General features: G+C 40.1%; 2 protein-coding genes across 2 annotated transcripts; one reads left to right on the plus strand and one right to left on the minus strand.

The window, feature by feature from the left end:
* Positions 1 to 54,015: 54,015 nt before the first annotated feature.
* On the plus strand, positions 54,016 to 198,298 carry TLK1 (tousled like kinase 1; the record flags this gene model as incomplete). The annotated part of the gene is made up of 21 exons (XM_080689060.1): positions 54,016 to 54,154; positions 88,120 to 88,238; positions 107,371 to 107,442; positions 128,914 to 128,989; positions 134,142 to 134,188; positions 142,923 to 143,018; positions 147,732 to 147,821; positions 149,989 to 150,081; positions 155,914 to 156,024; positions 156,137 to 156,273; positions 157,609 to 157,797; positions 165,798 to 165,864; positions 180,869 to 180,966; positions 184,073 to 184,154; positions 186,261 to 186,352; positions 186,434 to 186,523; positions 186,675 to 186,844; positions 187,227 to 187,362; positions 191,636 to 191,747; positions 193,676 to 193,783; positions 198,122 to 198,298. 21 exons carry the CDS (start codon positions 54,016 to 54,018, stop codon positions 198,296 to 198,298), a joined length of 2,301 nt encoding a protein of 766 aa, XP_080545186.1.
* A 22,670-nt stretch (positions 198,299 to 220,968) lies between these two features.
* Positions 220,969 to 246,936, minus strand: GORASP2 (golgi reassembly stacking protein 2; the record flags this gene model as incomplete). The annotated part of the gene is made up of 10 exons (XM_080689533.1): positions 220,969 to 221,312; positions 222,838 to 222,948; positions 224,340 to 224,426; positions 227,959 to 228,082; positions 229,550 to 229,682; positions 232,927 to 233,057; positions 233,837 to 233,923; positions 235,635 to 235,838; positions 237,183 to 237,263; positions 246,874 to 246,936. 10 exons carry the CDS (start codon positions 246,934 to 246,936, stop codon positions 220,969 to 220,971), a joined length of 1,365 nt encoding a protein of 454 aa, XP_080545659.1.
* Positions 246,937 to 288,358: the final 41,422 nt, after the last annotated feature.

Below are 288,358 nucleotides of genomic sequence, written 5' to 3' on the forward strand. Positions count from 1 at the left end.
CACCACAATTGGGTGGTCTGTGGTGATCCTGGAGATCCTACTAGTTGGATCTAGTGTTAAGCATAGGTCTCGCCCTACACTCTCTACTGATGCAGGAACCTGAGTCTGTTTGAGCCTCTGTTCTGTTCAAAAGCAGACTCCATCCCCACCTTCACTGGGTTGAACCACAAAGTCTCAGACCCAGGGAGTTTATCGTGGCTGCATGAGTCCCTGGGGGCATCACGTCATGCAGTTTCCCTCAGGGATGGCAGCTTCACTTATGGTGTTGAGCAACGCTCTGGATCTCTGGAGGGTGTGATGAGTTCTGCCATCACTGCTGCAAGTTGTAGCTGGGGTTTGCACAGGAGGAACTGATGACTTACAATTCCAGTGATCTGCAGCTGCTTACTACAAATTCTTGATTGTTTTTCTGTTTGTCTCTGGAGTCGGGTTCAGTGAAGCAAGATGGTGCTTCTGCAGCACCCACCGCTGCGAGGTGTGCAGGTTTCTTTTCTGCTTCCTGATTACTTTTCTAGCCTTTTTTTTCCCTGTCACCTTTGTTGTTTTTAAAGTTGTGATGTTTTCTGGCTTTTATAAGAACGCTGTTTTTAAGACAATGGAGATAGAGTATCAGCAGGTCTGGTATGTGCTGTTTCCCTCGGTTGCCATCTTCCCAGAAGGACCTTTTTTCTTTTGTTTTATTTTGTTTTGTTTGGATATTGGGAATCATACCCAGGACCTCACACACATTAGGCACAAAATCTACCACTGAAGTATATCTCCAGTTGCTTGCTTTTAAATAAGAAATCTCTTATTCAGAGTTTTCTAGTTAAGTATATAAAATATAAAGCGCTTTACTAGGAACCTGGAAATTTATTATACATTTTCCTTATTTTTTCACTACTATCAAGCCATAAAATAAAACACTTTATAACACTCTAACAACAATGCTATCACTCTATAAAAGTTGGGATTTCAACATTTACTACTCTGAGTTTATTTATTTTTTCACACTTTTCGAGTACTTCAGGTCTCTTTCCTCCAAGAGGAAAAAAATATTTAGTTGTTCTAGTCTAACTAAAGGCCCAAATCATTGTTTTCTTGAGATGCAGCTTCCAGCAATGCCCCCACTACTTTGAAAGAGACTATGTAAATAAGGTGTTTTTTATTTGATTTTTGGTTTCTGGGACTAGGGATTGGTTCCAGGCAGAATCTACCTCCAAGCTATATCTCCAGCCCTTTTTATTTTTTATTTTGAAACAAGTTCTTGCTAAGTTGCTGAGAGTCTTATTAAGTTGCTGAGGCTGGCTTCAAACCTGTGATCCTCCTGTCTGAGCCTCTTAATTATTGGAACTACAGGCATGTGTCACAGCATACAGTTTAAAATAAGTTTTATTGAAGCAAAACATAAAATAACCTCAGCAAGTTAACTTTTAGAGTCAAATTCATTCCAGTGTAATTTGGGCCTTTTTAAATTTTGTTTTGTTTATAGATGGGGTCTCACTATGTTGCCCAGGCTAGTGCTGAACTCCTGGGCTCACACTCCTGCCCCAGACTCCCAGATACCTGGGACTACATGTGCCCAGGTGAATTGGGTGCTTTTCTAGTTAGTGGTTAAGTCTGAAAAGACAGCGACCCCCCCAGCCCTAATCCCCTCACCACCTTAGTACTGGGGATTCAACCCAGGGGCATTCTACTTCTGAGCTACACACCCAGCTTTTTTTTCTTATTTTTTAAATTTTGAAATAGGATTTCACTAAGTTGATAAGGTTCTTGCTAAATTGCTAAGGCTGGCCTCAAATCTGCAATCTTCCTGTCTTGGTCTCCCAAGTACTGAGACTACAGCTGTGTACCGCATGCCTGCCTAGTTTTGTTTGTCTTGCTAGGTTGCTGGGATGGTCTCGAAGCTGTGATCCTGCCTCAGCCACTCCTAAATTATTTTATAACTTCTCATGAAGTGTCATATACAATGGCTTTCAGATTGCTACCTTCCAGGCACCAGACTTTTTTTTTCCAACTGCAAGCAACTAGAGGAATGCCCTAGTTCTCCCTGCAGAAAGAAACTCCATTCTCCTGCTTTGACTTCTCTACAAACCTCTATGACCTCTGTCCACAAAGCTGGGTGGGAGTAGAAGAAAAAACAGAGAAGGGGAGCTGTAGTTACTTGTTAGCCATGTAAATTTTTTTAAGGGAATTTTTTTAAATCCCTGTAGGTTTCATGTTTTCATAAAGACAATAATCTACATTACACCTAAATAAAATAGGATAGTCTCACTCTGAGTCTCTTAAGGCAGCTGTGATGCCTCTTAGCTTATTGGGATCTCAACAGAAAGTCTTACAACAATACTCATTTTTAGGTATTTATCCATATGCTCAGCCAAGAAGACCTAAGGAGACAATATCTTACAGAATGAACAGTGTTGGTTATTTAACAACAATATGCATAATTCCAGGAACAAAAGACAAGGATCCTTTTTGTTATTACCCAGTGGGAAATGAACACTTTTAAAATATAGATCTTGCCGGGCGTGGTGGTGCACGCTTGTAATCCCCGCGCTTGGGAGGCGGAGACAGGAGGATCGCACGGGTTCGAAGCCAGCCTCAGCTACTTAGTGAGGCTCTCAGCAACTTAGTGAGACCCTGTTTCCAAATAAAATATAAAATAGGTCTGGGAGTATAGCCCGGAGGTAGAAAGCCTCTGGGTTCCACCCCCAGTACCGCCAAAAATAAAAAATAAAATAAAAATAAAATATAGACCTTACTCATGGCGTGTTATGTATTATACTGGAACCATGTTCTTCTCAGAGACTGACTTTACCTTGTTGGGGAAGGGTGTGTTCGGTTGTGAGGAGTATTTCATGTCTTTAATGTATGGGACAGAAGAATCTCACTAATTCCATCTGTAGTGTCTGCAGATAGATGAAAAGGCACCTCAGGGACATTTTGCTACTGACTCCCACATGTCAGCCATGGACACTCGGCCTTCGGAGCTGACTGAGGAAAGGGCTGTGCTAGAAAGGGAGCAGGCAAATGATTCACAGGGTGGCTACCGTGGACTTTGTGCTTCAGTCCTTCTTTTTTTCTGATATAGCAACATAGATCTCTCTCTCTCTCTCTCTCTCTCTCTCTCTCTCTCTCTCTCCTCTCTCTCTCTCTCTCTCTCTCTCTCTCTCTCTCTCTCTCTCCTTTCATTGGGCTTTAACCCAGGAGTATTCTGTCTTCAAGTCACACCCCCAACCCTGTTTATTATTCTTAATTTTGAAACAGGGTCTAGCCAAGTTGCTAAGGGTCTCACCGAGTTACTGAGGCTGGCCTTGACCCCGTGATCCTCCTGTCTCAGCCTCCCAAGTACTGGGATTTTAGGTATGCACCATCACACCTGGCACAATTGCACTATTAAAGCAATAAATAAATAATAAAACAAAATGCCCAAAATTGAAAGTCACTATGAAGATGTATTTTGTGTGGCTTAAGAGACAAGGTTTTGAGGTTTATAAAGACCTAGTGGGAGTATTCTCACTCCTCCTAAAATAGGCCTTCCACTCTCTCTAATACTGGTATTTCCAAGCCTGGCTGCTGTCCTCATGTATTTGATTGATGTCAGCATATGGTTGAGCTCACAGATTGCTTTTTTTTTTTAGCCAAATGTGTGATTACCAATACTATACAAGTTTATACCTGAGCAGAAGGGCTTTAAGAGCTAATTTAAACAAGATTTCTTATAGCAATTTAAAGGGCTTATTATTTATTAACTAAGTAAAATTATCAGGCTTTATATATCTTTTTTATTTAATATATTCTGTAACTGAAAACTAAAAAAAGAAGTATATATGTTAACTATTATTGATCTCAGCTGGCCATGGTGGCAAATGCCTGTAATCCCAGTACTTGGGGGGCTGAGACAGGAGGTTTGCAGTTTTGAGACCAGCCTGAGAAATTTAGTGAGACCCTGTATCAAAACTAAAAAACAAAAAGTGGTTGAGGGTCCCTGGGTTCAATCCCCAGTATCCCCTCTACACACATACATACATTATCGATCCATTAGGCCACTAATTTTAAATCCAAGAATAATAGCATGGAAACATGATCAAGTACATATAACATCTTTCAGTATAATCCTGTTTCATGCGGTGGGGAGTGGTAACACACACCTGTAATCCCAGTACTTGGGAGGCAGAGACAGGAGGATCACAGGTGCATGGGCAGTCTCAGCAAGTAGTGAAACTCTCACTAACCTAGGCTGACCCTTTTCAAAATAAAAATATAAAATAGACCTAGGGATGTAGTTTAGAGGTACAATGACCCTAGGATCAATCCCCAGTTCCACACAAACACACAAAAATTAATCCTATCTTGAACAGGTTCGAGATCTGTCTTGTGAAGAACTAGAATAACAGTGATGGAGGTGTCACCATTTAAAGTGTGCATGCTGGCCTACGTCTTAAACTGTCTCCAACCTTTTGGTCATGACACCTTAAAAAGTATAGTGTTATAGATTACAGATTGGCTTCTTTCATTACCAAAAACTCTTTTTTCTTTTTTCTTTTCTTCTTTTCTTTCTTTTCTTTTTTTTCTCAGTACTTGGGATTGAACCTAGGGACATTCTACCTCCAAGCTATACCTCCAGATCTATTTTTTATTCTTTATTTTGAAACATAGTCTTTCTAAGTTGTAGAGGGCCTCACAAGTTGCTGAGGCTGGCCATGAACCTGCGGTCTTCCTGTCTCAGCCTCCCAAGTACTGGAATTACAGTGTGGACCACCACATCTGACTCCAAGAACTCTAAATTCCAAATACACAGCTGGGCATGGTGGCACATGCTTGTAATCCCAGCATTTGGGAGGCTGAGACAGGAGGCTTGAGGTTAATGGACAGCCTCAGCTACGTAGTGAGGCCCTTTGCAACTCAGTGAGACCCTGTTTCAAAATAAAGAATAAAAAATAGGGCTGGGGGTGTAGCTCGGAGGTAGAATGCCCCTGGGTTCCATCCCTGGTACTGAAAAGAAAAAATCCAAATACCTTTTGAAAGCTTGACACATATGAAATAATAAAGAATCTTTGTTCCATCTATTTGGAGCAAAAATTCTCACAATATACTCCAAGAGAAAAAGGATCCTGTGGTCAAATTAAGATTGTGAAATACTGAATCAAAGTTAATCTGCTTCTGAACTTCTTAAGCCTTAAAGATGCTAGTATACGTTGAGAATCTTCAGGGAAGACTCAAGTATACAGCATTTCTCCAATATATGGTATTGAAGGATTATACATTCATGATACTGATGTTTCACAAGACACCTAAAGAGAAGTATGTTGGCCTTGCTGGGTAGACTCCTTTTTATGTCTGGGCAAAATAACTGTTGATATGGGTCCATGAAAAATGGAGTTCTTGAAGAGGCAGTGAAGCCAAAGGATTTAGTTTTCAGTGGTAGTGGTAGGAGTCATCAGGTATTTATTTATTTATTTGCAAGTCTGAGGATGGAACCCATGGGCATTCGACCTCCGAGCTACACCCCCTACCTTATTTTTTATTTTGAAGCAGGGTCTCGCTGAGTTGCAGAGGGCCTCACTAAGTAGCTGAAGCTGTCTCAGCCTCCCGAATGCTGGGATTACAAGCGTGCACCACCACGCCCAGCTGGAGTCATCAGGTTTAAAACTCAGCCTGCTTTCCTTCTTCGAGGTCCTCTCCTGGCTAGGGTGAGCTGACCAACGTTGCTCTTCCCTTAGGAACGTGAGATGGATTCCGGTGTAGCTCAGGAGAGAGGCTGCTTCCCATTGGCAGCCAGCTTTGGTTCTGACTCTGACATACGTGCGGCGTGCAGGGGAATGGCGCGGCCTCGCTTTCTTCCCCAGCAGTGAGGAAGCGAGCCGGGAAGAGCTCACTGCTTCTTGCTAGTAACTCTCTGGGTTTATGAGGGACAAAGGCAAATCGTGGCTTAAGGGGCTTGAGAGTTACCCAGTTGAGAGGCAAAGAGAATGTGTGAGGGAAAGAAGGCAACACTGGGAAAAACGATGGCTAACATTAGGAGAAAAACCACAACAAGCTAGACTGTATTTACTTACTTATTTCTCTTTTGTGGTACTGGGATCCCAGAGGCTTTCTGTCTACCTCTGAACTACTTCCCCAGACCTATTTTATTGTTTGCTTTGAAACAAGGTCTCCCTAAATTGCTGAAAATCTTGCTAAATTGCTGAGGCTGGCCTTGAACTTGTGATCCTCCTCTCTCAGGTGTGGGCTGCTGCGCCTGGCAACAAGCAAGATTTTAAAGCAAGTAGTAGCCGGGCGTGGTGGCGCACACTGGTAATCCCAGCATTCGGGAGGCTGAGACCTGAGGATCGTGGTTTGCGGACAGCCTCAGCTACTTAGTGAGGCCCTCCGCAACTTAGTGAGACCCTGTTTCAAAATAAAGAATAAAAAATAGGGCACGGGGTGTTGCTTGGAGGTCGAATGGCCCTGGGTTCCACCTCCAGACCCTCAAAATAATAAATAAATAAATAAATAAATAAATAAATAAATAAATAAATAAATAAATAAGTAAATAAAGCAAATAGTGAGACTCTCACCAACCTAGAGAGACCTTATTTCAAAATAAAATTAAAATTGAGCTGGAGGAGTTGCTTGGAGGTAGAATACCCTGGGCTAAATCCCCAGTACCAAAAATAAATAAATAAATACCACAATTCCATCCTCAAATCCCCCCAAGCAGCATAAATTTTATTAACTACTTGATTACCTACATATTTTTTAAATTTTTGGCTTTATGCTTGTTGCTTGCCTCTTCACATGAATTTACATTTTGAAAGATCATTTTACATAGAATAGAAAGATAATCCAGATCTCTTTTTCTGATATTGGGGATTGACCCAGGGGCATTCTGCCTCAAAGCTATACCCCTAGCCCTTTTTATTCTTGAAACAGTTTCTTTCTAAATTGCTGAGGCTGACCTTGAACCTGTAATCCTCTTGTCTTAGCCTCCCAAGTAGTAGGATTATAGGGATGTGTCACACTTTTCTCTAGTGAGTTTGTTTAGAGATTTGTTTTTATAATTGATAATTTAGGGCTGAGGATGTAATTCAGTTGTACAGTACTTGTCTAACATGTGTGAGGTGCTGGATTTGATCCCCAGAACAAAAATGAAAGAAAGACAGAATGAAAGAAAGGAAGGAAGGAAGGAAGGAAGAGATAAAAGAAGGAAAGAGGGAAGGAAGAAGGAAGGAAGAAGGAAAGTTTTGGTACCCATATTTATTTTAGCATATTTTGTGTTGCTATAACAAAACACCTGAGGCTAGGTGATTTGTAAAGAAAAGAGATTTGTTTAGCTCACAGTTCTGGAAGCTGAGGAGCATGGCATGGCATGTGCTTGATTTCCAATGAGATGAGAGATGGCATCACATGTCAGGAGTATGAGCAATTTAGGATCTGCAGGTGCAGAAGAGGCAGAACACCAGAGTATACTTACTTTATAATAACCAGTCTCAAGAGACCCAGCTCACTCCCAAGAGACCTAATCTAGTCCTATGAGACCTAATCTAGTCTCTTGAAAAAGCCATTAATCTATTCATGAGGGTGGGTCTCCTATGATCTACTTATCTCTTAACACTGTTATAACAACACTGTTATATTACTCTCTTAACAGTATTATGAAGCCATGTGGGGTGGTGCACGTTTGTAATCCCAGTACTTGGAAGGCTGAGATGGGAGGATCACAGGTTCGTGGCCAGCCTCAACTACTTAGTGAGGACCTCTGCAACTTAGTGAGACCCTGTTTCAAAATAAACAATAAAAAAGCAGAGTATGGTGGCTCACACTTGTAATCCCAGTACTTGGGAGGCTGAGACAGGAGGATCGCACCAGTTCGAAGCCAGCCTTAGCTACTTAGTGAGGCTCTCAGCAACTTAGTGAGACCCTGTTTCCAAATAAAATATAAAATGGATCTGGGAGTGTAGCCCAGAGGTAGAAGGTCCCTGGGTTCCATCCCTAGTACCACAAAAAATAGAAAGAAAGAAAGAGGGGGGGAGGGAGGGAGGGAGAGAGAAAGAAAAAAAGAAAGAAAGAAAGAAAGAAAGAAAGAAAGAAAGAAAGAAAGAAAGAAAGAAAGCAAGCAGGCAGGCTGGGGGTGTAGCTCAGAGGTAGAATGCCCTTGGGTTCCATCCCTGGTACACACACACACACACACACACACACACACACACACACACACACACAGTAATGTTGGGAATCAAATTTCAATGTGAGTTTTAGTGGGGACAAACCATAATGTGCCAGTATTGGGAATGGCCTAGGAAGATTTGAGAAAGCTCTGATTATTAATGTATTTAAAAAATAATTGTGTCAAGATGGGGGCAGACCTGCAGAGAGAAAGACTTGGCTTTGGTCAGGAATCAAACAGCTTTTGAAACTTAGATTGACTTAGCTACATGTAATTAGCAAGTCAATAGGAGAGGAGAACTAGGCCTTTCTCTATCTAAAGACAGATCTACATGATAATCCAGCTAAGATGGTAGGAGGGGTCGACCTTCATGAAAGTAGACACCTCCCCACACCTGATTGGGGGAGGTACCTTACAGGGTTAAGGGAGGTACCTTACAGGGACGTTCACTACTGTCACAATTACATAAACAAGGTGGAGGTCATGGGTATAAAAGGCCGAGTCCACGTGTAAGCCCTTTGGTGTATTCATTTCGAGTCACCCCTCCATGCCATTCTGGTATGGAGCTGTATTTCTATTTTCTGTATTTCTATCTTTCTAATAAACTTCTTTAAACCTTCACCAACTGTCCAAGCTATGCATATTTATTCTTAGCTTAGGACAAGAACCCGTGGTAATTTTCTGTTTTGGGCTTTTGTTATGGGTTGGGGGAAAGTGTCCAGGACCCTAGCAGGGGTCCCTGGGAACAGTTTCACCACAACCATACTCTCCCAATCCGTAACACATAAACCACATACAAATCATAGTAGCACCATAAGTTATTCGAAATGTCATGTAATTACTTCAGAGTGTCAAATTTGGGGAAACGTTTACCTAGTTTATTTCGTTCCTCAGATTTCAGAGCATTTCAGTGTTCTTGATGCAACTCTCTTTGAAGACACTCATTGAGCAGTTTTGTTGTAGCGTATTTGGGCGAGAATAACTGTCCATAACCAATTATTAGTCCGTCAAGCCACACTTTATTACAGGTTCAAACCTGGACCCAAGCGCATGTGTCTCCACATAAGCAGCAAGGGCCAAGATCGCCCTTTGGCAAATGACATTTTGCAAGTCTTTCTGTTACATCATGGATGATGTTTTTTGAATTTACAGCTTCCATCCAGTAAAGTAACTTGTACAGATGGTTTTTAATATAATAGAGTAGGGTTAGGGGGTATCTTATCTACTATTTTTTGCAAAGTCATTCTTATTCCATCAGCCTTGACTTTTAACATTTACCACTCTATACCTTAAAGCAGTTACACAAAGCACACAGATGTTTCCAAAGATAACAGGGTCAAAGGAGAGGTCACTTGAGAGGGTCTCTTATCTAAAGTATGCGACCTTGGGTTGGGCTGATTCTCTTAGGTAGGGCAGATGCCCTTAGCTTTTCCAGGTGTTAAGTTGGGTCCTGCACTCATGTGACTTTGTGTCACATGACCTCTGCAGGGCAAGGGAGGGGCTGAAACCCCCGCGAGAATTGGGCATTCCCGCGAGTAAACCCCCATCTCGCGAGATGCATACCTTGAAAAGGAGAGCCCGCGTCCTCAAGCTTCGGACAGGCGCGCGGGCCCCACGGTGCCTTGCCCTGATCCCCGGGAGAGCCGTGCCATTAAAACTTTACATGCCACGTGTACCGGACCTCTCTCGTGTTTTTCACACTCCGCCGTATGCACATTATTTTTATTTTACTCGCATTTAATTTTTTATTTTACTTATCATTTGGTGCCGAACCGGGAGAACTCTTGGGTCCCTCCCCATTTTTTTCCTTTTTTTTTTCTGTTTTCTCTTTTTATTTTTACTCTCTTTTTGAGCCCCGGACTCTCCGACCCGCCAGCAGCTCGACTGTGAGGTCCCACACCAGCGCTCCGCTTGCAGGCGTTGCTCCCGCCACTGCCGCCACTGCTGCCCCGTGCCTGCCCGGACCGTAAGCCTTCTTCCCCAGCCCCGCGCTCTCCGGGAGAGCCGGCGGCCTTCTTCCCGCCCCGGGCTCTGCTGAGAGTCCGCGGCCATCTTTCCAGCCCCGAGTTCTGCTGAGAGCTCGCGGCCATCTTTTCGGCCCCGCGCTCTGCTGAGAGCCGGCGGCCTTCTTCCCACCCCAGGCTCTGCTGAGAGTCCGCAGCCATCTTTCTGACCCCGCACTCTGCTGAGAGTCTGCGGCCATCATTCCAGCCCTGCGCTCTGCTGAGAGCCAGTGGCCATCTTTTCCTGCCCACGTGCTCTCTTCTGGAGTGCCGAGGGCAATCTTCCACTGCCACTGCGGCCGCAGCCACCACTGCCAGGGCGTGCAGGCTCCGCCGGCCGCCAGGCTGCCAGTTCCACCCGCCCGGAGCCAGGCTCCTTGGGTGATGCTGGCACCTGCTCTGCTCCTGCCTGCCGCTTGGACCTCCTAAAACCGCCGTTCCCGCCTGCCCACGCTGCCCGCCGCTGGAATGGGACTGCGCCGCCCGCGGACTGCGCCACACCGCGCGCCTATGTCTTCTCTGCGCCTGGCGTTGCTTAGACCCGCCTGCCGGGGCCGCCTGCCTCCTCCATCTAAGTGGCCGCCACTCTGCTAAACAGCCCCCAGCACGCCAAGTCCAGCCCGCGCTCCAGCTGGTTCCTCCACTCGGACTCGCGCCCTGGCGCCCTTCACCCTGTGCCTGCCCACCCCTGCTGCCTGGGCCTGGCCATTCCGGTAAGCAGCCACATGGAATTACTGGGGGGGGGGGGTCGCCAGCTTTGGCCTGCCATCTTGGACACGTGGAATCACTGGGGGGCCACCATCTTGGCCCCACCATCTTTAACCCCTCCCACCTCATGGCCTCACTGGAGGCCTCGCCATCCTTAACCCCTCCCACCTCATGGCCTCACTGGAGGCCTCGCCATCCTTAACCCCTCCCACCTCATGGCCTCACTGGAGGCCTCGCCATCCTTAACCCCTCCCACCTCATGGCCTCACTGGAGGCCTTGCCATCCTTAACCCCTCCCACCTCATGGCCTCACTGGAGGCCTCGCCATCTTTAACCCCTCCCACCTCATGGCCTCACTGGAGGCCTCACAATCTTTAATCCCTCCCACTTTCCACTCCTAACCAATCCTAGGAGTCGGCGGCCATCTTTCCGGCCCGAGCCAGGCAGCTTGGCACTTGCTCTGCCTGCCAACCGCCTGCGCGGGCCAGGACCTCTGCCTGCCGCTTGTACCTCCTAAAGCACCATTCCAGCTTGGTTCTCCGGTCACCGCCGGGACCTCTGGCCGGTTTGCCCCACCCGCCCCGAGCCAGGCTCACTGGCGGTGCTCCTCGGGGCCCAGCCTCAGCATCTGGCGTGTGCCTGGAAGCCATTTTGTCTCCACGCCGCGGGCCCGGCAAGCCATGCCGCCTGCGCACCCCCACTGATCCCACCTGCGCCAGCCGCCAGTGCCGTCCACACCAGCCACCGGCATCCACGCGCCCTGGCTCCACCGCGCCCCCAGCAGCTTCTCAGCGCTTCTGTCACAGCCAGCGCTGGCCGACATCACTATACTCCGGTAAACTGCCTCCTTCCCTTGGTTAGCGGGTTCCGGACTTGGGTCTTCCGGTCCACTGGGACCTTAAAATCCAAGCGCTTGGTGACCCATTGTCCCATGGTCCACTGGGACCACCCTGCGGATGACCAGGTCATCCTCCAGTTTTGAGAAGGAATGAAGACGTTCTTCCCTATCTCTTAACCTCCGTTTCCGAACGATTGAGCAGGGAAATCGGGGACGCCCATTTCCTGTTCTTCGTTTCCGCCCGCAAACCAATTATGGGGAGTCGAACCTTTATACTAGCAGATGCCCACATCTCCATGCTCCACCTGTCTGCCTTGATACGAGTTGGGAAATGGGTTGCAGTGGCCCAGGAATAGTTAGGAACTTTTATAAGCGGTCTGGTATCCCTCCAAATGCTCTCCCCTATCAGCTGCCATTTATTTTCCCGCCAGCTGCCATTTTGTGATGGCGCGTAGTCGCTGCCTGGTGATGTCACAGTCGCCATCTTGGCCCACGCCAGACTGCAATTTTGCTGGGCGGCCCACTCGGGCGCGCCCTAGGTGCTGCGGGAAATGACAGGCCGGGGCTGGGGCGACACTCTCTGTCTGCCCATGCGGAGTCCGCGTTGCCATTCTTGCTGGACACCCGTCTCAGGACGTGCTCTTTGTGAGTATAGGTCCGTCGCAGCTGACAGAACCTTAACATGGCATCTAAGTTTTAATTCCAGAGAGAAACAGGCGGAGATGGAGCGTACACTCTTGACTTTGCCAAAAAGCAGATCCCTGGTAGCTGCCCTTTGGCTGGCGGTGGCGGCTCAGCCCTCTGGAGCGCCACCTAGGTGTGGAGGACTACAATGACGACTACCTCCAGGAGCCTGCCTGAAGTGGGGCGAAGCCACGCCCACCAATCAGACTGTGCCCGGCGTGCGGCCAGGAGGGCCACTGGAACAGTGCCCTTAAAAAAGGATGAGCCGCAGCCCTTGCCTGTTCAAGCCTCCTCAAGCGCACATCACTAAGCTGTCCAGGATAACCTCCAATTCGCACTGCAGCTATGCACCCACCTGCACCCCCTTCTGGGGGACTGAACTCCCGACTCCTCCCGGCCTGGGGCCCCTGACGACGCCCCTTGACAGCAGGAAGAAGCTAGAGGGTCCAATCGTCATCCATTATCCCTACCATCAAAAGGCCGGAATGTTAAGTTGGGTCCTGCACTCATGTGACTTTGTGTCACATGACCTCTGCAGGGCAAGGGAGGGGCTGAAACCCCTGCGAGAATTGGGCGTTCCCGCGAGTAAACCCCCATCTCGCGAGATGCATACCTTGAAAAGGAGAGCCCGCGTCCTCAAGCTTCGGACAGGCGCGCGGGCCCCACGGTGCCTTGCCCTGATCCCCGGGAGAGCCGTGCCATTAAAACTTTACATGCCACGTGTACCGGACCTCTCTCGTGTTTTTCACACTCCGCCGTATGCACATTATTTTTATTTTACTCGCATTTAATTTTTTATTTTACTTATCACCAGGAATACTCCTATAAGCCTTTTCCCACTTAGATGCCTGGGCCTGCGACTTATAATTATTACACACAATATTATTGATCAACATTATTAGTTTAAGCAATTTCTTAGCAACTACACCGCACTGCACTCTCATAGCACACTTTGTTATAAAACTTTAACCTAATTTTTTTTGTGTGTGTGGTACTTGGGGTGGAACCCAGAGGCACCTCCGGGCTATACTCCCACACCTTTTGTATATTTTATTTGGAAACAGGGTCTCACTAAGTTGCCGAAAGCCTCACTAAGTAGCTGAGACTGGCTTCGATCCCGTGTGATCCTCCTGTCCATGCGCCACCATGCCCGGCTGTTTAACCTAAAATTTTAAGCACAACAGTTTGTCATCAACTTGCCCTGGCAGCAGCTTGATGATGAGCTTTATGTTGACCCCCAGGCCAGCACACCATGGCTCCAGGTGAGTTAGCGCAGCAGGCAGCAGGTTTCCTGACCATGATTCCTAGGCTTCTGTGCCTGAACTTTACAGAGACTCAACTTTACAGAGGTGACTGTGAACCTCCCAAATCTATCCCACTGAATTCAAACTTGAATCTATTTTCCATTTAACTTCCATTAGCCTGAAATAGCTCTGCCACTCCAAAACATTCACCCAGCATTGTGAGGGTGCAAAGTCAGTGTGGAAAAGAACAGTGGTGTGAATCAATTACAGTTACCAGCAAGTGTTTTTCTTTTTTTTCTTTTTTCTTTTTGGTGCTGGAGATCAAACCTGTTTCGGTTGAAATGGGTTTGGTGTGTGAGGGGAGAAGTAATTCCCCCACCACAACCACACAAACAGGAAAACAGAGAAAAACTGTGGATTCTTGTTCTGAGCTAAGTATAAATACACATTAGCCCGAACTCTTGCTGAAGATTTAAAGAAGTTTATTAAAAGATGGAAATACAGAAAATAGAAATATAGCCCCATGCCAAGATGGCATGAGGGGATGACTCAAATGAATAACCAAAGGGATTACACATGGACTTGGCCTTTTATACCCATGACCTCCATCTTGTTTGCGTGACTCTAACGTAGTGAACGTCCCTGTAAGGTACCTCCCCTTAACCCTGTAAGGTACCTCCCCCAACCAGGTGTGGCAAGGTGGCACCTTTCTGAAGGGCAAGGTCAAACCCTGCCCTATCCTCCCTAGATCATCAAGTAGATCTCTTTAGAAAGCAGAAGTCCTAGCTCTCCTCTATTGACTTGGTAATTATTTTGAGCTAGGTTAATTTACATTGGAATAACTGCCTGTCTTAGGCAGAGATCAAGTCCTTGCACAGATCTGCCCCTCACCCATGTCTGCCGCCATTTTGATACAACTATTTTTGAAATATCAATCATCTTCTTTTGAAATATATTAATAATCAGAGCTTTCCCAAATCTTCCTAGGCCGTTCCCAATACTGGTACAAAACCCAGGACCTTATGCATGCTCGGTAAGTGCTCTACCACTATGCCACAAATCCAGCCCTAATTGCAGTTAAAATATCTTATTTATAACAATTTGACAGAAACATATGGCCTTGTAAACTTATTGTCAAGATGTTTTCCTCACTGAATGGGGATTTTGATAAATCTCTTTTTAAGTTTCAGCTACCACAAGCCTTTTGTCCTTTGTCAGTTTTTTTCTTTTGGGAAGTTCTGTGCAATGTTAACAGTAGGGCAGCCATCTTGTGGCCACAGAGGCAGACAACATAAGGGCAAAATCCATATCCTAAGATGGAGGCAAAGAAAGACAGAAAGCACCAGCCACTATGTCTGCTGATCGTCAGACTTCTTGGTACATTAAAAAGTTTGTCCTGTTTACTGATGTGTGTGTGTGTGTGTGTGTGTGTGTGTGTGTGTGTGACTGCGGATTGAATCCAGAGGCATTCTACCTCTGAGCCACACACCCAGCCCTATTTAAATAATAATAATAATAATAAGGTTTCACTAAGTTGTGGAGGGTCTCACTAAGTTACGGAGACTGTCCTTGAACCTGCAATCCTCCCATTTTAGCCTCTCTAGTACTGGGATTATAAATATAGGCCAACACACCGCTGCTCCTGTTATTTGTTAATGAATGTAATCATGAATTGAAACACTTTTCATATTAGTGACTTTGAATTAAGGAGCTGGAAACAGAATTTCTTTTGCTTCCCACTCTGGGACTCTCAGTATTTTAAAGATTACTTGGTCTATGCAATTAATAATGCACATTGTTTTCACAAATCTTCCTCATACTTCCCACTGACATTTTAAAATTACAAAATATTTAAAGTCTTAAAATTATGCTACCAATGTTTGAATTAATTTTTCCATCTAATTTAAATTTTATCACAATAATCTGGTTGTGTGAGGCTGAAGTGTAGCTTTGGGTAGAGCACTTGGGTTCAATCCCCAGTACTCCCCACCCCCCAAAAAAATTCTGGTTGCTTGGAAATTTCATTCAGGGTGTACTATTTATTTAAGATAATTTTCATAATAGGTTTTTTTTTTCAGATATCTTTATTTTGTCCTTATGCAAAATAGAAGTGTTGATTTCTCCTTGTACCAGTATTGGGAATGGCCTAGGAAGATTTGAGAAAGCTATGATTATTAATATATTTCAAAAATTGGGTGAAGGGCAAATCTGTGCAAGGACTTGGTTTCTGCCTAAAAGCAGGCAACTATTCCAATGTAAATTAACATAGTTAAAAGTAATTAACAAGTCAATAGGAGAGGAGAACTAGGCCTTTCTCTATCTAAAGACAGATCTACATGATTAGATAAGCTAGCTAAGATGGTAGGAGGGGTCGACCTACATGAAAGGAGACACCTTGCCACACCTTGTTGGGGGAGGTACCTTACTGGGTAAGGGGAGGTACCTTACAGAGTGAACGTCAGAATTATGCAAACAAGATGGAGGTCATGGATCCCTTTGGTGTATTCATTCGAGTCACCCCTCCATGCCACTCTGGTATGGGGCTGCATTTCTATTTTCTGTATTTCTATCTTTCTAATAAACTTCTTTAAGTCTTCAGCAACTGTCCAAGCTATGCATATTTATTCTTAGCTTAGGACAAGAACCCGCGGTAATTTTCTGTTTTGGGTCATTTTGGGTTTTGTTGTGGTTTGAGGGAAATTGTGTCCGGGACCCTAATAGAGGTCCCTGGGAACAGTTTCCCCACAACCACATTCTCTCAATCCGTAACATCCTATTAAACGCAGATGATGTAATTGTCTTTGTTGTAATTTCTTTGTATGTCATAGCTAAGGCATCAAGTATCACTTCCATCAAGTATTTTGCTTGTGCCTTAATGTGCATATTACAATCCTATGAAACAAGATTTTAAGTGTGTTTAAGATCATTTTTAAGTTAATGGACTTTGGACTTTTCTCAGCGTAATGCTTTAGAATCGATCATATTTTTTTCTGAGAGGCTTCCAGACATTCTTCACAGACATAAGGGATGAGTGAACTTCACCTGACTTTGTACCACACTTAAGTGATCCTTACAGTTTAATTATACCTGGTTTTTTTTTTGGGGGGAGACTTTGTGTGGGGGGGAGGTTTGTCTTTTTATCAGTGTACAGGTGCTGGGAAGCAGGCTGGAAGAAGCACTTTCCCCCACCCCAGCATGAGAAGTTAACTAGAGAAGTCTTCTTTCATATTAGGATTAGAAATAAGATATTAGAATATAGAGTAAGGTAGGATTAGAAACAGAATGAAGATCCGTAAGCCCAGCTGCCCAGGTTGCAGGATTCAAGGATGAGGGCAGGGGACCCACAAGGTCAAAGCCTCTAATCTCCAGCTTGCCGGCCAAGGTCTTTGTAAATGGGACCCCATCCCCATATCTCTGAGCTAGATCAGCAAACAAGGCCAGGCTAATCTGCTCTCCAGGCAGATTCTTCAGTGCAGAGATAAGCCTGGCCCAGCCAAGGTGGGTGGGAAAGGCAGAGCAGGCTCTGACGTGTGTGGATGCATGTTTTAAAATTAAACATGCAAGGTTGGCGGGCTCGAACTTTTGGCGGGCTCTGACGTGTGTAACCACTCCCTTGTGTGTAACCACTCCCTCCTAGGGTTATAAAATTCAGAGCGTGAGCCGGGCGTGGTGGCGCACGCTTGTAATCCCCGCGCTTGGGAGGCGGAGACAGGAGGATCGCGCAGGTTCGAAGCCAGCCGTGCTGGCGTAAGAGACCCTGTTTCAAAAATATAAAATAGGTCTGGGAGCGTAGCCCGGAGGTAGAAGGGCTTCCAGGAACCCCAGTACCACCAAAAAAAAAAAAAATAAAAAATAAATAAAATAAAATAAAATTCAGAGCGTGGAGTGGGGAGGGGTCGAACCTTGACCATAGTGTCTTGGTCTCAACCCCTGGCTAGCCGGGACAGAGCTGCAGCACAATAAACCTCGCTTGCATTTTACATCTCTTGTGAGTCCTTCGATATTTGGGTTGGTGGGCAATTCTTGGACCTGTCAATCAGGGGGTGTGTATTTGTGTGTGTGGTACTGGGGACTGAAGTTAGGGTTCTACCTCCAAGCTACCCCCAGCCCTTTCATTTTTTATTTTGAAACAGGGTCTGTCTAGGGTGCTGAGAGTATTACTACATTGCTGAGGCTGTGCTTGAACCTGCAATCCTCCTGTCTCATCCTCCCAAGTACTAGGATTACACGTGTGAGCCACCACGCCTGAGTCAATGATTTCTATTTTTATATATCGCCTTATTCATCTGGGTCCCTTCTCTTCACCCCTCCCATGACTTTGCAATTCATTCTAGAGTTCACAGAACATCATATAATTTCCCTTCCCTCAACATGCAGTTTCCTTTGGTTTTAGAATATACCAGTCTTTTCCTATTGGCAAAAAAATTAAATTTATAGAAAGTTGCTCATTCATGATTTCAAGAAATATTTAGTAAGTGCCTCTGATAGATATGGTTCAGGGCACTAGAGATGTAGTTCAAATAAGGTGACAGGTGCTTGCTCTCATGAAGCCATCATTGTAGGAGAAGGAACAGTCAATAAATAATATTGTTTTAACACTAGAAATGGCTCTGGGAATGATTTCCTAGTAATCATATTTGGTGAAACTCAAAGGCCAGCAGCTCAAAAAGTATCTCCCACTGGGCATGATAGCAGACACCTGTAATCTCAGTACTTGGGAGGCTAAGACAGGAGGATCACAGGTTCAAGATCAGCCTCAGCCACCTAGTAAGACCAGTTTAAAACAAAAAATAGAATAGGCTGGGAATGTAGTTCGGAGGTAAAATGCCCCTGGGTTCAATCCCCAGTAACACACACACACACACACACACACACACACACACACACACACATCTCTCATTTTGACTGAAAGGGTCTTATGCCCACTACTACTAAAATTCTCTCTTGTACTTCAGCTCACACTATTGATACCATTCAAGAGTTGATAAGTTTAGAAAGGATTTGTGACAATATTGTAGACTTTTTTTTTTTTTTTGGTGGTACTAGGGATGGAACCCAGGGGCCTCCTACTTCTGGGCTATACTCCCAGACCTAATACATACATACATACATACATACATACATACACACACACACACACACACATATACATATATATATATATATATATATATATATATATATATATATATATATATAATTTTTTAACGGATTTGTGTATGGAACCCAGGGGCATTTGACCTCTGAGCTACACCCCCTGCCCTATTTTTTATTCTTTATTTTGAAACCGTGTCTCACTGAGTTGCAAATGGCCTCCTCACTAAGTAGCTGAGGCTGTCCGCGAACCGTGATCGTCCAATCTCAGCCTCCCAAATGCTGGGGTTACAAGCATGTACCACCACGCCCGGCGACCTATTTTATATTTTATTTGGAAGCAGGGTTTCTTAAGCCAGCTGCGACCTATTTTATATTTCATTTGGAAACAGGGTCTCTTAAGCCAGCTAAGGCTGGCTTCGAACCTGCATGATCCTCCTGCCTCAGCCTCCCAAGTGCAGGGATTACAAGCGCGCCACCACGCCTGGCTGGACTTTTTTTTTTTTTTTAATGCAGTACTGGGGATGGAACCCAGGGGCATTCTACCTCTGAGCTACATCCCCAGCCCTATTTTTTATTCTTTATTTTGAAACAGGGTCTCACTGAGTTGCAAAGGGCCTCACTAAGTAGTTGAGGCTGTCCGTGAATGGCGATCCTCTAGTCTCAGCCTCTTAAATTTTGGGGTGACAAGTGTGAGCCACTACACCTGGCAGACTTTTAATGGTTTTGATTTTTGTTTGTTTATGTTGTGGTACTGGGAACTAAACACAGAGACATCCTATCTCTGAGCTACACACCCAGCCCAGCCCTATTTTATTTTGAAACAAGATCTTGCTAGGTTGATGAGAGTCTTACTATTTGCTGAGGTTTTCCTTGAATCTACAATCCTGTCTCAGCCTCCTAAGTACTGAGATCACAGACATGCATCACCATGCACCAGCTCTTTTTTTTTTTTTTTGGTATTGGGGATGGAACCCAGGAGCATTCTACTTCCAAGTTGTACCCTCATCCCTTTTTTTTTATTCTCTTTATTTTGAAATAGGGTCTCACTGAGTTACAGAGGGCCTCACTAAGTAATAGCTGATGCTGGCCACAAACTGTAATCCTCCTGTCTCAGCCTCCCGAATGCTGGGCTTACAAGCGTATGCCACCATGCCCGACTCCCAGCTCTCTTAATGGTATTGAATCATAGAATGTTAAATCTAGAAAGGAGAAAGTATAGAAATGCTATCTAAGAGCTACCTGGATTATCTGATAAAACAATTAAGACTTTGGATGCTGAAGGAATGGCACATCGGATGTCCATATGCCCAAACTTGATGTCTGTTTCCTAGGATGATACCAAACCAAAGAGGTTACTGAGAGTGGATGCCAAAATGCAAAGGAGACTCCCAGAGATGGGTGGACCAATGGGAAAAAAGTACTGAAGATGAACTTTGCTATTTGTATTAGAATTAACCTTGCCTGAACCATCCTAAAAAAGAAAAGGAAATATTTGGATATAATGACTTCATTCTTTTATCACACCAATTGTATAAGAAACTAATATGGACCTTACTACAAAAGGCGATTACCAAGTAATTGATTAATTAAGCCCACATAACTTACAAACTATGATGATGTCTTGCTTTGCATTTTCAGCTCAGAGTGACTTTTAGTGCTGGGCTTCTCCTAGCCAATGGAAAATAAAAAATAAATAAAGTCAGATTTTCAGTGAGATGTGGTAGTGCATGCCAGTAATCCTAGTACTTGTGAGGCTGATACAGGAAGACCAAAGGTTCAAAGCCAGCCTTGGCAACTTAGGCCCTCTGCAACTTAGGGAGACCTGTTTCAAAATAAAAAATAAAATAGGGCTGTAGGTGTAGCTCAAGAGGTAGAATGTCCCTGAGTTCAGTCTCCAGTACCACAATAAAATAAAATAAATAAAAAGTCAGATTCCCAATGGGGTCACTTGGCATTTGAATTATTCTTTGTTGTACAGGTCTGTCCTGAATACAAGGCACCTTCCTCTCATCATTATAATAATCAGAAATTTCTCCAAACATCCCTATGAAGAGAGTGGATTGTATTTTCTCCCTGAGGAGACCTACTGGCAATGGAATACATCACTCCCAAGTGACATGGTAGGTGCTAGTTGTGATGTCTGTGTTCAGTGCTATGGGAGCACAGAGTGAGAAGTACATCACTAAAGCTGGGCATGGTAGCACACACCTGCAATCCCAAGAAGCTGAGAGAGGAAGATCACAGGTTCAAGGCCAGCCTAAGGAATTTAGCAAGACCCTTTTTCCAAACAAAAAATAAATAAATAAAAAGGACCAAAGTTTAGCTCAGAGGTACAATCTCTAGTACAGAGAGAGTGAGAGAGAGAGACAGAGACAGAGACAGAGACAGACAGAGAGACAGAGAGCTGGCTCTCACAGGCAACTGAATAAGGATTATTCCTGTTGAAATAATCCAGCAATGCATTTCTACTCAAACATTTGATAACTTCTCTTCTGGGTTTACTTTTAGAGCATGAGTCATGTTCCTTAGAATTTGTTCAACGAAAGAAACTTTCTTCCTTGGAAAGATCCCAAAGTCACTTGTAGCCAAGCCTTGTGAATAAGATCCGTGAACAAGCTGGACAATATTATTTTTAGTTAAACAGTTTCACAGAACATGAAATTATGAGCTGACACTCAACGGTTATTGAATTATGAAAAGCATTTATTCCAGGTTTTAATAAAAGGTATCACCTAGTTCTGTATTTTTCATATTACTATCGCAGGCTGTTAACTATTCTGTTAGGTGGTGTGCGTACAGAAATAAAAAGCAATTGCTGCCTTTAAGGAATCTATTATCTACTGGGGAGATAAACAAGGAAACCAATGTTGCGACAGAATCATGTAAGTGTCTGCTAGAAGAGGTGTATGTGTGCTGCATGGGCACACCAAGTAAGGGCACTCGCTCACTCTAACAGGGGGACTGTGGAAAGTTTGCCGAGGGAAGTTGATGCTTTATCTGAGCTTTGAATGTACAGTTGTAGTTGGCTTGGGGGAGGAATAGAAGGCAGTCTAAGCAGAAGCAGCAACACATCTAAAGATACAAAGGATTGAAAGTGTGGTTGCACTCTGAGCTTCAAGTTACTTGGTGTCTGGAGCAGACAGTATCTGTTAGGGAGGAGCAGGAAATGACACTGGTAAGGAGGCTTTTATGTTCCATGCCACGGAATTTAGACTCTGTATTATTGAAGATGACGCATGGCCCTGAGAGTTAAGGGTAGAAATCTGATGACACCTACGTATTAAATAATTCCAGAAACAGTGGAAATGAACCAGTGGAAGAGACAGCAGTTAAGACGCTAGGAAATGTGGGAGAAATGGTGAGGTGCTAAATAAAGAGATAGGAATGGAAATTAAGTGAAGGGGAAGATTCAAGACATTAAACTAAATTATATTTGGGCACAGCGGCACATGCCTGTAATCCTAGTATTTGGGAGGCTGAGAAAGGAGAATCACAGGTTCATGGCCAGCTGCAGGTACTTAGTGAGGCCCTCTGCAACTAAATGAGACCCTGTTTCAAAATATAGAATAAAAAAATTGGGATGGGGGTGTAGCTCGGAGGTCGAATGCCCCTGGGTTATATCCCCAGTACCGTGAAATAAAATAAAATAAAGTTGCAGTAGTGATATCGCTCAGAGGTTAGAGTACCTGTGGGCTCAGTCCTCTGTGATCCAATCAATCAATCAATCAATCAGTAAAGTAACAGTAATTAAAGCATGGTCATAGCCAGGAAAAGAGATTCATTCCAATGAATGAATCAGGATAGAAAGTTTAGAAACCAATCAATCAGGGCCGGGTGTGGTGGCACACGCTTGTAATCCCCGCGTTTGGGAGGCAGAGACAGGAGGATCCCGCAGGTCCGAAGCCAGCGCGTGCTGGCTTAGGAGACCCTGTTTCCAAATAAAAATGTAAAAATAGGTCTGGGAGTGTGGCCCGGAGGTAGAAGGGCTTCCAGGAACCCCAGTACCACCAAAAATAAATAAATAAATAAATAAATAAATAAATAAATAAATAAATAAATAAATAAAACCAATCAGGTATGGAGGTGTACACCTGTAATCCCGGTACTTGGGAAGCTGAAATGGGAGGATCATGGGTTCGCAGCCAGCCTCAGCAACCTAGTGAGGCCCTCTGAAACTTAGTGAAACCCTGTTTCAATATAAAAAAATAAATAGGATAGCCAGGGCGTGGTGGCACACACTTGTAATCTCCGCGCTTGGGAGGCTAAGACAGGAGGATTGCACAGGTTTGAAGCCAGCCTCAGCTACTGAGTGAGGCTCTCAAGAAAATTAGTGAGACCCTGTTTCCAAATAAAATATAAAATAGGTCTGGGAGTATAGCCCGGAGGTAGAAAGCCTCTTGGTTCTACCCCCAGTACCACCAAAAATAAATAAATAAATAAATAAATAAATAAATAGGACTGGGGATATAGGGATATAGTTCAGAGGTTGAATGCATCTGGGTTCTGCGAACTACAAAACCCCAGGACTACAAAAAAAAAAAAAAAAAAAAAAAAAAAAAAGCTTAGAAACCAGCACGTGTATGGATTTTTTGGGAGGGTGATACTGGGGTTCCTGGAAGCCCTTCTACCTCTGGGATAGACTCCCAGACCTATTTTATACTTTTTTATTTTTTGGAGGCACAATGCCCCTGGGTTCCATCCCAAGTACCGCAAAAGGGAAGGAAGGAAGGAAAAAATGCTCCTAGGTTCAATCCTCAGTACTGCAAAAATAAATACATAAATATATAAATAAATGCCAGTACAATGATGGGGATACAGAAACAAAAACCATAAAAATTACAGTTAACAGACAAGTATCAGACTAGGGAGAAATTATTTATAGTATATGGCAAAAATAATATCCATAGCTTATAAAGTATCCATTGTATATAGAGAGCAACTACAAATCACTAAGAAAAAAGCCAGCTAGATAGGAAAATGGACAGAAGGTGAAATGGATGATGTAAAGAAGAAATAAAAGTAACCAATAAATATATAGAAGGGAAAAAACTAAACCTTAGTTTCAGAGAATATTATTTAAGAATTTCTACAGATGTGGTAAGTCTTTAAATAAAAACTAAGGAATGATAAAATACATTTTTTGTGTGTGGTACTGGGGGTAGAACCCAGAGGCTTTCTACTTCCAGGTTATACTCCCAGACCCATTTTATATTTTATTTGGAAACAGGGTCTCACTAAGTAGCCGAGGCTGGCCTTGAACCTGCGCCATCCTCCTGTCTCAGCCTCCCAGGTACTGGGATTATAAATGTGCGCCACCACACCCGGCTGACCTTGATATTTTTTTAAATTACAGGCCAATAATTTTGTAGAATGTCTCCCAATATGAAGTTTCAAAACAGTAGAACATAGGGATTGGGGAGGCTGAGATAAGAGGATCACAGGTTTGCAGCCAGTGTAGTAACTTAGTGGGACCCTCTGCAACTTAGGCCCTGTTTCAAAATAAAAGAATAAAATCAAGCTTGAGGTATAGCTCAGAGGTAGAATAGTGCTGGTTTCCATCCCAGTGCCACAGAATAAATTAACACACACACACACACACACACACACACACACACACACACACATATAGTTTCGTTTGTGTGTGTGTGTGTGTGTGATACTAGAGATTGAACCCAGGAGTATTTTACCTCTGAGCTACACTCCCAGCCGTATTTTTTATTTTGAAACAGGATCACTAAGTTGCAGAGGGCCTCGCTAATTTGCTGAGGCTGGCTGCGAGCCTCCGAGCCTTCTGTCTCAGCCTCAGCCTTCCAAGTATGGGGATGACGGGCAGGCATCACCACACCCTGCTTAGTCTCCTGATGAGACTCAGGTCATGCCAGAACCGCATGTAAGTGGAACTGAGTGCTTACTGTATCCCAGTGAAGAACCAATGATGTCAACCTGTCCCATTTTTGGTGGTATTAATTTGATCAGTTGATTAAGATGGTATGTGCTCTGCTTTTTTTTTAAGTGGAGATTCAAACCAGGGCCACTCTACCCCTATACCCAGTTCTTTTTAGTTCTTATTTTTATTTATTATTATTATTATTTATTATTATTATTATTATTGCAGGTCTGGGGATGGAATCCAGGCATTTGATCTCTGAGCTACACCCACTGCCCTATTTTTCATTTTTTATTTTGAAACCGGGTATCACTGAGTTGCAGAGGGCCTCACTAAGTAGTAGCTGAGGCTGTCCGCAAATCGCGATCCTCCGGTCTCAGCCTCCTGAATGCTGGGATTACAAGCATGCGCCACCACGCTCAGCTATTTATTATATATATATATATATATATATATATATATATATATATATATATATATATATTTTTTTTTTTTTTTTTGGTGGTATTGGGGGTGGAACCCAGGGGCTTTTCTACCTCTGGGCTATACTCCTGGACCTATTTTATACTTGATTTGGAAACAGGGTCTCACTAAATTGCTGAGAGCCTCACTAAGTAGCTGAGGTTGGCTTCAAACCTGTGCAATCCTCCTGTCTCAGACTCCCAAGCGCTGGGATTACAAGCGTGCACCACCACAGCCGATTAGTTCTTATTTTTAAACAGAGGTTTCATGAGGTTGCTGAGGTGCTCACTAAATTTCTGATTCTGTCTTGAAATCTGCTATCCTCCTGTTTCAGCCTCCCAATTACTGGGATTACAGACATGTGCCAGCATGCCCAGCTTTTACCAGGCTTCTTGACTGAAAATTACTCCTCCACCCCTTTGTAATTAAGTATTTGGGGAGAAATACTTTGAGACTATAAAATTATGTCCTCCATTTCACTTTCACCCAGTAGTATTAATATGCATTGATTCATCTGTTGAAATTTTACTATGTAGGTTGCCAAAAAGTAATTTTCTAATCTCATCTTTCCTTTTACGTCGATTAGCACAGAAAGCATGATATTCCTATATTCCTCTTCCCAGAGATACATATCACTGGCATTAACTTTTGTTAGGCTCATGTGGAGTTTTCTCTAGACACTTAAGTAAAAAAAGAAGCCAGTTGTTGGATTGGTGCAAAGTGGGTTCAGGGAATGATGTTTCAAGGATGGAAATAGCTGGGCACTGTGGTGCAGGCCAGCACTTGGGAAGCCCAGACAGGAAGATCCCAGATTTGAGGCCAGTATAGGATAATATTTCAAAATAAAAAAGGGCTTAGAGTGCCGGGCGTGGTGGCACACGCTTGTAATCCCCGGGTTTGGGAGGCGGAGACAGGAGGATCGCGCTGGTTCAAAGTTAGCCTCGCTGGCTTAAGAGACCCTGTTTCCAAATAAAATATAAAATAGGTCTGGGAGTATAGCCTGGAGGTAGAAGGGTTTCCAGGAATACCACCAAAAAAAAAGGGGGGGGGGCTGGGAGTGTACCTTACTAGTAGAACACCACTGGGTTTCATTCCCCAGTACCACTTACACAAAGGAGGTGAGGAAGTCCACTGGTTTGACAAGAGTGAGATGGAATGCATGGATCATGGAGTCTCGCTGGCTTAGGAAGGAAATAAAGCCAAAGACCACTGACAAATTAGGAGGAGTTGGAGAGAGGAGAGAACCTAGATCTCTAACAATGCTGCCAGGGTAGAGGCACAGCTCCAGAGCAGTGCAAGCACATTAGAGAACTTGGATTCAAATGTTGGCTCAGTTGTGTGTGTGTGTGTGTGTGTGTGTGTGTGTGTGTGTGTGTGTGTTACTAGGGATTAAACCAAGGGTCATTTTACTTCTGAGCTACACCCCCAGCCCTTTTTATTTATTCATTTATTTGGTTTGGAAATAAAATCTTGCTACGTTGCTGAGAGCCTCATTAAGATACTGAAGCTGGCCTCGAACCTGCATTCCTCCTGTCTCAGGCTCCGAAGTACTGGGATTGTAGGCCTGAGCCATCCTGCCTGGCTAGGGATTTTACTTTGGATTTCTCAAATGATTACAAATGCTTCGGGGCCTTTGTATTTACACCTCATTGTCTAAATCCAGGAGGCAACTCAGTGTAAGTCAAGAAACAACTTCTTACGGCCTTCACTTGTGAGTCTGACATATTTTGGATTCTTGAGAATTTTACACCAGCAAGGTTTTGTTTCAAGAGCATAAAAGCCATACCCCATTTTGTTCTAGGTGCCATTTCCCTTGGTGAGACATTAACTCTCCCAGTTACTGCTGAAAAGGCAGGGCACATAACAATCTTTGTTCTTTTCATTCAAGTCCTCAGAGGAACTTGATAGGCTCAAGGTTTCTTACAGATTGCATTTGTTTTAAACTCAACTCTCTAACCACCAACATCAGAGCTAATCGGATTTGAAAGTCCCAAATCTCTGAACTTTTTAACATTTTCATGAGGCCTAATTTTTATTTCTTGTGAATGTCGTCTTCTCCCGCCTTGAACTTCATGTGAAAACCAAACATACTTCCTCTTGCCTTTGATTTTTGCCCACACACTCCTTCTAACGTGTCAAGTGACTCGTGTGCAGAATTTACCTGCCCAAAATTATAATCTCCAATCTTTGTCTAAGTAACAACCACTTATCTTTCAAGCCAGGGCAGAAAAACCTCCCATCCTCCTAGAGCTGCGAGTTCATACTATTGTAATCTCCTCTTCAGACGTTCCTCCCATTTCCAGGAATCACAGGAGAAAACAATTGATCTCTTTAGTTTGCATTACCCCCCTGTTGCTGACTTTTGGTTTCAATTACCCGTACTCAAGGAGAAAGCTATCAGTACAGATAAAACACTGGCAACATGCTAAGACTTCTCATCAGCTCAGCATCAGATTTTCTATGACAAACATCCTCTCCTGGGACCTAGAAGACAAATGTGTTCTCCTGCTCCTTAGTGGCTCCTTTAAGTACCCCTTAGTTATGAATAATGAAATTGATACACAGAGTAAATACTGCAGGCTTGTCAAGTCAAAAGCTACTTCCTCTTCCTGTTTTTCTCTTCCGCCTTTTTTTTCCTGAGGGGAATGGAAAGAGATAGCTGCTCACACGTCAGAATCACTGCAATGAAGAGCCTGTCCATGTTTCAGAGCCTCTGAAAGATGTCTGGAGGACGAATAAGGGGCACGGGGAGAATCCACACCTTCCCGATCCTTTTTTGCCTCTTAATCAAGATTCCAACTCATGTCGGTCTGATTCTCTTAACCGCTAGATTATGAAAAATTAGGTCTTTGAAATGAAAATGAGAAGGAAAAAAAGAGTAATCGTGTATATTCATTTGGTTTGGGAATAAAAGGGTGTCCTGTAATTTAGAATAAGAGACAGCGATGACTCATTACAACTATGAAGGTTATTAAGGAAATTAATAAATCGGTCACCCCGCTCTAAATGTGCTTGTCATCACAGCACCATTGCCAGTTTTTCTATATAATTGGTAATTGCTAAACCATACTTTCTTATATGGAATATAAGACCCTTTCTGGTGTAACAATAAATATTAGAATAGTCTTCAAATCTATCATTAGATGGGGCTATAAAAAGCTGTAACTGGAGCAGGTGTAAGCTACCTCCAAACCCTAAGGAGTCATTCAAAATTACACCATTGAAAATACATTGAATTAGCCAATGCAATAAAAAATATATATAAAATTCAATAATCATCAGAATAAAAGGCTTTTAATACTTGCAAATTAAGTCTGTTTTGATAATGTTAAGTTAAATTAATATCCCAAACCAGGAAAGTGGCACAAAGCTTAAACTCACACTTATGTGTCTTCAGTTTAATAAGTCTGTAAATGTTTAATGAAAGAATAAAAGCAAGCCGGGTGTGGTGGCGCACGCTTGTAATCCCAGCATTTGGGAGGCTGAGACTGGAGGATCGTGGTTCGCGGACAGCCTCAGCTACTTAGTGAGGCCCTCCGTAACTTAGTGAGACCCCGTTTCCAAATAAAATATAAAATAGGTCTGGGAGTATAGCCCGGAGGTAGAAAACCCCTAGGTTCCACCCCCAGTACCACAAAAAGAGAAAAGAACAAAAGCAATATACATGACAGCAGCTTTGTTGGACTCTTTTTAGACAAGAAAGATCTTAACCTTTTCTGTAGTGTTCCTTAGAAAGCTGAAGGGGTTGAGAACCCATGTCAGCCAGTGTTTGGCTTGATACGTCTTGGTGACTTGGTCATCAGGCTTTGGGTCATCATTTCACTTTATTTTCACCTGTTCTCCAGCCCAGGTTACTACTGTTGTCACCCAAGCCTAGTCGTTTCTGAAACCCATGGATTTCTCAGGTATAGTAATGCCCAGAAGTCAAGAAGCCTGTCTATGGAACTTGAAGTAAATAAGGCATATGCAGAGCAGCTGAGAGCATGGGCTGTGGCAGATATCGGTTGCAATTCTGGCTTCTTCCGTTAATACTGGTGTGAACCTTGAACAAGCTCTCTAATCCCTCTCTGCCTCAATTCTCTTCCTTGTGTAAGAGGATATCAACAGCACCTAGCTCCTAGAGCTCATTGTTAAGATCACATTAGATCATGTAGGTAAGTGCTCTACACGTGGAAAGCATTAAAATGCTAGCCAATAAAACATAGATGGCAGCCGGACATGGGGGCATACACATGTAATCCCAACACTTGAGAGGCTGAGACAAGAGAATCACAGGTTCAAGGCCAAACTCAGCAACTTAGTGAGGCCCTCCACGACCTAGTGAGACCTTGTTTCAAAATTAAAAAAAAATAATAATAAGGCTGAGGGTGTAGCGCAGAGGGTGAATGCCCCTGAGTTCAATCTCCAGTACCACAATAAGTAAAAAATAAACAAACAAACATAGCGGCTATTGATACAAATAAAAGATTTTTGTTTTTAAAAATGCACTATAACTTTGGTTGGGGATGTTTCTGCATCCTTTTGGGGGCCTTATTCAGTAATGACCTTGAACTAAAAATACTATAGTTGCATTAGTTTGTTAGTTGAGAAGAGGCAGCTTCTGGACAAAAATGGTAAATAAAGTCTGTCTTTAATGACCAGTTATGTTTTAAATTTGATTTTATTGATCTAAAATACAATGACTATAACATGTGCCTTTATTTTATGTAATACAAAGAAAGGGGGAAACCTGTCTATTTGACTACACCATGCTATTAACTGCAAGATCCTGACTTGAGATATGTTAATCGGTAAAAACAGGTATTTCTTTAGGCACCGGGAAACCAGATGTGAACAAATATAAGCCTGCCTTCATGGAGCTTGCATTCTAGTATGAAAAAAATAAAGAAATTCAAAAAAGAAAGAATTCACAAACATAATATAATTTCAGGTGGTGATGACGAGTAAGAAAAATAAAGTTAGGTAGAAGGGGAAGTGTACGTACAATAGAGTAGCTAAAAGAGGCTTCTCCGAGGAGGGGACATTTGTGTACAAACCTGAATGAAATGAGAACACGGACCATGTGAAGTCCTGAGGGAAGAGCTTTCCAGGCAGAGAGATGAGTGAGTGCCCAGGCCAAGGTGCAAGTGTGCTTGCTCTGTCTGAGGAATAGCTCTAAGGAGGCTACTTGTTGAAGCAGAATAAGCAAGGGGAGAGAGGTTGGGGACGCTGAAGATGTAGACAGGGCCCACGTGTTTGTGGACCCTAAGTTGGGATTTTCTTTTGAGTGTGAAGAAAGCTACTGAAGGATTTTAAACAACGGAATGATGGCTTGTGTGGGAATTGGAGGGCAGGAATGCAGGAGTGGAAGCAGGGAGACCAATCACAAGATTATTGCTTTAGCTCAGTAAGAGGTAATGGTGGCCTAGACTAGGGTGGTAGCCATGAAGAAGGAGAGGAGAAAGGGTGTGTGTGTGTGTGTGTGTGTGTGTGTGTGTGTGTGTGTATGATGCTGGGGAACCAAGCCAAGTCCCTGAGCATGCCAGGCAAGCTCTCCACTATTGAGCAACACCCCCAAAAGATCTTCTCTTCCTCCTCCTCCTGCTCCTTCTTCTTCCACACAATCTTCTATGTTGCCCAGGCTGGTCTTGAACTGGTGGGTTCAAGAGATCCTCCTGCCTCCTCCTCTCAAGTATCTGCGATTACAGGTCTGTGTGGCTCAGGACTATACTTTTAATATACGCATATCTGGTCTTAATTAAATGGATATGGGAAGTGAGGAAAAGTGTGGAATCAATGATGATTCCTGGGTTTGGGTATGAGCAACTACTAAATCGTGTAGTCAGATATAGAGGTGAGAAGGCTAGGGGAAAATCAGGTTTGGGAACAAAAATCAAGAGTTCAGTTTGAGATATGCTAGTTGCTAGGGGGACCATGAGAAGCAGGTATACATCTGAGGTTAGAGTTCAGAGAGAGGTCAGGGCTGGAGATATATATTTTGGACTTATATATACAAAGATGTATTCAAAACCATCCAGTGCCATAGTCAACACAGGGTCCACATAAGAATCACCTGGTTAGTTTAAAAGCTATGAGAAGCCGGGAGTGGTGGCGCACACTTGTAATCCCTGCGCTTGGGAGCCTGAGACAGGAGGATCGCATAGGTTCGAAGCCAACCTCAGCTACTTAGTGAGGCTCTCAGGAACTTAGTGAGACCCCGTTTTCAAATAAAATATAAAATAGGGCTGGGAGTATATCCCGGAGGTAGAAAGCCTCTGGGTTCCACCCCCAGTACCACCACAAAATAAAAAAAATAATAATAAAAAAAATAAAAATAAATAATAGCTATAAGAAGCCGGGCGTGGTGACACACGCTTGTAATCCACGCGCTTGGGAGGTGGAGAAAGGAAGATCGCACTGGTTCGAAGCCAGCCGTGCTGGCTTAATAGACCCTGTTTCCAAAAAAAATAAAAATTAAAAATTAAAAAAAAAATAAAATAGGTCTGGGAGTGTAGCCCGGAGGTAGAAGGGCTTCCAGGAACCCCAGTACTACCAAAAATAAAAATAAAAAAATAAAAAAAAGCTATGAGAATGCTGGGCATGATGGCACACACTTGTAATCCCAGTACTTGGGAGGCTGAGACAGGAGGATCACACAGATTCGAAGCCAGCCTCAGCTACTTAGTGAGGCTCTCAGCACCTTAGTGAGAACCTTTTTCCAAATAAAATATAAAATAGGTCTGGGAGTGTAGCCTGGAGGTAGAAGGCCCCTGGGTTTTATTTTAATTTTACACCTATTTTACAACAAAACAACAACAACAACAAACTTATGAGATCCTGAAATTCTGATAGAAAAGGGACCTGAATATTGTAGATTATGTGGTACTGGGGATTGAACCCTGGGGCATTCTACTTCCGAGCCACACCTCCAGCCCTTTTTAGTTTTGTTTTGAGACAGGGTCTCACTAGGTTGCTGAGAGTCCTGCTCGGTTGCTGAGGCTGGTCTCAAACCTGCAATCCTTCTGTCTCAGCCTCCCAAGTTCTGGGATTGCAGGTGCATGCCACCCAGCTCAGCCATCATACTTCTTTTTAAAAATTTCTCAGATGATTCTAATGTGCAGCCAAGATTGAGAATCAAAGCCTGAGGGATGAGGTAGCTGATTGTAGGGAGAGAAGGGAAGGGAATCAAGGACACATCCTTGGCAGGTTTTAATATTTGGTGACTCAGAAGAAGAGGAGGCGGGTCCAGCAACAGGATCGAACAAACTGCAGCCATCAAGGTAGGAGGAAGACAGAATAGTGTCTCAGAGGTCAAATAAAGACAGAAGTTTAATGAGGAGGAAGTAATCACTGGAACCAAATACTGCTAGGAGGACTAGTCAGACAAGGACCGAGAGTTAACTGTTAATTAGGCATGGTGGACTGTGTTACAAAAGAATGGGAGATAAATGCTCCTATCATCTTTCTGCGTTATGTATCTATTCATTAAGCAAAATCAGGATTCATAAGACATCTTATAATTCAATAATCTAAAATAGTAAAGACAATATAATATTACTCCAAAACATATCTTACAACCCCTCTTTTATTTAAATGAAGGTGATCTTATATTTATTTATTTATTCATTTTTTGGTGGTACTGGGGTTCCTGGAAGCCCTTTTACCTCTGGGCTACACTTCCAGACCTAGTTTATATTTTTATTTGGAAACAGGGTCTCCTAAGCCAGCGTGCGGCTGGCTTCGAACCTGCGTGATCCTCCTGTCTCCGCCTCCCAAGCGCGGGGATTACAAGCGTGCGCCACCACGCCCGGCCTTAAATGAAGGTGATTTTATAGAACAAGCCACAACTGGATGCATTGGTGCACACATCCCAATACTCAAGAGGCTGAAACAGGAGGATTGTAGGTTCAAGGCCTGCCTCAGCAAACTAGTGAGACCCTGATTCATAATAAAAATAAATAAATAAAAAGGACTGGGGATGTAGCTCAGAGATAGAATGACCCTGGGTTCAATCTCCAGTTCCAACAAACAAACAAACATGCCGCAGAAAAATAGTTATCTATAATTCTGTTGCCTAATGCCCCGCCCCTACCCTTGTTTAGTCATTCATTCACTTTCATTGAGTGAATTTCTACTCTGCAGCAGGCTCTGTAATGGGAAAAGAGAAATGAATTCAGCAAAAGTCTCTGCCCTCAAGGAACTTGGCCAAGTGGGAGAGTGGACATGTTAAAAAAAAAAAAAAAAAAAAAAAAATATATATATATATATATATATATATATAAAATGAAGTGGAAAGTAATGCAATCAAGGTTAAATGCAGCACATTGTGGGAGCAGAGAAGATGGGGAGCTCAGTATTGCGTGCTAAATGGCCATGATGGAGAGCTACTTGACAAACTGGAACACTGCTCATTGTCATATTAGTGATAAGAACAAGGTGGAAAATTGGTGTATTCCCTGATTATAACCAGGTAAAAATTTGATCTCTAAGGATTTCTCATCAAGAAAGGCATGAGCTAAGTCTTGGATGACAGGCCAGGAAAGTTAGGGAATTCCAAGCTGAAAGAGGGCAAGAGGAGTGAAAGAGTGTATGTCCTGCTTGGCCACTCTGATCAGTTTGGTGTGGCTGGAGTGTGGGATTCCTGCGAGGGAGTAACCAGAGGCAAAACTGGAAAGACGGGAAAGTGGTAACAAAGATAAAGAGATAAAAATCAAGAGCTAGAAAGTTTAAATGTTAGCTAGTCACTTGTGAGTAGCCATGGAAGAATTGTAAAGTAAAAAGGCATGCTCTGATTTGGCATTACAAATATAACCATCAAAGATGAACTCAAAAGGGGCTGAAGGTGAGAAGATGAGTTAGAAATCTTTTGCAATAATCTAGCAGGGTAATAAGAAAAGCTTGAATTGAAGCAATGGCACAAGTGTTGATGGATGGGGGCAGGGTGGTAGAGTGCTTATCTAGCATGTACAAGGCTCTGGGTAAAATTCCCAGCACTGCAAAATGAATGAATTATTGAAATTATTGATGATGGATGAAAGGAGGGCTTTTTTTGTAGACTGTGGAACTTGACAGTGGTATCAAAGTATGGGAAATGGGGAGTAGAAGAAACAGCGATGACTCCCAGACCTCTGGTTTTTTGATCACTAGGTCTTTATTATAAGATTTTATTTCTTCTCAGAAGTCTTCCTCCTATTGCTCCAAAAGTAACTTCTGTCCTAATTTTTAACACTACAGAAAACACTATAGAAATGTTTTAGCTGGGTGTGGTGGCACGTGCTCATAATCCTAGTACTTGGGAGGCTGATAGAGGAGGATCACAGGTTTGCTGCCAGGCTCAGCTACTTAGTGAGGCCCTTGCAACTTAGTGAGACCTATTTCAAAATAAAAAGTAATAAAAGACTGTAGCTCAGAGGTAGAATGCACCCGAGTTTAGTCCCCAGTGACAGTCAGCCAGGCAGACAGAACACACACACACACACACACACACACACACACACACACACACTGCTACTTATGAACATTCTTGTACCTGTCCTTTGCTAATGATATGTGTTTCTGTTGGTTATATGCCTAGGAATAGACTTTCTGGATCACAGATATATTCAGCTTTGGTGGTTACTGCCACCCACTTTCCAAGGATACCAGCCTCCACTCCCACTAGACTGTGAGAGTCCCAGTGTTCCACATGCTTACACCATAGCATCTTTTTTTATTTTAGCCTTTCTGGTGAGTTGTATCTCACTTGGTTTTAATTCATAATTTTCTGTTAACTTAAAGATATTTAGCATTTTTACATGTTTTAGCATTTTTTACATGTTTTCTGTGTGTGTGTGTGTGTGTGTGTGTGTGAGTGTGTGTGTGGTTTGAGGATTGAACCCAGGGGCATTCTACCTCTGAGCTATACCCCCAGACCTTTTTATTTTTTATTTCTGTTTTGAAATACGTTCTCACTAAGTTGCAGAGGGCCTTGCTTTATGTTTCTGAGGCTGGCCTTAAACATGTGATTCTTCTGTCTCAGCCTCCCAAGTACTGGGATTATAGGTGTGCCTCACCACATCTGTCTTAAAGTTCAGTCTTTTGATGATAAGTTCCTTTATCTTAACATAGTTCAACCTATCAGATTTGTCCTTTTTGGTTAGCATATTTGATGTCCTGTTTAAGAAACTTTTGCCTAACCCAAAGTCATGAAAATATTTTCCTATGTTTCTTTTAAGACCTTATTTTTAATTTTCACGTAGAGATACAATCCATCTGGAATATATTTTTGTGTTTAGTGTGAGGTAGGGATCAAAGTGCATATTTTTCCATGTGGCTATCCTTTTGACCCTGCCTCATCTATGGTCCTAGATATCAATATTAAAATTTTTTCTGTTTAACAAATGGAAAGTCATAGCTCACTGTTTAATTTGAATCTCTTGATTACTTTGGCAGTATTAATCAAGGCAGAGTAGGCTATGCTACAACAGCAAATACAGTAACAAATTTCAGAGGCTTAAAACAGCATGGGCTATTTCCCTTTTTGCAGAGTCAGTGTCAGCAGGCTGACTTACAGGACAGCTGCTCTTCCTGCAATGACTGGGAGATCCAGGTCATTTCCATTTTGTGACTATATCAGTGTGTGGTCCCTCCTGCTAAAGGAGAAGACCATGGTGGTGGTGTGCTGATCTTTGGCCTGCAAGGCTCTGGCACATTCCACTCCTGTACTTAGTAGCAGGCCCTGGAAGTCTAGTTTTCCTATGTGCCCAGGAGAGAAGAACACAACTAGATCACTTTCATATTAACTATTTGTTCTGTTGTGTGTGTGTGTGTGTGTGTGTGTGTGAATTGTGTCTACTGCTAATTATCTTTTTTGTATGCATCTAATGTTTACATTAAATCAAAATAGACTTTAAGTTTTTTTTTTTACCTTTAAGGTTTCTCACTTTGAGTAGTATATTAGGAATCCTATCTTTAATTCATTGCAAGCTTGCTTACTACATTTTAACCTATTCTTTTCTTTGTAGTCTTTTTGCATTATTTTATTTAGATGCACTTATATAAGCAGCAAAGTATTGGATGTAATTTTTAACAAGCTGAGAGGCTTTTTCTAATAATAGGGGATCTATCCGCAATGGATGAACGCTGCACTCCGCTGGCCTAGTCTCACGCCACCCGCCGCACCCTCCTGCTTCTGGTTTTCCCATGTGCCTGCCGGCTGCTTTTTCATTTCTGTCATTTACTCTGCAGACTTGGTTTTATTTGCTCTCATCTTCGACTGTGATCTTTGTAGGTGGACTTTCCTTTGATTCTGCTAGTTGGTTCCTGAGTGCTCTCCACAAGAAATTTTTTAAAAAATCTATCTTTGTTTAACTGTCCCAATAAAAAGCCAAACAACTTCAACTCTGTGTGGAAGAGGAGACACTATTTTCTTCCTTATACTCCTGTTAATCCTTCTTTTTGTTGGTCTTTCTGTCATATGAGAAAAAAATGGTTTATTCTCCATAAAATAATTGCTATTTTGATAAAGCATTTGGAAAATATTGAAAAGTACAAAGATCAGAAACAAAAACCTGCCATCATTTTACCACACCAAGATAATTACTTTCTTATTTTTGGTATATTTCCTCCCTCTATCTTCCTCCCTCTCTCCCTACGTTCTTCCCTCCTTCTCTCTTTTCTTTTAGTGGTACTGGGGATTAAACCAGGGAATTTTACCTCTGAGATATAACTCCAGCCCTATTTATTATTATTATTATTATTATTATTATTATTATTATTATTAGTGGTACTGGGGTTCCTGGAAGCCTTTCTACCTCCGGGCTACACTCCCAGACCTATTTTATATTTTTATTTGGAAACAGGGTCTCTTAAGCCAGCGAGGCTGGCTCTGAACCAGCGCCATCCTCCTGTCTCCACCTCCCAAGCGCGGGGGATTACAAGCGTGCACCATCACGCCCGGCCAACCCTATTTATTTTTATATGTAGTTACTATTTTTTTTAATTTTTTATTTGCAGTAATGGGAATAGAACCCAGGGGCATTCTACCTGAGTTACACCCACAGCCCCATTTTTTATTCTTTTATTTGGAACAATGTCTCACTGAGTTGCAGAGGGCCTCAAAATTAGCTGAGGCTGGCCATGAACCTGTGATCCTCCTGTCTCAGCCTACCAAGTAACAGGATTACAAATGTGCGCCACCACGCCGGGTTTTATTAATTATTCTGAAACAGGAGCTTACCACCCTGAACGCGCCCGATCTCGTCTGAAACAGGAGCTTATTAAATTGTGGAGATCCTCACTAAGTTGCTGAGGTTGGCTGTGAACTTATGATCCTCCTGTCTCAGGCTCCCAGATACTGGGATTACATGCTTGCATCACCATGCCTGGCTTTGGTTTATTTTCTTTCAATCTTTTTATTATGCACATTTTATATGGTTAAGATTATTTTATTTACGTGTGTGTGTGTGTGTGTGTGTGTGTGAGAGAGAGAGAGAGAGAGAGAGAGAGAGAGAGAGAGAGAGAGAGAGAGAGAGACACACTGGCGATTGAACTCAGGGGGTTCTACCTCTGAGCTATACCCCTAGCCAGAGTCTTGTTAGTTGCTCAGGCTGCCTTAAACTTGCCATCCTCCTGTCTAAACCATTTAAGTACTAGGATTACAGGCATGTGCCATTATCCCTGATTAGCATATATATATATATATATATATTTTTTTTTTTTTGGGTGGGGGTGGTGGTAGTACTGGGGATGTAACCCAGAGGCTTTCTACCTCCGGGCTATATTCCCAGACCTATTTTATACTTTATTTGGAAACAGGGTCTCATTAAGTTGCTGAGAGCCTCACTAAGTAGCTGAGGCTGGCTTCGAACCTGTGCGATCCTCCTGTCTCAGCCTCCCAAGTGTGGGGATTACAGGCGTGTGCCACCACGCCCGGCTTTACATATATTTTTTAACATGGTGTCTTAGCCAGGCATGGTGGCGCATGCTTGTTATCCTATTACTTGGGAGACTAAGACAGGAAGATGGCACGTTCGTGGCCTCAGCTTCTTAGTGAGACCCTCCACAACTTAGCGAGACCCTATTTCAAAAGAAAGAATAAAAAGTAAGGCTGAGGTTTAGCTCAGCAGTATAATGCCCCTGGGTTCAATCTCCAATACTGCCAATCAAACAACAACAACAACAAAAATGGGGTCTTGCCCATGTTGGTCTTGAATTCATAGACTCAAGTGATCCTTTTCAGCCTCCCAAGTGCTAGGACACAGGCATGGGTCACCATACCTGGTTCCTTATATATAATTTCTATGCTTATTTTTCACTAAAAATGTTTTTTATAAGCTAATCAGTTGCTTTTGGTTACTTTAAAATTTTCACCAAATACTCAATAGCCTTATTTTATTTATTTATTTTATTTATTTTAATTTTTTTTTTTGAGGTACTGGGGATGGAACCCAAGGGCATTCTACCTCTGAGCTATATCCCCTGCCCTATTTTTTATTTTTTATTTTGAAACAGGGTCTCACTAAGTTGCAAAGGGCCTCACTAAGTAGCTGAGGTTGTCTGTGAACCTGGATCCTCCTGTCTCAGCCTCCCAAATGCTGGAATTACAAGCGTGTGCCACCACGCCTGACTTAAACTTACTCTTTTTTTTTTTTTTTTTTTTAGGTACTGGGGATGGAACCCAGGGGCTTTTCTACCTCTGGGCCATACTCCCAGACCTATATTATATTTTATTTGGAAACAGGGTCTCACTAAGAAGTTGCTGAGAGCCTCACTAAGTAGCTGAGGCTGGCTTCGAATCTGTGCGATCCTCCTGTCTCAGCCTCCCAAGTACTGGGATTTACAAGCACGTGCCACCATGCCCGGCTCAACCTTATCCTTTATAAGGTAGATGAGCCATTATTTATTGCTGTCTCCTGTTATTGTACATTTAAATTATTTTCAAATTTTCGTTATCATAAGTAATGTTGAATGAAATTATTTTTGTGTAAAAAGAGAAAAGGCACATTTTTTTTCTAATTAAGATTGTTTACTTCAGAGTGAAAGTAGTGGGTCAAAAGGAATAACGATCTTAAATAACTCTTGCTAAATTGCTTCGAAGAGAAATCCCATCATAAGTACAATCTCAGTGTAACTATATTTACTATATTATATGCTACATGAATACTATATTCTGCTACTGTATTATAACTACATTTCTACAGCTCTATTAGCAATTTAGACTTAGCATCAATTGATCTGCCATTATTAACCTTAACTTAATCTACAGCAAACCTGTATTTTAGACATCTCCACCAACTCTTTCCAACTTCACTCTTCCAGATCATGAGTTCTTTTTATGATTCATTGAGTGATGATTTTATGATTCATCAAATTATGTCAAATCCATGAGAGAACGTTTCTGATATACTTTTTTGATAGCCTATAAAATTAATGTTTTATTTCACCCAATTAGAAGGTTTCTTTTCTGTACTTTGAGTAGTTTATGGAGTTAGTTTGACTGAGGAAAATTACATTTTGTTACTAGTGTTCCTTCCCTCTCTCAATCCATCCTATTCTTGGTATACAGACCAGGGAGAAGCCTATGACAGATTTGAGAGATCTGAAAGTATCTTAGGCCTCTACACAAGACAAAAAGAGCAAAATCAAACCAGGAGCTCAATACTACATGAAACCGAAGACATGTTATATAGTATGTATTTAATATATATATTTATATATTATATATGATATATATTATGTACAATTTTTGTGTGTGGTACTGGGATTGAACACAGGAGCATTCTAACTCTGAGCTACACCTCACCCCTATTTAATTTTTTATTTTTGAAACAGGTTCACGCTAAATTACAGAGGGCCTCACCAAGTATCTGAGGCTGGCCATGAACCTATGCTCCTCTTGCTGTCTTAGCCTTCCAAGTACTGGGATTACAGTCATGCGCCACCATGCCCAGCTTTAAAAAATATATATATAGTCTTAAGATGTTGTATGGGGTGCCAAGCATGGTGGCGCACACCTGTAATCCCAGCATTTGGGAGGCTGAGACAGGAGGATCATGGTTTGCAAACAGCCTCAACTACTTAGTGGGGCCCTTTACAACCCAGTGAGACCCTGTTTCAAAATAAAGAATAAAAAATGGGGCTGGGGGTGTAACTTGGAGGAAAATTGCTCTTGGGTTCCAGCCCCAGTACAGAAAAAAAAAAAAAAGAAGAAGAAGGAAGAGGAGGAGGAGGAGGAGGAGGAGGAGGAGGAGGAGGAGGAGGAGGAGAAGGAGGAGGAGGAGGAGGAGGAGGAGAAGAAGAAGAAGAAGAAGAAGAAGAAGAAGAAGAAGAAGAAGAAGAAGAAGAAGAAGAAGAAGAAGGAGAAGGAGAAGAAGAAGAAGAAGAAGAAGAAGAAGAAGAAGAAGAAGAAGAAGAAGAAGAAGAAGAAGAAGAAGAAGAAGAAGAAGAAGGTGGTAAATGAGATGGCTCCAGAGTCTGATGGGTAAGTGGAGAAGTGTTGGATCTTAAAAAGGAAATCATCCAGATCACTATGATACACTTCAAGGCCCAGCTGGAATTGCTCCTCATTAGAGGCTTCAAATGTGAGCCTCTGGATTCTTTCACCCATTTAGCCACACTTCGCGTCTGGCATGGATGGCTTTCTTCTACTTTGGATGGCTGTCATTTGTCTGACTGGTTTTTCCTCCACATCTGTAAGTGCCATAGGTGACTCACCCCTGCACTCCCATGGCACCAGGCAAACTATTTACCCCACACAGGTGCTAAACAAGGATTTCCTGAAATGAATGCCTGTCAGTTCAATACTGTCTTAAAACCCGATGGGTATACAGGTTATAAACCATTTCCAAACAACTCTTCACTAAATGCCCAAAGTGAACACATCTTAGTAGATAAATATTTATTTGTGAACTTTCTCATAGTGGCAGTTTTAGTAATTTCATTGTGTGTGTGTGTGTGTGTGTGTGTGTGTGTGTGTGTGTGTGTGTGTGTTTTGGTGGTGGTACTGGGGGTGGAACCCAGAGGCTTTCTACCTCCTGGCTATACTCCCAGACCTATTTTATATTTATTTGGAAACAGGGTCTCACTAAGTTGCTGAGAGCCTCACTAAGTAGCTGAGATTGGCTTTGAACCTGTGCAATTCTCCTATCTCGGCCTCCCAAGCACTGGGATTAAAAGTGTGCACCACCATGCCTGGCTTTATTCTTTATTTTGAAACAGGGTCTCACTGAGTTGCAAAGGGCCTCACTAAGTAGCTGAGGCTGGCCGTGAACCTATGATCCTCCTGTCTCAGCGGTACTGGTATTACAGCCCACCACACCGGGCTAAAGTCAGGGGCATCCTACATCTGAGCTTTACCCCAAGCCCTTTTATTATTATTATTATTATTATTATTATTATTATTATTGTTATTTATTTTTATTTATTTTTTATTTTGGGGGGTCTGGAGATGGAACCCAGGGGTATTCAACCTCTGAGCTATACCCCCTGCCCTATTTTTTATTCTTTATCTTGAAATAGGGTCTCACTAAGTAGCTAAGGCTGTCTGGGAACTGTGATCCTAGGCTCTCAGTCTCCTGAATGCTGGGATTACAAGCGTGCGCCACCATGCCGTTTTTTTTTTTTTTTTTTTTTTTTTTTTTTTTTTTTTTGTGGTACTGGGGTTCCTGGAAGCCCTTCAACCTCCGGGCTAAATTCCCAGACCCATTTTATATTTTTTTATTTGGAAACAGGGTCTCCTAAGCCAGCGCGCATGGCTGGCTTCGAACCTGCGCGATCTTCCTGTCTCTGCCTCCCAAGCGTGGGGATTACAAGCGCGCGCCACCACGCCTGGCTATTTTTTATTTTTAAATAGGGTCTCAATAAGTTATGAAGGGCCTCACTATAAATTGCTGAGGCTGAGCTGGACGTGGTGGCGCACACTTGTAATCCCTGAATACACACTTATTTATTTATTGTGAACCCAGGGACGTTTTACCACTGAGCTACACCTTAGCCCTATTTCACTTTTTATCTTTGAAACAGGGTCTCACTAGACGGGCGTGGTGGCGCACGCTTGTAATCCCCGCGCTTGGGAGGCAGAGACAGGAGGATCGCGTAGGTTCGAAGCCAGCCATGTGCGCTGGTTTAGGAGACCCTGTTTCCAAATAAAAATGTAAAAATGAGTCTGGGAGTGTAGCCCAAAGGTAGAAGGGCTTCCAGGAACCCCAGTACCACACACACACACACACACACACACACACACACACACACACACACACAAAGAAAGAAAAAGGAAAAGAAAAGAAAAAAGAAACAGGGTCTCACTAAGTTGCTGAGAGCCTCACTAAGTAGCTGAGGCTGGCTTCAAACCTGTACGATTCTCCTGTCTCAGCCTCCGAAGTGCGGGGATTAGAAGCATGCGCCACCATACCCAGCTTACTTTTTATCTTTGAAACAAGGTCTCACTAAGTTGTGGAGAGCCTCACTAAATTGCTGAGCCTGGCTGCGAACATGATCATTCTGTTTTAGCCTCTCAAGTACTGGGATTATAGGCATGTGCCACCATGCCCTGTTGAACACACACTTTAATTAGCACCTGGATCAAGGAATGAAATGTTACTTGCTGCTCAGACCCCTCTTCCTTACATCATGGAAATTTTTCCTGTTCTTTTGAGAGGAAGAGGAGAAAAATTCCTTATCAATATTTGACAGTCCCTCATTGTTTTAGAGTTTCTAAGTATTATGAGGTTATACAAGTCTCTCATTTTGGGGAGGGAGGGAGTGGTTTCTGGTGATTGAACCCAGGGGAATTCTACTTCCTAGCTACCCCCCAGCCCAATTATTTATTTATTTATTTATTTATTCAGAAGTGGAGATTGAACCCAGGGAAATTCTAACTCTGATCTGTACCCCCAGCCCTATTTTTTATTCTTTTTTTTTTCAAAGATTAATCTTTAGCCAGATGTGGTGGTGCACGCTTGTAATCCCCGCGCTTGGGAAACAGAGACAGGAGGATCCAGCAGGTTGGAAGCCAGCCACTCTGGCTTAAGAGACCCTGTTTCAAAAAAAAAAAAAAAGTATAAAAATAGGTCTGGGAGTGTAACCCGGAGGTAGAAGGGTTTTCAGGAACCCCAGTACCACCAAAAATAATAATAATAATAATAATAATAATAATAATAATAATAATATTTATTTATTTATTTTTGTGGTACTGGGGGTGGAACCCAGGGGCTTTTCTACCTCCAGGCTATACTCCCAGCCCTATTTAATATTTTATTTGGAAACAAGGTCTCACTAAGTTGCTGAGAGCCTCACTAAGTTGCTGAGAGCCTCACTAAGTAGCTGAGGCTGGCTTTGAACCTGCGCAATCCTCCTGTCTCAGCCTCCCAAGCATGGGAATTACAAGCGTGCGCCACCACCACGCTCGGCTCTATTTTTTATTCTTTATTTTGAGACCAGAACTCACTAAATTGCAGAGGGCCTCACTAAGTAGCTGAGGCTGGTTTCAAAACTGAGATCCTCTTGTCTCAGTCTCGTATTGGGATTACAAGTGTAAGCCACCACGCATTTCACTAAGTTGCTGAGGGCCTTACTATGTTGCTGAGGCTGGCCACAAACCTGCAATCCTCTTGTCTAAGCCTCTCAAATACTGGGATTACAGGTACATGCCATGGCAGAGAATTATTTGAGCAGGGTGCTGTGGTGCCTAGCTGCAGTCCCAGATGAGGAGTAAAACAGAAGGAGCTCTTGGGTGCAAGTTTTTTTTGTTTTGTTTTGTTTTGTGTTTTTTTTTGTGTGTGTGTGGTACTGGGGGTGGACCCCAGAGGCTTTCTACCTCTGGGCTATACTCCCACACCTATTTTCTAATTTATTTTGAAACAGGGTGTCACTGAGTTGCAAAGGGCCTCATTAAGTAGCTGAGGCTGCCTGCAAACCTGGATCCTCTTGTCTCAGCCTCCCAAGCGCTGGGTTTACAAGCGTGCCGGCTTGGGTGTAAGACTTTAAGATCAGCCTCCGCAACACAGTGAGATTCCATGTCACACAAAATATGTTTATTTTGGCTCTCTCCCTCTCTCTCTCTTTCTTTTTGTGATGGGGATTGAACTCAAGGCTGTGTACATGCTAAATTTGCCACAGAGTGACATTCCTAGCCCCCCAAATCCATCCTTCCTTCCTCCCTCCCTCCCTCCCTCCCTCCCTCCCTCCCTCCCTCCTTTCTTCCCTCCCTCCCTCCCTCCTTCTTTCTTCTTTCTTTCTTTCTTTCTTTCTTTCTTTCTTTCTTTCTTTCTTTCTTTCTTTCTTTCCTTTCTTTCTTCCTTTCTTCCTTTCTTCCTTTTTGCGGTACTGGGGATGGAACCCAGGGGCATTCGACCTCCCAGCTACACCCCCAGCCCTATTTTTTATTTTGAAGCAGGGTCTCACTGAGTTGCAAAGGGCCTCACTAAGCAGCTGAGGCTGTCTGCGAACCTGGATCCTCCTGTCTCAGCCTCCCGAATGCTGGGATTACGAGCTTCCGCCACCACACCCGCCTCTACAACATTTGTTTTTTATTTGCTGAGGAAGCATTAATTTTGAAAGTCTTTAAATTATGGAGTTGAAAAGATAAAATATTTTCAAAATAAACAATGCTTGACGTTATTTTTATGAAATTATACATCAGGTTTTTTGCCTACAAAAAATATATATTCTTGCTGAAGAAAAGTCCAGAGTAAGATTTTGGAAATTTTTATTTGTCCCTCTAATTTGATGAATTTATATTTTGGTTTAATCAGTAAAAATTAGAATAAGTGAAGTATAACCCTTGATTGCAATTGGTTTTATAGTTTTCTCAGTTACTTTTGAATGTAGACTAGCTGGCAAAGTGACACATGGCTGCTTTAAAGCCTGCTATATGAGTACCCTTTGCTTGCTGTACTTTGCTTTTGTAAACATTTCATAATACTCATGTCCTTGGAGGATAGATTCTGGTGCACTTTGGGGGAGGGAATATTATTGTCCAAAAGTTGGTTATGATTTTTTTAAACCACAGGGGAAATTAATCAATTTTGAGAATCTTGTAAATCCAACATTTGTTTTATACAAACCAAGGCTGTTCCTTCCTCTCTCTGTCCCCGAATGAATTGACAAACCTGAGGAGATTCATTTCTATTGTAGAGAGATCAGAGAAAGTGTAGCCTACCCTGTTATGCACAAACCCTGGAACTATCTTTACAGGGATTTGGAAACCGGAATCATCAAGTAGTGGCTTTGTGAGTAGTAGAATGCATGTAGAACTAAGCCACTCAAACTCTGAACTGAACGAGGCATGATGGCACACACCTGTAATCCTGGTACTTGAGAGGCTAAGACAGCAGGATCACAGGTTCGAGGATAGCCTCAGCAAGTAGTGAGACTCTCAGGAACCTGGTGTTTTTGTTTCAAAACAAAACAAAACAAAAAATATAAGAAGGGCTAGTAATGAAGCTCAGAGATAAAATGCCCCTGGGTTCAATCCCCAGCAGCACACAGACACACACACACACACACACACACACACACACACACACTCACACACACACACACACACACACTTGAAAGTTCTTTATAATCCAGAGAAATAGAGTTATTAGCCTAAGGACCTAATCAAAAAGATGAGTGAGGTGGTGTGTTGAGATGGGAGGGCAGCTACCTCAAAGGCTATGATCTGTGTGCATTTGAACAAAGAAAGAGATAAAAATGTGGGGTGAGTGTGGGTGGAGAGGCTGTGTTAGCAACTCGTTTCCCTGTGATAAGGAGAAAGGCCCAGCGCTTTGCATTGCTTTAACGTTTGTTATGTAATGTTTTATGCATGTAAGAGTAGATCTAATACGTGCATGTATTTGAAGAAAGGGAGAAGTAGACCTTCATATTCCTGCCCAATTTAATAGTGGTGCTTTTAGCAAGACTTTGGAGATTCTTGTAGATCCCCATGATCTACAAGATCATGTTACGCTTTTCCCTGACAGTGCTAACTACTCTTATTTTGGCTTCTCATTCCCATTTCTTTTCCTTAACCACATATATTTCCTTTAAATAGTATATTACTTAGTTCTTAATGTTTTGAATATTTTATAAATATAATTAAACTAACCTTCCTTCCCCTTCGTTCGTTCCTTCCTTCTTTCCTTCTTTTCTGCGGGGGTCTCACTATCATGCTTACACTGGCCCAAAGCCCTGAGGCTCAAGATCCTTTTGCCCCAGCCTGCAAGTAGCTGGGACTATAGGCACATGTTACCATGCCCATCTTAGTTATTTTTTTCTTAATCAGCATTATGTTTGTAGACATTTTGATTGTTGTATAATATTCCATTGTATGAATATACTTATTCATTCTCTTGTCAAAAAAATTTGAGTAGTTTCCCCGTTTTTTTTTTTTTTTTTTTTGGTGGTACTAGGGGTGGAACCCAGGGGCTTTCTACCTCCGGGCTATACTCCCAGACCTATTTTTTTTTAATATTTTATTTGGAAACATTCTTAATCAGCATTATGTTTGTAGACATTTTGATTGTTGTATAATATTCCATTGTATGAATATACTTATTCATTCTCTTGTCAAAAAAATTTGAGTAGTTTCCCCATTTTTTTTTTTTTTTTTTTTTTTTTGGTGGTACTAGGGGTGGAACCCAGGGGCTTTCTACCTCCGGGCTATACTCCCAGACCTATTTTTTTTTAATATTTTATTTGGAAACAGGGTCTCACTATTTGCTGAAAGCCTCACTAAATAGCTGAGGCTGGCTTTGAACCTGTGCGATCCTCCTGTCTCTGCCTCCTAAGCGCGGGGATTACAAGCGTGCGCCACCACGCCCGGCTCTAGTCTCCCATTTTTTGCTTACTGCAAACAGCAGTGCTGTGAACATTCTTGTTCTTATCTCCCAGGACACATGAGCAAGAATTCCTCCAGGATCTATTCTTTGGAATGGAACTGCCAAGTCATAGTGTTTTCAGCTTTATGTGTCACATTTTTTTTCTTAGTTCAAAAGGACTAGGATTGCCAGATTTAGCAAATTAAAATATACAGGATACTCAGTTAAATTTGAATTTCAAATAAACAATATGTAACTTTTTAGCCTAAGTATGGCTCGTGCAAAGTTTATCTTCTATCTGGCAACCCTCACAAAGTCAGTGAACTTTATCAAACCACAAACACAGGCCAGGAAACGTTAAGTGTGAGGGGGTGGGAGAACCCTTGGCCCTGTCCTCCTCTGCTGCACGGCCAGCTCAGATGTGTCTGGGCAGGTCAGTGCAGGGGGCTCAAGTACTGGCTACCCAGCTGTGCGGGCAGCTGGTTGGCTCAGCAAATATGTATCCTAACTCTTAAGCCAGGCAGGTGGTAGATGTTGGGAATACAGCTGTGAGCAGGACAGACAAGGGGACTTGACCTCCTAAGGTTTGTAACTAAGGCAGGGAAATGGGAGACAGTGGTGCTAAGTGCACTATGAGAGCAGGGACATGAGGTGAAGGGTTAATAACAGGCTCGCATGGGGAGAAGAAGTCCTGGCTTGTAGCTTTTCCTCACTCGGCAGGTGTAAACGCTCCACCTTGGCTGATTTCAAGCTGCAGTTATGACATCATGAATACTGCTTTGGGAAACAGTTCACACACACATGCTCAGGGTAGTGTAAACTGGCTCCAGCACCCACTATATGCGATCGCTGACAAAGGATACCTGATCCAGTCTTTGGGTTCATTTCTTGTTGGTTTGGGGAAATGGACCCAAGTGGCTTAGCATTGATTTTTTTTCTTTTGGATTTAGAAGGAATTAAATGTTAAGAGGTATGAAATATATATTTATTATATATATAATATTGAGGGTTTTGTAAATATTTTTACTATGTTATATAAATAAAAAAGAGTCTAACGAATGTAGTTGTATATTATGATCACACTGTAGATCAGAGCTCAGCTCTCCTTTTATTTTTTTTTTTTTCTGTTTTGAAACCGTCTTGCTAGGTTGCTGAGGCTGGTCTCCAGCCTGTGATCTGCCTGTCTCAGCCTCCCAAGTACTGGGATTACAGGTGTGCACCACCACACCCGGCAGATCTCCTCCTCTGGCATATGACTTTCCATCTGGAGACTTTCCCGCACTGCTTCCTCAACCCTTCATTGATTCTCATCACTGATTCACTCTACAGACATTGGCAGAACCCTTGGGGTGTGCCAAGGCCCGCACTTCTAGCCTGAGTGCCGGTCCTGATAAAGCACTCCATCCATAGGAGATTCTCCCAGTCCCTCCCAGGGGCCTCAGAGGAGGCTTACTGCCATCTCCTCTCACCTGCTGGGCCCTCACCTGTGTCCTCAAGCTGGCTTTCTTTTCGGGAATATTCCCTGGGAAAATTGCCCAAAGGATCTTTCCTGTAATCTTCACCAGAGTGGCAGCTCCTATGCCTTTCTGTCCAAACTGGGACTCTTGACTTTTTTCTTTTCTTTTCTTTTCTTTTCTTTTCTTTTCTTTTCTTTTCTTTTCTTTCTTTCTCTTTCTTTCTTTCTTTCTTTCTGTCTTTTTTCTTCTTTCTTTCTTTCTTGTTTTTTTTGTTTTGTTTTGAGGTACTGGGGATGGACCCAGGGGCATTCTACCTTCAAGCTACACTCCCAGCCTTATTTTTTATTTTTTATTCTTTTTTTTTTTTTTTTTTTTTTTTTTTTTTTTTTTTGCGGGTCTGGGGATGGAACCCAGGGGCACTCGACCTCCGAGCTACACCTCCTGCCCTATTTTTTATTCTTTATTTTGAACCCGGGTCTCACTGAGGTGCAAAGAGCCTCACTAAGTAGCTGAGGCTGTCCGCAAACCGCGATCCTCCGGTCTCAGCCTCTCAAATGCTGGGATTACAAGCGTGCGCCACCACGGCTTTATTCTTTATTTTGAAACCGGGTCTCACTGAGCTGCAAAGGGCCTCACTAAGTAGCTGAGGCATGTGAACCATGATCCTCCTGTCTCAGCCTCCCAAATGCAATCTATCCTCCTCGCCATCCCATCTTTTTCATCTTTTTTTCCATCAGACATTTTTTTTTTTAATGCCTATGTGCTAGCAAATATGCAAGGTTTAGGAACAACTTTTTTTTTTTTTTTTTGGTGGTACTTGGGATGGAACCCAGGGGCCTTCCACTCTCAGACCTATTTTATATTTTATTTGGAAACAGGGTCTCTTAAGCCAGCAGAAGCTGGCTTCGAACCTGCACGATCCTCCTGTCTCAGCCTCCTACGTGCAGGAATTACAAGCGTTCACCACCACTAGAGACAACTTAACATACTTTGTAGACATTTCATTATTATTATTATTATTATTATTATTATTTTGTGTGTGTGGTTCTGGGGACTGAACCCAGGGGCATTCTACTTCCAAGCTACACCCCTAGTCCTATTTTATTCTTTATTTTGAAACAGAGTGTCCCAAAGTTTCAGAGGGCCTCACTAAGTAGCTGAGGCTGGCCACAAACCTGTGATCCTCCTGTCTCAGCCTCTCAAGTACTGAGATTATAAACATGCACCGCCACACCTGGCTAGACGTTTTTATTAATTTAATATAATCTTTTTTCCCCCCAGAACTAGGGATTGGACCCAGGGGCATTCTATCTCCAGGGTATTTCCCAACCCCATTTTTTATTCTTTAGTTTGAAACAGGGTGTCATTAAGTTGTGGAGGGCCTCACTAAGTAGCTAAGGCTGGCCTCAAACCTACAATCCTCCTGTCTCAGCCTTCCATGTATTGGGATTACAAGCGTGTGCCACCATGTATGGCTGACATAATAATTTTCATGAAATGATATACTGAGTTTTTGTCCAGAGGCCTGATTCATGCTTAAATTTCTTACAAAGTATCTATTGAACTTTTTCTAAATATAGAAATAAATATATGATTTACTGTACAAAATTTAGAAAAGCATAAAAGGAACAAATATTGCCAGGTATGGTGGCACATGCTTATAACCCCAGCATTTGGAAGGCTGAGACTGGAGGATCACGGTTTGAGGACAGCCCCAGCTACTTAGTGAGGCACTTCACAACGCAGTGAGAATAAAATAAAATAAAAAATAAAAAATAAAAAAAATGGGGTGGGTTGTAGCTCGGAGGTAGAATGTCCCTGGGTTCCATCTCCAATACCACTACCACCACCACCACAACAAAAAAGGAACAAATATTAACTGTGTAATGTCATAGTCTAATGCTAATCACTATTAACTTTTTTGGGTGCATCATTCCAGTCATTAATTTTTTGGTACTGGAGATTGAATCCAGGGGCATTCTGCTCCTGAGTTACACTCCCAGCTCTTTTTATTTTTTATTTTGAAGGAGGATCTCATTAAGTTGCTGCGGGTCTCACTTAGTTACCAAGGCTTTGAAATTGCAATCCTCCTCTTTCATCCTTGCAAGTACTGGAATTACAGGTGTTCATGGCAGTCACTTTTTATATTATATTTACAAATTGGTATCATATCCACTTTTGCTTCCGATATTGTAGTGTGAAAGTGATATCAGTATTTTTGAGGACATGGTTTTATTTATTCTATTTATTTTTATTTTTTGGTGGTACTGGGGTTCCTGGAAACCCTTCTACCTCCGGGCTACATTCCCAGATCCATTTTATATTTTTAAATTGGAAACAGGGTCTCTTAGGCCAGCGCGGCTGGCTTCGAACCTGCGCGATCCTCCTGTCTCCACCTCCCAAGCGCGGGGATTACAAGCGCGCGCCACCAGAATTTAAATGATGGCGCATGACATTCCATGTTCAAGCCATGCCATAGTTTGATTAGTTTCTTTTTGTCTTTTCCTTTCTTTCTTTTTTCTTTTCTGGGGGTGGGGGGTTCTGAGTATGGAACCCAGGGACATTCTATCTCCAAACTACACCCTGTGCCCTATTTTTTATTCTTTATTTTGAAACAGAGCCTCACGAGGTAGCTGACGCTGTCTGTGAACCACGATCCTCCGGTCTCAGCCTCCCAAATGCTGGGATTCTAAGCGTAGGCCACCAGGCCTGGCGTGATTAGTTCCTTATTACTGCTGGTCACAGTCTTTTTCTTTCTTTCTTTCTTTCTTTCTTTCTTTCTTTCTTTCTTTCTTTTTTTTTTTGTGGTGGTACTGGGGTTCCTGGAAGCCCTTCTACCTCCGGGCTACACTCCCAGACCTATTTTTACATTTTTATTTGGAAACAGGGTCTCCTAAGCCAGCGCGCGCGGCTGGCTTAGAACCTGCGCGATCCTCCTATCTCTGCCTCCCAAGCGCGGGGATTACAAGCGTGCGCCACCACGCCCGGCTGGTAACAGTCTTTTTCTAAGTGAGTGCTGTCTTTATCATAAGCTACAGGAAGGCAAGAATTGAACACTTAATTGTCCTTAGGCAGAACTCACAATCAAAATATATCTAAAGTAATCTGATTATAAATGTATGCTGTGTGCCTTTAATTACCATGTAAAATAAAAGGGGGCTAGTTTACATAAAATATAACTCAGTTGGTATAAAGGTAACTGGAAGCTCTGGAAAATATTGGAAGATAACCTAAGGTCATCAAACCTCAGGCTGGCCTTTGTGTACTATTGTGGACAGAATTGAGCTCTGTGTAAAGTCTTGGAATTGGTAGGAGATATCCCGTGACTCAAATTTCTTTTTCATAGATGAGGAAATGTAAACAGGAATTTTAGCTTCTGAGCCTAATACCTATGTCTCTTTCTTTCTGTTCTATGCTCTTTTAACTAATCTACAGACTAAGCCTACTCATGAAAATACAGAAAGAGGATACATTTATTCTATATGTTGTTATGGGAACACCATTTCCCCCTTACAGTACATGTACTTTGGTATAATCTAACGGTAGGCTGAGATAGGAGGATCATAGGTGTGAGGCCAGCCTCAGCAACTTAGCAAGACCTTGTTTCAAGAATAAAAAAGACTAAAAACTAGGGCTGGGAGTGTAACTCAGAGGTAGAATGTCCCTGGGTTCCATCCCCAGTACTGAAAATAAAAGAGAAAAAGAAAGAAAGAAGGAAAGAAAGAAAGAAAGAAAGAAAGAGCAAATGCTGGGGGGTACAGTTCAGAGTTGGAACGCTCCTGGATTCAATTCCCAGAATAAATCATCATCATCATCATCATCATCATCATCATCATCATCATCATCATCTAAGACAATGGAAGCTTGTTTACAGGACTTGTACATGAATGTTCATAGTAGCAATATTCCTAATAGCCCCAAAGTGGAAACAATGGAATACTACTCAGCAATAAACAGAAACAAACTAATGATAAATGCAACAATGTTAGATGAACCTCAAAATAATTATGTTGCATGAAAAATGCCTGAGGAGAGTGCAACTGTATGCTTCTATTTATCTACAATTCTAGAAAATGCCAAGTACTCTTCAGAGACTGAAAACAGATCTGTGGTTACCTGGGGAGGGGAGTGAGGAAGAACCACAAAAGGGGTAGAAGAAATAAGAGGACAATAAATATATTTACCACTTTGATTGCAGAAGTGGTTCCACATCAAACTTACAGGACACTTTAAATGCATGCAGTTTACTGTATGTCAATTATAACTTAATGGAGCTTCACTTGCGAGATCTCTCGTTTTTACTTGCAAAGGCAGAATGTGAATAGAGACTCACTAAAGAATCTAAAGCAACAGAAAACTAAAATGACTTCTGGAGATAACTGACAACCAAGGTTCTATTCTAGTATGATAGTTTATCTGAAGAGAACATTACTGTGAGAAATGCAAAGTCATAAAAATAAAAAATAGAAACGACATTTTTGTCCCCTGGTAATCATACCATTTCCTCATGTCTATACAGTTGCTCTATGTCAGAATCTTTTTTGTGTTCTGCTCAATTTGTTTTTTTTTTAAAGAGAGCAATAACCATGCTGTATTTTTCCTGAACTTAGGCTGTTGTTTTATATACAAGATGGCCAATCACCGGGGTGTGTACAAGTGGGTGGTATGGAGAAAGCTACGCTGTATCCATAAATTTTAGCAAATGCTATAATTTGTTTTGGGATTTTGTAGTCCGGACTCAACAGCAACACCGGAAATATATTGATCATTTCTAGAAACCGCCACAAAAAGAACACTGTAGAGTTTTTCTAAATATGACTTCAGTAATTCAAAAATTTCCATTCCGATTTTCCATGTACGGTTTTAAAACAAAGAACGGCTTTACCACACATATACTCTACAACACCGATAGCATTTTTTCAATTCTTTTATTAAAGATTCCATTTCCTAAAAAAAAAAAAAGAGAAAGTTTTATTTTCCATCCCCTCCCCAATTTTCTTGGCTCTCGTTTAATTCGGTAATCACTCTCATTCTGCAGACCGGGAGGCGCATACAGGTTTTTTTTTTTTTCTTTTTCTTTTTCTGCACCGTGCGGAGGGGCAAAGAAAGAGCGACTCTCAACTTTTCAGCTCCATTTTCGAGAAGGACCCGGGCGCGCGCGGGCGGGAGGGCGGGCGCCCCGCGAGGGCAGCGGCAGCCTCCGGGGCGGGCGGGCGTGCGCGCCCCCGCGGGGCCCCGCGTCAGGTGGCGGCGGCGCGGGAGCCCGAGCGCCGGGCGCGCCCCCTCCGGCCGCCGCGCGCCCCCGCCCGCCCGCGCGCGCCCGCGCCCTCCGCGCCCCCGCGCGCCCCGTCCCTCCCCCTGCGCTCCCGCGGCCGCCGCCGCTACCGGAGGCGCAGGAGCCTCGCGATAGTGTTTGCACAGGCGGCGCGTGACGCTGCCGCCGCCTGTAACTGATGCAGAGGTTACCCCGCCGCCTCAGCCGCCACCCAGCGCCCGCCGCCGCCGCCGCCCGGGCCCCGCCGCGGCCGCCGCACTGCAGAGGTGCCGGCGGGTCCCGCCCGCGGAAGTGCCCCCGGCCCGCGCCCGCCGCGCCGCGCCCCCGGCCCGCGCCCCGCCGCCGGCCTCCGCCCCGGGCCCTGCCGCCGCCCGCCCGCCCGCTCGCCCTCCGCGCGGCCCCCGCCATGACGGAGGCGGGTGCCGGGGCCGCCGCCGCCGCCGCAGGGGGGGAGTCGGCTTCCCAGAAAGTAGCTTGATGAGTGTCCAAAGTAGCAGTGGAAGTTTGGAGGGGCCGCCATCTTGGTCCCAGCTCTCCACGTCTCCAACCCCGGGCGCGGCGGCGGCGGCCAGGTCCCTGCTGAATCACACGCCGCCCTCCGGGAGGCCCCGGGAAGGTAAGCGCCGCCCGCGCCCCGCCGCCCCGCGACCCCGGCCGGGCGCGGGCGAGGCGCGGGGTCCGGGGACGGGGCGGGGGCGCGCGGCCGGGGGCGGGAGCCGGCCGCTCGGTGTGCCAGTGCACCGGCCGCCCCGCCTCGGCCGCCGCCGCCCTCCGCGCCCCGCGGCCTCCCCCGAGCCCGCGCCCGGCCGGGGACCCGGGGCGCCCTCCGAGAGGCGCCCCGACCACCTCGGCCGACTGGGATCCCCGCGCGGCCCCCAGAGCGGGTCCAGCCACAGGCCGGCTCGGGCGGCGTGTGCGCCGGCCCTCCAGATGGCTGCAACTTTCTCCCCCTCGCCATCGCCCCCTGCGCGTCCGCGGTGTCTCCTCGCGTGCCAGCGGGCTCCCGCGCTGCCCCGACAGGGTTGTGGGGTCTGTGGGAAGGATCGGCGTAAAGGTTACCGCAAACACGCACCCGATCGGTTACAATTGTTTTCCAAGTTTTCTGGCTTCTTGCATGCCAGGGTGCTGCCGCCAGATGTAGCAGTTACACAGCGAGCAAGGCGCGGGAGTGCTTTTTGACTGAAATTTCAACTTGCTGTATTTAACTTGAAGTATACGACGTAAAATGGAATTGGGGAGAGCACGCATTTATGGGGGGGGAGAAGTGTGCATTGGATTTCTTTTTACGCTCTTTTGTCTGGAAAAAGCGTAGCGGTATTCATCAGCAATGGGTAAAAGGGTTGTGCACTCCCAGTAGTCTCACACTAGGAGATTATAGACGTTAAAAAAAAAAAAAAAACAACAAAAAACGTTTGGAAGTCTAACAGCGTAGCGGATCTTTAAAATGATGCAGGAGCTTCGACTTAGGTAGGAATCGGTGGGGTTAGTTTATTTTTAAAATATCTCTCGATATTGACTATCAAGATCCTTGACAATTGTTAAGTGTTTTGTGCTCCGGATCCAGTGGTTCAGGCACTGCATTCTTTGTCATTTTGTTCCTGTGAGCATGTGTGAAAGTGACAATAGGCTCAAAGATTGGCATGAATATGTTCTAGAAAATTCATGGAAAGGTTTGATTTATGGCATTCATTAAACATGCCGACTGCATTGACAGGCATTTCCCCCTTTCACCTCTCTCCCAATCCTGATTTTTTTTTATTGTTAGAAGATAAAAGCTTATTTATTGAATAACTCAAATTTGATACATTTGATTTTTTACACTTGAAAATAATGTAAATGACTATTTTGAAATGTATTTTGTAAATAGAGCAGTTGGTGCTTTTAGCATATTTTTACTTATGTCTGTAGTTTCATTAAGGTGCTTAATGATAGTGTCGTGAGTTGAGAAAGACCATTTTATTTTTAAAAGGCTAAATCTTGTCATTCACCTCATTCCTTTCTCAAGTACTTAAGCCACTGTGATGAATCAGGACCTGCAGTAGATACTGAGGACACAGTATTGAATTGTTGACATCTGTTATTAGTATTGGGAATTTCAGAGTCACAAAATCTAGATGGTGAGTTTCTGAGGTCATTTCAGCTCTAAACTTCTCATCTCTTATACATTCTCCTGCACTTTTCCTGATTGATGCTTGAACACTTTGAGAGTTTGGAATAATTTACTTTGAACTTCCAGATAACTAGAATTCCCCCAGCATAGTAGGTTTTTTTGGTAACTTATAGTAGTAAGCCTGTTAATTCATGAAATAATAGGATGTGCTTTTGTGAAAGTTATACTTCACAACAAATACTTGGTTTTCTTTGGTGCTGGGGATCAAACCCAGGTTCTGGAGTATGGTAGGCAAGTGCTCTACCACTGAGCTGTACCCCCAGCCTGCACATTAAGTACTTGGCCACAGTGAGATATTTTCTTTTTTACTAACCAGTATGTAAAGTAAAATTATGTTAATTCTCTAGGGTTATATATTCATTTTTAGATTTGGAACTTTTCTCAGATTTCACTAATGGTAACAGGAATTATACATACGAAAGATGTAAAGATGGAGATGCTTTATGTTGAGTGGAATTCCATTGTGTGTGTGTATGTATGTATGTATGTATGTATGTATGTATGTATGTCTGTGTTACTAGGGATGGAACCCAGGGGCATTCTACCTCCAAGCTACACCTCCAGCTCTATTTTTTATTTTTTATTTTGAAACAGGGTCTCAGTGAGTTGCAAAGGGCCTCACTAAGCAGTAACTGAGGCTGTCTGCCAACTGGGATCCTCCTGTCTCAGCCTCCCAAATGTTGGGATTACAAGCATATGCCACCAGGCCTGGCCCATTTTTTTTTTTTTTAAACAAGTATTTTGAAACAGAGTCTCAATGAGTTGCAAAGGGCCTCACTGAATAGTAGCTGAGGCTGTCAGCAAACTGGGATCCTCCTGTCTCAGCCTCCCAAATGCTGGGATTATAAACATGTGCCACCAGGCCTGGCCCATTTTTTATTTTAACAAGAGTTTAGCTCCTTTTGCAGTTGTATTCATTAATATGTTGCATAAATGAATTTTGAGAGAACTTTTGACTTCAAGTGACTCAACTCATAAGAATTGTTCATATTAATGGGATTTGAAAGTATTAAATGTATGTATCAAGAAGAAAACAAACTTAAGCCAGGTGCAGTGGCGCACGCTTGTAACCCCAGTACTTTGGAGGCCGAGACAGGAGGATCGCAGGTTCATGGCCAGCCTCAGCTACACAGTGAGGCCCTCTGCAACTTAGTGACACCCTGTTTCAAAATAAAAAATAGGGCTGTGGGTGTAGCTCAGAGGTAGAAGCTATCTTTTCAGCAACTATATAGTTCTATATATATATGCCCTGGGCTTTATCCCCAGTACCACACACCCACAAAAAGTGCCATTAAGTACCTGTGAGCTTTACTTATTTTGAAGTTTTGACATATTTGAAATGAGAAACATCAAATATAATGTAATTCTTTTTTTTTCTTCTTCCCAGTACTGGGAATGGGACCAAAGGGCATTCTATCTCTGAGCTACACCCTGAGCCCTATTTTTCTCCTCCTCCTCCTCCTCCTCCTCCTCCTCCTCCTCCTCCTCCTCCTCCTCCTCCTCCGTGTGTGGTACTGGGGGTGGAACCCAGGGGCTTTTCTACCTCCAGGCTGTACTCCCAGACTTATTTTATACTTTATTTGGAAACAGGGTCTCACTAAGTTGTTGAGAGCCTCAGTCAGTAGCTGAGGCTGGCTTCAAACCTGTGCATTCCTGCCTCAGCCTCCAAGTGCTGGGATTACAAGTGTGCGCCACCATGCCTGGCCTTATTCTTTATTTTTGAAACAGGGTCTCACTGAGTTGCAAAGGGCCTCACTAAATAGCTGAGACTTTGCTAGAACTGCTATCCTCCTGTCTCAGCCTCCTAAATGCTGGGATTACAAGTGTGCGCCACCATGCCCAGCTAATGTGATTCCTTTTAACGCTCTATATTTTGCCTTTTTCCTCTTTTTGTTACAATATTCCCAATGCCATAGGTTTTTATTTGGAGGGGATTCTCAGAGGCATTCTACCTCTAACCTGTATCCTTAGCCCTATTTTATTTTCAAACAGGGTCTCCCTACTTTGTTGAGGGCCTTGCTAAATTGCTGTGACTGGTTGCAAACCTCTGATCCTCGAGTCTTAGCCTCCAAGTACTGGAATTACAGGTGTGCATCACCATACCCAGCTTCATATAATTTTATGTGATTTAGAAATAAGTTATAGCTTTAAACAAAATATTTAGGAGCCAGATGTGGTGGTGTACACTTGTAATCCCAGTGCTTAGGAGTCTGAGACAGGAGGATTGCACAGGTTTGAAGCCAGCCTTAGCTACTTAGTGAGGCTCTCAGCAACTTAGTGAGACCCTGTTTCAAAATAAAATATAAAATAGGTTGGGGGTGTAGCCTGGAGGTAGAGGCCCCTGGGTTCCAACCCTAGGACTACACATATACAAAAAAAACTAAACTAAAATATTTAGGAATGTAAGTGGGCATGGTGGCCCACACTTGCAATCTCAGAATTTGGGAGACTGAGATGAGGATTACAGGTTTGTGGTCAGTTTCAGCAACTTAGTGAGGCCATTTGCAATTTAGTGAGACCCTGTTTCAAAATAATGGATAAGAACCGAGCATGGTGGCACACTTTTTTTTTTTTTTTTTTTTTTTTGGTGGTACTGGGGTTCCTGGAAGCCCTTCTACCTCCGGGCTATACTCCCAGACCTATTTTTTATTTGGAAACAGGGTCTCTTAAGCCAGCACGGCTGGCTCTGAACCAGCGTGATCCTCCTGTCTCCGCCTCCCAAGTGTGGGGATTACAAGCGTGCACACACTTTTAATCTCAGCATTTGGGAGGCTGAGACAGGGAGAATCCGGGTTCCAGGACAGTCCCAACTATTTAGTGAGGCCCTTTGCAACTCAGTGAGACCCTGTTTCAAACTAAAGAACCAGTGGGGCATGGTGGCGCAAGCTTGTAATCCCCGCGCTTGGGAGGTGGAGACAGGAGGATTGCACAGGTTTGAAGCCAGCCTTGCTGGCTTAAGAGACCCTGTTTAAAAAAAAAAAAAAAAAAAAAAGGTCTGGGAGTGTAGCCCGGAGGTAGAAGGGTTCCATCCCCAGTACCACCACCAAAAAAAAAAAAAAAAAAAAAGAATAAATAAGTAGAGTTGGGGGTATAGCTCAGAGGTAGAATGCCCCTGGGTTCCATCCCCAGTACCACACACACACACACAAAAGATAAAATAGAACTGGGATGTAGCTTAGAGGTAGAATGCCCATGGGTTTATTCCTCAGTAAAACACATGCATATATCCACACAACAATCTAGTAGAATTTCGAAATTTATATGATTAAGATAGCGTAGAATGTTTTCTTTTGTTTGGGTTTTGAAGCTTTTTTTTTTTTTTAATCAGTCTATATTTTCTTAGAGATGCTCAGCAGTGTAACTCCAGATTTTCTGTTGGATCTTTTGAATTTATAATCTCCATCCCATTTTGTCTTCTATAATCTTCTGATTAAGGGGGTGGGGAGTTAAAAAATTAAGTTTTCAAATAAAGGTCAGCTTTACTATTTCTGAAGTCCAGGAACCTCATCATATTGGTTATATAAGCAGATGGATTTTGGGTTTCTTTTCTTTCTTTTTGCATGTCAGTTCATGAGTATTTTTGAATTGGTTATTGCTAAGAATAAAATTATTGATTATACCCAATACTTGTATTTTCTTTCCTGTTCCATTTTGCCAGGTGAATAATTTTACTCTTTGTGTGAATAATGGAAGTAGTTTGGTCCAAAAGACTGCATCACAGTGCAGTCAAACTGTTACTCTTTCCATATTTGAAGGCTGCATTCCTTAGATAAAAGAATTAACTATTTGAGTTCACATTATTGGCTACCTGTAGAGAGATGTTAAGAATAAAAGTGTACCACAGAGCTCTGCAGGCCTTTAATTTCTTGAAATCACTACCTAGAGGAGGCCATGGTTATATGTTTGATTCCAGCTCATGAAGAGATATGTGGTAGGCACATTCTTTATGGAGGCACATTTATATAATTAGGAGAGAGAGAAGAGAGACACCAAGATAGAGGTCTGGAAGTCTGCTTATGAGAAATAGGCTATGCTTTAACCTTTTTTTTTTTTTTTTTTTTTTTTGGTCTCAAGACTCCCTTATTCTCTTAAAAATTATTAAAAGTCTGTAGTTTTTGTAAACCCAGAATTTGGGAGGCTGAGACAGGAAGATCACTTATTTGAGACTAGCTTCAGCAACTTAGACACTCAGCAATCTAGAGAGACCCTATTTGAAAACAAAAAATAAATATGTCTGGGAGGTGTAGTTTGAAGAGAGACTGCCCCTGGATTCAATCCCAGGATGTCTCTCCCTCATTCTAAATGTAGTTAAACTATACTTGAGTTTCCATTGACCTTTTTGAGTATTATCTCAATTCGGTAGAATGAAACTATTGTTGGCTTTATTATTATTTTGCATTTTTATTGTGCTTTTCCTCTGAAGATTTTCCTGCCTATTTTGTAGTCAGTGAGATCAGTCTTCCTAGCTGGGCATGGTGGCGCAGGCTTGTAATTCCAGTTCTTGGGAGGCTGAGACAAGAAGATCACAGGTTTGTGACCAGCCTCTCAGCTACTTAGGCCTTTCACAACCTCTACACACACACAATAAAAAGATCAGTCTTCCTGAAATATTGCTAAATTCCCTCTGAAATATAATAGTTTTGGAGACATGTTAGGGAACCAAATACTTTTTTTTTTTTTTTTGGTACTGGGTATTGATCCCAGGGGCATTCTACTTCCAAGCTACACCATAGCTCGATTTTTTTATCTTATTTGGAAACAGGGTCTCAGTAGGTTGCTGAAAGCCTTGTTTCATTACCAAGGCCGACTATCCTGCCATCCTCTTGTCTCAGCCTCCTGAGTACTGGGATTATGAGTGTGGCTAGAATTTTAAATTTTTTATTCATTAAATTATACTCAATATTTATCATTGCCCCTTTTTTTGTGGTACTGGGGATTGAACCCATGGGCATTTTACCTCTGATCATACCCCCAGCCCTATTTTTTATTCTTTATTTTTTGAAACAGAGTCTTAGTTGTGGAGCCTCACTAAGTTCCTGAGGCTGGCCATGAACCTGCTATCCTCCTATCTTAGCCTCCCAAGTACTGGGGTTACAAGTATGCACTACCATGCTGTTTTGCTATCTTATATTTTAGTTTTATATGGATTATATTCTCTTCTGTGTGTTAGATTTTTGGTGGTGGGAAGTTAGGCATAAATTCTCATAACTTACTTAAGGCCAATTAATTAATTAAATTTTGCAGCGTTAGGGATTGAACCCAGAGGTATTCTTCCTCTGAGTTCTATTTCTTATTATTTTGAAACAGGTCTCACTAAATTGCAGAGGGCCTCACTAAGTAGCTGAGGGATGCCTTAAACCTGCCATCCTTCTGTCTCAGCCTTCCAAGCACTGAGGCCAATATAATAACTAGTAAGTGGCACCTCAGCTTGGGACTTCATGTACTTGTTGCATCTGGGCTTAAAGCTCATTTTCTATAGACAAACCATAGAAATAAGTTATTTGGTTTCATTAATCTTGTGTGTGTTTTTTTTTTTCCAGGTCTGGGGAACCCAGGGGCATTCAACCTCCAAGCTACACCTGCCCTATTTTTTATTCTTTAAGACAGGGTCTCACTAAGTTGTGGAGGGTCTCACTAAGTAGCTGAGGCTGTCTGCAAACTGCAATCCTCCTGTCTCAGCCTCCCCAATGCTGGGATTACAAATTTGTGCCACCACGCCTGGCTTGTTCATAATTTCTAAGGATCTTAACGATAATTTAGAGGAATAGTATTATCAAGTGGGAGAAAAAAGTATGGTATAGATGAGAAAGTGATTGTGGTCCAAGTGTAGAACTACTTTGCCAATAATTAGCTACATCACCTTGGGCAAGTTGCTTATCTCTCTTATCAGTTTCATAAAATAAGGATTACAGAGCTGAAGGGTACCATCGAGACAATATAGAATAAACCTCTTATTTTACAGATGAAGAAACTTAGATATACCCAGGCTTTCACTGTTAGAGTTGGGACCAAAATTCAGTTTTTTGACTCTCAGATGGTTTTACCAATATACTTTATAGTTTTTTATCTATAAAATTAGGGGGTGGGATTAAAAGTATTCAAATGTTTTTTCAAGCTCAAAAATTCTTGTTATATTAGAGTAAGTTTGTAGCTTTTATTTACTGGTGAAAGAAATGCTTCTTAAAGAAACAGTATCGCCTTTTCAAGATTGTTTTTGGCCTGGTTCATTTGGGAGGCATAATCGCTTGTGCAGAGAAGGCTGAGGCAGGAGGATCACTTGAACTGAATTTGAGACCATTGTAGATAACATATCAAGAACCCATATCAAAAAACAAAAATAAAAGTTACATTTTGGTTTGTTAAGAATATTTAAGTTTATGAGTATGGAAAGGAAGATGCTAGGTGGGCTTGTTTTTTGAAAATTATATACATTGTAAAACACTTGCTAATCTGTTAAAAAAAATTATGTAGTTTACACAGATAACAATGTGATGCCCTAAAGTGAAATAAGTGGGTGATTGTTCCTCAGAATATAGGTCGGGAGTAGTTTTCAGCCTGGCACCGTATGTTTGCCTATTGTCAGGTGCGTGTATTCTTTGACATCCCATGGGATTTTCTTATTTCCGTAGCACCTCTGTCTTTCTACATTTTATTATATTTTTATTTGTATTACCTACTAGACAGAAAAGTCTTGGATTCAGAAATGTGTTTTGTTCATTTCCATATTTTCAGAGTATAATAAGATATCCTCTACAGAGTTGGCACCCAACTAGAAGTTTTGTTGAAGGAGTATTATATATATCATAGACACATTTCAACGTAGGAAAATGCTTATTTTAGTAATTCTTACATAAGTTATATTTTACAGGGTGATATAGCTAATAGTTTTAAATCATTTAATCTCATAACCCTGTGAGATATCTTCAGTTACTATTCTGTTTTACAGATGGGAAGCTAAAGCCCAGAGAAGTAAAGAAACTTGCCTGCTGTGACCCAGAGTAGTAGATGGCAGGGCTGGGATTTGAAACAAGGCTGTGTATTTTAATCACTAGGGGATATTGCCTAAGATGTAAAAGTTTGGTTCTTAGCTGTTTTTTTCTCTGACCAGTCTTTTAGGCTCATTCAGTTTACTTCTAAAAATTTTTTTTTTGCCTGCATTTTATACATGTGTGAAGATAAGATTAAAGCAAACAAATGAACAAAAAACCTCAGACAACCCAATTTCAAAACCTGTATGTATCAGCTATGCAAAACCTACATTTTTTTTTTTTTTTTTTTTTTTTTTTTTTGTGGTACTGGGGGTGGAACCCTGGGGAATTCTACCTCTGAGCTATAGCCCCAGCCCTATTTTTTATTGTTTTGAAACAGGGTTTCACTGAGTTGCAAAAGGTCTCACTAAGTAGCTGAGGCTGGCCACAAACTGGGATCTTCCTGTCTCAGCCTCCCAAATGCTGGGATTACAAACGTGCACCAAGCCTGGCAGAATTTATGTTTCTTAAAAGATAAGTTTAGTTCCTTTGTGGAAAGTGTTAGAATTGCATTAATGAAAAATCTTATTTTCATGTAAGGTAATCTAATTTGGAGTTCTTTGTATTGTAATGTTTTGGCCTCATAAGCCCATAACATATAAACAATAGAATTTGAACAAAGAATGTTACATTATCCATATAGGAGCAGTCCCCTTGTTTCAGAGTCTTTGAACCTGATGGATAAAGCTCTGTATAGAATTGTGATGCTTTATATCAGACCTTTGGCCTTCATTACTATTCAATACGAGATGGGGAAAGAAACTTGAGGCGCATTCTGGCTCAAGTATAAAAGTATTTAAAGTTGAGTGCAGTGGCACATACTTGCAATCTCGATACATGGGAGGCTGAGACTAGAGGATTGCAGTACCAGCCTTAGTAATTTAGCAAGTTTTCAGTGTCAACCATAGTCACTTAGCAAGGCTCTCTGCCATTTAGTGATACTCTTATTTCATTTTTAAATTTTTTTTGGTACTGGGGATGGAACCCAGGGGCTTTCTACCTCTGGGCTCTACTCCTATACTTATTTTATATTTTATTTGGAACTAGGGTCTCACTAAGTTGCTGAGAGCCTCACTAAATAGCTGAGGCTGGCTTCGAACCTGTGTGATCCTCCTGTCTCAGCCTCCCAAGTGCTAGGATTACTAGCATGCACCACCATGCCCAGCCTAGTGCCTAGTGATACTCTATTAAAAAAAAAAAAAAAAAAAAGGACTGGAGGTGATGGTCAGAAACAGAATGCCCCTGAGTTCAATCCCAAGTATCCCCACCCACAAATAAAAATAAGGATTATGTTTAGCTCACACACCAGCAATGCATGAGATGGGCATGATGTATGAGGCAGGTAGTATTCAATCTGTCTTAGAAATACTGGTTTTAGCAAGCCAGGCGTGGTGGTGCCCACTTGTAATCCCAGTACTTGGGAGGCTGAAACAGGAGGATCCCTTAGATTTGAAGTGAGCCTCAGTCACTTAGTGAGGCTCTCAGCAACTTAGTGAGAGACCCTGTTTTAAAATAAACTATAAAGCCGGGCATGGTGGTGCACGCTTGTAATCCCCACGCTTGGGAGGCAGAGACAGGAGGATTGCGCAGGTTCGAAGCCAGCCGCGCGCGCTGGCTTAGGAGACCCTGTTTCCAAATAAAAATGTAAAAATAGGTCTGGGAGTGTAGCCCGGAGGTAGAAGGGCTTCCAGGAACCCCAGTACCACACACACACACACACAAATAATAAAATAAAATAAAATAAACTATAAAATAGGTCTGAGAGTATACCTCAGAGGTAGAAAGCCCCTGGGTGTGCGCGCGCGCGCGCGCGCGCGCACACACACACACACACACACACACATACAATCCATTGTTATGTTTTCTTAGTAGTTCTTATTCTATTACTTAAAATTTTATAAACAACAAGCCAGGTATGGTGGTGCACGCTTGTAATCCTAGTACTTGGGAGTCTGAGACAGGAGGATCATGCAGGTTTGAAGCCAGCCTCAGCTACTTAGTGAGGCTCTTGGCAACTTAGTGAGACTCTGTTTCCAAATAAAATATAAAATAGGTTTGGTAGTATAGTGCAGAGGTAGGAGGCCCCTGGGTTCCATCCCCAGTACCACACACAAAAAATTTTAAAAACAACAAAACAATAAGGTGAATAATACCTGCAAGTTCTCAGCCCCCCCTCCCTTCCTCATGTTTCCTACCTTTCTGATCTGGCTGATATCATTCTACAGTCCTGCACCACATGACATGTTTTCAGTACAGGCTAAATATATTCACCATAAGATTATGTTGCTGTAACTTGCTTAGTTTGTGAATTCATACCCTGATGTTTGCATAGGGCCTAAGGGGGCAGTTGTTTCCTCTTCTTCCTTTGTCTCTTTTTTCCTTCTCCTCCTCCCCCCCCCCCCCCCATGGAACCCAGAGGCATTCTACCTCCAAGTTATATCCCCAACCTGGTTTTATTTCTTTTTCTTTTCTTTTCTTTTCTTATTCTTTTTTTTTTTTTTTTTTTTTTTTTGTGGTACTGGGGATGGATCCCTTCTCTGGGATATACTCCCATACCTATTTTATATTTTTATTTGGAGACAGGGTCTCTTAAACCAGGGAGGCTGGCTTCGAACCTGTGCGATCCTGTCTTTGCCTCCCAAGTGCAGGGATTACAAGTGTGCGCCACCACGCCCGGCGCTATTTTATATTTTGAAATAGGGTCTCAATAAGTTGTAGATGGCCTTTCCAAGTTGCTAGCCAAATTGCGGAGGCTGGCTCTGATATGATCCCTCCCTGTCTCAGCTTCCTAAGTACTGGGATTAAAAGCATGCACCACCATGTCCTGCTTTAAGGGTGCATTTCTTAGGGCATTCCCTGATTTAAGTGGTACGTGGCTGTACTTAGGTTTTGGTATTGATTAAAATGCATTATTACATAGTATAAAATATACTGGTAAAAATGCATTATTACATAGAAAGTGAATATAAATTAGGATGGTTATGTTTGACCTGGACTTCACTTTGGGTTTTGGTACTTACTCTAGTTAACTGAACCTCTGATACAGGTTTTCTTGTTTGTAGGTTATACAATATTAACAATAGGAATTACCTTACAAGTTGTGAGAATTAGATGGAAAATGCATGTTATATTAACAACTGTAAATGTATTTCAACTATTACTGTTATGTGTGGATATAATGATTCTTTAGAATGTAAATGTTTTCATCTCTTTTTTTTATGATGGAGAATAAGGAACAAGTACCATCTGGTTAAATGTTCTTATGGTCAGAGACACTTGACTTACATTGCCTCTCTGTCTGGTTGAAGAATTCTAGCTAAGTTTTTGTCTGACAGAGGCAGATTTCAGACAGTGTTGTAAATTACTGCTTTCATTTTAATTTCTTTGGCTTGAGAACTGGTCACATTTATGAGACATAGTTATACATTTAAGCATCAAACACTAGATTTGGAAAAGCAATATTTATATCTTGTCTTTGACATGTAGTAATACACTTCAGAACCTGTGTTGTGCTTTTTGTGTTCGTATTTGTAACAAGGAGAGTGGTTCATGTGCACTACATGCTTTTGTTTTACTAGTGATTGTGTGGACAGGATGTCATGGGGATTAGGAGCGTGGATCTGGGCTTTATCTTTTATCCATCACTTATGATCTCTGTGATCTTGGGGATGTTATTTACTATTGTAACTGTTGTTGATGGTGTGTGTATTGGTGAACATTTTTCTTTTGAGAAGGAAGGGACAGAAAAAATGAGTCAAGGGTGTATTCATTTTGAGTCACTCCTCCATGCCAGTCTGGTATGGAGCTGTATTTCTATTTTCTGTATTTCTATCTTTCTAATAAACTTCTTTAAATCTTAAAAAAAAAAGAAAAGAAAAAAAATGAGTCAGTATTGAGGAGTTATTGAAAAGTAACTTAAAGGCTACATTCCCTCATTTTTACATGTTTCCAAAAATTTTTTTTTTCCAGCAGGGTACTGGGGATAGAACCCAGGGGTATTCTACCTCAGAGCTACACCCCAATCCTATTTTTTATTCTTTATTTTGAAACTCACTAAATTGCAAAGGCCATCATTGATATCTTGGAAGCTGTGGTCCTCCTGTCTCAGCTTCCCAAGTACCGGGGTTACAAACATAAGCATGGGCCACCAGCCCAGCTGATACTGCCCTCCCCCCCCCCATACTGGATGGAACCCAGGGACATTCTACCTCCAAGCTATACCCACAGCCCTATTTTTTATTCTTTATTTTATGAAACAGCATCTCACTAAGTTGTGGGGGGAGCTCACTAAGTAGCTGAGGCTGGTTGCAAATTTGGATGCTCCTGTCTCAGCCACCCATGTAATGGGATTACAAGTATGTGCCACCACACCTGGCTGATAATTGATATTTATTTATTTATTTTTGAGGTACTGGGGATGGAACCCAGGGGCATCCTACCTTTGAGCTATAACCCCAGCCCTATTTTTTAATTATTTATTTTGAAACAGGGTCTCACTGAGTTGCAAAGAGCCTTACTAAGTAGCTGAGGCTGTCCATGAACTGTGATCCTCCTGTTTTAGTCTCTCAAATGCTGGGATTACAAGGGTGCGACACCATGCCTTACATGAGTGTATATAATTCATTTAGTTAATAGACACACCAAAACTTAATCACAGTTTTCAGTCTTATTTTTTTGCACTCTAAACTTTCATGAATATAATAATTTTTTCTTCCTTTTAACTACTTCTTTAGTATGCATTTTAAGGATTTGTTTTACTGGTTAAAAGGGGTAAATTTTTTGAAAAAATTTTTTTTTGCAGTACTGAGGCTGGAACCCAGGGGCATTTTACCTCCGAGCTATATCCCCAGCCCTATTTTTTTTTTATTATTATTCTTTAATAATAACAGGGTCTCACTAAGTAGCTGAGGCTATCCACAAATCACGATCCACCTGTCTCAGCTTCCCAAATGCTGGGATTACAAGTGTGTGCCACCACACCCGGCTTTGAGGTTCTTTTTTTTTTTTTAACTTAATATGTATTTTTTCACTTACTTTATAATGGGGTAACTAGGATTTTAAAGTCTATTCTTTCTATCAAGGATGAATCAATTGTCAGAATATTAGAGCTTATATAGAAATCTTACTGGCATACTTAATTTTATTTATTCAGCAAGTATTTTTGGACCTGGAGCTTAGTACTGAGAAAACAAAAGTACATAATAGCCCCTGTGAGGCAGTCTAGTGAGGAAGTCTAACTTATTAACATGTAATTCATACTTTTGGACTAGTTACTGGGGATTGAACCAAGGAGCATTCTATCTCTGAGCTACACTCTCAGCTCTTTTTATTTTGAAGCAGGACCTTGAAAAGTTGCTGAGGCTGACTTTGAAACTGTGTCCCTCCTGTCTCAGCCTCCAAGTACTGGGATTACAAGCCTGCATCACCATGTCTGGCTTTAATTCTGTTCTTTCTTGTTCTGAGGTTGAGATCTCAGCCTAAAGTTGAATTTCATTTTTGTCTGACTAGTGCAGTGAGGCTGTCATGTGTTTTGCTTTTTTTTTTTTTTTTTTTTTTTTTTTTTTTGCGGTACTGGGGATGGAACCCAGGGACATTTTACCTTTAAGCTACACTCCCAGCCTTATTTTTTTATTCTTTATTTTGAAACAGGGTCTCACTTAGTTGCAAAGAGCCTCACTAAGTAGCTGAGGGTGTCTGCAAACCTGAATCCTCTCTCAGCCTACCAAATGCTGGGATTACACGCATGTGCCACCACGCCTGGCTAATCATTCGTTCTTGAATAAGAACACATCTCCGGGAGAGGAGAAAACTCATATAACCAGATTCACCTTTCTGGGAGTTTGTTTTTTTCTCAGTTTTGATCTCATGATTCTTTACTACCTGGTATCTAGGAGCAGACTTTTTAACCTAGTTCAACTTTTTGAACTTGGCCAGGAGATTGTTTGATTTACCTCAATCACTAGAAGTTATTGTTTGCATCTATCTATCTATTTATTTTTGTGGTACTGGGGATTGAACCCAGCCAGGGGCATTCTATCTCCGAGCTACACCCCCAGCCCTATTTTTTATTATTTTGAAACAGGATCTACTAAGTTGCAAAAAGCCTCATTAAGTATCTGAGGTCAACTCCAACCTGTGATTCTCCTGTTTCAGCCTCCCAAGTACTGGGATTGCAGGTGTGTACCACCATACCTGGCTTTATGGAAAATTTTATGCATTTCTGTACAAATAAAATCGTAGAGCATAGTGATCTCACTGAGTTGCAAAGAGCCTCACTAAATATCTGAGGCTGTCCACAAACCGTGATCCTCCTGTCTTGGCTTCCCAAATGTTGGGATAATAAGTGTGCGCCATCATGCCTGACATGCAGTATATATATTTTTAAATAGCTCTTTTCCTTTGTGAAATGGTTATAGTGAAGCTGATCACAGTGTGATGCTGCAGAAATATAACCGATCATGATGCTTAAGATTGTCACAAGAATTTGTAAGTTCATATTCATATATGTTTGGCTAGGATAATAAATGTATATCACTGCTTTAGTTACAGAAAGAGTCTTACAGCATTTTGGGTTTTGGGGGAAATTTTTATACATTGTAGTTATTGGTTAGTTCTCCCCCACCCCTCTTCAGTACTAGGGGTGTCGACCTATGACCTTAGTTTCCCAGGGCTTCATGTGTGAGAGGCAAGTACTTTATTACTGAGATACACTCCTAGCCCCAAGTTAAATTTATTTATTGGCCATCATCTTTGTTTCCAAGATGCTCTTCTGATCTGCTCTAGTCCAAGCCACTATTTTATCTAGAACATGGTATGACTGCCTAGCAGGTGTCCCTATAGCCTCTTTGTAAATAGTAGATAGTAATACAGAACTAATACCCAACTAACAGTATTTAATTTTCTAAGATAGCTCAGCTTATATTTTTTCTTTCATTATTACCTGGTTTTATGTATTTACATAGGGTTATAAGAAATTCTATTTTGTTGGTATTTGTGTTACCTATTATTTAGGAGGAATTTGTTCATACATATTGTTGCATTAACCTTCATGACAGTGAGCTAGACATTTGTACTTTCTTTTAGGAATAAGGAGACTGAGACTGACAGTTACTAAGTGGTAGAGTTGAGATTCCGATTTAGTTTTGTTTTCCAGATTATATTTCTTCAGTTTAAGAATGCCTGAGAACATGTGCTTATTCATTAAAGAAAGAAATGTTTATTACTAGTTTACTATGTCCTGGGCACTTTTTTAGGCACTTTGCTATTTCAGTGAACAACTAAGACCAAAAATATTGTTTTGGAGCTTATCATATTCTGTGAGGAAATATACTGGCTTGCAGGTACAACCTTAAAAAAAAAAACAAGCTTCAGATAAAAATTAAACTTGTATATTTATATAAGCTCATTGCATGTTGGCCTACTCTACTAATATAAGGCAGTATAGTTATGCTTTTAATGAAACTTATTTTAAAATTTGGTACTAGGGATTGAACCCAGGAGCATTTTACCTTTGAGCTACACCCCCAATCTTATTTCTAATTTTTATTTTGAAAAAGGGTTTCACTAAGTTGTGGAGTGCCTTCCTTAAGTAGCTGAGACTGGCCGTGAATCTGCAATCCTCCTGTCTCAGCCTTCCAAACTTGGGGTTACAAGTATGTGCCACTGTGCCTGGCTTTAATGAAGTTTAAAAAAATTTTTTTTAACATATACCTGTTTCCCAAGATAATTAAAACCCTAAAAGATACACAAGCTTTTGTGTTAAAACTGATGATTGTCAAAGCTGTGTGATAGGTACATTGCCACATTCATCCTACTTCTTTATAATAAACTTTTGAAAGTTTTCATAATTATAACCAATAACTTTCAGCTGGATGTGGTGATGCATAGTTGTAATCCCAGTACTTGGGAGGCTGAGAAAGGAGGATTGCAGGTTTGCAGCCACTTAGGCCCTCTGCAACTTAGGCCCACTTAGGCCCACTCAGCTACTTAGGCCCTCTGCAACTTAGTGAGACCCTGTTTCAAAATAAAGAATAACAAAATAGGGTTGGGAGTGTAGCTCAAAGTTAGAATGCCACTGTATTCCATCTCTACTGCTGCAAATAAATAAATAAATAAATAACTTTCTGTATTTCCGACATTTTTTGTGAGGAAATTTGTGTTTTAAAGACATTCACAAATTTTAGAACTAGGAAAGATGTCTGGCAGTCATCATTACTTTCAAGATTCTGCACTAATTACTATTCTGTATCTTACATTTCCCCAATAATACAAAAGCAGTTTTCCAGCTTATGACATGTTTTCTTGAAGATTATTTTCATGGGTACCTAGCATTTCAATAAGTGGATATACAGTAATATATTTCATTATTCCATTACCACTGGTGACTCAGAAGTTTCTAGTTTCTTGCTGTTAAAAACAGTACTGCAACAAACATATTTGTACCTAAAATGTGTTATTTAAATTTAGGATTGTTTCATTAAAACAATGACTCTCAAAGCATAGTAGGAAAGATGATATATAAATATTAGTGCTATTTATCTTTTCCTACTCACCTCACAATCTCCATTCAGAATATAAGAATTAACAGTAGGCCAGAGACTGTTGTTTTTTTATTTTTTATTTTTTTTTTGGTGGTACTGGGGTTCCTGGAAACCCTTCTACCTCCGGGCTACACTCCCAGACCTATTTTTACATTTTTATTTGGAAACAGGGTCTCTTAAGCCAGCAAGGCTGGCTTCAAATTTGTGCAATCCTCCTGTCTCCACCTCCCAAGCGCGGGGATTACAAGCATGTGCCACCACTCCGGGCTGGCTGAGACTGTTATCTTTTGAAAGGCTTGTTTGCAAAGACTTTCCACCCTTTCCTAAGTAAGAATGCTGAATACCTGCATCCTCCTGGGACTGTTGATACAGTATAGGAAGATGTACTCCCTAAAAAACTTCAGATGCAGTTTTTAATGGGCTTTCCCGAGCAGGCACATCACATGTATGTTGCTACATTTTCATTGATGAGGGAAAAGCAAGCTCTGTATGACCTCTCTAGTGAAGGAGAAAATATAAGGAGGCCAGCATATGGCTTACACTAGACTCCACCTATCCCCCTTTCCTTTATGATCACCCTTATGATCGGGCTGAGATTCCTTACCATGTCACTGTAATGTATCTCAGTCATCAGTACACTATATACTAAGTTCCTTGAGTCCATCTAGCAAATATCCGAACATGGGGATGACTGTGGGAACACTTGACAAAGTATCTAAAGCACATTCTGCCGAAAACCATACCAAAACAGATTGATATTTAATATTCAAACACTAGTAAGAGAGCTGAATGTGGTGGCCCATGCTTGTAATCCCAGCAGCATTTGGGAGGCTGAGACAAGAGGATTGCAGTTCTCTGACAGCCTCAGCTACTTAGTGAGGCACATTGCAACTCAGTGAGATCCTTTTTCAAAATAAAGAATAAAAAATAGGGTTGGAGGTGTAGCTTGGAGGTAGAATGCCCCTGGGTCCCAACCCTAGTACGGGGTTGAGGGGGCCAAAACAAAACACTAGTAAGGTACCAAGTACACAGCCCTAGGCAAGACCTAGTGATTGCCCTGGCATTTGTGAGGTTATAGAGAGCCCAGCTAAGTTCATTTCAAATGTAATCTTTCCCTGTCAATACAAGCATATGCGCACAGTTCTGAAAGTCCCTCGGCAGACAAAGTGAGGATAATAGATATGATGTTGACCAAATGACTATAGTGAAACCACTGTATGAACATTTAGAATATCCTACCCTAGTTTATTATATAATACATTTAGATTGCATTTTAATATGTATGTAGCATTCTTAAATAGAGTAAGAACCTTTCTTCCTGATCAGAGATTTACTTGATGCAGAGTAGACTGTAAAAATAAAGGCTGTTCCTTAAAGTATTGGCACAGAAAGCAGACACATAGGCCAATGTAGCAGAATAGAAGATTCAGAAACAAATCCACATACTTATAGCCAATTGAATTTTGACAAAGAGGCCAAAAACTTATGCTGGAAAAAAGATAACCAGTTCAACAAATGCTGTTGGCAAAACTGATTATCCATATGCAGAAAAATGTAAATAAATCCCACTTTCTCACCCTGCACAAGTCAATTCATGATGGATCAAAGACCTGGAAATTAGACCAGAGACTTTGTAGTTACTTGAAGAGGGCATAGGACCAACACTCCCAACATGTAGGCAAGGGTAAAAACTTCTCAGTAAGCCCCCAAAGGCACACAAAATTAAAATGAGCATTAATTTGTGGGATTGACTTAAAACTGAAGAGTTTCTGTGTAGCAAACTATTGAGAACTTCAAGAGAGAGCCTACAGAATGGGAGATCTTTGGCAGCTACTGCTCTGTTAGAGGATTAATATCTAGTATATACAAATAATTCAAGAAACCTACTTCCAAAAAATAACTCAATCAAAAAAATGGACAAGTGAACTAAATAGACACTTCACAAAAGAGATACAAATGGCCAATAAATATATGGCAAATGTTCAACATCATCAGCAATTAGAGAGATACAAATCAAAACTACCCTGAGATTTCACCTAACTCCAATTAGAATGGCAATAATTAAAAACACAATAATAAGTGCTGGTGAGAATGTGGAGAAGTAGGAATTCTGGTACATTGTTGGTGGGATTGCAAATTAGTGCAATCACTTTGGGAAACATCCTTCATTTCTTAGAAGAGTGGGAATGAACCTACCATATGACCCCAGCTATACAACTTCAGGGTACCTACCCAAAATAATTGAAACCAGACTGTCATAGTAATGCATGCATAACTATGTTTGTACCTGCACAACTCATAATTGCTAAGCTATGGAACCAGCTCAGATGTCTATTATCAGATGATTGGATTACAAAATTATGGGATATGTATACTCATGGAATTTTACTCAGCCATAAAGAAGAACAAAATTATGTCATTTTCAGGGAGGTGGATGGAATTGGAAATAGTATGCTAAGTGAAATTAGGTCACAAAAGGTGAAAGGACAGATGTTCTCCCTCATATGCGGAAGCTAGGAGAATTTGGGATATGGAGGGACTCCAGGCAAATTAGGAGAAACGTTACTGGAGTGAAGGAGGGACCTAACTGAGGGTGATGGGAGAAAGGAGGGACTTGAAGAGGGAAACATTTCAATGGACATGTTGTACATACATAGATTTATCAAAGACAAGTTACTGCTGAGCATAGGAAGGAGGGAAGGGCTCCATGAGTGCTGGGTGATTGTATGCCTTTATCATCCTGAAATTTGAGTATGATTACAATGTGTCAAAAGGAAAAAAAGTAAAGCTGTTTCCTGTATTGGGATGAAAGAATAGACCAACTAGTGCCATGGGGCTGTACATCATCACTCCTATTATGGCACATATCAAATGGTTACCTCTGAAGAGAGGAGGATTTTGGAAGATAGGAATATTGAGACTTTTCACCCTTATATTTTAATGTTTATATCAGCAAGTACTATTACATTAAAAACAAAAAGAAAAAGGTCGTGAATAGTGCTTAGGTTAGAGGTAGGATACCAGTCCGTTGACTTATTAGTGATGAGAGGATACATACCGGGTCACATTTTACTAGCTTCCTATTCTAGAGCTTTTCTGCAGAATATACCTTCTCCCTGCATAATTAAGTCTTCCTATACTATACTTCCTTCCTTTTGGACCTTTTGGGGATAAAAATGCTTAGTATCAATTTCCTTTTTTAAAAAAAATTGTTATTGGTAGTATTGGGGATTGAACCCAGGGGCTTTTTACCTCTGAGCTACACTCCTAGACTTTTTTTTTTTTTTTTTAAATATTGAAACAGAAACAGGGTCTTGCTAAGTTGCTGAGGCTGGCCCACATCCTGTGCGCCTCCTGTCTCAGCCTCCCAAGTACTGGGATTACAGGTGTGTACAACTGTGTCCATCCTCAATTTCCTTACTTAAGAGTAAGGAAGCTATATGTTAATATAGAAATATGGTTTAGTATAAAAATATGTATATCTACTTATATACACACATATAGAGAGTATGAAAAAGAGACTGATTTTAAAGGTAGCTAATTAAGCCTGTTGTGGCACATGCTTGTAATCCCACTACTTGGGAGGCTGAGACAGGAGGATTACAGGTTTGTAGCCAGCCTCAGTTACTTAGTGAAGCCTTTTGCAGTTTAGGCCCTGTTTCAAAATAAAAAATAAAATAGGGCTGGGGGTGTAGCTCAGAGGTAAAACATCTGTGGGTTCAACCCCCAGTACCACACACAGAAAAGTAACAAATTAAGCCAGTTGCAGCTAGGGATGCCTGAAATCCTAGTACTAGCGGGAGGCTGAGGAAAGAGAATTGCGGTTTTGAGGCCAGCCATGGCAATTTAGTGAGACCCTGTTTCAAAATAAAAAATAAAGCCGGGCATGGTGGCGCACGCTTGTAATCCCAGCATTCGGGAGGCTGAGACCAGAGGTTAATATTGTGGTTCAGGGACAGCCTCAGCTACTTAGTGAGGCCCTCCACAACTCAGTGAGACTTGGTTTCAAAATAAAGAATAAAAAATAGGGCAGGAGGTGTAGCTTGGAGGTTGTATTCCCCTGGGTTCCATCCCCAGACCTGCAATAAATAACTAAATAAAATAAAATAGGGCTGGGGTATAGAATATCCTCCTGGGTTCAGTCCCTATTACCACAAAATAAAACAAAAAAACACTTTAACAACTCTATAACTTTTATTATCTCTATCTTAAATATAAGGAAGCTGAATTGTGGAGATGTTAAGGAACTTGGCCAAGCTCAAACAACTTATATGTTTATTTTTTATTAAAAATTAGTTGTCAGCTAGGTGTGGTGGTGCACACTTGTAAATCCCAGCATTTGGGAGTCTGGGTCAGGAGGATGGTGGTTCCTGGACAGCCTCAGCTACTTAGTGAGGCCCTTTGCAACTCAGTGAGACCTTGTTTCAAAATAAAGAATAAAAAATAGGGTTGGGGGTGTAGCTCGGAGGTGGAATACCCTTTGGTTCCATCCCCAGTACTGCAAAATAACAACAACAATAATAATAATAATAGTAAAATAATAATAATAAATTAGTTGTCAGACATTTTTTATAAATAAGAATAAAAGGCCAGGCGTGGTGGCACACGCTTGTAATCCCCGCGCTTGGGAGGCGGAGACATGAGGATAGTGCAGGTTCAAAGCCAGCCACGCTGGCTTAAGAGACCCTGTTTCCAAATAAAAAATAAAGTATAAAAATAGGTCTGGGAGTGTAGCCTGGAGATAGAAGAGTTTCCAGGAACCTCAGTACCCCCCCCCCAAATAAATAAATATAAGGTTGAGATTATTTATTTCCCATAAGGTTATTACAGTATAGAGAATCAGATTTACCTCTGATGCAATTATGTATCTCCTTATGTGAATGATTTGATCTTAGTATATCTGAATCCTTTGCTGAATTAAAAATGTTTAAAATTACCAAGTGTGTTAAAAAAAAAGGTGAATTATTTATCTATCTTGGAGTGATTCTAGATCAGACCTTGTCTTTACCACAGGCTTGATATATGTAGCTAGATGGATAAATATATGGTTTCAAGATATTAATATTTTGGTGAAATAGAAAAAGTTCAAAAACAAACTTATGTTTATATGGAGAGTGGTAGATAATTAGAAGGGTGTTTCAAATTAGTGGGGGAAGATTTAATTATTTGCGATATTATGAAATTTTTCTTGTAAAATATTCTAGATATATATAGTTTTAAAATGAATTAGATGCCTAAATGTTAATTTTTAACATCATTAGAAAGATGCAGCTGTTTTCATTAAACTTACATGAGAGAAAATTTGTTAAAAACAGACATTGAACTGGTTTGTGATAGCTCGTTTAACTGTTCACTTAACTGCAAAAAATTCAGAATATTTGGATTTAAAAGGATTAAATTACAGAATAAATGATGGAATATAATGCATTCAACAAAATAATAGCTATGTTCATGAAACAGAAAAGTGTCAGTGAAAAAGAAGTAATCTATTAAGTACAAATGGGTGTTTTAAGACGAGGATCAGAATTCTTGAGTATTATAGACAGTGAGGCCTTCTTGTATTATTTTTATTTCCTGTGCTTTCAAGTGCACTAAACAACCAGTGCAAAGGAATGGCTTAAATGGAGTATTTTATCTTATTGAAATAATTTATTTTGGTTTTTCTTTTTTTAATAAAAATGTTAATAAAATAAAAATTTTAATAAAAATATATCAAATATAATAGAAAAAGTATTAGGAGAAAAATCTTAACTGTTCTGTATACAAGTAACAAAATCTTGAATAAATTTAAGTTTTTGTATTTCAGGAAGTTTTAAATAAAAAAAATGTAAGATTGCGCAGCAGAAGTAGACTCTTATTGGAAAAGGTCTTAGTTGAACACATTCATTTTCCTAATTTTTGGTAGCTGGTATTAGCCTTTAAAAACATGCTTTCTAAGTATTTTTACTTGTAATGAAGATAAAGATTTACATAATTAAAAATTATATAGTACGTCAGGCGTGGTGGCACACGCTTGTAATCCCCATGCTTGGGAGGCAGAGACAGGAGGATCGCACAAGTTTGAAGCCAGCCACGCTGGCTTAAGAGACCCTGTTTCCAAAACCTCACACACACACACACACAAAATTATATAGTGAGCTGGGCGTGTTGGCGCATGCTTGTAATACCCGTCCTTGGGAGGCAGAGACAGGAGGATGGCGCAGGTTCGAAGCCAGCCTTACTGGTTTAAGAGACCCTGTTTCCAAATAAAATATCAAATAGGGCTGGGAGTATAGCCCAGAGGTAGAAGGGTTCCATCCCCAGTGCCGCCGCCAACACACACACACACACACACACACACACACACACACACACACACGTATATATGTATATATATACACACATACATAGTGAAAAATAAAAGTGATATAACTATATGATAGTGTTGACTCATTAGAACTAATAATATGTCTAAATGTGTCATCTTTGCCACTTTGGGAGGCCAGTTTTTATGATAGATAACATTTATGGAATGAATTTGAGTGTGCGTGAAAGACAGAGAGAGCAAGGGAAATAAAATGTTTATTGGGATGGAGAATGGCAAACTGCTCTGATGGGTTCAAATTGTATGCCTCATTTATGTTTCTTTAACATTTTTTCTTATATAGAATGTTTTGGGTTTCAGTTATAAATTAGTGGGCACAGTTTAGTAAGAATGGTAGCATATACCTGGGTGTGGTGATTCATGCTTGTAATCCCAGCATTCGGGAGGCTGAGGCCAGAGGATCGTGGTTCGCGGACAGCCTCAGCTACTTAGGCCCTTCAAACTTAGTGAGACCCTGTTTCACAATAAAGAATATAAAATAGGGCAGGGGGTGTAGCTCAGAGGTCAGATTCCATCCCCAGACCGGGGGTGGGGGGGTGGGGGGAAAGAATGGTAGTGTATAGCATAATTAGAAGACAAGTGATTGTATTCTCAAATGGGATATTCATATATTTTATTCAAAGTAGAATCACTTACTATATAATAACTAATTTAAGGGATTGATCATGGTGAAATTTTTTTCCAGAAAATTTTAGTAGTTGTGAATTGAGGAGTGAATTTTTTGGACAAGTATCAGATAAGTGAGTTCCTAAATATTGAAATCTTTGAAATGCATTTTTTTTTCTTTTGCAGTACTGGGGATGGAACCCAGGGGGTATTCTACCTCTAAGCTACACCCCCAGCCCTATTTTTTACTCTTTATTTTGAAACAGAGTCTCACTGGGTTGCAGAGGGCCTCACTAAGTAGCTGAGGCTGTCTGCAAATAGTGATCCTCAGGTCGGCCTCCCAAATGCTGAGATTACAAGCATGTGCCACCATGCGTTACTGAAATGTATTTTCTAGAACAGTAGTGTATTTTTGCAGTTTCCATGGTTTTAAAAAGCCAAAGGGAAAATAATACTTTGTGGCATGTGAAATTTGAATCTCAGCGTTCAGAAATATTGTTATATCTTACTGAAATAGTCAGCTTCTTTTACATTCTAATGGGAAAGCTGAGTAGTTGTGAGAGACCATCTATGTCACATGCGTGTCATTCTCATTACTTTGTACTACTTGTTGGTGCACTACAAATTGCAGTGCTGCATTTACAACTTGATAATGTTTTCACTGCTATGTTTTGCCAGTGTCCAGTATTTATTATTAGTGCATATCCAATATGTCAAAACAAGAAAAGAAATACAGACTTGTAAGTGGCATGTGTGGGTGCATGAATTAGATAGCAAAACATTCTTATTATGCAGTAACAATGTAATTGTGATAGAAGGGCAGTATATGTCGAAATTGCTAATCATATACCATTCTATGCTCAACTCTCAGATAAACAGAAGAAAATTAGAATAGTTAAAATGAAATATCTTGTGCTGGTAATGTGGCTTAGTGGTAGAGTACTTGCCTATCATCTGCAAGGCCCTAAGTTAGATCCCTTCTTAATCCAAAAAAACAAAATAAAATGAAATATCTTATTATAGCATAATTTTTTCCCCTAAAACTGGAAATGAGACAAACTTCCAACTGGCTTGTTAGCTAACTAAGGAAACCTTACTGATGTTGAGTTAATTAAATAGTGTTTGTAGCAGTTAAAAATTATGTCTGGAGAATATAGACTTGTTTTAAACTATTAGGATTTGGCAAGAACAGTTGACTTAAGAGTTGAGGAAATTTGAAGCAACATCAGTAGTCAATTAAAAAACGAGGCAAGTAAGCTGGGTGTGGTGGTGCAGGCTTATAATCCCAGTATTTGGGACGCTGAGACCGGAGGATTGCTCAGGTTAGTAGCCAGCCTCGGCTACTTAGTGCGGCTCTCGGCAACTTAGTGAGACCCTGTTTCCAAATAAAATGTAAAGTAGGTCTGGGAGTATAGCCCAGAGGTAGAAAAGCCCCTGGGTTCCATCTCTAGGACCACCAAAAAAAAAAAAAAACAAGGCAAAAACAAGGCAAATAATTTAGAGTGACTTTCCCTGGGGTCTTGATGGGTTGACAGATGTTATTGATAATACTTTTTTGTTGATTCAATGCCAAGATTGAAGTAGCAGAAAAATTAACTTTATGAATCTGTGGAGCAACTACAGACAGGAATATTTTCAAAGTGGAGAAAACACTAAATATAATCTGAAGTGTAATCTGCTAAAATTTGCTACAATTCATGGTTTTAACGTGTACTCAGCAGAAAAAGGCTTAGTTGGACAGATTCACAAAACTTAGTGAAGAGTAAGGTGTTCAAAGCCTATTTTTCTTGTGTTATTTATCAGCAGGTTATTTGCAGAAAATATTTGAATCTATCAAAACTATAGAATTAGTAATGTCAACTGCAAATGTCATTCACTTTCAATCGAGTTAAGTTAGCATCAGCTGCATTAATTGTTAAAAAATAGAGCCTGAATATCTTTGCTCTCTTAACATTGGTAAAGTTTTGTTTTTTGCAATTATTTGAGCTAATGGCTGATACTGAATTTTTTTTTCCTGAACAAAGAGAACCAACCAATTTCAGCTACAGTATTAGCTACTATTTAGTAGTTGTTGTTGTTGTTTTTTTGTTGTTTTTGTTTTTTTGTTTTTTGCAGTACTGGAGATGGAACCCAGGGGCATTCTACCTCCAAGATACACCCCCAGCCCTGTTTTTTTAGTTTTTTTTTTTTTTTTTAAACAGTCTCACTGAGTTGCAAAAGGCCACACTAAGTAGCTGAGGCTGTCCACGAACGTCAATCCTCTGGTCTCAGGCTCCCAAATGCTGAGATTACAAGTGTGCGCCACTACGCCCAGCCCCCAGCCCTATTTTTTATTCTTTATTTTGAAACAGGATCTCACTGAGTTGCAGAGAGCCTCATTAAGTAGCTGAGGCTGTCCACAAACCGTGATCCTTCTGTCTCAGCCTCCTCAAATGCTAGGATTACAAGTGTGTGCCACCATGCCTGGCTGTAGATGCTATTTAGTTTTGAAAATTTATTATTTTTTTTTCTGTGAACTTGTTTTTAAATTAATTTAACCTAAAATTACAAGGCAGAGTAGTGCATATATATGAAACATAGAGTGTAGTAAAGTCATTCTATGACAACTGGTGTTTGTCACATGTAATGTCAAGCTGCCTTATATAGTTTAGATACTTCTCATGTTGTCAGAGAAGTTTCATTAGATCTTCATTCCTGCATGAATATATTTTTCAAGCTCAAACTATAGTTTCAGCAGTTTTTTTTTTTTTTTTTTTTTTTTTTTGCAGGTCTGGGGAGGATGGAACCCAGGGGAATTCGACCTCTGAGCTACACCCCCTGCGCTATTTTTTATTCTTTATTTTGAAACAGAGTCTCAACTAAGTTGCCGAGGGCCTCACTAAGTAGCTGAGACTGTCCGGAGCCTCGATCCTCCAGTCTCAGACTCCTGAATGCTGGGATTACAAGCATGCGCCACCAAGCCCAGCTAGCAGCATTTTTCATATGTTGATTCAACTGCAAAGAAAATTCTTACTCTTTAAAATTTAGTTAATTGAGGAACCTTTACCTCACATTTAGTTGGAAGTGGTTAATTTGCAATTTAATAAACTGAAAGTCAAACATCAAAAGAAGAATCTAGTAGAATTCTATACCTGCCTCCCAAATTATAAATATGTTCAGTTTTAAAATCAGCCTGGCGTGGTGGCGCACACTTATAATCCCCACGCTTGGGAGGCAGAGACAGGAGGATAGCGCAGGTTTGAAGCCAGCCGCACGCGCTGACTTAGGAGACCCTGTTTCCAAATAAAAACATAAAAAATAGGTCTGGGAGTATAACCCGGAGGTAGAAGGGCTTCCAGGAACCCCAGCACCACCAAAAATAAATAAATAAACAAACAAATAAATAAAATCATATATTTGTGGGTTGGTATCATTTGGCAGTACCTATCTCTGTGAAAAGATATTTTCAGCCGGGCATGGTGGCGCACGCTTGTAATCCCCGCGCTTGGGAGGCAGAAACAGGAGGATCGCGCAGGTTCGAAGCTAGCCGCCGCGCGCTGGCTTAGGAGACCCTGTTTCCAAATAAAAATGTAAAAATATGTCTGGGAGTGTAGCCCGGAGGTAGAAGGGCTTCCAGGAACCCCAGTACCACCAAAAAAAAAAAAAAAAAAAAAAGATATTTTCAAAGACCAAATATATAAAATCTCATTACCGATCAATACTCATAGATGAATATTTGCAATAAAATTTGATGATAACAAGCCTCATTAACGTTGAGATTGTCATCCAAAAAAGAATGTATAATAAACTATTACATTCTATTATGTCTTGAGTTTTGTTAGTAAAAATTTTATGGAACTTTCTTCTCTTATATAAATCTCTGTATGATTTTGCCTGTTGGCCTGCCAGAACTAAAATTCTTACCAGTTGTCCATTTAAAACAGATCCTTATAGCAGCGTTTCTCAAACACTAATGCATACAATAATTACCTGGGGATCTTATTAAGATGACATTTTGATTTGATAGGTCTACAGAAATACCTAAAATCTTGCATCTTAGGTATTGTATAGTTGTTGCTAGTTTATAGGTTGCATTTTGACTAGCAAGTCTCTAGTATTTAAGATTAGTTTTTTAGACAGTAATAGTAACATTTGGAGTTATACCAGGACCCTTTTTTTTTTTTTTTTTTGGCATAATACTGGAGATGGAACCCCAGGGGCATTCTATCTCAGCTATAACCCTAACCCCAGATCTATTTTTTATTCTTTATTTTGAAGCAGGGTCTCAATAAGTTGTGAGGGCCTCCTCACTAAGTAGTAGAGGCTGGCCACAAACCTGTGATCCTCCTTGTCTTAACCTTCCAAGTACTGGGATTATAAGCATACACCACCATGCCTGGCATACCAGGACTTTTGTATATATTTTCTTTTTAAAAGATCTTTAAAACTTGTTAGAAGTTGTTAAAGGATCAAGGAAAGATTGGGTAAACGTTTTTTGATAGAAAGTTGTTTCTTTTCCTTGTGTATATTCCTCCTAAGCCCTCATATGGGAGTGTTGAGGTCCTAGAGGAGGAGGTCTGAAGAAAATAATGGGAAACAAAATACAATGCTTGCTGGGCTGGTCTAGGTCTAAGTAAGGCCTCAGTGTCATTTTCTTGCTAAGTGCCAAAGTGCCGTCAAGTTACTAAACCACGGATATATGTATATCCTATATAGCATATACATGTTTTGCAATATTTGCTCCTAGTCTTTTGCTTGTACCTATTAAGCACTTATTCCCTAGTCTACCATGTCCTCCAGGTCCTGGTCACAACCATTATACTTTCTGTCTCTATGAATTTGGCTACTCATACATAGTATTTGTACTTTTGTGACTGGTTTATTTTATTTAGTACAGTGTCTCTAATGTTCTCTGTGTTGTAGCATGTGTTAAGATTTAATTTCTTTTTTAAAGAACAAATAATATTTTATTATATGCATATGCCACATTTTGTTCACTTGAATTGCTTCTACTTTTGGGTATAATGTGTAATGATGGTGTGAGCATGGATTTACTAAAGTCTTGAGTCAGCTGAATATGGTGGCGCAAACCTTGTAATCCCAGTACTTGGGAGGCTGAGACAGTAGGATCACAGGTTCACAGCCAGCCTCAGCTACTTAGTGAGGCTCTCTGCAACTTAAACCCTTTTTCAAAATAAAGAATTAAAGATAAGGCTGAGGGTGTAGCTTGGAGGAAGAATGTCCCTCTGTTCAATTCCCATATTGCCCCCCCCCAAAAAAAAAATGTCCTAAGTCTCTGTTTTCACTTCTGTTGGATAAATACAAGTGGAATTGCTGGATCATATTGTAATTCTTTTTCTTTCTTTTTTTTGGTGGTACTGGGGTTCCTGGAAGCCCTTCTACCTCCGGGCTACACTCCCAGACATATTTTTACATTTTTATTTGGAAACAGGGTCTCCTAAGCCAGTGCGAGGGGCTGGCTTCGAACCTGCGCGATCCTCCTGTCTCTGCCTCCCAAGCGCAGGGAATACAAGCGTGCGCCACCACGCCCGGCATCATATTGTAATTCTATGTTTAGTTTTTGAGGAACAGCTATACTTTTCCACAGTGGTCACACCATTTTAAATTCCCACCAGTATTGAAGAAGGGCTTGACATCCTTGCTGTGCCAGTCAGCTTCTGTTACTGTAAAAAAATGTTTAAGACAATGAACTTAAAAAGAAAAAGGTTTATTTTGGCTTATGGTAAGGTTTATTCTGGATCATGGTTTTAGTGATTTCAGTCCTGGTTGGTTTGTCCTATTGCTTTTAGGCCATATGTGGCCCCAAAAGCAGCATATCATGTCAGGTGGCACATGGTGGAATGAAGCTGCTCACCTTATGGTGGCTGTGAAGAAAAAGAAAAAAAAAAGTCCCAGGACCCCAATATCCCCTCCTAGGGCTTGCCTATAATAACCTAACTTCCAGTAGATCCTGTTTCTTAGAAGTTCTACCACTTCCCAGTAGGGCAACAGGCTGGAAAGCAAGCCTTCAATACACAGGCCTTTGGGAAACATTCTAGATTCAGACTATGGCATTTGCTAGGACTTATTATTACTCTTACTCCTTCATATATATATAATATATATAATATATATTATTTATATAAATATATTTATATAAATAATAAATCTATATATTATATATAATAAGTATATTTATTTATATATTTATTTATTTTGTGGTACTAGGGATAGAACCCAGGGGCATTCTACCCCTAAGCTATACCCTCAGCCCTATTTTTTATTCTTTATTTTGAAACAGTGTCTCAACTGAATTGCAAATGCCTCATTAAGTAGCTGAGGCTGTCCTCAAACCTTGATCCTCCTGTCTCAGCTTCCCAGGGTCTCACTAAGTTGCGGAGGCTGGCATTGAACCTATGATGCTGCTCTCAGCTTTCCAAGCACTGGGATTATAGTCATGCCCCATCATGTATGACTTGTATTTAGTTTTAAAATGTGATTTAATGTGTTCAAAATAGCCCTGTGCCAGAGTAGAGCTGTAGTTTTTTTTTGGGGGGGGCAGGTCTGGGGATGGAACCCAGGGGCATTTGATCTCTGAGCTACACCCCTGCCCGTGTGTGTGTGTGTGGGGGGTACTGGGGGTGGAACCCAGGGGCTTTTCTACCTCCGGGCAGACCTATTTTATACTTTATTTGGAAACAGGGACTCACTAAGTTGCTGAGAGCCTCACTGAGTAGCTGAGGCTGGCTTCGAACCTGAGCAATCCTCTAGTCTCAGCCTCCCAAATGCTGGGATTACAAGCATGCGCCATCATGTCCAGCTTGAGCTGATAGTTTGTGGGGGTTTTTTGTTTGTTTGTTTTTTGTTTTAAAGTAAAACCTCAATAGATTGTAAAACCCAGTGCTAAGTTTAAGATTTGGCATTTAAGAACACTAAATTTGAAGCCACAGGGGATCTGAAAAGAGAAAAAAATGTCATGGGCTTAAACCTTTGGGGAATATTCACAGTTAGGATAGAAAAAGGAGGAAAAGAAAAGCTATGACAGAATTTTGAAAACTAGAGCTTATTTTGTTTTGTTCTGTTTCTCTCTCCCAATTGACAAATAGTATAGATTCTTATGTACCTTCAGGATCACAGAAAACTGAAAGCATTGATTATACTGAGAATGATGTGGTTATGAATCACTTGCTTCAGGGGAAACTAATTGATTATACTAATAGCATGAAATTCAAGCTAAGGTAAAGTCTTAAAAAGATAACTAAGTGGAAGAGGGAGAAGATGCCAAAGAGATGGTAGATACAGGTGAATATAAAATCCAGTGGTTCGGGCGTGGTGGCGCATGCTTGTAATCCCAGTACTTTGGAAGCTGAGACAGGTGGATTGCAGGTTTGCCTCCAGCTTTAGCAATTTAGTGAGGCACTTTGCAACTTAGTGACACCCTGTTTCAAAATAAAGAATATCAGCCTGGTGTGGTGGCCCACGCTTGGAATCCCATCTTTCTGGAGGCGGAGACTGGAGGATTATGGTTCACAGGCAGCCTCAGCTACTTAGGCTCTTTGCAACTCAGTGAGACCCTGTTTCAAAAATAAAGAATAAATTAGGGCTGGGGGTGTTGCTCAGAGGTAGAATGCCCCTGGGTTCCACCCCCAGTACCGCAAAAAACAAACAAACAAACAGCCGGGCGTGGTGGCACATGCTTGTAATCCCAGCACTTGGAAGGCTGAGACAGGTGGGTTGCACAGGTTCAAAGCCAATCTCAGCTACTTAGTGAGGCTCTCTGCAACTTAGTGAGACCCTATTTCCAAATAAAATATAAAAATTAGGTCTAGGAGTATAGCCTGGAGGTAGAAAAGCCTCTGAGTTCCACTCCCAGTACCATAAAATAAAATAAAGAATAAAATAGGAATGGTGATGTAACTCAGAGGTAGAATGTCCCTGGGTTCAATCCCCAGTACCCCCCCACACACACACAAAAAAAAAGTAAATAAATAAGGAATAAACGCTAACACTTTTCAGAGGGAGTATTTTCTGAGATGGAAGATAGAGTGGATGGGAAAGATATATTTAGGTACAAGCATGTGGAAAAATGTGGAAGAATGTCTACTGTCTATCCAGTCCTCCATCCAGATGAGGATGGCATGTAAGAAAGGGAACTTTAAAAGGTAAAGTGTATAGGCACAGTTCAACTTTAGGAGAGTAATGTCAGGATGTGTGGGAAAACTATTATTTAAATGTTTCCAAAATCATTCCAGAGTCTGATAATATTCTCCTTGCTCCTTTTGAGAACTACTCACTTATGTCATTTCTGGAATTTTGTCAGTACACAATTAGCTGACATAGATAAAATAATTTTTAAAAATTTAAAAGCTGGGCATGATGGTGCACTCCTGTAATCCTAGTACTTGAGAGGCGGAAACAGGAGAATATAAGGTTTGAAGTCAGCGCCATCAATTTAGTGAGGCTCTCAGCAATTTAGTGAAACCTTGTTTCCAAATAAAAAAATAAAATAAAATAGGGCTGGGGGTGTAGTAGAGCAGTACAAGGCCCCTCAGTTCAATTCCAATGCCAAAAAAGGGAAAAAAGTTTAATTTTACTTTAATTAGAATCTGTGTTCTTTACTCTGTATAGTAACAATTACATAAGGGCACTAAATTTCCTTTCCCCTTATTCTCAAGGGGATTGTTAATAATAGGTCTTGACTCAGTGATCTGTTTTATCTGTGTGTATTTCATTTCTCTGATGAAAATTTAAAACTGAAACTGTCAACTGTATAGTTGACCTTTCATATCCTCAGGTTCCACATCTGTGAATTCAGTCAGCTATGGGATCATAAATACCTTTGGGGGAAAATGTTTCATCACTACTGAACATGTACAAACTTTTTCTTGTCACTATTTTCTAAACTACTAATATAGTACAACTATATATATATATATAATTTCCTAAACTACCAATATAGTACAATGATATATGTAAATATATAATATTGTACTGTATTAGGCATTATAAGTAATTAAAAGATGATTTAAAATTAAGGGAGAATGTGTATGTAGGTCACATGCAAATACTGCACTATTTTGTATGAGACTTGAGCAGCTATAGAATTTGGTATCCATAGGGTCCAGGAACCAGTCTACCATATATACTGAGGGAAAGCTGTACAAATAAATCTTTAGGAAATGTGACAATGACAAAACAATTCTTAGTTTAAAATGTAATTAAAGCCGGGCGTGGTGGCGCACGCTTGTAATCCCCGCGCTTGGGAGGCGGAGACAGGAGGATCGCGCAGGTTCGAAGCCAGCCGTGTGCTGGCTTAGGAGACCCTGTTTCCAAAATGAAAATGTAAAAATAGGTCTGGGAGTGTAGCCCCGAGGTAGAAGGGCTTCCAGGAACCCCAGTACCACAAAAAAAAAAAATGTAATTAAATAATAAGCAAAATAAGTAATATCACTTAGTGTCTGAAATCTCTTTGAGTTTAGAATAGGGAGAATATATTGTGAGAGCAATGTATTTCAAACTGTTGACTATTAATGGCTTGTGAAACCAGTTTAATGTCTTATAGTCAGTGTTGTCTGCCCATATACTTCTATAATGGATTAGCATTTTTATTACTATAGTGCAGTAAGGTTAAGTGTTTTGTGAAACTTGAATCTGTGTACTGAATTGAATGGACCATATTAAGTCTTACTCTGGGTTGTAGTTAAGTGCTGGATATCAACTGTAGGATATTTAAAGTCTTAATTTTATCTGTTTATAGCATTCATTCATAAATTTTCATTGACATCTCAACTAACCACATACATATTTTGAGTTTGTATATAAATACCCACATGCATGCGTGTGCACATACATTATATATACAGATATGTTTATGTAGATTGTTCTTTTTAATAGGTACAATGGATGAGCTTCATAGTCTGGATCCAAGAAGGCAAGAGTTACTGGAAGCTAGATTTACTGGTGTTGCAAGTGGGAGCACTGGAAGCACAGGTAGTTGCAGTGTTGGAGCTAAAGTGAGTAAAATTTTAATATTATTTAATACTCTTTCATTGTATTAAATGGTCTGAAATATATTTTGTAAAAGAGTCTCATGTGTGTGCTTAACAGCAAATTATTATTTATTATAACTAAAGTATGTTAAAAGTACTTATGAACCTAATTTTTTCCCCCTTGTGGTGTGGGGTTGGAATCTAGGGTCTCCTGCATGTTCGGTGAGTGCTCTACCATCAAGCTATCCTCCAGCCCTATAAACCTGATTTGTAATACAGCATAGTGTGTGTGTGTGTGTGTGTGTGTGCGCGCGCGCGTGCGCATGCACGTCAGGGATTGAATTCAGGGGTAATTTACTTTTTTTTTTTTTATTTTGGTGGTACTGGGGTTTTTGGAAGCCCTTCTACCTCGGGGCTACACTCCCAGACCTATTTTATCTTTTTGGAAACAGGGTCTCTTAAGCCAGCGTGGCTGGCTTCAAGCCTGCATGATTCTCCTGTCTCCGCCTTCCAAGCGCGGGGATTACAAGCGTGCACCACCACGCCCGGCCAGGGGTATTTTACTTCTAAGCTATGTCACCAACCTTATTTTATTTCTTCTTTGAAAACAGGGTCTTGCTTAGTTGTTGAGGCTGGCTTCAAACCTGTAATCCTCTTTTCCTAGCCGAAGTACTGGGATTGCATGCACATGATGCCATGCCCATCTAGCATAACATTTTTGAGGGCCATTATGTTAGAATACAGCATAATATGTTTCAGGAACAAAAGTTTTAAGCATTTATGTGATTAGATTAGGCTCACCTAAGAGAATGTGGGATAATCTCCTTAACTCAAAGTTCTTATTCTTAAAGACTTATTCTTAAACACAAATGCAGAGTAAAGCAACATATTCACAATTTCTGAGGATTAGTGTGTTGTCATCATTGGGACCATTATTTTGCCTACCATTTATTATTATTATCATGGTTGTTATTATTAATATACTTAGGTTGAACCAGTGACACTCTATTATTGAGCTCCACTCCTAGTTCCTTTGAGATCCTGTCTGACTAAATTTTCCCTGTGCTGGCTTCAGGCTTGTGATCCTTCTTCCTCAGCCTCCCAAGGAGCTGGGGTGCCAGGTGTGTACCACGGCACCCAGCTAATTTTTTTTCTTTTTTTCTTTTTTTGCGGTACTAGGGATTGAACTCGGGCATTCTACCTCTGAGCTACACCTCCAGTCCTATTTTTTATTCTTTATTTTGAGGCAGCATCTTACTAGGTTGTGGAGGACCTCATTAAATAGCTGAGGTTGGCTGCAAACTTGTTATCCTCCTATTTCAGCTTCCCAAGTACTGGCTTTTTTTTTTTTTTTTTTTTTTAGCATAGTTAAGAATAATTGATGAACAATGAAGAGTAACATTGAAGTAATTCCTAGTCTGAGGGTATACCAAAATTTCAGAATGTAGGAAAACTATCAGTAGGGTCTCATAATAATGTATTTTAGGTTTATGAAAGGGTCCAGTTGCCAATATAATGAGTTTTATTTTATTGGAAAATGAATGCTATTTTTGTTCTTTGATGAGCTCTAAGGAAAAATAAAAATTCTGAAAAATTACTTTTTATAAATACTGTAGTTTGAACAGTTGATAAAAGAAGCTCAGAAATTAAAGTTGAGTCCTGTAGACACTGATCTTATCCTAACAGATACTTCCTTTCCCACCTCTGAGCCACAGAAATGTTCTACAGTTTCTTTAATTAAATTTTAGCTTTATTATTATTATTGCTTTCTAATCTATCTAGGGTTTACCTTTTATTAAACGTCAGTAGCAATTTAGTTTTATTTTTCCTATATCTAGTGAATCAGTTTTTTCTACAAATCTGAAAGCTGTTCATTTTCCCCCACTGATTTGTGATACCACTTTTATTATATATATGTTTTATATATTTACCATGTATCTTCTATCACATGATAAATATATATGATTTCCATATATGTGTGAGTTTGTGTGTGTGTGTGTGTGCCTGTCTTTGTATCACATTTAAAAATACTTGTATTTTGGAATATCTTCTTATGTAGTGGGGCAAATCTTTACTCTTATTTCCTAAGGTCAGTTTAGTTACTTAGTGATGCTTATTCCCTAATATAAAATTTGAGCATATCTTGATATCTTCCTATTTATTCAGTTCTCCCTGGAGAGTTCTTACAAATTTTTGGCTAACTTCTGGATACTTTTTTATTGATTGTAAAAGTTTGTTGATTTTATAGATTTTTCTAAGGGAAATAACTGTCTTCCAGAAATGATAATTTTATATGTCAATATGAGAATTTTTTCCCCTCTTGTTGTTGGTAATGACCTTTAGAACTATGTCTTACTCTTCACCTAAAAGAATAATCCAAGCCGGGCGTGGTGGCACACGCTTGTAATCCCTGTACTTGGGAGGCTGAGACAGGAGGATCACACAGGTTCGAAGCTAGCCTCAGCTATTTAGTGAGGCTCTCCGTAACTTAGTGAGACCCTGTTTCCAAAAATAGGTCTGGGAGTATAGCCCAGAGGTAGAAAGCCTCTGGGTTCCACCCCTAGTACGACACACACACAAAAAGAATAATCCAGAGTTTCGCCAATGTAATATTTGCTGTGGGTTTTGGGGATATGAGCATGATTAAGTTAAAAAACTTTTTTCCTTATTGGTTAAGATTTGTTTGTTTTTGTTTATTTGTTTTGTTAATTTAAAAAAAACCATAGGATCCCAGGTTCAAGACCAGTAACTTAGCCAAGACCCTGTTTCAAAATAAAAAAAGATCAGTGAATATAGCTTGGAGGTAGAATGCCCCTGGGTTTAAGCCCCAGTGTGTGTGTGTAGGGGACAGGGGATTGAATCTTGTTTGCATTTCTAGTATAAACCTTAATTATGATGTACTATTTGTGTGTGTGTGGTGCTGAGGATTGGACCTAGGGGCATTCTACCTCTGAGCTACACCCCTAGCCCTATTTTATTTTTTATATGGAAACAGGGTCTCACTAAATTGAAGCAAGCCTCACTGAGTTGCTGAGGCTGGCTTTGAACCTGTGATCCTCTTTTCTCAGCCTTCTAAGAACTGGGGTTGTAGGTATGTGCCACTATGTCTGGCATAAATTGTATATTTTATTAATAACGCATATTATCACACATTTGTTGGATTTAAATCATGATAGTTTTATTTGGGATTTTAATATGTATGCTTTAGAGAAATATACAATCTGAAACTATTTTAGTGAGGTTTTTTTTGTTTGTTTTTTGTGTTTTTTTTGTTGGTACTGGGATTCCTGGAAACCCTTCTACCTCCAGGCTACACTCCCAGACCCATTTTTATATTTTTATTTGGAAACAGGGTCTTTTAAGCCAGTGTGGCTGGCTTTGAATCTGTGCGATCCTCCTGTCTCCGCCTCCCAAGCATGGGGATTACAAGCGTGCGCCACCACGCCCTGCTAGTTTAGTGAGTTTTGACACATACACAAGTGTAATCTACATTCCTTTCAAGATACAGAACATTTTTATCACTCTTCTTTATATTCGTTTTATAAATTGGTATCACACTTAACTCCATAAAAGAATTTGAACCTCTTACTGTTTTCCATAACCTGTATATAATGGGAAATGTTCTTGGGAATATGAGTAGTCATTCACCTGTTAACCTATGTCAGGAGGAGGAAGGTTTTTTACTACTATTTTAATTTCCTTAATATTTTATTTAGTTTATTAATCCCTTTCACTTGAATTTTTCAGATTTATTAATGTATACTTATAATACTTTTTAAACCTTTGTCAATTTTTCTTCTTTATAGTTTCCTGATTCTTGCAGGAACAACTCTGTTTTATGAATATTTCAAAGAAAGTCTTGGCTTTAATTTTTAATTTGGTTATTTTAACTTTTTTTTCTTGCTCCTCTTTTTCCTATTGACTTCTGCCTTAATCTAGTTATTGTTGCTCTGGGTTTGCTTCTGAGGCTTTTCTAGCTACTGGGCTGAAGAATATGTACTTAGTTAATTTATTTGATACAAATGTATAATTAACATAAAGTAAAATATACAGATCTTATATCTTCAGATATATTTCCCCCCATAGTTTTTATTAAGTTATAATTTCCACATAGTAAAATTGACCTTTTATATTCTATAGTTCTACAAATATTGAAAAAAATACATGCAGTTGTATTACCACCATTACATTTAAAATATAAAATAGTTTATTACTCTAAAATAATCCTCCCAATATATATGTAGTGTGTGTGTGTGTGTGTGTGTGTGTGTGTGTGTGTGTGTTACTGGAGATGGAACCCAGGGGCTTTCTACCTCCAGGCTATACTCCCAGACCTATTTTATATTTTATTTGGAAACAGGGTCTCACTAAGTTGCTGAGAGCCTCACTAAGTAGCTGAGGCTGGCTTTGAACCTGCGCGATCCTCCTGTCTCAGCCTCCCAAGTACTGGGACTACAAGCATGCGCCACCACGCCCAACTCTTCAGTATCCTTTTGTAGTTGATTCTTCAAGATTGCCAAGGCAACCATCCATGTTTTTTTGTTCTATTTCTGTGGTTTAGCTTTGCAAGAAAGTCATGTAAGTGAAATATGAATTTAGTAGATAGTATTTTGAGTCTGGTTTCTTTTACCTTAAGATAATGGTCCTAGTTGGGTGTGGTGGCGCACGCTTATAATCTTAGTATTTCAGAGGCTGAGACAGGAGGATCTGGGTTTGCAGCCAGTCTCAGCTACTTAGTGTGAGGCCCTCCACAACTTAGTGAGACCCTGTTTCAAAGTAAAGAATAAAGCTGAGCGAGGTAGTACATGCTTGTAATCCTAGCATTGGGGAGGCTAAGAAAGGAGGATCCGGGTTCGTGGACACCCCCAGCTACTTAGTGAGGCACTTTGCACCTCAGTGAGATCCTGTTTCAAAATAAAAGAATAAAAATAGGGATAGGGGTGTGGCTTGGAGGTAGAATCCCCTGGGTTCTATCCCCAGTACAAAAAAAAAAAAAGAATAAAAGAATAAAAAAAAAAATTGGGCTGGGGGTGTACCTTGAAGGTAGAACGCCTGCGGATTCAATCCCTAGTATCACACACAAAAAAAAGATAATGATACTTTTTGGAATTTATTCATTTTGTTGGGCATATCTGTTCTGTGACTGATTAATTGCTAAATAATATATAATTCTGTTGTATGAGTATGCCACATTTCTTTTTAATCTGTTTATCAGATGAGGAAGGTTTGGGTAGTTTTTGATGTTTTGATAGTTAGGAAATAGAACTAATATATCTTCTTTTCTTAAGAGATTTGATAAGCTGGGTGTGGTGGTACACCCGTGTAATCCCAGGATTCTGGAGGCTGAGACCAGAGGATCGCCGTTTGCGGACAGCCTCAGCTACTTAGTGAGGCCCTCTGCAACTTAGTGAGACCCTGTTTCAAAATAAAGAATAAAGCCGGGCATGGTGGCGCACACTTGTAATCCCCTCACTTGGGAGGGGGAGACAGGAGGATCACGCAGGTTCGAAGCCAGCCGTGCTGGTTTAAGAGACCCTGTTTCCAAAAATAAAAAATAGGTCTGGGAGTGTAGCCCGGAGGTAAAAGGGCTTCCAGGAACCCCAGTAACACACACACAAAACGACATATTTGATTTCCTACTCTCTTGCTTAAAAGATTTATAATGGTTTTACGTAGTTTTCACTTTCACCATAAGGCCTTTGTATTCCTGCCTTATCTCTTTGGCCCACTTTTATGCTCCACCTTTCATTTTTTTCTTCATATTCATACTTTGCTCTAGTCATAGTGGACTGTCTATGGTTCTGTAAAACTGCATAGTTTGCCGGGCGTGGTGGCGCACGCTTGTAATCCCAGCATTGGAAAGGCTGAGACCAGAGGATTGTGGTTCGGGTACAGCCTCGGCTACCTAGTAAGGCCCTTCGCAACTTAGTGAGACACTGTTTCAAAAATAAAGAATAAAAAATAGGACAGAGGGTATAGCTTGGAGGTTGAATGCCCCTGGGTTCCATCCAGTCCCCAGACCCGGGGGTGGGGGGCCCTGCAGTTTTTCACATCCTCTTCTTTTTGAATGTACAGTTCACTTTGCTTCACATGCTTTTATCCCCGAATATCAAGAATGTTTCTCTGACTACTTCTTTCTACCCGATTTTCCAAATCCAAATTTGGTAGACCTTCTGTGTCTTCCTGACATCTGTGTGTACCTGAATAGAATTTATCCCATCACATTTTAATTACTTATTTACTGTTAGACTTCTAAGAACTTGAGGACAAAGGAGTGTGGCATATCTCAGTTGCTTAATTTGGGGATCAAAGAACTTTTAAGAAATCAAAACAGTCTACCAATTCTAATCCTGTTTTGGAAACATGGGAGACCTGTATGTATTCAAGAGTACTGAGGGAAATATTTGAATTGCCCTCTGGTGGGAATTCCTTTGGACTCATACCATCCTTCTGAACTTGTTCTAATAGTATGCTTTTACTGATGGCTGAAAGTAACAAGCTTTGGAACTGAAAATAGGGTCAGCATTTGTTTAGTTCACTTTTTTTTGTGTGTGTGTGGTACTGGGTGGAACCCAGAGGCTTTCTACCTCCGGGCTATACTCCCAGACCTATTTTATATTTTATTGGAAACAGGGTCTCACCAAGTTGCTGAGAGCCTCACTAAGTAGCTGAGGCTGGTGTTGAACCTGTGCAATCCTCCTGTCTCAGCCTCCCAAGCGTGAGGATTACAAGCGTGCACCACCACACCCGGCAAGTTCATTAGTTTTTATTACTTCTATCTAAGCTGATAATACAGCAAAAATAAAACATCCAGTTGTTTCATTCCCTCAGCTTTTTTTGGGGGGGTAGGCGTTGGGATGATGCCAGGGATTAAACCTAGGGCCTCTGATTGCTGCTATACAAGTGTTCTACCTTGGAACTGCATTCCCAGACTACTACAGCATGTATTTTAAAGTACTTATTATGTGAAAGGTTTTATATCTTTGATTTGCATACAGAGAACAAAATTCCTGCCTCTAATATCTTAAAGTCATTCTTGTAATGGCTAAAGCAGAGCAAATGTAGTTTGATAACTTATAGATGGACATATCTTGTATTTCACATATTTATCACCTTCTCCAAGGGAGTTGGAGGGTAGTCTTACTAGTTTGTAGGTTAAGACTGTATTTCAGAAAATTCTCTTAAAATGTGAAGCATTCCCATTGGCATAATCAGTGATCAGTAGATATTCCGATTATTATAGAAATAAACCAAAGACATTTGGGGAGATGGGAAATTTATTGATAATTATCAGAGAGCTAAGAACAGAATAATGGATGGTTAATTGGCAACTGTATCAGAGCCAAGAACAGAAATTGGTGTTGATTGAAATTTTGGGTGGGAACCAAAACTTTAACCTATTTTACAATTTTTGTCTAGAGCTTGTACCAGTCAAAATATTTGGTCTGCCCCCTTTAAAATATACACTTTAATTATAGATGGAGAAGTCATCTTTATCTTCAAGATCGTAATTTTATTTTTTGCTTTTATCCATTCAAGATTTTCTGGTAGACTGTTTTAAAATTATTTACATTTTATATCAACTATTGACTTTATTTGCAAAAAAAAAAAAAAAAGAAACCATCTTTAACTACCTTAAGCAAAAAATTGAAAATTTTGGTGGGATATGGAGCAATTCATAGAATAGGTCAAAGGCTGGAAACACCGGGATAAGAACCAGGGAAACTTCAGGCTGTAGGAGAACTGCTCACCTTCTGATTCTGGTTATCTCCACTACAGCACACGCACACATGTGTACACGTGCACGCATGCATGCACACACATACAAACCTGTGCTGTATCACTCTCAAGATCAAAGTTCTAGAAGCAAGCTTAATTAGTTTATGAGTTTTGTGCTTTCCTTTTGGTTTCTTGACTGTAGGTGTGGGTGAGGAGCATATACAGAAAAATGCCTGTAGTACGTAGGCAGGTTGATTTATAGCTCCACCAAAAATAGGACAGCACAATTCTTGAGAAAGAAACTGGCACTGTGTTGAAATTGGAATGAAAACGTTGAACACCAAAAATTGGAAGTATTTACTGTGCTTTGTATCATAAGACTTGAATTTCACATTCAAAATTTAGGACAGTGCTGTTTAGGTTAAGCAAGGAATTTTTATACTCCATAAAATCTGGCTAGGTGGGGGCATCTATTGGTGAAATATAGCATTGCACTATTCGCTTTTCTTCCCCTTATATACTCTGTCTTAACACACACCCCTGATTTTTTTTGTATGTAGTAAAGGTTGGATAATTTCTCCTGTACAGGGACAAGTAGTTAATATCTGTAGTTCATAATGGTCTTTGGCACAACTACTCTTCCCAACTCTGCCTTTGTAAAGCAGCCATAAACCTATGTAATCAAATGAGTATACGTATGTTCCAATAAAACTTTATTTGTAAAAACTCATGGAGGAGTTGGATGTGTTGGCCCACACTGGGTAATCTAGTACTTGAAAGGCTGAAACAGGAGGATCCTAGGTTCAAGGACAGTCTCAGCAATGTAGTGAGATTCTCCGCAACACAGTGAGAACCTGTTTCAAAACAAATACTAAGCCGGACATGGTGGTGCATGCTTGTATACCCAGCATTTTGGAGGCTTAGACAGACAGATTGTGGTTTGCTGACAGTCTCAGCTACTTAGTGAGGTTCTTTGCAACTCAGACCAGGTTTCAAATTAAAGAATAAAAGATAGGGTTAGGGGTGTAGCTAGGTGGTAGAATGCCCCTGGATTCCATCCCTAGTACTGGGGGGGGGGGAGAAAAGAAAGAAAAGTAAAAAGGGCTGGAGGTATAACTCAAAAGTAGAATGCTCCTGAGTTCCATCCCTAAGCCCTTCCCATAAAAAATCAGGAAAAAAAAAAAAAATAGGCGGAGGGCTGACCTGTCTGTAGCAACTCTGTCCTATAGAACTTTCTGGTATGATAGTCCTGTATTGTAGCCCAATATGCTACTGAGGGCTTAAAGTGTGGTTAATGCAAGTAAACAATTTTTAAATTTAATAATCTCAGTTAAAAAAATTGTATCTGCTGGTTTAAATACTGTTCTTTTCACTAGACTATTAATAAGATAATATAGAGTTATATGCTGGGGTCCAGCCCTAGCATGAGTCGAGGTTTGTATGTTGGTGAGAGGAGAGCCGAGGTCGAATGAGAGAAGATCTGTCATACGAGACCAGGCTTAAACTTCGTTTTATTTAGAATTTGTTATAATATATATACATTGCCCCTGGATTCGGGCCCCAATATTTGCCCCAATGGCATATTGCTCAGTGAACTTTCACAAATTAAACACAGTCATGTAACCTGTACCCATGCAGAGAAAAAATTATTCCCATTAACACTTTGATGTGGATAGAATAAAACCCCTACAAAAAATCAACAAATAAAATTAAGTATATTAATCAAGGTTGTTGGATATAAATTATAAATTAAAGTAAGTTATATTTTTAGATATCAACAACAAATAGCCAGGTGTGGTGGTGTACACTACTGTAAGCATAAAATTTGGGAGGCTTGAGATAAGAGGATTGCATGTTTGAGGCCAGCCTCAGCAACTTACTTGAGACCTTGTTTCAAACTAAAAAATAAAATGGGTGTGTGGGGGGTAATAGCTCATAGGTAGAATGCCCCTGAGTTAAATTCCCAGTACCAAAAAACCCCAAAATGGTATATGATACCATGTACTATATAAAAAGGCAAAGTAACTAGTAATCTGACAACAGTACTCAAGACATATTCACTGAAAGTTGTAAAACGCATAGAAATCAAAGAAGGCTTAACTAAATGAGAGGTGCAGTGCGCAGGAACTGGAAAACTAGGTATCATAATGCTATCACTTTCTAAATTGATCCTTAGACTCAGTGTAACCTCAGTTAAAATCCCAGCAGGATGTTTGGGAAAAACCAAGAATGGTCAGGGCAGTCCCCTCACCCACCTGGGTCCTGGGGGTTGAACCCAGGGGCATTTTACCTCCGACCCCTATTTTTTGTTCTTTATTTTGAAATAGAATCTCACTAAGTTGTGGAGGGCCTCACTAAGTAGCTGAGGCTGGCTGTAAACCTCCTGTCTCAGCCTCCCAAGTACTGGGATTACAAGTGTGCGCTACCACACCCAGCTCTTGGTCAAGACAACACAGCCAGGTGTGGTGGCGCACACTTATAATCCTAGTACTTGGGAGGCTGAGATAGGAGGATTGTGGTTTGAGGATAGCCTTAACTACTTAGTGAGGCTCTTTCAACTTAGTGAGACCCTGTTTCAAAATAAAGAATAAAAACTAGGGTTGGGAGTGTCACTCAGAAGTAGAATGCCCCTGGATTCAATACCCAGCACCACAAACACACTAGTGTATAGCTCAGAGGTAGAATGCTCCTGCGTTCATTACCCATCAACACACACACACTAGTGTATAGCTCAGAGGTAGAATGCTCCTGGGTTCAATACCCAGCAACACACACACACACTAGTGCACTAGTGGATAGCACAGAGGTAGAATATCCCTGGATTCAATACCCAGTACTTAACAGCAACAACAAAAAAGGACAGTACAAATTTGGGAGAATCATACTATTACATATTAGGGAATATGATAGAAATAAGGGAATATGATAGAAATAAGGGTTAAAAAAAAGTACATCACAGGAACAGAATAGAATACATTCATATATAGTCTCATTCATATACAGTAGCTTGATCTATGACAAAGATGACACTGCAGCACAGTAGAGAAAAAGGTGATTTTTATAGTAAATTAATTGAATATCTGTATAGGGAAATAAATGCCCTCAACTCTCAGCTCTTGCCATGATGCAAAAACCACTTCCGGGTAGAGCCGGGCATGGTGGCGCACGCTTGTAATCCCAGCAATTGGGAGGCTGAGACCTGGAGGATCACAGTTCGCGGACAGCCTCAGCTACTTAGTGAGGCCTTCTGCAACTCAGTGAGACCCGGTTTCAAACTAAAGAATAAAAAATAGGGCAGGGGGTGTAGCTCAGATGTCAAATGCCTCTGTGTTCCATCCCCAGACCCGCAAAAAAAAAAAAACAACAACAACAAAAAAAACCACTTCCAGGTGAATTGTAGATCTAAATGTGAAAGCTAATTTGATAAAGTCTTTAATAAGAATAAATAGGCTATATCTATGAGTTTTGGTTGACATATTTCATAAATGGGTTACAGAGACTAACCATAAAGTAAAACACCTGATAAATATAACTGTGTTCAAATGACAAAGAGTGAAAAGGCAAACCATAGAAGATCTGTAACCTAGATTCTAGAAAGAATTCCTACAGATTCAAGAAGAAAGCCATACAATCCAGTGTTCAAGCCCAATTTTTCTAATCCTGTAATGAAAATTGGTAGAACTTTGTCTTCTTTCAATCCTAGTTTCAGTCTTCCCGGTTATATTATGTATGCTTTGTTTCATTTATGTATTTCAGAGTAAGATTGTTATAGTTTGTTTTTTTCAATTTTAGTTAGTTACTGACCTATTATTAGAAGATAAGGCATTAACTCTTTTGAATGATCCAACCTTATACTCTTAAAGAAGTACTTACACTTTCCTGCTCCTTCCTGATTTTGATAGTACATAGTATTTAATTTATAGTTAAATCAGTATTTCAGCATTTATATTTTACTGTAAATTTATTGATATCTGAGCCATAACAATTTCATTATAACATTTCTTGTGTAGCTTTTTATTTTCCTTAGAGTTAATAGTTGACTTACTTAAAATTTTTTTTGGTGTACAGCATAATGATCCATATCCTTCCCAGCAGAGGTATACTAATCTCACATTTTAAATATCAAATTCTTTATTCCCAAATCTCTCTTATTTCCTCTTTTTTAGACATTTTCCCCATAGTCCTTCATTCATCTAATCTAGGATAGTTCTGTTTCTCTAGGATGCCTTTCATTGTAGAATCTCCTTTCTTACTCATCATAGAAATGCCTTTAGTGTCTGTTCTTCTGTGTGTCTTCTTTTTCTTGGTTTATTTCTTTGTTTTGGTGGAACAGATTCTCTAGTGTATTCTCAAGAAAAAGTATATAGGTGATTGATTTTTTGAGACCTCAAATATTTTCTTCATTTCTCTGGGTGTATTAGTTTTTCTGTGGAGTAGAATTCTAGATTGGAAATAATTTTCTCAGAATTTTAAAATCATTTTCTCAGAATTTTGAAAGCATTCTGTTGCCTTCTGACTTTCAGTGTTACTGCTGAGCATTCCAATGCCATTCTGATTCCTTATGCTTTGTAAGTTACCTGTTCTCTGGAAGCTTTTAGGGAAGCTTTTCTTTATCCCTACCATTTAAAATTTTATTGCGTGTCTTGGTGTGATCTTCTTTGAAACAGTGTGCTTGGTTCAAAGAAGTACATCCTTCCAAACTTGGAATGTACACTATCTATTTCTTGAAAAGTTTCTTGGATTATTTTTGGAATAATTTCAGCTCCTTAGTTTTAAATTCTTTTTTTTTTTTTTCTCCCTTGAAACCGTCATTGTTTGGATCAAGACTTTCACTGATTTCCTAATAATTTTCTTTTTTTCTCATTTTGGAGAAGATTGGGTATTATTTCTTCAGCTTTGTCTATGAGTTCATCTTTTATTTTTTTCTTACTTCAGTTGTCATATTCTTAATTTCTAGGTGTTTTGGGGTTCTCTAAATGTTTCACTGTTGAGAGGTATTGCTAATAATTTTATGTTATATATTTTTTTTTTAACCCCTACTGCCTGGTTTAACTCTGATTGGTTTCATTATTTTATTTTTTCTTAAAATATTTAATGATGTTGGACTTTGTTTATATATTGCATTAGACATTCCAACACTCACTAGAAGCTTTTGTGAATAGGCTTTTTGTGAATAGGCTTAATGGGTTTTTCAGTAGAAGATCTGACTGGGTAATTTCGTTGAGTGATTTATGACTTAGTATCTGTAAAGTCTGTCTCTTGAGATGGTCTGTTTTTCTAGAGGGGAAATGTTATAATCTCCCACCTGTGGAGACTAAATGTATTTGCCAACTTTCTAACATAGACCATGGGAAAGAGGCCAAGGGTCTTTTCATTTAGTGTGTACCTTTGTATTTAATCCCCTCTGTTTCCTCACTTTTGCTTCAGTGCAGAGTTCTCTTGGCTTCCCATTTCCAGGAAGTAAATCTGGCCTCCAGTATTTATGATGACAAGTCAGCAGTCACTTGCATTAATTTTTGTTCTCATGCATCTGCCTTTAAGATTTTTCTTTATTTTTGGTATTAGCAGCTTAACTGTGATGTGCTTAGGTGTGGTTTTCTTTGTACTTATCCTGCTTGGGGAGAATCTGTGAACTCTTAATCTATAAATTTATATTTTTACTAAATTTTAGAATTTTCTTAGGTGTGATGGCACATGCTTGTAATCCCAGCATTTGGGAGGCTGAGACAGGAGGATCACAGTTCGCAGCCAGGCTCAGCTACTTAGGTCCTTTGCAACTAAGTAAGACCCTGTTTCAAAATAATGAATAAAAAAATAGAGCTGGAGGTGTCCCTCAGAGGTAGAATCCCCTGGGTTCCTTCCCCAGTACTGAAAAAAAAAATTTTTTTTTCTTTAAAAAAAATTTTTTTCAGCCGGGCATGGTGGTGCATGCTTGTAATCCCAGCATTAGGAGGCTGAGATCATGGTTCGCAAACAGCTTCAGGTACTTAGTGAATAAAAAATAGGTCAGGGGTTGTAGCTCGGAGGTCCAATGCCCCTGAGTTCCATCCCCAGACCCGCAAAAACAAACAAACAAACAAACAAAAAACCTGCCCTCTGACTAGTTTATATGTATGTTAGACTGCTTAATACTGTCCATCAGATACTATTTAAAAATATTTTACAGGCATTCATGGTGAAGTACACTTGTAATCCCAGTACTTGAGAGCCTGAGACAGGAGGATCACAGGTTCAAGGCCACCTCAGCAAGTAGTGAGACTTTCATCAACCTAGAGAGGCTCTGTTTCAAAATAAAATTTTATAAAATAGGGCTGGGGGTATAGCTCAGAGGTAGAATGCCCCTGAGTTCAATCCCTAATAACCAAAACAACAAAAATTTTTTTCTCTTTGTTCTCTAGTGTGAATAAATTTTTTTGACCTGTGTTTGAAACTTTCTCCATTCTGCCGTTATGTCCACCTAGTGAGTTGTTTTTATTTTAGTGTGAATATTCAGTTCTAGAATTTACATCTTTATAGTTTTTATTTTTCTGCCAAAATTTGCAGTTTGTTTATTCAAACATTTTTTGTCACTTTGAACAGATTTACAGTAGCCACTTTAAGATCTTTGATGATTCTTATATCTTTGTTACCCTATGGTTATTCTATTGAGTATCAGTCGTTATACCTTATTTTCCATATGTTTAGAAATTTCAGATTTTCATGCTGCACATTCTAAATGATGCATTGTAGTGACTTGGTTTGGTGTCCTCTTCTGGAGCATGTTTCCCTTCCCTCTCCTTTTCTTCCCTTCCTCCCTTTCATTGCTTTTGCTTTATTTGCAGGCAGTTATCTGAGCTGGACTGAAATCTTAAATTGTATCTACCAAAGAGGGGCCGCATATGACATCTCTGTTCAGTTACTTTAGCCTGATATAGATCAGTGTGGAGCTAGAGAGTTGAGAAGAATTAATATGCAGAACTGGGACTCGGTGGTTCTTTATTTTCCACCAAATTCTTCCTTACTTCCCAGCTGCTATGGTAGACTGAACTGGTTTTTCAAGGCAGTAAGCAGATTTGATGGAAGTTTTAGGTGTTCTGGGTATCTCTTAATTCTCAGGGCCTCCTTGAGACAAAAGCTATAAAAATAGTAAACCTACACAAATCTGTTCCTTCTTCAGAGTTTTGTTTCTTAGAATCTAGATTCCTTCTACTTTTGGTTGCTCAAGTATCTTCAAGTAGTTCTTTTTTATACTTTTTCTAAAATTTCTGTGGAGGTGTGTGCCCATGTGAGTATTAATTTGTTGTTAGTTCTAAAGGATAATATCTCATGAATTTATATCAATATTTTCTATTCAAATTCAGAACTATAAGATTTTTATTTGAATCTGCATCTCTGTGTTGATAATTGTGATACTTGAGGTCAATGCAAATGATTAAAACATCTCATACTTTTCTAATCCCTGTCAGCAAGTAAATTATACTATTGCTTGCTGTTCCCAAGATTTCTTTTATATTCTGATAATAGTTAATATGTTAATAAGTTTTAGTGACTATAAAACACCTTGCTCAAATTTCTTTGCTTCAATAGCTTAAATTTGTTACTCTTTGTTTACTTATGTCATGAAATGTGGCTTTTGAAAAATTTGTGTTCACTTTTCTTACTCTCTGAGTTGATATTCTTAGGTGTATGTTGTGTTCTTTCAGGAGCTTTAAATTAAAATTTTCAGGGAGTTTTTTTTTACATTTTTATTGTTTACTTATTTTAGGGGTGTGTATGTGTATGTGTGTCTGGCCGGCAGTGGGGATTGAACCCAGGGGCATTATGCCTTTGAGCTACACTTCCAGTCCAATTTACTTACTTATTTACTTACTTAATTTATTTTTGAAGCAGGGTTTTGCTTAATTGCTCAGGCTGGCCTCAAACCTGGAATCCTCTTGTCTTAGCCTCTCAATTACTGAAATTACAAGTGTGCATTGCTGTGCCTAGCTTATTTTAGTACTCTTTAAGAAATCTGTATATTAAATCTTTGTTGCTTTTGTTTTGGGTTTTTTTTTTTTTTTTTTTTTTTTGATGTTACTGGGGTTCATGGAAACTCTTTACTTCTGGGCTACATGCCCAGACCTTTTTTTTTTTTTTTTTTTTTTTTTTGGTGGTACTGGGGTTCCTGGAAGCCCTTCTTCCTCTGGGCTACACTCCCAGACCTATTTTATATTTTTGAAACAGGGTCTCTTACGCCAGCACGGCTGGCTTCGAACCTGCGCGATCCTCCTCTCTCCGCCTCCCAAGCGCGGGGATTACAAGCGTGCGCCACCACACCCGGCTATTTTATATATATATATATTTTAACTTGAAAGCAGGGTCTCCTAAGCCAGTGAGGCTGGCTTCGAACCTGCACGATCCTCCTGTCTCTGCCTTCCAAGCGCCGGGATTACAAACTTGTGCCACCATGCCCAGCTTGTTTTGGTTTTAAAAAGATTACTCCTTAATTATCTGCTGTATATATTTATTCTTTTGTTCATTTCCTTTTTACTCATCATTTCTGATACTGTTTTTCTTTTATTCCCAGTGCCTTCCTGAGTTGTTAACCTTCTGAGTTTTTTGAATATGATATGTTATTCTTTCCTTATTTGAGTTAATTTTGTAATGTCTTCTAGCTTATTTTGATATAGTATGTTACAGTTTTCACCTATTTTGTGGGTATGTGTTCTTGATGTGCTCTTATTATTAGGATCTTATTTTCTACCTTATTTTTGTTTTCTTATAAAAACATATGAGACTGATCTACATTTTCTCTTGCTTGCTTTTTATGAAATTGGATGCCCTGTACACTAAATTAAGAGGTGGTTCACAGTGACTTTTTTTCATAAAGCTCCCTCTGCTGTTGGTTTTGGGCTTTCTTTGAAATGTAGCATGTACTTTCTGAGATTTCTAGGCTGTTCCTTTTTCTACTTTTATTGTCATTATACTTATTGTGCTGAATTTTAATTTTATGCCTAGTAATTTTACTCATTGTGCCTTCCTGTTGTGGAATGATTCATTTCAAGAGTTTGTAAAGAATACACTTCTAACTCTTTAGACATTACTGTAAACTCCTTGTGCTTAGTTACTATCTGAAAGAGTAAAACCCTTCTAAGAATATTATCTGCACTCATATTGGCTGCTACATTGGGTAAGTACTTTTTGCTGTTTGGGGAGTATCTTATTCTCAGTTCTGGCAGATACCTTGTTTCTTCCCATGCAGATAATGATACCCATGCAGGTCTCCTGGTTGTTGGTGATATGTTCCCACCTGCTTGGGTCAGGGGGAATTTGGGGGAATTCTTGTTACCTAGTTTTATTGTAAATGTTGTCTCTGAGTTTTTGGTTTACTATTTATTTAGCTTTGTGCAATTGTTTTTTTTGGGTGAGGATTTATGACCCCTTAAATTTGCTGCTACCTCCATTATTTCAGAGTCTAATTTATCACTTAATTTTTATTGATGGCATAATTTTTTCCCCAAGCTTGACAGACTTGCCCTAATTATAACATTTCCCCAAGTACTCCTTGACTCTTAATCATTTCAAGTGCTATTTTGTATTGAAAACAACCTTTACAGTGTCCACCTTCATATTGGATATGCATACAGTAGCTCAAAGTTGTCAGTTTGGAAATTTATTTTTAATTTAATTTATTTATTTATTTTTGCAGTACTAGAGATGGAACCCAGGGACATTCTACCTCCGAGTTACACTCCAAGCCCTATTTTTTATTCTTTATTTTGAAACAGGGTCTCACTAAGTTGCAAAGGGCCTCACTGAGTAGCTGAGGCTGTCCACGAACCACGATCCTCCAGTCTCAGCCTCCTGAAGGCTGGGATTACAAGCGTGTACCATCATGCTCGGCTTAGTTTGGAAATTTAAAGATAATTGTAGGCCAACTTACAACTCATTAATAGGCTTACTAGTAGGTAGGATCACAGTTACTATGTTTTTGTTTTTTTTATTTTTTTATTTTATTTTTATTTTTATTTTTTGTGGTACTGGGGTTCCTGGAAGCCCTTCTACCTCTGAGCTACACTCCCAGACCTATTTTTACATTTTTATTTGGAAACAGGGTCTCCTAAGCCAGCGCGCGCAGCTGGCTTCGAACCTGCGCGATCCTCCTGTCTCTGCCTCCCAAACGCGGGGATTACAAGCGTGCGCCACCACGCCCGGCTCTGTTTTTGTTTTTTTAATATAGTTTAGCTGACTTGCTGTAATCCTCCTGTCTTTGCCTCCCAAATATTGGGATTACAGACCACACCTGGCTCACAATTACTATTAATAGTGCATAGCTACTCTTGCAAGTAGAAGAGAAACATGAGTGTATCCCCTGGCCTGCATGAAGATAAATCATGCATCATTTTTATCATATGTACCAAAGTCTGTCAGCCTCTTTTCTAAACATTCCTAGAAGACGTTGGTCAAATAAATGTATTGGTGGTACAAAAAAGTCCATAAAATATTGCCAGGTGTGATGGTGTAAGTTTATAATCCCATTATTTAGAAGGCTGAGACAAGAGGACTACTGGTTCAAAGCCAGCCTTGACAGTTTAGAGAGGCTCTCAGCAACCTAGTGAGACCCTGTTTCCAAATAAGAAATAAAATTGAGCTGGAGGTGTAGCTTGGAGGTAGAATGCCTCTGGGTTCAATCCTCAGTACAGAAAATACATAAAAATGATAAGGATCATAAAAGCATATTGACAAAGCTGACATCATTCTCCAGAATGATGGCTTATTTCTGTCACAGCTCAAAACAGCCGGGCGTGGTGGCGCACGCTTGTAATCCCAGCATTCGGGAGGCTGAGACCTGGAGGATCACGGTTCGCGGACAGCCTCAGTTACTTAGTGAGGCCCTCTGCAACTCAGTGAGACCCGGTTTCAAAATAAAGAATAAAAAATAGGGCAGGGGGTGTAGTTAGGAGGTCAGATGCCCTGGGTTCCATTCCCAGACCCACAAAAAAAAAAAAAGAAGAAGAAGAAAGAAAAAAGAAAGAAAGTCAAAACAAAGCAAACAGCAGTTTCTTAATATAAAGAAAGGCAAAGGGGAAGGTATATAAAATACAGTGGAATGTGGTAATTATGAAGGGAACTGAGGAGTACAAATAATATTGTCAAAGGATATGCTAATTTTATGTTGTATTCTATGTTAGTGATCTTGTTATCCTAGCACTGGCCCAATTCCTTTGTTTTTGAAATGGTATTCTAAAAAGTAATCTTAATACAAGGCAGTTTCTGAAACAGCAGAACTTATATTGACTTGATAAAATTTTCCAAGGTATTTATAGTGTTAAAACTTTGAATTTCTTAATATTACTTTACTTGGCTTTCTTCTTTAAAGTAATCATACTTTATTTTCATTTATGAAGGTAGATTATGTACTTTATAATAGGCTTATTTGAAATTATTACTAATTTTTGCCTTCTAAATCTTTTAACAGGCTTCAACAAATAATGAAAGCTCTAATCACAGTTTTGGAAGCTTGGGATCTTTAAGTGACAAAGAATCAGAGGTAAGTAATTTCATTTTAAACATGAAGCTGTTAAAAGTAAAAGCTCAAATCACCTTTTTCATTTTAAATAGTCTTTTTTTCTCCCCTCTATCAATCCTGGTGCTAAAGGTTAATGCTTTTTCCTCTTAGGAATATTTTATTCTGCTTTAAGAAGCAAAATATTCAGAATGAAGACGGTATTTTGGCACTAGAAAGGAAATATTGTTTCTTTGGTTGTGTAGCTGAACTTGAACATTAGTGATACATAGATATTTTTAATAAAAGATAGTTATTAGTTATTAATGCTTACATGAAGTGGAGGTGGTTTTTGAAGTAAGTTACATTTCAGTTTTCTATGATCACTTTTCTATTTTCCTCTTTAATTTGATTCTGATTAAGGGTTTGTGTTCTTTCTTAAATATATATACTCATTTTTTCTTTTTTTCTTTTTAGAATTTCTAGTGGAATCATGTTGCCAGTTTTCACTTTGCACATTTCACTTTGTACATTTAAAAAAAATCTGACAAGACTTCCTTCCCCTTCCGCCTAATTACTGACCCCCACCAAGAAAATACATAGTATTTTATAAGTAGACATTTGGATCAATGGTATCATTCATTTTCAGCATAACATACTTAATGGCATCTTTTAAAAAATGGGTAGACAGGAATTTCTTTTGGAATTTAACATTCCTTTGTTGGTGCTATAACCTCACTTTTTATGACTTACAGCTTTTTCTCTCCTCAGGTTGTCTCTTAATGTTTAACATTGTGTGTGTGTGTGCGTGTGCGTGTGTGTGTGTGTGTGTGTGTCCGTCCCTATCAATGTTAACTTATTTCTGCTTGATTCACTTTAGTATTTTTTTCCTGCTCAGGTTAGTATAGAGAGCTCATCTTGATGATACCAATAGGTTGTTAGTACTTAGTAGTAATTTTCTTTGGCCCTTGATTTCAGTGTTTAGTGGAGAAAGGGAAGTTCAAAGATGGAAACTTTTTAGCCAATTGTTATTGAAAGCATCTTGGAATCTCTAGGTAGATAGTTTTGTGCAGTTCTATGCAGGTACCCTGACACTTCAAAGGAGTGTGGCATAGGGTTCTCACTCATCAGGCTTTCCCTTCCGCAGAGACAACTGACAGGCAGCTGAAAGGACTGTGCAAGTGACGGGACTTTACCTGCAGTAGGTTCCCTTGAGGTAAGCGTTAGTAGCCCCTGTAGCACCAGATTATCACAGTTCAGTTTTTTTCAAATTAGCACACTTAATATTGAGTCCTTAAAAAATAGATTTAGCTCTAGGTAAAGTACAGTTTTTCAAAAACTATATCAAGAATATTTTTACTTGATATCTCCTAGACTTTGGAATATTTCTTGATATTTTTATAGAATTGGGTAAATTCAGTAATTTTACTGCTCTTCTTTCAGTCTTTTGTGTTATGAAAGACAGTAAAATTTTAGATATTTTCTTTGCTATTCACCAAATAAAGTGTTTTTGACAGCTTTTTTTAAATTAGCAAAACAGTGTACTTTCAATCACCTATAATAATATACCTTTTATGTTCTTTGTAGCTATGTATATTCTCAGTACAAGTTATAGGTTTAGTATTTTGTTTTGATTTTGTTTTGTTGGCATTGGGGATTGAACCCAGAGACATTCTATCTCTGAGCTATACCCCCAGCCATATTTTATTTTATTTTGAAACAAATTACCACATGTTTTCCTCAACCTGACATCCTCCTTTGACACCTTTCCAAGTATTGGGATTACAGGCATGTACAACTGGGCCCCAACTTGTATGCTTCCAGAGGAATTGATCTATAAGATAATTTTCCTTACCTTTAGAGAATGTTAGGACTACATTTTTAGTTAAAATGTTGGTGTTTTATTTTTAAACTGTAGTTGGATTTGCAATGAAACACAGTTTGGTTAACTATTGGGTGTACATAGCTTTATTTGCATAAAGTTTTTACATTTGGAGCAGCAATAGAAAATCTTTACCTTTTGACTTTTACTGTCCTATGTTTTTACAAATTGATCGTGGCACAATGTATAGCAAATTACTACGGATGGAATGTTTTCCTTAACATTCAAATACGCAACTTTGGGTGATTTCATTTGAAGCACCCCCTCATGTTACCCCTGGCTAACATAAGGCTGTAACTATCTTCTGTATTTCTATCTTTTTAATAAACTTGTTTAAAAAAATAAGCAACTTTATTACTGTTATTATTACTACTATTGCTGCTGCTGTTATTGTTTTATTTTTTCATATAAGAAGTTGCTTATTTGGAAAATGAATCCCATGTTTTCTCTCTATAGTATGTACCTTAATTAATGAATTCCCTTGAGATGAAATTCCACAAATAACAAAATACAGATATTCATAGGTCAGTAACTAAAGTGGTTGGGACTAAGCTGTTATGAGTTAGAAGTACTGTTTTTTTTTTTTTTTTTTTTTTTTCCTGGTGTACCTACTAGTCAAATTTACGTAGCATTTCATTATCTTGATATAATTTATTCTTTTGGTAATTCATTCCCTGATCCATTAACTTTTTTTTTATACTGGATATAAAACTCAGAGGACTTCTACCTTTGAGCTCTATCCCCAGCCCATTTTATTTTTTGTTTTGAAACAGGTTCTCACTAGGTTGCTGAGAGTCTTGCTAAATTGCTGAGGCTGGTCTTGAACCTCTAACCTTCTTGTTACTTTTTTTTGTGTGTGTGGTACTGGGGATTGAACCCAGAGGCGTTCTACCTCCAAGCTATTCCCCCAGCCTGATTTTTTCTTTTTTCTTTTGAAACAGGCCTAAGTAGGTGAGGCTGGATGCGAACCTGTGATCCTCCTGTCTCAGCTCCAAGTACTGGGATTTTAAGCATGAGCCACCATGCCCGACTTAATTACATTAAAAAAAAATAGTTTTGTTTGTGTAAGCAAATAATACTAGAAGGTTTATTGTTTAAAAAATAGCTGTTTGTGGGTGTGGTGGTGCATGCTTGTAATCCCTGTGATTGGGAAGTGGAGACAGGAGGATCGCGCAGGTTCGAGGCTAGATGCGCTGGCTTACCCTGTTTCCAAAAATAAAAAAGTTTAAAATAGGTCTGGGAGTGTGGCCCGGAAGTAGAAGGGCATCCAGGAACCCCAGTCCCCCCCCCCCCAAAAAAAAAAGTTGTTTATTGTCCACCCATACCCTATCCTCATTTCTTTTAGCTTTCTAGAATTTCTTCCTGATATTTATTTCTATATTTTACTACAAATAATATACACATTCTATTTTGGTTCATCAATTGGATATTATCTATTGATTCTTTCTTAGGATTCATGATTATTTTAGTTTACTAAACCTTTCTTTACTTTGTATCCTTCTATCTGATGACTTTTTCAGACATTAAGAATCTTATTTTCTTCTATTATCTTACTATTAAAACTGAAAAGTAGCTGGGTGTGGTGGCACACCCTTGTAATCCCTGCGCTTGGGAGGCTGAGACAGGAGGATCACACAGGTTCAAAGCCAGCATCAGCTACTTAGGTTCTCAGCAACTTAGTTAGACCCTGTTTCCAAATAAAATATAAAAATAGGTTTGGGAGTATAGCCCGGAGCTAGAAGAGCCCCTGGGTTCCAACCCCAGTACCACAAAAAAATAATAAAAACAAAACTGAAAAGTACCTGATAGTCACTGTTGACTGAATCTACTTCAGCTGAAATCATTATTTTATTGTCACAGGTGAATTACTTTATATATGAATTTGACTTATTTAAGTGTAGAATGAAAATATTTTCCTCTTATTAATGAAAGCGTGGTGGCACACGCTTGTAATCTCAGCATTTGGGAGGCTGAGACCGAAGGATTGTGGTTAGCAGACAGCCTCAGCTACTCAGTGAGGCCCTATGTAACTTAGTGAGATCCTGTTTCAAAATGAAGAATAAAAAGGGGGGGGGGAGTGTAGCTCGGAGGCTGAATGCCTCAGGGTTTCATCCCCAGAGCTGCCAAAAATAAGTAAATAAATAAATTAAGTAAGTAAGTAAGCAAGTAAGCACCCGGTAGGGAGATATTTATTTATTTATTTATTTATTTATTTATTTATTTATTTATTTATTTACCCAAGCTTTCTGGTTAGAAAGTTTGATACAGATATGGATGTGGTGGTGCACGATTGCAATCCCAGTACTTGGGAGGCTGAGACAGGAGGGTCGCAGGTTTGCAGACAGCCTCAGCTACTTAATGAGGCCCTCTGCAATTTAGTGAGACCCTGTTTCAAAATAATGAATGAAAATAGGGATGGGAGTGTAGCTCAGAGGAAGACTGCCTCTGAGTTCAATCCCCAGTAACTCCCTTATTCAAAAGAAAAAAGAAAATATTCTATCTAGATAATCTTTCTAGTTCTTACAGATCCTGAAATCCTGAACTAATGATTTTGTAAGCCAGTAGTTGTTTAGTAAGTAAATGAACAACTGTTACATAATACCCTTTATAAAAGCACATTTGTTTTGTTTTTAGGACCTGAAAGTTCTGAGGTGTTTGATGGAAACAAAACTTAAAATGAAAAATGGTAGATCATTTTAAGAACCTAGAATAGTGCACGACTGTTTTAGATGTTCAGTAAATAGTTGTTGCATAAATTCAATATCAACATTCACCTCCGTAATAGTACTCCTTTTGTCCAGCACACCCATCTTACCTGCTAACATTTCCTAGCATTATATATAGTATCATCTCTAAAAGTAGTTTTAAATTTGTTGTAGGTCTCAATACATCTCTATACTCTCAAATATTTAAGACCCAAAGAGCTTTTATTTATGAAAGTGTAAGATTTTAGGATTTAAAAAAGTATATAATCCTAGAATTCATGAGTATACTATCTGTAAATCATCAGTGTTATGTCATGTGTTATACAGCCTCTCTCTGGTAATTTTTATTGTAAATTCATAAAATAATGAAAGTTTAAAAGCAGAAACAAGAAAATAAAATATATAGGTATTTCATTTGCCAGCTACAAGTAATTTTTACATATTTGCCAAAGTAAGGTTTCTCAACCTTAACATTTTGCTGTGCATGGAGATGGAAGAATTCTGTCCTCCCAATCAGTGTGGAATGTTCAGCAGCATCTCTGCCTCTACATATTAGATATCTATAGCCTCCTTCCCTATCACTAGAGTGGCAACCAACAATGTCTCCAGGTATTGCCAAGTATTTTCAAGAAGGGGGTACATTTCCCATGATTAGGGACCACACCTATTGATTAAGGAAAGAATAAATTTTAGCATGCTTAACCATAAAGCAGGATTTTAGCTTTCTAAGTTTTATATCTAAATGTGAAGCAGAACCTCAAGAGAGTGAAATTAATTTACCCATGCTCACACAGATAGTAGGTTAAGGGAGTCGACATTTTTATTCAAAGCATCTATCTTCTTTTAAAGTGATGATCTCAACTACAGTACTGTGGTATACTTGATTCTTTTCACTAAGGTAGTATAGAACTTTTTAGTTAGGTAAATTACCCTGGTTAATCTTTTTTGGGGGGGAAATATTTAGGTTTAAGATGATTTATAATAATTATTCAATTTGCCAAGCCAGGAAATATCTGGGCTAATAGAGCTTCACACGTGTTTAATCTGATAAATACTACTATTAGACTCGATTTTAAGGGCGTTCAAGCATATATCGATACTACTGAGAAAATTTGGTTTCAATATTTTGTTAATAGAGGTGTTTTGTTTTTGTTTTGCTTTTTTTTTTACACTGTAGATTGAACCCGGGGGCATTCTTCTGCCTCTGAGCTATATCCCCAACCCTGTTTTATTTTTATTTTTGAAACAGGGTCTCGCTAGGTTAATGAAAAGTCTCACTGTTTACTGAGGCTGTCCTCGAACTTGCAGTCCTCCCATCTCAGCTTCCCAAATACTGGGATTACAAATGAGCACCATATGTCTGGTTTTTAGTAGAGTTTTAAAAAATACCAAGAAGATATATTTTTATGTCAGCAGAATACAGGAAATGTTTTACTAATTTCTTTAAGATTAATTCTCATTTTCTAAAATAACTGAGTAACCATGACAACCCATTGAACTTGTTATAACCTAATTAGCTTTCTGCTGTATGTCGCAATTTTAGTCTTTACTCTTAAATGAAACATTATAAGGAGTAATGTTCTTAATTTTAGAGGTTCTGTGAAAGTGGAATATAAAGGAAATAATGATTTGTGATAGGAAGGCTGTTTTTAGTCTGATGATACATCAAGATCATCACTTCTTGGAGCTTTTTTTTTTTTTTTTTTTAATATATATTTATTTAGGCCTGTGGATGGAACCCGGATGCCTCTACTTCGAGACTACACCTTCTGACGTAATTTTGTTTTTTGGAAACAGGGTTTAGTTAAGTTGCTGAAAGCCTTACTAAATTGCTGGAGCTGGCCTCAACTTGCCATCCTCCTGTCTCAGGCTCCCACATACTAGAATTATAAGCATGTACCACCAAACCTGGCTGGAGGTTTTTTTTGTTTTGTTATGTTTTGTTTTGTGGTACTAGGGGTGGAGCCCAGGGGCTTTCTACCTCTGGGCTATACTCCCAGACCTATTTTATATTTTATTTGGAAACAGGGTCTCACTAAGTTGCTGAGAGCCTCATTAAGTAGCTGAGGCTGGCTCTGAACCTATGCTCAGTCTCTCAAGCGTGGGGATTACAAGCATGTGCCACCATTCCTGGCCTGGCTGGAAAAAAATTTTATTTTTAAAAATACAGATTTCCAGCCGGGCGTGGTGGCGCACGCTTGTAATCCCCGCGCTTGGGAGGCAGAGACAGGAGGATCGCGCAGGTTCGAAGCCAGCCGCGGGCGCTGGTTTAGGAGACCCTGTTTCCAAATAAAAATGTAAAAATAGGTCTGGGAGTGTAGCCCGGAGGTAGAAGGGCTCCCAGGAACCCCAGTACCACCACCAAAAAAAAAAAAAAATAAAAATAAAAAAAAATACAGATTTCCTTTGGTTGTTTTCCAGAGGTAGTTAAATTTGGACTGTAGACTCTGGCATGAGCTTTAAAAATAAAAGTTTTGTAAATTTTTATGATGTGTTGTCAACATTGAAAAATCAGTGGTAATATATGATAGAACAACTTAAAAAAAAACAAAGAAATCACCCTTTTTCTGGCTGTGTTGTATTGCTATAGAAGAAACAATAATACTTTTTCATCCATCAGATACAGATCTTGAAAGATTGGTCAGCATTCTTATATAGTGCTAGTCTGAGTATAGATTAATATTGCCTTTGAAAATGCAGTTTTGCATTATCCAAACATTTAATTGTGTATATTCTGTGACACGACATTAACATGTAAAAGTTATTAATCCCAGAGTAATAATGGTATAAGAACCTAGGAGTTCATCTTCAAGGGAATGTAGGTGGGGTATGTACACTATTAGGAGAATTGTTACTGACCAGGGACATCAAAATTGGGATAAAGTTGTGGGGCCTCTTTTAAATTTTATTATTTTAAGAACTCTCAAAATGCCAACATTTACAGAATAAATTATCTTGAAATGTTGTTTCTCAATTCACCCCCACTCTGTTACCAACTGCTATTGTTCTGTGTAGGTATTTTATTATATAGTTGTATGATTTGAAAGCTACTGACAAGACAGTTTTTTTTTTAATTTTTATTTTATTTTATTTTATTTTTATTTTTTTGGTGGTACTGGGGTTCCTGGAAGCCCTTCTACCTCCGGGCTACACTCCCAGACCTATTTTATATTTTTTATTTGGAAACAGGGTCTCCTAAGCCAGCGCACTTGGCTGGCTTCGAACCTGCGCGATCCTCCTGTCTCCGCCTCCCAAGCGCAGAGATTACAAGCGTGCGCCACCACGCCCGGCAACAAGATAGTTTAAATAGGAGAGAAAGTTCAACTTGGTCTAATTTGATGGTATGTACTATTTAATAAGTAAAGCCTTAAAGGAAAAGCCAAAGGAAACCATCAATAAATAGTTACGCTATGTAATTGGTAAGAAAATGGCAAACAAAATAACTTTTATTTATCAATATGGAAAACTTCATACTATTACTCTTAACATAAGTGAATGCAAATTTAAGTTATCCAAGTAATAAGTAGTGAAGAAGTCAAAATGTGAGATAAAGTACTTAAAATTAATAGTAAAAGTAATTGTTTTAATGTTATATTTCTTTTTGAGTATAACATGATTGTGAGTGCTGGCCATAAGTAAAGGAGGTGAAAATTCTTTAGGCTTTTAAAAAATAATGTGGATTAGCCCGGGCATAGTGGTACATGCTTATAATCTCAGTACTGAGAAAGCTGAGATGGAGGATGGCAGGTCATGGCCAGTGTCAGCAACTTAATGAGGCCATCTGCAACTTAGTGGGAGATCCTGTTTCCAAATAAAATAATAAAATAGGTCTGGGAGTATAGCTTAGTGGTAGAATGCTTCCGGGTTCCATCCCCAGTACCACTCCCCACCCCCCCCCCAAAAAAAGTTGTGAATTGGGAACTGTTGTGCTTTATATTTATCTGTAAGATAGGCCACTTTTTTTTTTTTTGACTACTCACATTTTAGTTGAGCAGTTACCCAATTTCTTATTGATGTGTATCATCTTTAATATTACGTGGTATTAAATAATACAAATGGTACATCAGAAAATAAACTACACTCAAATTGTTGATGTATTGATTTGCTTTACTTAGAATGATAAGGAAATGTTATTATTTGATATGATTGCAAAATGTTGCATGTATAATCTTTTATGCAAAGTATTGAGGTCAGCAATATACCAGAGGTTTTGAGGATCAAAGGTTCAAGCAATCATTTCTAGATAATAGTTCTCAGTATTAAAACTTCAATTCTTGAATAGAAACAGAATTATGTGAATTTTGGTCATGCCAGCTCAAAATTATCCTTGAATTAAAATGTACATGTTTTAAGGTGGTTTTATCAAAATGTAAATATGATACAAAGCAGCAAGAAAATTTCTATAACAATTTGGTTTCTTATACTACATTATTCTAACCTAATTTTTTAAAGTTAAAAGGTTGAGAAAACAGAACATCTTATACATTTAACATTCTTGAAAAGAACACACATTTTACATTGACTATTTTTGTAAGGATCCAGATTTTCGTTTCTAGTTCAGTGCTGTTTTGGTATGTTCCATTAATGTAGCAAAGAATTTTAACTGCATTGCCATGCCATTTGTTCAAACTATAGTAATCCTGAATTTGATACCTGAGTATGAATCATTGGACTAGTCAATTAGTTGTATTTATGAGACCAGTTTTTGACTGAATCTATCAGAGAAATTTTATTCTGGAGGAAGGTTGTCTAGGAGTGGGTGGTGGCAGAGAGGGGAGGGAGAACATGAAGGAAACACTTCAATTGATGGTATGTACGTATGAGAATACCAGTGCCAAGCTCAGTATACTGCTTGGGGAAGGAGCCTGGGGAGGAGCTTGGGGAGACGCTTACCAAGTGCTATGTGCACGTGTGTCACCATCACCCTGAACTACGTTATGATGTGAGAGTACAATGCACCTATAAAACTATATTAAAAATAAAAATAAAGCCAGGCATGGTGGCGCATGCTTGTAATCCCAGCATTTGGGAGGCTGATATTGGAGAATTGTGGTTTGCGGGCAGCCTCAGCTACTTAGTGAGGCCCTCTGCAACTCAGTGCGACCCTGTTCCAAAATAAAGAATAAAAAATTGGACAGGAGGTGTAGGTCAGAGGTCAAATGTCTCCTGGGTTCCATCCCCAGACCTGCAGGAAAAAATAAATTATTAAATAAAGTTTAAATAAAATATGAAACCAGGCACACTTGTAGTCCCAGTACTTGAGAGGCTGAGACAGGAGGATCACAGGTTTGCAGACAGCCTCAGCTACTTAGTGAGGCCCTCTACAACTTAGTGAGACCTTGTTTCAAAATAAAGAAAAAATAGGGAGCTGGGCATGGTGGCGCACGCTTGTAATCCCAGCATTCGGGAGGCTGAGACCAGAGGATCGTGGTTCGCAGACAGCCTCAACTACTTAGTGAGGCCCTCTGCAACTCAGTGAGACCCGGTTTCAAAATAAAGAATAAAAAATAGGGCAGGGGCTGTAGCTCGGAGGTCTAATGCCCCTGGGTTCCATCTCCAGACCTCCCCACCAAAAAAATAGGGGTGGGGTGGTGCTTGGAGGTAGAATGCTTCTGGGTTCCATCCTCAGTACTGCAAAAAAAAATCATTTGCAAATTTTTTTTAATGTGATACTGGGGTATTATATTTATAAATATTTAAGTGGTAACTGTTCAGCCAAGCTTCTCACGAATGATATTGTCCTTTTCCATTTCTGTTTTAATATTATTGGCTCTTTCTTATAATCCAGATTTTAGGAGTTTAAGATGAGATTTTTTTAAAAAAAATCTTTTAATTGAAAGTTGCTTTAAATTATTCTCAGAATGCCATGATTTATTAATAACATTCTGCTGGACATGGTGGTACATGCTACAATCCTACTACTTGGGAGGCTGAGACAGTAGGGTCACAGGTTCAAGGCCAGCCTCAGCTACTTGGACTTTGTTTCAAAATAAAGAATAAAAAATAGGGCTGAGGTGTAGCTTGGAGGTAGAATGCTCATGGGTTCATGAACATCCCCAGTTCCACAAAAATTAAAAATATAAATAACATTTTAACATCTGTTTTGATCAGCAATGATTGATAGGCTGTATGACCAGAAAGTTTCTGCTCAACAGTTTGTTTACTACAAAAATATGTTACTCTGTTATAATTTGGAATCTTACATGTAATAAAATACTACATTTATGTTTGGAAAATCAAATCCAGTTCTAAAAATAAAATCCAGTTGTTTACCTCAATGAAATTATATATGTGTGTCTATTAGCTGTAGTAATTTTGTTAGAGGTAATGATAGCTGACTTTTGCTATTTTCTGTTTAGTCAGGTCCTTGTAAACTCTACCTAAGGAAGAGTGAAGAATAAACTATAGTATTCACTTTCTCCTTTTTCAAAGATGCTGTAATGTCTTTTCACATGCTGTATAACAACTATTACTGTACTTATGCCAATAATTTTAGATTTTCTCTAGTTTGAGGCTTGTAGAGGAATAATTAACACTGATTTATATTCCTTGTTCATTGGCAGCATTACATTCTCTTATTTTTATCTTTGGTTTGTTTACATTGAAGAAAAAACTATTAATTAGTTAATTTATTGATTTATTTTGTGTACTGGGTATTGAACCCCAGGGGCATCCTTTCTCTGAGCTACACCCCTAACCCTATTTTATATTTTATTTTGAAACAGTGTGTCACTAAGTTGTAGAGGTTCTCACTAAATTACTGGTGTTGGTCCAACTGCTGGAATTACAAGTGTGCACCACCACAACCAGCTAAGACATTTTTACTTTAACATAAACAAAAAAGCCACCTGTTTAGGTATAGAAATCTTTTGTAATAATCATTGACTTTAATTAATATTAGTTCCGAATGAAATTGTAGCCTTAGTTTAATTATGTAACTGTCCCATCAGTGCTTTAAGTTTGTCTTTGGTCTTTGAACAAACTTTCAACTGCTAAAAATAATGTGTAAGTTCACACTAATATTTTGGAACATTGAAATGCCAGAGTAATCATTCTAGTTTTGATAATGATTACAAATCTGAGGTGTACAAAGCTAAATTGATGTAAGAGTACTAGTTTCTTCTTTTTATTTTCTCCTAACCAGTGTTCCACTGTGTGTTGGAATTTTTAGTCTTATAATTAGTGTATTCTTTCCATCTTTGCTTTAAAGCCAAATTTTACTATTCTGCATTCCTTGTTGTGGTCAATTTTAGGGGGTTAATTGAGAAAATAAGAAAGAAATGACAGTATTATTTGCAAGAACAATAGTAAGCTTGAAAATGTTCTGCATATAATATTTATGTTTCAACTGAATGCCATATGTAAATAAATGGGTGGTATAATTGATGTCCTTGGATTTCCAAGGAAATCATTGGTTATGATCAGTAGTTCTTCAGACTATTTTTAAGGCACAAGCTATTTCTTGAAAAGAAATCTCATAGAATTTGAGTATATTAAAGTAAGAGATGCGTGTTTAAAGGGGTGGGTGGAGGTGGCATAGGGTGTGTCTGTGGTAAGCTTTGATTGAGCCTTAGCTCAGCCACCCACTCCTTCCTTCCCTTCCTCCTCTATAATAACTTCTGGAGCATAGCTTCCTCTTTCCTAAGGCATACCTGGAATACAGCTTAAAAATTGCAGATACTATTCTGAACTTTCAATCAGTCTCTCTAAAATGATTAAATATTTAGTGAGTTTCTGCACCATCCACTCCCTCTCCCATTTCTAAATCTCCAAATAGTGCATGTAGACAAGAAGCTCAGGAGAATCGGCAACTTTGGGGTTTTGTTGAGGGTTTTCATTATGATGATGATGATGATGATGATGATGGTGGTGGTGGTGGTGGTGGTGGTGGTGGTGGTGGGTGTGTGTGTGTGTGTGTGTGTTTGTGGTACTGGGGTTCCTGGAAGCCCTTCTACCTCTGAGCTACACTCCCAGACCTCTTTTTATATTTTTATTTTGAAACAGGGTCTCAATTAAACCAGCCTGGCTGGCTTTGAACCTGTGTGATCTTCCTGTCTCTGGCTCCCAATCGTGGGGATTACAAGTGTGTGCCACCACGCCCAGCACTTCATTTTATTTTAATATAGATGTTGCTCAGATTAATTCAAAGCTAAACTATTCAGTGCACATTTACCTGAGGGTCAGTAGTGGCCTAGGCTGCAGGTTTTATGGTTTTTGTGGTCTAGAATATAGCCCAGACTTAATACTTGAAGTTTTAATTTGAGTATTTGGAGTGATTGGATAACCATAAAAGAATTGAGTACATAATAAAATTATATACCCACTATATTGCAGATGCTGTATACTAAATATATTTCTCATTTAAAACCCATGGACCTACTTATCACATTTTAACCTAATAAGAAAATTGATTCCTTAGTTAAATAATACACCAAGGGATATAGTAAACAAAATAGAGTTTGACTCTTGTTCTATTTCTTAGGGACCTGTGGTACTTGCTTTTTAGGAAATTATAGTTCATCTGTATTGGCAGAACAACTCTTTAGGTTGCCTACATAAGTGTGTCTACATGAACGGTCTATGAAGTGAGAACAGAGTTAACGGCCAACACCAGGAAGTAGTATTAGAACATAGGTGGAAAAGATTAAGGATCACGGGAAGAGACAAAAGGTTTACATATAACAGAGACATTCACTCTAATTTCTAACTTAAGTATATCTAGGGTTCGTTCTCTCCCTCTCTCTCCCTTTCTCCCTCTCTCTTCCCCCTCTCCCCCCTCTCCCTCTCTCCTTTCTCTCTTTCTCTCTCTCTCTCTCTCTCTCTCTCTCTCTCTCTCTCTCTCCCTTCTTTATTGTGGTACTGGAGATTGGACCCAGCGGTATTCTACCTCTAAGCTACAATTCCAGCCTTAATCTTTTCAAAATTTGAAACAGGATCTTAGTAAGTTGCTGAGAGTTTTTATGTTTCCCAGATTGGCCTTGAATTTGTGGTCTCCCTGTCTTAGCCTCCCAAGTACTGGGATTATAGGTGTGCACCACCATGCCTAGTCTCACTTTTTACTTTGTACAGTTTTTCAGTGTTTTTTTTTTATTACCTAGTTCAAATTTCTATACATTATAGACTTCAAATTTTTTTCTTGTTTAAGGTATTAAACTTCTTGCTTTTCTCCTTGTACTGTAATCTTAATGCAATTCTTTGTTTTTATTATTGATTTTGTTTGTATTTTAATGAAGTGACATTTTCCCCAAAGAGAAATTCCACTTCCCCACACTGGGAAATTTTGCCTCACAAAAGCAAAAGATTTTATTGGGTAATATAAATGTATTTAAAAAACAAATATTCTGAAGTGTATAGCCAGTGAAGTATTTTAATGAGTGTTACCCCAGCAAGTTTGTTACTGTATGAGTATACTGTATCTTCCCATACTACCTCTCTTCTGGATTTAGTCTGGGCATTAGTATTTTGATGGTTCTGAGAAGCTTTATAATAATGAAATCCAGCCAATCCTCTCCCACATTCGGCCCCTATTTAAAATTTAGCCTTTTTAACCTTTCCTTTAACCAGACTTTATTTTTTTTTTTTAAATTTTATTTTATTGGTGCACTGTATTCATACATCATAGTGGGATACAAACTTTTGTAGACATACATGCACACATCACCCAGTCAGCCCCCACCCGATCCCCACCCCATTCTCTCCCCATCCCTCCCTCCCATGCTTGGCTTAGTGGTTGACATCTAGTATTATAGCAATTTATCCAAAATTAAAAATGATAATCTCACATAACAGTTTCATTTGTCTGATACCAAGCTTTTGATGACTTAAAGATAACATTTCAATATTTCTTTTTGCTTTCTTTCTTACCAGGGAATATTTTTTTCTTTTTTTTAGGTGAAACTATCATATATTTATTTTTCAGAAAAAAATCTATCCTGATATGGAATATGGACTCTAGATACCCAAAACAATCTTGAAGCAAAAACAAAGCTAGAAGATGTATATTTTCTGATTTCAAACCATATAAAGCTATAATAATTGAAACAGTGTAGTACTGTTCTAAAGGCAGATATATAGACTATTGGAGTTAAATACAAGCCTAGAGCTAACTTCTTCCCTATATTGTCAAGTTATTTTTGACAAGGTTTCCACGAAGATTTGGTGGTGGAAATAATAATCTTTTAACTAAATATTGTTGAAAAATAATAATTACATGGAAAAGAATAAAATTGGACCCTTACCTAATCCCACATACAAGTATTAACTCAAACTAGATAAAAGACCTAAATATAAATCTTAAGACTATAAACTTTTAGGAGAAAATCTGGGTCATAAAACCTCACAACATTGAAATTGGCAGTGATTTTTTGGATATGATTTCAATGGCACAGGCAACAGAAGAATATACAAACTCCCTAAAAAATAAAAGAAAATATTGTATATCCAAAGACAATGTAAACAGAGTTAAAAGTTACTAATAGAATTGGATAAAATATTTCCAAATGCTATATCTGAAGGTATATTAATATTCCAACTACAAATCCTAAAAATTAACAACAATAAAGGCAAACAATACCATTTAGAGATAGGTAAAAGACTAACATAAATAATGAATCTCCACAGATAACCAATCTTAGTTGTCTGTTGGGTGGAAACTCTTGTTTCTCTGGTTCTGGTGAGTGTTACCTATTTCTTCTTTGTAGTTAATCTCTTTGAGTATTTTCTCTAGCGCTGGTTTTGAAGACATAAATTCCTTCAGTTTCTGTTTGTCATGGAAGCTTCTTATTTCTCCATCTAATTTGATAGAAAGTTTTGCTGGATAGGAAATTTTTGGCTGGAAGTTGTTTTCTTTCAGAGTTTGGAATATGTTACTCCAAGCCCTTCTGGCTCTCATGACTTGGTTTGGGAAGTCTGGAGTGATTCTAATTGGTTTGCCTCTGAATGTCACTTGGCCCTTTGTTTTTGTTGCCTTTAAGATTCTCTGCTTGGCTTCCACATTGGTCATTTTGACAATTATGTGGTGTGGGGATCCTCTTCTCGGATCCTGTCTAAAGGGAGTTCTATAAGTTTCCTGGATCTGTGTATCAACCTCTTGCTCTATATTTGGAAAATTTTCTGCTATTACTTCCTTGAAGAGATTGTTGATCCCTTTGGTATCACTTTCTTTTCCCTCCTCTATTCCAATTATTCTTAGGTTAGCTCTCTTAAGATGGGCCCATATTTCTTCAATGTCAGATTCCTGCTGTTGGATATCTTTTTCTAGATTAGAAACTATGCATTCATTTTTGGATTGCTCATCTTCTAAGAGCGAGATTCTGTTCTCCATGTGGTCTAATCGGTTGTTTGTGCTTTGAATTGAGGCCTTTACTTCATTAATTGCATCCTTTATCTCTTTTTGGCTCTCTCTGAGTTCTTTTCGAAGCACCTCTATTATTTCTACAGTTATTTTCCTGATTTGATCTTCTAGAAATCTCTGATTTTCTGTTTTATCAGGTTCTGATGTTGCGGGGTTGTGCACATTCATTACTTCAGTGTTATTCCTCTTTCCCATGATTTCGGAGGTTTGTGCCTTCTCTGGGTTCTTCCCTTGGGTCACTATGGCTTCACTTAGGGTGCTCTGGATCTCGAGTCTGTATTATCTCAGACCCTACTACTCCTTTACTGGGTTGTATCACAGAGTCTCCGACCCAGGGAGTCGATAGAGGCTGCTTTAAACTATGGGGGGTGCCAGGTTGCACGCTCTCCTATGGTGTGATATCTCTGCCACCACCACTCCCTCACTGGGTCAAGTCCCAGGAGGCACAATACTGGGATTTCTCCGCTGTGGCCCGCAATTTGACTCACTGTTCTTGAGTACGCAGATGTAGCTGTACTGGACTCGGTGAATTCACTGCTGCTGCCACCGCCGGTGGCAGTATGGCGCCTCTGCCACGCCCTCGGCCATGAGGCTGGCGTATTTTTTCTTCTCTGGTTTTGATTTCCACTCTGAATCCCTGCAGCGTGTGCTGAGCTCAGCCACTGGGAGCTTTAAATGCTGTCTGCGCCGAAAGATCCCGCCTGGCTGTTCCGCATCGGCTCACCTCGGCTTGCTGTAGCCGTCCGCTGAGTTCGCCGCTGCCGCCGGCAGTATGGCGCTGCTGCCGCGTCCTCGGGCGCGTGTGTCTCCTCTGTGGCCCTGAGCTCTGTTCTCAGTCCGCTTTCTCTCTGGAGCCTGGTGGTTTTTTTGTTTTTCTGGTGATGGTGTTTTCTGGCTATGAAAGGCGCTCTTTTTGTGGTAATGGAGATTGGTTGTTAGCGGGACTCTTAAGCCCCGCTTTTCTCGGTCGCCATCTTCCCGGAAGTCTTAACCAGACTTTAAAAGGTTATGTGGAGTCATTTAGAACACTACAGTTCCTTTAGTTTTCTAACAGAAAATTCTGTTTTCAATATGACTTTCAGAATTATATATTTAGTGATTTTTTTGTTTATTTAAAAGTAGCCAGTACAGATTTAAGATGAAATTCAAATAAGATCCTGCTATGCTTAAAAATTAGTAACAATTTAAAAAATTATTCTTGGATAAGTTTTAAGATTAAGTTTGGAAGGATCTGGATAAACAATAATTTGTCTTGTTTTAATATAGATATATTAATAATCTTAGATAGTATAATAATCCTAAAGAGTTCTTCATTAAAAAGTTAACTCAGAATTGTTATTTGGTGATATTTTTATTCCTAGAAAAGGAGATTAGTGCTTAAGTTTGGGTTTAGTAATTTTGATAATGAACTAGTGAACTATTTATCCTAAGTTACTGGTACGTTAGTTTACCTCAAGCAGATTGATAGGTCAGATTTTCTTAAAATTTCTGGTGTGTGAAGAGAAAACAGGTACTATATTGGATATACTGAATTTTGAATTACAAACAGGTGTGTGTGTGTGTGTGTGTGTGTGTGTGTGTGTGTGTGTGTGTGTGTTTTACTGGGGAATTGAACCCAGAAGTATTCTACCTCTGAGTTACTATCCCCAGCCTTTTTTTTTTAATCTTGAAATAGGGTCTCACTAAGCCAGGCGCAGTGGTGTGTACTTGTAATACTAGCATTCAAGGAGCTTAGATGGGAGAATCATGGTTCTCAGACAGCCTCAACTACTTAATGAGGTTCTTTGCAACTCAGTGAGACTCTGTTTCAAAATAAAGAATAAAAAAATAGAGCTGTGGGTGTAGCTGGGAGGTAGAATGCCCCTGGGTTCCATCCCCAGTACTGTTAAAAAAAAGGAAAGGAAGGAAGGAAGGCTCACTAAATTGCCAAGGGCCTCGATAACTTGCTGAGGCTGCCCTGGAATTAGTAATCTTCTCATCTCAACCTCCCAAGTACTGGGATTACAGGCATGCACCACCATACCTGGTTTAGTTCTAGAGGTAGGGTGTGTGGCATGTCACAAAGAGAAACTTAAAGAACATTTTGGGCCTTGGAATTACACAGAACTGAATTTTATTTTAATCTTTGTTCTGACACACTAGTAGTAACCCCGAGTGAGTTATTCAGTATTCATTCATGTATTTATCAAGTAATAACTATAAATACAGAGATGGGGAGAAGATATAGTGCTTATCTTTTAAAGAATTCAGAGATAGTAACATTCAGTACAATCTCTCTGAATCTTTTGCCTTATTGGCAGAGTGGAGGTGAGAGAACTTTAGATGCCCAAGATGATACTTAAAGGAACAATACTTGCTCTGTAAGAATCATGTTATGTCAGCCAGGCATGGTGGTGCATGCCTGAGGCTGAGACTCGCAGGTTTGCTGCCAGCCTCAGCAACGTAGATCCTCCTTCCTTCCTTCCTTTCTTCCTTCCTTTCTTCCTTCCTTTCTTTCTTTTTTTCTTTTCTTTTCTTCTTTTTTTTTCTTTTGGTGGTACTAGGGTTCCTGGAAGCCCTTCTACCTCTGGGCTATACTCCCAGACCTATTTTTACATTTGTATTTGGAAACAGGGTCTCCTAAGCCAGTCGCGCACACTGGTTCGAACCAGCGCGATCCTCCTGTCTCTGCCTCCCAATCGCAGGGATTACACGCGTGCCCCACCACGCCCGGCTAATGTAGACCTTATTTCAAAATAAAGAATAAAAAATAGAGCTGGGCTATAGCTGGAAGGTAGAATGCCCCTGGTTTCAACCACAAGGAGGGAAAAAAGGGAAAGAATTAGGTTGTGTATTATTCATGTTGTTTAATCATACAACCACTCAGAACAAAAATAAGAGATAAATTCATTACTTTTTTGGTGACCACAGTGCTTTAGAAGATTTAAGTTAAGCCAGGTGTGGTGGCACATGCTTGTAATCCCAACATTCGGGAACTGAGACTGGAGGTTTGTGGTTCGTGGACAGCCTCAGCTACTTAGTGAGGCCCTCTGCAACTCAGTGCGACCCAGTTTTAAAAATAAAAGAATAAAAAATAGGGCAGGGGGTGTAGCTCGGAGGTTGAATGCCCCTGGGTTTCATCCCCAGACCCGCAAAAAAAAAAAAAGACTTAAGTGCCTATTGTGATTCATTCTTTCATTCAAGTATTCTTTGAGCTCCTATTAATTTCAGGAATTGTTTCTGGCACCAGCACTACTTATCAGGCCTGTGGAATTGAGGGCCTCACACTATTGCTCTTGACTTTAACTTCTGGCTAAGCAAGACGATTTATCTGGTTGCACAAAAGTTACTTGTATTAACGTAATGAAAATACTTGTTATTCAAAGAACAAATCTGTGATTTAGGAGTAGAGCCACAGTGTAGGGCAGGGGACTGCAAACATCTGTGTAAAGGGCTGTCTCTTGCCAGCTGTGTGGGTGTGCCCTCTCCATGCAGCTGTTTGTCTCTGCTATTGCAGTGTGAAAGCAGCTGGATACCATATATGAGTGAAAGTGTGGCAGGGTTTTAGTAGAACTCATTATGGGTGCTGAAATTTAAATTTCTTACAATTTTCTTATCTCAAATTATTAGTGGTTTAAATCTTTAGAAATATTCATCTAAAATGTAAAGGCTTTAGTAGGATGGTGTGTGTGTGTGTGTGTGTGTGTGTGTGTGTGTGTGTGTGTTACTGGGGATTGAGCCCAGGGGCATTCTACCTCCAAATTACCCCCCCAGCCCTATTTTTTAATTATTTATTTTGAAACAGGGTCTCAACTAAGTTGCGGAGGGCCTTGTTAAGTAGTGGAGGCTGGCCACAAACCTGTGGTCCTCCTCTCTCAGCTTTATAAGTACTGGGATTACAAGAATGCACCACCACACCCAGCAGGATGGCCATTTTGACAGTATTTATTCTACTATCCAATAACAATAGAGGTGTTTCCATAGTCTAAGATCTTTAGTTTTTTTCTTTAGTATTATATAATTTTCATTATAGGAGTCTTTCACTTCCTTGGTTAGATTTATTCCTAAATAAATCTTTATTTATATTCTTCTATAGAGATCAGTAATAGAGTCCTCAAAAGATTAGGAATGAAACTACCATATAACCCAGTACTACTCTTCAGTATCTTTCCAAAAGCAAATCAGATACGGCAGTGATACTTGCATACCCATGTTTATAGCAGCACTAAAATTTACAATAGCCAAATTATGGAATCAGTCCATCAACAGATGAATGGATAAAGAAAATGTGGTATATAAGCCAGGCGTAGTGGCACACACTTGTAATCCCAGCATTTGAGGCTGAGACAGGAGGATCGCGGTTTGTGGACAGCCTCAGCTACTACTTAGGCCCTTTGCAACTCAGTGAGACCCTGTTTCAAAATAATGAAAAAATAGGGCCAGGGGTGTAGCTCGGAGGTAGAATGCCCCTGGGTTCCATCCCCAGTACCACAAAAAAAGAAAAGAAAAGAAAAGAAAAGAAAGAAAGAAGAAAGAAAGAAGGAAGATGTACTATATACACACAGTGTCATTTTTCCTGCCATAAGGAAGAACAAAATTATGTCAGTTGCAGGAAAATGAATGGAACTAGAGGATATTATGTTAAATGATATTAACCAGCCCCAGAGTGTCAGTGGTCATATGTCTTCTCTTATATATAGATGCTAGAGAGAAAGTAGGAAACAAAGGAACTTGAGATAAATGAGGAGAGAGACCAATAGAATAGTGGAAGGAGGATGTGTGTGTTGGGAATGGGGGATTGGGATGGTTAAAGGAGAAATAATGAAGGAAACAGTTTAAATAATTCTGAGTCTTCATATGAAGGCATCACTGCCAGTCTCACATATATGCAGGAGGGGGATGGATAGCAAAGGGGGATCCAAAGGGAAACACATCAAGTGCTGGGTGCATGTATGATTGATTATATAACTTTGAATCTCACTGATATAAAATTATAGTGTACCAGTAAAGTATTTAAAAATGTGAAAGCTATGCTTAGATCACGGGCTGTACAAAAACAGGTTGCTAGACAGAGTTGACTGACAGGCCATGATCCTCACCCCTGATTCATGGGTATAATCCTTGTTGGATAATTGTCACTCATTTAGGTCAGTGATATTTTATAGTAGGAATTGAATATATCAAAGTTAATGTTCTGCCTCCTTTTCTTTAGCCAAGTTTACTTTCATAGACTATATGTAATAGAGGACTAAGAGGAAAAATTTAATGATTTTAATTTTTAGCCCTATCCAGTTAAAAGTTTAAAGGGCTAATGTAAAAGCTAATTTCTTCCAGATTTCTCACCCCTTTCAAGTCAAATTCTGTAAATATGGTTGTCAGGTAATATGTACAAGGTCTCTTACAGTTGAAATTTAAAAAAAAATTAATGGAATAGGAAGTTTTATCCTTTAAATATATTGTATGCCAGTAACTACATTCGCATCCCATGAGCACTGCTGAACACTTGATTTGGCCCATATAAAAATGATTTTTATATTAGCAGGAAGAATATTGTATGTGAAAGGTATTTTAAAATTATGTTAACTTATTTTCTGTAGACACCAGAGAAGAAGCAATCGGAATCGTCCAGGGGAAGAAAGAGAAAAGCAGAAAACCAGAATGAAAGTAGTCAAGGTAAGCAAAATAACATCATCAGACCCTAAAAGGCATTTATAATGAACTTCTGAGTTTTTAACCAGTTAAAATTCTAATTGTTAGCCAGGCATGGTGGTGCATGCTTGTACTTCTGGCACTTGGGACGTTGAGACAGGAGGATCACGCAGGTTCAAAGCCAGCCTTGGCTACTTAGTGAGGTTTTCAGCAACTTAGTGAGACCCTGTTTCCAAATAAAATATAAAAATAGGGCTGGGAGTATAGCCTGGAGGTAGAATGCCTCTGGGTTTCATCCCCAGTACCCCCCCACACACACACACAAATAAAAAATAAAATAAAAATAAATAAATAAAATTCTACTTGTTAAATAAGTAATTGCATGTTGCTGTGAATTCTAAAGCTCTTGTGTAATTTCTCTATTTATAATAGCTTAAATATTTTGCATAAGAAATAATAATAATATGAAAGTACAGTTTTTTTGTACCATAGGTAGTGAGCCTCTTGGTAGGCTTTTTGACATTTCCCTGATTTTATTTATTTATTTATTTATTTATTTATTTATTTATTTATTTATTGTGGTAGTGGGGGTGGAACCCAGGGGCTTTCTACCTCTGGGCTATACTCCCAGACCTATTTTATATTTTGTTTGGAAACAGGGTCTCACTAAGTTGCTGAGAGCCTCACTGAGTACCTGAGGCTGGCTTCAAACCTGTGTGATCCTCCTGTCTCAGCCTCCCAAGCATAGGGATTATAAGCATGTGCCACCACGCCTGACCATTTCCCTTAATTTTAAATTTGAGTACTAGAAAGACAAGTATCATGTCCCAAATCTGGTAGCCATTGCTTATCATTTTTCTGTCTTTATTTGAAATCTTAATATTGAAATGGTTTCTTGTTTTTAAATAAAAATATTAAACCTCACTTCAGAGACCCAAACTCTTGTTTCTCTTTTATTTAAAAAAAATAAGATACATAGCAGGGCGTGGTGGCACACACTTGTAACCCCAGCATTTGGGAGGCTGAGACTGGAGGATCATGGTTCGTGGACAGCCTCAGCTACTTAGTGAGGCCCTTTGTAACTCAGTGAGACCCTGTTTTAAAATAAAGAATTAAAAATAGGGCGGGGGGGGTAGCTTGGAGGTTGAATGCCCCTGGGTTCCAGCCCCGCAAAAAAAAAAAAAAAAAAAAAAAGACACATAAAAGTAGTTAAACTCTAATTAAAACAGCTTTTTCTTTTCACACCTATTTTTTTATCCTTTCTTATTTACCTTTTGTGATATGAGCTAAAAAACTTACATCAGAGTTCAAAATCTCTTATAATAGGCAACAAGACAGTATTATTGTTTAATTTGGTTACTCAAAATTAAATATAATAAATTAGGCATTCATTCATTTATTTGTTTGCTTATTATTTATTTATTTATTTATTTATTTATTTATTTATTTATTTATTTATGGTGGTACTGGGATTCCTAGAAACCCTTAAACCTCCGGGCAACACTCCTAGACCTATTTTATACTTTTTCATTTGGAATCAGGGTCTCTTCAGCCAGCGAGGCTGACTTCGAACCTGCCCCATCCTCCTGTTTCCACTTCCCAAGCACGGGGATTACAAGTGTGCGCCACCATGCCTGGCAAATTAGGTTTTTAAATCATGTAAAATGATGGTATTACACATGATGGTACATGTTTTAGAAGCAATCTTTAGTTGTAAGATCTAGGACCATAAACTCATCCATGGCTTACCAGTTTATGAATGGCACTGGAATGAAGGAATATATTTGTAGCAATTATGTTTATGAAAGGAAGGGGTTAGTTAATGATCTTTTATCTATGTTCTCTATGTATATTGTATCTCACTGCACTGAGCACTTTTTTTTTCTTAATGTAGTTTCCCCAAGTTTTGATTAGTGGACTTATAACATTATAAAGACATATTAATTATAATAACTTCAACAGCAAATTAAAATTAGCTCAAAAGCAAGTTCTCACATAGGGTGGGGCTTCTTGACTGTTTGAGCCAAACTGTCTTTAAGAACTCTTTTCATGTTTTTTGTTTTCCTTTGTGACCTGTCATCCACAGAATTGTCTGATTTTCTTCTGGTTTTTGAATGGCTGCCTAAATTAGGTTTGCTTGCTTCTATTTTCTCAGGATATGCTTTGGAGAGAAGTTAGCTTGCTATGACCTCTCCCTCCCTCTTGCCCTTTGGAGTAACCTTCAAATCTGGAGCAAACCTTTTCTGTCATATTGACCAGATTGGGTAATGTTTTCATTCTAAAACCAGTGGTGTCCACACCAGGAGTGTTGGCATACGCTTGTAATCCCAGTACTTGGGAGGCTGCGACAGGAGGATCACACAGGTTTGAAGCCAGCCTCGGCTACTTTGTGAGGCTCTCAGCAACTTAATGAGTCCTTGTTTCCAAATAAAATATAAAATAGGTCTGGGAGTGTAGCCCAAAAGTAGAAAGCCCCTGGGTTTCATTCCCTGTACAACAAAACAAACAAACAAACAAACAAAAAACCCAGTAGTGTCCAATAGGGTACTATTGCTCTTAGAAAAATCAAGACCATCTCTGAAATTGAAAATGGGATAAAGTGCTACTTCTAAAAATATGAGTTGTGTGGAGAAAATTACTTGAACAAGATTGGATTTCTGATAAGAAGGTAAAGGAGAACTGGGAATGGGGACTGTATAGAAATTGTCCTTTCCTGAAATTGTGTGCTGTGGGCCAAATTAAGGGAAACAGATTGAGGAAATAGCTTCTGGATAAAAACCATTTCTGTCTTCATTAATAGATATTTACTCTCTCAGAATCTATAGGGAAATTATTGTAGATAGCAAGGAAGTTCATTTGGTATAAAACCTCTACAGTTCTGTCTGAGCTCTAAATGAATTGATTCAAAGCTGTTTTTTTTCCCCAAATTTCTAGGTAGCATTTATAATTCTGAATACTTGTTTAGTCTTTTGTTTAAAAAAAAAAAAAAACCTCCAACTCCGGGTGTGGTGGCACACTCTTGTAATCCCTGCGTTTGGGAGGCGGAGACAGGAGGATCGCGCTGGTTCGAAGCCAGCCACTCTGGCTTAAGAGACCCTGTTTCCAAATAAAAAAATATAAAAATAGGTGTGGGAGTGTAACTCAGAGGTAGAAGCGTTTCTAGGAACCCCAGTACCACCACCACCAAAAAAAAAAAAATAACAACTCCCTCCACACCAGGCATGGTGGCGCACGCTTGTAATCCCCGCACCTGGGATGTGGAGACAGGAGGATCGTGCAGGTTTGAAGCCAGCCATGCTGGCTTAAGAGACCCTGTTTTTTTAAAAAAAAAAAAAAAAGTATAAAATAGGTCTGGGAGTGTAGCCCAGGGTAGAAGGGTTTCTAGGAACTCCAGTACCACCCCCCCAAAAAAAAAAAACTCCCTCCACCTTTATCCAAGAAATAATTTAAGTTTTGTGAACTTTTAAGTATATTGTTTATTCATCTCAGTAATGCCTGCCTTCTATTAACCACTTAAGAAATATTTATTGAATAGAGCTGGGTGTGGTGGTGCACGCTTGTAATCCCAGCACTTGGGAGGCTGAGACAGGAGGATCTTGCAGGTTCGAAGCCAGTCTCAGCTACTTAGTGAGGCTCTCAGCAACTTAGTGAGACCTTGTTTCCAAATAAAATATAAAACAGGCCTGGGAGTATAGCCCGGAGGTAGAAAAGCCCCTGGGTTCCACCCCTAATACCACACACACAAAGAAATAGTTGTTGAATAAAATAAATGAATGCATGAATACAAGTCATTATTGAGTTGATGTATATTTTCTTTCGTCATGCCACACTTTTGACTGTAATCATATATTCTGCATAGTTCCAATTAAGGATGAATGCCTTCCCTCAACAAAATGTTCTCTAAACACCATTTTTCTTAACAAGTTCTTAATTCAGTATTTATAAAATTGATGAAGACTCCTATTTTAGAACAAAAAACTTAAAGTGTGGCCTGGTTTACTTTATTAATATGGTCATGAGCGCCAGGGAGTGTGGTGGTACATTCCTATAATCCCAGTACTTGAGAGGCTGAGACAGGAGGATCTATAGGTTTGAAGACAGGCCCAGCAAGTAGTGAAACTCTAATCATCCTATTGAAACTCTGTTTCAAAATAAAACTAAAAAATAGGATGGGTTTGTAGCTTAGAAGTAGAAGGTTCCTGGGTTTAATCCCTAGTAACACACACACACATGCGTGCGCACATGTGCTTGCACGCACACACAAAAAAATGGTCATAAGAAGCTATTTTTTAATTTGGAAGTGATTTTAAGAAAATTAAAACATAAGATAACATTGATACTGAAGCATGTTATTGTCATTTTGATCGGGATCTTTTAGTTTGTATTAACCAAAACCTTTTATTAATATTTACCAAGAATGAATTGGTTTGTCGATTATGCCATTACCACTTTTCCTTTTTATTCATTAATTTATTTCTCTGAAATTAATCAACATTAAGGAATATTAGTAATGTTTTTAAGACAGGTATCACTTTGCTGAGGATGTAACTAAGTGGTAGAATATGTGCTTATTAGCTTGGGCAAGGCCCTGGGTTCAGTCATTAACACCAAAACAAAAATAAGAACAAATATACTAGGAGATTCCTTACTGTCATTTATTTATCTGATTTTGCAATAAGTGGGGTTTCTAATCTAAAATTTGTCATGTTTGTCGGGTGTGGCGACACACTTATACAAACCCAGAGCTTGGGAGGCTGAGACAGGAGGATCTGCACAGGTTCGAAGCCAGCCTCAGCTACTTAGTGAGGCTCTCGGCAACTTAGTGAGACCCTGTTTCCAAATAAAGTATAAAATAGATCTGGGAATATAGTCTGGAGGTAGAAAAGCCCCTGGTTTGCACCCCCCATACCACCAAAAAAAAATTTTTTTTTGTCATGTTTATTTTGAAGTGTCATTTGACTTTTCCATTTTTAAAATCTGATTTTCTAATGACTCAGTACTTTCTAAATACTTTTTAATGCTTATCACTACCCTGCTAAATTATTATATTCTTTCTAATTAATAGATAATTCTAATATGCTTTAAGAAAGTAAAGCATGGCACATTTTTCCTGATATTATATATGGTAGATCTATAACTGACATTAAATGTATATAATTTTTTACTTTTATTTTAGGAAAAAGTATTGGGGGACGTGGCCACAAAATTAGTGACTATTTTGAGGTAAGTTCATTGGAGGTTGTTTTTAATTCATTATAATTCTGTTGTGAGGTAAAAATGTCTTTGAAGGCTAGGCGTGGTGGCTCACACTTGTAATCTCAGTGCTTGGGAGGCTGAGACAGGAGGATTGTGCAGGTTCAAAGCCAGCCTCAGCTACTTAGTGAGGCTCTCAGAAACTTAGTGAGACCCTGTTTCCAAATAAAATAGAAAATGGTTCTGGAAGTGTAGCTTGGAGGTAGAAAGCCTCTGGGTTCCATCCCCAGCACCACAAAAAGGGAAAAAAAAAATGTCTTTGAAGCACAAGGTCAGCTTTTGACCAGAATTTTAGTAGTATGAGATATTCTTTCTTCCTAGGAATAGTAAAATTTATGATGATATGACACATAATGCATAATATTTTTTTTCACATTTTATTTTTTATTTCCTATTTAAAAAAATTTTTTTTATTGGTGCATTATATTCATAAAACTTATTGGGGTAAAAAACTTGTGTGTACAAACATGTACTCATCGCTGATTTAACCCCTACCCAAATCCCACCCCATTCCCTCCCCGTCCCTCCCTCCCTTGCTTGGCTTAGTGATTGACTTCGATATGTTTAAGTACATTGTGAGCTTTAGAGATTTTCCTCTTCCCCCCTCCTTTCTCCTCCTTTAGGTTGTCTTGTTTGCTCCTCTTTTCTCCCTCTCACATATTAGGGAAAGCATCTGATTTCTTATTTTTTGTGCCTGACTAATCTCACTTAGCATAATGTCCTGCAGTTCCATCCATTTCCCTGAAAATGATGTAATTGAGTTTTTTTTGATGGCTGAGTAAAATTCCATTGTGTACATATCCCACAGTTTTGTAATCCATTCATCTGTTGATGGACATCTTGGCTGGTTCCATAGTTTGGCTATGGTGAATTGTGCAGCTATGAAAATAGATACACATGCATTAGTTTGGTAGTTTGGTTTCTTTTCTTTGGGGTAGATACCCAACAGTGGTATTGCTGGATCAAATGGTAGATTTGTTCCCATTCTTCTGAGGATTCTCCATACTGTTTTCCAAAGTGGTTGCACTAATTTGCAATCCCACCAACAATGTCTTAGAGTTCCCACTTCTCCACATCCTCGCCAGCATCTGTTGTTGTTTGTGTTTTGAATGATGGCCATTCTAGTTGGTGTTAAGTGAAATCTCAGGGTAGTTTTGATTTGCATCTCTCTGATTGCCAGTGATGTTGAGCATTTTTTCATGCATTTATTGGCCATTTGAATTTCTTCTTTTGTGAAGTGTCTATTTAGTTCATTTGCCCATTTTGTTATTGGATGCTTTGTTTTCTTAGTGTTGAGTTTCTTGAGTTCTCTGTATATTCTAGATATTAGTCCTCCATCAGTGGTGTAGGTGGCAGAAATCTTCTCCCATTCTGTTGGCTCTCGATTGAGATTCTTGATAGTTTCCTTTGCTGAACAGAAGCTCTTCAGTTTCATGTATTGATTCTCCTTTTAATTTGTTGTGCCTTTGGGGTCTTGTTGAGGAAATGTTTGTCTGCGCCTATGTGTTGTAGTGTTGGACCTATGCCCTCCTCAAGGAGCTTCAAAGTCTCTGGTTTAATTTCCAAGTCTTTGATCCATCGTGAGTTGACTTTTGTACAGGGTGAAAAAGTGGGATTAACATCCAATTTTCTGCATATGGTTAACCAGTTTTGCCAACACCATTTGTTGAAGAGGCTATCTTTTTTCCAGTGTATGATTTTGGCCTCTTTGTCAAAAATCAATTGGCTGAAAGTGTGTGGACTTGTTTCTGGGTCTTCTATTCTGCTCCATTGGTCTATATATCTGTTCTTTTGCCAGTACCATGCTGTTTTTATTACAATGGCTTTGTAGTATAGTTTAAAGTCAGGTATTGTGATTCCTCCTGTGTGGTTTTTGTTGCTGAGAACTACCTTGGCTATTCTGGGCTTTTTGTTATTCCAGATAAATTTAAGGACTGATTTTTCTATGTCTGTGAGGAATGATCTTGGTAGTTTAATGGGCATTGCATTAAATCTGTAGATCACTTTTGGGAGGATGGCCATTTTAATGATATTAATTCTGCCAATCCATGAACATGGAAGGTCTTTCCATCTTCTAAGATCTTCTTCGATTTCTTTTTTCAGTGTTTTATAATTTTCTTTGTAGAGATCTTTACCTCCTTGGTCAAGTTTATTCCTAGGTATTTTATTTTTTTGTGGGAGATCCTGAGTGGAAGTGTTTTCTGAATTTCTTTTTCAGTGGATTTATGGTTGGTGTACAGGAAAGCTTCTGATTTTTTAAGATTGATTTTGTATCCAGATACCTTGCTGAATTTTTTGATCAGTTCTATAAGCCTTTTGGTTGAGTTTGTTGGGTTTTCTAAATATAGTATCATGTCATCTGCAAATAGTGAAAGCTTAAGTTCTTCTTTTCCTATTTGTCCTCCTTTGATTTCCTTTTCTTGCCTTATTGCTCTGGCTAGAGTCTCTAGTACTATATTGAAGAGAAGTGGTGATAGTGGACATCCTTGTCTCGTTCCAGTTTTTAGGGGGAATTATTGAAGTTTTTTCCCATTTAATATGATGCTGGCAGTGGGCTTGTTGTAGATTGCCTTAATAATGTTGAGATATGTTCCTTCTATTCCAATTCTCTGCAGTGTTTTTATCATAAATGGATGTTGAATTTTATCAAATGCTTTTTCAGCATCTATTGAGATGATCGTGTGGTTTTTGTCTTTGATTCTGTTTATATGATGAATTACATGGATTGATTTTCATATATTGAACCAGCCTTGCATCCCTGGGATGAACCCTACCTGGTCATGGTGAATGATTTTCTTGATGTGGTTTTGAATGCGTGTTGCTAGTATTTTGTTTAATAGTTTTGCATCCAAGTTCATCAGAGATATAGGCCTGTAGTTTTCCTTCCTTGAACTGTCTTTATTCGGTTTGGGTATTAGTGTGATGTTGGCTTCATAGAATGTATTTGGGAGAGTCCCAGTTTTTTCTATTTCCCGAAATAGTTTGAGTAGTATTGGGATTAGTTCTTCTATAAAGGTTTTATAGAATTCACTTGGGAAACCATCTGGTCCTGGGCTTTTCTTTGATGGTAAGCTCTTTATTGCTATTTCAATCTCTTTGATTGTTATTGGTTGGTTTAATTGTTCTATATCTTCTTGACTCAGTTTAGGAAGGTTGTATTTTTCTAGGAAGTTGTTGATTTCCTCCAGATTTTCCATTTTGTTGGAGTATAGTTTTTCAAAGTAGTTTCTGATAATCCTCTGGATTTCTATGCTGTCAGTAGTAATGTCTCCCTTTTCATCCCTTATCTTCATAATTTGGGTTGATTCTCTCTTTTTTTTAGTTAGGTTGGCTAGTGGTTTATCAATCTTGTTAATTTTTTCAAGAAACCAGCTTTTGGTTTTGTTGATTTTCTGTATTGTTTTTTTATTCTCTATTTCTTTAATTTCTGCTCTAATTTTAATAATTTCCCGTCTTCTGCTGGCTTTGGGGTTCAATTGTTCCTGCTTTTCAAGGGCTTTGAGGTGTGTCATAAGGCTATTTATTTGAAGATTTTCTTTTTTCTTATGTGAGCACTCAGTGCTATAAATTTTCCTCTTAATACTGCCTTCAAAGTGTCCCAGAGGTTTTGATATGTTGTATCTTTATTTTCATTTGTTTCTAGAAATTTCTTGATTTCACCTCTTACATCTTCTATGACCCATTCTTCATTCAGAAGTGTGGTGTTCAGTCTCCACATGTTTATGTTGTTTCTCTGGGTCTTCTTATAGTTGACTTCCAGTTTCATTCCATTATGGTCTGAAATGACACAGGGAAGTATGTAACATTTTTAAAATTTGCTAGTGCTCATTTTGTGTCCCAGGATGTGATCTATTTTGGAGAAGGTTCCGTGAGCAGCTGAGAAAAATGTAAACTCCGCTGGAGTTTGGTGAAATATTCTATATGTGTCCAACAGGTCCATTTGGTTAATGGTGTTCTTTAGTTCTGAGACATCTTTACTGACCCTTTGTCTGGAAGATCGGTCTAGTATTTTGAGAGGTGTGTTGAAGACTCCCAGTATTATTGTGTTGGGATTTATGTGTGACTTCATGGCATAAAGAGTTTGATTTATGAAAGTAGCTGCCCCTATGTTTGGGGCATAGATGTTGATTATTGTTATTTCCTCTTGCTGGACTATTCCTTTTACCAGTAAAATGTGACCTTCTTTGTCTCTTCTAATAATAAGTTTGGGTTTGAAGTCTAACTTGTCTGATATCATAGTTGCTACTCCTGCTTGTCTTTGAGTACCATTAGCATGGATTACCTTGCTCCAGCCCTTTACCTTGAGTTTGTTCCTATCTTTACTTGTAAGGTGTGTTTCTTGTAAGCAGCAGATGGATGGATTCTGACTTTTAATCCATTTTGCCACTTTATGTCTTTTTATTGGGGAGTTGAGGCTGTTTACATTCAGTGTGATTATAGAGAGATAATTTTTAATTCCCAACATGTTAAGATCTTATTTCTGTTTGAGATACTGTTTATTCTTCTTTGCTTAGTTGTCTGCTGGATGGGAATTCTTGTTTCTTTGGTTCTGGCGTGTATTACCCATTTCCTCTTTGCAGTTAATCTCCTTGAGTATTTTCTCTAGCGCTGGTTTTGAAGACAAATTCCTTCAGTTGCTGTTTGTCATGGAAGCTTCTTATTTCCCAATCTAATTTGATGGATAGTTTTGCTGGGTAGGAAATTTTTGGCTGGAAGTTGTTTTCTTTCAGAGTTTGGAATATGTTACTCCATGCCCTTCTGGCTTTCATAACTTGGTTTGGGAGGTCTGGAGTGATTCTAATTGGTTTGCCTCTGTATGTCACGTGGCCTTTGTTTTTATTGCCTTTAAGATTCTCTCCTTGGCTTCCACATTAGTCATTTTGACAATTATGTGGCGTGGGGATCCTCTTCTCCGTTCCTGTCTAAAGGGAGTTCTATAAGTTTCCTGGACCTGTGTATCGACCTCTTGCTCTATGTTTGGAAAATTTTCTGCTATTACTTCCTTGAAGAGATTGTTGATCCCTTTGGTTTCACCTTCTTTTTCCTCCTCTATTCCAATTATTCTTAGGTTAGCTCTCTTGAAATGGGCCCATATTTCTTCAATGTCAGATTCCTGCTGTTGGATATTTTTTTCTAGATTAGAAACTATGCGTTCATTTTTAGAATGATCATCTTTAAGAAGCAAGATTCTATTCTCCATGTGGTCTAATCTGTTGTTTATACTCTGAATTGAGGCCTTTACTTCATTAATTGCATCCTTTATCTCTTTTTGGCTCTCTCTGAGTTCTTTTTGAAAGTCCTCTATTATTTCTAAAGTTATTTTCCTAATTTGATCTTCTATAGATCTTTGGATTTCTGTGTTATCAGATTCTGATGTTGTGGGGTTGTTGGCATTCACTGCTCCATTGTTATTTCTCTTTCCCATGATTTTGGAAGTTTGTGCCTTCTCTGGGTTCTTCCCTGAGTCACTACGAGTTCACTTAAGATGCTCTGGATCTCGAGTCTGTGGTATCTCAGTCACCACTACTCCTTTACTGGGTTGTATCACAAGGTCTCAGACCCAGGGAGTCAATCAAGGCTGCTTAGACTGTGGGGGGTGCCAAGTTGGGCGTTCTCCAACGGGGAGTTGTGACTATGGTATGATATCTCTGCCACTCCCCCACTGGGCTGCACTGCTAAAATCTCCGACCCAGGGAGACTATCTGCGCAAGTCCCTGGGAGTGCAGTACTGGGATTTCTCCCCTAGGGGCCGCAATTTGACTCACGGTTGTTGAGTGCGCTGATGGAGCTGTAGTGAACTCGGTGGATTTGCTGCTGCCGCCACTGGCAATATGGCACCACTGCCACGCCCTCGGCCATGATGCGGCGTATTTCTTCTCTGGTTTTGAGCTCTGCTCTGAGTCCTTGCCAGTTGTGCTGTGCCCGGCCCTTTGGAGCTTTAGATGTTCCCTGCGCCAACAAAACTGCTGACTGCCGACCGGCTGTTCAGCACCTGGTCACCTCGGCTCGCTGTCCACCCCTCCTCTCAGGCGCCTGGTGGCTGGTTGAGTGGATTGGTCTAGGGCCGTCTGGTGAACTCCCTGCTGCCGCCAGCAGTAAGACACTGCTTCTGCATCCTAGGCCGCGAGGCCAGAGTACCTCCTCTCTGGATTTGAGCTCTGTTTTGAGTCTCCCTCCTCTCTGGAGCCTGGTGCTGCTAGGAGAGATGTAGGCCGCACCGCTCCGGCCGCTCTGCGCCACAGCTCTGGCTGCTCCGCACCACGGCTCTGGCCGCTCCGGCTGCTCCGGCCGCTCCGGCCGTTCCGTGACGCGGCTCCGGCTGCTCCGGCTGTTCTGGCCACTCCGCTCCGTCTGCTCTGGCCGTTCCGCTCGACTGCTCTGGCCGCTCTGCTCGGCTGCTCTGGCCACTCTGGCTGCTCCGGACGCTCCGCGCCGCGGCGGGCGCGGCACTTCAGGCTGTTTTTTTTCTGGTGTCTTGTTTTTCCAGCCCTTTTTCTCTGTCCCTTGTATTTACTCTTTTTATTTCTTTGCTGGTGGTGTTTTCTGGCTCTGAAAGGCGCTGGTTTTGTGGTAATAGAGTTCGATTGTTAGTTGGACTTGTAAGTGTGGCTTTCCTCCGTCGCCATCTTCCCGGAAGTCTGCATAATATTTCAAGTACTTCCTCACCTACTTGCTTATAACAGTTCATTAGATAGGTAAGGTAAGTATTAATAATTCTATTCTACAGATGATGAAACTGAGTACCAGAGATACAAAGTAGCCTACTTAAAGACAAACTCTGAATGTATAAAGAGTAGAACTTGAAATGTATCAGCTCTCTAGTATCAATATAGCTTTATCACAGTAACACTGAGCTCTCTGTTTGGAGATTAAATAAATAATTGATAGAGATGTGAATAAAAGAGTACCCAAAATAAGAGGGATACATTTAAATTTGAAGTTTTAAACAATCTGGACTCTTTTTCTTTTTTTCCTGTATTGGAATGTTTTCTCTATAGTTTAGAATGAGATCAAAATTGATTAGGGGAACAGCTGAATTTAAAAAAATCCTCCATGAGTTTATAGAATCTAGGGTAAAACTTGCTGATAATAAAGGGCATTAGGTAATGCCTTTTAGTTAAGGTCAGTCACTCAGTGTTAATAGTATTAAGAACCTTTGCTAAAAGTAGGATCAGTTCAAATAGGTAAATATCTCTTAAGTGCCTTCTTTGTGCCAGGCCTTCTTTTTGCTAGACACTGTAGATGAAATAAGGGAGACAAAATTTTAGGTTGTAGCCATGTGTGGTAGTACACATTTGTAATCCCTGCGCTTGGGAGGCTGAGACAGGAGGATCACAGATTCTCAGCCAGCCTCAGCTACTTAGTGAGGCCCTTCACAACCTAGTGAGACTCTGTCTCAAAATAAAGAATAAAAAATAGGGCTGGGGTATAGGTGGAAGGTAGAATGCCCTTGAGTTTAACCCCCAGTACAGCAACAACAACAACAACAAAAATATCTTAGGTTGTAGTAAGTTTAATGAACACACTAAGGAATTCTCACCTCTGCTATTCACATAAAAATTAAGCGAGTAATTAAACAAAAATTGAAACTGACCATAAAGTATACTCTTAGAGAAAGGCATTAACAGCAATTGTTTTCTTGTCCTTTGTACAGAAAAATGCAATAGGAGAAAAGGTAGCTATGGATTGGATTATTTGACTTCTTTTTATATGTGATAAGTCATGCACTTTATAAAAAATGAATTTGTTTTTAAAAAAGATTTTGTGTTGCCGGGCATGGTGGCACATGCTTGTAATCCCAGCATTCGGGAGGCTGAGACCGGAGGATCGTGGTTTGCGGACAGCCTCAGCTACTTAGTGAGCTCCTCTGCAACTCAGTGAGACCTGGTTTCAAAATAAAAGAATAAAAATTAGGGCAAGGGGTGTAGCTTAGAGGTCGAATGCCCCTGGGTTCCATCCCCAGACCCGCAAAAAAAAAAAAAAAAAAAAAAAGAGAGAGAGAGAGAGAGATTTTGTGTTGGGTGTGGTGGTGCAGGTTTGTAATCCCAGTACTTGGGTGGCTGTGACTGGAGGATCACAGGTTTAAGACCAGCCTCAGCAACTGAGCCAGACTCTTCAGTAATCTAGTAAAACACTGCTCCCAAACAAATAATAAAAAAGGGCTAGGCTGTAGCTTGGAGGTAAAATGACCTTGGTTTAAATCCTCAGTACCACAAAAATCTATCAACCATCAATAAAATAAGTAAACATTAAAAATATTTTGGGGATTAGGGACCATATGGTTCAAGAAACATAGGGGAGCTATGCTAATCTTTGGAGGAAAATAAAATATGTTCATTACTTTGAGATAATTTATTTGTTTTTGAGTCAGCCAAATAATAAATTATAGTCAGTATGTAAAGTAATATGAATCTTTATAAGATGTAGTCTTGTCATGTTTTCCTCATGAATAGTCTCTTGTTAGTTTTGGTTTTCTGGACCCATTTAAATGACTCTTTGATTAAATTTAAAATGAAATAAACTTAGGACTATGGGCATAGCTCACTGGTAGAGCTCTTGCCTGGCATGTGCAAGAAGACCCTGAGTTTGATCCCCAGCACTGCAAATAAAATAATGTATTTAAGTTAATTATTAATGCTGTGTTAATAACAGTAGTCTAATCCTCCCTTAATAAACAGTGATGTTTCCTTTTTCTTTTTCTCAGTACCAAGGTGGAAATGGTTCAAGTCCAGTAAGAGGCATACCTCCTACAATCCGTTCTCCTCAAAATTCACATTCACATTCCACTCCTTCCTCATCTGTAAGTTTTTACCTTTCCAGTCTTTCATGTATAATCTTTGCCTAGGAGGTTGTATACATTGAATAACTTTTGTAACTTATTTTTTGTTGATAACTATAAATTAGTATCTATATTTAGAAAACATTTCTGTGACGCCGGGTGTGGTGGCGCACGCTTGTAATCCCCACACTTGGGAGGCAGAGACAGGAGGATCCCGCAGGTTCAAAGCCAGCCGTGCTGGCTTAAGAGACCCTGTTTCCAAATAAAAATATAAAAAGTAGGTCTGGGAGTGTAACCCGGAGGTAGAAGGGCTTCCAGGAACCCCAGTACCACCAAAAAAAAAAGAAAGAAAGAAAAAACATTCCTGTGAGGTGAGTTGAATCATTTTAATGATCTGATATTAGAAGTTTATTTTTGGAAGCAAAATGCTATTGAGCCTCGGGGCTGAGATAAGTACTCTTATATCAATCTGTAGTTTGTTTCTGAATTCCAACTTTCTTTTCACTGAAGTTTCTTTATTATTAGCTGGACATAATGGTTCATAATTGCTCTTAATCCAAGTACTTCGGAGGCTGAGACCATAGGATCAAAGGTTTGAGGCCAGCCTCAGCAATTTAGCAAAGCCCTCTGCAACTTGGAGGCAACCCTGTTTCAAATTAAAAAATAAAATAGGTCTGGGGATATAACTCAGAGGTCGACTACCTCGGTTCAATCCCCAGTATCACACAAAATTTCTTAACCAGGAAATTGATAGCATGAATCATTTCTGGGAATCATTAAGAAAAAGGAAGGCGCCGGGCGTGGTGGCGCACGCTTGTAATCCCCGCGCTTGGGAGGCTGAGACAGGAGGATCACGCAGGTTCGAAGCCAGCCGCACGCGCGCGCTGGCTTAGGAGACCCTGTTTCCAAATAAAAATGTAAAAATAGGTCTGGGAGTGTAGCCCAGAAGTAGAAGGGCTTCCAGGAACCCCAGTACCACCAAAAAAAAAAAAAAAAAAAAAAAAAAAAAAAAAAAAAAAAAAAAGGAAGGCTGTTGAGTTCAACATAGAAGGATCTTGGAAAAATCTTACAACTTTTTAAAATTTATTTTTAACATTTTAAGGTGTAATTTTGATACATTATTTCACGTGTAGAGTTTATTATTATTATTTTACTTCGTGTGAGAGTTCAGTGTCTAACAAGAAAATATAGTTGGCTTTCAGTATAAAGATGAGTAAGCTGGGCATGGTGACACAGGCCTGTAATGTCAGACTTGGGAGGTGGAGACAGGAGGATCTGGGTTCATGGCCAGCCTTAGCGATTTATTGAGGCTCTATGCAACTTAGTGAGACCCTGTATCAAAAATAAAGAATAAAAAATTAGGCTGGAGGTGTAGCTTGGAGGTAGAATGCCCCTGGGTTCAATCCCCAGCAACACACACACACACACACACACACGAGTTGCAAATATTTGAAACTGAGTTTTACTTATTTATTCAAGCAATCTATTTTTATTTCTTGTGTCCTCTTTTACTTCTTATCAATAGGGACATTGCCATGTACAAAGCAAAGCATAAGATTCCACAGTAACTTTAAAAAAATTTTTTATGTGGATTGTATTGAAAATGGCATTCAGACTGTGCTTCTCCCTCCCCACTTCCCCTTCCCCTTCCCCTTTCCCAACAATAAGTGTCCAGGTTTACCATGCTACATTCATACTTTTGCACATATTAGAGAAAATGTATGTCCCTTCTCTTTCTGTGCTTGGCTGATCTCACTTAACATAATGTTCTCCAGGTCTTTCCATACTATTGCAAATGACATGATTTTGTTCTTTGTAGCTGAGTAGAATTCCATTGTGTGTATTTCCCATAATTTTGCAGTCCATTCATCTACTGACGGAGACCTAGTTTGGTTCTGTATTTTGGCTATCAAGAATTCTGCTGCTATGAACATGGGTATGCATTTGTTACTGTAGTTCTATGATTTCAGAGAACTTTTATTGGAAAGATACCAAGAGATTCCCAGTTTTCTAAGGAATCTCCACACTGATCTTTATAGTGGCTGAACTAGTTTGCACTCCCACCATCAGTAAAAGAGTTCCTCTTTGTCCACATCCCTGCCAGCATTTGTTGTCATTTGATTTCTTTATGGTTGCCACTCTGTTTGGGGTTAGATGGAATCTCCCTTGTTCATGGATAAGCAGAATAAATATCATCAAAATGGCCATTCTGCCAAAAGTGATCTATAGATTCAATGCATTTCCTATCAAAATACCAACGACATTCTTCATAGACCTAGAAAAATTAGTCATGAATTTTATATGGCAAGAGAAATGACCCAGAATAGCCAAAGCAATCCTCAGCAATAAGAACCATGCAGGAGGTCATCAGAATCCCTGACTTCAAATTATACTGTAGAGCAATAGTAGTAAAAACAGCATGGTATTGGCACAACAGGCATACAGAACAGTGTAACAGAATAGAAGATACAGAAACAAACCCACACACCTAGAGTCAATTGATCTTTTACAAAGGGGTCAAACTCATACACTAGAGAAAAGACAGCCTTTCAACCAAATTGGCTATCCATTTGTAGAAAGATGGAACTAAATCCTTACCTTTCATCGTGCACAGGAATCAACTCGAGATGGATCAAAGACTTAGACCAGAGACTGAAGTTATTAGAGAGGGGGCACAGGTTCAACACTCCAATATATAGGCACAGACAGTAACTTTTCTAAACAAGACCTTCAAAGCGCAGGAAATTAAAGTAAGAATTAACAAGTGGGATGGCATCAAACTAAATGGTTTCTTCTCATCAAAGGAAACCATCAAAAAACTAAAGAGAAAGCCTACAGAATGGGAGATCTTTACCAGCCACCACTATTACAGAGGGCTAATATCCAGAATATACAAAAAGCTCAAAAGATTATATACTACCAAAACAAATAGCCCAATCAAGAAATGGGCAACTGAACTGAATAGACACTTCACAAAAGAAGAGATACAAATGGCCAATAGATATATGAAAAGATGTTCAACATCATTAGCCATCAGGGACACAGTAACTTTAAAAATAAAAATTTGTGGTGATAATATTGATATGGTGCTATCATCTGTTGCATTAAATGAGTATGATGACTGTGTTTTTAAACTATTGACTAGATAAATCATAAAATGCATTAATAAGTTGATACCAACTACTTATGGAGTTGGTCATGGTATCTCATGCCTGTAATCCTAGAACCTGGGAGATAGATACAGGATGATCGCAGTTTTGTGGGGTTTTTGTTTTGTTTTGTTTTGTTTTGTTTTGTGGGTCTGGGCATGGAACCCAGGGGCATTGAACCTCCGAGCTATACCTCCTGCCCTGTTTTTTATTCTTTATTTTGAAACCAGGTCTCACTGAGTTGCAGAGGGCCTCACTAAGTTAACAGAGGCTGTTCCCGAACCGCGATCCTCCGGTCTCGCTTCCCAAATGCTGGGATTACAAGCGTGCGCCACCACGCATGGCTATGATCACAGGTTTGAGAACAGCTATAGCAATGTAGTGAGACTCTTAGCAACATAATGAGACCCTGTTTTAAAAAAACAATTAAATTGGGCTGAGGGTGTAGCTCAGAGGTAGAATGTCTCTTGAGTTCAACCCCCAGTACTCCTCCACCCCCCCCCAAACAACACTGCATGCATTGTTATTTCCCATCCTTTTTTTGTGGGGGTCTGGGGATGGAACCCAGGGGCATTCGACCTTCGAGCTATACCCCCTGCCCTATTTTTTATTCTTTTATTTTGAAATGGTCTCATTAAGTTATGGAGGGCCTCACTAAGTAGCTGAGGCTACCCGTGAACTGCGATCCTCCGCGCTCAGTCTCCCAAATGCTGGGATTACAAGCGTGCGCTACCATGCCTGGCTTTCTACTCCTAAGAATTCTGTATTATATTTTTGTTTTTTTTCCTTTGAGCCATCATTTTTAATATTTGCATTTCAGAATAACTTATTTGACCTTGCCTGCCTATCTGTCTTTCTGTCTTCTTGTCTTCCTGTCTCTCTCTCTCTCTCTCCCTCTTCCTTTCCTTCTTTCTTTTCTTTCTTTTGTGTGTGATCGAATCCAGGGGCAGCATTTTACCTCCAAGCTACACCTCCCAGCCCAACTTTTTTATTCTTTATTTTGAAACAGGGTCTCACTAAGTTGAGAAATGCCTCACTAAGTAGCTGAGGCTGGCAGAGAACACAGATTCTCCTGTCTCAGCCTCCAAAGTACAGGGATTACAAGTGTGCTACCACACCTGACTTTTTTTTTTCTTTAACTAGAGATTGAACCCAAGGATGCTACCTCTGAGCTATATGTACCCCCAGCTCCTTTTTTTTTTTTTTTTTTTTTTAAATTTAGAAACAGTTTTGCTAGTTTGCTGAGGCTATCCTGAAACCTGCAATCCTCCTGTCTTAGTCTCTCAAGTATTGGGATTACAGGCGTGGAACACTGTTACTTGCTTACTTTTAATAACAGGAAAGCATTAAGATTTAATTTGTGGCACTAGAATGTAAACTCCTCCGTGGCAGGGAGTTTGTGGTTGTTGCTTTTTCTGGACCATATATAGGAGGTACCCAGTGAATGCTTGTTGAATAAATGGTGATTACATTTTTTAAAGTCAGATATTATCCTGATTTTAAAAATATCTTGAGAAATGTTAAATGTTTGTCAGTAAGTAAAAACCTTTTTTCTTGCTAAGGTGGAAATTTTTATGTTTTTTAGGTTCGACCGAATAGCCCTTCCCCTACTGCATTAGCTTTTGGGGACCACTCTGTTGTACAACCAAAGCAGTTATCCTTTAAAATTGCTCAGGTAATGAATAAATATTTTTTATGGCTTCTAACAAACCACTTTGTACTAACAACTTTGTTTTAGACATAAACATAAAATTACAATCAGGAAAACTAACTTACTAAACAGCAACAACTAAACAGTTTATAGGGAGAGAGTGATAAATAGAAACAACCAGTTTATGGTTGCCCTTTGTTACATTAGCAAATATGTAGATGTTTTAAGCAAAATCAAATAATCAGAACAACCATAACATGTCAGTTCTCTTTACTGATTCTTTTTGAACTTAACATCCAACTATATGGAATTGATGGTCTTAATGACACGGCTATATTTGTTAGATGTGGACATGTATTACAGCAGTTCATTTTAGTGTCTGTATATACACATATGCTAAAAACCAGAAAAGCATTTGAAAATAAATAATAAATTATTTGGGTTATCTTTTACACTTTTTATTTGTGTTTATGACCTTTTTTGTGTGTGTGGTACTAGGGATTGAACCAAGGGGCATTCTACCTCTGAGTTATATCTTCAACTCTTTTTTTTTTTTTTTTTTTTTTAATTCTGAATTTGAAATAGGGTCTCACTAAGGTTTAAAGGGCCTCACTAAGTAGCTGAGGCTGGCTGTGAGCCTGTGATCTTCCTGTCTCAGCTTTCCAAGTACTGAGATTACAATCCTGTGTCATCATGTGCAACTGTCTCATGACTTTTGAATCAGGTGCTAAGTCTTATTTTGTTTTGGCTTTGATTTTTATTGCTGGGGGTTATACCCAAGGCATATGCTGTTAAACATATGTTCCGGCATTAAACTCCATTCCCAGCTGAGAACTAAATTTTTTATTTTAATTTTTTATATAGTGATTTCTGGATAACATTTTTTACACTGGGGTTTAAGGGGGTAGATCTGTTATTTGGCCACTTTGGCTCCTCAGTTCTTTTTCATTAGACTTTATTTGTGGTGTCATATTAAACTGTTGTGCATGTATCAAAGCCTCTTTCTTTGGATAATCCTGGGGGGGCAGTATGACAAGTATGGTATATTGTTTTTCAGAGCCTAAGCATCTAGTAAAAGTTTCGCTCTATGAGGTATTGGTCAAAGTACATGGTATTTCATGTACTTTGTAAGTTAGCAAGAAATTCAAGGCTCTGTTGTATTCATGATGACCATAGCTAGTTAAAGTATATTCTATATATGAATATTACAAAATAGATGTTAAGTGTTCTCACCACAAATTCTATAACACTATATAATTATGTGTTAAATTTCTTGATCTAGCCATTCCAGTATATATAATACATATATACATATGAAACCATATATAATACATAACTATTTTTATTATTATTGTTGTTGTTTTTCTTTTTTGTGATACTGGGGATGGAACCCTTCTACCTCTGGGCTACACTCCCAGACCTATTTTATATTTTTATTTAGAAACAGGGTCTCTTAAGCCGGCACAGCTGGCTTTGAACCTGCGCAATCCTCCTGTCTCCGCCTCCCAAGCGCAGGGATTATAAGCACATGCCACCATGCCTGTTACATACTATTTTTACTTGTCATTCAACAAAATTTAAAAGAAGATATATGCTGGACATGGTGGCACATGCTTGTAATCCCAGTACTTAGGAAGCTAAGAAAGGATCACAGGTTCACAGCCAGCTTCACCTACTTAGTGAGGCCCTCTCTAATTTAGTGAAACCTGTTTCAAAATAAAGAATAAAAACTAGGGCTGGAGGGTACAGCTTAGAGGTAGAATGCCCCTGGGTTCATTTCCCAGTACAAATAAATAAATAAATAATAAATAAATAAATAAAGTTTCTTTAAAAGTTTATGAGTAGGGCAGGGCATGGTAACGCATGCTTGTAATCCCCGCGCTTGGGTGTCTGAGACAGGAGGATCGCACATGTTCGAAGCCAGCCTCAGCTACTTAGAGAGGCTCTCGGCAACTTAGTGAGACCCTGTTTCAAAATAAAGTATAAAAATGAATTTTTTTTAATTTATAAAAAGTTCATGAATAAATTAGAATAATGTATAATATAAAACATTGTACATTAAAGTTTTAATGAGGAATATAAATATTCTAAATAATTTTTTCTTTGCTTTTGGGAATTGGATAAAATATAGTTTTATGATTATATGCAAAAAGTGTATAATGGAGATAATGTCTTTTTTTTTTTTATTTAGACTGATCTCACAATGCTGAAATTAGCAGCATTAGAAAGTAATAAAAACCAAGACTTGGAAAAGAAGGAAGGTCGTATAGATGATTTGCTCAGGGTAAGTAGAGTCTTGGAGCAGAAAAGATTTAATAAATTATTTGGCAACAGTGAATCTGCTGAGAAAAATTTTATTTTGTTTTAATGTAATTATTTTTTATACTTCTGTTGGTGTGTTATATAATTATGTTGGTGTGTTATAGAATTGTAGTCTTACATTATAACGTAGCTCAGAGTGATAGTGACACTACTGCAGGTAGCACTTGGTGGCCTTTTCCCGGCTCCCTCCCACATCTCTCCCCTTTATTCATACAAGATACTGAGACTGGCGTTGGTATTCTCACATATGCACAGAACGTCACTGGAAGGGATTTCATCATTGATCCTCCCTCTCCCCCCTTACCCTCTCCTAGACCACCCCCCTCACTCCACTGGGTTTCTCCTGTTATCTAGAGTCCTTCTTGTTGTATCCCAATTACTCTATAGCTTCTGCATATGAGAGAAAACATATGACCCTTCATTTTGATGTTATTGGCTAATTTCAATAAACATGATGTTCCTTAGGCCCATCCATTTTCCTGCAAATGATATTGTTTTGTTCTTTTTCATTGCTGGGTAGAATTTCATTGTGTATATCCCATAATTTTGTAATACATTTATCTGTTGAAGGACACCTGGGTTGGTTTCATAATTCGGCTATTATGAATTGTGCATTAAACAAAAAAGTTTCTGTTCATCAAAAAAAAAACCTTAAAAATATTTAACATAGTAAGGTATTTTATACTTGGAAATAATATGTTTTTTCTTTTTTTTCTTTATTGTGGCACTGGGGATTGAACCCAGAGGCATTCTACCTCTGAACCAAACCTCCAGCCTGATTTTATTTCTTACTTGGAAACAGAGTCTCACTAAGTTGCAGAGGGCCTCTCTAAGTTGTCGAGGCTGGCTTCAAACCTGCGACCCTCCTGTTTCAGCCTTCCAAGTACTGAGATTAAAAGCATGTGCCAACCTGGGCGTGCCAAGATTGCAGTTTGCAGACAGCCTCAGCTACTTAGTCCCTCCAGAACTTAGTGAGACCCTGTTTCGAAATAGAGAATAAAAGAATAGGAGAGGGTGTATAGCTCGGAGGTCAATAGCCCCTGGATTCCATCCCCAGACACACCAAAAAAAAAAAAAAAAAGTGCCACTATGCCCAGCTAAAATAAGGTTTTTCTGATAGTGTACTTATATGATTAAAAATACCAACCTAAAGTAAAAACATTTTGTTGTTAACTCTTCAAATGTGAATTGAGAAACATGAAGAAATAGAAGAAAGTTTATAAAACTTCTTTTTATGTAGTCAACTATTCATCAGATACATACTCATTTCTTGTTAATTTTAAAGTTAATTGATTTTAAACCAGGCATGGTGGTACACACTTATAATCCTAGTACTTGACAGGCTGAGACAGGAAGATTACAGGTTTGAGGACAACTTCAGCAACCTAACAAGACTTTGTTTCAAAACAAAAAATAATATAGTGCTGGGGGGTATAGCTTGGTGGTTGAATGCTCCTGTTCTGTTCCTAGTACTTAAAAAAAAATTGAAGGCTGGGCGTAGTGGCGCACGCTTGTAATCCCTGTGCTTGGGAGACGGAGACAGGAGGATTGCGCAGGTTCGAAGCCAGCTGTGCTGGCTTAAGAGACCCTGTTTTCAAATAAAAAGTATAAAATAGGTCTGGGAGTGTAACCCAGAGGTAGGAGGGTTTCCAGGAACCCCAGTACCACCAAAAAAAAAAAAAAAATTGAATTTGTTTTGTGCCTACCTGACATTAGATACTGTAGAGGACAAAATAAGTGTTGTATTTCTGTGAGATTTTCAACGGAAACTTTATTTAAAAACTCTTCCAAAGCTGGGTGTGGTGGCACACGCTTGTAATCCCACCATTTTGGAGGCTGAGACAGGATTGCTGTTTGCGGACAGCCTCAGCTACTTAGTGAGGCCCTCTGCAACTTAGTGAGACCCTGTTTCAAAATAAAGACTAAAAAATAGGGCTACGGATGTAGTTTGGGGGTAGAATGCCCCTGGGTTCCATCCCCAGTACCGGGGGGGAAAAAAAATCCAGAGCTGGACGTGGTGACACCCGCTTGGAATCCTAGTACTTGGGAGACTGAGACAGTAGGATTGCAGGTTTGCAGCCAGCCTCAGTTTAATGAGGTTCTCGGCAACTTAAACCCTGTTTCAGAATAAAAAATAGGACTGGGGTGTAGCTTGGAGGTAGAATCCCCTGGGCTCAATTCCCAGTTCTGCAAAAAACAATACACGTCTAAGTGGGATGTGGTGATGCATGCCTGTAGTTCCAGTACGTAAGAGGCTGAGACAGGAGGATCGAGGTTCAAGGACAGTCTCAAGAAGTGAGACTCTCACCAACCTGACCCTGTTTCCAAATATGAAATAAAAATTGACTGGGTGTGTAATTCAAAGGTAGACTGCCTCTGGGTTCAATTCCCAGTACCACACACACACAAAAATAAAAACACATCCAAAAGTAAACTAATGCATGTAAGGTGTAATGCAGTAGTTCTTATTCTTTGCTGTTTATTAGAATCACCAGATGAAAAGGTAGACTTACTCTTTCTGGATTCTACCCTGAGAAGTTCTGATCAAATTGATATGATGCAGCTTGTATATTGACAGACTTTAAAGCTACTACAGACTATTCTAATTTAAGCCAGTATTGAGAATCATTGGTATAACAACTCAATAAAATCAACCCCTTGCCGGGCATGCGCATGCTTATAATCCCCGTGTTTGGGAGGCAGAGACAGCAGGATCGCGCTGGTTCGAAGCCAGTCCTCACTGGCTTAAGAGACCCTGTTTCCAAATAAAAAATATGAAAATTGGTCTGGGAGTGTAACCCTGAGGTAGAAGGGTTTCCAGGAACCCCAGTACTGCAGGAAAGAAAAAAAAAACCTATGATTCTACCATACTCTCCAGTACCTTTGGAACATCCAGTCGTGTGTCTTTCCTGATCCCATTTTATTTATTCACATGTATCTTGCTTTGTTGTATTTGTTATGCTTGTGGTTGTATTAAATATGTTTATACATTATTAAGAATATTTGTTTTTTAACTTTATTAGTGAAATTTTTCTATCTGGACCCTTTTGCCCAGCTTATTTTCATTGAATGTTTCAATATTATATGTGGGAGAGTTTTTCACACTGATCAATCTGACTATAGGTTTGCTTATTTCATTGCTACATAGTAGAGTATCACTATATGAATATATAATTTATACTTTCTTGCTTTTAGTTGACATTCCCCTCCTTTTTTTTTTCCCTAAGAACAATTCTGCTATAAACATTCTAGTATCTGTCTCCTAAGGCAAAAGTGAGTTTTTTTTTTTTTTTTTTTTTTTTTTTTTTTTTTAGTAAAACATGCTTAGGAAATACTTGATGATAGTACAGGACATGTACATCTTCTACTTTACTTTAAAATTCCAAATTTTTCCCTAAGTGGGTGCATCAATTTGTACTCCCAATGGTAGTTGTCCAGAGAGAATCTTGTTACTCATTATCTGGCTCAGGCTTGTAATCCCAGTACATGGGAGGCTGAGACTGAAGGATCAAAGCTTCGATACTTAGTGAGGCCCTCTGCAACTTATTGAGACCCTGTTTCAAAATAAAGAATAAAAAATAGTGGGGTTGGGGTGTAGCTCAGAGGTAGAATGTCTGTGTACAATCCCTACTACCAATAAATAAATTAATAAAATAAAAATAAGTTAATTTCATTAGAATTGGTTTGAAGGGTATGGTATGGAATAGGATTTCATTTTAATTTCTTTCTCTATAAATAACCAGTTGTCCAACTCTTTTAACTAAAAGCCATTCCCATAGTGCCAATTTCATCATAAGATCTTGTTTTCGTATGCAAGTGGGTCTATTTTTATATTCTGTTCCATTGTTTTGAGTATCAATCCCTGATAGTGCAACATCTTTTTATCAATTAGTAGTTGTTTTTGTTAGTAACAGAGAATATATACAATAGTACTTTAAATTTACTTATTTATTTATTTTTGTACTGGGGATGGAACCCTTCTACCTCCGGGCTACACTCCCAGACCTATTTTTTATTTTTATTTGGAAACAGGGTCTCTTAAGCCAGCGAGGGGCTTCGAACCATTATGATCCTCCTGTTTCTGCCTCCCAAGCGCGAGGATTACAAGCATGCGCCACCATGCCCCGGCTAAATATTTTTATTTTGAAAGTAAAAAAGAAGTGGGTAGATCAGGTATGATTGCTTCACAGTATCATGTAGGACCATGGCTTTTTCATTTATTCTGCTTCCTCATCCTTAGTGTATGGCTTTCATCTTGAATGTCACATTAAGATCCAAAATATCTGTTTGAGTCAAGGTTATGATATCAGTTTTCTAAGTAGAAAACTGGAAGAGGAGAGAAAGAATAAAAAGCACAATTTTCTTTGTAGCCTTCTTGGATATCCAAGTAAACTATTGTTGCTTACTTTTCATTCACCTGGCTGCAAGGGAAGCCAGAAAATGTAAACTTTTGGTTAGATACATATTAATCCAGATTAAAATGCTAGATTTTCCATTATTAAGGGATTTGGGTGATCATTATTACTGTAGTTTTATATTAAGTATGACATTTGTTTGAACAAATACCTTATTTTGACTAGTTTTGCAGTCTTAAAGAAATTTTGGAGTCAGATTTTCAAGTTAAACACACACACAATTTGTCAGGGTTTTGTATGCATTGCATCTAATGATGAAAATCTGTTGGTGCTAAATTCCATCCATATTTAGTATGTAATTTTAGGTTGGCAGTTATTTTTTCCCAGTGTTTCCAAGATACTGTGCCATTGCCCTTTGGCTTATCCCATCATCAGGTTAGACCTGTGGTTCTCAATGTATCCTCAGTCCAGAAGCATCCGCATTACTGGAAAACTTGTTACAAATGGAAAATTTCAGGCCTTTCCCTATACCTGTTAACTCAGAAAACTCAGGTAGGGATGGATCTCAGTAAACTCCATATTATACTCTTGCCATTATAGTAGACTAATTAGACTTGCCTGAGCCTAGAAAGCGGCCTCTTCTCTGAGCATATGGCTTCCTACAAAGTAAAAGGAATTGGTCTCTCATTGTCTAGGAAGAATGGTGAGGACAGTTATTGAATAAACAGCCTACAACATCCTGCAGGTCTAATAAAGGAAATGTTTATTAGTTTTAAGACAAAGAAGAACACTAATATTTATTTTTAAGTGTTAGACTTGTTATATACTTATATGCTTTTTGGGGGGCAATACTAGGGATGGAACCCAGGGGCATTCTACCTCTGAGCTACACCACCAGCCCTATTTTTTATTCTTATTTTAAAACAAGGTCTCACTGAGTTGCAAAGGGCTTCACTAAGTAGCTGATCCTCCTGTCTCAGCCTCCCAAATGCTAGGATTACAAGCATGCTCCATCACACCTGGCTGCTATTATTTTTTTAACTGAGGTAGATTTTGTCATCGTTTTTTGAAAAAATAAGAAAACTGAACTTAGATTCAAATAATTTACTTAACTTAGTGTTGTATAATTTAAATTGTGCATTTAAATGTATAGTGTATGTATATAAATTTTACATACTGCCAGGATCAGTGGTATTTACCTCTAATCCCAGCTAACAGTACTTGGGAGGCTTAGGCAGGAGGATCATAATTTGGAGACCAGCCTAGGTAACGTAGCAAGACTGTCTCAATATAAAAAATATGAAAGGCTGGGGATGTAGCTCAATGATTGAGTACACCTGGGTTCAATCTTGAGTATAAAAAAAAAAAAAAAACCCAACAGACTAAGCCTTTTTGTATATACAAATTCTAGACTTTTTCATTTTCTACTCATATTGTAGGCTAACTGTGATCTCAGAAGGCAAATAGATGATCAACAAAAATTACTTGAGAAATACAAAGAACGATTAAATAAATGCATATCAATGAGCAAGAAACTTCTTGTTGAAAAGGTAAGTGCAAAGTTCACTAAAATTTTCTTCCCTCTTCTCTAGCCCATTTGTATGATTTTAAAATTTAAATGAATAATATTGAATGTTGTTTTTTTTTTCCTGCTTTTTTTAGAGTACACAAGAAAAATTATCAAGCAGAGAGAAGAGTATGCAAGATAGATTACGCCTTGGACACTTTACAACAGTTAGGCATGGCGCTTCATTTACAGAACAATGGACAGACGGTTTTGCATTTCAGAATCTTGTGAAGTTAGTCATTCTTATATTTTCTAACATTAGTAATTCATTTGTGTATTCATTATAATTAAAAGATTAAAAATTTGGAATTATGGTCACCTTCCCCATACTATTTATTTATTTTTTAATTAATTAATTTATTTATTTATTTTTGGGTGGCACTGGGTATTGAACAAGGGCATTCTACCTCCAAGCTATAACCCCAGTCCTATTTTTATTCTTTATTGTGAAACGGTCTCACTAAGTTGTGGAGGACTCACGAAGTAGTTGAGAACCTATGATCCTACTATGTCAGTCTCCCAAGTACTGGGATTACAAGCATGTGCCACCATCCCTGGCTTCCCCATACTATTTGAAATTATAGAATTTAACATATTTGAAAGGAATATGAAACTGGTATTAGAATTTTAACTTTAGCAGACTTTTTGGTTAATTAGAATTCATCAATAATATACTAAATCTGATGTTCTAAAATATAAACTGACCCTGTGTGTGTATGGGGTGGGGGGGAGACTGGGAATTAAACCCAGAGCATCCTGCCTCTGAGCTATATCCTCAGCCCTATTTTATTTTATTTTTATTTTGAAACGGTCTCACTAAGTTGCTGAGGTCCTCGCTAAGTTGCAGAGGCTGCTTGCAAATCTGTGATCCTCCTCAGCACTCTCCAGTACTGAGATTACAGGTTTGTGTCACTGTTCCTGGATTAACAAAGTTTTTATTCTTTAGCTCATTCATTTATTTTATTCAATATTTATTGAAGCCAGGAATGATGGTATAATCCCAGTGCTTGGGAGGCTGAGATTAGAAGATTGAAAGTTCCAGGTGAGCCTCAGCAATTTAGTGAGACCCTGTTTCAAAATTAAAAAAAAAAAAAAAGGAGGGGGGGCTAGGGATGTATCTCAGAGGTAGAGGGTTCCTGAGATCAATCCTCAGTACTACCAAAAAAAATGAGCATACCAGGTTAGAAGTTAGTATTGATTGCTGTGCTTGGTATTAAATACAAGAAGATATGAAGTAGGTATGGTCTCTTATGGAATGGTATGGGATAACCACACATTCTGATGAAGTATTTATAGGTATGGTATTTGTTAGAAGAGAATGGTGAAGACAAAGTTCCATGGGATTATATTTGGCAACACACCTTTTCCCTAATCTGGGAGTTTTTGAAGTGCTCCCCTAAAAATGATTGTCAAATAAAACCTAAAGAAAAAGTACAAGTTGATTCACAAGAGTAGAACCAGAAACTTAAACATTTATATGATTTTTCATGTTTTCTAATGTATTTTTTCATGTTTTATCATTGAAAAGTAATGGAAGATAATATGGTTTTATTCTTTTTTTACACAGGCAACAAGAATGGGTGAATCAGCAAAGAGAAGATATTGAAAGGCAAAGGAAACTTCTAGCCAAACGAAAACCTCCCACAACTAATAATTCTCAGGCACTTTCTACCAATTCTGAACCAAAACAAAGAAAAAACAAAGCAGTAAATGGAGCAGAAAATGATCCCTTTGTTAGACCAAATTTACCACAATTGTAAGCCTCTATTTTAAATTTTCTTTTTTTAATTATTAGCAGTGAGCAGGAATGTTAATAATGGATATCATTTATAATTGTTAATACTTAAAGAGCATAAATAGTTATGACCAGGAAGGAAGACAGTATTGGAAATTTAGCTCTAAATAATAAGCCCCAAATATCTGAATTCTTCCTTTGTATGTGAAAACTAGAATGTATCCTTCTTGTCTGAATCAGTTAAATAATCAAAGATTTTATTATTTGATATTCTCATTAATTTCCCCTTTCTGAGAGAGTGTTAATTAATGTACTTGACACTTATTTTCTCAGCCTGTGAAAGCAGTTCCTTGAAGGGTTTATGGATATTGCTTTTCCTTTACTGCTTTTTGTTGTTTTCCAGATTTTCTGTATTAATGAATTGCTCTTTGTAATTTAAGGAAAAAAGACATTTAAAAAACAGTTATATGCTTATTGAAAATTTGGAAAATATGGGTGAGAGTAATAAAATAATAGACTATGATTCCATTCCACAGAAAACAACATTAGTAAAATTTCAATGTACAGATGCAGCCAAATTTTTCTGATCTAGAAGAATTTATATAAATTTATATGAATATAATATATACACACACACACTCTTTGATATTTTATATGGACATATTTTCCATGTTGGTAGTTGTTTTTTTTTTTTTTTAACAGTACTAAAGACTGAACCTAGGGGCATTCTACCTCTGAGTTACACCCCCAGCCCTGTTTTTTTCTTTATTTTGAAACAGGATTGCACTAAGTTGTGTAGGGCTTCACAAGTTGCTGAGGCTAGCCGTGAACCTGTCATCCTCCCAAGTAGTGGAATTACAAGCTTGTGCTACCATGCCCGACTTGAAAGATAGAGTTGAATTTCATCTTGTGCTACATCTAGGATTCTTTTATTAATACCTGCTTTATTTTATATCTTTAGCATTTTACTTTCTGTCGGTTACTTTCAATCCATGGGTGTAGGATTTCTTTTCATATAATTGTATTGTTTTAAATTTCTTTAGCAGTACTTTGTAGTTTTCTATATATGTCTTTCACCTCCTGGGCTAAATTAATTCCTAATTATTTCATTTGAATGCTATTATAAATTTAGTTGTTTTTCTTAATATCTTTTTCGAGTTGTTCATTTTTGATGTATAGAAGTACAGCTGATTATTGTGCGTTGGTCTCATACCCTACCCTGCATTTTTGCTGTATTTATTAGTTTTGGATTTTATTCTTGTGCATTCTTTGGTTTTTTTGTTTGTTTTTTGTTTGTTGTTTGTTTGTTTTTGCGGGTCTGGGGATGGAACCCAGGGACATTTGACCTCTGAGATACACACACCCCTTGCCCTATTTCTTATTCTTTATTTTGAAACCAGGTCTCACTGAGTTGCAGAGGGCCTCACTAAGTAGCTGAGGCTGTCTGTGAACCACGATCCTCCAGTCTCAGCCTCCAGAATGCTGGGATTACAAGCATGCACCACCACACCCGGCTGATTTTTGTTTTGCGTTCTTCTTTTTAATATAGGGAGTCATGTCATCTAAGGATATAAATCATTTTACTTTCTTTACAATTTGGATGCATTTTGATTTTTTTTTCCCTTACCTAACTGTTCTGGTAGAACTTCTTATACAGTGTTGAATAGCAATATTGAAAGTGGACATCCTTCTCGCTGGGCATGGTGGCGCAGCTTGTAATCCCCGTGCTTGGGAGGCGGAGACAGGAGGATCACGCAGGTTAGAGGCCAGCAGCGTTGGCTTAAGAGACCCTGTTTCCAAATAAAAAAATATAAAATACCCGGGAGTGTAACCCGGAGGTAGAAGGGCTTCCAGGAACCCCAGTACCACCAGAAGAAGAAGAAGAAGAAGAGGAGGAGGAGGGGGAGGGGGAGGGGGAGGAGGAGGAGGGACATCCTTGTCTTGTTTCTGTTTTTAGAGAGAATTCATTCAAATTTTCACCATGAAGTTTCATGTCAGTTAATCTGTTTTTATAAATGACCTTTATAAACATTGAGGAAATTCCCTTTATTTTTAGCTGTTTTAGGCTTTTTAAATGCAAGCTCTTTTTTTTTTTCCTTCATCCCCACAGTACCATTTAAAAAACCTGATCCTCAGTGCATAGTTCATGGCTAAATGTTCAACAAAGGTTTTCTTTTTTTATTATTCTTCAGTGCCTCTAACTGTCTGCCTACTCTAGCTTGCATTATTTAACTTTGAGGCTTTGGGTTCATTTCCTGCTTAAACACATGTCTTTTAAAACATTGAATATCGGCCGGGCGTGGTGGCGCACGCTTGTAATCCCCGCGCTTGGGAGGCAGAGACAGGAGGATCGCGCAGGTTCGGAGCCAGCCGCACGCGCTCACTTAGGAGACCCTGTTTCCAAAATGAAAATGTAAAAAATAGGTCTGGGAGTGTAGCCCGGAGGTAGAAGGGCTTCCAGGAACCCTAGTACCACCAAAAAAATAATAATAATAAATAAAATAAAATAAAACATTGAATTATCAAATTTGCTTAAAATGAATGTTTTCTGTTTTCTATTATTTCTGCTTGCTGTTTCTAATGCTGTTATCCCTCATATCTATTAAACTATTATAAACCATTTTTAAGTTAAAAATAAAATTCTCATTGATTCAAACTCACTATAGAAGATTATCAAGAGTTAAGTCTATGTGTAGGGAATATAATGTTGATTTTTTAAATAGATGTTTTACATAAACCCCCTAAACAGCTTTATTTAGGAGTTTTAGCATGCTTCCAACTACAATATACTTTTTTGTGAATATGTTTTACTAAGTAACCTAACTGACTTGCTTAAGAGGGTAGATTTTTTTTTAAATGTGGTACTAATGATTGAAACCAGGGACATTCTACCTCTGAGCTACACCCCCAGCTTTATTTTTTTATTTTGAAGCTGTATTTCATTAAATTGCTGAGGGTCTCACTAAGTTACTGAGGCTAGCTACAAACCTAGGATACTCCTGACTCAGCCTCCCAAGTATTGGGATTACTAGCATATGTCATAATGCCCAACTAGGAGGGTAGATTTCTTTTCTTTTTTTTTTTTTTTAATCACCTTGCTGGGCGTGGTGGTACATGCTTGTAATCTTAGTACTTGGGAGGCTGAGACAGGAGGATCACAGGTTTGAAGCCAGCCTCAGCAGCTTAGTGAGGCTCTCAGCAACTTAGTGAGACCCTGTTTCCAAATAAAATATAAAAATAGGTCTGGGGGTATAGTCCAGAGGTAGAAGGCCCCTGGGTTCCACCCCTAGTACCAAAAAAATAAATAAAATAAAAAATCATTTTAAAAATGTATAGTAAAATATAATTGGTAAAGTCCTTAATGTTAAGTGTCATTATTTAGCTTTTTTTATTCTATGTAGTAAAATTATTGTTGTTATTTTTAGTGCATTGTAATTATACAGCATACTGAGCATACTGAGGTTTAATGTAATAACATATAAGTTCTCGGATTTCCCTGTATTTCCCTCCATGTGTCCCCCCACACACATGTTAGGAGATAGTAATACCTTCACATGTTGCCTTAATTATTAAGCTATCCTTTTTAACCCTCCTTCTTCTTCTTAATTTCCTCCCCCATCTTCTCTATTCTGTAAATCTCTCCCTCGTTATTTAGAGTTTCTTATATTTTCTCTTTTCTCTCAAGCTTCCACAAATGACATATGAGAGGAAACATTTTACTCTTGATTTTTTGAGACCGACTAATAACTTAGCGTAGTGTTCTCCATTTTTCTGCAAATGACCTAATTTTATCTTTTGGCTGATCAGAATTTCATTGTGTGCATATACCATATTTTCGTTATCCATTCATCTGCTTACAGACACCTGGGTTGGTTTCATAATATGACCATTGTGAATTGTGCTACTATAAAGGGATATATATATATATATATATATATATATGTATGTATGTATGTATGTATGTATGTATGTATGTATGTATGTATCACTGTGGTATTCTGACTTTTGTGGAAAGATACCAAGGAGTCGTCCAAGTATAGGTAATATGTTGATTTCATTCCTAGTTTTATGAGAATCCTCCAAACTGATCTCCATTACAGTGGTACTAATGTACAATCCCACCAACAGTGTATAATAGTTCCTATTTTCTCACATCCTATCTGGCATATCTCTCTCTCTCTCTCTCTCTCTCTCTCTCTCTCTCTCTCTCTCTCTCTCTCTCTCTCTCTTCCTCCCTCCCTCCCTCCCTCCCTCCCTCCCTCCCTCCTCTCATACTGGGTTGGAACCCAGGGGCATTCTACCTCCAAGCTACTTCTCAGCCCTATTTTTTATTCTTTATTTTGAAACAGGGTCTAAGTTTCAAAATAAGTAGCTGAGGCTGTCGGCAAACTGCAGTCCTCTTGTCTCAGCCTCTTGTCTCAGCCTCCCCAAATGCTGGGATTACAATTGTGTACCTCCACGCCCAACTTTGTATTGTTTGCATTCTTGATTGTTATTACTCTAACAGGTGGAATTTCAGTATAGTTTTGATTTACATTTCCATAATTGCTAATGATATTGAACAGTTTTTCATAAATTTATTGGCCAGTTGTATTTTTTCTTTTGAGAAGTGTCTGTTCAGTTCTATTGCCCATATTTATTCCTCCCACCATTGTTGTACTAGGGATTGAACCCATGGGCATTCTACCCCTGAGCTTTACCCCAGCCCTATTTTATTTTAAAACAAGCTCTTACTAAGTGCTGAGGCTGTCCTCAAACTTGTGATCCTTCTGTCTTAGCCTCCCTAGTACTGCGATTACAGGTGTTTGCCCCTGTACCTTGCTGAGTTACTTGTTTGTTTTTTAGCATTAGGGTGTGTGTGTGTGTGTGTGTGTGTGTGTGTGTGTGTGTGTGTGTGACAGACACACACACACACACACACACTGAGGATTGAACCCAGGAACATTCTTCATCCAAGCCACACACACCCCAGCCTTATACTTTATTCTTTTTATTTTGAAACAAGGTTTCACTAAATTGTAGAGGGCCTTACTAAGTAGCTGAGGCAGGCCATGAACCTGCAATATTCCTGCCTCGGCCTCCCAAGTATTGGGATTACAAGTGTGAGCCACCATGCCTGAATTTTTTTAGACAATAGAGATATCTAAAAAGCTCCTATACTTCAGGTACTTCCTAAGAGGGAGATGTAGACAAATATAAGAAAGGCTATTTTGCCATGTTGAGGTCTCCATTATAATTGGTAAGAGGGGACCTTAGAATAGGAATACTTAGGGTATCTGTGAACTCAAAAATTATTTATGTGTAAACCTTTTTTAAGGAGAGTGTTTATAACTTCAGATTTTTTTAGATATGTATGACTATAAATGGTAAAAATTATTACCCTAGAAATTCAGCAATATACCAACTCAAAATCTCCTTCCCCTAAAATTGCAGAGATTTCAACCATCTGTATGTGTAAGGGCTTTGCAGTGCTTCATGAGAACCAAACTTCTTAGTAGGACATGGCTTCATAAGTGTCAGAGAGAGCTGGGCATGGTGTAATCCCAGTACTTGGGAGGGTGAAACAGGAGGATTCCCAGGTTCGCAGCCAGCCTCAGCTACTTAGTGAGGCACTCCACAACGTAGACCCTCTTTTAAAAATAAATAATAAGAGAGCCGGGCATGGCAGTGCACACTTTTAACCCCAGCATTTAGGAGGCTGAGGCAGGAGGATTGCAACTCAGTGAGACCCTGTTTCAAAAAAAGAATAAAAAATATGACTGGGGGTGTTGCTCAGAGGTAGAATGCCTCTGGGTTCCACCCCCAGTACAGCAAATAAATAGCGCTAGGGGTGTAGCATGGAGGTAGAATGCCCCTGGGTTCAGTCTCCAGTACCGCATAAAGATTTCAGAGAATGTGCCATATACTAATTTTAGTTTTGAAAACCAAATTTTAGCTGTTTTGTAACTCAGTAAAATCCATATAGAGAAATGTATTTTATTCTTATACAGAAACAAAGCATATTTCCATAGTTTTAGAAATTAGTTCTGAGCCCGTTTTGTGGTCTACTAATAGGCCTAAAACCACACTTTAAGATTAGAAAATTAGCCAGGCGTGGTGGTGCATGCTTGTAATCCCTGCACTGGAGACAGGAGGATCGCACAGGTTCGAAGCCGGCCGCCCTGGCTTAAGAGACCCTGTTTCCAAAAATAAAATAGGTCTGGGAGTGTAGCCCGAAGGTAGAAGGGCTTCCAGGAACCCCAGTACCACCAAAAAAAAAAAAAAAGATTAGAAAATTAGCCAGGCGTAGTGGTACGTACTTGGGAGGCTGAGAGAGGAGGGTCACAGCCAGCCTCAACTATTTAATGAGACCCCCTGCAATTTAGTAAGACACTGTTTCAAAATAAATAATTTTTTAAAATATGGCTGGGGGGTGTGGCTTGGTGTAGAATGCCTCTGGGTTCCATCCCCAGCACCACACACACACACACAAAAAAAAAAAAAAAGAAAAAAAAAAGAAAATTACACTATAGGTCAGCTTCTACTTGTGTGGCTTATATACAAATCTAGAAGCTATTCTCCAGCATTCCTGTAGTTTTCCTGCACTGAGTTCATTACGATGATTGATTTTTGTTTTCATACCTCATTTTCTTTTAGTATTACCTTTCCTTCTTTTCCTTCTCTTACCCCATCTCCAGCACCTCACAACAGTTAATTCTCCAAATTTGCTATAACCAACTGTGGTAGCTATAAAGTGTTGTTATATTCATTGTAATCCAGTAGTTTTATTACTCTTAAGAATATGTAGAGAAACTTAATTTAAAATGTTGTATTATTCTTTAGATTTTTTAGTGAATTTCTTGTTTCTTTTGAATGTTTGTTCTTTAGAATTAGTAAATTTAATTAGCATCTAGCTATATGGAAATAGAATTTATACTAAATGTTGCTGAGGGAACTGAACCACACCCTCAGAATATGCAAGTAAACTAACAAACAAGGCTTAAATATGAGAGGTAAAGCCAATTTTTTCAGAATTAAAGTATGGAATGAAAGTTGTTTGCTGTGGGGATTTTTTCCTCCCTTATCAGAATACAGTCATTTTTCTTAAATGTTATAATGTATATGTCTCATAATGTCTCTACATCTTATTAAACTGGTTATGTTTCAGAATTATATAATAGATTAATAGTAAAATAACCATTATTTCCTATATTTTAAAGATTTAAAGTCTTGCATTTATTAAGAATCTAGGATTGGGGAATGTAGATGAGTGATAGAACATTTGCCTGGTTTGTGTGAAGCCCTGGCTTTAATTTCCCAGCAGAAGAACTTAAGAATTGGTGCTTTGATTATAGTTTTAGCATTTCTTTATTTTGCTTATTTACTCCTTACATACGGGGTAGACAAGGAGAAAATGTCATTTTTTTCTAGAGCAGGATCCAGACTAGTCTGACTCCGTTTGAAGTCATGTCCCATTGCTCTTAGAGTAAAATCGAAATTCTTTACCTGGCCTACAGGTCCATACATGAATCTGGCCCCCTACTTGCTTCTCCCACTACTCATAACCTGATGCTCATCATTTTTTACATTTTATATGCCAAGGCAGTTCCAATCTTAGAGTACAGATTAGTGTAATAGTTTGTGGTTATAGTGCTGTCCTTTTTTGTTTTCTTTATAACATTTACTGTTACTTTAAAAAAATGTTGTTGAATTGTTTCTTTTCTACCTTTTTACCTTTGAGTGGAAGCTCAAACTAAAATATAAAGAGAAAGGATCTTGTTTTCCCTATATCCTTTGTATATAAATCCTAGAACATGACTCGGTAGATGTAGTCATCAAGTAGTTGTAGAATTAACTGCTTCATCTATAAATATTGTGTTCTGAACACTATCTTAAAGGATTTGGGGCTACATGTTTTTATTTTGCCTCAAAGTTGCCTTCATTTTAGTATTTCCACTTGTTCAGTTTTATCATATTTTGCTAGTTGTAATAAGCAGTAATATTAATCTCAAAATATAGAATTGAAATCTCATTTTTGACAGGTTGACTTTGGCAGAATACCATGAACAAGAAGAAATTTTCAAACTTAGACTAGGACATCTCAAAAAGGTATGTGAAGCATATATTAGATTTTTAGTTTAATTTGTTGCCACAGTTTATGAAAAGTTGTGTTCTAAGACTATTTCAGAAGCCAAAATTTAAAAGATCCCAAATATAGAACTTAAAAAAAAAAAGATAAAATGTGATGCTTTATGTTGAATATATTAAAATAACTTTCCTTTACTTTGGAGTAACTTTAAATGTACTGAGATACTGATATACAACGTCTCCCTAGTGCAGTGATTCTTGGCCAAACCTAACAGGATGTTTAGATTACCCCATTTAAGTACCACTTTTGGATATAAAATGTTTTATTTTTAAGCTAAAGTGTAAAATATATTGTTTGTATTCATTTATAATAAATTGAAATAATAATTACAAGTAGCAAACTTAATTTTTGGCTTGTATTTTAATATTTTAAATGCTTGCTTAAACATTTTGATTAAATTGTGTGCATAAAAAACTTAGGAGCCTAACCATCCATAATACTCTAATTTTTTCACATAAAATAGCAAAATTTGAATTACTTTCTGATGATGATGTTTTATATGTTTACCTTATTTTATGAATATTTGTTATATAAAATCCAAAAACTTACTGTATTATAGTAAATTTTTATAACATAGTTTTATACTTGTTTGTAAACTCAGAAATTGAGTCTAATGTTTTTATAAGTCTTAATTTTAATTCATGCTATTACTAAGAATAGTATTAAGAGTAGATTTTCCTCCAAATGAAGTTACTGATAGATTTAACAGTTCATTTTTTTTGACCCAGTTTTTTATTTTACTTTCTGTTTGTCAAGTTATTAAAAATGTAATAGATTAAAGTATAGGTAGAATGGAATCAAACTAATTGATGACAGTATCTATGAAGTCATCTTCCTTGGGGTGGGATGAGGTGTAGGAGAAGGAAATTCATTCTGGTAGCAGCAGATATCACACTATATACTAATTTGTTTGAAGAATGTTATCAATATGCTGGAGACCACTGCCATCTGATTATAGAGAATAGGAAGAATATATAAATACTTTACATATGTATATCTCTGTTTATGTGTACATATGGATATATGATATATAATTTGCATCAGAGTCTATTTTGCCATAGTGCCTATGCCACTGCTCAGAAAGCTTCAATCTAAATTACTTGAACATTGAATTTTAAAATAACTTATTTTGGTCTTCTTTTTAAAGACCATCTAATTAATGACTATTTTTCCTGCTCTTTTGAGATAGACAGCAGATGAAGCTATAGAACTGTAATAATAGTTCTAAAATCATAACAGAAGTGTAAAATGGAACTATAAAAGAGAGAAGAGGGGACTTTTACTACAAAATGAATCACATGTGTTTGCATGCTCACTTCCATCTATTTTAATAATGAATTCAAGCCAGGCTTGATGGGGCACGCTTATAATCCCAGTACTTGGGAGGCTGAGACAGGAGTATCACAGGTTTGAGGATAGCTTCACCAAGTAGTGAGGCTCTCATCAACCCAGCCAGATTGTTTCCCTCCCCCCCACCCCTTAATTAAAAAAAAAAGGCTAGGGGTATAGTTTGTAGTTTGAAGGTTGAATGCCCTCTGGGTTCAATCCTCAATTCCATGCCCCCCCCCCTCCAAATAAAAAAGCCAGATGTGTTGTTGCATGTTTGTAATCCCAGTATTTGGGAGGCTGAGACAGGAAGATTGCATTGCAGGTTCATAGCCAGCCTCAGCTACTTACTGAGACCCTGTTTTGAAATAAAGAATAAAAAAATAAATGAGGTGGGGGTTGTAACTTAGAGTTAGAATGGTCCTGAGTTCCATCCCCAGTTTCCCCCCCCAAAAAAAAAAGTATAAGGGCCTATGCTTAATGTCCCATATAAAATTGACCACTTACTTTATAACCAGCCTTTAGTGATAAAGAGATATTGAGTATATACTTAGTTATATTAATCCTTTTACTAAGTATATAGTTAGAACTTTGCCTGGAGAATTTTTTTTTTCACATAAAATAGCAAATTTTGAATTACTCGTTCTGATGATGTTTTACATGTAAACCTTATTTTATAAAAATTTGTTATATAAAATCCAAAGTTTGTAAGCAGTTAAATTTTACGTTGTTTGCATTATAAAAATAGAATTTTGAAAACTTCAGAGGAGGGTTTTTGTTTACAGTTGGTTGGCTGGTGATTGGTTGGTTGATTTTAAAGCTTTTCTGGTACTTTGGAAATACTTGGTTTCTATTAAAATACTTTTATTTTCTGATGTGAAGTATACTTAAGCATCTAGCTATTATATAAACATTTGAAAACTTAATAGAATATCTTGCTCTCTGTTCTAACCTTTGCATTATATATCTTTTTTCGCAGTGTTTGAGTTATACACTGTACATATGAATTCATTCTAATAATTGTCCTTTCCATAATCTTTTTCCTGCTTTATTTCAGTGCTTTTGAAATTTATTGAGCAGTCTTAGGTTTCTAACTATATGTTCTTAGCCAATTTGCAATGTAACTTGTCTTTGACCTCCGTCATGGAATGTTTTGGGAAAATGCTGAAACATATCCTCATGTTTTGAATACTCACATTTTCTTTTGAAAGATTATTTTGGGTAAGAAGAATGAATGCATTTGCTAGCAGTACATGCAGAGAATAAAATTGAGCAAGTAATGTCAATTTAGAGAAAAAGAAAGTAGCAGTTGTATGCTTACTACTAGGCATTTTTGAACTGTACAATTAAAAAACAAGCAGTAAGTTACATGTATTAAAATAGGATTCTAAAGCACAGTTTAAAAAAGGTTATCAAAAATAAGGTTTTTCTGAGCCAGGTGTGGTGGTACACGTTTGTAATCTCAGTACTTGGGAGACTGAGACACAGGAGGAATCAACAACATGTAATATGTCAATTTAGGGTTTAGTTTTAGAACCTGCCATTCTCTTGTATTAGCAAAGTTGACTGACTGTTTTTTCTCTCTTTAATAAATTAACTTTGTTTATTTATTTATTTATTTATTTATTTATTTATTTATTTATTTTTGGTGGTACTGGGGATGGAACCTTTCTACCTCCGGGCTATACTCCCAGACCTATTTTATATTATTTTTATTTGGAAACAGGGTCTCTTAAGCCAGAGCTGCTGGCTTCAAACCTGTGTGATCTTCCTGTGGGGATTATAAGCGTGGGGATTATAAGCATGGGGATTATAAGCGTGTGCCACCACGCTCAGCAAATTCTTAACTTTAAACAGAATTATTTCTTAGATTAAATTTGTTAGCAGTGAAGTACAAATATTCACTGAAGAAGTTCATGTAGTATGAATTTAGGAGAATAGAAGGGTGTGTTTACTTTTTCTTGAGATGGATAATTTATGGTAGGCATTTTATTTCATAATGATACTAATAATAATCAAATAAGTAAACTGAAATTTGAAAAAGCTTATTTACATTGAATAAAACCAACGTTCAGTTCATATTTTATGCTACTCTGTTGTTAGAAAAATAAGCCAGGTATGGTGACAGATGCTTGAAATCATAGCATTTGGGAGGCTGAAGACAGGAGGATTGCAGTTAGTGAACAACCTCAGTGACTTAGTGAGACCCTTTGCAACTCAGTGAGACCCTGTTTCAAAATAAAGAATAAAAAATAGGGCTGGGAGCCGGGCGTGGTGGTGGCACATGCTTGCAATCCCAGCATTCGGGAGGCTGAGACCGGAGGATCGCGGTTCACAGACAGCCTCAGCTACTTAGTGAGGACCTCTGCAACTCAGTGAGACCTGGTTTCAAAATAAAGAATAAAAAAAATAGGGCGGGGTGTGTGGCTTGGAGGTCGAATGCCTCTGGATTCCATCCCCAGACCCACCAAAAAAAAATATATATATATAGGGTTGGGGTTGTAGCTCAGGTAGAACACCCTGGGTCCAAACCCCAATACACCCAACCTACACACACACACACACACACACACACACACACAGAGTAAATGTAAACTTTATCTAAGGGCTTATTAGATTTGCCATCTGGGATTAGGAAAAATCACTATATAGCATTGTGCTTTTCCTACTGTATTAAGAAGATATTGAAATATCAATATTTGGTTGTTATTAGTTTATATAAGTCATTGCTCACTCATTCATAAGTGATTTATTTTTATACTATGCCTACTCCAGACATGATTCACATTCTCATTTCAAGAAACTGCATGCTACTTTTTACCAATTTTGAAGTTTTAAATGTGTGTGTGTGTGTGTGTGTGTGTGTGTGTGTGTGTGTGTGTATTTGTGTTTTCCTGGGGGTGGAACCCAGGGGCTTTTCTACCTCCAGGCTCTACTCCCAGACCTATTTTATATTTTATTTGGAAACAGGGTCTCACTAAGTTGCTGAGAGCCTCAATAAGTAGCTGAGGCTGTCTGCAAACTGCGAACCTCCTGTCTCAGCCTCCCAAGCACTGGGATTAAAAGTGTGTGCCACCACCCAGCTAATTGTTTTTTCTAGTAGATATCAGTTTTAATCTTTTGAATGCCAAGGTCTTCTGTATATGCTTTTCTAAAGTTATCAGCTGGTGAATAATGAAACCAGAGCTTAAACTTTTTTTTTACTTCTATTTCAGTGCTTTATTTCTAGAACTCTCTTGAATAGCAAGTTGATTCTTTGTACTCAGAAGAATTAATTTACTTGTAACTTTCAATGTATATCTCTTTAAGTCTTTAAGTGGTGGGAATATTTGCTTTTCAATTTTTTTCTTTTCTTCTTTTTTTTTTTTTTTTTTTTCCGGTACCTAGGATGGAACCCAGGGGTAATCTACCTCTGAGCAACACACACCCCTGCCCCCCTGCGTGCGGCTTATTATTTTTTTTAATTCTTTCTAATTTCGAAACAGGGTCTCTCTCAGTTGCAAAGGGCCTTGTTTAGTAGCTGAAGCTGTCTGCGAACCGTGATCCTCCGGTCTCAGCCTCCTGAATGCTGGGATTACAAGTGTGCGCCACCATGCCCAGCTTCAAATTTTTGAAGACATGGTATTTCATTTTTTTATAGAGAAGTTTTATTTAATTATTCACACGTTTTCATTTTCTCTCATATATTCCCTTCCTTGAAAATTAGGTTCATGCCGGGTGTGGTGATGCATGCTTGTAATCCCCGTGCTTGGGAGACGGAGACAGGAGGATTGCGCAAGTTCTACCCTGTTTTCAAATTTTTAAAAAAGTATAAAAATAGGTCTGGGAGTGTAGCCCGGAGGTAGAAGGGCTTCTATTGCCTAGAATAATTATTATTAGGTAACACTGATTTTTCATTATAAGTTTATTTTGAGAAGTCAGTACTTTTTGTTTAAAAATGCACTCTCTAAATTAATTTTTTAATTTAAAAATATTTCATAGAACAAAATAGGCCTATATAATGCCATATATGGAAACTATACAAATTATTCCTAAAAATATTTCAAAAAGTAACTTTTCTGTGCCGGGCGTGGTGGCACACACTTGTAATCCCTGCTCTTGGGAGGCGGAGACAGGAGGAACGCGCAGGTTCAAAGCCAGCCTCGCTGGTTTAAGAGACCCTCTTTCTAAATAAAATATAAATAGGTCTGGAGTGTAGCCCGAAGGTAGAAGGGTTCCATCTTCAGTACCACCAAAAAACAACAAAAAAAAGTTTTTTCATTAAGTCAAAGTTACTAACAAGCCCATTTTATGTATCTGCCCCATGCAGAATCTGGGGGTTTAAGGAAACTAACCATATGCCAGTTGATCCTATTTTAATAATAGTCTGTGATAAATTCTAGTTATGGGAAAACTCTCTTTGTGATTTGAGAAATCTACTAGGTTGTTTATATAATGCAGGAGTTGAAGTCAACCATGTGGATATATTTTCGGGGATTGCTACTAAACACATAAATGAAAAACAAGTTCCTTGTAATAGTCTCTCTATTGTCATAATACTTTATAAAATATATAAATTACTAATTATAATTAGTAAGCTGATGAGGAAATAGAATTTTTAGTTATAGGTATAATAACACTGCTTTTTACTCAAGGTTGTGGTATGAAGAGTACATAGATATATGTTTTTTATTTTTTAGTTTTCAAATTTTGTCATCTTTTTTATTTTAAGTATTTCTTTACTTGGAGAAAATGCATATGAATAGTTTTAACATTTTATCAAATATTAAATAGTACAGTAAGGATGGACCTTAAAGTGTGTGTTTTGGTGTGTCTGTATGAGAGTATGTTTATTTGAGTTATAAACCCTAAATATAAATGCCAAAAGTTTTATTGGAAAAACATAACCAATTTGTGATTGAAACAGGATTAGTCAAGAATCTTCAGCACCAACACAAATGTATCTTTGCCAGACGGAAGGAATCAGCTAAACAATTTACAGTCATCTCAATCTCTACTAAAACAAAAATCACATCCAACATGCCACCTGACACCATTTCTTTCTCTCTCTTTCCTTTGCTCCTTGCGATGTGGCATTCATCTCTCCTTGTGCCTCCGTTCTGAAGAGATAACAGTGTAGCAACAACTCTGCCACAGAAATCCTGTTCTCTGACCGATATTGGCACCTGCAAAGAGAAACAACCAGTAACAGGCAGCAGCAGCATCAGTATTAATCTTCCATGATGAAATCTTTACAGGTCAAGAACAAGTACACAGCTCTTTTCTCACTCCTTCACAGTGGACCATGCAACTAGTTGAAATGGAAGACAGTGGATTGTCTACAAGCCCTTTGAACAGTGGAGAAAACAGGGCATTGGTTTTAGGTGAATTGACCCCCAAGTATTCTTGAAGTTTAATATCCCCCTTTGATTTATCTTTTTTTAGAATACCATAGTCATCTGGTTTAGCAAACCTTGTAGAATGAGCAGAATTCATGTGTGTGACATTTCTTGTCACTTTAGGTTTGAATGAACATAATGGGCTAATAACTAAAAAGCTAACTCTTTAAATCTGTTTCACCTCTCTGTTTATGGCCATGACCCAGAGAAATCTTTTTGAGAATCATTCTCTCAAAGCTAACAAGTAGAAACTTGTGTTAGCAGTAGTTTTCAGTGGAATTCTAGAGGATATGCACTATGCTTAAAAAAGTCACAGTTGAGCCTGTGAAGAATGTTTTGAGGTTCCTGACTTCTTGGGGTATGTGGGCAAGAAAGGAGCTGAGAAGAGTTTTGAAATTCTTCATTAACATTTTGTCCTTACTTCTGTTTCTCTAAAAGATGATTGTGTTGAGAGGTAATGGAATTAGGTATAGATGGAAACTCTCAGTTTATAGTTCACCTGTTTTTCAAATAGGTCCCTACAGATATTCCTGGCTTTGATTTTCCACATTTATAATCAGGCACCTTGGTAATGATGTTCAGTTACTCAAGTGAAAATTTAGAGTTAAAGATATTTAATTTCTCTAGTGTTTAGTATTAATCCAGTTATATAAGCAATAAAATAAAAATATTTTTGGAAAGATTCTTAGAAGTCATATTTCCTATAACTTATAGTTTATTTTATTTATTTATTTTTTTTTTTGTGGTACTGGGGTTCCTGGAAGCCCTTCTACCTCCGGGATATACTCCCACGGGCCACACTCCCAGACCTTTTTTTTTTTTTTTTTTTTTACTTTTTATGTGGAAACAGGGTCTCTTAAACCAGCAAGGCTGGCTCCGAACCAGCACAATCCTCCTGTCTCTGCCTCCCAAGCGCAGGGATTACAAGCATGCGCCACCACACCCAGCAACTTATAGTTTAAAATAACTCAAGTTTGTAATTCAGTCTAAAGATTAGTGTTTCACAAAAAAGAAAAGTTTTTTGGTCATCAGCCCTTCCCATCATAACCATATATTCATGCCATTTATATGCACATGCAGAGTGAGAATGTGGAAGATGAGGTTTTTTATTATTGGTTGGAAGGTGAAATCATGTCATACCATAAAAATTGATGTAATCCACTAGCATCCTGAAGAAGGTTAAAAACAATCAGAAAGCTGAGGAGAAGGTACTATAATATACTGTATTATGCAGGCATTATACCTGCTTGGTGTCAGCACCTTGGTTAGTGTTTAACGTAATGTCACCCCCAAAATATAGCAGGCTAAATGTTTAAAATTTCTCAATCATTAGAATTCTTACATTTATTTGCTTTTGGGTTTAGGTTTTGCTTTGCTTAAATAAAAGGGAGAAAATTAGAGAATCAAAATCTATTTAACAATCATTCCCAGTAAAGTGTTTCAATGTATGTGTGTATTTTAAGAGAAAATAAACATTAGTAGTAAAGTTTGTAAGGCAGGTATGCTAATCTAAGCTACCTAAATACAACCGAGGCAGACATAGTATTTTCCCATCAGTGATGACCATTATGGGTGGATTGGGGATGAGAATAGAGGGTACATCTATATACTTAGGAAATAAAACACCCCAGAATTTCATAACTTTTGTCTCTTCTCTTCCTTGACTATTCCTCTCCTGAATCTATACAATCATCCTCAAGTAAAAATATGGTTACGGGGCAGTACTTTTATACCAAGATAAATTCAGACCTGCATTATATAGATGGTTTTTGAAAGCTGTTGGTTGGCTCATATTTCCCTTGGTTTTATCTCCAGTATCTGTATTTTGAATTTGGGAAAACATACAATCTAGTGACATATAATGAGGATAAATTTGAAGTAAATTGATATTTTCCTCCTTTTTTCTGCACTGCCCTTTTCATTTGTTTTTCATAGTGTTTTTTTTTGTCAGTTTCACCTTTCACTTTCCTGGTGATAAATAGTTCATGAAAAGCAATTTTTTGAGGACTTAGAAATGGTTAACTTTGGGGCAGGCAGTGGGCGCTTGATGGGCCCCGCTGTGGGGTGGAGCTCTGCTGCGCCGGCCTGGACGGCGGCCCGGGAGACTGGGATGCACCCTGGTTCCTTACACATCTTTTCAAATTTATTCTACGCTAAGAGGAATGATGACACCATTTTCCTGAGCTATGGCATTCAGATGTGGTAGTAGAAACTTCTCTACAGAACCCCCAAACCTGGCAAGAATGGTTCAGATCTTGACACATGATGGTTTTATACCCTCCCAGCGTTTGTATTATCAGAGTACTGGTGATGGAACCCAGGGGCATTCTACCTCCAAGCTACAACAACCCCAGGCCCCCTTTTTTTTTTATTCTTCATTTTGAAACAAGGTCTCATAAGTTGCAGAGGGCCTCACTAAGTAGCAGATGCTGCAGTGAACTGCGACCCTCCTGTCTCAGCTTCCTAAATGCTGGGATTACAAGCGTGTACCACCATGCCTGGCTAGTGTTAAATATTCTTAAAGTGGGGCATCACTAAAGCTAGATGTAAAATAGTATTTACTACATGATTCCATTTACATAAAACTTAAAATTCAAGTAATCTATGATGTTAGAATCCATGACACTATTCTTCTGAATCATTGTAGGTAATAGTAATTGGAAGACATATTAAAGGGGCTTCTAATTTAATGTTCTATTTATTGAACATTTGTTCATTACATAAACAGTTTGTGCTGCTCTTTTCATTATATTCTAGTATAAAAGCTTATAAGGGACAAGGATGTAGTTCAATGGTTGCGCACTTGCCTAGCATACTCAAGGCTCAGTCTGATCCCTAGGATAGCAAAAAATAAAAAGACAAATAAGCGTATTAGATAAAATTACTCTTCTTTAAAAGAAAAATTTAGAATATATTAACCAAATTAATATAGAGATGTTTTTATTTGTATCCCAGAGAAATAATTTTGTGACATAATTTGAGAAATTTGAGAAATGATTAGGTATTAATGCCATTGTAAATAATTATTGATGTTTAGGTGTCAAAATGGTGTAGTGGTTATGCTTATATAAAAAAAAGTTTTACCTTTTGGAAATATATTCTGAAGTAGTTATAGATGACGTGATAAGATTGTGTGGTTTCCTTCTAAATAATCCTGTTATGGAAATTATTAGAGGTATAGAAAGGAAAAGAACAGCCATATGGTCATAATAAACTATATAAGAATATGTATGGACTCTATTATACTACTTTTTCTACTATTCTAAATCTTTGGAGACTTATCCTAATAAATTCTTAAAATTCTTTAAAATTAAAAAATGGTTAACTTTTAAGAGATTAATAGTTTTCATGTTACTAAAGTGAATTTAGTGTTAAACTTTAAAAAATCTCATTCTGAATTAGTTTTCTTAAACCAGTACTGTTGTTGTAATTCTGTTGAATAGATAAAAAAATGAAGAACAAAAAATAGAGCTGGGGGTGTAGCCCATAGGTAGAATGCCCCTGGACTCCATCCCCAGTTCTGAAAAAAAAAAAAATTATAGATATTTCCGCCTCCCCTGGGTTGTAGGGGTGTAGCCCAGTGGTAGAGTGCTTGTCTATCATGTCCAAGGCCCTAGGTTTGATTCCACAGCACTGCAAAAACAAAATACCTGCTAGCTTTGTAAAGTCAATTTTTGGAAATTAAGTTGTTTGGTGGGGATAAAATGTAATGTGCATTTAAGTTTTGCTAAATAACTTTAGATACCTGTGTTTAATTTGGGGAGGGAAACATTGGATTTACATGTGAAAATGCATGTAAAAAGCTTTAAACTTCATGGCTTCATTGTCCACACATTCCTTTTTTTTTTTTTTTTTTTTTTTTTTTCTTTTCTCAGTACTAGGGATGGAACCTAGGGGCATTCTACCTCCGAGCAACACCTCCAGCCCTATTTTTTCTTCTTTATTTTGAAATGGTCTCACTGAGTTGCAAAGGGCCCCTCACTAAGTAGCTGAGGCTGGCTTCAAACCTACACGATCCTCCTATCTCAGCCTCCCAAATACTGGGATTACAGGCATGCACCACCATACCTAGCTCATACTTGTTTTTAATACAATCTATTCTTATTCATGTCCTCATCACATTGTAATTACCTGTAGACACCCATTCATTTCTGGAGATGTTATCTGTCTCTGTTTCTTCTAGATTTTCTCTAGTTTAATTAGTTGTTCAAATAGGAGATAAATCCAGGATTGAAATTAAGTATTCTTACTAAACACAGTTGAGCTGAATGGGCGCTCTCTCTCTTATTTTACTAATCTGGCCTAGTTTTGCTGTGAGTTTGAGAATTCCATTTTATAATGAATTAGTTGTGAATCCAGGTCATCTTTAACTTCTCTTAACTCCTTTAAAATGACTAATTCAGAGGATGCCCCAGAGGTTAATTCAGTCTAAAGCAAAAAGAGTATAGCCTAGCTAAGAGTGGTGGCATGCACTTGTAATCCCAGGATTTTGGAGCCTGAGACAGGATCAAAGGTTTGAGGACAGCCTAAGCCAGTAGTGAGACTCTTATCAACCTAGAGGGACCCTGTTTCTAAATAAAAATAAAATAGGGCTGGGGGTAAAGCTTGGAGGTAGAATGCCCATAGGTTCAATCTTTGGTGCCACACAAAAAAAGAAAAGAGTATAGCAAATAGATCTTTGAAGTTCTAGAAGTCCAAGATCAAGGTCTAGTAGGGTTTGGTTTCTGGTGGTTTGTTTTCATGGCCGTTTCTCTGTGTTCCTGGGTGGAGGAGGGAATTTCTTTTCACAAAGCCACTAATTCCATCACAGGGGCTCACCCACATGTCCTAATCTAACCCTGACTAGGGCTAAAAGCCCTAACTCCAAATTCCATCATGTTGGGAGATTAGGGCTTCAGTATATAAATTTAAGGGGAACACAGATATTCAGTCCATAACTCTGTGTGTGTGTGTGTGTGTGTGTGTGTGTGTGTGTGTGTACATATACACCTTTTCCCAGTGGGATTTGAGAGATGTTACTTAGATTACAGAATTATATTTCCTCCAAACGTATGTTACTCTTTTAAGATCTAAAATATTGTTACTAAGTTACAAGATGGAAGATAGAAATCTATTTCAATGATTATGGTGGATTTATGTCTGTGTATGTAAGACTTAGTTATGATTCCTCCCAAATACCTAGAATACATCATTTTTCCTGTTTTTTCCTGACATTTTGGGTTTTCCCTCCAGGAAATGTAATAATTCAAACTGAATGAAGCTTGGCTTGTCTGTACTTTTATTTTGTATGATTTTCTGGAACCTGTTTTTATTGTTTTATGGAGAGGAAAATCTTACTGACAAAATCTATTTTTACTTTTTTAAATAAGTATTTTGTGGTACTGATTACTATTCTATAGACATCTATATATTATAAAACTTGTAATTATGTGCATCAACAATCTAATTGAATATTGTGATTATATATTTGTGACTCAGAAAATTTAACTTGTTATTTTATTGTTGAAATAGTATCCCTGTGCTGTAACTTCAAATAAAAGAAATATTTTAGCTTGTATTCTAATAGACTTTATGCTGTTTTATCAGATTATTTAAAATTTTTCCAGCCTACCAAATGTTAGTCATATGAAGAGAAAATTTTACCTTTTTTTGTGGTACTGGGGATTAAACTCAGGGGCATCCTACTTCCAAGCTACATCCTCAGCCTTTTTTTTTTTTTTTTTTTTTTATTCTTTATATCAAGACAGGGGCTCATTAAGTTGCGGAGGGCCTCACTAAGTTTTTAAGGCTGGTCACAAACCTGTATTACTTCTGTTTCGGCCTCCCAAGTACTAGGGTTACAAGCGTGCACCATGACCACGCTCAGCTCCAATTTCTAGATTCTTTAGTTGAAATTTTTCCATATTCTTCAGCATACCTATATGGTCATTTTCTTATTCTATATTATATGACTAAATTAAGACAACTAAGCTGTGTTTTTGAGTTTATTGTTTCAAAGTTTTTAAACTCATTACCTGTTCTTATAATGAATCTTTGATTATCAAATATCTTAGTATATCATGTTAAATTTTTTCTTCATTAAGAAAATAAATATTGAGCCGGGCATAGTGGCGCACGCTTGTAATCCCAGCATTCAGGAGGCTGAGACTGGAGGATCACAGTTCACAGTCAGCCTCAGCTACTTAGTGCTGCTCTCTGCAACTTAGTGAGACCCTGTTTCAAAATAAAGAATAAAAAATAGGGCACGGAATGTAGCTCGGAGGTCAGATGCCTCTGGGTTCCATCCCCAGACCTGCAAAATAAATAAATAAATAAATAAATAAATAAATAAATAAATAAATAAATATTTGTGACTGAAGCTATTAAATGAGGAAATGTCAGTTAAATCAAGACAGTCTAATTTAGAAAAATCTCTTTATTTAAACTTCCTCTTCATTCAAATTTATCTTGAAATTTTTCATTTGTCATCTGATGCCTAATTCAAATTAAATAACTGTAAGGAGTGGTTGAATTCTGTTTAAAAACAATAAAAATAAAAGCCAGGCATGGTAGTGCACATGTATAATCCCAGCATTTGGAAGGCTGAGACAGGAGGATCCAGGTTCGCGGACAGCCTCAGCTACTTAGTAAGGCCTTTTGCAATTCAGTGAGACCCTGTTTCAAAATAAAGAATAAAAAATAGGGTTAGGGTATAGTTCAAAGGTAGAATGCCCCTGAGTTCCATCCCCAGTACTACACATACACACATACACAAAAAGTAAAGCTGAGCGTGGTGGTGCACACTTGTAATCCCAGTACTTGAGAGGCTGAGACAGGTTAATCACAGGTTCGTGGCCAGCCTCTGCTATTTAGTGAGATGTTGCAACTCAGTGAGATGTTGTCTCAAAGAATTAAAAAAAGGGCCAGGGTTGAAATAGGGCTGGGGATGTAGCTCAGGGATACAATGCCCCTGGGTTCCATAATCAGTAACACACACACACACACACACACACACACACACACACACACACAATCTAATTTGTTTTTTTCATAATTCTTAAAATACTTATTTCAGTTTAACTCTTAGGTATAGGTATAATACTCTATACATCTGTTGTCTACTTTTGAATGAAATGATACATATTTTCAAAGTAAATTTCAGGATTATTCGTTTTTTGATGTAAAAGTGTTTTGTTTTGTTTTTGCGGGTCTGGGGATGGAACCCAGGGGCATTCAACCTCCGAGCTACACCCCCTGCCCTATTTTTTATTCTTTATTTTGAAACAGGGTCTCACTAAGTTGCAGAGGGCCTCACTAAGTAGCTGAGGCTGTCTGCGAACTGTGATCCCGAATGCTGAGATTACAAGTGTGCACTCCTACGCCCGTCTAGATTTTTTTATATTAAAAGATAAACCAGTAAGATTAAGAAAAGGAGGTAGTGAAAGAGAAATATTTACATTTGTATCCTGAAATACCTTTGTTCCACTTAGTCTAGATTTATAATTGTAATGAATGTATATTATGCGAGAGTAATCTATTTACATATTTACTCATAAATATTTTTTTAAATAGTTGAAAATTGAACATTTCTAGAAATTTCCACTAAAATTTGGCATGTTCATATGCTTTTTAACATATTCAATTTGAGAAAGTGTGTGTGGGAGAGAGAAAGTGACAAGATATGTTTGTTTTGGTGTATAGTTTAATATTTTTTATAAAAATTGTATATTTTAACACATTTACCATCTTTTTAGGATTTTAGTGTGATTTATCCAAAGTGAGTGCCCAGATTGTGTGAGTGCTTTTGTATTCCAGATGTTGTAAGGTTTTGGAATACTCGGTGGTTCTGTCTTCCTTTCTTCTTCTTTCAATTATTATAAAATCTTTTTTTTTTTTGTATTGGTAAATTTTTTCCTCTTAAATTAAGATTTGGATGAACCAGAAATAAAAATTTCTTCTCATCTTGTGTTCTAAATCAGCATCAGACTACCTTGTAGTTGTTTTCAGTATAGACATTATAAAAATAGATTTCCTGTAGTACAGAATAAAACCCTCATTAGGTATAGATTTCTATGTGGAAGATGGTTTCTTGAAATAGGTTTTTGCCTTATCTCATTCTGTCTTTCAGGCATTGAAAAAAAACATGTTAGTCTTTTACTCAGTGGTACTTTATAATACACTCTTTTTCCCATCCCTATGAAAAATTGATACATGGACAAAAATAGCTTTTTTATATCACAAATAAATTGAGCTTGTTATAGTCCCCTCTCTTCATTTTCAGGAAGAGGCAGAAATCCAGGCAGAACTTGAACGTTTGGAAAGAGTCAGAAATCTTCACATACGGGAGCTCAAAAGAATAAATAATGAAGATAATTCACAGTAAGTCATTATCTTTATTTTACAGTTGTAGATGATACATATGATCCCCCTTCCCTATGGAGAGCATTAGCACGTTTCCTTGTCAGTCATCTCATCATAAAGTCCTCCCATGGCACTGAAGGCCTTGTATGATCTGGTTCTTGGACACCTCACCATCTGTCTCTGTCATCCTCCTCTTACTTAACCTGTCATGACCTGCTGACCTCTTTGGACATGTCATGCACATTCACCTTTCAAGGCTTTTGTGTTTGCCCTTTTCTCTACCTGAAATTTTCTTCCTCTAAATATCTGAGTGGCTTATTTTTTATTTCACTCCAGATGCTCATTAGGCTTTCTTTTATCTCAGATAATTGTCCCCACCTGACTTCATTTTCTTCCAGTATTGTTACTTTGTTTTATTTTTCATAGTATTTATCAATCTTTGGAATTCCGTTTTTGTTTTTCAGTTTTTATCTTTCTCCCTCTGCTAGACTGTAAGCTTCATGAAAATAATGGATTTTAGTGTTCTTATATCACCAGAACCTAGACCATTGCCTGGCATGTGGTAGACATTTAATAAAAATTTGTTGATTGAATACTAAAGTTAATGTTATAGCAGTGGAGGAAAGCTTATCTTAACTAGAGGTATTCTACTTTGCTATGTATCCAGAATTATGCAAGAATTATGGAGGAAATGGAAAAGAACAAAGTTACAGTCTCTGTTCTTAATCCCTAGTTATTAAAATGAGTGCTGTGGACAGTACATGTTAAAGGAATCAAAAGAAAAGAAAATACGTATGGGTTTGTGGAAGCTTCTTGAAGAAGCTAGAAGTAGAAATTAAACAAGGCACTATTTAGATTTAATTGACGTAAAAAAAGGAAGGATGTTTGTTTATACTTCTTTAAAACTAGTGATGTAAGTTAAAACATCATGACAATATGAATATCATAATTGGAAGTAACCAATTTCTGTTTTAAAATATGAATGAATAGAAAAAGGCCTATTTGTGATCACATATATACACATACATACATATATACATACATACATACACACACACACACATCATTCCACTGTGTGAGCTGACTGAAATAATATAGCTTTAAAACAACCTAAATTCTGTCAGATTAAAATTCTAATAAAGCAGGCAAGTAAACTAATTTAAAATGAACTATTCTAAACGGTGTGTGGTGACCTATAATCCCTGCTATTTGGGAAGCTATGGTAGAAGAATCCCAAGTTTCAGGCTACATTTGGCCACTTAGTGAGACCAGTCTCAAAGTGCTGGGGATGTAGTTCAGTGGTAGAGTGCCCTTGATTTCAGTCCCTAAGACTTCGATTTAAAAAAAAACTGGAAAATTAGGTTCAAACTTTATGGATACAACTTAGGTTGATTAGAATGAAGTAAGTTAGTTGGGCATGGTGGCTCATGCTTGTAATACCAGCATTCGGGAGGCTGAGACAGGAGGATCGCGGTTCACAGAAAGCCTCAGCTACTTAGTGAGGCGCTCTGCAACTTAGTGAGACCCTGTTTCAAAACAAAGAATAAAAACCAGGGCAGGAGGCTTTCAGCAACTTAGTGAGACCCTGTTTCCAAATAAAATATAGAAAAGGTCTGGGAGTATAGCCCAGAGGTAGAAAGCCTCTAGGTTCCACCCCCAGTACCATCAAAAAAAAAAAAAATCAGGCAGGGGGTGTAGCTCAGAGGTCAAATGCCCCTGTGTTTCATACACATACACACACACACACACACACACACACACACACACACACACACACAATGAGCTATTACAAATTTATAATGTGTCTTTAAAGGAAGCAGAAATATCTTTTCTTAGCAAGTTTTTCAAAAAAAGCTAAAATTATCAAACCTATGTTCAGTTTATTTTTGAATAAAAAATACAGTATATTTGTACCTGCTATTGTCAATTTATTTTTAATTTTGAAAATGTGCATTTTGGAACTAGGTTTTTTTGCTATGTTCAGCCATGAATTATTAGCTATTAACCTTAAGTAAGTTACTTACCTTCTCTTGTCTATATAAAATAGATATAGAAGCAGGGCCTATTTTATAAACTGGTTGAGATCAAAATGAATTAATATATATAAGTGTGTAATAACAGTTACAATAAATGTTAAATGGTAATGATAACATGAGTGAATTTTGGTACAAGTTTTTAAAAATAGGTTGTTATTTTTATTATTATTATGATGATGATGATGATGATGATGTACTGAGGATTGAACCCAACACATTCTTTCTCTGAGCTACACCCCTGGCACTTTTTTTTTTTTTTTTCCAGTACTGGGGATGGAATCTAGGAACATTCTGCCTCCGAACTTCATCCCCAGCCCTATCTTTTATTCTTTATTTGGAAACAGGGTCTCACTGAGTTGCAGAGGGCCTCAGTAAGAAGCTGAGGCTGTCCGTGAATCATGATCCTCTTGTTTCAGCCTCCCAAATGCTGGGATTACAAGTGTGTGCCACCACGCCTGGCTCCCCTGGTACTTTTTATTTTTTATTTGGAAACAGTCTCACTAAGTTGCTAAGTATTTTCACTAAGTTGCTGAGGCTGACCTTGTACTTGTAATCTTATCTCGGTTTCCAAAGTTAATGGAGTTACAGGTATATGCCATGCCATCACACCTGGCTAAATACTTGCTTTTTATATTAGTGGTTAAATTTTATTTTATAGAAATCCAAGGCAGTAAAATTTAAACATGGACAAGGGATAATTTTAAATATAATTATTTTAATCATGTCAGTAGTATAAAATTTTTTTCCAAGAGAAGTAATTTCTGAAGAACAAATAGGTAAGGAATTTCATATCAATATAGTAATTGTTAAGTCATTATATGAAAGTGTTATAATTGGTCATTGAACCTCAGTATTCATCTGTAAAAGTTAAGCTTTATAAGCACCAAAGTTTTAAGATAGGTGATAGTCCTGCATGTAGAGAGGTAAAGAATGAAAAAAAAATTATTGAATGGAATTTCAAATTAATAGTAGAGTAACTGAAACAAAATAGAATATAAGAATGGAACTTTATTGTAGAAGATATAGATGGAATTTTTTGTGTGTGTCTTTTAATATGACTGAGTGGGCTTCATTTTCCCAACCTTAAGGTTCAAAGATCACCCAACATTAAATGAAAGGTATTTATTACTTCATCTGCTTGGAAGAGGTGGCTTTAGTGAAGTATATAAGGTAATGTAAATTTTATTCTTTTATTCTCACAAATATAGCAAAGATATAGGAATATCTGCTTAAACAGTACTTGTCTTATTGGTTTTATGACTGAATTTACATCTTCACTCTCATCATTAAAAAAAACTTGTGGTTTGTGTGTTCTCTTATGGAGATATTGGCCTTGTACTTACACAGTTTCAACTTTATTCTCTTAACTCTAACTTTACAAATAAGACTGAAACTAAAGAGAGGGTAGTAGCACAGGTAATAAATTCATCTGATTCCAAGGAGAATAGTCTTAACTTCTGCATGACTATATTTGGATTTTCTAGGTTATATTGATGGCAGGGGTAAGGTTATTTATTTATTTATTTATTTATTTATTTATTTATTTATTTATGGCAGTGGGGATTGAGCCCAGGGGCATCTACCTCTGAGCTACACCCTAGCCCTATTTTTATTTTGAAACAAGTCTCACTAGGTTGATAAAAATCACACTACTTGCTAAGGTTGTACTTGAACTTGTGATCCTCCTGTCTTAGCCTCCCAAGTACTGGGATTACAAATGTGCACCACTTTGCCCAGGTTTAAAATTTTAACTTCTTGCCGGGCATGGTGGCGCACGCTTGTAATCCCCGCGCTTGGGAGGCGGAGACAGGAGGATCGCGCAGGTTCGAAGCCAGCCGTGCGCTGGCTTAGGAGACCCTGTTTCCAAAATGAAAATGTAAAAATAGGTCTGGGAGTGTAGCCCCGAGGTAGAAGGGCTTCCAGGAACCCCAGTACCACCAAAAAAAAAAAAAAAAAAAAAAATTTAACTTCTTAAAATATATATATTTTTAGTGCTAGGATGGGAGCCTAGAACCTTGTGCATGCTAGGAAATGTTCTCTTAATGAACTATACCTTTAGCTCCTAAAGGGTTTATCAAAGGAACACATTTGTATATAAATCATAATAGAACTTTATATTAAATTCTTATGGGGGAGCTGGATGCAGTGGGTATCTGTCTGTAATCCTGTCACTTTGGGAGGCTGAGACAGGAGAATCACAGGTCTGGGCTAGCCTCAGCAACTTAGTGAGACCTGTTTCAAAATTTTTAAATTAAAAGGTAGGTGGAGTGGCACACACTTGTAATCCCAGTACTTGAGAGGCTGAGACATGAGGATCCGGGTTTGTGGCCAGCCTCAGCTACTTAGGCCATCTGCGACTTAGACCCTGTTTCAATATAAAGAATAAAAAATTGGGCTAGGGCTATAGCTCAGAAGTAAAATGCCCCTGGGTTCATTCCCCAGGACCACATTAATTCATTAATTAATTAATTAATAATAAAAGAAAATTTAGTAGGGTTCAGTGTATGGCCCAGAGGTTGAATGCCTCTGGATTCAGTCCCCAGTACCAAAAAAAAAAGAGTTATTATGGGCAGCAGTTTAGTGATAGAGTACTTGCCAAGTATGTATGAGTCCTTACGTTCAATCCTCAGTACCACAAAGAGAAAGAGAGTGCGTACACAAACACGCAAATGTAGGGAATAGATGAAACAAGACTGGCAAAATATTGATAGTTTTTGAAACTGGATGATAAGTATATAAGGGTTCATTTTACTACTTTATACTTTTATATATGCTGAATGGTTCTGTAATATTGTTTCCTTAATTAGGGAATGTTAGGAACTTGTTAGTCTTCAAAAAAAAAGTGTAAAAGAAGTAGTCAATTGAAAAGAAAAGCTAGATTTAAAAATATTTGTTTTGCCGGGCATGGTGGCACACGCTTGTAATCCCAGAATTGGGAGGCTGAGACTGGAGGATCACAGTTCGCGGACAGCCTCCAGCTACTTAGTGAGGCCCTCTCTCAAAAAGAATAAAAAACTGGGCAGGGGATGTAGCTCGGAGGTAGAATGCCCCTGGGTTCATCCCTAGAGCTGCCAAAAAAAAAAAAAAAAAATATATATATATATATATATATATATATATATATGTATGTATAGTTGTTGTTGTTTTATCCAACCCACAAAAAATTAGTGTTTATTTTAATTATTGTAAAAATTTTCACCAAAATTTTTTTAAAATCTTTTTTTTAACTATGGTTAATCTGTGAACAGTAGCTATATTTTTTGCCTCGCATCCTAGGCTTTTGACCTATATGAACAGAGATATGCTGCTGTGAAGATCCATCAGCTTAATAAAAGCTGGAGAGATGAGAAAAAAGAAAATTACCACAAGTAAGTATTAATACTTAATATTTTTATAAATGGACATTTTTTTAAATTGTCATGGAGAATTAATATACTTTCTTCCCATAGACATGCCTGCAGAGAATATAGAATACACAAAGAACTGGATCATCCCAGAATAGTTAAACTCTATGATTATTTTTCCTTGGATACAGATACGTAAGTTAATATAAGGGTTTACATTTTAAGAAAAGATAACATTTGCTTTTGCTTTTCTTGCCCTGTGATGATGATACAAATAATCTCCATTGTGATTCTGAATTACTGGATATTGAGTATGTCTAATTTTTTTCTCTCTTTTCCATTGAAGGTTTTGTACAGTGTTAGAATACTGTGAAGGCAATGACTTGGATTTCTATCTGAAGCAACACAAATTAATGTCAGAGAAAGAAGCTAGGTCTATTGTAATGCAGATTGTAAATGCCCTAAGATATCTCAATGAGATCAAACCTCCTATTATACATTATGATCTTAAGCCAGGTAATTAATAAAATTTGTCTAATAATTTTTAAGCCCTAAACAGTATAGCTTTAAAATGCCATCTTCACTTAAATATTTACTTACCAGCCAGGCGTGGTGGCGCACGCTTATAACCCCAGTATCCAGGAGGTGGAGACCGGAGGACCGCAGTTTGTGGACAGCCTCAGCTACTTAGTGAGGCCCTCCACAACTTAGCCCCTGTTTCAAAATAAAGAATACAAGATAGAGCAGGGGTTGTAGCTCAGAGGTCGAATGCCTCTGGGTTCCATCCCTAGACCCATACACACACACAGAAAGTTACTTACCAAACATTAGTTTTAAGGAGTAAAGTTAATGTTTTTCACATCTGCATTATAAAAGGAATTATTTATTTTGTTCTTAGGAAACATCCTTCTGGTAGATGGAACGGCATGTGGAGAAATCAAAATCACTGATTTTGGTCTGTCCAAGATTATGGATGATGATAGTTATGGTGTAGATGGAATGGATCTAACTTCCCAAGGGGCAGGCACTTACTGGTAAATGTATTATTAAAAATATCAAAATTAATCAAGTTTGGCCCCCTTGTTTTTTTATGAGAATTTAGTTTTGTTTTCATGTAGTCTTTGAGATTACTGTGATTGAAGGTATTGGTATTAACCCTCTGATTTGGGAAGGAAAATACTGTGGTTAGCTGTCTTTTTTTCTTTTGTTCTTAATTGCAAATACCAGCAAACCGAGGAGAGAATGGCTTGGCATTAGCAAATGACTTCAGTACCCATGTGGAGAATTCATGGATTTTGTCATTATAATGTTTATAATGCATAAAAAATGTTTGTGTAAATACAATGTCTTCATTTCTACAATTTAAACCAAACAGCAAGAATTTTCTGTAAAGGTTTTGTAATTGAAGTTTTTGTGGGGAATGAATATTTTGTTGATTGTTGGATGAGAGATAAATTTGACATATTCTTGGTCTTTGGATTTGACTCTTAACCCCTTTAGAGACTTCATACAGTAGATATAAGTCTAGATGAACCACTTAACAAATGAAAATCTAACTTAATGGCATCCTCTTAGAGTACCTATAAGCTTCAAAATTCTGATCAGTAGGAGTTTTCCAACTCTGGCCATTCACCAAAGTAGAGAAGATAGATTGTAGAATTTCAAAACAAAACTAGCAAAAGGAATGAAATTTTAGCAGCAAGAAAAATTCAACTTGCTTGAACAAGATTGTGATTACAAACATAAATGTTAGGGTTCCAGAACAGTTCTCAACACAGCCAGCCTGGGCTCATAATTACCAGGTCCACAAGGTGCCACAGATCTGTATAGATCTAACTTTCATGAAGAACTATTAGTTACAGTTTTGTTTTTTTGTTTGTTTGTTTGTTTGTTTGTTTTTGCAGGTCTGGGCATGGAACCCAGGGGCATTTGACCTCTGAGTTGCACCCCCTGCCTTTTGTATTCTTTATTTTGAAACAGGGTTTCACTAAGTTGCTGCTGGCCTCACTAAGTAACTGAGGCTGGCTGCGAACTGTGGTAGCCTGCCAAAGGCTGGGATTACAAACTTGTGCCACCACACCCAGCTGTATTCTTTTTATTTTTATTTTTTTGCGGTAGTAGGGATGGGACCCAGGAGCATTCTACCTCTGAGCTATACCCCTAGCCCTAATTTTTTATTCTTTATTTTGAAACAGGGTCTCACTGCGTTGAAAAGGTCTTCACTAAGCATCTGAGCGCCGTGAACTGCAATCCTCCTGTCTCAGCCTCCCAAATGCTGGGCTTACAAGTGTGCACCACCATGCCTGGTTTCAGCTGTATTCTTTTAAAGTAAAGTTTCATGTTCTGCCTGTGGTATTTTCTGGGAATATTATCTGTATAAAATAAGCCGGGCATGGTGGTACACGCTTGTAATCCCCGTACTTGGGAGGCGGAGACAGGAGGATCACGCAGGTTCGAAGCTAGCCGCACTGGCTTAAGATACCCTGTTTCCAAATTTTAAAAAAAAGTATAAAATAGGTCAGGGAGTGTAGCCCGGAGGTAGAAGGGTTTCCAGGAACCCCAGTACCACCAAAAATGAATGAATGAATGAATGAATGAATGAATGAATGAATGAATGAATTACAGACAATATTAGGGTTTTCCTCCTATATTTCAAGAAAATTATCTTTCAAACTTATAACCTCCTGTAAGTTAATAGTCTCAATTGTTAGTCTTTAAATCTTTTCTTTTGCAAAAAGGTTCATTTTTTTTTCCACAAAAAAAGTTTTAGAATTCTAATGAATAAGACCAATAAAAACAAAGCTCCTTGATAGAACCATCACTGCCATGAAAGATAGCTGGAAAGCCATATTTTAAACATGAAATCATTCCTTCTCTGTAGGACATCCTCATTATTTCCTTCTCGCTCTGACTTCACTCAGCATAAGGAAATTTTCCTGTTACCAGAAGGGTATGAGGCAGGGAAGCTTATTTTAGGGGCTGTGCAGGAAGGAGATACAGTCGTGATGTTCCATGTAGGTATATATTTCCCATAGAAACAGTGTTCCACAAAGTGGTTGATTTTTATAGTCATAGATATACATTTAGAAATTAAAATTTGTGTGTGCATTCTAAAAGTAAAAGTAGACCATCCTAATTCATTTATTTGTAATTTATAAAAGCTATATATATATAAATTACATATCATCCCCAGAAACTTAAAATATATATCAATATCACCTAAGGAAATAAAATTGTTTTTCTCCTCCTCTCTCCTTGGTGTCAAATGTAGTCATTTACTAGATACTGGTGGTCATTTTTTCCCCGGATATCTTTGGTGTCTGTTTCTACAGTTGCAACCTTTTGCCTGGAGAGACAATATTCCTAGTGTTCAAGAACCATGTTTGTTTCAGTTACACACATAGACACCTAAATAAAATAGAAAGGATTTCTATCACTTTAAGAAAGTTTCTAGTTGGGCATATGTCACACATTTGTAATCCCAGTACCCAGGAGGCTGAAACAGGAGGTTTCAGCTGCCTCCACATCTTAGTGAGGTCCTCTACAACTTAGTGAGACCTTGTTTCAAAATAAAATAGGGCTAGGATGTATAACTCAGAGGTAGAATGCCCTTGGTTCAATTTCCCGTACCACAAACACACACAAAAAGAAAACCAAAAACTTTTTTTTGTTTCTTTGTCTTTAAACATGATCTTAGCCGGATGTGGTGGCGCACGCTTGTAATCCCCGCGCTTGGGAGGCGGAGACAGGAGGATGGCGCAGGTTCAAAGCCAGCCACGCTGCCTTAAGAGACCTTGTTTTTTTTGTTTTGTTTTGTTTTTTTTGTTTTTTTTTTTTTTAAATGATCTTAATAGATTGCCAAGAGTCTTGCCAGGTTGCTGAGGCTGGCCACAAACTTGCAATCCTCCTGTCTCGGCTTTCCAAGTACTGAGATTATAAGTGTGTGCTATTATTCCTGGCTCATGTGTCTTTTAAAAGACATTTTTAATGTCCTACTGAAACCGTAATATTAGTTAGCACAGTGAGTATAAAACTGAATGTCATGGTTTTTTGTTTATCTAAATTTTTGAGGTGTGGTACTAGTATTCCTGGTGGATCTTTTTTATTAAAACCTGAAATGACTAGTTTATTTGTGCCCCCCCCCCTTCTTTTTATTACTGGGGATTGAACCCAGGGGCATCTACCTCCAAGCTATACTCCCAGCCCTATTTGTTATTCTTTATTTATTCTTTATTCTTTAGGGTCTCACTAAGTTGCATAACCTTTCCTTTTTAAGAGCGAAAGAGTTTAGAAGTAGCACTTACAAATTAAAAAAAAAGTAGTTTTGAATACTCAGTATATTTCAGATACTGCTAGTGTTAAAAATGCACAGTGAATGAGAGCTCTTTGCTCTGCTCACAGTCTAGTGTCGGAACAGTTGAATGCTGTGATGGAGTACCTCCTCTCCTAACATGAGAGCAAGCAAGGTCTGCCTGGAGGAAGCATGAAGGGTAGTGGAGCTTGAAGAGAAGGCACTTACCCAGTGAAATATACAGTGATTAGGCAAGGACATGAGAGATTCGGAAGCACCGAGGAGCAGTTGAGTTGTCTTTGGCCAGCCAGTTTGTTGGCGGGGCAGGCTGCCAATAGTGAGCGCAGATTTTGAAATTTATTTTGTTGCTGGATTTGGATGAGTCTTATGTTACAAAAAAGAGATACAAAGTCTTACTTTTTTGGTAGTAAATGTTCTCCAGGAGGTTTAAACAAGAGAACTATATGTTCTATTTTATATTTTAGGAAGAGAATTGCCTATTGTGATGGGAGAGAATTTCTCTTATTAGTAGATACTCAAATTAGACGACTTTTATAATCTCAGTGGTTTTCTTTCTGTAGCTATATATGTAGATATAAAAATATGGCTCTAGAATCAAATTATAAAAGAATGTAAATGTCTCAAAAATTCAATTTTATGAACTTCCTAAGGTTTATATACATATAAAATGAACATTGTAAGATTTAGAATGTTTTAAAAGATTGTAAGAAGCCGGGCGTGGTGGCGCATGATTGTAATCCCAGGACTTGGGAGGCTGAGATAGGAGGATCACACAGTTTCGAAGCCAGCCTCAGCTACTTAGTGGGGCTCTCAGCAACTTAGTGAGACCCTGTTTCAAAAGAAAGTATAAAATAGGTCTGGGAGTATAGCCTGGAGGTAGAAAAGCCCCTGGATTCCACCCCCAGTAAAAAAATAAATAAATAAAAATAAATTAAAAAATAAAAACAAAACTGTTTATAGTATCCTGTTCTTTTTCCTTCACCTCAAAACCATAGGTACTTACCTCCTGAGTGTTTTGTAGTTGGAAAAGAGCCACCAAAGATTTCCAACAAAGTTGATGTGTGGTCAGTTGGAGTCATCTTCTTTCAGTGTCTTTATGGTAGAAAGGTACGTAGAAAGCTACCAGCTTCAGCTGGGGAGAGGTGAATTAAATTGAATTTTCTTAAATGTAAATTTTTACTAGCTTGAAGTCAATTTACATGCTTCTAAGTAAAGTTGGGCTTCTCAATTTCTTCCTAAAGTTTCCATGGATCAGAATTATTTTAATGTCATATTATCTTACTTGACTTTCTCTTTCTTGTGTACTATCTGTTAATGCTCACATATTCTGCTACTAGGAGCACTGGAGTCAAGTGTTTCTCATTATCCTTCATTTTTTTTCTACCTTCTTTAATATGCACCATCATCCTACTTCCTTAAACACGATTTGGCCTGCCTAAAGTATAGTGTCCTCCTGTGACTCCACAGAGAAATATCATCAAACTTCGGCTTAATTCTTTCCAAATCTTTTTTTTTTTTTTTTTTTTTTTTTTTTTTTGGTGGTGTTGGGATTAAACCCAGTAGTGTTCTCTACCTATGAACTATATCCACAAGCATTTTTGGTTTGTGTGTATGAGGGGGTGGGTGTGTTTGTTTTTGCCGTACTGAGATGGAACCCAGGGGCATTCTACCTCCAAGCAACACCCCCAGCCCTATTTTTTTTTTTTTTTGAAACAGGATCTCACTGAGTTGCAAAGTCATTACTAAGTAGCTGAGGCTGTCTGCAAACTGCAGTCCTCTTGTCTCAGCCTCCCAAATGCTGGGATTACAAACGTGCACCACTATGCCCAGCTTTCCCAACCCTTCTTATTTTAATTTTGGAGCAGGATCTAAATTGCCCAGGTAGTCCTCAGATTTGAAATTCTACTAGTGGCTGGGATTATAGGCATGTGTTACTGTACCTGGCTCCAAACCTCTTTTTGTGTGTGGGTGAGTATATGGGCCTAGATATTGAACCTAAGGGCATTCTACTTCTGAGCTACACCCCCAGTCCTTTTTTTATTGTTTATTCTGAAACCGGTCTTACTAAGTTGCCAAGGGTGTCATGTTGCTGAAGCTGGCTGCCGACCTGCGATCTTCCCATATATTGGGATTACAAGTGTGGGCTGCCATGCCCACCTCAAACTTTTTTTATATTGAAATCAAAAGTACTAGTTGTCACCAGACGTGTGGCACATGCTTACAGCATTTAGGAGGCTGAGACAGGAGAATCACGGTTCACGGCCAGCCTCAGCTACTTAGTAAGGCTCTTTGCAACTTAGTGAGACCCTGTATCAAAATAAAGAATAAAAAATAGGGCTGGGATATAGCTTGGAGGTAGAATGCCCCTGGGGTCCATCCCAGGTACCACACACACAAAGTACTAGTTGTCATGGATACTAAATTAACATCTCACCTCATTCTTGCAGCATTGTGGAAAGAGAGGGGGATAGGCTTGTCTGGAAATTCACAGCATTTTAAGATTGAACCCAGATCTAATTCCAAATCTAGAGCTATTTTATCTTAATGATTTATGTTGCAAAAGCATTATTTTCTCTTCCTTATGGTATTTCATCTGTGTTGGCAATTGATTAGATAGGTTTTCTCAGCCTGCTGTCAGTTATCTCATTTCTTTCTTTTCTTTTTCTTTTTTTTCTTTTTTTTTTTTTTTCATTTTGGTAGTACTGGCTATCGAACCTAGGGGCCTTCTACCTCCGGGCTACACTCCTAGACTTATTTTTTATATTTTATTTGGAAACAGGGTCTCTTAAGCCAGCTGAGGCTGGCTTTGAACCTGCGAGATCCTCCTGTCTCAGCCTACCAGGCGCCAGGATTACAAGTGTGCACCACCACGCCTGAGTCAGTTATCTCATTTCTTTGAGACTACATCTCAACTTTTAAGTAACAGGACAAAATTTTAAGACACAGATCATTTGTTTTTGCGGTTTAACTGATAAAAGCTTTGTTTTAAATATTTTGTGAGATAAATTTTCTAACATTCATTTTATGTTTTAAAGCCATTTGGTCACAATCAATCTCAACAAGACATTCTTCAAGAAAATACAATATTAAAAGCCACAGAAGTCCAGTTCCCTGTGAAGCCAGTTGTAAGCAGCGAAGCCAAGGTATTAAACTCACCTATGTAAGTTTTATCAGTAACTTTATCAATAATGGTTATAATATGGTAGGTATTTACTAATGATTAGTGTTATAGGAGTCAGCACTACAGATACTACATCTGTCTTACAGGGGCTGGGGAAAGGAGTTGCTTTGGTTTTTGGTTATAATCATTTCTTTCTTTCTTTCTTTCTTTCTTTCTTTCTTTCTTTCTTTCTCTCTTTCTTTCTTGGTGGTATTGGTGATTGGATTTAAGAGGTGGTCTACCTCTTAGCTACTCCTCCAGCTTTTTTAATTTTAATTTTTATTTTTTGGTGGTACTGGGGTTCCTGGAAGCCCTTCTACCTCCGGGCTACACTCCCAGACCTATTTTTTATATATTTTTTTGAAACAGGGTCTCTTACGCCAGCACGGATAGCTTTGAACCTGCGTGATCCTCTTGTCTCCGCCTCCCAAGCGCAGGGCCACTAGGCCCGGCTTTTTTTTTTTTTTTTTTGAAACCGTGTCTCACTAAGTTGCTGGGACTGTTCTTAAACCTGTGATCATCCTTTCTCAGACTCCTTTGTACTAAAATTACAGTGTTTCTGGTATAAACAGTCCAGGACATAACAATAATTCAGAAACAGGCATTATATAGTTTCTATTGTGTTTATCGAGGGTTTTATTGGAGATTGAACCTAAAGGCATTTTGCCTCCAAGCTACACCCCCCCACACCCAGCCCTATTATATTTTTCATTTTGAAACAGGGTCTCACTAAGATGAAACTGACTTCAAACTTGTGATCCTTCTGTTTTAGCATCCCAAGTACTGGGATTACAGGCATGTTCTACCACACCCAAACTTCTGTTCTCCTCCCTTTTTTTTTTTTTAACTGGGGGTGGAACCTAGAAGCACTCTATCTCCAAGCTACACATCCTAGCCCAATTTTATTTCTTTGCTTGGAAACAGGTTCTCACTAGATTTCTGAAAGCCATGCTATGTTGCTAAGGCTAGCTTTGAATCTGCAATCCTCCTGTCTCAGCCTCCCAAGTACTGGGATTCCAAACATGCACTACCACACCAGCTAGCTTCTGTTTTTTTTTTTTTTTTTTTTGGGTTTTTTTTTTTTTTTTTTTTTTTTGTGTGTGTGTGTGTGTGTGTGTGTGTGATGGAACCCAGCCCAGGGGCATTTTACCTCCGAGCTACAGCCCCTGCCCTATTTTTTATTCTTTATTTTGAAACCTGGTCTCACTGAGTTGCAGAGGACCTAAGTAGCTGAGGCTGTCTGCGAACCGCGATCCTCCGGTCTTAGCCTCCCGAATGCTGAGATTACAAGTGTGTGCCACCACGCCCAGCTAGCTTCTGTTCTTTTAATATAGTGTAATAAGTATTTTTAGATATTTGCGGTCATAATAACCTTGGTTTTGTGTTTTCTTACTATTTATTGGAATTGCCCAGCATTCCACTATTCTTTAAATTGTTATTGATTTTTGTAAGTTACTTAAGTTATGGCTAGAAGATTCCGATAATTAGAAAAATAAATCTAATGTTATCTTAAGACCTAATTAATTATTTTCATGAGATAAACATGACTCCTTTAAAAAGATCTTTTCAGGAGTTGGTATAGTGGCACACGTCTAATTTCAGCTTGGGAGGCTAAGACAAGAGGATCGCAGGTTTGAGGCCAGTGCAGAGTAACCCTATTTTGAAATAAATAAAATAGGGCTGGGGGTATCTCAGAGGTAGAGTCTCCCCTGGGTTCAATTCCTAGCACTACAGATAGATAGATGGATGGATGAATGAATGGATAGGAGGGAGGGAGGGAAAAAAGAAAGATCCTGCCAGTTGTGGAGATGAACAGCCATAATCCCAGCTACTTGGGAGACTGAGGTTTAAGAATGGCAATTCCAAGGCCAGGCTGTATAAGTTAACTCAATTAGTAACTTATACAACCTATATAACTTATATAGTAACTTATATAACCTATAACTCAATTAGTAGAGCATCCTTAGGTTCCATCCCCAGTATTGGGGGGGGGAAAAATGCCAGTATCCAGATTTTATCTTCCCTTTCTGTCTTGCCTAAGTGAGACCAGCAAGATCCATTTATTTATTTGGGTTGTTTTGTTTGTTTTTTGTTTTTTTTGGTATTGGAAATTGAATCTAGGGATATTCTATCTCTCAGCTATACCCCCAGCCTGATTGTATTTTTATTTTGAAACAGGGTCTTGCTAGATTGATGAGAGTCTCACTACTTGTTGAGGCTGTTTTTGAACCTGCAATCCTCCTATCTCAGCCTCCCAAGTACTGAGATTACAGGTGTGTGCCATCACTCCCAGCTTATTTTTGTTGTTGTTGTTGTTTGTTTTTGTTTGTTTTTTTTCTTTGGTGGTACTGGGGTTCCTGGAAACCCTTCTACCTCTGGGCTACACTCCCAGACCTATTTTATATATATTTTTTTGAAACAGGGTCTCTTAAGCCAAGCCAGCAAGGCTGGCTTTGAACCAGCACAATCCTATCTCTGTCTCCCAAGCACAGGGATTACAAGCGTCTGCCATCACGCCCAGTTTATTGTTTATAATACTGACAGAAATGGCATTGAGTAAAGTGTGCCTCAGGAGAGTCCCATCATTTGGCCATCTATGATTCTGTCATTAGATTCTTTCTAAATACATTTGCAGCACCTAGAATCCAGGAAAGGCTGGTAGAGGGGGTTCCACGTGCATCTCTTTCTTTCTTTCTTTCTTTCTTTCTTTCTTTCTTTCTTTCTTTCTTTCTTTCTTTTTTTTTTTTTTTTTTTTTTGTACTTGGGATGGAACCCTTCTACCTCCAGGCTAGAACCTTTCTACCTCTGGGCTACACTCCCAGACCTATATTTAGAAACAAGGTCTCTTAAGCCAGCGCCTGGCTTCAAACCTTCATGATCCTCCTGTCTTCGCCTCCCAAGTGCTGGGATTACAAGCATGCGCCACCACGCCCGGCCACATACATTTTTTTTAAAACCACTTGGCCCTACACCTTTGATAAGTATTTTTCCTAACTTGGTGTAGGCATCTTGTCTTCAATTACTTGTTACATTTACTGATTACTTCTTAACCTTAGTCTTGCTGTTGATAGCCTTTCTACATATTGGCCATCTTTTCTTTTTCTTTTTCTTTTTTCTTTTTTTTTTGGTGTGGTTTGTTTTGTTTTTCTGTCTTAATTGATTTCAGAGTGGACTTTAAAATTTGTTAAAGACTAAAAGAGATAAGACCTCTAGGGGATTCCTCTGAGGGATAGACCTGATTAATAGCCATGGTAAAATAATGAAGATGCCTGGGCATATTTATAGATAAACATTTGCTTTTAAACAATTTAAAAGCAAAGAAGATTAGACATCTATGTAATGGTATGAATTTTAGTTGTATTTTTTTCCCTGCAAATGTTTTAATTCATGGATTTATGCAGCAGCTAGAAATTTTAAGACAAGCTTAAGTTATTTTTGGTGTTGGCATTAAGAAAGGGAAACAATAATCTGTTACCCCTTGAGAAAATTTTATCTGTTGCAGAAAAAAACAATTTACAAATATAGTACTGACCAAAAGAAGACAATCTGTGATTTCATTTACATAAAATATAGAACAAGCAAAGCTCAACTGTGGTATTAGAAGTCATAGAGTTTCCTCCAGTTCAGCTGGTGGCTGAGCCAGTGCTTGAAGGAAGAGAGCATGAGGCTTAAGAACTTCTGGTAATGTTCTTTTTCTTGATCTGGTTTCCAGTTATGTAGATAACCTCGCCGTGTGCTGCACACTTATAATTTGTGTTCTTTTCTAAAAATGTTATGCTTCCATAAAGATTTTTGGTAAGGAATAAAGAGAAAAGAAGCAGTTTCACTAGTGTCTACACAGTTGTCATGATGCACAGAGTTAGCCTGAGAAATAAAGGAAGTATCACTTCAGTGTTAACACCACAGAGAAAGGCTTTATAAAGCACAATACAAAAAATATTATGGCTAAAAGTGGCATCTTAACCATTGGACCAAACTGAACTGACAGCAAAAAGTATTGTTTTGCAGAAGAAAAGTACTAGAAAAAGAAGTCTTAAGAAATCTGTAAGCAGAAGTGTAACTTTCCAACAGTAAGTGTAAAGGAAACCAATAATAACTTAGGCTATAACATGACATTAGGGTTTGTGAGTGGAAAACTGAATTTGGAGTGAGAATCTTATTGCTACCAGACATGTTTGTTAATAATGTTTGAATTTCTAATAAAATGAGATCTATATATTATCTTAAAATGTGTCCATCCTTCTCTAGGACCCCATGGGTTGATACTTAAAAAGGGAAAATGTTCATTTTAATTGTTGACTTGTTTTTTCCCTTTTTAAAGGCCTTTATACGGCGCTGTTTAGCATACCGAAAAGAAGATCGATTTGATGTGCACCAACTGGCAAATGATCCATACCTTCTCCCACACATGAGAAGATCAAATTCTTCAGGAAATTTACACATGGCTGGGCTGACAGCATCCCCAACACCCCCTTCTTCAAGCATAATTACCTATTGACTTTCCTCCAAGATTGGCATGATATTTTTGAATTGGTTCCAGATGCGTACTTGAGTTTGAGAGCAGTTGAGTGTTTTTGTGTTCTTTTTTACACAGGACATGGTTAGGAACTGTTTGTGAACTGAAGTTCTTCATGGCGTCATTTGTATGAGAGTGGATCATGAACAGTGAATAAATGCACACTTCACAGTCTGACCTTGAGCAGTGAAGGATGACTGCCTGTTGCACAGAAACAGGCATGCCATGTTAAGAAAGAAGAAAAATGCGCTTTTTGTTTGTTTATTTGGGGGAACACTGTAAATAATGTTTGTAATACTTAAATATATTTGATTGTTACTAGAGAGTTCTAATATGAAGGGTAGTTTTTCATTATTTAAAAACACATGGAAAAAATATGAGACATATTTCTAACACAAGAACTACAGTGCCTGGATACATTTTTCAGCATTTGGCAGTTATTCTGCTGAAACCAAAGTAAGAACTGAATGATAGTGGCCATTGTGTTTTATAATAATAGAATGTGAGAGTTAGAATCTTTGGACAAAGTTAGACTTTGTCATTTGCCTATTCTGGCTTTTACCAAGTTGTACCTCGAAATCATACGTCCGTTTTTTCCCCCTACTGGTTATATTAAAGGGAGAGCTGTTATTTCTAGACACTTTACGTAAACCTTTGACAAAAAAAGATGTTTGTTTTGAAATCAGTTGAATTCACTAAATTATAATATCTCCAGTGCTTTAAACATGTTTGAATTATTAACAAGTATTTTCCTTTTGTTACCAGGCCTTGTTCATTAAAAAGATCATATGTAACCAAATGCAGACCAGTTCTATGCAGGATAATGATAAAATTCCCTTCTGGCTCATTGTAAATTGTTGTACAGATGTCCTATTTCAATTACTAAGTTTCAGCAGCTTATTCTTGTACAAATGTTTAAAAAATATGGCTTTTCTAATTGGATATTGTATTTTTTTTAAGTCTTCTTGGAGGCGCTTTCATTGCTGCTAAATGATGTTGCTTATTTGAAAAAGAAAAAAGAAAAAAATGAATGACTTCCTTGAAAGTCCAAGCAGACTGTACATCATAGAGAGAGATATTAACATATTAAAAGCAGGCATTCACTAATAATCAAGGCATGTAAAAACGATCCATGTTGAACATAATGAGTTCTTCGAATCAGTTTCTGGGTACTAGGGCTATGGAGCACATAGATACTAGATTTATAAATTGTTCATGGTTATTTTACATTTCTAGAATGTTTTTATCATCAAGGTGGGATGATGGTCCCATAAAAAAGTTTTTTTGTGGTTTGTACAGATTTGTTAAAATGTGAACATTTTCCTAACTGCCTTGTACGGTAGAAACCAAAATTTTTCAGGATGCTGTTTCACTCTTAAGGATTTTTTTCTTTATTGTCACATTCATAATGCTGATACTTATCACATGTAAATTGTTCATGTTGCAGAAAACAGAGGCTGTACTTACCACAGATTCCCCTTAATATTGTACAGTTAAACTGTGGCTCTTATCTCTCACATTCAAAGCCATTTTGTTTTTTCACTGTACAGACACATTGTCTCTTTAAGATGCTGCTGAAATTGTAGAGAATGTAGCCAAAATAGTAATAAACAATGACAGTTAAAATGTAAAGACTATGAAAATTACATTCAAAGAAAGATTTCAAATTTTAGTATATTGATGAACTTAGCTCCATTACTGATGTGTGGGGGGGGGTACTGGGGATGGAACTCAGGGGCCTTCTACCTCTGAGCTACACTCCCAACCCTATTTTATTCTTTTTATTTTGAAAAGGGTCTCACTAAGTTGCTGAGGCTGGCCATGAACCTTCAATCCTCCTGTCTCATCCTCCCACTACTGGGATTACAAGCATGTGCCACCACATAATTTGTGTGTGTGTGTGTGTGGTACTGGGGATGGAACCTTTCTACCTCTGGGCTACACTCCCAGACCTATTTTATATTTTTATCTTGGAAACAGGGTCTCTTTAGCCAGCAAGGCTGGCTTCAAACCTGCTAAGTAATTTCAGAGTTTTCCTGGTAATTTTTAGCTCTAGTATCATACGTTTGAGGCTTCAGTTGTTTTCAGTCTTCTGGTGTATGTCTTCAGAATTAAAGAGTGCGTTTGATTCCCAAGACTACAGCCAAGATCATTCTGTCAAGTCCACAATGATGCAAGGTAAAATGCAGTTCTTGGACATAATTTTAAAATCTTTTTTTATTTAAATTGTCTTCATGGCTGGGCTTGGTGGCATAAGTTTATAATGCCAGTACACAGGCTGAAACAAGAGAATCTCAGTCAAAGCCAGCCTCGGCAACATAGCGAGGTTCTCAGCAACTTAGACCCTGTTTCTAAATAAATAAAATGAAGCTAGGGGTGTAGCTTGAAGGTAGAATGGCCTCTGGATTTAACCCCCAGGACCAAAAAAAAAAAGCCGGGCATGGTGGCACACGCTTGTAATCCCCACCCTTGGGAGGCTGAGACAGGAGGATCGCACAGGTTCGAAGCCAGCCTCGGCTACTTAGTGAGGCTCTCACCAACTTAGTGAAACCCTGTTTCCAAATATAAAATAGATGTGGGAGTATAGCCCGGAGGTAGAAAAGCCCCTGGGTTCCACCCCCAGTACCACCACCAAAAAAAAATTGACTTCATTGGCTAGAGTTCAGGATCAGTGATAAGAGTGCTTACCATGTACAAGGCCCAGCATCTAAAAAATAAAATGAAAATAAAAATAAACTAGCTTGCCGGGAGTGGTGGCACACGCTTGTAATCCCCGCACTTGGAAGGCAGAGACAGGAGGATCGTGCAGGTTCGAAGCCAGCCTCGCTGGCTTAAGAGACCCTGTTTCCAAATAAAAATACAAAAAATAGGTGTCTGGGAGTGTAGCCCAGAGGTAGAAGTGTTTCCAGGAACCCCAGTACCACAAAAATAAATAAACTAGCTTTAATGTGTGCATGTTGAGAGGTAGTAAGTGCAGAAACTATTCTAGTAATGTTTAAATTGGGAGTTGGGGGGATTCTTGGTTGTTTTTCAAAAATATTTACTCAAGTTATATTTTCCTTGCTACCATTCCTCTCCCGCAAATATCTCCTTCAGTTTAAGTGGTATATAAAATGTGAACAAACACTTCTTCAAATACCTCATTATAGGAAGCCAAAATGGAACAAATGTTTCAATGAAACATTTAAAGAATATGTTGTTATGTTGTTTTTGCTGTTTATCATTACTTATTAAATGTAGTGCTGATTACCATCAAATGTTACTAGATCTATTTTAGTGGAAATGTAAACCATATATTCCACTTAGGTCAATAGTTTACAGTGATGGTTTATGTACATTGCTGTTTGATTTTTCTATGAAAATGATAGCCTTATTTATACCTCTATAAGCATATTGATAGGCCTAATTCCACTTTATTTTTTATTTTTTATTGGTATATTGTAGTCATACATCTTAATGGAGTACAAAATGTAGAGATACATGCACACATCACCTAGTTAGCCTTGACCCAATTCCCAACCTGTTCCTTCCCCCTCCTCAAGTTTGGCTTAATGATTGATATGTTTGTTAAAGAACATTCATGCACATTAACTTCACATTAAATTTTCACATTATCTGATAAATTTCTTCCAAATATACTAAATTATGTTCTGAAATTCTAATTTAAAAAGTGTGTCTAGCTTCTAGTTTTTAAATTGAGTTCTTAGACTTCGAATGCTTGGATTAAAGTTCATTCTGCAATAGTTTTAGAATTTATAACTTATCTTGTGATTTGTATTAGTTTTCTTTCCTAGAACATATATTTCCACTTACCTTCCTGTACTATCCCTTCTCTCCTCCTCGACATGTTTTGAGGATTACCTGAGCCCATGGAATTAAAAAAAAAAAATCTTTTAATCCCAGCTTTCAGGAGGCTAAGACAGGAGGATCATGGTTTATGGCCAGCCTCAGCTACTTAGTGGGGTCCTTTGCAACTCAGTGAGACCTTGTTTCAAAATAAAGAATAAAAAATAGGGCTGGGGGTGTAGCTTGGAGGTAGAATGCCCCTGGGTTCCATCCCCGGCACCACCAAAAAAATATCTTTAATTTTTTTAGAGATTTGAATATTAAAAAGTGTGTCTGTCTGTCTGTCTATCTGTCTAGGGATCGAAACCAGGGCCATTCCCTCTGAGCTACATCTCCAGGCCTATTTTCTCTTTTATGTGGAAGTGTTCTCATTAAGTTGCTGAGAGCCTTGCTAAGTTGCTGAGGCTGTCTTCAAAACTGTGAGAGTAACTTGGTAGAAGAGCTATTTCAAGTTAGAACCAAAATACATGTCTGACCAGAAATCCTCACTTTTTTAAAGCACTGGGGTTGTAATTACATTGATGTAACTGTTTTTGGAAGGGCAATGAATTATAGTTAAGAATTCATATTTCTGGAACCAGATTCTTTGGGTCAAATGATAACTACTACTTACTACCTATATCTCAGGTTCCTCATCTGAAAATGAGGATAAGAAGTAACTATTTGCCGGGCATGGTGGCGCATGCTTGTAATCCCAGCACTTGGGAGGCTGAGACAGGAGGATCACACAGGTTCAAAGCCAGCCTCAGCTACTTAGTGAGGCTCTCAGCAACTTAGTGAGACCCTGTTTCCAAATAAATTATAAAATAGGGCTGGAAGTGTAGCCCAGAGGTAGAATGCTTCTGGGTTCCATCCCCAGTACCACACACACAAAAAAAGTACTTAACAGAGTGGTTGTAAGGAATAAGTGAATTCATATGCACAAAGTGCTTATAGCCATGTCTAGCACATAGTAAATATAGTATGTAATAAGTTGATATTATCAGTTGTTTTAAGATACATATTGTTTTTACCTTACTTGTAAGATGTAGTATGCAGTTATCTTTGCCTCCTGTGATAATTTAAATTATTTTAAGAAAAAGCAGTTTTATAGTGTTTTACTAAAGTTTCAAACAAAGGATAATTACCTGAAAATGGAAGGTGAGAAAATGTAACAATTTGAAACAAAATGGTAATTCTGTGTGGACTATTAAGTATAAAAAGAATCAGGATTTGACCATTTCTACTATCACACTAGAGGCAGCATACAACACTTTTTCCAAGGTTTTCCATGCTAATATCACTTGAGGTAGGATGGACAGTATTGTCCTTGTTTTACAAAGAAGGAAAGTTTTTGAGAAGGAACGTAGCTTGGCTTTGCCAGATACAAGTAGCAGGATAAGAAAACTAAAACTTGGAGCAAAGTTCTTGCTATGTTTTCTCACTTTATTATAAACATGGCTTACAGAGTTGAGTCTTTGTAATTCTTCAGTGGTGACAGACACAAAACTAAATAGCTATAAACATTGTCACTGTAAAAGCAGTTCTAAAGAGGCCTGATGGCTTTGAGTCACTTGAGAAATGGCCTTGTGTCCCAAACTCATTGAAACTGAGATGGAGAAAGAATGGGTCACAGTTTCTTTGTGGTACTGGGGATTGAATCCAGGGGCATTCTACCTCTGAGCTAAACCCCCAGTCCTGTGGTGGTTGGTTTGTTTTGCAGCACTGGGGATGGAACTCTGAGGCATTCTACCTCTCAGCTACACTCCAAGCCCTAATTATTTTTTATTTTGAAATAGGGTCTAAGTTGCAGAATGTCCTCACTAAGTAGCTGAGGCTGGCTGTACACCTGTGATCCTCCTGTCTCAGCCTCCAAGTACTGGGATTACACGCTTGTGCCACCACCCCGTCAGATCAGTTTTTCCCGTTCTTTTGTCTGATTTTTATTGATAGGCGTCCCTTCATGAGTCTCGTTCCACCTTCCTGGGAGAGCATCTCCCAGGCCTTGTCCTCGGCACTGTTGGGAGCAATGAAGTAGATCCCAGCTCTTCTGTACCCACTGATTTCTGATAAGAACTTTGTGACACCGACTCGGTTAAGTCAGTAACTTCCTCAAAAGGAAGCCCTGGAATTTTGGGGAAACTTCCTTAGTTGTGATAGAGCTCTGAACTGCCTCTCAGTCTTCTAACACTGACACAGTGACTTGTGTGGTATTCCAGCACCATGTAGCTCTAACTGGGTTTTAAGATTTTGTGTAATTATCTAAACACCTTAAACTGTTCCCAGAAGAGCATACACATGGGGCCAACAGTAGATGCAGGTGGCCAACATTTTATCTGTTTTTAAAGTTGAGTGTATGGTATGGATGCATTGAACGCACGCCATGGACAAGGCAGGTGTGATGGCACACACCTGTAATCCCAGTACTTGGGAGGCTGAGACAGGAAGGTTATAGGCCCAAAACCAGCCTCAGCAACTTAGTAAGGTGCAGTTCCAAAATAAATACTTAAGGCTGGGGGTGTAGCTCAGAGGAAGAAGCTCCTAGGTTTACTCCCTAGTTAAAAAAAAAAAAAAAAAGCATTGACACAATTAGGGCAGGTACTAAGGTCTAGGACAGGGTAGTAGTGAGCAAACACAGACATTAAATGACTTGATCCATAAGCCGGGCATGATGGCGCACGCTTGTAATCCCAGCATTCGGGAGGCTGAGACCAGAGGATCGCGGTTCGGGGACAGCCTCAGCTACTTAGTGAGGCCCTCCGCAACTCAGTGAGACCCGGTTTCAAAATAAAGAATAAAAAATAGGGCAGGGGGTGTAGCTCGGAGGTCAAATGCCCCTGGGTTCCACCCCCAGACCCACCAAAAAAAAAAAAAAAAAATGACTTGATCCAAAGAATAAACTTGGGTAATTCCTATCATATTTTGTGTGTTTCAAATAATCTAATGCCATACTGCATCCTGAGATCTTTTTGTCTGCTTGGTGGACACATTCTTAACGTCACCTAAAGGAGGTATTCCAAAAAAGTGTGGATTTGAACATCGGACCTGGCTTTGTCTCCCAACTTTATCACCTAGTAGTTATGTGTAGAGACCTTAGAGAAGTCACTGACTTGTTTTTCTTTCCACATTTGTAAACTATTTCTACTAATAGCACATGTCTAATAGGTACCTAGCACTAAAAGTGGAGTTGGGAAGTGTTCCTGACGGATACAGCACGGGCTTTAGCCGATCAGAACAGGTGCTGTAGTGCAGCAGTGCTGGCGGCCCTGTTGTGGGGACGCCCAGGGAGTTGGCGTGTTGTGTGTAAAGCTTGCTCAGGAGGATCCAGGCAGCAGCATTTCCCAGCTGCTGTGAAGCATTCTGAATATAGCATTAGTATGAACTGCCTGTCCCTGACCTGGGTCTGAGTGTGTCCCCTCCACCCTAGTACATGCCACCCTTGATCAAGTTTGCTCTCCACCCATGAGGTGCCGGATGGTGGCAGGATCGTCACTTGTTTTCCAAGCTGTTTTACTTTAAAGATGCTGTTTTGATCTCAAGATTGTTTCTGTGTTCAAGCCACCATGAATATTAACATTGGTGGTTTCTGGACTAATCTCAAAATTTACTGTTTCATTTTGACAATGACCTTTAACTTACCAATAGCAACTATGTAAGCCTCCCAGAGGGATAAAATTTATACATACATAGTATTTACTATAAAGCTTTGAATTTAGAAAAATGACTAGGGCATTATGAGGCCATGTATGATTCAAGATGCAAGATTAGCCATATAGTAGCCAAATTGGCTTAAGATGAGAAACTTTAAAACATGTGCAAACAACATTGGTGGGGGTCTTTTCCATCTTGTATTAGGATTTTTATATTTAAACATATTTACTGTTACATGTGACCAAAGCCCATATGTTCTGTAGTTTCTTTGGGAAAGTGAAATAACCTTTAGGGGAATAGGGCACTGCTAAATAGCAATTTGTTCTCTTATGTTTTGCTGATTTATTTAATTTATTTTGTGTGTGTGTGTGTGTGTGTGGTGGTACTGGGGATGGAACCCTTCTACCTCTGGGCAACACTCCCAGACATCATATATATATATATATATATAATTTTTTTTTTTTTAATTTGGAAACAGGGTCTCTTAAGCCAGCAAGGCTGGCTTCAAACCTGTGCCATCCTCCTGTCTCCACCTCCTAAGCGCGGGGATTACAAGTGTGCGCCACCATGCCTGGCATGTTTTGGTGACTTTTTAAAATTACAAAATAAGGTGTTTACTTTTTGCTTTTCCTGATACTGTGCCATACATAATAAATTTTAGTAAATAATGTTTATTAACTGATAAAAGGTGGTTACCTTTAATGATAAATCAGCTTATTTGTAAGGAAGATTTTTAAAAAGTAATAGAGCAGGGTGTGGTGGCACACGCTTGTAATCCCAGTACTTGGGAGGCTGAGACAGGAGGATTATAGGTTCACAGCCAGACTCAGTTACATAGTAAGGGCCTCTGCAATTCAGACCCTGATTCAAAATTTAAAAAAATATGACTGGGGATGTAGCTCGGGGGGGAGGAGGATGTCCTTGGGTTCAATCCCTAATACAGAAAAAAAAAAAAGTAACAGACCGTCTGGTAACATGTATGGAAGATGTTCATTCTGCTAATAACCATGGAAACTGCAAGTTTCTAGTTCCACAGGGAAATTTACTGTGTAAATTTAATTTCTCCACACTGGAAAAAGCCATATTCAGAGAGAAAAAATCTGGAAAATATAAAAGATTACCCTAGAAAAATCTTAAATTTTACACTAGTTAGAAGGACTAACAATTTTGTACTTATTTAGTGACCTGGCACTGCAAAACACTAGTGGCAACGAAGTGAGTTGTTTTGAACTTGAAATAAAAACTTTCAGAAAGCTCTTTCCTGTTTCACAAGCCAACCATTTTGGCATTAGTACCACTTCCTTCAGTGTTCAAAGAGGTGACTGAAACCATGACGGAAACATTGATAGTTCTAGCAATTGGTCATGGCCACAGAGTTAAGTTAGGCTGGATCCTGGGCTCTTAAGAAAGAGACATTAAAATTCTTGTTCTGTATCTTTTGCTTTTCCTGATACTGTGCCATACACAATACATTTTAGCAAATAATGTTTACTAACTTCTAGAAAACTAAAATAGTAGTATCCAAGTTCTCTTCCATGGGTCTATCCCAGACACCTGACCCAAACTGCATCCTGAGAGGATTGGGGTTATTTTGTTCTTGTTTCTTTGGTTTTGGTTTTTTTCTACAAGTATGAAACCTTTGTGGTATGGCTATATTTTTCACCTAAGTGAAATGGTAAAATAAATAGGCTGGGATAAGGTATGGTAAGAAGTTACCCACCTCTGGCGCCCCTCCCCACAAGAAAAAGGTGTTTTTTCAATGCCTGGAGCTTTCCCGGGCCACTCTAGAGGGCTTTAGAGGGCTTTCCTCCCTGCGGTGGCTCGTGCACCCAGGCTGCTTGCATTTCACAGTTCCCACTGCCACTGAAGAGGAAGAGGGAGCGAGGGGGAGACCCCTGGCTCTTAAATGCCACCGATTAGAAGTGCCAAGCCTTGCTACCATAGTGGTAGGGCCCCAAATGACTGTGCAGCAGCTGCTGTGTCTTTGTCACCTTCGGTAACTTGCATAAACCAGATGTCGTTCAAGTCTGTAATTTCAGTATATGGAAAGTTTGAGACAGAAGGATTGCAAGTTCAAAGCCAGCCTTAGGAATTTAGTGAGAAACCAGCAAAACCCTGTTTCCAAATAAGAGAATCCATCTGGGGGCATAGCTCGGAGGTAGACTGTACCTGGCTTCGGTCCCCAATACCACATACAAAAAATAATCATTTGGATGATGACAATTTTACATGTAATCTACTTTTAAAAGGGATCTCAACCTCAAGACTTAGCTAGTTGGTGGCTCATGATGGTGCCAGGTTTGGGGCAGGGCTGCATGGAGCAGGATCCTGAAGAGCTCAGCTGAGAACTAACCTGCAGAAACCCAGAGAACCTTATTTTAACATTGCTTACGTACAGTCACTGGACACATCAGCGGGGTATAGTGTATATTAACACGAGCATACAGTGAGCACTGACCAAATCAGAACTCTAGCGTTTCCCTCTTTATTTCATTTATGTTTGGGGCCTTGGAGCACCTCTCTTTTAGATTCTCATAAAATGGGTAATACGTGCCAGGCACGGTGGTGCACACCTGTAATCCCAGTACCTAGGAGGATGAAATAAGATCACAGGTTTGAGACCAGCCTCAACAATTTAGCAGGACTCTCAGCAACCTAGCAAGACCCTGTTTCAAAACAAAAGTAAAATGGGGTGTGGCTCTGAAGTAGATCCCCGCTGAATCCACTCCCCAGTACCACACCCCCCTAAAAGAGGCAGAATACCTTATTGTGAACTTGGGTCACTACTCCAGTATGCTGGCTGATCACCAAAACTTGCCTCCTATTTAACTGTTGGTACCCATTTTTCTCCCTCCCCTCTTTCCAGCCTCTAGTGATCACTGTTCTACATTCACATCAAGTCGGTTTGGTTTGGTGGTACTGGGTGTTGAGCCCAGGGGATCTCTACCTCCGAGCTACACCCCCTGCCCTATTTTTTATTATTTTATATTTGAAACCGGATCTCACTGAGTTGCAGAGGACCTCACTAAGTAGCTGAAGCTGTCTGCGAACCATGATCCTCCTGTCTCAGCCTCCTGAATGCTGGGATGACAAGCGTGTGCCACCACGCCCCTGACTCCCAGCATCATCTTTTTAAAATAAAAGTAACTAAATCCTCAGAGGTTTTCAAATGTGCACATCATTTTCTAAAGACTGTTTTAGAAACCTACAAAGTGACAAAAGTAATGGTCAAAGTCCCCTTAGAGAGCACATGGCAAGAACAATTACATTTGACTTATACATCATGTTTAGTACTATTTACTGAGATTTATAAGGTTATTTGATGAAATAATTAACAGAAAAGCAATCTCACTGGATAATTTTAAGGATCGATTTGTGTGTGTCTGGGGGGGGGGAGTACTGGGGATTGAATCCAGGGGCATTCTGCCTCTGAACTATGAATACCCCCAGGCTGATATTTATTTATTTATTTATTTATTTATTTATTTATTTATTTATTTATTGGTGGTATTGGGGGTGGAACCCAGAGGCTTTCTACTTCCGGGCTATACTCCCAGACCCATTTTATATGGACACAGGGTCTCACTAAGTTGCTGAGAGCCTCACCAAGTAGCTGAGGCTGGCTTCGAACCTGTGCGATCCTCCTGTCTCAGCCTCCCAAGCGCGGGGCCACCAAGCCCGGCTCCTGATTTTATTTTTTTTATTGAGACAGATCCTTTCTGTCTCAGCCTCCCAAGTACTGGGATTGCAAGCATGCACCACCAAGCCCTTTCTAAGTGCTTTCAAATCCCCCCCCCCAAGTACTGGGGGTTGAACCCAGGAGTATTCTATCCCTAACCCTATTTTTTACTTTGAAACAGGGTCTTGCTAAATTGCGGAGAGCTTGAATTGCTGAGGCTGGCTTCGAATCTGCAATCCTGTCTCAGTCTCCCAAATACTGGGATTACAGGCGTGAGCTATCACGCCCAGCCAAATCCTATTTTGAAACAAGTTTGTCTTACCCCCTAGTTGGCTGGTGAATGAAAGTAGAGAAGCCTGGACCCTAGGTGCCAGAGACAGAGCCTCCATTGCCTTTTTTCTTTCTTTCTTTCTTTTGCGGTACTGGGATGGAACCCAGGGACATTCTACCTCCGAGCTACACCCCCAGCCCAACATTTTTATTCTTTATTTTGAAACAGGGTCTCACTGAGTTGCAAAGAACCCTCACTAAGTAGCTGAGGCTGTCCAGGAACCAAGATCCTCCTGTCTCAGCCTCCCAAATGCTGGGATTGCGAGCGCGCCGCCACGCCCGCTCTCCGCCTGGCCTTCCGCTCCCTCGGGGTCCCGCACCGCCATAGCCACCTGGGGGCGGGGTCTGGCCTGAAGCCGGGGCTGCGACCCCCCATTCTGTGCCTCCCCAGGGGCGTGCCCCGCCCGGGTCTCGGCCTGGCGCGGGCGAGGAGGGCGGCGCTCCTTCATCCTGAGTCCACGTGGAGCCGCGAGCCGGCGAGGCCGGGCGGGCGGCGGGCTCTGTCTGTATCTCACTTTCTCTGTCTCCTCTCTGTCTGTCTGTCTGCCTGTCTGTCTGTCTGTCTGTCTCTCTCTCTCTCTCTCTCTTCCTTTCTTTGCTTTTTCCTTTTCTTCCCCCGAGGCGGGCACCGGTTGGCGTCCTTCCTTCCCTCTCCCTCGCTCTCTTAATCTTTTTTTTTTATACCGGAGATTAAACCCAGAAGCATTCTTCCTCCAAGCTACACCCTTTTTTATTCTTTATTTTATTTTGAGACGGGCTCGCTTCCCTGCAGACACTGTCTTCGAACCTGCGGCCCTCCCGCTCGGCCTCCCAAGCACTGGGCCCCTTCCCCCGGGAGCCGGCGCCCGGTCCGGCGGGCGGTGCCGGCGGCCCAGCGGGAGGCCGGGGGGCGCGGGCTCGGGTCCCGGAGGCGGCCCTGTTTGCCTTTGCATTGACACGGGCGCCTCTCGGGGGTGCACCCAGCCCCTTCGGTGTACCCCGCGCACGCGCCAAGCGAAACCCCTGTGCTGGAGGAAGAGCAGGGACCCGAGCCTTTCTTCCTAAGCCCCCACTTTGGGGTCGCCCCCGCCCAGCCAGGGGCCCTGCCAGGCCGGCCCGGAGACCCCGCGGCCTCCGACGGGCGCGGCTTGCCCGGGCCCTCAGCGCCACCTGGTGGTCGGCCGCGTGCACTGCGGTCCGCGTGCGCCAGCCCGAGGAGAGACGGGACGAGCTGGGGACCCTGCTGCAGTGCTTGTCCCCAAAACGTTCTCCTGTGAACTGCGGAGCCCTTGAGCCTCGACGTGAGGAAGCAGCGAGCAAGCACCCTGCTTCCTGGGATGCGCGGGAGAAGGGGAAACGCCCTCACTATGCCTGGCACCTGCTGCCAACCCAAGACCCCTTTAAATTGGTTTCGCTCAGCTGGGCGAAGGGGCACAGGCCTGTGATCTCAGTACTTGGGAGACTGAGAAAAGAGCATGGCAGGTTCGAGGCCAGCCTCACCACTTAGCGAGACCCTGTTTCAAGATCAAGAATAAAAAGCGCAGAAGGCCCCTGGGTTTAATCCCCACTACCAAATAAATAAATAGGCTCCTTTTTCTCACTAGTTTACTTGTAAAGACGACTTCTCTAGCTTTATTCAAAGTAATTGCTTTTCAGTACTTGTTAAGATAAATATGTAGGCATTAAATGAGAAAAAAATATTTTTCTCTGTACATCTCAGTCTGGGCAAGACCAGCCCATGGGCTTGCTGAGCCTGGCCTGAGCTTCCCGGCAACAGTCTCTCTCTCTCTCTCTCTCTCTCTCTCCCTCTCCCTCTCCCTCTCCCTCTCCCTCTCCCTCTCCCTCTCCCTCCCTCCCTCCCTCTCCCTCTCTCCCTCCCTCCCCCTGCTTCCCTCCCTCCCTTCCTCCTTCTTTCTCTCCCCCCCTCCCTCCCTTCCTCCTTCTTTCTCTCCCCCCCCTTAGCCTAGTAGCGATAATAAATTTGGAGAAAATGATTTTCAAGAATCTTGGGGAAGAAGGCAGGGTGCCAGGTATGGTGGCGCACGCTTGTAATCCCAGCATTTGGGAGGCTGAGACAGGAGGATGGGAGTTTGTGGACAGCCTCAGCTACTTAGTGAGACCCTCTGCAACTCAGTGAGACCTTGGTTCAAAGTAAAGATTAAAAAATAGGGCTGGGGCTGGGCGTGGTGGTGCACGCTTGTAATCCCCGCGCTTGGGAGGCTGAGACAGGAGGATCACACCATTTCAAAGCCAGCCTCAGCTACTTAGTGAGGCTCTCAGCAACTTAGTGAGACCCTGTTTCCAAATAAAATATAAAAAAGGTCTGGGAGTATAGCCCAGAGGTAGAAAGCCTCTGGGTTCCACCCCCAGTGCCACCAAAAAAAAAAAAAAAAATAGGTCTGGGGGTGTAGCTTGGAGGTAAAATGCCCCTGGGTTCCATCCCCCATACCTCAAGGAGGAGGAAGAGGAGGAGGAGAAGAAGAAGGAAGAGGAGGAGGAAGAGGAGGAGGAGGAGGAAGAGGAGGAGGAGGAGGAGGAGGAGGAGGAGGAGGAGGAGGAGGAGGCTGTGGCGGCAGATCAGCCGGTGCTGAGATCCTGGGCTCCCTCAGCAGGAACCTGCTTTTTCATACTCAGACAGCTCCCAGCATTCGGTAGCTGACCCGAGGCTCATGGTCTCAGTGAGACCCTGTTTCAAAATAAAGAATAAAAATTGGGCAGGGGGTATAGCTTGGTGGTCGAATGCCACTGGGTTCCATTCCCAGACCCGCAAAATAAATAAATAAATAAATAAATAAATAAATAAATAAATAAATATAAGGTAAACAAGACAGATGGAGTTTTGCTGTAACATTTCTGTCCCTCACCGCCAAGAAGCACACAGGTTGTTTCGCTGCTGCTATTTCACAGACTTGACAACTAACATTATTTCTGGGGACCAAAGGGCCAAAACAATGCATAGAGACATGTGGACTCCTGTCGTCAGGTTCTGAGTCAGTTTCTCAGCACAGCTCCCTGTGCCGCACTGGGACACTGTGGCCAAACTTATTTACAAACATATTGTTTAAATCAGTCACTGTGGCCCGGCGTGGCGGTGCAAGCTCAGAATCCCAGCATTCAGGAGGCAGAGACTGGAGGGTCATAGTTTGTTGACAGCCGCAACTCAGTAAGACCTTGTTCAAAAAATAAATAATAAAAAATAGGGCTTGGTGTGTAGCTCGGAGGTCAAACGCCCCTGGGTTCTACCCCAGTACTGCAAGAAAAAGAAAAATCAGTCACTGTGGAAGTCCATTAGGCAGACACCACTGATAATTGTGTGTGTGTGTGTGTGTGTGTGTGTGTGTGTGTATGTGTGTTACTGGGATTGAACTCAGGTGTGTTCTACCTCTGAGCTATGTCCTCAATCCTATTTTATTATTTATTTTGAAACAGGGTCTCACTAAGTTGTTGAGGCTGGCCTTGAACCTATGATCTTCCTATTGAAACGGGGGTTTCTTCTGAGCCCCCCAAGATGAAAAGCGGGGTTTCCTGAGAAGAAACCTGGAGTTTCATCATAGATGAAACGGAGTTTCTTGAGAAGAAACTCAGCATCTCCTTACAGGGTTCTTGTCTACGGTGAGTGAAGAATGACACCCGCAGACCTCAGGAAGGGGAGTAAAAGGTTTATTGGAAGCAGCAGGGAATGGGGAAGGGTGGCTGAACAACCCCAAAGGGGCTGGAACTTTGGGTCCAGCAGCTGCCTTCAGGACAATACTTGAGAGTAGCCCAAGCCGAATTGCCTTCAGGTGCAGGCTGCTTTCTTCCGGAGTCCACACGATCTACCAGAAGAGAATAGGAAAAGAGGCAGAACACCACTTGGGCTGTCGGGTCTTCTGGTGTCCAGTAGTTGCCTTCAGGTCACTATCGGAGTGTCGCCCGAGCCAAGTGCCGTTAGTTGCAAACTACTTTCTCCCAGAGTCCACGCGATCTGCCAGAAAAGAGGTGCAGGTCACCCCTCGGGGCCCTGGTCAGCCTTGATGCCCAGCAGAGGCCTTCAGGTCACTACTTGAGAGTAGCCCGAGCCACATGTCCTCAGATGCACTCTGCCTTCTCTCAGGGCCAACACAACCTGCAAGGGAGAGAACGGCTCCCCAAAAGGGGAGGGGGTCCCGAGAGGGAAGAGCCCCATTTGCCATTGGCAAAGGCCTGATCGTTTTCGACCTCTTTTGGTTAGGGTGACTTTGGGAATTCTGGGAAGCAGCTCTCAGAATTTGCATAGGGTATTTGCAAGTCCTTTGAAGAATCTCCTTTCAGGAATGCCAGACTTGTTCTGTGGGTTTGTTGATTTGTAAATAGAAGGCTTTGTGAAGCTCTGGTCCTTCTTATCTCTGAGCCTTTGGAATTTCAGGTATTTGTCACCCCTCAGGAAACTCAGGAAATTAACTTTTTTCTACCTTTTCCCTATCTTTCCCTATCTGCCTATTTCCTTTCTATCTCCTCACTATCTCAGCCTCCCAAGTACTGGGATCACAGGTATGTACTACCATGCCTCGTGACACCATGGATAATTCTAATCTCGGGCCATGCCAGCGATTTCTGAGCAGAGAACTCCTTCTGCATATGACCAGCCATGACATGGCCTTTGAGATGCTGCTGTGGAAGATGCCAGTAGCCCAGGATCCCAGGAGCTCAAAGCTTCAGAAGACCAGGATGGAATAAGGCTTTCTCTGGCTAAATCTTCCATTTTCCCCGTAGATGGAAGTAACCTTGTTTTTTCTGATCAACAGGCAATTCAAATGTGTTTTCAGAATTTCCAGTGGGCTGGGGTAGAGTTCAGTAGTAGAACACTTGACTAGCATGTGCAGGCCCCTGGGTCAAGTGGAGCACTGCAGCAATTAATAATCAGTCTGGTAATGCAGGAGTGTGTTAGAGAAGAAACAAGAAGCTCCCTCTGCACGGTCCCTAGCTACCCTAATCCAAGTTCTTCTCACAGATGCTTATGCTGAATGTCAGGCGGGTCTCAAGACAGGCCAGTGAGGCTGAGCTGTGCATGCATCCTGCGCCTCCCAGCAGAGACAAGGGCTGCAGAGTGGAGGACCCGGAGGCTGTTCAGGGTCCTACTGCCAACCCTTTGGTCCCTGAAAAAAAGAACTGATGATGGATTCCAAGAGTTGCTTGTTAAAGCACACACTTGTAATCCCAATACTTGTGAGGCTGAGACAGGAAGATTGCAGGTTTGTGGCCAGCCTCAGCTACTTAGTGAGGCCCTCTGCAACTTAGTGAGGCCCTGTTTCAAAATAAAGAATAACAATAGGGCTGAGGGGTGTAGCTCAGAGGTAGAATGCCCCTGGGTTCAATCCCCAGTACTGCAAAAAGAAAAAAAAATTAATGGGTTTGGGGACTCAGAGTATGGATTCAAGAAAAGAGGCTGGTGAAACTCTAATTCCTTTCACTGCCCCTATCAGTGTCTAGGAACCTATTTTTCCCCTCACATTTATCGTCAAACAGCTGCTTTATGCTGTGTCAACTTAGAGCTCATTCCACCAGGACTCATTGGATTCCAAAGAAGGAAGTCCATGAAGAACCCACCATGGGCACGGCACCCCTCAACTGTAAGGAAGTGCGAGTTCTGGCCCTCTGCCCTCTCTCCAGCCTCGGTGCTCTGAGTACCAGGGCAATACAGAGCCCTGCAAATTCAGTGCTGCGGGGACCGCGCAGGTGGCTGGAGCAGGGACCAGGTGGCTGAGGGACTGGAAGGTGCCTGCCAAAGGAGCGCTCGTTTCCCTGTGGGACTGATCTGTTGTCAGATCTGACTCTTCAGGAGAAACCAGAAATCTGGACTTATGTGAAATCTTCTGATTTTGTTTTGTTTTATTTATTTATTTTGGTGGTACTGGGGGTGGAACCCAGGGGCTTTTCTACCTCTGGGCTATACTCCCAGACCCATTTTATATTTTATTTGGAAACAGAGTTTCACTAAGTTGCTGAGAGCATCACTAAGTAGCTGAGGCTGGCTTCGAACTTATGCAATCCTCCTATCTCAGCCTCCCAAGCGCAGGGATTACAGGCGTGTGCCACCACGCCTGGCTGTTTTTTTTGGTTTTAGTTTTTGGTACTTCAGGATGGAACCAAGGGCCATTTTGCGTGTGTGTGTGTGTGTGTGTGTGTGTGTGTGTGTGTGTGTGTGTTACTGAGGATGGAGCCCAGGAACATTCTACCTCCAAGCTGCACCCCCAGCCCTATTTTTTAATTCTTTATTTGGAAACAGGGTCTCACTGAGTTACAAAGGGCCTCACTAAGTAGCTGAGGCTGTCTGCAAACTGTGATCCTCCTATCCCAGCCTCCCAAATATTAGGTTACAAGTGTGCACTACCATGCCTGGCTGCTTTTATTTCTAAATAGTCTTGCTAATTTGCTGAGGGCCTAAGTTTCTGAGGCTGGCCTCCAACCTCCTGTCTCAACCTCTAGCGTAATGCAATTCCAGGTGTGCACCACCAGGCCTGCCTAATCTTCTGATTTTATATGTTGGTAATTTATTCACATTTTAGTTCCTACTACAGGGCAGTTCAAAGGAAACATGTCTGGAGGAAACCACTGCACTAGCTCTTGTTCTCTGGACAGACTGTGCTGCAGAGGGCTCTGCCCCCGCGCCGCACACAGTATTGCCACAGGAGCCTGGCGCCACGTCAGCTGCTATTGTTTGCCCAGCCCTAGTGGCCTTTGTGGAGTTCGGGCTGGTATTTATTTAGTGCTGGGAAGCACAGTGCCACTTTAACTCACAACACTGAAAGTCATGGGGTCATCTCCACCAGTGGGCGGAGCGTGGAGTTTTCTCGTTTTGTTTCTTTGAACTGTCCAGGGATGACCAGAGTGTTCATGGCCCTCCCTGGAGAGGCAGTGATTTCTGTTTTTCTCACCTAGCTGAGCTTTAACCGGTGGAAACTATCCCGGGACCTCCACTGCTGGCTGCATCCAGTGAGCAGCATCCTCTCTCCAGCCCCTCCCCGAGCCCTAGGGGGATGCTGGCCTGGGAGTGGGTCCTACTGACCTTCCCAAATTTGAATAATTACCTCTAACCTTAATTCTCTATCCTTTTTCTATGGGCTCCATATGCAAGATGCTCCGTGTGTGTGTGTGTGTGTGTGTGTGTGTGTGTGTGTGTGTGTTGCTGGGAACCCAGGGGCTTCTACCTCTGAGCTACAACCCTCAGCTCTTTTTATTTTTTATTTTGAAATAGGATTATGCTAAGTTACTGAAGGTCCTGCTAAGTTCCTGAGGCCGGCCTCAAACCTGCAATCCTTCTGTCTTTATATAAAATGCTTTGGTTAGTCAAGCTGGATATTGCTCTTCCTAGATCTAACACAAAAAATAATATCTGACAACAGGATCCCTCCCTCAACCCGTGCACTTTGCTAAATGGCGCCTTGGTAGATAATAGCTTTCCTGTGGCCTTATTATCTCCATGTTATGATCCCACCTGACTCAGTGATCACCTAGGAGGAACAAAGGTCAGTGCTCAACGCTGTGGTGCTCACCTCTTTCCTTCCAATATTCTAATTCATCTGCAGACAAGGTTGAAAAACCTTGTTGGGTGCTCAGATAATCAAAGGAAGACTTTAGGATCCTCCCTTCAAAGATAACTTATTATAGCCAGGCATGGTGTGGCACAGTGGTAATCCCAATCCTTGGAAGGCTGAGACAGGAGGATTGCAGGTTCAAGGCCAGCCTTAGCTACTTAGTGAGGCCCTCTGCAACTTAGTGAGACCTATTTCTAAATAAAGACTGAAAAATAGGGCTGGGAGTATATGTAACTCAGAGGTAGAATGCCCCTGTGTTCCAACTCCAGTACTGAAAAAAAAAAAAAAAAATATATATATATATATAGTGTGTGTGTGTGTGTGTGTGTGTGTGTGTGTGTGTGTATGTGTGTGTATATATGTATCTTATTACAGAAAATAGGGTCACCCTAAAAGGAAAAAAAAAGACAGAATGTTGAACTAAGGTGCATTTTATTTTCTAGTAAAATAAATATTCCTGTAGCCAACAGACCAGGGTTACCACAGTTGGGCTTCCTGTGAGCCCCTGCAGGACCGTCTCTCCTGCAGGGATGCAGGCCAGCTGAGCCTTCAGCAGAGTTCTCCTCACGACTTGCTGCAGCTGTGACCCTCCATGAAGCTGGCTTATCCTCTAAGTTCCTGAAAGCGGGGATCCTGTCCTGTGCCGCCACTACAGCATGTCTTGCAAACGGGGAAGAGGCTGAAGCCAATTCTAGGTCTTCAGAATCTTGAGGAAAGCCAACAAAGGGAAATCATCCAGACTCAAGGAATCCTAGCTCCCGGCAGGCCTCAGGTGACAGCAGGTCTTCCTCCTCTGTTCCCCTGTCGGCTGCTCCCCAGTTGCTCAAACCCCAGCACCCAGCCTGCGCGCTCCAACAATGGACTTCTAACCTCGCAGCTTCAGTACGTTCATGGCAGATGTCGCCTCCTGTCCTCTCCCCACCGCCCTGTGACTGAAGTGCCTGGTTCCCTCAGGCGCTGGGCAAATGCTGGGGTTCCTTGTGCAACCACCCCAAAAGCTCCGATGTCCCTCACAAGCCAATCCTTCCTCCGTCGTGACGGCACCCGGGCGGCCCAGAACCAAAGGCTCTCTCGTCCAGCCTCCTTCAGCCGACGTGCGTGTCTCCACACAAGCCAGAAGTGCGTACGCCATAGTGCTGCTGCTTCTGGCCAAGCCAAGCTGGAGCCCTGGCTGCTGAGACCATGCACAACTTTGGCAACGGGAGCCGCAGCCACCCTGGTAGAACCACAAGATGGAGCTGAGGTCTCCGACTATGCTGGGCCAGGTCGACCTCAGACTGCCTCTCTCTAAACATGGGAGGGAAATGGACTTTGCTTAAGCTACTATTCTGAGAACTTCTGAGGGGACTAAACCTATTAAAGTCCTCCCCATGTCTGCCTGTGCCTACTGAATGAACTGGGGCCTGTGCAGAAGCCACCAGGGCTTCCCGCTCTGTGGGGTTGCATTTCCATGACTTGAGCACTTGTCCCGGGGGCCCTGAAGACAGTTCCTCACGAGGTCATGGGAAGTGGCCTCCTGTCAGGGACAGTCTTGTATCTGTGCTTCTGGATCTACTACTTTTCATTTTTTGGGGGATACCGAGGATTAAACCCAGGGGCAGTCTGCCCAAGCCCCCCCCCCCTTTAAAATCTTGAGACAGGGTCTAAAGTGCTGAGGTTGCTCTCAAACCAGCCACCCTCCTGTCTCAGCCTCCTTGGGATTACAGGCAGGAAGCACCACATCTAGTTTGGATCTGTTGTCTATAAAGACTGAAACTAAGGGGCTGAGGGAAAGCTTAGTGGTAAGAGTGGTGGGCTCAACCCCAGAACTGAGAAAAAGACTAAAATTGCTTTTCCTGAAGAAAGCAGGGAACACCAGAGTGTTTTCCACCCCTGGGATGATCCAATTTAAGCCACGCCTGTGCCCATCCTCTATGTGAGCATCAGAGTCCCGTTCCCCGAGCGCCCATGGCTGTTCTCCTGGAGAAGATGGTTCAGGGCTGCTATTACTCTGAAATGAGAGCCGTGGCCTCAGGAGTTCAGAGCACTGCACCCGAGGAAGCACCGTGGAAGGAAACCACTTGGTGAAGCTTGAAAGTCACTTACACTCTTTCCTCCAAGGGATCCTTAACATTTGTCTTTTCTTTTGGGGGGTACTGGGGATAAAACCCAGGGGCATTCTACTTCTGAACTACACCCCTAGCCCTATATTTTATTCTTTATTTTGAAACAGAGTCTAAGTTGCAAATGGCCTAAGTAGCTGAAGCTGGGCTTTAAAGCAGATGGTCCTGTCTTGGCCTTCCGAATGCTGGGATTATATGCGTGCACCACCATGCCTGGCTGTCAACATCTTTTAGAAACTAATAATAACTTTCTCAACTTTCCCTGTCCTGCAAACCAAAATGCTATTAACATTTAAAATGAGTTTGTGAAGATTTACTTCTTACAAGTTCCTTTGCAAAAAGAATGATTGTTAATTGGAATCTTCTAGATGTGTATCATAATTAGAGCGGAGCTTTTGTTTGTTACCCAGCTCTAAGTACATATTTGGCTCCAGAAGCGGTGCCGGGCCATGTGAAGGGGTGGGTCTGCCTTTGGTACCGTGTCCAGCTGACAAGTCGGAGGTGAATTGCCTCCGCTGCCATGAGAGCACACCAAACCACAGGGACTGGCATCTTTCTACTAGAGGTAGGCCCCAAAACAATGACCTCTTTCATCTTATTTCAAAAACAGGGATATAATATGCATTTAATTTCATTCAATAAATCAGTTCCAGTAACTTACCATCTCTTAGAAAACTTAGAAGAAAAAAAACAATCACTTTAAAGGTGTGGACACACTAGAGAGTAACGTGTCCCACGTGGCAACTGACTGTCACTTAAATGGAACACAAGGAGAAAAGTACACTTAGTCACTTATTGCTGTATCTCTGCACTCCTAGTGCGGCTGTGTCGTAAGTGGCCACAGAGCGCCCCCTTCTGGTTTAAACTGTCAACAGTTTCCTTTATTTCTCTCAACACCATCTGAATGGTGGCCGTAGAAAGCAACAGCAGCAGTTACAAAATGTTGTCTGAGTAACTCTGAGAGTGCAAAACAAAGATGTGTGTGGGCAGAATAAAAAGATGTTCAATTAACAGTGCACACAGTGTAACCCTAACAAACACCTTCAACTGGAATTTGTGTGTAAACCTTAAGAGAGTGACTCATAGAGACCGAAAGTAGAGTATCTTTTCCTTAGAGTTTAGTGAGGTGGTCCACAATCTCGCAAACGATTTACAAAGTACAAGAAAAGCTGTGTGTGAGCGCTAGGCATAAAATATTTCCTTTTCTTACAGAAGAGCAGCAAGGGGCCAGGGAACCCGGTGGACACCCCGCCACCTCCTTCCCCAAAGCTGTACACCCAGAATGGCAGTGGATGCCTGGCAGCAAGCCACCCTTACAACTCTTTTTGGTTGTTTGAAATACAAGCACTTTCTGTCACTTCCCTCCCTGGCTCGTGAGCCTCACCCCAACTTAGCAGGATACAGGGCCATGTCCTCTTGCTTCGTTTTCCCCTTAGACTTATTTACAGCACACCTACAGATACGGTACAAACTAGTATGAAATTAATGATAGTTTGGGTTTCCAGATCCACTCCGTGGTAAGTGAAGCCGGGTTCAGAGTTTCGGCGACTCAGCAGCATTTGCATCTGTAACTGAAGAAACAGGCTTCTCGCTGGCCGGGGTGGAGGCGCCTGCTCTGTCCTCAGTGGTGGGAACCTTGGCGGTGGGGGGCATCACGTCCGCCGGGAGCGGGGCGGCAGCGTCGGCCTTTGCAGTAGTTGTGGCAGGGTCTGGAGGCAGGCTGCCGGTGGGCGGGAGGGAAGGCGTCGGCTCCCCAGGGCTGGCTGCGGGAGAGCCCTCAGGAACCAAGGGGAATGGCGGGAGGAAGTCGGATGGCACGGGGAGAGGTGCAATGCCAGGTAAGTTGCGGGGAGGCAAGGAGGGAAGAGGTGGCAAACCTAGGACAGAAACACACAGGTCACAATCCTCCCAGCACGCCACGCATGCGCCTCCCCGCAAGTGGCCATCTTTATCTGCCTGTCAGTGAGGGCACTCAAGCTGAGGAGAGAATGTGAATCACGGCCTTGGCTTATCTCAGGTTGGAGGCCATCACAGAGCTAAGTACCCCTGAAGGGCTCGGTTCCATGTGACTTAGTTCAGCACCAAGGAAACAGGCTCAGGAGAGAACAGGTCCCTCTCGGCCGGCAGACAGCAGACCAAACCGCTGCAGTGACTGGGAAAGAGGCCTCCCTCCCGCGCAGGGCAGGCCGGGAGCCATCACAGGCTTGCCAGGCCCGGGAAGAGGTCTGGAGCCGCTGGGTGCGAGGCCTCCCGCCTCCCACAAGCACTGGGCATCGAGGTGCCCTGTCATGCACATGCTGCTCTTACTCTGGGCGGGCTTATTCTGATGAGTTTGCAGCCCAGAAAGAATGAAAGGAGTACTATATGAACCAGGAACAAAACCTGCTAGGGCAGCCCCCGGCTGGTGAGCCCTCGCCTTCTGAGAGCCTATGTGGTGTGAACAGAGGAAGAGCCAAGAAATCAGGGCACAAGAGAAAAGACGAGGGAATGCCAGGACAAGTAAATGGTTACAAGGCCTTTGTAAGCCCTCGCACTGAAAACCGTTAATGTTCACAGGTGGTGAGTGTTACAGGTGCACAGCTACGACCTAGGCTGAGACATGTCAGCGACAGTGGGCACCTGGCCTAGCGCTGAGGGCCCCAGGGCAGTCATCTCCATCAACGCTCTGCAACCACACTCCCACAGTTTTAATTACACAAACACTGGTTAAAGCCAGGCACGGTGGTGCCTGTAATCCCTGAACTTGGGAGCCTGGGATAGGAGGATCACAGGCTTGAGGCCAGCCTTGGCAACTTAGCAAGACTCTGTTTCAAAATAAAAATAAAATAAGGCTGGGAGTTAGCTTGGAAGTAGAACATGCCTAGTCTAATCCCCAGTAGTTCCACACACAAACATACACATGGGTTAATAATGGGGAATATTTGTCCGATAACTAGCCCAGTCGACTGAACAAGAATGATTACTTTATGGCCTAAGTTTCTGGGTCTGGGCTGCACAAAACAGCCACTACCACTCCCCTGCTGGCAGCCTCCCCAAACATGAAGAGAACAGTGGGGATTCATTTGCCCCCACTGGGTGAACTGTATCCTCCCTCAAATTCTGTGCGGCCACACCATGCCATGGCTCTTTATTTCTACCACTGGCCTTTCTGGGGCTTGAGCTGTCAGGGTGCAGGGAACAGACAGGCAGGGAGGTGGCAGGTAGAGGTCAAACACAAATATATTCTTCTTGCCTCTTTTTTTAAAAAAAAATCTTTTCAAATAAAAATAAATTAATAATTATTTAAAGTAGCTTAAAGTTGTTAAAATTTGCCCTTTCCAGAAATAACTGATGGAGGACTGGCTTTCCTGAATACAGCTTTTTATTGGCAGACGTCCTAGGAGGGTAAGATGTGCAACGTACCCGGGTTCACGAGTTCCGGTAAGCCAACCCCTGGCAGGAGGTGCGGTGCGGGGAGGTTGAGGTTGGGGAGGGTGGGGAGGTTAGGAAGTCCTGCTGGCAAAGGCATCAGACCTGAACAGAGAGGAGAAGAACAACAGGTAAACACTTCATCTAGGGAAGAAAATAAATCCTCACTAAAAAAACACTGCCCACTTTGCTGGGCATGGTGGTGCACGCTTGTAATCCTCCTTGGATTACAATCCTCCGCTTGGGAGGCGGAGACAGGAAGATCACGCTGGTTCGGAGCCAGCCTCGCTGGCTTAAGAGACCCTGTTTCCAAATAAAAAATATTAAAAAAAAAATAGGTCTGGGAGTGTAGCCCGAAGGAAGAAGGGCTTCCAGGAACCCCAGTACCAAAAAAAAAAAAAAAAAGAAAAAAAGAAAAATAGTGCCCAGTTCAAAGCGTGACTACTAGAGGACCAACACTAAGCATGTGCAGTTCTGCATCACAGCGATATTCACAACAAAATCTCACTTGATTCAAATACACGCTACGCCTATGCCATTCAGATGGTGAAATAGGGTTAAGTCCAATAACCAACACTCCTAAAACAACACTCTTAAAACAAGAAGGACTGGACCGAGTGACGAGATGAAAGGCTGATTTATCCTGGAACCTGCAGCAGTAAATGGAACTGAATTTTTCTTTGACTGCTAAGGTTGCTTTGGCTTTTTTATTTAGAAATTTTTCAGATTTACAGTTGCAAGAGTAATAACAAGAATCCCTACATATACCTATCACCCCAATTCCCTACTTGCATCATCATCCTGTATGTGTACAAACTTGCCTGACTCCACAGTCTAATGATTATAGCCTTATAATTAAAGGCATCCGGGCATGGTGGCACATGCTTGCAATCCCAGCATTTGGGAAGCTCAGAGAGGAGGATCGTGGTTCGAGGCCAGCCTCAGCTACTTAGGCCCTTTCCAACTCAGTGAGACCCTGTTGCAAAATAAAGAATAAAAAATAGGGCTGGGGATGTAGCTCGGAGGTAGAATACCTTCCATCCTCAGTACTGCAAAACAAAAACAACAAAAACAAAGGCTCTCATGGTGAGTATATTTCATCACTTAAATATTATTTCATGGTATCCACTAGACAAAAGGACTTGGCATTTGCTGAGAAAATGAAGAGAAAAACACAAAAATTTAATTTTATGTAAGAGTTACTGAAGACCCCAAACAAGGCGTGTTCTCAGTATATCCCAAGAACCACCGTGAGAAAGCTCTAACTGCACTGTGGAAGTGTGTGTGTGTGTGTGTGGGGGGGGGGGGGATGCAGTTGGCTGGGGCCGGGGGGCCTGGGCTAGGCAGCTGACATTCCTCTTTCCTTGTTTGCTCAGGAGAGTAGCCACTTACTCCCCTTTATCACAAAGCTACTGCAGGGACAGTCACACACAGGCGCAAGATGTTTCCAGATGCAAACATGACCGCCGCGCGCATCTCCAGGCCCTGCTGCTTACTTGGTAACGTAGTAGCGGGGTTCATTGGTGGCACAGAAGTGAGGGACTGATTTACTTGTGGCGGCAACAACGGTACTGTTGGTACACCTAAAATAGAAGTACAGGGTTTTTAAAAATATTTTTTAAAATTCTGCTGACAAAGATTAAGCAGACTACGAGAGAATGCTCTTCGGCCTCTCCCCTAACATGGTTGGGTCATCTTCAGTTCCAATTTCTGGCTGTATCTCTGATGTGTACCACACTTCAGAGCTGACCCACCTACTCTGCCCATGACCCTTTACAGAGACCTCAGTCAGAGTCTGGTTAAGAGGGTGGAGGGATATGCAACCAGCCCTCATCAAGCTCAATGGACAGGAGGTAGACATGCCTATGAAGCAATACTGAACTAGGAAACTGTCTTAGATATTTGGAAATGGAGCTGGGCACGGTGACACATGCCTGTAATACCAGAATTTAGGAGGCCGAGACAGGAAGGTAGCAGGTTCAAGACCAACCTCAGCAACTTAGTGAGAACCTGTTTCAAAATAAGTAAGAAGGGCTGGAGGTATAACTCGGAGGGAGGATGTGCCTGGGCTCAATCCTCAGTACCAAAAAGAAAATGGAATACAAGAACTCTAGTCAATTTCTCCTCAACTAGAAGACCATGTGAGCTTGGGGTTGCTGGGGGCCTATGCTCTGTGGACACTGATCTGTGAAAGAGGACAACAGTGCTAATTGCCTGAGAGACAAAAGAGCACAGAGGCCCCTAGCTCTCTAGAGGTGGAGAGAAGAACAAGGCTGTAGCCTCGGGTTCTGAAACTTCTGTGCAGTCTAACATATCTCCACCTGTACCCATGGTGGCTTGAAGAGGTCATGTCCTCCATATACCAGTGCCCCAGGACACCTGACAAAGATCTGTCTATTGACATTTACTGCCAACTCAAGCAGGTGGCTTTTGTTTTCTTTTTCCTTCTATTTAACTCAGGGGCATTCTACCTCCAAGCTATACTCCCAGGCCATTTTTATTCTTTGAAACAGGGTCTCACTAAGTTGCTGAGAACCTCACTAAGTAAGCTGAGGCTGGCTGCGAACCTGCCATCCTCCTGTCTCAGCCTCCCAGTATGAGCCACCACATTTGGCTCAAGCAGAAGGTTTTCTAATGTTCAAAAAAGTTGAGCATCCGTAATCTGAAATCTCCAATCTGAGATTCTCCCAAATTTGACACTTGTTGAGAGTCAATGTGATGTTGCAAGTGGAAAATTCCACACCCGACCACATGTGATGGGTAGAAGTCAAAAGACAGACACACTACAAATACTGTATGAAATTACCTTTGATATAGGCATAAGGAATATATGAAACATAAATTTCATGTTTAGACTTGGGTAAGCTACTACTTAGTGAGGCCCTTTACCAACTCAGCGAGACCCTGTTTCAAAATAAAAAATAAGCCGGGCGTGGTGGCGCACGCTTGTAATCCCAGCATTCGGGAGGCTGAGACCTGGAGGGGCCCTCTGTAACTCAGTGAGACCCGGTTTCAAAATAAAGAATAAAAAATAGGGCAGGGGGTGTAGCTTGGAGGTCGAATGCCCCTGGATGCCATCCCCGACCCGCAAAAAATAAATAAATAAATAATAAAAAATAAGGCTGGGGGAGTAGCTCAGAGGTAGAATGCCCATGGGCCCCATCCCCACACCGCCAGAGGGGAAAAAAAAAAAAAGGAAAGGGAACCCAGGAATGGTGGCATATTATGTTTGCAATCCCAGTACTTGGGAGGCTGAGAGAACCAGGTTTGAGGCCAGCCTCAGCAACTTAGTGAAACACTTAGTAACTTAGGGAGACCCTGTTTCAAAATAAGAGCTAGCTGGGTGGTGGTACATGTCTGTAATTCCTGTACTGAAGCTGAGACAGGAGAATCATGGCTTCAAGGACAGCCTCAACATGTAGACACTCTCAGCAACTTAGTAACACCCTGTTTCAAAATAAAAACAGACTAGGGCTGGGGATGTAGCTTGGATGTAGACTGTCCCTGAGTTCAATCCCCAGTACACACAAAAAAAGCAGCCAGTCACAAAAGATCACACAATCATGTGAAATGTCCTGGAGGGCTGGGAAAATTAAGGAGTGACTGAAGTTGGTTGTGGGCTTTCTTTGGAGGCAATGAAACATTTTAAAATTGACTGAGGTGGTAGTTATACAATTCTGTAAATAAACTAAACTGTATACTTTAAATGGGTGAGTTATATGGTATGAAAATTCTATCTTTTTTTTGTGTGGGTGGGTCTGGGGATGGAACTCTGGGGCATTTGACCACCGAGCTATACCCCTGCTCTATTTTTTATTCTTTATTTTGAAGCAGGGTCTCACTGAGTTGCAGAGGGCCTCACTAAATAGCTGAAGCTGTCTGCGAACTGTGATCTTCCAGTCTCAGCCTCCCCAACGTTGGGGTTACAAGCGTGAGCCACCATGCCTGGCTGAGAATTCTATCTTAAGATTTTTTTTTTCTGGTGGTACTGAAGATGGAACCCAGGGGCATTCTACCTCTGAGCTATACCCCAGCCCTATTTTTTTATCCTTTATTTTCAAATAGGATCTCACTGAGTTGCAAAGGGCCTAAGTAGTAGCTGAGGCTGTCTACAAACCATGATCCTCCTGTCTTAGCCTCCCAAATGCTAGAATTACACGGTGTACCAAAATACCTAGCTTATAGATTATGATGTTTTAAAAGAAAACTAAAACCCATGCATGGTGGTGCATGCTTGTAATCTCAGTACTTGGGAGGCTGAGACAGGAAGATGGCATAGGTTCAAAGCCAGGCTCAGCTACTTAGTAGTGAGGCTCTCAACAACTTAGTGAGACCTTGTTTCCAAAATAAAATATAAAATAGGTCTGAGAGTTAGCTTGGAGGTAGAAAGCCCCTGGGTTCCATCCCCAGTACCACAAAAAAAAAAAAAAAAAAAAAAAAAAGAAAGAAAGAAAAAGAAAAAAAACTAAAAGCAAAAATGACTGTACCAGATAGAATAAAAAATAAAGGAGAGAAGTGAGCAAGACTCTATGTCCCTGAGCAAGACTGAAGCCCTACGAAAGGAGCAGTATCCTGCTCCCATTTGCATCCTCCACACCACCTACCTAGCAAATACCTCTAGTAAACAGAGCAAGCAGAACTAAAAGGTAGGGTCCTGACTCAGCAAACTGATACAGTAAGAGAAGCCCAGGGTCTAAACTATGCCGAGATGTTTAAGTGCTAGCCCTGTGTGTAAACACCTGGTTTGATTCAGTATTTTTCACACACAGCACCTGTCAATGCAGAACACATTTACAGTTTTCAAGGCACATTGGCACTAATTTTTAAAGTTGAATGCAAGCCGGGCGTGGTGGCGCACGCTTGTAATCCCCGCGCTTGGGAGGCGGAGACAGGAGGATCGCGCAGGTTCGGAGCCAGCCGTGCTGGCGTAAGAGACTCTGTTTCCACATAAAAATGTTAAAAAATAGGTCTGGGAGTGTAGCCCGTGGGAGTGTATACCGGAGGTAGAAGGGCTTCCAGGAACCCCAGTGCCACCAAAAAAAAAAAAAAAAGTTGAATGCAAGAATATCATATTAGACAAAGCAGACTGAAAACAGAAAAAGGATCTCTACAAACCTGTACTGAGAACGTTACTGACAGCTGGCGGAGTTGAGCTAATAGAAAGCCCAGATAGACCCTGTTCAAGTCCTGTCGTTCCTGGTGGTGACAAAGATGGGGGATTGACCGAAGATAACTGGACCTACCAGGAAAAGGGAAAAAAGAAAAATTACTTAAGTTTTTTTAAAATAATATGTAAATCCTGGCTCTGGCCTGCCCCAGACTCACTTGGGTCATACACTAGCCGGCCAAAGTTTTGCCTGTCATTTCTTTTAAATACTCCTTCCTAGTTTTGACACCCCAGGACTGTACGCTAGAAACACTTCTCCATCCTGTTCCCATCTCTGAACACATGGCTTCTAGCCCCAGTTACGCACAGTAGCCTAGCTAGCTCCATGCAGGAGAGATTCTACTCTCCTCCTTCCTAGCCACCCAGAGATCACTTTATTCAACCACTGCTTTCCTCTGAATTCTCAGCCAGTGGTTTTTTTAAACTTTCACTGCTCATGGAAGAAATCAGCTGGAAGTATTAACATCATGACAGGTTTTTTAAAGGTTCTCAAGATGCCTAACCTCTTGAACTCATTTAAACTTTTCTCATTAATGAACAAAGTGGCACATGTCATGTTTTGGAAAGTCACTCTGCGGGGACAGACGGGTGGTGTCACGTATGAATACTCGGCCTCCTGCGTGCCAGTGCCCTCCGCTGCACCCCAGCAGCGTGGGTCCTGGCCCTTTCTCTGGCTGCCATTTCACCCTGCTCTTCTCAGACCAGTCCTAGAGGCTTGCTGGGACAGAAAGTATGACCAGAGACAGGGAAGTAAGTGGGGGCGTCGGAGTGTCCAACTACGCTGGCTCCAGCCATGAGCCCATGGTTGGGTGGGAGGGCGCCGAGGTGAAACTTCGGCAGCTTCACTTCCTCTAAAATTTAGGCTGGCCCAATTTTGTATGATAAAATGACTGTGGAAGTAGTTTGTTCTTTACATTTTCTTTTTGGGAGTTTGGCTTTTACTTGTGGAGATAAGACGCCTACCTAAGAAACACTTAAAAATGCCATGAGCCAGCTGAAGAGCTAGCTCTCCTTGCTTCTCACAAGTTTCCTGAAATAATGAGTGTCCTCATCCCCCACCACTCACTCTTGTCCCCTGTAACTCAAGTCTCTGAAGTGGCTCTTGCCCAAAGCACTCTTCCACTCCTCTCGCCCACTTCTCACTGCCAGGCCAGCCATGCCTTTTCGCTTGAGGCTTTCTTCTCCCCTTGGCCTCCTGATGAGCTGCCTTTGATGGATTCCTTTTCTTTATCCATCCACATTTTCAAGATTCGGCCCTCAGTCCTCTGACCTAGCAGGCCCTTTACATCTGCTATCAATATCTGCTGGGTTAAATTACCCTCTCTCTTTGTAGATAATTCCCAGATCTGCATCTCCAGCCCTGTGCTTTACACTGAAGTCCAGACATATACATCTAACCTTAGGCATCTCAAATGCAACAGGATGATCAATACTTAACTCATCATTTGCCCTGTCTCAATTGGTGCCACCATCTTGTGCATCCACACACTTGATTTGGTGGAAGCTTTGTGATATAATCAGGCAGTAAGGTTTTCTTACCTCTGTAAACCCGTCTTTAAGAGGAGTAATAGGTGTACCAGTCATCTGTCCTGGAAGAGATATTTTCTTTCCTTCTTCAAATGGTCGTGTAGGTATTCGATGCAAATAACCATATCCAATGCCACATCCTAGGCTACAAAAACATATTTTCTTAAAGTTATTGTTATCAATCACAGTTTGCATTTCCTTGAGTTTGTTTTAGTATAAAAAGAAACACATATTTGCATCCTTTAAATAATGTCATAAGGGATTTCTGTTGTCTACCCTATATTAGATGGCACCCTTCCCACCAGGGACACTACTTTTTTTTTTTCTGAGCTTTTATCACCATCTATTGTCTCTCTCCCATGAGGGCAGAGACCATGTTTGTTTACTGCCTTCATAGGTCACTATTTGCTAAAAGAGTGACATACCACAATTTGCCATTCCACTGAAGAGCTCTAAGCAAATTTGTATGATGGTATCATTTGCAAATCCCATACTTCTATTTCAGACCCTCGCACAAGTCAGTCATATATGTTTAATCCAGATTCCTTCTAATCACCTTCCTACTGCCCCCAGAGGCATCTTTCTAAAGATGTGAATATACTGCTTCTTTCCAGTCTGTAGGCTTCCCAGAATTCCTTTTTCCTTTCTCCCTGTTGGGAGCCACTTTTTGGTCACTAATACAGAGCAGTGGAACTATCAGTTAGGGTACCTGCCATCAAGGGTATGGTTTACGGTCAAAGCCAGGTCAATCAACCTCTTTAGCCCAAGGCTGAAAATCTTGGGAATGACAGAAAAAACAAAAATGGCTTCCTCCCTTGTACCAGTAGAATGCTGATGAAAATTGTCAGTTAGCTTTTTCTTTTTCTTTTTTTTTGTATTGGGGATTGAACCTAGAACATTCTACCTCCAGGCTTGCTATACTCCCAACCTTTTTTATTTTGAAACAGGGGTCTCACTAAGTTGCTGAGGCTGGCCTCAAGTCTACAGTCCTTCTGCCTCAGCTTCCCAAGCACTAGAATTACAGGCATGTGACACCACGCCTGGCACATATCTGGTTCTTTAGGTGTTTCTAAATATATACACACATACACATGTTTTGTGTGTGTGTGTGTGTGTGTGTGTGTGTGTGTGTGTGTGTGTGTGTGTTACTAGGGATGGAACCCAGGGGCATTCTACCTCCAGGCTACACCCCCAGCCCTATTTTTTATTCTTTATTTTGAAACAAGGTCTAACTGAGTTGCAAAGGGCCTAAGTAGCTAAGGCTGTCCACAAACCATGATCCTCCTGTCTCAGCCCCCAAATGCTGGGATTATAAGCGTGTGTAACCATGCCTGGCTTGTCTCTAACTATATTAACTATCCCTCATTAGTAAGTTCATGTCTGCTTATGATGGTGACAGCTAGTTTCTACTGTTTGAAACCAAAGAATAGCACCTAATACAATACCACTGTTCCAATGTTCAATGTATATCCACATTCCTGACCATTGTATGTAAGGCCCTTTATAATCAGGTTCCAGTTGATGTTTTTCCCATTCTTTCCTCTCTCTCTTGTTCGATGGTATTGGGGATTGAACAAAGAGAGGTTCTTTAAGCTACAACCCTAATCTGACTTTATTTTTTATTCTGAAACAAGTTCTCACTAAGTTACTGCAGACTGGCCTCAAACCTCTTGTCTCAGCCTCCCAAGTACTGGGATTACATGTGTATACCGCCATGGCTGGCTCATCATTATCTCTTATATCCCAGCTACTTGGCACTTTCAGAGTAGGCCATACATGGATATTTCTGTGCTTCTCTCCTGCCAAGCCACCTGTTATCTCCATGGGCACTGACATTACCAAAAGATGGGACCGGGCAGAGGCCAACCTCAGTATTTGGTGGGGAAAGCCAAACTCAGCTTTCCCCACCAAATCTAATTTGAACCATGATACTTCATATTACAGATTTCTCATTCCTTTTCCTACCGTCAAAGCTGCAATTCCCAATGGACTGGACACTTAGATTCAGAGGAAGAGAGTAAGGTTAAATGACTCCTACTGATCAAGAACAGCTTTTCAGACAGCTGCATCTTATTTATTTTTGACAGCTGCATTTTAAAGCAAGTTACTTATTAATCAAAATAAATAGGTGATGGAATTAAGAGAAATAGGATGTAATGAATGATACAGCATTAGCCTCTGAGGAAGGGATGGAAACAGGGGCAGAGGTACTCTCAAAACATGGTCAGAGCAGACTTTATTTTTTAATTTTATTTTATTTTTTGGTGGTACTGGGGTTGCTACAAGCCCTTCTACCTCCGGGCTACACTCCCAGACCTATTTTATATTTTTTATTTGGAAACAGGGTCTCTTAAGCCAGCTGTGGCTTCGAACCTGCGCGATCCTCCTGTCTCAGGCTCCCAAGCACGGGATTACAAGCGTGCGCCACCACGCCCAGCATTAGAGCAGACTTTAGAAAATGTTCAGTAGGGAAGTGTTAAAGCAATGGTCGTGGTCAACCAATGTATTAAACTGCATCAAAGCTGGGAATGGTGGTGCATACTATAATCCTAGCTACTCAGGAGGCTGAAGCAGAAGGAGAGCAAGCAAGAGAAAGCCTGGGCAACTAAGCAAAACTGTGTCTCAAAATAAAATTTAAAAAGGGCTGGAATGCAGCTCAGGGGTAGAGTGCTTGCCTAGCATGTTGTGCAAGGCCCTGGGTTTAATTCCTCATGACACACACACACACACACACACACACACACACACATAAAAAAAAAAAAAAGAAAAGAAAAGAAAATATCTTTCAAAGAAAAGGTACAATTGTACTTATGGCAAGTCCCTCTACAACTTAGTGAGACCCTGTTTCCAAATAAAGAGTTAAATAGGGCTGGAGCTATAGCTCAAAGATAGAATGCCCCTGGCTTCAATCCCCAGTACTGCAAAAACAAAACAAAACAAAAAAACTCTCGGCTCTTAGATCAGTAAAGAAAAGGACTACAATGTAGATACCACATTCCTAAGATATATACTTTTAAAAACTAAATTGCTGGCCTGGTATGGTGGCACATCCCAGCTACTCTGAAGGCCAAGAAAAGAGGATCCTAAGTTTGAGGCTAGCCTGGGCAACTTAGAAACACCTTGTCTCAAAATAAAATTTTAAAAGAAAGTCTGGAGTGTAGCTCACTGGTAGAGCACTTGTCTAGCATGGGCAAGACCCTGAGTTCAATCGATCCCCAGTACCTGCTCCCAAATTATTGGTCTCAATATTCTAGGTCAACTCTTTCTTTATTTCAAAGAATCTTATAAAAAAATCAGTTAACGTGCTTCAAAGTCAAAGCAATCAACATTTACAGCACACCCAAATGGCAAGTTTAACCAATCATAAGTTAGTCTAAAGGTGAGCTTACCTGCCTTCTCCACCCCATGCTGAATTTGGTGTAATAATCACTTCTCGGCAGTTATCAGTGTCTGTGTTATACACATACAGCTTCAGCGGTTTTGCTTCATGTGTTTCAATAAGGCTGAAAAGATCTTCAGACTACAAAGCATCACAGAATAAAAAGTTTTTAAGGTATTCTATTTTAGATCAGTTGGTCTCAAATTTGGCTACCAGCTACTACCAGAAATATCTGGGAAATGTCCTAAAAAAATCATATTCTGGTCTCTGCTCTATTATTACCAGTTCTTAAGTTGATAATGATATGCTGGTTTAATTCAATGTAAATTAATATATTAACTTATATAAGGTCTACTAGGTACAAGGACTCGGGCCTAGTCCCATAAGTCTTACTGTTGTTATTCAAATTCCTCAACCCTCAAGTTGTACATATTCTGCTTTTGCTCTCTATTACTAGAATCTGGTTATCCAAACACCTTATTTTTCTTTCATACACTGGTTTGGTAATGTTTACTTCCACTAGCTGAGAGATGAAGAAAAGCATCTAATACACCTGAGCTAATTTTGCTACTCTAAGAGCAAAAAGTGAGGCTATCCCCAGAACTGGAAAAAAAAAAAAAAAAAAAAAAGCAAAAAGGGGAAGAAAAAGTGAAATAAATGATTTAGTTTTGAGGCACATAAGAGATTTTTACATGTCATGCATAAAATCTGCAATTGCCACATGGTATGTTTTTTTCCTCACAGCAGTACCTAGTAAGACACCTTCCAGATGTTCCATTTAACACTCAGACATAAGCTGTGTTGATAAGCAAAGAATAAAACTTTAAATGCACAGCATGCAAACATCCTTCTGAATTCAAACATGGGTAAGAAAATGTTATACAATTTTCATTATCATTATTGATAAACACTTTAATTACCTCATTCATGACTGTATCTGCTCCAATGATATAATCACTATGAGGTCTAAGACCTGCCAGGGCTGCAGGAGAATTTGATTCTACTTCCTAGGACGACACAAAAACACACTCCAAAGTTAATGTATATAAAAACAAACTTCCAAGTTTTATAGTCACAGTTCTTAATTATAGTGACTTTAAAATGCCCTGCATTTCTAAATATCTTCTTAGAGTTAAAGGAAGATGTCAGAAACTATAGAATGTATGTATTTAAAAACTTTCAAGCAAGGCCAGGTATGGTGACGCACGCTTGTAATCCCTGCATTTGGGAGGCTGAGACAGGAGGATCATAGTTTGCAGACAGCTTCAGTTATTCAGTGAAGCCTTTGCAACTCAGTGAGACCCTGTTCAAAATAAAGAATAAAATATAGGGCTGAGGGTGTACCTCGGAGTTAGAATGCCCCTGGGTTCCATCCCTCTGCAAACCCCCCCCAAAACAACAAAAAACCTCACAACAAACAAAAAATTTCAAGCATAAAAATCACATAATATTAAATACTTAAAATATTTCTGTAGCTTTCTGCTTTAACATGTCATTTTCTTTATTCTTTTTCTTTTTGCATACTGGGGTGGAACTCAGGGGCATTCTACCTCCGAGCTACATCCTCAGCCCTACTTTTTATTCTTTATTTTGAAACAGGGTCTCACTGAGTTGCAGAGGGCCTCACTAAGAAGCTGAGGCTGTGTGAACCAATGATTCTCCTGTCTCAGTCTCTAGATGCTGGGATTACAAGCATGCATAACCAAGACCGGCTCACATCTTTTTCTTTTCCTTTTTTTTTTTTTTTAGCGGGTCTGGGGGTGGAACCCAGGGGCATTCGACCTCTGAGCTACACCCCCTGCCCTATTTTTTATTCTTTATTTTTTTGAGACAGGGTCTCACTAAGTTATGGAGGGCCTCACTAAGTAGCTGAGGCTGTCCGTGAACCGTGATCCTCCAGTCTCAACCTCCCAAATGCTGAGATTACAAGCATGCACCACCACGCCCGGCTTCACATCTTTTTCTAATAGATAAATCATTAAAAAAGAGTTTTTAGGACTCTAAATTCTCATCTCCTCCTCAAGTTTTAAAAAAAATCAATCCATATATATAGAGAGAGAGATAGGGAGAGAGAGAGGGAGAGAGAGAGAGAGATAGATAGATAGATAGATAGATAGATAGATAGATATTCTTTTGGTGGTACTGGGGGTGGAACCCAGAGGCTTTTTTACCTCCGGGCTATACTCCCAGACCTATTTTATACTTTATTTGGAAACAGGGTCTCAGTAAGTTGCTGAGAACCTCACTCAGTAGCTGAGGCTGGCTTTGAACCTGTGTGATCTTCCTATCTCAGCCTTCCAAGCACTGAGATTACAAGTGTGCGCCACCACGCCTGGCTTTAAATCAGTAAAAGCTATGAATGGAGCCAGGCAGGCATGGTGGTACAGGCCTGTAATTCCAGTACTTGGGAGGCTGAAACAGAATTGAAGGCTCCAAGGCTAGCCTCAGCAACTTAGTGAAACCTTCAGTAACTTAATGAGACTTTGTTTCAAAATAAAATATAAAATAGCGTTAGGGGGTTAGTTCAGAGTAGAACAACCCTAGGTTCAATTCCCAGCAAAGCATACACCCACACACAGGCATAGGCCCATGCAATGAATGTTCAACTAGAATAGCCTAGCAATAATGTCCTTATAATCTACTCAAACCAGAGACAATCACTGTTACAATACCTTCCTAAACTGCCTCTTACACTGCAGGTTCATGGTCAATACCTACCAACACATGCCAAACATTTTCATTTGCTCCATCGAAGCTGCAGAAGCGAATGCTCACTCCTAGCAGGCCCTGGCCACCCCACATGTTGCTTGGTGTGACCGAGGTCTCGCGCAGCTCCAGGGTTTTGCTGCTATAGATGAGCATTTTTACGGGCTTTTCAACATTTGCTTTCAGAAGATCCTTAAGTGTGTCATTATCTTTATTCTGTGAACACACAGAAATTATATTTCTTAACAAAGAATTTAATGTCAACTAGAGTAAGCATCCTATAGCCCTATAAAATACTATTAATCAGCATAAATAAAACATTCATTAGGCAAAGTTTTCAGTAACATTCAAATGTTCCTCCCTATAAAAGAAATGTCAAGAAATTTAAAAAAACTCTTATGCTAGCAACAACTTCAAACTGACCTTTTTCTAATACCTGACTATAGATTATGGAATTAATAACTCAATGCTATTTAGAGTGATTAAGGACCTTAATGATTAAAGACAAAATATGCCATAAGAAGTCATATTGCTAATAGAGATGCAATGACTTTGATGTTAAAATCTAACAAATTTATTGAGGTTAAGCTTTAAATTTTGGACTCTATTTCTAAATATATGGTTTATTATTTATTAGGAATTAAAAGGAAAAGAAAATAGAAACAGAATGTTAAATATTTCACAACATAAATGAATAAAGAAGGCCATTATGTCAGAGATATTAAGTAGTGAACAAAAACTTAAGACTTTTACAAACAAATAAATTAACCAAGTAGCTATTGTCATAATAATTTCTCTGCTGAGATTATAAAATTTCCTTCGTATAGGACTTTATTACAAATAAACTGAAAACAACTTATAAAAAGTAGTTTTAATTCTGTACTTTTGGAGAACATCTCTTTGGTTCTAATAAAATTATTTATACATCATAAACATTAGCTTCAAGAAAACTATATAAATAATATTTTACTAATCCATTTGTCAAAAATCTTCAAAAGTCTGACATTAGCCAGGTGTGGTGATTACAGGTGTGTGATTACAGGAGCACGCTTGTAATCCCAGTATTTGGGAGGCCGAGACAGGAGGATCATATGGGTTCGAAGCCAGCCTCAGCTGCTTAGTGAGGCTCTCAGCAACTTAGTGAGACCCTGTTTCCAAACAATATATAAAATAGGTCTGGGAGTGTAGCCTGGAGGTAGAAGGCCCCTGGGTTCCACCCCCAATACCCGCCCCCCCACAAAGTCTGGCATCTTTATATAGCAATCATCTTTCTTAATTCTCTTTCTGCTTGTAAACATTAAATATTTTACAAGCTGGGCATGATGGTACACATCAATGATAACACAACTTGGAAAGCTGAGATAGGAGAATTGCAGAATCAAGGCCAGCCTCTAGTGATTCTAGATCCCTAAGCTAATCAGTGGAATATGAGTTATAGTATTAATAGATTTGACATTTTAAGGTTTAATCTACATCATATAATTAATAAATATCCACTCCAGATAATCTAAAAAAGATTACAAAGTATTAGAGTCAAAATCAATAAAAAACTGAACTTACTAATCTTGAACCATTAATCGAAACAATAAAGTCAAAGAAAGGCTCTAGTCCAGCTCTATGTCCTGGGGAATTTTCTTGTACCTGTAAAAACAAAACATGAAAAATACAAAGCTTAATTAAAAATTATAAGATAATTTCAATAGCTTATCAGTAAAAATAAATTAATTTCATTGGTACCAAATGCAGGCACATGCTAGTTCTCTCAAATTTCTCTTCATCTCCTTGACAATGCCCTTTCAGTTCCCTAAATTCTGCCCATTCTTTAAGTTACCTCCTATATGAAGTTTTCCTCTATGGCTCTACCTCCACAAATGGTCTCCTTTTTTTGGGGGGAAGGGATGTTGACTACGGAGAATTCATTCCTCCCAGCAATCAGATAACATAACCAATAGTTAACCATTACAACCGAGCAACAGATTCAAGCATTTATTCCCTGGAGAGACTAGCAAGGCACTATTCAGCTACAACTAATAAAGGAACAATGTTGACATAGTTGTCATTTGTTGAGGAAGAAGAGGAAGAGGAGATACACAGTACATTTATCACAAAACTAAACAGATTAAGAGCTGTAAGGTATGACGTTCTAAGACTTGAAATGGATTAAAATTAACTAGCACACCTTCTAAATTTACAGTAATATTAGTAGCTAATAATAGAAACATGACCAATACAAGAAAGTGTGAATACAATTCATTTTGCATTTCCTTTTCCAAAATATTTTCATGAATTGCCTAAGGAATTTTTTTTTTTTTTTTTTTTTTTTTGGTGGTACTGGGGGGTGAAACCCAGAGGCTTTCTACCTCTGGGCTATACTCCCAGCCCTATTTTATGTTTTTTATTTTGAAACAGGGTCTCACTAAGTTGCTGAGAGCCTAAGTAGCTGAGGCTGGCTTCAAACCTGTGTGATCCTCCTGTCTCAGCCTCCCAAGCGCGGGGATTACAAGCGTGCGCCACCATGCCCAGCGTTGCCTAAGGAATTTTTATACTGCTTGATGTTATTAAGTACGGTCAAAACTATCTGATAAAAATAAAAGGTCTCAGAGTTCTATTTCTGGGCTCTCCAGTGTGCCTGAACACTGCCATTTCTTTTCTTCTCTACTTCCTACTGCTTCTGTAATAAAGACTTGTTAAAAGCTGCAAAAACAAACAAGTAAACAAAAAAACAAAAGGTCTGCAATAGTATTTGTAGGCTGACTTTCTGTAATACTCCAAACAGTTTTAATGGCCAATTCTGAGGCTATGCAAGTAACAGATACACTCGTTAATCCATGTGTAAAGCTGTTGCCATTTACACAGTAACAAACCTTTTTTTTTCCTTTGGTGGTACTGGGGTTCCTGGAAGCCCTTCTACCTCCGGGCTACACTCCCAGACCTATTTTATACTTTTTATTTTTGGAAACAGGGTCTCTTAAGCCAGCGCACGCAGCTGGCTTCGAACCTGCACGATCCTTCTGTCTCCACCTCCCAAGCGCGGGGATTACAAGTGTGCACCACCATGCCCGGCATAACAAACCATTTTAATACTTTGAAAATGGAAAACAGATTGTTCTTAGTATATTTTTCTAATGGCAGTCTCAATAGGATTGTCATTAGTTCTTAGATTGGTGTTGCCTTTTACTTATTTACTTTAAGCTAAATTATATCATTGTCCTAAAAAAGAAAAACTTGGTTTTTCACCACCACAGTTACAGCTGTTTACTATTTGTTCAGTGTTTACTTACTAGGACTGCTTGATCTTGCAATTCATACATTTTCCTCCAAACACGGGACTAAATCCTTTTTATAAATTAGATGGGCTAAGTATCAGCAGGATCCATTATTTAAAGGCATAGATTCTAATAAAAATAATCAGTACTTACTGTGTCTAGAACTCAAACTAATACATAGGATTTTTTTTTTTTTTCTCAGATGGCAACTGGCAACCCTGAAAGGTAGCAGTGGCTGACTGGAAGTATAAGAAAAGTGAGGCTGGGCGTGGTGGCGCAAGCTTGTAATCCCCACCCTTGGGAGGCTGAGACAGGAAGACCACGCAGGTTCAAAACCAGCTTCAGCTACTTAATGAGTCTCTCATCAACTTAGCAAGACCCTGTTTCCAAATAAAATATAAAAAAATAGGTCTGGGAGTGTAGCCTGGAGGTAAAAGAGCCCTGAGTTTGATCCTAGTACCACCAAAAAAAAAAAAAAAAAAAAGTGAGGCCAAGTAACCGTTGGCTGGGAACGTCACATCTACCAAGTATGAAATGACTAGCCATTAGGTGGCTATGAATTAGATGCAAAATGCCTCAGGTGTGAAAAGGGGATCAATGGCCCACGTCCCTAGTAGGCCCTCAGTAGTTTCTTATAACCTTATTTAATTCTCTAAATCTCGATGTTTTCAAAAGAACACTAGTAGCATTTTATGTAGACCCCAATCAATCACTGATCAGTTGTGGACTTCTCCACTGAGACTGCCAAGAATTGACGTTTTAGTTAAAAGGGGCTGAGGGCAGCACTTTTGTAATGTCACCAACTTGGAAAGTTGACGCTACACACTCATTCTTATCACACCATCCCCTGAGTATAAGGTTTAAACTATTTGAAATGGAAGGTTTCCAATATCAGAAGTATATCCTTCTATATATAGCTCAAAAAGAACTCAATAGCTATTTGAATTATAAAATAAACTTAAATAACCATTTCCCTAATTCTATTTTCCCATTTCGTTTGATACATTGATTTCCTTTCTGTTTCTAATGGACCTTGAAATTAATTTCTTTCCCAAGTTTATTTACATCATTAGTAAACAGTACAATTATGGCAAGTAGGTATCTTAATTACTGCTAGAAAACCAGCAGAGGGAGCCCTATAAAATGCTCTCTTTGACGCACTTCAAGGAAATTTCCTATATTTCATAGCATGGGAAATAAGATCTACAACATGGTAACTACTAAACAGCGACACATGTAAGCTTCTCTTGCAATATAATCCACTGACAAGAATCTTAGGGACCTATCTCTAGGCATCAGATTACTACTTCAATATTTTGTGTCCCCTATAAGATCTCCTGATGGTTAATTTATCCTCTGCCTTCTTCAAGCCATTTGAATGAAAAAGTCTCTATATAGCTGGGTGTGGTGGCATACACTTATAATCCCCACACTTGGGAGGTTGAGACAAGAGGATGGCACAGGTTCGAAGCCAGCCTCTGCTGGCTTAAGAGACCCTGTTACAAAATAAAACATATATAAAATAGGTCTGGGAGTGTAGCCCAGAGGTTAAAGGCCCCTGGGTTCCATTCCCAGTACACCCCCCCCAAAAAAAAGTATATATCTGGCACCACATATAATTTAACACTTATTAACTGGGCCAAATACATAGCAATTTTAAATGGTTACATTCTAAAATTCAATAATTAAATTTTACAGTTAAAAAATTCTGTTTAACGACAAAGTCCTAGTAGAATTTTAAAGTAGACTGATTTTGTTCTAAGCTATGGTTGTGCCCATTTAGCTGAGTGAGCTTGAGAATGTTTATTTACTTCTCTGGGCCTCAGGGTTTTTTTTTTTCCTTTAGGCACCAGGGATTGAACCCAGGGGTATTCTATCTCTGAGCTACACCTCCAGCCCTATTTTTCATTATTTTGAAACAGGGTCTAAGTTTTGGAGGACCTCACGCAGTAGCTGAGGCTGGCTGCAAACCTGCGATCCTTCTGGGATTACAAGTGTGCTCCACCATGTCCAGCTGGGCCTTAGTTTTCTTGTTTGCAAGTAAGAAATAATGTCATCTACTTTGCAAGAATATTGTAAAGATTCCATGAGTTAAAGTTTATGAAATGCCTACTTAAGTCTGTGGCCTACACTGGGAATCTCACAAAGCTTAAGCTCATCCTCCTCACTCTGCAATCAGCTCCAAGGGTCAACCTTTATACCAATCAATACCTGGACAGCAGGTTATTTTTCCAACCATGTACCTCTTATTTCTCAATAAAATAAAATTAAATAAAAATACTTGTAAAATGTTAAGTCCGCTGGGAAGAGGAGATAAATAAATTTTATCATTTTTAAGAAATACTGCCTTTCAAAAATCAATTCCAAATGGATGGCAGATACCATTAAACTTTTTCTCCAGTCAAGTTCCAGGTCATAAAAGCAATTAAACTTGACATTTTCCTAATTTCAGATCCTGGATCAGTACAGTTTTACTAAATTTAGGCTTATTTTTCCTTTCCTTTTCCTCTTTTGTACACAGACCTTTCTGCTCTTTTCAGGTTGCTTTCCAGAGGCACTGGTCTTTCTTCCAGAGTAAGCATTTCAATGATACACTTCTGTACTATTTTGGGTCACTTTGCATCAGTGCTTTCCTTCCGTTTAATTTTTCAATTGGGAATGAAGGGTTCATAGAATAGAAAGGAAGAAAAGTCTGGGTTGAGTAGGGGGTTAGGTAAGGCATTCTCTTAACTGTCTCTATATTTCCAGGTGAGGTACACAAACCTGCTCTCTTAAGTAACAAGGACAAGGAACAACAAGGCTACTTTTTGAATATAGGAGGCCATGTGAAATATAACTGTCTCCTCCTTTTTACTGTATCACACACTGCTTCTCATAAAATGTAAAGTCCCTTGGAGTGACCTTGTCTTGCACCATTATCTCCTCTAGCTCTCCAATCAATGTTCATACTCTTACTTTTGCACCATCTAAAAATAGTAGAGATTCAAAGGCTAGAAAACAAATTCAATACAATTAACACCTAAGTGGCTTGCTTTGACTATTCACATATTACCCTCATTTTATATGGGTGTGTGCTTAGGTGATAAAAATGATGGAAAAAGATTTGGAAATGTAATTTAAAAATCCTAAATCTTTCATAGTTACAAGACATTTTGGGGAGGTGGGAGTTATTCTATGATTGCAAGATTCCCGATTTGGGCCTTGACACAAATGTGTAAAGAATTTTGCAACAGAGTAGAAGAGTTCAAATCTTACTGGTTAAAATGTTCTCCTCACATGCTCTCTTGATACTGGCCCTAAACTGTAATTTATAACATATAAAGCAATTTGAAGTAAGATTTTTAGCTGGGCATGGTGGCCAGTATCTGTAGATCCAGCCCCTCAGGGGGCTGAGTAGAAGGCTCACTTGAGCCCACAAGTTACAACATAGGGAACCCCCATCATTAACAAACAAAACAATAAAGGCAACTAAAAAAATAAACAATTATTACATATAGCAACTTCCTAGAAAAGATTTGAACATAAGGAACACAAGCTTAAAGAAACTTAAATCAGGTAGGCATGGTGGCACATGCTTTTAATACCAACATTTGGGAGTCTGAGACAGAAGGATCCCAGGTTCATGGCCAGCCTCAGCTTAGTGAAGCCCTCTGCAACTTGGTGAGACCCTGTTTCAAAATAAGGAATAAAAAAATAAGGCTGGGGGTGTAGCTCAGAGACAGAATGGCCCTGGCTTCCCCTAGTATTGAAAAAAAAAAAAAAAAAAGATTTGCCATTAGTTATCAAAGTGAACCTAACTAGGCTCCCCCCTCCCCCTCAGTTCTAGGGATTGAACCCAGGGCCTCACACACAGTACTGGAGCTACACTCCAGTCCAAGTCCATTTTCAGAACTGCATTTTGGAGTAGCCTCATAGATGCTCATTATAGGAGCTGTTGGTGTGATCCTCCTGCCTCAGCCTCCCAAATGCTGGGATTACAAGCCTGCGCCACCACGCCCTGCTGGGAATGTGTATTCTAAATGCTTAACACCAGGAGGTGCTGCCTAACAAAACTACATTCAGTACCACAACAGACAGCTATGGAGCCATTTGAGGCTGATTTCTATGTGCTGCTCTGGAAAGCCTACCAAGCTAGGTTACTAAATGAGAAGACTAAGGTGTGCAACTGTATGTGTCATGTTTCCAAAGGTTACAACAAGTAAGGGAAAAAGAGAGACTGAATGTGGGGCATGAGAGAGGGCGATTTTTTTTTTTTTTTTTTGGTGGTACTGGGGATAGAATCCTTCCACTTCTGGGCTACATACACTCCCAGACCTATTTTATATTTTATTTGGAAACAGGGTCTCTTAAGCCAGCATGGCTGTCTTTGAACCTGCGTGATCACCCTGTCTCCGCCTCCCAAGCGTGCGCCACCACGCCCGGCTGGGGGATTTTTTTTAGGTATGAAACACATTGAAAGGACTTTTAAGAAATATAAAAGGGCCAGGCATGGTGGCACACATTTGTAATCCCAGTACTTGGGAGGCTGAGACAGGAGGTTCGCACAGGTTCAAAGCCAGCCTCAGCTACTTGGTGAGGCTCTTAACAACTGAGACTCTATTTCCAAATAAAGTATAAAATAGGTCTGGAAGTATAGCCTGGAGGTAGAAAAAGCCCCTGGGTTCTACCCCCAGTACCACCACCACCAACAACAAAAAGAAATATAATAATATTATTATATTATTATTATTGTCAAAACTGTCAAACCTAGGGGCATTCTACCTCTGAGTTACACCCCAGCCCTATTTCTTTTTTTTTTTTTTTTTTGAAACATTTGCTGAGACTGGCCTCCAACTTTTGATCCTCCTAGGTCATCCTCTTTCTCAGCTTCTTAAACTTTTTATAGTGGTTACTCCTGGTTAATAATAATAATACCCCTGGGGATAAGAAGTCAAGTACACAATAGCATTACAACCACATAGAAATATATATTCACATAAAAATACATGATATATAAAAAGTATACTGCTCAAAGTAATTTTTGTATCCATTTCAAGGTTGTCCCTAACAATGGGTATTGGGAAAAAAGGGTGTGGGGGAGCTTATTCTATCAATTATAAAAAATTCACGAAATAAAAAGGTAAGGGTGCCACTATAGTAATTGGTATTTCAAAACTCAGTCAGAAATTTTTATTACTAAAAAGGAAATGGCCAGCCGGGCGTGGTGGCGCACGCTTGTAATCCCCGCGCTTGGGAGGCAGAGGCAGGAGGATCGCGCAGCTTCGAAACCAGCCGCACGCTGGCTTAGCAGACCCTGTTTCCAAATAAAAATGTAAAAATAGGTCTGGGAGTGTAGCCCGGAGGTAGAAGGGCTTCCAGGAACCCCAGTACCACCACCACCACCAAAAAAAAAAAAAAAAAAAAGGAAATGGCCAAATAATTGGTTTTCAAAGATAACTAATTTCTAATGAAATCAGTCTACAACTCATTGAACTTGATTTTATCCCAAGATTTTCTGCCATATTTACTTTGATTTATAAATTCAATAATCCAGCAGTGGAATATACCACTGTGCTTTAAGGCAATAATGATAAAGTATAAAGGGTAATAATGGATAAAAATTAAAGGAAAACATTTTTATATGTTAACATTTAATAGAGTATTTTCCCTCTGAAAACAAAAGATAAGGAAACCAATTACAGAATGAGGGTCAGAGGGATTTAGAAACTCAGAAATATTCTAAGCCAGGCGCAGTGGTACATGCTTGTAATCCCAAACTGAGAGGGTTGGCTTGGGTGGCCAAGATAGGAGGATCACAGGTTTGAGGACAGCCTCAGCAAGTACCGAGACTCTCATCGACCCAATGAAGCCCTGTTTCAAAATAAAAATAAAAATTGGGGCTATAGGTGTAGCTTGGAAATAGAATGTCTCTTGAGTTCAATCCCCAATCCCCAATACCAAAAAAAAAAAGAATAAATGAATAAATAAATAAAAAGAAATATTCTCCTAAATCAGACAATCATTACTATTTTTGTTTGTTTGTGGTACTGGAGATTAAACCCAGGGCTCTGCATATGCTAGCAAAGCATTCTACTACTGAGCTTCATCCCCAGCCCTTTTTGTTATTTTGAGACAGCCTCAAGTTGTCTGGGCTGGCCTTGAACTTGTGATCCTCCTGCCTCAGCCTCCTAAGTACCTGGGATTACATGTATGTGCCAAAAAGCCCAACTTGATCATTACTATTTTTAAAGCTCCCTTTAATAAAAGTCTAAGAATCATTTTACCTTTTGCAGCATTTATGCTCTAGATGCAGATTGGTAGGTAACTAAAGTTGTTAATATTTCTAAAAATAAGGTTAATAGATTAATAACACACCTGCACTATAAAAACATGTATGGCAGGGTGTGGTGGCCCATGCTTGTAATCCCGTGCTTGGGAGGCTGAGACAGGAGGATTGCGCAGGTTAAAAGCCAGCCTCCGCTGGCTTAAAAGACCCTGTTTCCAAATAAAAGATATAAAATAGGTCTGAGAGTGTAGCCTGGAGGTAGAAGGCCCCTGGGTTCCATCCCCAGTACCATACACACACAAAAAAAAGTATGAACATGGATTTGCTGAACTGCATCTGTATATAGAAAATACACTTTAACTTGTTTTACATAGGAAAGATGTCATTAACAGAAATCATTGGAGTTTTTTTGATGTATATGACAGTCGTTTGCTCAGAATTTTAAAAAAGTCACTAATAATGTGTTTTACTAAGTTTCCCTGTGTATTATGAAAATATCACAAATTCCCAAGGAATTGTGGTCACCATCAGCCACTGTGAGAATTAGCTGGTAACTTGATAACATACTGCAGACTGGTCAATTCAGGCCAGACACTAGAGAGAAAAGCACGGACACTAATTTTCACTTCGAGCCTGAGATCCGACAGTTCTCCTTCTATTCCCCCTATCAGTGAGGCACATGAGTTTGGTTAGCTGAAGAAAACAGTAAAGTAATATGATTTACTTATATACCCTTTTTTCTTTCTGGAAAATATCCATTCCTTTCAAGAGCGAGGCTTCAAGAGGGATTTTTGGTGGAATGGAGAAGCAACTAGACATGATAATCCTAAAGACCAGAACTGCGATCTCTCTCAGCCTCAAAACTCAGCTATTGGGGCATTATAAGAATATTATCTCAACTAAAAACACAAGACCCGGGGTAGAAAATGAAGGTAGCACCAGGAAGTGCGCTCCCTCAGTGGAGATGCTCTTGGTGTGCAAAGCTAATATGTAGCGACACTCTATTACGTCTCCAAATGGCGCTGCGGACGGAGCCACGGTTCACAGTGTATCATGTTACCACTCACACAGGTGTCACCGCCACCTATGCGACTGTCAAAGCCTAGGGTTCCCGGTGTCAAGAGGAAAGGACCGCCGTCCACAGTAGCTGCCTCTTTGCATCCAGGCGTCTGCGATTACCTTCTCTGATTTACACGAGTTATTCTGAAAACATCCCTTCCCAGTGCCTCTTTTCTCCCTGCGGATCTAAACCTTCATCGCCAGCCCTCCCCGAGCAGTCTTAGAACAGAAGGGAAGTTCCCTTCCAGGAGAGGGTCAGGAATGACACAGGAGAGGAGAAGGTCCTGTCAAAAGCCAGGTGGATTCGAGTCTGCCAAACCACCTTGGCGGCTCCAGTTCGCTCTCGGGCTCCTGCCCAGGTGGCCTCCCGGACGTGCAGACGGCGCCGAGGTCACTCGACACCTGCCGCGCATCCCGCTCCGACCCGGGGCGCAGGACGCCCCGTCGGGGGGCCGCGAGTGCCACCCCCCCCTTCTGCGGACCAAGCCCGCCCTAACTTTGGAAGCGGATCATCGGGCGGCGGTGAGGGCCGGGCGGAGGCCGGGGACCCCAGGCTGCCCCTCCCCGGGCCGCCTCCCGCGGCCGCCGGCCCGGCCCAGGGCCCGCGAGCGAACGGCCTCCGCGGCCTGGCGCCCCGCCCCCGCCCCCGCCGGACCCTCACCCGCAGGACGTGGTAGCCTTCGGTGCCTCCGCCCGGGATCTCGACGCTCTGCGAGGAGCCCATGGCGGCGGGCGGTCGGTGTGGCCGAGCCGGGCTCCGCGCTGCTCCCGCCCCGGCGCGCGCCCGCTCCGCTCCTCCGCGCAGCACTTGGGACGTGGCACTCCTGCCGCCCGAGGCCGGGCCGCACTGCCCGCCGGGAGATGGTCGCCGCGGCGGCGGGGCCGGCCAGACGCCGCCGACAGCGCCACCTGCCGGGCGCCACGGGCGCGCGCCCAGGGCGGGGCGGGGCCTCGCCGCGCTCGCGAGAGAGCCGGAGTGCGGGTCCCCGGCCAGCACCTGGCTACAGTGCCCTGGGACGGACAAGATTTATCTAGGCGCGTTCTCGCTCGCCCCCAACAGGGCTTGGCTGCAGCTCCCCCTGGTGGCCAGAGGCGGGTAAGGGCTGCTGCTGGGAAGAGCGAATGCTGGATACACCAAGTTCTTTCTTCTCTGGCTTTATAGGTCTTGTCCCAAGGTGTACAGGTGAGGATAATACGTAGTGGCTATCTGTGGGATGAATGCCATGTCCAATCAGCTCCCCCTCCCTTTTTTTTTGCGGGTCTGGGAATAGAACCCAGGGGGCATTCAACCTCTGAGCTACACCCCCTGCCCTATTTTTTATTCTTTATTTTGAAACAGGGTCTTACTAAGTTGCGGAGGACCTTACTAAATAGCTGAGGTTGTCCACGAACCGCGATCCTCCGGTCTTAGCCTCCCAAATGCTGGGATTACAAGCATGTGCCACCATGCCCGGCTAAAACAGCTCCCTTTAGAAAACAGCTGTCTCAAAGAGGAATGGAGTCTTGGAACACCCACCAGGTTCTTTTTTGCTCCGTCCTAACTGTGAGAACAAGATCAGAGGATCACTCAGGCCTACACCAGACTGGGAAGTGTGATTGAATGTTCTTGGTGTTCGCCGCCCCGAGTTCTCTACCCTACCTCTTTTTTTTTTTTTTTTTTGGTGGTACTGGGGTTCCTGGAAGCCCTTCTACCTCCGGGCTACACTCCCAGACCTATTTTTACATTTTTTAAAATTTGGAAACAGGGTCTCCTAAGCCAGCCGCGCGGCTGGCTTCGAACCTGCACGATCCTCCTGTCTCTGCCTCCCCAGCGCGGGGATTACAAGCGTGCGCCACCACGCCCGGCCCTACCCTACCTCTTTTAAGTAGCCGAGTTTGATTCATACATCTCACTGCTGCTCTTTCTACCCTTTCGACGCGCTGCCTCTAAAAACCCCCAGTTACTGTCATTATGCAGTGGTCACTTTGACCATCACTCGTGGTAGATCAACCAGATGTCTGGTTTCTGAAGTTTTGCAATGTGAATTGCAGTTTATCACCATCAAGTATTCTAGTCCCAAATATTTAACATACTTATCTCACATCTTTAGTTAGAACATTGAGTTTACAGGAAATGCAGGCAATAGAAGAACAAGTAAATGCCATTTCTAAGGAAGGGGGTCAGTACAGGAGGTGGGCCTTTCTTCAGGGCTGCTGGCCGGTTCTCTTAAGTCAAAATCACATGAAAGGAGGTATGCTGGATTAAGAGAGACTTTAATAACACAATTAGGACATGCAATGAAGTTCTTAAGTTGGTGGCTTGTGTTTTAGTTCCTAAATATCCGCCAAAGGCTCATTTGCTAAAGGCTGGGTCACTAGCCTACAGGCTATTGGGAGGTGGTGGAATCTTTAGGGAATGAGGCTTCGTGGGAGGAAGTTGAGTCATTGGGGTTGTGTTTTCTTTCTTTCTTTCTTTCTTTCTTTCTTTCTTTCTTTCTTTCTTCTTTCTTTCTTTCTTTCTTTCTTCTTTCTTTCTTTCTTCTTTCGGTGGTACTGAAGGTGGAACCCAGAGGCTTTCTACTTCTGGGCTATACTCCCAGGCAGACCTATTTATATTTTATTTGGAAAGAGGGTCTCACTAAGTTGCTCAGAGCCTCACTAAGTAGCTGAGGCTGGCTTTGAACCTGTGCGATCCTCCTGTCTCAGCCTTCCAAGTGCAGGGATTACAAGTGTGTGCCACCACGCCTGGCTGGGGTTGTGTTCTTGAAAGGGATATGGGGATCTAGCTCCCTCCTTTCTCTGCTTCCCACCCCCATGAGGTGAGCAGCTTTATCCCATATAGTGCTTATCACCATAATGTTTGTCTCCACACAGACCAAAAAATTAAAGCAACAGAGTGAACTTACCATGGACTAGAGACTTCTGACACTGTTAGCCAGAACAAACTTTTTTTCTCCTTTAAAAAGGTTTATTTATCAGGCTGTGTATAGTGGTGCACGCTTGTAATCCCAGCGCTTGGGATGATGAGACAGGAGAATCGCACAGGTTCGAAGCTAGCCTCAGCTACTTAGTGAAGCTCTCAGCAACTTAGTGAGACCTTATTTCCAAATAAATTATAAAATAGGGCTGGGGGTATAGCCTAGAGGTAGAAAGCCCCTGGGTTCTACCCCCAGTACCACAAACATAAAAAGGTATATTTATCTTGGGCATTTTATCACAGTGACAGAAAACTAACACAAAGCTGATTTGGAGAAATAAGGAGTTTAGCTGCAAAGGACTTGTTTTATATTGTTTTCAATTAGTGGTCTCTCCATGTTATCCACGCTGGTCTCAAAGTTGTGGGCTCAAGCAGTCTTCCTGCCTCAGCCTCCCTAGTAGCTGAAATTATAGGAGCTGGCACCACAGACCCAACTGTGAAGGACATTTTGGCTTAGTTGGAGAAACAACTGTGCAGCAAATATGAAGCATTATTCATGTGGGAAAGTGGAAATAATAGACTGAAGAAGCAAAGCTGGCTAGAGGAGAGGAAAACATTTTCTTAAAATACATATTAATGCATATGTGTGCATATAAAGATGTGGGAGGATATGAATAGACAGTTATAGTAGTGATATATGGGTGGTGACTGGGCTATTTTATTGTTGTTTTGGCTTGTTTTATGTATTATAATGCTTATGAACTGCCTTTTACTAATAAAAATGTACTTAAGACTTAAAATTGCTTTTTTTGCTGATAATAAGGCAATATCAAGTTTTTAGAAGGCCAAATAAGTAAGTGAAATCTCCAGTTATTAGGCTCTTCAAGGGAAGAAACTACAGAGGAGTTGGTTACCTACTTCCAAGTAACCAATGTACCTTGAAATTAATTTAATAAATTAATGAATTTAATGCAAGGGAATAAATATGCAACTGGATTTGATGATACTATTCTTGTTAATACTTTCCGTGGTGCTTCCATAAGCTATTGTTATGTTCAGGGTCAAAGTTACTGGACAAATCTTCCCCACCCCCCAGAAACCATTACTTGCAGAACCCAGACATTTAATCTTTAGTGGTTCATGAGCAAGTCCAGACTTTCCTTAGAACTGTTCTCTGTGTTTCTGCTACAGGAGTGACTACTTGCTACCCCCACCCCAACAGGCCATTTACTTTCTACCATCTTGAATTTATTCATGTTAATCCTTATGAATGCACTTTTCTACATTTTCTATTTAGAAAAATCCTACCTGTTCCTTAAGGCCCATCTCAATGCTACTGATTTATCCCTAAGTTCACAAGGACTCTCTTCTCATTCTAATTTTCTGCAGTAGTTCCTTCAGTTTTGTTAACATCACCACCCTTGTGATCAACATAATCACAGGCCTGTCATCTACTATTTATTTTCTATTCATCCGGGGTAAGAATCATGCCTTTTCATCTTTAGCTCCGCAGTGTGTTGGGAACATGGTAGCAATATTTTGTGTGTGTGTGTGTGGTACTAGGGGTGGAACCCAGGGGCTTTTCTACCTCCGGGCTATACTCCCAGACCTTTTTTATACTTTATTTGGAAACAGGGTTTCATTAAGTAGCTGAGGCCGGCTTCGAACCTGTGCGATCCTCCTGTCTCAGCCTCCCAAGCTCTGGGATTACAAGTGTGCGCCACCACTCCTGGCTTAATATTTGTTGTTTTGAATTGAATGTATCTAATGAATAACTTCAAAGATTTTTTCCTTTTTCAGATTCAGATAATAAATTAACCAGTGTCTGCTATTTTTGCCTCATCAAAATGTGTGTTAGTTTTTAGTGTCAATTGGGAGAAGATGTGGTACAGGAACCACTTGATTTGGGAATGAAAAATTGTGTGAACTATTATTCCAGTTCCTGGTGCTAGTTGTCATCTTCTTTTAGTTAGGGAACATGATCAAACAGAGGGCAAAGGATAAAGTCCCAAGGATGTTGCCAAACCTAGTATAAATAAATACAACATGATGGAGGGGACCACGTGGGAGAGTATTGGTCAAGTCAGTCTCAATTGGAGTAGGGATTTGCTACAGGCAAGTTGGCATTTTGAAACATCACAGGCAGCAGAAAAGCGAAGTCCAGCAAAAGCAAATATCCACAGGCTAAAAATTTAAAAATCAAATCAGAAGAAATTTATTTTCTGGAATAAGCATTCACATTTCACTTTTGGGTTTCATTAATTCTGAGTTCTTGTAAATAAGTAGTTTATAATGGAAGGGTCGTTTTTTATCATGTTGGCTAGTGTACCGTTATCATTTTGCTTCCAGACTAACCCGGGGAAGTTTGGCTTCTGCTGTGTTTGGATGACAACCCTGCTGGATAGGCCAGACAGTGGGGCTTCTTTATTGTGGCCCCTTCTTAACCTGATTCATTTTGCTGAAGAGTCATGTTACACGCCATGGAACTCCATTGACCACTGCCTGGACTAGAGGGAACACATGACCTAGAGGCATTAGAACCTATACTGAATAGTAGTAACCTATGGGGTGGCTTTTTAGGAAAAGCTCTGCCACCTAAAATAGATGGCAGTGATAGCTAGGCCAGGCATATTTTCTCTTTGAGGACTTGGAAATAGGACAGATGAGGTCAATGTGCATTCATTCACATATTAGAATGTTATGGTTAGATACAGAATGTCCCCTGAAAAGCTCATGTATTTAGGTTCAGAGTTCAGAGCGCATGTATTAAGGGAAGCCAGGCAACATGTGGCAGGGTCAGAATCTTGGCAAGTAGGCCCAAATGGGGCAATTTGTGAAGCTGTGATAGTGAAGCCAAGGTTGCAAGAAAACCCCTACAAGATTTAGAATTCCAGAGACATGGACCACTGTGAGGAAGGTTGTAAGCTGCAAGCCATAGCCAGACTGAAAGACAGGATAGATGCCAATTGCAATCCATAAGGCCACAGGGGCGGGGCTGCTACGGCCCTTGGAAATCACATCTCAATGCGACATGTCCCAGACGGCAGAAATGGAGCTGCAGGATTAAATGATTGCTTTGCTGGATTTAGATACTGTTTTGGTACCATTCCTTATTTCTATGGACCTATCTCTCTATTTTGGAATGCAAATGTTTACTATGTCACTGTACATTGGGTGCATGTAACTTGTTTTTTTATTTTATTTTACACAAATTCACAGTCAAGAGTTTACCTCAAGTCTCAGAGGAGACTTTGGACTTTGTAGCAATGCTGGAACTGTTAATATTTGGGGAATTCTTAGAATACTAAATGTATTTTTCATTCTGAAATGGGCATGAGCTCTTCAGGGGCCAGAGGTGGAATGTTATGGTTAGATATAGAATGTCCCCTGAAAGCTCCTGTATTAAGATTCAGAGTTGATATAATTAAGTCATGAGGGTCGTAATCTCATGAGCAGATAAATTCATTGTAATGTATTTACTGGGTGGTAACCTAGGTCTGTGTGGTGTGCCGAGAGAAGGTGGGTACCAAGGGGTATGGCCTTAAGGATTATATATTTGTCTTTGAATACCCTTGCTTGTTTGCTCTCTCTGCTTGTGTCCTTGCTCATTTCTTCTCTCAGCTTCCTGCCACTAAGTCCTGAGCTCTGCAGACATTGACTTCACCTGAATTGAACCCAGAAATCTCTAAAACAACTATAAGCAAATAAGTTGTGTGGTCAGTTGTTTTGAATTATATCAGTGAGAATATTGAATGAGACAAATGTAAACTCCATGGGGGATGATATTTACCTATGTGTCTACTACTGCATACTTAGTACTGACAAAGGTAGTGTAGAATAGCTGCTTGATAAACGATCGTTGAATGAATAGTGATTGTACTAGTAGTTGTGAGAATAGAAAGCATCAGAGCAGTAGTTCTCGTACTTGTTTACATATTAGGAACATCAGAGAACTTTGCAAAAATACAGAAGTCCAAGGGCTAGTCTACTTAAACGAACCTGGGTCCCAGTATATTTATTAGTTTCCAGGTGGTTCTGATGCATGCAGAGTTTGAGAACGCCCACAGTAGAGTATTGCCTAATAAGCCTGTGCTGCTTTGTGAGCAACCAGGTAATCAAGAAGACTCGAGCTGGAAGGGATCCTCTTAGACATTAAATGACCACAAGGGCTGGATGTGGTGGTGCACACCTGTAATCCAAGTATTTGGGAGGTTGAGACAGGAAGATTTCAGGATCTAGGCCTCAGCAACTTAAGCAAGACTCTCAGCAACTTAGCAAGATGCTGATTTAAAAGAAAAAGAAAAAGAACTGGGATTGTAGCTTGGAGGTAGAATGACCACTGGATTCAATTCCCAGTACCAAAAAACAAACAAAAAATGGCCCCAAGGCCCTGTTATTGTATTTCTTTGATGTTCCTATCACCTTTCTTGTTAAACTGTTCTTTTTATTTTATGTATGTATTTATGAAACAAACTATTCACCTTAGAACAATTTTAGATGTGCAGAAAAGTTGGAAACAGTATAAAGAAAGCCCATTTGCTCTTCACCCAGATTTTCCTGTTGTTAGCATCTTATATCCACCATATTACTTTGGTCAAAACCAGGAAACCAACATTTACACATCTTTAACTAAACTATGAACTTCATTGGAAACGCACAAATCTTTCTAATGATCTTTCAGGATTTGTCCAGGATCCTGCATCATGATGATTTTTCATGTCTCCTTTGCTTTCTCAGGCTTGTGACAAGTGTCTTGATTTTCTATTTTTCATGACCTTGAGAGTTTTCAAAGATCACTGGTCAGGTATTGTGAAGACTATACTTCCATTTAGTTATGTCTTCTGTTTTTCTCATGATTAGATGAGGTTGCAGCTTTTGGGGACAAACTGGGGACATGTGCTATTCTCATCCTGTTACATCAGGTTTATGTGCCATCAAGATGGCTTATGACTACTGATGTTAAAGTTAATGTTTCCCCTTTTCCTGTGTAGTCACTTGCCTGGCCGTCCTCCGGGGGTGGGAAGGATGTGTGGATACAAAAGAATATCCTCTAATCAAGAAAAGAATTAAGCTCTACTTTCCGGAGAGGAGTTGCTACAGAAATAATTTGGAATTGTTTTGTAAGGCGTTTTGTTCTTTCTCTCCCATTTGTGTACTTATTAAGTTATTTATTAATTTCAGTATAGACTCATGTATATTCACTTTATACCTTTGTTCAATACTCTGTTATTCATTGCTAGTAGGAGAGCAAAATGATATGTGTTATTGCTCAAATTATGCCTGAACCCCCTTAGAAATTGCTCCCTCTTCCTTCAATGCTGACAACCATTAAACTTTTTTCCACCTTTATAGTGTTGCTTTTTCCAGAATTTCATAGGAATAGGATCACACACAACATATAGCCTTTAGTCTGGTTTCTTTTACTTGGGAAGTTTGCACTTAAGATTCTTATATATTGTATGACTCTGTAATATTTTTATTCCTGAATTATCATTGCATGAACATGTATTTCTTTGTTTTTCTGTTTACCTGTTGAGGACATGATGGTTGGTTCCACTTTGAGGCAATTATCAATAAAAACCTGCTGTGCCGGGCGTGGTGGCGCACGCTTGTAATCCCCGCCCTTGGGAGGCAGAGACAGGAGGATCACGCAGGTTCGAAGTCAGTCGCGCACGCTGGCTTAGGATACCCTGTTTCCAAATAAAAACGTAAAAATAGGTCTGGGAGTGCAGCCCGGAGGTAGAAGGGCTTCCAGGAACCCCAGTACCACCAAAAAAAAAAAAAAAAAAAAAAAAAGCTGCTGTAAACAATCCAGTGTAGGTTTTGTGTGGAAGTAAGTTTTCATTTTACATAAGTACCTAGCGTAGATTTTCTAGGCTGAATGGGTTAATTATGTTTAACTTCATAAGCAGTGGCCAGACTGTCTTTCACAGTGCCTTTACTGTTTTACATTCCCATCAGTGATAACTGAGCCGGCCTATTTCTTGGGATCCTCACCACACCAGTGTTTGGTATTGTCAGTTTTTTTTAACCATTCAGTTAGGTGTGTGCTGGTATCTAATTATGGTTTTAATTTCCAGTTCCCTAATGACAAATGCTATTAAACATTTTTCATATGCTTATATGCCATCCATATGTCTTCTTTGTTAAAGTGTCTATTTAGATCTTTTTTTTTTAACCCATTTTTGAGTTGGGTTGTTAATTTTTATATTGTTAAGTTTTAAGGGTTCTTTATATGTTTTAGATATGAATTCATACCAGATATGTGACTTGCAAATGTTTTTTCCAGTTTTCAGCTTTTTTTTTGTTTGTTTTCTTGTTCTCAACATTATCAATCACAGAGCAAAAGTTTTAAATTTTGATAAAGTCCAATTGATCAATTTTTATGGGTCTTCTCACTTTTGGTATTGTAGCTAAAACTTATCAATAAACCCAAGGTCATATAGACATTCTCCTAAGTTGTCTTCTAGAAGTCAGAATATCTGTAATTTTACATTTTATTATTAGGTCTATGATCCATTTTGACTTAATTTTTGTATTAGGAGTGAGGTAGATGCTGAGGTTTATGTCTTTTACATATGGACATCAAATGGCCCCAGAACTGTGTGTTGTTGATAAGATTATGGTTTCTCCATGATCATCTTAGTACCTTTTCCAAAACACATCTCTAGAGCTGATCATGATCTTCCCAGGAAACAAGGTCAGTAACAGTCCAAATCATACTTTGATATTTTCATCATCTTTATTACCACATATATTTTTACCTAAAACTTTTGTTACTCAAAACAGACCTTTTTTTTCTAATAAAAGAATCTGCTTAACAGTCTTCCCATGTCTACCTTTTCAACTGTTTCCTAACAGCTGAGTCTCTCTGGCAACCTTTGTAGGTGCCTAATTTTAGGGGATGAGAGCTTGGGTTGATTATTTCCTGAGGGTCCTTTGAAGATGAAAGGTACCAGTGGAACCCAGTAATTAGGGGACTAAGAGCTCTATTGACTTCTGATACCTACCTTACTTGCTTGATGAGCTCTTTTTATTTTTCCTTGATATTGTAGAAAAATAGAAACCCATGAGCAGCATCCAATTACTTCAGTTACTTCCTCAGAATATGGAAGAAGATGTTGGAGTTTCTATATGGTTCTGTTTGGCGGAGAGGAGCTTAACTTGTCATCTCAGGCAATCTTTTTCTACTTGGTCCTTTTTCTATATCATAAGACAATGTCAAGCATGCAGTTAAAGCACAATGTGTGCAGTGATGATCAGAGACAATTGCTGTAGGTCTCTTGTCTAAAGGTCACAGTGTGTCAAGGGGCTCTCAGGAACCTACAAAGGGCTGGATAACACATTATTCCTCACTTCTAGAAATTACTCCAAGGAGCTTGCTTTATTTTGTGTTAAGATAAATAATTTCCCCTTCCCTGACACTGTTAACAAATGATTTTCACTTGGGGGGCATATACCTGAAGCCTATCTAGGATTATGCAAAATTCTCAGTTTGATAACTGTGACTCAAGTCATGTCTTAAGGGAGAGTATTGAAATGTAACTGGTTGAGAGCCATATTGTTACAGGAAAACTTTGTATGGGTAAGAGGTCATTTGCAAGTGTTTATGCATTATTAGTAGTAATATACTACTGAAGTACTCTGGATACTCATATGCCCATCAAAGGAATGAATAGTGTAGGCCACGGGGAACTGGACATCTCATCTTCTTTTCTTTTTTTTCCCTCTTTTCCTCTCTTTTGCAATGCTGGGGACCAAACTCAGGGCCTTGCATGTGTTAGGCAAGCGCTTTTCCACTGAGCCACTTCCCTAACCCTTAATATTTTATTTTGCTAGGTGAGGTGGCAACACTTATAATCCCAGTACTTGGAAGGCTGAAACCTGAAACAGAGGATTGAAGGTCCACAGCCAGCCTCAACTACTTAATGAGGCTCTCTGCAACTTAGTAAGACCCTGTCTCAAAATAACAAATAAAAAACAGGGCTCGGGACCATACTTGAAAAGTAGACTGCCCCTGGGTTCAATCCTTGGTAACATGTGCACATGCGTGTGCGTGCACACACACACACAATAAATAAACAAACAAACAAATAAATAAATAAATAAATGTTTTGAGACAGGGCCCTGCTAAACTGCTCAAGCTGCCCTTGAACTTGGGATCCTAGCCGGGATTATAAACAAGGGTGACAGCCCCTTGCTCAAACCCCTTATAAATGGGCTAGCAAATGCTCATCTCTGCTGCTATGAAGAGATTCAGAAATTTGGATCAGAACCACCAAATTTGATCTTCAAGAGGAGCTAGAAACTTACAGTTCTCTTATGAAATCAATAAATTTTAGTTACTCCTCATAATCAATTAACATCATTTTTAAACCATACTTTGTGGGCCCAGAGAGCAGGCTGGAGAGGTGTCCACGAGCACTGAGGTTGTGAGCTCTGATTTAGACAATGTACTGCATAGGCATGCCATAATTGTTAATGTCTCTTACCAAATGGAATAACGATATCTGAGACTCATTAAAGCACATTGGCATTTATGATGCAGTATCAAATATCTTGTTTGAATCTATGGTAAGGATTTTTTTTTTTTGGTGGTACTAGGGATGGAACCCAGGGGCTTTCTACCTCCGGGCTATACCCTGACCTATTTTATATTTTATTTGGAAACAGGGTCTCACTAAGTTGCTGAAAGTCTCACTAAGTAGCTGAGGCTGCCTTCGAACCTGCGCAATCCTTCTTTCTCAGCCTCCCAAGTACTGGGATTCCAAGCATGTGCCACCATGCCTGGCTATGATAAGGATTTTTATTATCATTTTTTAGATGAAAGAAGAGAGAGGTTAGTCGGTGGCACATGCCTATAATTCCAGTACTTGAGAGGTTGAGACAGGAGGATTGCAGGTTACAGGCTAGCGCTGGCAATGTGGCAAGACTCTTGGCAACCTAATGAGACCCTGTTTCAAAATATAAAATAAAAAGGACTGGAGGTGTAGCACAGAGGTAGAATGTCCCTGGGTTTAGTCCTTAGTAACACACACACACACACACACACACACACACACACACACACACACACGGGTAAAAATAAATAAATAAATAAATAAATAAATAAATAAATAAATTTCATAAAAGGGGAGAGAGGAGATTGCAACTTGCCTAAATCACAGCAGATGGTATATGGCAGAACTGGAGGTGGCACCAGTTCTTTGTCCATAAGTCCAGAACTCTTCCCACTACACTAATAATTAAAGCAATAATAGCAGCTTCCACTTATTGAATGACCATCATGTCTTTCTATCTCCCTGGATAGTTTATATACATGATCTCTAATCATCAAAACAACTCTGTTAATGTTAGTTTAGTATTATCAACTTCACTATACAGATACAGCACTGAGACACAGAAGTTAAGTGTTAAATCTTGTCCAAGATTCCACAGCTAGAAAATGGCCAAATTAGAGTTGAATTCTTACACCGATTGATTGCAGTCTATGCTGGTTTTTTTTTTTTTTTTTTTTTTTGCTGGTCTGGGGATGGAACCCAGGGGCATTTGACCTCCAAACTACACCCCCTGCCCATTTTTTTTAGAAACTGGGTCTCACTGAGTTGCGGAGGGCCTCACTAAGTAGCTGAGGCTGTCCACGAACCGCGATCCTCCGGTCTCAGCCTCCCAAATGCTGGGATTACAAGCGTGCACCACCACACCTGGCAGTCTGTGTTGTCTGACTACCCCATTCTGCCCTGGGATCCTCCTGTCTCAGCCTCCCAAGTACCAGGATTACAGGCATGCATGACCACACCTGAAACTATTCACATTTTTTTTTTTTTCTTTTTGGTGGTACTGGGGTTCCTGGAAGCCCTCTGACTACAGGCTACATTCCCAGACCTATTTTATACTTTTTTTTTTTTTAATGTGGAAACACATTCCCAGACCTATTTTATACTTTTTTTTTTTTTTTTTAATGTGGAAAACAGGGTCTCTTAAGCCAGCGCGGCTGGCTTCGAACCTGCGCGCGATCCTCCTATCTCCGCCTCTCAAGCTCGGGGATTACAAGTGTGCGACACCATGCCCGGCACTATTCACATTCTTAAAACACTTGAGCTGTCTGGAGAAATCTCTTAGATTATACATTTTAGAAAGTCTAGAGATATCAGGTGTGGTGGGCACACCTGTAGTCTCAGTATTTGGTAGACTGCGACAAGAGGATTGCAGATTTGAGGCCAGCCTCAACAACTTAGTGAGACCCTGTTTCAAACTAAAAAATAAAAATGGCTGGGGGTATAGCTCAAAGGTAGAATCTCCCTGGGTTCAATCCCCAGTACTAAAACAAAACAAAACAAAAAAATCCTAGAGGTTTCAATTAGAAAATAGTAATGGTAATATTGATATTTTAGTGCTTGTAAGAAATTGTGAAGACAAAACTGAGTCTGATAAAGGCTTCTAGAAACTACATGTTTTCAGCAAACATAGCATGGGGCTGCAACAGAAAGCTACAACACAAACAAGCTTGTTATTCAGCAATGAAATGCAAGGTCAAAAGGGGGGGAGCCTGCAGATAACAAAATTTAAGAGATACATCAAGCTGGGTGTGGTGGCATATGATTGTAATCTCAGTACTTGGGAGGCTGAAACAGGAGAATCACAGGTTCACAACCAGCCTCAGCAACTTAGTGAGACCTTGTTTTAAAGGAATAAAATAGGGCTGGGTGTATAGCTTGGAGGTAGAATGACCCTGAGTTCAATCCCCAGTAACACACACATACACACACACACACACACACACACACACACACACACACACACAAACACACACACACACACACACACTACATCAACAAAATACAAGATATAGTTCTCTTGATTTTCAAAAACAAATGCAAAGACATTTCTAAAATAATCAATGAAATTCAAACACTGACTAAAGATTTGATAATATTAAAGAATTATATAATTTTAACTGTGTCAGTCATGTATAGAGGCACATAAAAATTGTGAAGGGTTTGAGCTTTTGAATAATTATCTTTTCTTATGTCGTCTTCAATATTTTTGAATCTTCTAACTTTAAAACATAACTTTTAGCCGGGCATGGTGGCATACGCTTGTAATCCCAACATCTGGAGGCTGAGACCAGAGGATCATGGTTTGCAGACAGCCTCAGCTGCTTAGTGAGGCCCTTTGCAACTTAGTGTGAGACCCTGTTTCAAAATAAAGAAAAAAATTGAGCAGGGGGTGTATGTAGCTCGGAGATCGAATGCCCCTAGGTTCCATCCCCAGACCTGCAAAAATAAAATGAAATAAAATAAAACATAGCTTTTATTTGTCAGTTTTGGGTAGGCAATACATACATATGGAACAAAACCTGACAGCTATAACAGAGTGAACAGTGAAGAGGTATGCCTCTTGTCACTGTGACTGGGCCACACAGTTCCCTCTTCTGGAGCAACCAATGTATGTCCCATTACAATCATTTGGTGTTGTTGTTTTATTTATTTTCAATTGTTTGGAAGTACTGGGGATTGAATGCAGGCACTGTGCATACTAGCCAAGCACTCTACCACTAAGCTCTACTAGCTGAATGGTATTTATTTATTTACCCACTTTTGTGGTGCTAGGAATTATACCCAGGGCTTAGGGCATGCTATGCAAACTCCCACTCAGCTATATCCCTAGCCCCCAAATCATTTATTTTGCTATGTATGGATTCAATTTAATTTTCAGACAAATGGTTACCTGGTTGTTCTAAAATTATTTAAAGAATTACCAAGTGTGCATGTATGTCAATGTCAACATGATTTACATTATAATGTGAGACTATAATGCACCAATAAAAGCATATAAAAAAAAAGAAAGAGCTGGGTATGGTGGTGTCCATTTGTAATCCCAGCATTTGGGAGGCTGAGACAGGAGGATCGAGGTTCATGGACAGCCTCAGCTACTTAGTGAGGCCCTGTTTCAAAATAAAGAATAAAAAATAGGGCTGGAGGTGTAGCCCAGAGGTAGAAGGTCCCTGGGTTCCATCCCTAGTACCACCAAAAAAAAAAATTAAAAAAATTTTTTTCTTTTTTTTTTTTTTTGGTAATAGGGATAGAACCTAGGGGCATTCTACCTCCAAGCCACACCCCCAGCCTCATTTTATTTTTTATTTTTGAAACAGGGTCTCCCTAAGCTGCAGGGGGCCTCACCAAGTAGCTGATGCTGGCTGTGCAAACCTGTGATCCTCCTGTCTCAGCCTCCCATGTATTTACTGGGACTACAGACAACTCTACTCTTGTTTTTTGCATGAGAGCCAGATCAAGAATCAGCTAATTTTTTTTCTAGGAAAGGTCAAAGAACAAATATTTTTAGGTTTTACTGTCTATACATCTTGGTAGCAATCACTCAACTCTGCCATTGTAGTGTCCCTGCAACAACAAACAATAAGTAAATGCGTATGACCGCGTGCCATTAAAATTTTAATTATGGCCAGGCATGGTGGCGCACACTTGTAATCCCTGCGCTTGGGAGGCTGAGACTGGAGGATCACGCAGGTTTGAAGCCAGCTGCTCTGGCTTAAGAGACCCTGTTTCCAAATAAAATACAAAATAGGTCTAGGAGTATAGCCCAGAGGTAGAAGGCCCCTGGGTTCCATCCCCAGTACAACAACAACAACAACAATAAAAAATTATTTATGAAAACAGGATGTGCTTGACTTGGCCTACAGATTATCTGCTATAGCCTAGATTAGACTAATCTTTTTGTATAAGTAAAAAATATTCTCAGTGTTTTTATTGGGATTTTGTTAAGTTTATAGATGAACCTTTAAGGATGTTTATCTTAGAGCAGGAAATAACTCTCCATTTGGCCAATTCTCATTTGGTATTTCTCAGTGGTATTTACAAATTTTTAAATATATGTTCAGATTCAATTTTTACTTTTGGCTGTTAGGAAGGCAAAAAGTATATATATATTGAGATGTTCCTTGGCTAATTTCTATATCAATGATATCCTCTAATCTTTTTTTTAATCTCTGTCTCTCTTCGTTTTCTTGTTTTTCTTAATCCTGTGCTTTGTGTCTTATCATTTTCAATGAAGCCTGTTCTCCTTTGTGTCTCTTTCACTATAAGTGATAATGGAGTGCTTTCACTTGCAAGTAACATAAACCAGCTAAAAGTGGCTTCTAAGCTGAAGAAACTTCTCTTCCCATAACAAGTTTGGAGAGAGGAATTCAAATTGCTTAACTCATGGTCTCAGTGATATAAGGAGTATGAGCTGCCTTCTGCTTCTTGTAGCTTTTCATGTGTGGGAACAAGATGGCTCTGAACATAACATTGTCAAATAATCACATATGAGAAGAAAATACATTTTGGCTTTGTATCTTTCTTTTTTAAGACCAAGGGAAGCTTCTCTTCCTTATAAGTTAACCTGCTTCAAGTATTTCATTATCGTAATTAAAAGTGACTTAATTCATGGTTATTTGATTTTTGACAGAGGTAAATATTTATTGGAAGGCATGCAGAACACTTTCTTTGTTTTATTCATCAAAGTTGTATCATATGTTCATTCCTAATCAGTCTCTAACAAGGAGAGTAGAATTACTAGGCTCAAGATGGACTAATTGACTTTCCCTTGGGACTAGAGAGGGTCCCATGAAACACTATAAAGCTTTAGTAATCAAATCAGATTATTTTGATTATATATTATATATATATATTATTATATATCAATATATTATTTTGATAAATATATTGATATTTAATATAGTAGACACACAGATCCATGAAAAAGAATAGATGGGGGCATGCCCTTGGAAGGGATTAAGGTAGCTTGTTGGATTCTCCATAGTTTTCCAGCAAAGGTTGCCTAACCTGAGCCTGGCCCCACCCAGCTGCTCTCTGGCTTTGTGTTTTCAGGGTGTGGTCTTTCCTCCCATCCGTGGCGTAGACATTGTCATCTGCTGTGATGTGATGCAGCCAAGAGGATTCTCACCAGAAATGAGCCAATGCCAGCACCATGTCCTTGAACCCCACAGATTATGATCTAGATAAGCTTCTCTTCCTTATAAGTTAACCTGCCTCAAGTATTTCATTATAGTAATTAAAAGTGACTTAACACATGGTTATTTGATTTTTGACAGAGGCAAATATTACTCAGGTAATTCCATGGAGAAAGAATATTTTTTTCTCCAAATTGTGTTGGACAACTGGACCTTCATATGAAAAAGAAGAGAGGGGAGAGGTAAAGAAAAAGAAGGAAGGAAGGAGGGAGATGTTAAGTCATTTCTGTGAGGGGGAAAAACAGTCTTTTCAACAAATGGTGCTGAGACAACTGGGTAACCACATGTAAAAGAATGAAGTTGGATTCCCACCTTATTCTATGAAATTAAAAAAATGGACCAACAACATAAACATAAGAACTAAAGCTTAAAACTCTTAGGAGAAAATGTAGAAGAAAACCTTCATGACCTTGGATTTGGCAGTGGATTCTAGGCTACGACACTAAAAGCTCAAGCCACAAAAAGAAAAGAAAGTTCTTTGGTTTTGTCAAAATGGAAAGCATTTGTGTATCAAAAGAGCATTATCGACTAAGTGAAGACACAGTCTACACAATGGGACAAAATGCTTACAAATCACACATCTGATAAGCATTTAATATCCAGAATACATAAAGAGGCCTATACAACTCAACAACTAAAAGGCAAAACAACCTAATGAAAACAATAAAGAGCTTGTGAGTACTTGGGAGGCTGACACAGGAGGATTGCAAGTTCAAAGCCAACCTCAATGACTTCGTGAGACCCGGTTTCAAAATTTAAAAAATAGGGCTGGGGTGTAGCTCGGTGCCTTTGGGTTCTATATCCCCCCCCCCCACACACACACACAAATAAAGGACTTGAGTAGACATTTCTACAAAAAAGATAGACAAATGGCTGAAAAACACATGACAAGACATTCAACATCAGTCATTACGGAAGTGCTAATGGTAAACCACAACAAAGCCAGTGCGGTGGCGCACGCTTGTCATCCCAGTACTTGAGAGGCTGAGACAGGAGGGTCACAGGTTTGCGGCTAGCCTCAGCTACTTAGTGAAGCTCTCTACAACTTAGTGAGACCTTGTTTCAAAATAAGGACTAAAAAAAAAAAAAAAAAAAAAAAAAAAAAAAAAAAAATTAGAGCTGGGAAGCTGGGCATGGTGGCGCATGCTTGTAATCCCAGTTCTTGGGAGGCTGAGACAGGAGGATCACATCACAGGTTCATGACCAGCCTTAGCAACTTTGTGAGGCCCTCCGAAGCTTAGACCCTTTTCAAAAATAAAGGATAAAAAATGGGGCTGGGGTTATAGCTCGGAGGTAGAATGCCCCTGGGTTCAAACCCCAGCACCACACACAAAAAAAAAATTAAAAATAAAGAATGAACAAAATTGGTCTGGGAGTATAGCTCAGAGGTAGAATGACCCTGGGTTCCATCCTCAGTACTACCTCCAAAAAACAAACAAACAAAACAAAAACCAAAAAACATAGAGCTGGGATGTAGCTCAGAGGCCCCTGAGTAGTTTCAATAACTACTATAGCAAAAACAAACAAACAAACAAAAAATCAAAAAAACCAAAATGAAAAACAAACCACAATAAAACAAGCAGGGCATGGTGGCACACATCTATAATCACTGTACATACAAGCTAGAGACAAGGGGATTGCAGTTTTGAGGGCATCCTTGGCAAATTAGGGAGACCCTGTTTCAAAATAAAATAAAATAGACCTGGGAGTATATAAACCTCAGAAGTAGAATGCCCCTGCGTTCATGCTCAGATATCACCAAAGCAAAGCAAAAAACAAAACCACATATGAGATACCATTTCTAGCTCACAAAATTAAAAGAATTCTGAGAAAGCTGGGTGTGGTGGTGCATGCTTATAATCTCAGTGTAGTCTCAGCTACTTACTGAGGCCCTCTGCAACTTAGTGAGACCCTATTTCAAAAATAAAGAATAAAATAAGGCTGGGGGTGTAGCTCAGAGGTAGAATGCCAGAATGCCCCTGGGTTCAATCCCTGGCACGCCCCCCCAATTCCTAGAAACAACAATAAAACAAACAAGCCAACCAAATCAAGTATTGAAAACATGGGGAAACTGGAACTCCCATTAACTGCTGGTAGAAATGTAAAATGGTGTAGTTGTCATGAAAAACAGTTTGGCACTCCTAAAAAAAAAAAAATTAAACATAGAATGACTGCTTAGCAATTCCATTTTTATTATAAACTAAAGATATTTGAAACCAGCAACTCTAAACAGATACTTGTATGTGAATGTTCATAATAGCATTGTTCACAAAGCCCAAAGGTGATAACCAACCAATTGCCCATCAATAGATGAATGGGTAAACAAAATGTATGTCTGGATGCACATTTCTTCTTGGTGAATAGCATACATGTGCTTTATTTTATATATGTTGTTCAGTACCCCTTGAAGACGGACATGATACAATTTCAAATGTATGAAATAGCCAGAATAGGCATATTCATAGGTACAGAAAGTAGATTAGAAGTGACCAGGGCATTGGGGATGGAAGAATAGGGAGTCACTGCTTAATGGGTACAGAGTTTCTGCTTGGGCAATGAAAGTGTTTTGGAGATAGATAGCACTAAGGTTGCACATACTGTGGGAGTAATTAAGTCTACTAAATTTTCCAGTTAAACTGGTTTATGTGGCAAATTTTATATTTTACATATGTACACATATAAAACACAATAAAATTAAAAATAGGTGCTACTTTTTTGTTTGTTTACTGATTTAGCAAGGGCTTTAACAAATGATAAAACCCAGTGTTGGCAGAAAACGTGTGAACTCACACGTTGCTAGAAGGAGTTTAAACTTGCAATTTTCCAGAGTTCAGTCTGCTCAAACTTGCGGGAAAACTAGATGCAGAGTAGTAACAATAGGGATTAGTGAGGGAGGCGGCTGCAGTTCATGAGTCATATTTAAGAAAACCTTCTGCGTAAACACAGCCCTCTTTAATGTGTATATTGCCGTTCTTTACCAAGTTTCATTATTTTTAAAGGCAGAGAATTGAATGAATGGTAATGTATGCTAATATATTCTTCTTAGACAATGACAGGCAGTGGTGGTACAGCTCTTGAACACAGCCAGCAACATAATTATCCAATTGTAAACTAGATACTCATGATAGCAATGCTTTGACAAATCTTAGGTACTAGTTTAACAGTATTCTAGTACATGATTTGACCATTTACAATACCTAATTCTTATTTCCTTTCTCTTTAACTGTGTGTGTGTGTGTGTGTGTGTGTGTGTGTGTGTGTGTGTGTGTGTTACTGAGGATGGAACCCAGGGGCATTCTACCTACGAGCTGCACCCCCAGCCCTATTTTTTCTTTCTTTCTCTCTTTCTTTCTTTCTTTCTTTCTTTCTTTCTTTCTTTCTTTCTTTCTTCTTGTATTGGGGGGTGGAACTCAAGGGCTTTTCTACCTCTGGGCTATACTCCCAGACCTTTTTTTTACACTTTATTTAGAAACAGGGTCTGACTAAGTTGTTGAGAGCCTCACTAAGTAGCTGAGGCTGGTTTAGAACCTGCGCGATCCTCCTGTCTCAGCCTCCCAAGCGCTGGGATTACAAGCATGCCCCACCAGGCCTGGCTTATTCTTTATTTTAAAACAGGGTCTCACTGAGTTGCAAAGAGCCTTACTAAGTAGGTCAGGCTGTCTGCGAACTGTGATCCTTCTGTCTCAGCCTCCCAAATGCTGGGATTACAAGCGTGTGCCACCACGCCTGGATAACTTTCTGCATTATTTCATACTTCTAAAATAAGAAAATATCTGAGCCTGGTAGTGCAACCTGTAATCCCCATACTTAGGAGGCTGGGACAAGAGGATAACAGGTTTGAGGACAGCCTCAGAAATTTAGTGAGGTCCTCAGTAACTTGGTGAGACCCTGTTTCAAAATAAAGAATAAAATAGGGCTGAGGCTGTAGCTCAGCTACTTAGCGAGACTCTCAGAAGTAAAGTGTCCCTGGATTCAATCCCCAGTACCACCAAAATAGGAAGATTACTAGTGATTACTCCTGATTTAAATGGAAGTTTGCTTAATTACTCATTATTTAATGTGATATCGCTTGAGGTTTTTGTTAACTAACCTTTATCACATTGTAGTTTCCTGCTAATTTTTTTGTATGTGTGGTACTGGGGATTGAACTCTGGGTGCTGTATCATTAAGCTACACCCCCAGCCATTTTCTCTCTCTCTTTTTTTTTTTTTTTTTTTTGAGACAGGATCTAAGTTACCCAGGCTGGCTTTGAACCCACGATTCTCCTATCTCAACTTCCCAAGTGCTGGGGTTACAGGTGTAGGCCACCTTAGTTAGTTGCCTGCTAATATCACTCTAAGTTTTTATTAGAAAAGCTGCTGCATGTTTTAAAAAGCGATGTTGAATACCCGGGCATGGTGGCGCATGCTTGTAATCCCAGTACTTGGGAGGCTGAGACAGGAGGATTGCAGGTTTGTAACCGGCCTCCGCAACTTTGTGAGGCCCTCTGCAACTTAGTGAGACTTTCCCTGTTTCAAAAATTAAGAATAAAGCCGGGTGTGGTGGTGCACGCTTGTAATCCCCGTGCTTCGGAGGCGGAGGCAGTAGGATTGCACAGATTCGAAGCCAGCCGCGCTGGCTTAAGAGACCCTGTTTACAAATAAAGTATAAAATAGGTCTGGGAGTGTATCCTGGAAATAGAAGGGTTTCCAGGAACCCCAGTACCACCAAAAATAAATTAAGAATAAAAGATGGGGCTGGGGCTTTAGCTCAGAGGTAGAATGCCCCTGGGTTCCATCCCCAGTACTGGAAAAAATATGATAACATATTCCCATTTAATCCATGAATTTTCTCATTTAATTTGTTATGTTTATAGATTTTTTTTTTAAAACATTGAGCTATTTTGCATTCTTCTTGGTCATGGTATTATTATTTTTTCATTATATTTCTGGATTCCATTTGTAACAGAGTCTTTATTTAGGAAAATTTAAATCTCTACTTACTACTTGCTCTGTAGTTTCCTTTCCTTTTAAAAATTAAGCTCTGTGCGTCCCCAGTACCCTAGTCATGTCTCTCTCACAGTGCTGATGACCCCGGCGTGGGTCGTGTATCTAGTTGTCTGTGTGTCAGCAACTGGAGAGTAGGGACCAGGTCATATTTGATTTTCTGTCCTTTTTGTCAAGCCTGGTGATTAGGACATGATGGGAGCTCAATGAATCCGCGTTATATAAAGGAACGAGCAGCTTTTAGAAACATTTGCCTTCAATTTTCCCCACTGTTTGTAGTTTGACATATATTGTCTTTATGTGCCTTTTTGTTCCAGTGCCAGAAGTATTTATGCTTTCTTCTTCACTGGTTCTCTTGTAAAAATACCATTATTGGAAATAGATTGTAGTTAGAATAAATAAATTAGAGTCACATGTGCAAATATGGGTAGATCTTGAAAGTACAGAATTAATCAAAACAACAGGGATATTTGTACAGGTTGGATCAATAGCCCCCAAAGGCCCATTTGTGAAGTGCTTGGTCCTCGGCTTAGTGCTATGGGGAAGTGATGGGGATCGCTAAGAGGTGGGGCCTAGTAGGAGGTTTCAGGTTACTGTAGGTGAGCCCTTGAAGAGGGCTGTGGGTGCCAGACTCCTCTCTCTTTTTCACATCCTGGTCCTGGTCACAGGTGAATGCTTTGGCCCACTCTGGGCTCCTACCATGATGTGCTGCCTTACCACAGGTGCCAATGGACCACGGATGGAGCCCTTCAAAACTGCATGCAGAAAGAAACCTCAGTATTTTGTTATAATGACAGAAAGCGGACACAGGTATGTATGACATTATACTGTCCATATAAAGTTTTCAAAATGCAAATAATACTAGGCACTTACATTGGTTATGTTCTATTGGCTTTCAACCCCACTGCAGCCTTTCAGTGTACTCTTCAGTATCGCAAGGGGCTAGAAACTTGTGAACTACATACATATTGCAGAATCCCTTGTCACTTGGTTTCTGGTTTCATTGTTGCCAATGCAAAGCACTAACAGAAGATTGAAGGATGGAAGAAAAGGAGATGCCTTTTTGTGGCAGTACTTCCAGCAGTGGTAACAGCATCATTAGTAGGAGGTAGAGGACAAATGCATTTCAGCAGCAGCAGTGAGTATTTCAGCAGTGGCAGTGCCAGGCTGTTGCAGACCGATAGGGAAGAAGTCAAATGGGCAGGTACAATCACCTCAGTTTCCTCTTTCTCCTCAACCTCGTGCCAGTGCTTCCTGTTAGTCCAAACCAACCAGAAAGGTAAGGGAGTCTAGAGAAGCAGAAGGCACTACCCACTTTTCTAAGCACAAACAAAGGTGGAAAATTGGTCTGGATGAATGAAGCTGAACATTTTAGATGATCCCATTTGCTTCTGCAGTCCTTCCTGTACCTTTGCAACCGGTTCTCAGTACTAAATCCCATTTTGTGTGAAATACATAGAGTGGTTTCTCTTTTCCTGATTGGACAATGATGGATTCAATAAAGATTATGGCTATAAATAGATGTAGCAAAGGAGTAATAACTTGCTTGGGCATAATAAACCCCGCATTCAAGGTAATGCTTATCCCACAGTCAAGGTAATATTTACAAGGCTGACTTTGAATCTGAGATCCTCCTGTCTCAGCCTCTCAAGTACTGGGGTTGATGTGCCACCTTGGCCAGCTTCCTGGTAATCTTACTCTACATTTTTAGAACAGAAAAACCATAAAGAGCAGAATGGAATTGGGGATAATAATACAGGGGCATCTGTATCTTTTTTTTGTGTGTGTGTGGTACTGGGGTTCCTGGAAGCCCTTCTACTTCCGGGCTACACTCCCAGACCTATTTTTACATTTTTATTTGGAAACAGGGTCTCCTAAACCAGCGTGCACGGCTGGCTTCGAACCTCCGCGATCCTCCTGTCTCCGCCTCCCAAGCGCGGGGATTACAAGCGTGCACCACCACGCCCGGCACATCTGTATCTTAAATACTTTATTTCTTAGGCTGACAGGTAAATGTATGGATTATTAGTGTATGTGTGTGTGGGGGGGGGTTACTAGGGATTGATCCCAGGGACATTCCACTTCCAAGCTATATCCCCAGCCCTTTTTTTTTTTTTTAATTTTTAGCTTTGAAACAGGATCTTGCTACATTGCTGAGGGCTGTCCTTGAACCTGCAAGCCTTCTGTCTCAGCCTCCCAAGTACTGGGATTCTAGATATTTGCCACCATGCCTGACGGGATTTTTTGTATTATTTTCTGTTTGTTTTATTAGTGTCTATGTTTTTGTTTGCCAAAACTATTTAATCATCCTCAGACCTATGTTATTCATATGTGAATAACAACATATATGTGAATATAACTTATGTATATGTATATATATGAGTAAATCACAAGTGAATGACATCTGAATCTGAATCTGGCTCTGTCATTTAATAGTTGTTTCAGCTGAGATAAGCTACCCAAGTTCTCTTAGTCATTCTATCTTAATCCATAGGAAAAATGGTAAGTGTCCATCTTATGGACTATTGTGATGATTAATTGGAATAATATATGCAAATACCTTAGCCCAGTGATTAGCATATGGCAAGCCCTCACCAAGTAAGTCTTCTTCTTTGCTGCAAGTTTAGAAGAATAGGGCTTGAATTGATAAGCTTTGAACTACAACTGTGCTGTGCCTTATGGAGATTTCTTTCTCCTCCTCCTCCTCCTCCTCCTCCTCCTCCTCCTCCTCCTCTTTTTCCTCCTTTTTTTCCTTTTTGTTCTCCCCTCCTCCTCCTCTTCTTTTTCTTTCTTTAAACAATATATATCTGGGCGTGGTGGCGCACACTTGTAATCCCCACGCTTGGGAGGCGGAGACAGGATGATTGTGCAGGTTCGAAACCAGCCTCGCTGGCTTAAGAGACTCTGTTTCCAAATTAAAAAATATATATAAAATAGGTCTGGGAGTGTAGCCCGGAGGTAGAAGGGTTTCCAGGAACCCCAGTACCCCCCAAAAAAAGTAATATTCCTTCTTTGATAATAAGAGTGGTAGTTGTTGAATACAGAAAATTTTAGAAATTAAAATTTACTGTAATTCATTCATTCAACTGTTAACATGTATCTAAATATTAATATATAATAGCACTATATATAGTTTGGCAAATGGTTCTTTCACTTCACAATATATGGCAAACATTCATCTTTGTCAGATAGTATATGATCTGAGTTCTGCTAGTTATATGGCACTCAAATATATGTACTAGAAATTACTTAAACTGCCTATTTGGGATGTGTGGTGTTTTCTAATGTTTTACTACTACAATTAATGCTACAGTGAATATCCTCATTGCTAAATATTTGTCCCCATTTTTATTATTTCCTTGGACAAAATACTCATGAAAATTTTTGTTAAATAGTATGTACATTTTATAATATATGATATTTATGGCTGGGTTGTGTTTTTAGAAAGATTGTACAGAGAAAGAGAGAGAGATTGTACAGAGAAAGAAGAGAGAGAGAGAGAGAGGAAGAGAGAGAGAGAGAGAGAAGAATTTTATCAATTTATACTGCCTCTAGCAGTGTTGGAGAGTACTACTTTCAAATAGAGATATTAGAACAGACAGACTTGATACTAGAATCTATAGAAGTAGCTGGGCCTGGTGGTGCATGCCTATAATCCTAGTACTTGGCAGGATGAGATAGGAGAATCACAGGTTCAAGGTCAGCCTCAGCAACTTAGTGAGACACTTTCAAAATAAAATAGGGCTGGGGGTGTATCTCAGAGGTAGAATGTCCCTGAATTCAACCCCCTGTACCCCACTCTTTCTTTTATTTTTTTTCTCTCTCTCCAGAAGTAGATTCCAACTGATTTAGTTCTTAAAGAATACTGGATAAAAGTCACATCTCACAGAGCAGGACTTCCATGGGCCATTGAGACCTAATTTTGACAGGTTGCTATGCAGAGGGATACTAGTCCAGCCTAAAGTGTCAACTTTTGCCTAAGCATGGACACAAGCCAATGTTGATTTGGGAACCAGCTGATTTGTGGTTTTTTTTTTTTTTTTTGGTGGTACTGGGGATGGAACCCAGGGGCCTTCTACATCCGGGCTACACTCCCAGACCTATTTTATATTTTATTTGGAAACAGAGTCTCTTAAGCCAGCAAGGCTGGCTTCGAACCTGCACGATCCTCCTGTCTCAGCCTCCCAAGCGCAGGGATTACAAGCGTGCGCCACCACGCCCGGCGATTTGTGGGTTTTTTAAATCCAGAAAAATTATGGAAAATGAGCTCTGTGCTTTGTTCCAGGTCAGGGCCTGAGGCTTGGATTTTAGCTCTTACCCTATTCTCTACCTTCAGTGTGTGGGGGTCTCAGGCCCACTCTGCACTGGTTAAATGGGAGAAGAAAGATAGTTACAAGTATAAACTAATAAGAGCTTCCACTCACTTGTTAATTAATTTCTGCAGCAATAACCCTCTGGCACCTGCCAGCTTCACTCTGCAATGGAGCCAATGACTTTCAAAAATAATTAAAGTTAATGAGCTGCTCTTTGTGATAGGACCCAGAAAACTTAGCAGCGATAATTAGTGAGAAGTGCAAAGTGAAGAAAGTGTCACTTGCAGATGAACAGGATTTCCTCCTCTTGTTGCTTCAAGAATCCTGCCCATATGTGAAAACAATGCTCTACTGAGTCGAAGAAGACATATGACCCGGTTTACCAGCTGAAAGTGAATTGAAGGACAAGTACCAATCTTGAAAATGATTTCCCTAGGCTAAAGTCAGACTCTTTTCTCCAAACTTCCAAAATTACTGGATCAGAATGTTGGTAAAACAAATTCATGGCAAAGTGTCTCATGAAGTTTGCGAGCCCCAGAGTCAGTCATCAGAGTAAAGCCGGGCACTGAGCTTTGCACCCCTTAGTGACAAAACCAAACCTGGGAGCTATGGCTGTGATGGAGAGGAACACTACCTCGACAGCTGCACCCCGAGGGCTCAGCTTGTGTGGGCCTTTTCTTGGGAATCTATCTATTATCTATTGATATATTGATCTATAATCTGTCTGCCTGTCTGTTTGTGTGGTACTGGGGCTTGAACCCAGGGGCATTTTACCTCTGAGCTATACCTGTGGCCCTGTGTTGTTTTTTGAAACAGGGTCTTGCTAGGTTGCTGCAAGTCTCACTACATTTCTGAAGTTGTCCTCAAACCTGAAATCCTCCTACATCAGCCTCCCAAATATTGGGACTGTAGGTGTGTATCACCACACCGGGCTCCATGGGAATTTTTTGAAAGCAAAATCAGAATGAGCCCTGAGACTGTGGATTGGATCTTTCCCAGTGGCTGGGACGAAGTGACAGATTTGCGAAGGCAGAACATAAAGTCACATCTATGTCCTACCTTAAGATTGATTTTATGTGGCAATTTTTTTTTTTTTTTTTTTGCGGGTCTGGGGATGGAATTCAGAGGCATTTTTACCTCCGAGCTATACCCCTGCCCTATTTTTTTTTTTTTTGGTGGTTCTGGGAATGGAAACCAGGGGCCTTCTACCTCGGGCTACACTCCCAGACCTATTTTATATTTTATTTGGAAACAGGGTCTCTTAAGCCAGTTGAGGCTGGCTTCGAACCTGCACGTTCCTCCTGTCTCAGCCTCCCAAGTGCGGGGATTACAAGTGCGCGCCACCACGCCTGGCTGTATTTTTTTTTTTTTTTTTTTTTGAAACAGGGTCTCACTGAGTTGCAGAGGGCCTCACTAAGTAGCTGAGGCTTTCTGTGAACCAAGATCCTTTTTTGAGTCTCATTGAGTTGTCCTTTGCAACTCAATGAGACCCTGTTTCAAAATAAAGAATAATAATTAAAAAATTGGGCTGGGGGTGTAGCTCAGAGGTAGAATGCCCCTGGGTTCCATCCTTAATACTGCAAAAAAATTTTTTTTTTTTTTTAATTTGGAAACAGGGTTTTGCTAAGTTGCTAAGAGCCTCACTAAATTGCTGAGGCTGGCTGCAGACCTGCACTCCTTCTGTCTCAGACTTCCAAGTACTGAAATTATAGGTATGCTTCATCACACTCAGCTGTTTTTAGCACTTCAAAATATACCATATAGCTGGGCGTGGTGGCTCACGCCTGTAATCCCCACATTTGGAGGCTGAGACAGGAGATTGCACAGGTTCGAAGCCAGCCTCAGCTACTTAGTGAGGCTTTCAGAAACTTAGTAAGATCCTGTTTCCAAATAAAATATAAAAAAGGGCTGGGAGTATAGCCCTGAGGTAGAAAGCCCCTGAGTTCCACCCCAATACCACCAAAAAAAAAAAAAAAAAAAGGAACATATTTTAGCAAACTAAGAAGGTTTTAATTGTAAAATGAGTCATTTTATGTAGCAGGAAGAAACAAGAATGCTGCCAATTAAACTATGGCACATGCTTTCTTAGCACCTGAATTAAGTTTAAGGAGAGCACTTTTAGACTGAACAGGCAGATATTTATTTATTTATTTATTTATTCGTGGTACTGGAGATTGAACTCAGGGTCTCCCTCACGTTAGGCAAGTGCTTCACCACTGAGTTCATGATGATACATTTTTATCTCTGTTTTCTCTGCTCTGTTTTCTGTGCCTTTCTGTGTGAACAGTAACTTTTCACTTCCATCTGAATCACAGTGTAATCTTTTTGAAGACAGTTTAATGAGGCTAAATCTCACATCCTGCTAAGGACAATGCTCATCCCAGCTGCAGGGACAGATGTGTGGCCACAAACATGTTTGCACACAGGTAGGCAATGCTTTGCTGTATGCAATTGCAAAGGAGTAAAAAAGTGAAAAACAACACACTTTACAGCTGGGCACAGCTGCTATAGCCCCAGCTACTTGGGAGGTTGGAGAGGATTGTGTGAGCCCAGGAATTGGAGGCCAGCCTAGAGAACATAGATCTCCAACAAAAAGAAACAAAACCCTGTGCAATCAATGATATATAGTAGCACCTTCTTCCGGTATTGGTAAGTTATAATTATACATCACAGTGCCATACAAAGTGATATAACTATACACCACACTGTACTTGTATTTTTTCCCAGATCCACTCTGGGGTCTCTTTTTAAAGGAGACTAGGAATTGTTTCCTGTCTTGTGTCCTGGGCTTTTCCAGGAGCAGATCACAGTCCATGAGGTGGTATGTAATTTAGAAAGCTTTAAAGGGAAAAGTTGTCGGGGCCCACTCTGCTGGATTAGTGCTACCACCTGCCCGCCCAGGAGAAGGTTGAAAATGCGCATGCCCTAGGGGGGAAGCGAGGAGGGTTGGTGGAGTGATGAGGGAGGGGATAGAAGACTGATGTTGTTTTTACCTGAGAGGGTGTTGAGAGACCATTAAAGAGGAAGGAGCTTCATCAACAGAGTCAGCGTTCGTGTGTTTCTTCCCTAGGCTCTGCTGGTCAGAGCCCCAGGGACGCGACAAGTGGTGCCGAAACGGGAAAAACAACTTGGCAAAAATTCGCAGGTAAGCGACAAAATAAGATAAGGCGAGGGACAGCGCTGTGAAGGTTCGCAGGAATTTGCGAAGATAGGTTCGCAGGAATTTGCGACAAAGTAAAACTTAAAGGAAAGGAAAGGAAAGGAAGCGACAAAATAAGATAAGGCTCGCGGATAAGCGAGGGACAGCGCTGTGAAGGTTTGCAGGAATTTGCGACGAAGTAAAACTTAAAGGAAAGGAAAGGAAAATAAAAGACTGAGAAAAGGAAAGGAAAGGAAAGGAAAATAAAAGACAGAAAAGGAAAGGAAAGGAAAGGAAAATAAAAGACTGAGAAAAGGAAAGGAAAGGAAAAGAAAGGAAAGCAAAGCAAAGCAAGGGAAAGGAAAGGAAAATAAAAAGGAAAAAGAAAGACAAGGAAAGGGAATGTGAACAAGATAAAAGAAAAGAGAAACAAAAAAGGGAAGAAAAAGATTTTAAGTTCAGTAGTCAGGATGATAGGTTAAAAAGGAAAAGATTGGGGTGGCATGGCATTCTGGGCATTCTTGCTGGTGGTAGCATGATGTTTCATGGTTGGATATATCAGGCGAACTCGACAACGCACACTGCAACAACAGCGCATATTGGTGCAAGCTCTGGCAGCCCTTGAAGCTGGCTCATCTCCCCACGTATGGCTCAGTATGCTGGATCGGTAGTCAGTGACGGGTAAGATCATCCCCGGGACCATATCAACCTAAGACAGGGAAACAATCATGCTATTGTTCTCCCAATGATGGGTAAGAATGGTCATTGAGGGTCGACAACCTAAGACAGGCACGATCCCGAGCCTTATTTTAATAAAACAGAAAGGGGGAGATGTCGGGGCCCACTCGGCTGGACGGAGGTGGCACCCAGGCTTGTTGCCAGCGTGGACTCAAGATGGCGCCTGGGCTTGCAGCCAAGTCACGAGGCTCACGAGGCTGGCGGTGCCCTGAGCCTGCGCAATGAGCCCTATCAGGCGCCTTACGGATGATTAGTGATGCAGCGCCTCGTGCTACCACCTGCCCGCCCAGGAAAAGGTTGAAAATGCGCATGCCCTAGGGGGGAAGCGAGGAGGGTTGGTGGAGTGATGAGGGAGGGGATAGAAGACTGATGTTGTTTTTACCTGAGAGGGTGTTGAGAGAACATTAAAGAGGAAGGAGCTTCATCAACAGAGTCGGCGTTCGTGTGTTTCTTCCCTAGGCTCTGCTGGTCAGAGCCCTAGGGACGCGACAAAAAGTGAGTTGGACGTCAGAGCACTGGACACTTCATATTATCCTGTGATGTCCAGGGCCGGACCCGGGCATAGACAGGCTGGTGTAGGGGCCGAGTCCTCCCTGATGCGCTCATCACAGGACTGCAGTGTGTGTGACAAAGTCTCAAGGAGACAAGTCTCAAGGGGGCAAGACAGAGCGTGCGTGCAGGCTTTCCTCTGTGGCTCTGTACCCACCAGGACCCACAAAACAGGTTCAGGTGAAGGACAGTCCCACCCCTCAATGAAATAACGGTCTTTCCCTTAGGACATCCCCCAATGAAGACTCCCTATGAGTGATCACTATGGGGCCTCTGGAAGCCTAAACATTGTTCTAATTGGATTTGTTAACCAATTTATTACATAAAAACCTCAAGTTAGATATTGTTATTTTCCTTATCTCATATGTGAAGAAAATGAGGCATGGAGCAAGCAATGAACTTGCCCAGGATCACAGCACTGCTTCAAATTGGAGATTTGATTTGACACTGGCAATTTACCTCAGTGTTCATGTTCATAACTTATTTATTTTTGTGGTACTGCGGATGGAACCCAGGGGTTTCCTACCTCTGTGCTACACTCCCAGACCAATTTTTTTATATAATTTATTAAACAGGGTCTCACTAAGTTGCTGAAAGCCTCAGTAAGTAGCTGATGCTGGTTTTCAACCTGCATGATCCTCCTGTCTCAGCCTCCCAAGTACTGGGATTATAAGCATGCACCACCACGCCTGGCTAAAGTTCATAACTATTATGCCATATTGCTTCCACCCTGTGGTACCAAAGAACTTAATGAGAGAAAAAAGATGCGTATGAATGACTAAATCTACAGATACTTAGGAAATGGATGTAACCACACTCTGCAAATTTTCAATAAGCACTTGTCTATTAATTGCTCAAAGAATGAGGCAGAAAGAAGTACCCGTAGCTTGTTAAAGTGAACGATAATAAAGTTCATGCTATCAGCATGTCTGGGTTTGGGAGAGGGATGGGAAATCAACTTTAGTATCCGCCCATGACATAGAGGCCAAATGTCAAACCAGAGTAAAAAATTTTGGGCTCTCCAATCACCTGCCATGGACACAGGGGTGCAGCACTAAGGAGTTCTCCCAGGTGCTAGCCAAAGGGAAAGTCTAGGCGTAATTATTATTATTATTATTATTATTATTATTATTATTATTATCAGCAGTAACAGCAGCAGCAGCAGCAGTAGTAATAGTAGTAATAGTAGTCCTGGGGACTGAACCCAAGGGCATTCTACCTTTAAGCTATACCCTCAGCCCTTTTCATTTTTTGAAAAAAAAAAAAAAAAAAAAGCTAAGTTGCTGAGGCTGATCTCTAATCTGCATTTCCCCCGTCTCAGTCTCCCGTGTTCTGGGATTACAGGCATGTACCACCCCACCTGGTTCCAGGCATTATTTTGACTGCACAACCCTGAGATAATATTTAGTGAGCTGCAGCAGTGAATTTCCTTGAACGAAATCAAGTATTATGAAACCTCAAGTCATTGTCTGGATTTCGGCAGGCTGCAGTAAACATTGAGATAGCGAAGTTAATTAAATCGAGGAATTGAATTTTTTCTTTTTTTAAAGGAATGGCCATTGGGTGTTAATCAGCTGTAAAGAAGAGTGCAGAAAGCCCAGGGAATCCATAAAAGAGCTTTGCCCTGTAAGCACAGTTGCCTCACCTCTGACCTCCATAACCGAGGAAGGATTTGGCTCCGGCAATCCTCTCTGCGAAGTTAGCAGCTTGAATCACTGCCGTGAGCAAATGAGTTTTCTCTACTGAGAATGAATTCTCCTGAACTGCAGAAACAAAGGTCCAGGTTTCTGAAGGGCTATGATTTATTTGGAAGATCTCTGGAGAAATAGCCCCTGCTTCCCATCCTATGTCTGGAAGCTGCAGGCTGAGGTATTTAGCCGCTGGTCTAATGGAACAAAACTCACAGAGAGGAGAAACCAGCAGGGCAAGTGGTATGGAATATGAAAACTGCCTACAAATACAGAGTCAGCCACGTAACGGGGAAGTAATAAGAAAGGAGGGCTTTATTTATTGCCTGCCTCAGACCGTGGAGATGATGCACATGACTGAACTATCGATTCTTTTGGTGCTCTGCAGAAGGCAGGATTTGGGGCAGGCAGGGGAGAGGGCTGCACTCTACTGATTTTGCAGTCTTCTCTGAGTCATTTGTAGTGAATTAATGAACAGCTGCCATGGGATCATAGAAATTTCCATTTCTCTCAGTGGTCTGGAGATTTTCGTATTACACTGTTATAGCAGACATCACTGTAAAAAACTGTCTGATGTTTCACTCCTGCTGCTAATTCTACTAACATCACTACGAGTGCAATATCCTGACAAATTTGCCTTTGGGGAAAACATATTCCTACGGGGCGAGTTGGCTGGAAAGAGGGTTCTATCAATTCCCCTGGACTCCGGGAAGCCTTCTAGGGCATTGTTATGATTACCCATGTTATCTGTGGGCCCTGTCTGGTCTCGCAACATTTGGGGCAGTCCTCGTTCTGTCTGCTCAGATCCTTTTCCCCTGAGTGCTCTGACTACGTTTCCTAACTGTTCCAGATGAAATGGCCACCATCTTCTGAATGCCGAACAATGAGAATGGAATACTTTTGAAGGCACATAAACCAAATCGTTATATAAGTCACAATTTATTACAGTGTACTTATTTATTTTGGGAAGCTCAGTCCCTGGCTCATAGAAAATACTCAGTAATATTTGTCAAAACATTACGAACATAAATGTGGGATGAGAATTAGTAGTACAGCTGGACATTTTGGAAATAGCTCTTTCTGCCATGCCATTGCTCATTGGCTTTTCCTAGCCTGTCTGCCTTCCAGCCCTCCCCTCCTCTGTCTTCCTCCCTCCTTCCTCCCCTCCTTCTTTCTTCTCTTCTACTTCCTTCCTTTCTTCCTTCCTTTCCTTTCTCTTGTACAGGGGATTGAACGCGGGGGGTGGGGGGGTTCTACCTCTGAGCTACTCCCTCAGCCCTTTTCATTTTGATTTTTTTGGTTGTTGTTGTTTGTGCTACTAGGGGTAGAACCCAGGGGCTTTTCTATCTCTGGGCTATACTCCCAGACCTATTTTATACTTTATTTGGAAACAGTCTCACTAAGTTGTTAAGAGCCTCACTCAGTAGCTGAGGATGGCTTTGAACCTCTGCGATCCTCCTGTCTCAGCCTCAGGAATTACAAGCATGCACCACCACGCCTGGCATTCATTTTGATTTTGAAATAGAGTCTTGCCAAGTTGCTCAGGCTGGCCTCAAACCTGTGATCTTCCTGCTTCAGCTTCCTGAGTAGCTGGGATCACTGGCATACACCATTGGTTGCATCTCACTAAGATTTACATTTTAATCTTTGTGCTAATATGTACTTGTTTGGGGGGCAAAGTATATGGGCTATTTGAGTAATCAAATAATTGCTATAATTAATAATTCTGTATTGAATCGTTGTAATTTGTCAGGAGAGTAGATCTTAAATGCTCTCACCATCTGCACACCGGTACGTGTAGAAGAGGTGATGGATTGCCAACTGACTTGATTGTGCTGATTCTCTCACAGTATGTTTATCAAGTCATCACATTGCCCAGTCGTGGTGGTGCAGGCCTGTAACCTCAGAACTTGGGAGGTTGAACAAGAGGAAACCCAGGTTTGAGACCAGCCTCAAAGAACTTGCAAGCCTTCAGCAACTTAGTAAAACCCTGTTTCAAAATAAAAGATAAAGTCGGGTGTGGTGGTGCATGTTTGTAATCCTAGTACTTAGGAGGCTGGGACAGGAAGGATTGCAGGTTTGTGGCCAGCCTCCGCTACTTAGGTCCTGTTTCAAAATAAAGAATAAAAAATTGGGCTGGGGGCATAGCTCAGAGGAAGAATGCTCCTGGGTTCAATCCCCAGTATTGCAAATAAAAACAAACAAACAAGTAAATAAAATAGGGCCGGTGTGTATCTTGGTGATAGAATGCCCCTGGGTTCAGCCCTTAGTAACACACAAAAATTATCACATTGTGTACCTTCAATATAAATAATTTTATAAATTATGTCTCAATAAAGCTGGAAAAATAATGGTTCGTGTGCAATGAAAATATAAATGAATTATTGTTTTTCTATTCCAAATAAGAAAACCCATGAAATCACAATATTTTAGAGCAGAAAGCTTTCTTAAAGAATACTTGAACCCCTTGTTTTATTAATCAGGGTAAGGTAGACCTGGGAAGTTAACTGACTTCCCAAACGTGTCAGCCCAGGCTATGTGGAGTCGGGCAGAGTCAGACTGTGAAGGCACACCAGAAGTGCATTGCTCTTTCCAAAGCACTGTTGTGCCTCTGAAGAGCAAGGGGCCAGGCACAGAGGTGTAGCCAGGAGACCAGGCGCTGTGTGTGGCCTTGTGTGTGGGCACGTCCCTTCACCAGCTCGCAGGAGATCTTGAGAATGGCCCAGATCACGGCCAGCTGAAAGAAAACTCTCAGAGCATGAAAAAATGTGCTACAGGGCTCCCTGACAAGCTGGATTTTCCCATTTGCCAGGTGAAATTCTCTCCAGAAAATACCACCTTCTGAAGAAGTCCTTCCTCCTGGTGTCCATGACATCTTTCACGAGGAAGCGTCTCAGGTGATCAACTGGATGCCAAGTATAATTAAGCGAGCACCATACCCCAGAGAAGATGAATAGGGCCAGCCTCTATTCTGTGCAGGTTGGACCAAATTAATAGATCAGCGGAGATCAATAAGAGGGAAACGCAAGGAGAGCTCCTTCCTCCCAGTGCTGCCCTTGCCATGGGGTGAGTTCTCAGGCTGACACTGGGGAGGCGGTGCCCGTTCCGCTTGAGGGTCTGGGTGACAGTCTGCATTGATTCCTGTATCTTTATATCTATATAGGAAACAATTAGCCTGTGTGCAGCTGAAGCCTTAGACAGCCTGCTTTCCCTGTACCCAGCCTTCACCTTTATTACTACTCCTAGCCCCTCTGCACTTCCTCTTGGGACTTGGACCAAAACCCAGAACAACTTAAAATCATTTTCTAATGGTCTGGAAAATGGCCATCATGCCATCTGTAGGATGGTTAGAGGAATATTTTCAGTTTTGTAACCATCACATTCTGAGCTGACCTAACAGTTTTGTTTTTTTTTTTTTCCCCCCTTAAGCTGGTCTTTTGTGCTCGTTTCAGGAACTGCTCATTTTTACTTGTTTCTAGGGAGCCCTGGACCAGGAGGGCTCAAGGTGTTTTATGTCTGGGGAACTTAGCACATGGTGAAGCCTAATTGCCTTCCTATGAGTTAGGATGGGCTGCTCATAGCAGGAACACATTCTGCCATCAGTTTTCCTCGTCTGGAATTAGAACCTGTAGTGTGTGTTACAGCCTCTTTTTCTGTGTCATCAGAGACTTAGCCTGCTGTAGTTTTTAGTTTCTGTCATGAGCAGATTGACTTCTATTCTCAAGGTTGTCTCACAATCCAAGACCACAGGGAGAGGACCAACCATCTCAACCCATCCAGTGTAGCAGGAAGGAGAAGGAGCAGAATTTACATCAAAACAGGATCTGATGGACACTTGCTGACCTGGGAGCCAAACTCTTTTCTTCTGGTTTCTCCCTACTCTAATCCAAAATAGATTTTCCTTACATTTTAACCTTTAAAAAGCAGACCTTTCTCTCACTTCCCATTCTTGCTGGAGCACCTTATTGTTTTCTTTAAGTAATTATAACTTGTATTATCTCAGAATCCCATCAACTTCTCAGTAGGTATCAAGCCTCCAACTTTCCTAGAGCGCCACAGACTGCTCAGAACTGCCAGGGCTGGATGATCAATCCCCAGAGAAGCACAATGTTACTCCTCCTCCCTCTCCTCTTTAAGCCCTACTTTACTGATAAGGATCATAGAGCTGGAGAGACAGCCTTCCCTTTCCCTCATTAAGCATTATAAAGAACTTTTCTGCATCTGATTTAAATTCCTGAGCTATAACTCAAACCCATTTTGTTTTATCATCCTTGAAAATGAGGGCCAGTTGGCAGTCTTATACTTATTTTTAAGGAAAAAGATGGTGCTTTGGTTAACAGGTGGGTATAATAGATTTATTTAGATCTCCCTCTGTGGGGAGAGGAGTGCAGGGAATTCCAGCATTTTATTTTAGTTTTGGTGCTAGGGATTGAACCCAGAGCCATTGTACCCCTGACCTATACCCCTATTATTTATTTATTTATTTATTTATTTATTTATTTATTTATTTATTTATGGTACTGGTAACCCAGGGGCATTCTATCTCCAAGCTACACCACCAGCCCTATTTTTATTCTTAACTTTGCAACAGCGCCTCACTGAGTTGCAAAAGACCTCATTAAATAGCTGAGGCTCTCTGTGAACCATGATACTACTGTCTCAGCCTCCTGAATGCTGGGTTTACAAGAGTGCACCACCATGACTGGTATTTTTATTTTTGAAAGAGAGTCTTGCTAATTTCCTGGGATTGGCCTTGAGCTGGTGATCCTCTTGTTTTAGCCGCCCAAATATTGGGATTATAGGCATGCACTACAATGCCCAGCTTTCAATTTTTTTTTTTTCCGGTACTGGAGAACCTCCGAGCTACACCCCCAGCCCTATTCTTTATCCTTTATTTTTGAAACAGGGTCTCACTGAGTTGCAGAGGGCCTCACTAAGTAGCTGAGGCTGTCTGCGAACCGCTATCTTCCTGTCTCAGCCTCCCAAATGCTGGGATTACAAGTGTACACCACCACTCCAGGCAGCTTTCAGTATTTTAAAGTCATTTTTTTTAAGTAAATGAGAACATGTTGGAAATAAAGTTGATCATAAGTTTTATACTGTAATGAATAAAAAAACTCATGAAAATATTCATGAATGTCAGAGTCAGATCTTGTAGTTCTGTCATTTAGACAGGGCCAGACTGACTGCTTCAAGGTCAACCCAATACAGCTGATTTAGGAATCAGCGACAGAAGTCCTGTGCCTTGACTTGTCTATCTGCAATGAGAATTTAAATTCCTCTACATCTGCAGCAATGCTTTATACACCTAAGATTTTAATTAAAATAGAATCTTTAGAAGCAAATGGAAAAAACCCCCCAACAATAATAACCTGATCCCCAGGAGGCACCATGCAGAGAAAAGTAACTTGGATTCAAGTCCTAGTTCTGTCAATTACTGGCTGCGTGGGTTTCAATCAGTGTTTCTGGGCTTTAGTTTCTTCATCTGCACAGTGGTGTCAAGCATACCTCTCTCGCAGTTTTCTTGGGGGGGAGGGACTCTGGGATGGATATTGAATTAAGGTAGTAGGCTGTAAATTGTAATCAGATGCTATAAATATCTGAGGATGGTGTTTGTTTTTTAGACTCCATAACTAGGAACAAGACAGGTTTCATGAGAACTGGAACATGTCTTCCTAGAGACAAGCTGGTGAAGCCAAGAGGGCTGCTGGCTGCACTGAGGCAGGAAGAGAGAAATTCCAAAATAAAATCACAGAGCTAGCTTCTGTAAAAGGCATCAAAAACTCCTACTTTGTGTTGAATTTCTTTGCTAAGGAGAATTCCCTTCACAGGAGTGGAATGATGGGGATAGCGTGTGCATAACAGTGGAGCTTTAATAGGGAGGATGCCTGTCTGAATGCACCCAGCTCAGTGGTACTTCATGCCGGCTGCACCTGAGTGTTATGGGAGATGCTTAAAACCATCGATGCTTGAGATTCAGCCTTAGAGATTCTGAGTCTGGGAGCCACTGGGTATTAAAAGAAAAAAAAAAAGCACACATACCTTCCATTCAATAGTTTTAATAACCTGGGGGACATGTGAGAATTATCTAGGGTGTTTAGAAACTGGACTGTCCATTCATAGATGCTGAGTCAAGTGGCCCAATGGAAAGGGCCAGGCCCTGGGGACTTTACAGCTGTCTCAGATGATTCTGATATGCTCTAAATTAGCTCAAGTGACCAGACCTGGATGAACTCCAGAATATTAAAACCACTTGCAGCCGGCCGTGGTGGCTGGCGCACGCTTGTAATTCCCGCGTTTGGGAGGCGGAGACAGGAGGATCACGCAGGTTCAAAGCCAGCTGTGCTGGCTTAAGAGACCCTGTTTCCAAATTTTAAAAGTACAAAAATAGGTCTGGAAGTGTAGCCCGGAAGTAGAAGGGTTTCTAGGAACCCCAGTACTACCACCACCACCACCACCACACACACACACACACACACACACACACACACACACACACACACTTGCAAATGAAATCACTGAACTGCTTATATCATCTTTAAAAGGAAAAATCTGTTGGAAGTATACTAATTGGTTTGAGGAAGTCTTAATATGGGCAAATGTGATCTCAGTTTTCACAAAGTAAAAAAAAGAAGGCCTTCTAAACTATAGTCCTGGCAACTTGATGTTAAGCTCATGCAATATTTTCTTTTTTTTTTAGTAATTTTCAAGTAATATATAAAAATTATACACATATATAGGGTACCATGTAATGTTTGATGCATGTATACATTGCATAATGTTCAAATCAGTTTAAACATATCTATCTCCTCAGGTATCACTTGGTGAAAATATTTAAAATACTTTCTTCTAGCTTTAAAAATATATATTATTATATTTATTTTTATTAAATTATGGTTTACTAGTGGTGATCATATGTTCTTGCAGGAAAAAGACACATCAAACGCACTATAATCTCTATTACAAAAGTGTTGCTTGACTACAGATAAGAAGTATGTATATTAGTTCACGACATTTTAGAAGGCATATGAAAAACTATGCATATGTATATGTGTGTATATATATATGTATATACAAAGATAAATGATAATCAATACTCTTCAAAATTTATTATTCAGTGAATCTCCTGGAGATCTTGTTAAAAATGCAGATAATTGTTCCTTTGGTATAGAGTAGAACCTGAGAGTACAGTTTTACAAATTCCCAGGTACTATGAACAGGCAGATCCACAGGTATTCTTGAGTAGCAAGAATGCAGATTGCATAATAGTACAGTGAGGTGGGTTATTAAGCAATTGAACAGCAATAGAAAGAGAATACTGGATATCTTAGTATATGGGTATTTTAGTTTGTTTTCTGTTGATGAAAGAGAATACCTGAGATGGGATTATTTATAAAAAAAAAAAAGAGGTTTCTCTTGGCTCATCTGGAGGCTGAGAAGCTCAAGACTGAGCAGCTGCATCTGTGAAAGCCTCATGCTGCTTCAACTCCTAGCAGAGAGTGAGAGAGCGAGTAGGTACATGTGGGAAAGACAAAGCCGGAGGGTGTCCTGCCTTATCACAGCCTGCACGCACAGTGACCAGTATGGTCCACTGAGAGTGAGAACTCATACGGGAAAGCATTCACCCATTCCCGAGGGCTGTGCCCTGAGAGTCAAACACCTCCACTGCGCCCTGCCTCTTAACATCTCCACATGGGAGGCCAAACGTCGGCATGGCTGTGGTGGGGACAACTCGTATTCAGACCACAGTAGTGCGTCAGTGTCATTCTTGAGGAAGGTTTCTGTTTGGAATTTATGTTTTGTCTAAGAAGAGTAATATGGCTTGGACTCTTATGGTATGCTTATCAAATTCCAGATGACATAGAACTGGAAGAGAAGTCAGTGACAGCATCAGCATTCACATCACTTTCAGCAGGATCCTTCTCTCTGACCCGGCAAGAATAGACGGTCCATGTCACATCCTTTTAGAGTCTGCTTTCCAATTGGCCATGCCACCAACTAGATCAGTGGTCATAGGCAAATCAGTCTGCCTCTTTGATTCCTAGTCTCATCATCTGTAAAACAAATGGAATTATTAGTTAGAATTCTGTTACATGTGACAGAAAACTTGGTTTAAGGAAAAAGAATTTCTTGGCCTGTTTGGGCTTGGTTGAATCCAGTAGATCAAGTTATAGTATAAGCTTCTCCTACCTGGTCCTTCCTCTCCCTCTCCCTCTCCCTCTCCCTCTCCCTCTCCCTCTCCCTCTCCCTCTCCCTCTCCCTCTCCCTCTCCCTCTCCTTCTCCCTCTTCCTCTCCCTCTCCCTCTGTTCTGCAGGAGCCTTGTCTTCAGGCTGCCTGCAGGCTTCCTCATGCTGTGGGGAAGAGGCCACTTGGTGACCTCAGCTTGCTAGCTTAACTAGCTGTATCTGTCATAGAAAAGACTCAGTGGCCCCGTGGGACTTACACATCTTCCCTGAAATAATCACTGAGACTGGAGAGATAGTGCATCATAGTTAGCTCAGCCTGGGTCCTGTGCCCACTGCGGAGGATGGAAGGAGCAGGGCACCACCAGGAACACTTCAGGCCACTGCATGGAGTGGGGAAGCGTCCATTCCCCAGGAAAATGAGGCTGAGTGACTCAACTTGCTCAGGCAAATAGCCAGCAAATCCTCACCCCCCCAAAAAACATCACAGAATGAACAGGACACAGTCTTTACAGCACGATGCTGCAGAACTGGCAGGTGATGAGTCAGGTCCTCTGTTCTTGGAGTAGATGGTCTCTAACGTCCTATTTTATAAAACTCCAAGCTGTGCTTGTAACATATTGTCCAGTATAGGGTTTTTCTGGAGACAATTTCTCAAATGCCAAGGCTTGATGGGTGGGATATTTAGGTTGTTGGGTGACGCCCCGCCCTCAGCACACAGCCTGATAGGAGGAGTGTCACTTCAGAAGGCCTGCCTGGCCTGTACCTTTATGGAAGAGTTACTACCTGCAGTCTGCTGACAACTCCATACCTGACCCCTCACAGTGCAGGCCATGGGCCAGCAGCCTCTGATTGGCATAGATTGACCAGAAAAGATGATCTAAACTTCTTGGGAACTATCTTAGGAATTAGAAGTAAAATATACAGAAGGAAATCCCAGAACCCTGTGGATACTGTGATGTGTAGTCTTGTAGAAATGGCGCATAGGGTGGGCCTTGTATAGGGAAGCAAGATGGAGAGCCAAGTTAAAAGTGAAAAATATCTGGGCGTGGTGGCACACGCTTGTAATCCCTGCGCTTGGGGCGGAGACAGGAGGATTGCGCAGGTTTGAAGCCAGCCATGCTGGTTTAAGAGACCCTGTTTCCAAATAAAAAAGTATAAAAATAGGTCTGGGAGTGTAGCCCGGAAGTAGAAGGTTTTCCGGGAACCCCAGTACCACCATAAAAAAAAATGTGAAAAATACATGGAACCAAGTGTGGTAGTACATGCCTGCAATCCCAGTATTTGGAGGCTGAAATAGGAAGATCACTAGTTTGAGGTTAGCCTCAGAAACTTAGTGAGGCCCTCAGAAACTTAATGAGACCCTGTTTCTAAATAAATAAAATAGGGATGGGACTGTAGCTTGGAGGTAGAATGCCCCTGGGTTAAATATCCAGTACCATAAAATAAGTAAGTAAGTAAGTAAACAAAATTAAGCAGATGCAGAGACACAGACAGGCTGAGACCTGTGGTTGTCTTATTTCTTCAGCCACATAAACTCTGGGCCCTGCCAGGGAAGTCCACTCTTAGAGTTCACCTGTGTCTTCCCTAGGCTTAAGCCCTGCAGGTGTGAGGGAAAGTCA

This window comes from Muscardinus avellanarius, assembly GCF_963383645.1.
Source record: "Muscardinus avellanarius genome assembly, chromosome: 2".
NCBI classification, from domain to species: domain Eukaryota; kingdom Metazoa; phylum Chordata; class Mammalia; order Rodentia; family Gliridae; genus Muscardinus; species Muscardinus avellanarius.